Source organism: Bubalus bubalis, chromosome 4 (assembly GCF_019923935.1).
Source record: "Bubalus bubalis isolate 160015118507 breed Murrah chromosome 4, NDDB_SH_1, whole genome shotgun sequence".
NCBI lineage: Eukaryota > Metazoa > Chordata > Mammalia > Artiodactyla > Bovidae > Bubalus > Bubalus bubalis.
The window spans coordinates 120,995,775-121,284,132 of record NC_059160.1 but is presented as its reverse complement, the minus strand read 5'-3'; the positions used below and the strand labels follow the sequence as shown (position 1 = coordinate 121,284,132).

At 43.2% G+C, this 288,358-nt stretch overlaps 5 protein-coding genes, 1 long non-coding RNA gene, 1 other non-coding gene and 3 pseudogenes across 14 annotated transcripts; 5 read left to right on the top strand and 5 right to left on the bottom strand.

The window, feature by feature from the left end:
• Positions 1 to 71,737: 71,737 nt before the first annotated feature.
• URB2 (URB2 ribosome biogenesis homolog) lies at positions 71,738 to 97,731 on the bottom strand. 3 transcript variants are annotated; one of them, XM_025284480.2, is made up of 10 exons: positions 97,436 to 97,731; positions 95,581 to 95,714; positions 93,367 to 93,543; positions 88,228 to 91,549; positions 85,433 to 85,593; positions 83,268 to 83,378; positions 82,556 to 82,798; positions 78,883 to 78,970; positions 76,057 to 76,196; positions 71,738 to 72,148 (listed from the first exon to the last, which is right to left on the bottom strand). In XM_025284480.2, the coding sequence occupies exons 2-10, from the start codon at positions 95,704 to 95,706 to the stop codon at positions 71,951 to 71,953; spliced, it is 4,566 nt and encodes a 1,521-aa protein (XP_025140265.2). In that variant the 5' UTR covers positions 95,707 to 95,714; positions 97,436 to 97,731; the 3' UTR covers positions 71,738 to 71,950. The 3 variants fall into 3 exon arrangements, with proteins under 3 accessions (XP_025140265.2, XP_044797906.1, XP_044797907.1); XM_044941971.1 differs by having other exon boundaries at positions 97,503 to 97,731; XM_044941972.1 differs by lacking the exons at positions 82,556 to 82,798; positions 83,268 to 83,378.
• Positions 97,732 to 97,904: 173 nt separating this feature from the next.
• Positions 97,905 to 129,673, top strand: TAF5L (TATA-box binding protein associated factor 5 like). Of its 6 annotated transcripts, XM_025284484.2 has the most exons (7): positions 97,920 to 98,065; positions 99,471 to 99,630; positions 104,571 to 104,736; positions 109,906 to 110,050; positions 113,198 to 113,302; positions 119,958 to 120,682; positions 127,831 to 129,673. In XM_025284484.2, exons 4-7 carry the CDS (start codon positions 109,909 to 109,911, stop codon positions 128,626 to 128,628), a joined length of 1,770 nt encoding a protein of 589 aa, XP_025140269.1. In that variant the 5' UTR covers positions 97,920 to 98,065; positions 99,471 to 99,630; positions 104,571 to 104,736; positions 109,906 to 109,908; the 3' UTR covers positions 128,629 to 129,673. The 6 variants fall into 6 exon arrangements, with proteins under 6 accessions (XP_044797910.1, XP_025140268.1, XP_025140270.1 ...); XM_044941975.1 differs by lacking the exon at positions 99,471 to 99,630 and having other exon boundaries at positions 97,905 to 98,065; XM_025284483.2 differs by lacking the exon at positions 104,571 to 104,736 and having other exon boundaries at positions 97,919 to 98,065.
• On the bottom strand, positions 105,035 to 105,107 carry TRNAG-CCC. Its single transcript has one exon. It is a non-coding gene; the product is annotated as a tRNA-Gly (tRNA).
• On the bottom strand, positions 106,477 to 109,769 carry LOC123465654 (annotated as a pseudogene).
• Positions 129,674 to 164,174: 34,501 nt separating the features above from the next.
• On the bottom strand, positions 164,175 to 170,014 carry LOC102409646. Its single transcript, XR_003109001.2, has 3 exons — positions 169,906 to 170,014; positions 167,739 to 167,767; positions 164,175 to 164,282 (listed from the first exon to the last, which is right to left on the bottom strand). It is a non-coding gene; the product is annotated as an uncharacterized LOC102409646 (long non-coding RNA).
• ABCB10 (ATP binding cassette subfamily B member 10) lies at positions 169,206 to 201,791 on the top strand. The gene is made up of 13 exons (XM_025284479.2): positions 169,206 to 169,777; positions 179,510 to 179,710; positions 180,452 to 180,654; positions 185,491 to 185,625; positions 186,382 to 186,528; positions 187,635 to 187,770; positions 189,991 to 190,086; positions 191,219 to 191,428; positions 192,959 to 193,038; positions 194,168 to 194,348; positions 198,590 to 198,633; positions 200,684 to 200,718; positions 201,172 to 201,791. The coding sequence occupies exons 1-13, from the start codon at positions 169,294 to 169,296 to the stop codon at positions 201,401 to 201,403; spliced, it is 2,184 nt and encodes a 727-aa protein (XP_025140264.2). The 5' UTR covers positions 169,206 to 169,293; the 3' UTR covers positions 201,404 to 201,791.
• Positions 201,792 to 209,969: 8,178 nt separating this feature from the next.
• On the top strand, positions 209,970 to 266,874 carry NUP133 (nucleoporin 133). The gene is made up of 26 exons (XM_006063055.3): positions 209,970 to 210,281; positions 212,282 to 212,400; positions 216,921 to 217,024; positions 218,154 to 218,261; positions 220,322 to 220,456; positions 221,076 to 221,246; positions 222,887 to 223,042; positions 223,354 to 223,424; positions 226,597 to 226,744; positions 228,672 to 228,819; positions 229,669 to 229,826; positions 231,423 to 231,514; positions 235,807 to 235,970; positions 237,416 to 237,510; positions 240,081 to 240,305; positions 244,732 to 244,854; positions 245,470 to 245,569; positions 246,465 to 246,716; positions 247,364 to 247,497; positions 249,706 to 249,864; positions 250,465 to 250,600; positions 253,532 to 253,650; positions 255,054 to 255,134; positions 256,953 to 257,017; positions 258,657 to 258,745; positions 266,121 to 266,874. The coding sequence occupies exons 1-26, from the start codon at positions 210,100 to 210,102 to the stop codon at positions 266,255 to 266,257; spliced, it is 3,471 nt and encodes a 1,156-aa protein (XP_006063117.2). The 5' UTR covers positions 209,970 to 210,099; the 3' UTR covers positions 266,258 to 266,874.
• On the bottom strand, positions 213,580 to 214,672 carry LOC102410424 (annotated as a pseudogene).
• Positions 266,875 to 273,769: 6,895 nt separating the features above from the next.
• Positions 273,770 to 276,593, top strand: ACTA1 (actin alpha 1, skeletal muscle). Its single transcript, XM_006063054.3, has 7 exons — positions 273,770 to 273,926; positions 274,710 to 274,850; positions 274,956 to 275,280; positions 275,383 to 275,544; positions 275,646 to 275,837; positions 275,933 to 276,114; positions 276,201 to 276,593. The coding sequence occupies exons 2-7, from the start codon at positions 274,722 to 274,724 to the stop codon at positions 276,342 to 276,344; spliced, it is 1,134 nt and encodes a 377-aa protein (XP_006063116.1). The 5' UTR covers positions 273,770 to 273,926; positions 274,710 to 274,721; the 3' UTR covers positions 276,345 to 276,593.
• Positions 276,594 to 281,773: 5,180 nt separating this feature from the next.
• LOC123465650 lies at positions 281,774 to 282,874 on the top strand (annotated as a pseudogene).
• Positions 282,875 to 288,358: the final 5,484 nt, after the last annotated feature.

Sequence of the window (288,358 nt, the reverse complement as noted above, 5' to 3'; positions counted from 1 at the left end):
AAATGCCTTATGATTATACAGGGGAAGTGAGAAATAGATTTAAGGGACTAGATCTGATAGATAGAGTACCTGATGAACTATGGAATGAGGTTCGTGACATTGTACAGGAGACAGGGATCAAGACCATCCCCATGGAAAAGAAATGCAAAAAAGCAAAATGGCTGTCTGGCGAGGCCTTACAAATAGCTGTGAAAAGAAGCAAAAAGCAAAGGAGAAAAGGAAAGATATAAACATCTGAATGCAGAGTTCCAAAGAATAGCAAGAAGAGATAAGAAAGCCTTCTTCAGCGATCAATGCAAAGAAATAGAGGAAAACAAGAGAATGGGAAAGACTAGAGATCTCTTCAAGAAAATCAGAGATACCAAAGGAACATTTCATGCAAAGATGGGCTCAATAAAGGACAGAAATGGTATGGACCTAACAGAAGCAAAAGATATTAAGAAGAGATGGCTAGAATACACAGAAGAACTATACAAAAAAGATCTTCACGACGCAGATAATCATGATGGTGTAAACACTGACCTAGAGCCAGACATCCTGGAATGTGAAGTCAAGTGGGCCTTAGAAAACATCACTATGAACAAAGCTAGTGGAGGTGATGGAATTCCAGTGGAGCTATTTCAAATCCTGAAAGATGATGCTGTGAAAGTGCTGCACTCAATATGCCAGCAAATTTGGAAAACTCAGCAGTGGCCACAGGACTGGAAAAAGTCAGTTTTCATTCCAATCCCAAAGAAAGGCAATGCCAAAGAGTGCTCGAACTACTGCACAATTGCACTCATCTCACACACTAGTAAAGTAATGCTCAAAATTCTCCAAGCCAGGCTTCAGCAATATGTGAACTGTGAACTTCCAGATGTTTAAGCTGGTTTTAGAAAAGGCAGAGGAACCAGAGATCAAATTGCCAACATCTGCTGGATCATGGAAAAAGCAAGAGAGTTCCAGAAAAACATCTATTTCTGCTTTATTGACTATGCCAAAGCCTTTGACTGTGTGGATCACAATCAACTGTGGAAAATTCTGAAAGAGAAGGGAATACCAGAACGCCTGATCTGCCTCTTGAGAAATTTGTATGCAGGTCAGGAAGCAACAGTTAGAACTGGACATGGAACAACAGACTGGTTCCAAATAGGAAAAGGAGTACATCAAGGCTGTATAGTGTCACCCTGCTTATTTAACTTATATGCAGAGTACATCATGAGAAACGCTGGACTGGAAGAAACACAAGCTGGAATCAAGATTGCTGGGAGAAATATCAATGACCTCAGATATGCAGATGACACCACCATTATGGCAGAAAGTGAAGAGGAACTAAAAAGTCTCTTGATGAAAGTGAAAGTGGAGAGTGAAAAAGTTGGCTTAAAGCTCAACATTCAGAAAATGAAGATCATGGCACCCTGTCCCATCACTTCATGGGAAATAGATGGGGAAACAGTGGAAACAGTGTCAGACTTTATTTTTCTGGACTCCAAAATCACTGCAGATGGTGACTGCAGCCATGAAATTAAAAGACGCTTACTCCTTGGAAGGAAAGTTATGACCAACCTAGATAGCATATTCAAAAGCAGAGACATTACTTTGCCAACAAAGGTTCGTCTAGTCAAGGCTATGGTTTTTCCTGTGGTCATGTATGCATGTGAGAGTTGGAATGTGAAGAAGGCTGAGTGCTGAAGAATTGATGCTTTTGAACTGTGGTGTTGGAGAAGACTCTTGAGAGTCCCTTGGACTGCAAGGAGATCCAGCCAGTCCATTCTGAAGGAGATCAGCCCTGGGATTTCTTTGGAAGGAATGATGCTAAAGCTGAAACTCCAGTACTTTGGCCACCTCATGCGAAGAGTTGACTCATTGGAAAAGACTCTGATGCTGGGAAGGATTGGGGGCAAGAGGAGAAGAGGATGACAGAGGATGAGATGGTCCATCACTGCTTCGATGGACATGAGTCTGAGTGAACTCCGGGAGTTGGTGATGGACAGGGAAGCCTGGCGTGCTGCGATTCATGGGGTCGCAAAGAATCAGACATGACTGAGTGACTGACCTGATCTGATGTACCTCATATAGGACTTCCCTGGTGGCTCAGATGGTAAAGCGTCTGCCTACAATGCGGGAGACCTGGGTTCGATCCCTGGGTCAGGAAGATCCCCTGGAGAAGGAAATGGCAACCCACTCTAGTACTCTTGCCTGGAGAATCTCACAGATGGAGGAGCCTGGTAGGCTACAGTCTACAGGGTCGCAAAGAGTCAGACACAGCTGAGCGACTTCACTTTCACTTTCACTTTTCATGTATCTCATATACAGTGTTTGTCCTCTTGTGACTGACTTGTTTTACTTACTACAATGTCCTCAAGTTTCATCCATGTTGTAGCCTGTGTCAGAACTTCCTTCCTTTTTAAGGCTGAATAATATTTGCCTCAGTGGTTTAAAAAAAAAAAAAAAAAGCCAATGCAGGAATAGCAGGAGATGTGGGTTCCATCCCTGGGTCAAAAAGATCCCTTGGAGGAGGAAATGGCAACACATCCAATATCCTTGCCTGGATAATCCCATGGACAGAGGAGCCTGGTGGGCTATAGTCCATGGGGTCACAAAGAGTTGGACAGGACTGAGTGACTCAACACACATGCAATATTTCACTGCATGTGTATATTACATTTGTTTATCCATTCGTCTGTGGATGGACACAGGTTGTTTCCATCTTTTGGGTATTTTGAGTAATTCTTCAATGGACATGCTTGTACAGATATCTGTTCAAGGCCTTTTTTTTTCACAGTGACAATGCCATTTTACATTTTATTTTCCAAGCAATAGTGCATAAATGTTCTAATTTCTCCATTTCCTCATCAACATTTTCAAGAACCCAGAAAATTTTGGAGAAGCCATGGGTTGTTTCCCATTGAACTATCTTCCTGGTGTCATTGTCAGGAAGCCAGACATTTCCTGAGGATAAAAAAATAATGGCATCTCTTAACATATGTAACAGCAGCAAAAGAGAATAATGGGAAAAATATAAAACAAGAGGATAAATGATAGAAAATATTATGGATTTCAAGGAATATAGACCACAGTTAGGAGAAAGAGAGTAAAAGAAACCAAGCTTCCTGTGAATAAGAGGCTACAAGTCTTCCACAGGTCACCAGCAACAAGGACAGTAGAAACGAGGTAGGAGATAGATAGGCCCCTGGGCTGGACACCTGGTGTCTGTCAAGTGCAGTAAAATTGAAGCTTTGTTTTCCTAGAGACTCCAAGGACAAAATTAATGACAGGAGCTGAGCTCTGCTGGAGTAAAGAGATAAGATGACCACTCGTGATGTCAAGGAGATCTACCTAACTAAAGAAAGACTCCTCAGGAGTCAAAAAGAAGAAGGCACCACCCCATAATAGGTGACATCAAGCCTCCTGCAGGCCTCTGTGCTGAAATCCATCTTAGAAAAAGATGCGCATGCAGATGGGGGAGGGTCCTAGGGCAGAACAGATGTGGAAAAAGAAGTGAGATAACTGGACAAGGCAAAACCGCTCTAAATAATGATTTAATCACCTGTTTATGGTGCTCTTCCTTAGGGAGGACACCCACACTCTTTCTCTCTAGGTGCATATTTCTGCCTTGCTTCTGTCTTAACTAAACAAACCCTTTCTCTGTGTGCTCTGCCACATGTTGTACTGTGTCTCTAATAGTAAACTTTGTACCCATCTCTACAGTTTTTGACTCTTTGAGAAATTAATTTTTCAAACAGGGCAAGAGTCAGGGAAACTTTGCTTCTAGTTTCCAGTACTCGGTGATCTAGTGGTCAGGATTCCTGGTTTTCCATCCAGGCTACTCAAGTTCAATTCCTAGCAGGGAACTAAGACTCTGCTTCAAGACCACTTGCTGCTATCTTCCCAAGATCAAAAACACCAACAGAAACATCTTGAGAGAAGTTAACAGATGGTGATCGAAGTTCATTTATTTACTGAGCTTGTTCTATGTGTCAGGCACTTTTGGAGACACTGGAGGTTAGACCATTGAACAAAATAGACAAGTCCCACCTTCATGGAGTTTTCATGATAGAGAAGGAAGCTGATGATTAAGGAAATATATAGCATTTTAGATGGCAAGTTCTATGGAGAGAATGACACAGAGTAAGGGTAAAAGTAGTACATCGGCAGGACTGGTATGTGTTCCCATGTTACACAGAAAGACCAGAAATAGACCCTCTATTATAGTGATATTTGAATAGAGATCTGAAGGAACAGAGGGATTGAGAGGAGTGAACCATTCAGGTATCTGGGAGAAGAACTACCAGACAGAAGAAAGAGAATGAGAAAAACCACTAGGGTAGAAACAAGCCGAAGGATGTTAGAGGGACAGTAAGGAAACCCATGTGGCTTGAACGGATAGGAGAAGGGAAAGTGAGAGGAAACAGTGTCAAGAGTAGCAGGGGACCAAATTGTGCAGGGACTTTGGGTCTTATTCTGAGAGAGCTGGCAAGCCCCAGAGGAGTTAGAATGAGGAATGGTGTGACCTAACTCCTGTTTTTTACATATCATTCTGTTGGAGTATTTGGCAAAAAGAGGAAACTGTCTAGGGCTGATTGCAAGCAGAGAATCCAGTTAGAATGCAATTGACATAATCCAGGACAGATGGCAGTAGCTGGGATGAGGGTGGGAGTGATGGTTGTGGAGGAAGTTGTCAGAGTTTAGATATATTTTGAAGGTTAAGCTGTCAACATTTGGTGATGATTTGGACGTGGAGTGTGAGGCAAAGAGAGGGTTAAATGATGTCTGGACTTTGGCCTGAGATACCTGTAGGTTTGGCTTGCCATTTGCTGAGAAGACCAAAGGAAGAGAGATTTGGTGAGAGTGACCAGGAGTTCAGGTTTGGACTTAGTCTTAGAAGCTGACTAGATGTGGAGTGGTTGAGGAGGTAGTTGTATGCAACAGTTGGCAGCTCAGGGAAAGTTGGGGTGAAAAAGGCAGCCCCAGACATAGCCCATTCACCTCTGACTGTGAATGTCACCACAGCCAAAGATTAGAGGCTGGAACATAATTCACATATCTCACTTTTTTATGTTATAAGGTATTTGTAATGAGTTGCATAGATCTAAAACCTAACAGAATTAAGTAACAGTAATGTATATAACAATATATTTTCAAGTAATATCTTTCAGTAAAGACTACATCCTCCCCATGAGCCATATGTATTCATCTTGTCTCTTGTCTCCCTGTTAGAGCCCCCCATGTCGCCTCTCACCACCCAGAGCCTCGTGCCCCAACAATGACCCAGGAAACTCTGACTGCTCACCCTTCAGACCTTGGTTCCTGTATCCCTTTCCTCAGAAGCCTCAAGCCCTGAGCTCCAGCCATCCTACAAGTGTCAACCCTTCTTTCTAGGGGAGTTTTATATTTATTCTAGTGATTATATGATTAACATCCCTCTTGCTCATTAGAGTGTAAACCTAGTATAAAATTTTATTCACAGTAGTTTCTCTGGGACCTAGCCTGTATCTGGCACAGATACTCAATCATTGTTGCATCAGTGAGTAAAGAGAAAGAAAAGCAGACAATGACATTTTACCTTAATCATTTGAGAAACCTGAGCAACGAATGTGGTCACTAAGGTCCAAGTCCTCTAATTTAACATTAATAATCCCTTAAAAACAATGATAAAGTGAAAGGAAAAATTTAAATGTGTTTATATGTTATTTGTTGTTGTTGTTCAGTCACCCAGCCACGTCTGACTCTGCCACCCCATGGACTACAGCATGCCAGGCCTCCCTGTCACTCACCATCTTTTGGAGTTTGCATAAGTTCGTGTTCATTGCATTGGTGATGCCATCCAGCCATCTCATCCTCTGATGCCCTCTTCTCTTTCTGCCCTCAATCTTTCCCAGTACCAGGGACTTTTCCAATGAGCCGTCTTTTCGAATCAGATGACCAAAATACTGGAGCTTCAGCTTCAGTCCTTCCAGTGAATATTCAGGGTTGATCTCCCTTCAGGTTGACTAGTTTGATCTCCTTGCTGTCCAAGAGACTTTCAGGAGTCTTCTCCAGCACCAAAGTTTGAAGGCATCCTATAAGAGGATCTTATTTCCCAAAGAGCTAAAAAAATTATAAAATTGCTCCTCACACCTTTGCATTTCATATTTGATGACATTTTCATCATTCTTTATACATTCATAAATTTTGTACTTTATCTTTGACAATTTTTTAAAGAAATTGAACACATTCTCAACTGGCTTAATTGTAAATACCAGTCAACTGAGGTTAAAGTTTCACTGTCAGCATACCTGATGGTTTGTATCATTGTTTTAATCAAATTAAGTTTATAAGATCTATACTTTTATCACTATTATTGGCATTGTCATTTTCCTTTCATTTTTATAAAATAACAAGGGACAAATGTACTAAAATACTTAAATGTATACACTATTGTACAGATGGAAATGGTGACAGTAAAACAGAGTAGGAAGTTCAAGCAATCCATCTTTCCACTTAAACAATGATCCAACTGGCCACAACTGTCTGGAATAACAATTTTTGAACCCTATCATCTAGTTAAACACTTGTAGTATCCAGGGGAGACCTTGATAAAGAGGCTAGCATGTTTCAATGAATTTCAGCCTGTTGTATATTAGATTACCAGTCACCAGTGCCTACCCTGTGGCAGGCATCTGTGGGGATAATTGCCAGCACTCCTGGTGTGGCTTCCTAGAACCAGGCTGGACATAGGACCTTCTCTTCCAAATGTCAAGACTGTGTATTCTGATTGCTGGTTGCTGCTTTTGGTCACTGAGGGACCAGCAGTCACTGTTTCAGCTCCCATGGGCTGCAGTGGCTTCCAAGGAACTTAAAGAGACTCTCCTTTTTGGAGTCAAACATTTAAGTAAATCTTTGTCAAGACATTGGCTGCAGAGAAAATGGAATAGAAACTTCAACAACAATACACAACAAGGAATACACACTTTGCAAAAATAGTCTGGAAAAGTCACAAAAGATGGCTCCAACTCTCAAAAAGCAATTCCTGAGGACTTTCAGAATCACCATAATATCTGAAATGTCCAGCTTCTCAATAAAAAATTATAAAACTTAACAAATAAATAGGAAAACATAGCCCATTCATGGGAAAGAAACTTTTGAACTGTGGTATTGGAGGAGATTCTTGAGAGTCCCTTGGACTGCAAGGAGATCCAACAAGTCCATCCTAAAGGAAATCAGTTCTAAATATTCATTGGAAGGACTGATGCAGAAGCTGAAACTCCAATACTTTGGCTACATGATGGGAAGAACTGACTCATTTGAAAAGACCCTGATGCTGGGAAAGATTGGAGACAGAAGAAGGTGATAACAGTGGATGAAATGGTTGAATGGCATTACTGACTCGATGGACATGAGTTTGAGTAAACTCTGGAAGTTGGTGATGGACAGGGAAGCCTGGCGTACTGCACTTCATGGGGTTGCAGGGAGTCGGACATGACTGAGCAACTGAACTGAACTGACTGATCCCTAGGGAAGCCTACACATTGAAATTATTACTCACGATGTTAAATCAACTGTCTCAAATATGTTCTGTGAGCTAAAAGAAATCATGGACAACAAACAAAAGGAAATCAGGGAGACAATATATGAATAAAATAAGAACACTAATCAAAATACTGATATTATAAAAAGAAACTGAGCACATTGTGGTGCTAAAATGTACAATAACTAAAATAAAAACTTTACCAGAGGAGTTCAATAGCAAGTTGAGTAAGTGGAAGAAAGGATCAGTGAATTTAAAGAGAAGAACATTGAAATTATCCTGTCTTTGGCACAGGAAGAAAAAAGAATGAGGAAAATGACCAGAGGCTGAGGGAGTTATAGAACACCATCAAATGCACCAATGTTCAGATTATCAGACTTCCACGGGGGAAGAAAGAAATGAGCAAAAAAATAATTTGAGAAAAAATAGTCCCAAGCTTCCCAAATCTGAGGGAAGATATGAATATACACATTCAAGAATCTCAGTACTCCAATCTCAGAACTCCAATAAGGATTAAATTCTAAAGAAATCCACATAGAATAAAAAATAAAATAAAATAAAATTTCAATCAAAAAAAAAAAAGATACTTAGCCCCCCAAAAAAGAGAAAGAAATCCACATAGAAACGCATTAGAGCCAAATTGTTAAAATACAAAGACAAACAGAGAATCTTGAAAGTAGCAAGAAAAAAATGACTCATTATGGCCAAGCAATCCTCAATGAAATAAATAGTTAATTTCTTCTCAATAACCATAAAAGCCAGAAGACAGTAGGACTTCTATCAACCTAAAAGTCTATACCTAGCAAAACTATCTTTCAAGAATGAGGGAGAAATTAACATATTTCTAGATAAACAAATGCTGAGAGTTAATCACCAGTAGACCTGCTTTATAAGAAATGCAAAAGAGAATTCTTCAGACCGAAATTAAAAGCCACTACAGAATAGCTTCAGTCAGTAAAGAGTCTGCCTGCAGTTCAGAAAGCCTGTGTTCAATCCTTGGATTGAGAAGATCCCCTGGAGAATGAAATGGCAACCCACTTCAGTATTCTTGCCTCGAAAATCTAATGGACAGAAGAGTCTGGTGGGCTACAGTCCATGGGGGTCTCAAGAGTCGGACACAACTTAGTGACTAAACCACCACCAAGGATGTCATCAAGAGAGTGATAATATAGTGCACACAATGAGAGAAAATATTTGCAAAAAAAAAATCTACAAATCATATATCTGATACACAGTTAAAACACAGAATATATAAAGAACCTCTAAAACTCAACAACAAAAAAATCAAACAGCCCAAATCAAAAATGGGCAAAGGATTTGATGGACATTTCTCTAAAGAAGATATACAAATGGAAACAAATACATGAAAAGATGTAAATAAACTTAGTCTTTAGAGAAATACAAATCAAAAAACTGCAATGAGATACCACTTCATATCCACTAGCATGATTATTATGAAAAATTAGAAAATAAAAAGTGTTGGTGAGGATGTGAAGAAATTGGAACACTTATACACTGCTGGTGAGAACATACAATGTTATAGTTGCTGCATCACACCATTTAGTGGTTACCTCAAAAAGGTAAACATAGAATTACCATAAGATCCATCAATTTAATTCTAAGTATATGCCCAAAGAATTGAAAGCAAGTATTCAAAACAGATACTTTTATACTCATGTTTACAGCAGCATTGTTCACAATATACCAAAAGGTGCAAACAGTTCAAACATCCATCAGCAGATGGATGGATAAAGAAATTGTGGTCGGGGGTGGGGGGAAGAAGGAGAGTGTAGGACGAATGGAGAGAATAACATAGAAACATATACACTGTCATGTGTAAAATAGCCAGTGGGAATTTGCTGTGTGACTCAGGAAACTCAAACTCAGGCTCTGTAACAACCTAGAGGGGTGGGATGGGGTGGGATGGGGTAGGAGGTAGAACAGGGAGGGGACATATGTGTACCTATGACTGATTCATATTGATGTGTGGCAGAAACCAACATAGTATTGTAAAGCAATCATCCTTCAATTAAAGATAAATAATTTTTTTAAAAAAGAAACCATACAACAGAATACTATTTAGGCCTAAAAAAAAAAAGAAATTCTGACACATCCTGGAACATGGATGACCTTGAAGACATTATGCTACATAAAATAACCCAGACACAAAAGAATAAATATGGTAATAAGTCCACTTATATGAGGTATATAGAATAGGTAAACTCATGAGACAGAAAGTAGAAGTAACTTGAGGCTGCTCAGAGTGGTAGTGGAGAGGTATTATTGAATGCGTACAGAGTTTCTATTTAGGATGATGAAAATTATCTGGAATTGAATAGTGGTGGTGCTTACACAACAGTGTGAATGTATTTAATGGCATTGAATTGTTTACTTAAGATGGTTAAAAAAGGAAATTTTTTTGTATTTTATCACAATATAAAAATAATAAAATAAAATAGGGCTTCCCTGGTGGTTCGGTGGTTCAGTGGTTAAGAGTCTGCCTGCCAATGCAGGGGACACGGATTCAATCCCTGGTCTGGGAGGACCCCACATGCCATGAGGCAACTAGGTCTGCGCACCACCACTACTGAATCCTGAGTACCCTAGAGCTCGTGCACCATAACAAGAAAAGCCACCCCAGTGAGAAGACTGCATGCCACAACTAGGGAGGAGCTCCTACCCACTGCAGCTAGAGGAAGCCCTTGTGCAGCAACAAAGGTCCAGTGCAGCCAAAAATAAATTAAATCAACAAAAATGTAAAATAAAATAAAAAGATCAACCCAGGTACACTGTCCACATTTGTCATTTTATCACCAGCCCCTGACTCATAGCAGACACTCAAAAAGTATTTGTTGAATGCATGAATGAATGAATGTTAGCAAGAAGCAGTTCTCAAACTGTGTGATATCAGAATGTATCTCTGTGTCAGAATCCTTGGAGGCCTTGTCAGTGCATAAGTTGCTGGGCAGAGATCAGGGATGAAACCTGAGAATTTGCATTTCTGACAAGTTTCCAAGGTAACACTGATGCTGCCAGTCTGGGACCACACATTAAGAACTACTGATTTACAAGAATAATCACCATTGTTGAAGAACAAGGCCCCTGCTCAAATATGAAGTAAATAAGTAAAGCCTTAGATTCCTCTCAAAATCCTAGTCTGGGGAGCCCAAAACATGACTGAATCTCTTATCACCCTAAGTGGAAGATACAGAAAGCCAGATTTAATAAGATTGAAAGAGAAAGTAATAGAGCTTTTTGTGTATGTGACTATTAAATTTTTACTCAATAAAGCAGGTAAAGAAACCAGTTCCTGAAGGAAGTTAGTCCTCAATGAGACCCATAAAGGCAAAACCAGAAACGGATTGAAATTCTGAGTCTGCTGCTCACTAGTTGTGTAACTTGGAATATCCACCCTAAGTTGCTCTCTGAACTTCAAATACTATACCTTAAAATAGAGATGGGCTTCCCTGGTGGCTCAGGTCAGTTAAGTTCAGTCACTCAGTCATATCCGACTCTTTGTGACCCCATGGATTTCAGCAAGCCAGGCTTCCCTGTTCATCACCAACTCCCGGAGCGTGCTCAAACTCATGTCTATCAAGTTGATGATGCCATCCAGCCATCTCATCCTCTGTCATCCCCTTCTCCTCCTGCCTTCAATCTTTGCCAGTATCAGAGTCTTTTCTTTTAAAAAAAATTAATTTATTTTAATTGGAGGCTAATTACTTTGCAATGTTGTGGTGGTTTTTGCCATACTTTGACATGATCAGCCACAGGTGTACATGTGTTCCCCATCCCTCTGGGTTGTCCCAGTGCACTGGCTTTGAGTGCCCTGTTTCATGCATCAAACGTGGACTGGTGATCTATTTCACATATGGCAATATACATGTTTCAGTGCTATTCTCTCAAATCATCCCACCCTCTCCTTATCCCACAGAGTCCAAAAGTCTGTTCTTTACATCTGTATCTCTTTTGCTGTCTTGCATATAGGGTCATTGATACCATCTTTCTAAATTCCATATATGTGCATTAATATGGTGTTTTCCTTTCTGGCTTACTTCACTCTGTATAATAGGCTTGAGTTTCATTCACCTCCTTAGAACTGATTCAAATGCATTCTTTTTAATAGGTGAGTAGTATTCCATTGTGTATATGTACCACAACTTTCTTTTCTAATGAGTCGGCTCTTCAAATCAGGTGGGCAAAGTATTGGAGCTTCAGCTTCAGCTTCAGCATCAGTCCTTCCAGTGAATATTCAGGACTGATTTTCTTTAAGATTGACTGGTTTGATCTCCTTGCAGTCCCAGGGACTCTTAAGAGTCTTCTCCAACACCACAGTTCAAAAGTGTCAATTCTTCAATGCTCAGCTTTCTTTATACTCCAACTCTCACATCCATACATGACTACTGGAAAAACCACAGCATTGACTAGATGGACCTTTGTAAGCAAAGTAATGTCTCTGCTTTTTAATATGCTGCGTAGGTTTTCATAGCTTTTCTTCCAAGGAGCAAGTGTCTTTTAATTTCATGGCTGCAGTCACCATCTGTATTGATACTGGAACCCCAAAAAATAAAATTTGTCACTGTTTCCATTGTTTCCACATCTATTTGCCATTAAGTGATAGGACCGGATGCCATGATCTTAATTTTTTGAATGCTGAGTTTTAAGCCAGCTTTGTCAGTCTGCTCTTTCACTTTCATCAAGAGGCTCTTCAGTTCCTCTTCACTTTCTGCCATAAGGGTAGTGTCATCTACATATCTGAGGTTATTGATATTTCTCCCAGAAATCTTGATTCCAGGTTGTGTTTCATCCAGCTGAACATTTTGCATGATGTACTCTGCATATAATCTAAATAAGCAGAGTAACAATATACAGCCTTGACGCACTCCTTTCCCGATTTGGAACCAGTCTGTTGTTCCATGTCCAGTTCTAACTGTTGCTTCTTGACCTGCATACAGATTTCTCAAGAGACACGTAAGGTGGTCTGGTATTCCCATCTCTTGAAAAAATTTTCCAGTTTGTGGTTATCCACGCAATCAAAGGCTCTAGCATAGTCAATAAAGCAGAAGTAGATGTTTTTCTGGAACTCTCTGGCCTTTTAGATGATCCAGCAGATGTTGGCAATTTGACCTCTGGGTCCTCTGCCTTTTCTAAACCGAGCTTGAACATCTGGAAGTTCATGGTTCATGTACTGTTGAAGCCTGGCTTGGAGAATTTTGAGCATTACTTTGCTAGCGTGTGAGATGAGTGCAATTGTGCGGTAGTTTGAAATGTCTTTGGCATTGCCTTTCTTTGGGATTGGAATGAAAACTGACCTTTTCCAGCTGAGTTTTCCAAATTTGCTGACATATTGAGTGCAGCACTTTCACAGCATCATCTTTGAGGATTTGAAACAGCTCAGCTGGAATTCCATCACCTCCACTAGCTTTTTTCATAGTGATGCTTCCTAAGGCCCACTTGACTTGGCATTCCAGGATGTCTGGCTCTAGGTGAGTGTTCACACCATCATGGTTATTAAGATCTTTTCTGTATAGTTCTGTGTATTCTTGCCACCTCTTCTTAATATCTTCTGCTTCTGTTAGGTCCATACCATTTCTGTTCTGTATTGAGCCCATTTTTGCATGAAATGTTCCCTTGGTATCTTTAATTTTCTTGAAGAAATAGCAGTCTTTTCCATTCTATTGTTTTCCTCTATTTCTTTGCACTGATCGCTGAGGAAGGCTTTCTTATTTCTCCTTGCTATTCTTTGCAACTCTGCATTCAGATGGGTATATCTTTCCTTTTTCCTTTGCCTTTAGCTTCTCTTCTTTTCTCAGCTATATGTAAGGCCTCCTCTAACAATTTTGCATTTTTTTCCCTTGGGGATGGTCATGATCACTGCCTTCTGTAAAATGTCACAAACCTCCATAGCTTTTCAGGCACTCTGTCTATCAGATCTAATCCCTTGAATCTATTTGTCACTTCTACTGTATAATCATAAGGGATTTGATTTAGCTTATACCTAAATATGCTAGTGATTTCCCCTACTTTCTTCAATTTACATCTGAATCTTGCAATAAGGAGTTCATGATCTGAACCACAGTCAGCTCCTGGTCTTGTTTTTGATGACTGTATAGAGCTTCTGGCGGCTCTGACAGTAAAGATCTGCATGCAGTGTGAGAGACCTAGGTTCCATCCCAGAGTTGGGAAGATCCCCTGGAGAAGTGCATGGCCATTCCAGTTTTCTTGCCTGGATTATCCCCATGGACAGAGGAGCCTAGTGGGCTGAAGTACATGGGGTCACAAAGAGTTGGATATGACTGAGCAACTAAGCACAGCACAAAATAGAGATGGTAACAGAAAACTGATGGGGTTATCATAAGCTTTAGAAGAAAGAGAGCAAAATTAAAATATAGGCAATGCTCTCTTACCCAACTGCTACTTGTTGGGAAGCCCAGTACAAAATAGCCGGTTGGAGGAAGTCCTTGGGAAAATGGCGAAGGGCCAGAAATACCCCGGCTTGGTGTGCTTGGGCAGAATAACATCTCCTGCCTTTGGTTATGCCCAGTGCCAAGCTTTAATAATAAATATTAAGGATGTTGCTTGAGAAAACGGGTTATGGGATAAGCACATGGGTCACTTAGAGCGTGCTGTCCTTGAAATATTTTTACTGATTAGGTGTTAACCCCGTACACACTCTGCTGGCTGTATACTCTAAGCTCTTTGTTCCTACTTCTATAAAAAGGCTTAACTGAAGAAATAAACTTGTCAGTCCTTGCAAGAGACTGTCCGAGTGTCCTTCTTTCAGGTTTGTCGCTTCTAGGTCCCGGGGAGAAAATCCCCAACAAGTGGCACCATGAACAGGGACTTGAAAAGAAGGCTGAACAAAGCGACGAGCCCCTGCAGAAAGAGGTAAGCAGGATGGGACAACATAGCAGTAAAATTCCTTTCATTTCTATAATGCATCATTTTTTTTGAAACAAAATGGTGTTAATGTTTCAAGAGATGAGTTGAACGACTGCTATCATATTTTACTGGAACAATTCATGGTTCCCAGAAGAGGGGACACTCAATCTAGACATATAGAAAAGGGTTAAAAATAATGTTTTGTGAGCATATTGGCAAGGGCTACATGGTCACTCATACGGGCTATCATAGAACAAATTGAAGGGCATAATGTTAATTTGGAAGTAAAAAACTATTCAATCTTTACATGAATATGAGCATAAGGAACAAGATATGCAAGATGCTTTGGAATATAAGAATGTTATGCTCAATCAGACACAATCCTTAGAAAAACAACTTAGAGACATATATACAGGATGTGTCAAAACTGAAGCCACTTAGAACGGAGGTCATTTCATTCAATGGACAGCCCAAATCTGAGGGTTTTCCTTCTGCTCCGCCTGTAACCGCAATTGCTAACCTTGCTCGTACTAATCATTTCACTCCTCCTTGGAAGATGCCTGCTTGCGCTCTCACTTTCCCAATGCAATTTAATCAACCTGCTCAAGACCAAAATACTTGGGCTAATCTAGACTTTGGCATGTTGTCTAGCTTTAAGAAAGTATGCACTCTGTATGGACCTACTTCTCCTTACTGTATAGAATTTCTCGGAGGATGGGCTGACCATTGGATGCCATATGATTTTTTTTCAAATAGCAAAGATAATTCAAAATCCTCAACAGTTACTTCAATGGCAAATATGGGTTAATGATGAGGCCCAACAAATGCTGATTGACCAGCAATCTCATGGTAACCCTGCCAATTTAACCTATGATATACTCACTGGAACAAGAGCCATGGCCGATATGATTGTGCAATTAGCTAATATTACCCCTCAGATGTTACATTTCATTAAAGAAACTGCCTGCAGGGCATAAGCAAAGGTTGATAGCACTAACTCTGATGGTTCATTTGTTAAGATTATTCAAGGACATGAAGAGTAATATTCCAATTTATAGGAAAATTAAAGGATGCAATTGAGAAATCTATTAAGGATGTGACTTTACAAAATATTATTTTAAAAAACTTGCTTTTGAAAATGCTGATGAGGAATGTCAATCCATGCTTAGACCAATTCAAGAGACTAGCTCTCTTATGGAATATTTGAAAGCTTATAAGGATATCAGATCTAGTTCCCATAGAGCAAAATTGGCAACATTAGAAACCTTTAATGTACAGAAAGCTACTAATGCCAAATGTTTTAACTGTGGGAAGCCCAGCCATATGAAAAAACAATGTCGCATGCCAACACAGGCCAGAAAAAATAATACTACTTCTAATAAGAAGAGACCCTCAGGAGTATGTCCAAGATGTAAAAAGGGGCTCCATTGGCTGAATGAATGTCATTCTAAATTTGATAAGGATGGAAACACTTTGAACCCCAGTGCACAACAAAAACAACAGGGAAACTGATAAAGGGGCCATCCTCTAGCCCCGCTACAAAAGGAGGACCTAGCGTTATGATGCTACAAGCAGCTACATCTAAGAGTGCTTGCATTGATATACCTAGTCCTTATGATATGGAACTAATAGAATTATACAACCCCCACAAAATTCCCCCTAGATATTATGGCCCAATTCCACCCGGGACAATGGGACAAATTTTGGGACATAGTAGCTGCACAATGAGAGGTTTAGTGGTATTGACTGGTGTTATGGATGAAGATTATGAGGGGAAATAAATGTTATGGTAAATGTTGTGAAAATGGGAAATATATACTTACAAATAGGGGAACATTTTGCACAATTATTACTTTTGCCATATGTCAAACCAATGAAGGTATCTGATAAAGTTCGGCAGGGAGGCTTTGGCAGTACCAACCTTACTGCTGCACTATCCACCTTATTAAAGGAACATCAGAAACCCATACTTACTTTACGCATACGGGAAAAAATTTTCACAGGCATGTTAGATACCGGAGCTAACATTTCAATCATTAGAGCTGCATAATGGCCCCTTGATTGGGGTAAGATTATGGCTCCTTCTAGTCTATTAGGAGTGAGTAAAACTGATGCCACACAAACTTTTGTCAGTGCATCCTATTTACAAGTGTATGGCCCTGATCAAATTGTAGCTTATCTTAAACCATATATTACTAATATCCCTATCAATTTATGGGGACAGGATTTCCTTGAACAAATGAAAGCCACAATTTCTTTAAATGAACCTTCTTAATGGGGGCCATTGAGTTAACACCGCTGCCTTTCGATTGGGAATCTGATACCCCAATATGGACACCTCAATGGCCCCTAACTAAAGAAAAATTGGCAACTCTTACATAATTAGTTGGAGAAGGAAATGGCAACCCACTCCAGTGTTCTTGCCTGGAGAATCCCAGGGACGGGGGAGCCTGGTGGGCTGCCGTCTGTAGGGTCGCACAGAGTTGGACACGACTGAAGCGACTTAGCAGCACACAATTAGTAAATGAACAATTACAAAAAGCTCATATAGAACCTTCATTTTCCCCATGGAATTCCCCTGTTTTTGTAATACAAAAGAAATCAGGAAAATAGCAAATGTTGATTTAAGATTTAAGAAATGTTAATAATACCATGTTACCTATGGGGCCCTTACAACCTGGATTGCCCTCCCCTTCTATGGTACCAAAAGGATGGTCTATAGTTATTGTTGACTTACAAGACTGCTTTTTTACTATACCTTTGCACCCTAAAAATAGAAAACGTTTTGCCTTTTCAGTTCCGTCTATAAATCACATGGCTCCTGTTAAAAGATTTCAATGGAAGGTGCTACCTCAGGGAATGATGAACTCCCCTACCATTTGCCAATATCTCATATCTGTTTTATTACAATCCATTAGAGACAAGTATCCTACTGCATTTATAATTCATTACATGGATGATATACTTCTTTCTATGGAATCTGAACTCTGTTTGCAACAGTTATACAATGAAGTTACTACTACTCTTCAAAATCATGGCCTGCTTGTTGTGCCAGGTAAAATTCAGTGGAAAGCACCCTTTAATTATTTAGGACATGTTATGGAAGAATCTAAAATCAAACCTCAAAAAACTCAAATTTCTGTGCAGTCTCTACGCACGCTGAATGATTTTCAAAAATTGCTAGGAGATATTAATTGGCTGCGGCCATCTGTTGGTATCCCCACCTATGCCTTACAAAATCTATTTAAAATTTTAGAGGGATCCCCTGACCCTAATAGCCCTAGGCAGCTAACAAAAGAGGCCAAAGAAGAACTGGCCTTAATGGAGAAACGCATTCAACAATCTTTTTCAACTCGGCTAGATTATGATCAACCAGTTTCTTTATATATATTCCCCACTGAACATTCACCCACTGCAATTATAACTCAGCATAGCCCAATAGAATGGGTATATTTACACACTAAACAGTCTAAAAAAATTGTATCATATATTGAGAAAATAGGGCACTTAATTGTGTCAGGAAGAAGCTGTATACAAACTTTGACTGGATTTGATCCATATGCAATACACGTTCCCTTGACGAAAAAGGAATTGCAAATTGCCTTACAGTATAACTTGACCATGCAAATGGCATTAAGTGATTTTCAAAATGTTATCTCATTTCATTTGCCGAAAGGAAAATTATGGGACTTTCTACAATATACTAAATTCATTGTAACTAATATCATTGCATCCCAGCCTATTTCCAATGCATCCACCTGTTTCATTGATGGCAACAAGAAAGGCATAGCAGGGATTGTCGGCCCTGATATCAAAGAGAAATTACCCACTACCTATTCTTCAGTACAAAGAGTTGAGTTGTATGCTTTATATGCTCTTTTGTCGCTTCAACCATTATCCTTCAACATGTATACTGATTCCAAATACCTTGCTTCCCTTTTTCCTGATTTTGTTACTGCCTTTTTATACAACCTAGATGAAGAATTATATACTCTCTTTTCACAGACTCAAGCTTTAATTCGCTCACGTATGGAACCTTTCTTTATTGCACATATACGTGCTCATTCAGGTTTACCTGGCCCTCTAGTTGCAGGACATGATGCCCTTGACAGGCTCATAGCTCCCATTTTTACGTCTGCCAGTGACGAACATGCTAATCTTCATACCAATGCTAACAGATTGCACTCTAAATACCATATTCTTCTCACTGAAGCGTGGCATATTATTGAAACCTGTGATGTCTGCATCCCTCTGCGCTTACGAACTATGAGTTCAGGAGTTAATCCGCCGGGGCAACAGCCTAACTCCCTTTGGCAATCCTGTTTCACTCACTGCTCCTTAGGAAAGTTTTCTTTGCTTTTTGTCTCAGTTGATACATTTTCAGGCTTTATCTAGGCAGTACCTGTCTCTTCAGAATCCAGTAAACACGCCATTTCCACACTCTTACTCACCTTCCCCATTATGGGGATTCCTTCTGTCTTGAAAACAGACAATGGACCTACATTCACCTCGCATTCGTTTCGTTCATTTTTATCAGAATGGAACATAACACACATAACAGGAATACCCTATAATCCTCAGGGTCAAGCCATTATTGAAAGAGCCCACCGCACCCTAAAAACTCATTTATTAAAACAGAAAGGGGGAATATGGAAAATGAGCTACACTTCTTATCCCATGAACCCTCAATTACTATTATCTTTAACTCTTTATTCCCTGAATTTTTTAAACTTAACAAAAAATAATTCTAATACTCATGCAGATAGACATTTTGCAGAAGACAAAAACAGCAAATTAGAAATCAATACACCAATATGGTATAAGCAATTTAATCAGTGGCTTCCAGGAATCTTATGACTCCTAGGCAAGGGTTATGGTCTTGTCATTGCAGATGGAGAGGAAATCTGGGTTCCCCTTCGCCATGTCCATTACCGAGAGGGGCCCCAAGACCGGACTCCCTCGGGAAGTGACTAAGTTGATGCAAAGGGTCTCGTCAATGACCCTGGAGGAGCCAATGAGGAAATGCCATCATCTGAATCCTTACCCGACATGGGCTCAAGTGAAAAACATGACTCGTCAGGCTGAGCAGACACTGAAGAGTGCTGAAACTCCTATGACTCCAGATAAGCTGTTTCTGGCAATGTTAGCTGTTCTTTCCTGTTCCTCTGGGGTAAGTGCAGAATATGTTTATTGGGCATACATACCCAACCCACCATTTCTGTCCATAGTGGATTGGGTAGATAAAGCCCCTATGATCTTTACTAATGACAGCATGCATTTTCCAAGTCCCTGGTCCACAAAGCGACCAATTCATGAAGAAGATGAGGGAAAGCCAATCAACATTTCCGTGGGATTCAAAACTTTGCCTATCTGTTTCGGATCTCATCCCCTTTGCATGACTGTCTTCCCACAGTGGTGGGCATACTCTGCCAACAATGGGACTGCTTTGTGTCTGGGAATGTTTGCTATGGCATCTTTCTTACTTAATGGCTCTGAGCAACATTATCCAGGCCAGATAGCTAACTATTCAAACTCACTTTTTCAACCAGAGGAACCTTCATGTCATACTGTATCTTGGAGAAGAAAACAAGATATACAACCGTTACATTGGTCTGATTGTCGAGGTCAATTTGGGAAAGTTTCTATAATTCAGCAAAATCATTCTAATCATACATTTAAATTTGTTGACTGGGGACCTCATGGGTTGTTTGTAAACTGTTCTGAAGAGCAGGAAGAACATCATAACTGCTCCTGGTTTAATAGATCAAGCATTTGAGGCTTTCATAAATCTAAGACAAGTTTCTGGACTGATAAGGACATATTGCTTAATTGGTATAATGGGGGCTTATCACCCCCACGACCCAGGATTGTCGTCCCAATTGTGGGGCCAAAGCAATGGCACATTTGGAAAATTCCAGCAGCCTTAGAGCACTTCTCTAGTGTTTATGGGACTGTGGGTATGTTTCGTCCTAATTATACCTTCCTGCACCTTCCGTATTTGTTTATTGTAGGGCATTTTGATATTGACTTATCGACCAAGATTGTCAATTGTACTTCATGTGCATTGTATACCTGCCTTAATCACACCATTTCATATCACAATGTTAGCATTGCGCTAGTTAAACAAAGATCTGAGTTATGGCTTCCTGTAAACTTAACTGAGCCTTGGACTGATTCTGTATTTCTTTCTTTATTGTTGAAAACTGGACTTAGGCGATCTAAGGGCATCATTGGGTGGATTATTGCAGGCATCTTAAGCCTTATCTCCATTGTGACTGTAGGAACTTTGTCCAGTATGGCTTTACATAATTCTAGAAGGCAATGGCACCCTACTCCAGTACTCTTGCCTGGAAAATCCCATGGATGGAGGAGCCTGTTAGGCTGCAATCCATGGGGTGGCTAAGAGTCGGACACGACTGAGCGACTTCACTCACTTTTCACTTACATGCATTGGAGAGGGAAATGGCAACCCACTCCAGTGTTCTTGCCTGGAGAATCCCAGGGATGGGGGAGCCTGGTGGGCTGCCGTCTATGGGGTCACACAGAGTCGGAAACGACTGAAGTGACTTAGCATAACATAGCATAGCATACAAAGTCATGATTTTATCACTGCTTGGCACAAAGACTCTCATGATCTTTGGACTCGACAAGCTCAAATAGATCAGCAATTACAAACATGAATTAATGAGTTACAAACTGTGGTTATCCACTTAGTAGATCAAGTGCAGCAACTGACTTTCCAGACACATATACGTTGTCACTGGAATTTTACTTCTTTTTGTCTGACTAACATGCCCTATAATAGCACTGAATATCCTTGGGATAAAGTTAAAGCACATTTGCAGGATCTCACAGACAACTCAAGTTTAGACATCAATTTGTTGAAACAACAAGTTGCTAATTTTCAAATTAAGGTACCTAAGGAATTGTACAGTACTCAATTTTATGATACTTTAACCAAAACCCTATTGTCTCTAGACCCTAGAGCTTGGTTTTCAGGAAGCAACATTTTTATATATGTATTAATCACCCTGCTTTTTCTGTCATTGCTTATAGGATATAGATGTCTCTATTCAAGAATCCATGCCTCCCACAATGGAGTCCAACTAGCAGCTGCCATGCTTAAATTAAAAACAAAAGGAGGATATGTTGGGAAGCCCAGTACAAAATAGCCGGTTGGAGGAAGTCCTTGGGAAAATGGCAAAGGGCCAGAAATACCCCGGCTTGGTGTGCTCAGGCAGAAAAACATCTCCTGCCTTTGGTTATGCCCAGTGCCAAGATTTAATAATAAATATTAAGGATGTTGCTTGAGAAAACAGGTTATGGGATAAGCTCATGGGTCACTTAGAGTGCGCTGTCCTTGAAATATTTTTACTGATTAGGTGTTAACCCTGTACACACTCTGCTGGCTGTATACTCTAAGCCCTTTGTTCCTACTTCTATAAAAAGGCTTGACTGCAGAAATAAACTTGTCAGTCCTTGCAAGAAACTGTCCGAGTGTCCTTCTTTCAGGTTCGTTGCTTCCAAGTCCCGGGGAGAAAATCCCCAGCACTACTCAACCAACTTGCCAATTTAATTTCTCCATCTTCCTGACCTAGGCCTGCTGCAGGTTCATGGCCAGCATACTCTTGCCTGTCCTTCCCATGGAATCAGCCTTCTGTATCCACAGATGCAGACACTTGGATGTGGAGAGCTGTCTATACTCCACTATTTTATATTGTATAAAGGACTTGAATATCAATGGCTTTTGGTACCCATGGGAGTCCTGGAACCAATCCCCATGGATAACATGGATTGATACTGTACTTCTGCTACCACCAGCAGAGTCAGAGGCATTGCAAATCAGGTGTGTCTGTTATCAAACATGTGTGCTGGCTGTACTTACCAATGTAATTATGTAATTTAACTCAATATTACTTAAATCCATGAAATATGAGTGCAAAAAGAAAGAACACTATTGTTTCTATGAAAGACAACTTGAACGCTTTGGAAAGTCTCCCAAAGGCAAGTTGTTAAATAAATTACTATCAGATTTCATACACATGAGACATCTGTCAAAGCGTGGGAAAACAGTTAAAATCTATAAAGATGCTTTGCTTCATTGGTCCACATACCTTTAAGTCCTTGCTCCACTTAAGAGGATCTCAAACTGGAAATCTTAGCAGATAGATCACAGAAGTGGTTTATTCAAGAATAACATATGGAACACCAGTCAGCTCTGTCCTCAAAGGAAGAGTTTCAGCCTTGTATCAATAGATCATCGCTCAAAATGAACAGAATCATGTTTTAAAGTAAAATGTTTAAAGTCTGAAGATATCACTCTGTATGCTTCCCCACTTCAACTTTCACAGCCCACAGCACCAATCCAACCACACTGGGTAAGAAGTGTTCACAGTACTTGGTGCTGCTGAAATGTTACTTCTTCTCCCACCACTACCCCTGCCACCTTGAGAGTTCCATTTGGTTTCACACCCAAATGTCATTCCTGTTAACATTTCATTGGTAAATACACACTGTTGAAGTGTGCTATTTACAGAGACAATTTGAAGCCCGGGACATTTCCATTTTACACTTTCCAGAAGCCTCACCCAACAGCTCAGCAAGATCCAGGGAGGCTGGGGAAAGTGGCAGCACAGACACACTCGTGAATATTCATCCAGCCTTTAATACAAGTATAGCACCTGCTCTTACACAGCACACTAATGATGATAAGCTCTTGGAAGATGATAAGCTCCTGGCACCCCTTGGAGCTGGGCCACTGCTGTTCTTTTCCACTTAGAAGGTTAGGGAGTGGGTCACAGAAAGGTTAATTGACTTGCTTAAGTCAGCACTACAAGTCAATAGGAGAGATGGAGTCAGATGTCGGTGGCTGAGGTTGCCACCTGTCGGACCTGGTCTCGAAGTTCCCAGTTTAATTCCTTTCCCAAGAGCTTATATGTGTTTGTTTAGCACAATAATACCTTTATGTAAAATATAAAGTATGTGTGTATGTGTGTATGCATGTCTATCTTTCCTCCTTCATGAGAACACCTGGGAAAGAAATAGTCTGTTCAAAGTTTTGTCACGTTCACTTTCTCTAGTTCCTCAATTGACTGGAAAGAGCCCAGCTCCCCCACTCTCCCTGCCCCTATTTCTGCATTTGCTGATAACTTGTTTCTTAAAGAAAGAAGCAGATGCCAGGGCCACTGCATACACCATTCCAGTGCATTCACAGCAACAAGAAAAAGCTGGGAGAAACAGCCCAATCTGGGCAAAGGACTGCAGCCTGGAGATAAACTCACCTGAAGACCAGGCTGTCCTTGCCCTCATCAAGTCCTAGAATTGGAAGACAAGCAGCCTATCTATGGCTAAAACATCCTACTGTGTATAGATAGGGTTCCTTGGTGCTCAAAACATTCCTCTTTCCCAGGCCCCTCAGCCATGGCCACATCATGGTTAGGACACTTGAAGAGGTCGGTCATAAGTTGTGACCATTGGCATGTAAGCTGCTTGCATGGTAAAAGGAGGAAAAGTTATGCAAATATCACCTCAGTCTGAGGAGCAAATACAGGTGGGCCACAGAGAGAATGTAAACAGGGAGGATTGATAAGATTCTGTCATCTCTCCCAGGGCCCACCTGAGAGCCTCTGGGACCAACATTCAGTCATCCACAAACATCTATCAAGTAGTTACTATGCACTCTGGGTGCTGACCTTCAGAGGAAACCCCCACTTCCCACAGCATGGAGGGGAGTAGGCAGAAAAAGATTAGGAAGAAGAATGAGGAAGAGACTGAGGCACCCATGGGCTTGGTACAGTCTCTGTAGCTGCCTAATGAGTTACCATGTGCCATCCCAAACTCCACTCTGAGACTAGAACCCCTTCTGCCTGCCCTTTGCCTTCTGCTTTCCTCCCAAGCTTTAGGGATCCATAGAGGGTGATGGCCCAGACCCACGAGGTTGGTAGGAATCTGTGTCACATGAAACCAGCAAAACCATAAAGGACTCCTTCATTCTGGTCTTGGTGTCTGTGTGCATGCTCAGTCGCTTCAGTCGTGTCTCCAAGTTTTTGTGACCCCATGGACTGTAGCCCCCAGACCCCTCTGCCCATGGGATTCTCCAGGCAAGAATACTGGAGTGGGTTTCCATGCCCTCCTTCAGGGGATTTTCCCTACCCAGGGATCAAACCAGTATCCCCCTTGTCTCCTTCACTGTAGGCAGATTCTTTACTGCTGAGCTACTGGTCTCGGTAGAGCAAAAAATAGGGAATACACTTCAACTACTTTGCTGTAACTCAGGTTTTCAAGGCCACACATGGGCCTAGAAACCCTTCAGGGGTCAGTCCCTACCTGTTAGCTCAAGATCGGTTTAAAGTCATACAACTGTTACAAAAAGACAAGAGATAACAAATGCTGATGAGAATGTGGAGAAAAGGGTTAACACTTGTGCATGATTGGTAGGAATGTAAACTCATGCAACCTCTATGGAAAAGAGTGTGGAGGTTACTCAAAACTTAAAAATAGAGTTACCATATGATCCAACCCTTCCCTGGTGGCTCAAATGGTGAAATATCTGCCTGCAATACAGAAGACCTGGGTTCAGTCTCTGGGTCAGGAAGATCCCCTGGAGGAGGAAATGGCAATCCACTGTAGTAATCCTGCCTGGAAAATTCCATGGACAGAGGAACCTAACAGGCCATAGTCCACGAGGTTGCAAAGAATCAGACACAACTGAGCAACTAACACACAACACACACATATGATCCAGCAATACCACTTTTTGGTATTTATCAGAAGAAAATGAAACACTACTTTGAAGAGTTATCTGCACCTCCATATTCACTGCAGTGTTACAGTTGAGACATGAAAACAACATAAGTAGTTAAATAAAATGTGATCTACATATATTTTATTTATAAATAAACCTACATTTATACTATACACACACAATGGAATATTATTATTCAGCCATAAAAAAGAAAACAACCATGCCATTTGTAACAACATGAATAGACCTGAGTGCATTATTCTAAGTGAAATAAGTCAGACGAGAAAGACAAATACTGTATGGTATGATCTCACTTATGTGTGGATTCTAAGAAAGCCAAATTCACAGAAACATAGAGTAGATGAGTGGTTGCCAGGGGCTGGGAGCTGGTGGAAACAGGGAGATGTTCCAAAGTACAATCATCAGTTAGATGAATAAGCTCTGGAGATGTGATGTACAGCATGGTGACTATAGGTAATAATACTGTATTATTGCTGGAAGGAAAACTATGACAAATCTAGGCAGCATATTAAAATCAGAGACATCACTTTGCCAACAAAGTCCATATAGTCAAAGCTATGGTTTTTCCAGTAGTCATGTATGGATGTGAGAGTTGGACCATTAAGAAGGCTGAGTGCTGAAGAATTGATGCTTTCAAATTGTGGTGCTGAAGAAGACTCTTGAGAGTCCCCTGGACTGCTAGGAGATCAAACCAGTCAATCCTAAAGAAAGGACTGATGCTGAAGCTGAAGCTCCAATGGTTTGGCCATCTGATGTGAAGAGCTGACTCACCGGAAAAGACCCTGTTGCTGGGAAAGATTGAAGGCCAAAGGAAAAGAAGGCAGTGGAGGATGAGATGGTTAGATAGCATCACCAAGTCAATGGACATGAATCTGAGCAAACTTCAGGAGATAGCGAAGGACAGGGAAGCCTGGTGTGCTACAGTTCATGGGGTCACAAAGAATCAGACACAACTTAGCCACTGAACAACAACTGTATCATAACTGGAAAGTTGCTAAAGAGTAGATCATAAGTGTTTTTAACACACACAAAGTAATTACGTGGGTTGATGGAGATGTTAATTAACATCTTCGAATGATTTCAAAAGACTGTTCTATACATCAGTGTCTCTTTTGCTGTCTCGGGGCTGGTGCACTGGGACGACCCAGAGGGATAGTATGGGGAGGCAAGAAGGAGGAGGGTTCAGGATGGGGAACACATGTATACCTGTGGAGGATTCATTTTGATATATGGCAAAACCAATACAATATTGTAAAGTTAAAAAATAAAATAAAATTAAAATTAAAAAAAATAAATAAAAATTCAAAAAAAAACATTTTGGAATGATTTCAAGAATATACATATATCAAATCAACATATTGGCCACTTTAAACTTACACGAAGTTATATGTCAATTATATCTCAATATAGCTAAAAAAAGAGAGAGAGAGAGTAAGCCACATCACAGAAAAGCCAACATTTGCAAATGTGACCTCGCTTACTTTTTAAAAAAAGATTGTATTTCGGAGGCAGCATGTGAAACTGAAGCAGCACTAACTATCCTGAGGTTTAAGGAGACCTGGTGGGGACGTTCCTAAAGGTCCAGTGGTTAAGAATCTGCCTGCCAGTGCAGGGGACACGGGTTCAATCCCGGGTCCAGGAAGATTCCACATGCCATGGGACAATGGGGCCAATGGGCCACAACTGCTGAATCCACGCTCTAGAGCCCCTGAGTCACACATACTGAAGCCTGTGCATCTAGAGCCCATGTTTTGCAGCAAGAGAAGCTGCCACAATGAGAAGACCACACACTGCAACCAAAGAAAGCCCATGTTCAGGGACAGAAAGCCTGTGCACCGCAACATAGAACCAGCATAGCCAAACATAGTTAATCAATTAATTAATTTTAAAGAAGAAGGAGAAGAGCTGGCATCCCAGCTCTGTTACAAACTATTGCTGGGCCAACTGATTCACAACAATCAGACACCTCACATCACCCACTTGCCCCTGAATTTGGGGTACGCATTTCACAAGGTATGCAGAGCCCATTGGTGTCTGAGTCCTGCTTCACAGGAGAGCTGAGGGCTGGTCCTTCATTCCTTACCTCAATGAAAGAGTGACTATTTGCTTCCTATGTTTCCAGAACCACCTTCTAAACTCTGCTCTGAATAGAAAGCCGGCAGGTGGTCAGGGAGTGAGGTAATGGCCCACATTTCCTCCTGGCCCATTCATTGAAAGGGGCAACAGCCCTGTGATGAAGCCCTACTGCCCCTCCAGGTCCCAGGTCCAGGACCAAGGCTGCTGAAAGCCCCACCCAAGGTGTTCTTTGAAAACCCCCATCACGTGGACGGAACTCCAGGGCACCAAGCTACACTCCTTCCTGGGGACTCATCGTGTGGAAACCAAAGTTCCAGTCCCCTGGTCTCATTTAAAAAGAGCTGACCCCATGGCAGAATCTCTGGGAGATGAACTGAGGCTTTTATTAGAATTATATTACAGTCAACTTCCCCTGAACATTCTCATTCCCTTACAGGTGCTGTACCCCAGAGCTCTCCCGCACCCCTTAACCCCCTTACTCAATCTCTAGCTCAGAGTCTGTCTCTCAGCAAAGAAGCTAATCTAATCTAGGACAGTTACACACCACATCCACAAACAGGCTCATTCAGATGTTTTAGAATGACAAAGGAACACTTCATCCCACACCTCTTGCTGAAAGGATTACTAACTGCAGGGTGGTATGTGTGTGTGTGTACATACATACACATACATCTACTCCAGAAGAACTGAGAGAAAACCAGTGATGTTATACATGGAACAGAACATGAGATTAGGTCAGATTGGTTAATTAAGGCTCATTCTCTGCCATCTCCTGAGATGAAAGCTACCATGGACTCACACAGGAAACAATTAACCCCACTTGAGTTTAAGCAGCTTATGTGAGCAGAGAGAGCCCATTCCTTCTTCTGGAGTCATTAATTAATAAGTCTGCTTCTTCCCCATCCCTCATTACCATCAAAGCTTCTTTCACTGGTTGCATCAATTGTCATTCTATGCAATTCCCCAACTGACAGCACGAATGCAAATTTGTAGGGGAAATCACAGGGTGAGGGCACACTGTGCCAGGGGATGTTAACCGCTGTTTCTGTGGAGATGCTCCTTTTGCTTGAAAGCATATCACAGCCTGGCTCAGGCAAGGAGCAGCGGTCTGGAGAGACACCAGCCATAAACCCAGAGGTCCTAAGAATCCTCACTAATATAAATGAATGTGGCTTCCATTTGACAGGGTGAGGAAAATGGTGTGTTTTTAAATAAGACCTGAAGCGTTGTAGGTAAATGAGAAGCCTTCCTTCACAGGCATGCATATGTACCACTCAGATCCTTGGGCTGGATGCTTGTTTTGGAATTATCCCTATCCACAGTGCTTTTAAATGGGCCTAGTTATTTGTAAACAAAGTTACTGACTGTTATTTTTAACCACACTGGTCCCAAAAAAGACGTACTGCCTTCTCATGGGGCCTTTTTCCTTTATGCTTGTGATCTTGTATTTCTCCAATGTTGTAATGAAGATCAAAGAGAGAGATTGGTCCAGGTAAAGGATTCTAGGAATTCTGCAGATCTCAGACCAGTCTCTAAGGGGATAAATCTCAGCAGCTAAGGCCATGGGAGACGGAATTATAAAGGAGAAGGCCACCGATGTACAGCCCGGGAATGAGCGCATAATGCGGAAGGAGGAGATGTGTGTGTGTTTGCAGACAGAAACACTCAGAGCCACTGTCCTGTGCATCTCACTATGAAGTTATCTGAAGTAGTAATTGGAAAATTAAGCAGAGTCAGAGCAAAGGGAGATTTATGGGTTATTTTATCCAGTTTAGCAATGGCAACTCACTCCAGTACTCTTGCTTGGAAAATCCCATGGACGGAGGAGCCTGGTAGGCTGCAGTCCATGGGGTCGCTAAGAGTCGGACACGACTGAGTGACTTCACTTTCACTTTTCACTTGCCTGCATTGGAGAAGGAAATGGCAACCCACTCCAGTGTTCTTGCCTGGAGAATCCCAGGGACGGGGGAGCCTGCTGGGCTGCCGACTCTGGGGTCGCACAGAGTTGGACACGACTGAAGCGACGTAGCGTATCCAGTTTAGGGAAGACCATGGAGAATGGTCTCAGGGCTGAACTCGAGTTTACTGTTGGAGAAACTATAATTTTTATCTTTCTTTTAAATTCTGTCTTTTTTCTCCCCATCAGGCAATGCTACATAAATACAAACTCTTTGTTTCTGAACCCTTCTTTTTCTAAGCTCTCTATATACTACCACCCTACAGTTGGCATTTATCATAAAATGTTGCAGTTACCAATATTATATGTTTATCACATAAAAATAATAAATTTTAAACAGATGGGTGGCATTTCAGGGAGGCTTTGGAGAGCTCCCAGTCCTTTATGTCTCAGCATAGAAAGAATTCAGCAAGAAGCAAAGTGATAGATAAGAAGTGATTTTGATTTATTAGAATAGGATGCTTGTGAGGCTTACATGTGGGTGGGCAAGAAGGTACCATGTTCCGAGAACTTTGTGAGCTACAGTTTCATAATCAAAGGAAAAGTAGAGGAAAAGATTTTTTTATAATCAAAGGAAAGGTGGACAAGAATTCTTCGTCATTCTTGACATCATGCTCCTACATCGGCTCCTCCTCAAAGTTGGGCAGGGAAGTTTCCTTGTCCCTACATGTTGAGGCTAGGTCTACAAATTACTGCTTTTTATGTGTGCAGAGTGTGCCCTAACTTACTGAGCTCACTGGGCACAATGTGAGTCTTGTGCCACCGTTGTTTTATTGTTCGGGGGCATATCTTGTACATCTGTTGCATGGTTTTCTTGCTAAGCAAACCTGCTTGGTTTTGTGGTTAATCAAACTTGCTTTCTTGTGTAATCATTAACTTAAAGGGGTCTCCCATATTTCCATATTTTTTTACATACAATTCCCTAGTGAGATTAACTATTTAATCTCCTACTTTGTCCCTTTACTCTGTCTCTATCACATTTACTTTAGGTGACAGTATGTATTCTGTTCTTCATCGTAGGGGTTTACCTGCGTGGTGTTTCTCCATGTTCCTACTATACCCATATTCTTTTTCTAAATTATGACATTGGGATCCATACGGTGGTCTTTATAAAGTTCTATTAGAACTCAAATTGAGGAACTAAGAAACAGAAAGGGATGGCAGAGGTAACAATAAGAAAGGACAGTGGAGGAAGGGTGGACAGAAAAGTGAACTTGTTGGGGAAATGAGCCAAGATTCACACTCACACATGTGAAAAAAATTTGGAAGACACAATGTTCCAAGAATGAAGAAATCTTTGGTAAAGGGTAAAGGTAGCCAACCTTCTAGTTGTAATTAGTAACTTTAGGGCTTCCAAACTCAGTGTGCCACCTGCTACATCAATGAATTCCCAAGGGTTTAGAAGAAATCTTTAGAAAACAGTTCAGACCTATGCAACTTTTAGTCTCAAATCCCTAACTTATTTCCTACCTAGAGAACTGGGCTGTAAAACTTCTTTAGTCCCTCTACACTAGAAAACAACTGCCAGTTCCACGTATCCTTTCTCCAGGGAATGGCCCTCATTTCCACATGCTTTTTAAAATGATGTGAAGTGAGAAGAAAGGAAGCACTTATGCAACAGCAGAGTAAGGATCTCCAAATCCCAGCTCCTCCATAACAACTATAACACTAGAAAGAAAGTTACCAAAGTCAAGGTTTCAGAATTCTCAAAGTTAACCAAAGTCTTGCAACAATTCAAAAAAAAAAAAAAATTTATTCAAGAAAAACAGCTGAAAATTGGTAAGAACAATGAGCCTTGCAGTATTTTCACTTATTCTAATTCCACTCCCATTTCCCTAGCTCCATATTAGCCTCAAAAACCAATAGCCTAACAATGCAGTGACTATGAAAGTTGTCAGCCAAACAGCCACTAGAGTGGGGAGAATGGGTTTGGAACTCTTCTAAAAACTTGTCCCCAGAGCATTATCACTCTTTAAACATTTTGACAGCGACTGAAAAGCTCCATTCTCAGCCCCTGCCTTTATTTGACCTGACTCAGAGCAAGCAGTCCTATTCCCAGGGCATTTGTCAAAAACAATCAGTAGCAGTTGTTTAACATTTCAGCTGCCTAAAGCAGAATACCTCAAGGGATATTCTGAGGGCTGAAAACAGGTAGAACCAAAAAAAATCTAAAAGGAAGAGCTGAAGAACAGGATCCTCAAGTAAAGGAGAATAATTTTACAGGGAATGAAGGGATGGAGCCAAACCAAAAACAATACCCAGCTGTGGATGTGACTGGTGATAGAAGCAAGGTCCGATGCTGTAAAGAGCAATATTGCTTAGGAACCTGGAATGTTAGGTCCATGAATCAAGGCAAATTGGAAGTGGTCAAACAGGAGATGGCAAGGGTGAACATCGACATTATAGGAATCAGCGAACTAAAATGGACTGGAATGGGTGAATTTAACTCAGACGACTATTACATCTACTACTGTGGGCAGAAATCCCTTAGAAGAAATGGAGTAGACATCATGGTCAACAAAAGAGTCTGAAATGCAGTACTTGGATGCAATCTCAAAAACGACAGGATGATCTCTGTTCATTTCCAAGGCAAACCATTCAATATCACAGTAATCCAAGTCTATGCCCCAACCAGTAACGCTGAAGAAGCTGAAGTTGAACAGTTCTATGAAGACTTACAAGACCTTTTAGAACGAACACCCAAAAAAGATATCCTTTTCATTATAGGAGACTGGAAGGCAAAGGTAAGAAGTCAAGAAACACCTGGAGTAACAGGCCTTTGAGTACAGAATGAAGCAGGGCAAAGGCTAATAGACTTTTGCCAAGAGAACGCACTGGTCATAGCAAACACCCTCTTCCAACAACACAAGAGAAGACTCTACACATGAACATCACCAGATGGTCAACACCAAAATCAGATTGATTATATTCTCTGCAGCCAAAGATGGAGAAGCTCTATACAGTCAGCAAAAACAAGACCAGGACTGACTGTGGCTCAGATCATGAACTCCTTACTGCCAAATTCAGACTTAAATTGAAGAAAGTGGGGAAAACCACTAGACCATTCAGGTATGACCTAAATCAAATCCCTTATGATTATACACTGGAAGTGACAAATAGATTTAAGGGACTAGACCTGATAGACAGAGTGCCTGATGAACTATGGATGGAGGTTCGTGACATTGTACAGGAGACAGGGATCAAGACCATCCCCAAGAAAATAAATGCAAAAAAGCAAAATGGCTGTCTGAGGAGGTCCTACAAACAGCTGTGAAAAGAAGAGAAGCGAAAAGCAAAGAAGAAAAGGAAAGATATAAGCATCTGAATACAGAGTTCCAAAGAATAGCAAGGAGAGATAAGAAAGCCTTCCTCAGTGATCAATGCAACAAAATAGAGGAAAACAATATAACAGGAGAGACTAGAGATCTGTTCAAGAAAATTAGAGATTCCAAGGGAACATTTCATGCAAAGATGGGCTCAATAAAGGACAGAAATGGTAGGGACCTAACAGAAGCAGAAAATATTAAGAGGTGGTAAGTATACACAGAAAAACTATACAAAAAAGATCTTCACAACCCAGATAATCATGATGGTGTGATCACTCACCTAGAGCCAGTCTTCCTGGAATGTGAAGTCAAGTGAGCCTTAGGAAGTATCACTATGAACAAAGCTAGTGGAGGTGATGGAATTCCAGTGGAGCTATTTCAAATCTTAAAATATGATGCTGTGAAAGTGATACACTCAACATGTCAGCAAATTTGGAAAACTCAGCAGTGACCACAGGATTGGAAAAGGTCCGTTTTCATTCCAATCCCAAAGAAAGGCAATGCCAAGGAATGCTCAAACTACCACACAATTGCACTCATCTCACACACTAGTAAAGTAATGCTCAAAATTCTCCAAGCCAGGCTTCAGCAATATGTGAACCGTGAACTTCCAGATGTTTAAGCTGGTTTTAGAAAAGGCAGAGGAACCAGAGATCAAATTGCCAACATCTGCTAGATCATTGGAAAAGCAAGAGAGTTTCAGAAAAACATCTATTTCTGCTTTATTGACTATGCCAAAGCCTTTGACTGTGTGGATCACAATAAATTGTGGAAAATTCTGAAAGAGATGGGAATACCAGACCACCAGACCTGCCTCTTGAGAAATCTGTATGCAGGTCAGGAAGCAACAGTTAGAACTGGACATGGAACAATAGACTGGTTCCAAATAGGAAAAGGAGTACGTCAAGGCTGAACTGGACTGAGGCTATAATCACAATTATATCATATCTTGGCAGTTGTATTACCTATTGCTGTATGACAAATTACCCTGAAATAATAGTTTCTGAGAGTCAGGAATCTGGGAGTGGCTTAGGTAAGTAGTTCTGACTCAGAGTCTCTTGTAGGGTTGCGGCCAATCTATTGGCCAGAGTTGCTGAAAACTTGGTTGGAGCTGGAGCATTCAGTGCCAAGCTCTGTAATGAAGCTATTGGCAGACAGCCTCAAGGCCTCAGTTCCCGGCCACGCTGTCCTCTCTTTAGGGCTGGTCACACACTGGCTTCCCCCACGGGGTGAGTAGACCGAGATAGGGTGTGAGCCCCAGGACAGGAGTCACTGTCTTTTCAAACCTCACCTTGCATGTGGCAGACCACCACTTCTGCCACTATGACATGGGCCATAGATCAGCACTGTGAGATGCAGAGAGGGGGACCCAGAGGTGCAAATACCAGATCCCACAAATGCGTTATTCAAATTTCTGCATCCTACTGCTATGTGGTTGACTGGTTCTATCAGGTAGAGAGAGGAATGCTGATATGTCCAGCTGAAATTGTGACTATGACTCTCCTTTCAGCTCTGTCATTTTCTGTTTATGCATTTTGGAGCTGTGTGTTTAGATGCATGCACATTTAGAGCTATTACATCTTCTTAGGGCACGGGTTCCTTTGTCATAAAAAGACTTGCCTTAACCCTGGTGAGATTCTGGGCTTAAGAATTGGTTTTGTCTGATAGTAATAACCATTCCAGCTTTCTTTTGTTTACTGTTCTCATCGACTGACTTTTATCTTATATATGATTTGCTATTTAATAAAAGTGGGTCACCCATGTTCCTTGGCTTGTGATCCCCTTCCTCCGTTTTCAAAGCCAGAAACAGAGGGCAGAGTCTTTCTTGTGCTGCCATTTCTCTGTGGCCAGGAAAACCTCTCCACTTACAAGGACTTGTGTGATTACATTGGACTCACCTGCATAATCCAGGATCAATCTCCCCATTGCAAGGCCCTTAACCTTGAGTACTTTCATCTCCTCAAAGTGCTTTTGTGTGACTGACAATCTTGCATTTGATCTGTCTGAGATACTAGGAAACCATTGCACAGCTGCTCCCTTTGTTTACCTTCATTAGGAGCTCAACAGCCTCAGCTCTACGTAGGCCTTTAAAAAGTTAAAATTTTGCAGATTGTTTAGATCTTTCTCATCAGGTAGGAGCAATGTGATCTTGCAACTTTCTGCGTCATAAGTAGCAGTGAAAATTCTACTTAATAGCTAACAAATATTTAACTAGATATTTAATAAAAACATTTTTAGAGAAACAAGGGAAAGGGGAGAAATGAAATTGATTGTGAAATGAGCCAGGGTAAATGCTAATCACATAACTGAGAAGCTGGTTACAAGACGTCTAAATGAGGAAGGAAAAAAAGATTAGACCTGCAGTAGATTTTTCTACTTTTGATTTTAAAAATTTAAGGCTAATTTACAAAGATATAATTCCTGGTTAAACCATCCCAATGCCCTCTCAAAGACTGGCATATTTGATACCATCTGGTAAGCAAGATAAATGGTCTCTGGAGTACCCTTAGCTTAGCAGATCTTCATTATCAGAATTAGTATCATATGATCATAGATTAACATACATATCCTTCCACCCACATTCAAAGCTGGGGGACAACATGACTCCAGCATTTACAATAAAGGACAATATGTGCTGGCAGCTGGCAAAATCTATCCTAAGTCTGGAACCAAAGAATGTATCTTCCCTGAATCCTGATTCTTGCCCCTAAAAGCAGATAAAATATAGCTTTCTAACCTAGAAAGGGCAGATATTTCAGTCACAGAAATAGAGCGGCACCTGAAATGTATCTCCTTGCCCCAAGCAAAGCGAACATAATTCGATTTGTGGATTTATCAAGACTGGGAACAGTGCTTTCTATACATATAGGATGAGTATGTGTGTGGGCAAAACTAGTCATTTTTATGGCATCTTTTCCTGTTATTTTTTGACATATTTAATAGAAATTACTAAGACTTATGTAAAAGATTTAAATTATTACATGACTTCAAGTCATTTCTATATAGTGGAGACTTTTTTCTTTCAGAAATTCTGAGGCACTGTTGGGTCAAGGCAGGGAACAAAGAAACAGCATAGAAAAATCTCAATAGATGCAGAGAAAGCCTTTGACAAAATTCAACATCCATTTATGATCAAAACTCTCCAGAAAGCAGGAATAGAAGGAACCTACCTCAACATAATCAAAGCTATATATGACAAACCCACAGCAAACATTATCCTCAATGGTGAAAAATTGAAAGCATTTCCTCTAAAGTCAGGAACAAGACAAGGGTGCCCACTTTCACCATTACTATTCAACATAGTTTTGGAAGTTTTGGCCACAGCAATCAGAGCAGAAAAAGAAATAAAAGGAATCCAAATTGGAAAAGAAGAAGTAAAGCTCTCACTGTTTGCAGACGACATGATCCTCTACATAGAAAACCCTAAAGACTCCACCAGAAAATTACTAGAACTAATCAATGACTATAGTAAAGTTGCAGGATATAAAATCAACACACAGAAATCCCTTGCATTCCTATACACTAATAATGAGAAAACAGAAAGAGAAATTAAGGAAACAATTCCATTCACCATTGCAACGGAAAGAATAAAATACTTAGGAATATATCTACCTAAAGAATCTAAAGACCTATATATAGAAAACTATAAAACACTGGTGAAAGAAATCAAAGAGGACACTAACAGATGGAGAAATATACCATGTTCATGGATTGGAAGAATCAATGTAGTGAAAATGAGTATACTACCCAAAGCAATCTATAGATTCAATGCAATCCCTATCAAGCTACCAACAGCATTCTTCACAGAGCTAGAACAAATAATCTCACAATTTGTATGGAAAAACAAAAAACCTCGAATAGCCAAAGCGATCTTGAGAAAGAAGAATGGAACTGGAGGAATCAACCTACCTGACTTCAGGCTCTACTACAAAGCCACAGTTATCAAGACAGTATGGTACTGGCACAAAGACAGAAATATAGATCAATGGAACAAAATAGAAAGCATAGAAAAACTAAAGAGAGAATTAAATCTCTTCCAAGCACACGTCTCTCCTACAAGTCACAAACGGGGCCCAGCTGTCTCTCATTGGTGTGAAACTATTTCCTGGGCATTTATGCTCCTGGAGAAACTATGTAGCAAGGTTCTCTGAGGGATGAGCCTCTGAGCAGTGTGTGTTCACAGAGTGAGGTCAGCCAAGGGCGGGTGTATTTGAGGTCACTTATGTCTGGGCTCAGAGAAGGCAATGGCACCCCACTCCAGTACTCTTGCCTGGAAAATCCCATGGACAGAGGAGCCTGGTGGGCTGCAGTCCATGGGGTCGCTAAGAGTCGGACACGACTGAGCGAATTCACTTTCACTTTTCACTTTCATGCATTGGAGAAGGAAATGGCAACCCACTCTAGTATTCTTGCCTGGAGAGTCCCAGGGACGGGGGAGCCTGGTGGGCTGCTGTCTCTGGGGTCACACAGAGTCGGACACGACTGAAGCGACTTAGCAGCAGCAGCAGCAGCAGCATGTTTGTGCTCAGTAATATTGGGTGAACCAAAGGTTCGTTCAGGTTTTCCCTAACATCTTATGGAAAAACCCAAATGAATATTTTGACCAACCCCAAAATTTGGAGAATGTCTTTGATTCCACAGTTGTACCTGTTTAAGTTGCTTGCACAGAGGAGGGGAGAAAAAAGCAAGAAAATACAAAATAGAACAAAGCATCCTTGTATCCCTGTGCTACCTCTGAGGGTCAGCCTGCTGCTGCCAGAGTACTTGGCTTAGCTGTTTGACCCTTTCACAGCGCAGGGCTGTGAAAGAATGTGGGCATGTGGATGAGTAAAAGCAGAGCACCAGAGCTGCCTGTTCCATGCTGGGCGAGGTCCAGGCATGTCTGAAGTCTATTCGAACTCAACCGAGCAAGACTTACATTGTATTCTCACTGGATCAATGCAGAGGCCAGCTTAGTGAGGCTAAGTAACTTATGCAAGGTTGCACAGCTAATAAGTGACCAAATCAGAATTCAATCCTGTTAAAGCCCTACCTTCCTTCAAGGCACCAGCTGCCTCCATCCTGAAGTGCATTTCCACTTGCAGCCCAGGAAGTAGCTCCACCTGGCAGGAAGGACAGCAGTCTATAATCCTGGATCAGCCTCACTGGGCTTGCCAAGCTTTTCCAGGGCTATTTTTTGGGATTCTCTAACTGTGGTCTTCATCTGTCCTGTTCGAGACACTCTGTCAGCCAATGATTCAATGATTCTTAAGATGTGAAATGCCAGTTTGTCCAAACCCCCAGTTAGGAAGTGAAGTTTGAAGGCTTTGCCCAAGGTAACCCTGCTCTTAGTGAGACGCCTGGCCCTCAGCGCAGCTCCTTCTGTGTACCTGCAGCCCATCTGAGGACAGTCAGAGGCTTGTTTAGGCCTGAATCCCAAAGGATGTCAGATGTTCATCCCAGACTGAGTTAGAAAACAATGTCCCTTCCATCTGAGGACATTGCGTGGTCCCTGCTTGGAAGTTCTCTGCGGTGGCAGAGCTCCTTGGATGCTGGTGGGCAGCCAGGGCTGCTGACTCAGGACTGTGTCCCCAGGGCAGTAGGGATTTTGTGTGTCAGTGGCACCCAGCTCCACTGCATGGACCAAACTCTGCGGGTGACCAGGGAAGTACACCTGAATCCAACCCCTCCCTCAAGGCCGAGGTCAAATTTTATCCCCTCCTAATGTCCTCATAGTCAATAAAACAGAAATAGATGTTTTTCTGAAACTCTCTTGTTTTTTCCATGATTCAGCAGATGTTGGCAATTTGATCTCTGGTTCCTCTGCCTTTTCTAAAACCAGCTTGAACATCTGGAAGTTCATGGTTCATGTATTGCTGAAGCCTGGCTTGGAGAATTTTGAGCATTACTTTATTAGAGTGTGAGATGAGTGCAATTGTGCAGTAGTTTGAGAATTCTTTGGCATTGCCTTTCTTTGGGATTGGAAAGAAAACTGACCCTTTCCAGTCCTGTGGCCACTGCTGAGTTTTCCAAATTTGCTGGCATATTGAGTGCAGCACTTTCACAGCATCATCTTTCAGGATTTGAAATAGCTCCACTGGAATTCCATCACCTCCACTAGCTTTGTTCCTAGTGATGCTTTCTAAGGCCCACTTGACTTCACATTTCAGGATGTCTGGCTCTAGGTGAGTGATCACACCATCGTGATTATCTTGGTCATGAAGATCTTTTTTGTACAGTTCTTCTGTGTATTCTTGCCAGCTCTTCTTAACATCTTCTGCTCCTGTTAGGTCCATACCATTTCTGTCCTTTATTGAGCCCATCTTTGCATGAAATGTTCCCTTGGTATCTCTAATTTTCTTGAACAGATCTCTACTCTTTCCCATTCTATTGTTTTCCTCTATTTCTTTGCATTGATCGCTGAGGAAGGCTTTCTTATCTCTCCTTGCTATTCTTTGGAGCTCTGCATTCAGATGCTTATGTCTTTCCTTTTCTCCTTTGCTTTTTGCTTCTTTTCACAGCTATTTGTAAGGCCTTGCCAGACAGCCATTTTGCTTTTTTGCATTTCTTTTCCATGGGGATGGTCTTGATCCCTGTCTCCTGTGCAATGTCACGAACCTCCATCCATAGTTCATCAGGCACTCTGTCTATCAGGTCTGGTCTCTTAAATCTATTTATCACTTTCACTGTATAATCATAAGGAATTTCATTGAGGTCATACCTGAATGGTCTAGTGGTTTTCCCTACTTTCTTCAATTTAAGTCTGAATTTGGCAATAAGGAGTTCATGATCTGAGCCACAGTCAGCTCCCGGTTTTATTTTGTTGACTGTATAGAGCTTCCCCATCTTTGGCTGCAAAGAATATAATCAATCTGATTTTGGTGTTGACCCTCTGGTGATGTCCATGTGTAGAGTCTTCTCTTGTGTTGTTGGAAGAGGGTGTTTGCTATGACCAGTGCGTTCTCTTGGCAAAACTCTATTAGCCTTTGCCCTGCTTCATTCCATATTCCAAGGCCAAATTTGCCTGTTACCCCATGTGTTTCTTGACTTCCTACTTTTGCATTCCAGTCCCCTATAATGAAAAGGACATCCTTTTTGGGTGTTAGTTCTAAAAGGTCTTGTAGGTCTTCATAGAACTGTTCAACTTCAGCTTCTTCAGTGTTACTGGTTGGGGCATAGACTTGGATTACTGTGATATTGAATGGTTTGCCTTAAAAATGAACAGAGATCATTCTGTCGTTTTTGAGATTGCATCCAAGTACTGCATTTCAGACTCTTTTGTTGACCATGATGGCTACTGCATTTCTTCTAAGGGATTTCTGCCCACAGTAGTAGATATAATGGTCATCTGAGTTAAATTCACCCATTCCAGTCCATTTTAGTTTGCTGATTCCTAAAATGTCGATGTTCACTCTTGCCATCTCCTGTTTGAGCGCTTCCAGTTTGCTTTGATTCATGGACCTGACATTCCTGGTTCCTATGCAATATTGCTCTTTACAGCATCGGACCTTGCTTCTATTACCAGTCACACCCACAACTGGGTATGGTTTTTGCTTTGTCTCCATCCCTTCATTCTTTCTGGAGTTATTTATCCACTGATCTCCAGTAGCATATTTAGCACCTACTGACCTGGGGAGTTCCTCTTTCAGTATCCTATCATTTTGCCTTTTTATACTGTTCATGGGGTTCTCAAGGCAAGAATACTGAAATGGTTTGCCATTCCCTCTCTAGTAGACCACATTCTGTCAGACCTCTCCACTATGACCTGCCCATCTTGGGAAACCTATATGCAGGTCAGGAAGCAACAGTTAGAACTGGACATAGAACAACAGACTGGTTCCAAATAGGAAAAGGAGTATGTCAAGGCTGTATATTGTCACCCTGCTTATTTAACTTCTATACAGACTACATCATGAGAAATGCTGGGCTGGAAGAAGCACAAGCTGGAATCAAGATTGCCGGGAGAAATATCAATAACCTCACCCTTATGGCAGAAGAGAAGAGGAACTAAAAAGCCTCTTGATGAAAGTGAAAGAGGAGAGTGAAAAAGTTGGCTTAAAGCTCAACATTCAGAAAACAAAGATCATGGCATCCGGTCCCATCACTTCATGGGAAATAGATGGGGAAACAGTGGAAACAGTGTCAGACTTTATTTTTGGGGGCTCCAAAATCACTGCAGATGGTGACTGCAGCCATGAAATTAAAAGATGCTTACTCCTTGGAAGGAAAGTTATGACCAACCTAGATAGCATATTCAAAAGCAGAGACATTACTTTGCCAACAAAGGTCCATCTAGTCAAGGCTATGGTTTTTCCTGTGGTCATGTATGGATGTGAGAGTTGGACTGTGAAGAAAGCTGAGTGCCAAAGAATTGACGCTTTTGAACTGTGGTGTTGGAGAATACTCTTGAGAGTCCCTTGGACTTCAAGGAGATCCAACCAGTCCATTCTATAGGAGATCAGCCCTGAGTGTTCATTGGAAGGACTGATGCTAAAGCTGAAACTCCAGTACTTTGGCCACGTCATGCAAAGAGTTGACTCATTGGAAAAGACTCTGATGTTGTGAGGGATTGGGGGCAGGAGGAGAAGGGGACGACAGAGGATGAGATGGCTGGATGGCCTCACCGACTCGATGGACATGAGTTTGAGTGCACTCTGGGAGTTGGTGATGGACAGGGATGCCTGGTGTGCTGGGATTCATGGGGTCGCAAGGAGTCGGACACGAATGAGCAACTGAACTGAACTGAACTGAATGTCCTCGTGCAATAGCTAGGCTAGTGCCTAGCTCAGAGTGAGTCCTTCACCTGTCGGATGTACACCCCTGCATGGTACCTGCCACCCATTTGGCATGTGGCTGTGAGCTCTCTGCCACCTGAGGCTGTCACATGGTCACAGCATCATTCTGGGTGAGGGTCAGAGTCACATGTTTGGGGGCCATGGTTTCTCACAAAGTGCTCCCAAAGACAGGACTTTGCTCACCAGCTCCTCACCGCTTCTCTTGGGCATCTAACCCTGTATAGTAAGTCCCCTAAATACAAACCTTCATCTTGCAAACTTTCAAAAGTATGAACATAAATTCCGTCAACATCAGGCATGAGTGAAGTTGCAGCTTGCCCTCCTTCTCCTATTGCTGACAAGCCTTCAGCTCTTCTATAGCCCACCTCGTCTCCATCCTCCAGCAAGTAACTCTTCCTGCCTGTTCACTCGATGCCAGCACCTGTATGCCAACTGTTCTATTGTCCTACTGTGTTTTTCAAGGTACTGTACTGTAAGGTTTAAAATGTTGGGTTTTTTACTTTGTGTTTATGTTTTATGTATTATTTGTGTGAAAAGTATTGCAAACCTATTACAGTACAGTACTATATAACCAAGTGTTTAGCTGGGTGCCTAGGCTAAATTTGTTGGACTTACAAATTGGACTTATGAATGCATTCTCAGAACAGAACTTGTTCATATGTAGGGACTTACTGTATATCAGCTCCCAAACATCAGGCATAAGAGGAGGGGCAAACAGTGTAATGAGACTTTGGCATGGCTACTCCAGCCTGAGGAGCCTGTTATATCTCAGAGTCAGTGACTTGGCGAGATCTTGGCAGCATGGGGAGGGCGCAGCGAGGATGAGTCTGGCTCTGCCTCTCTGGCCACACAACTTTGGGGCAAGGCCTCCTTTTTGTGTCCTCATGTGCAGAATGTTGATGCCCAGACACCCACCTAACAGGCCTTCTGAAGCAGGTCACTCATGATTGTGACCTGCACAGAGCAGGTTAGCTGCTGGCACTTGTCATCATTTGCTACTGCATGTTCATGGGTGTGATTACTTGATTAAGGACTGTCTTATCCACTAACAGACACACTTGGTGAAGCCAAAAACTGTTTTGCTGCTTCTGCACTTCAGTGACTCACAGTACACTCTCTAGCATACAGTACATAACTGATGAATAGCTGGTGAGTATGTGATTGTCTGAGTGAGAGGAAAGCCTGAGTATTTGTTGAATCACAAAAGAGCAAGGTGATCAGCAAGGGCTGCTGATGTCGATTCTTGACCTGGGTGCTGGTGACAGCCATCGGCCATACATACAAATTTCAAAATGTAGGCTTCATTCTTGTTCAGATGTGGCCAGTCCAACAGATCAGGAGACAGTGACTATTGTAAAGATAGTTTATTAGTCACGGTTCCCATGAGGAAGGGGTGCCCTGTGCCACAGGGGTGAGGGCAGGTAAAGGGAAGGTGCCAGGGTGTCAAGAGGGAGGCAGAATCACGGGCATGAGCCTGGACTATGGCTTCCATGGAAATGAACCGGTGAGGCAGGGTCAGCAGGCTCAGGACTGGCTGATTGGAATAATTTCAGGGCTCCAGGGAGCAGGGTCTTCCCTAGTGGTCTGGTACCTGGCCCTGGGTGATCAGGGCAGGGGGACAGTGACCCCAAGTGAGAGTCTCATAGGGGAGGTGGTTGGGATGTGGGCTCTGGATTGGTTGGTTTGTACATGAAAGGAGTTTATTGTCTTTAGGAGTCAGCCAACTTTCGGAGGGGCAGCCCCTCCAGAGTCATGAAGGTCTCAAGACGTCAAAACATCAGAAATACAGAAAATAAAAAGATGTGATGAATACAGCATGTAATCTGGTCACCCCCTTGTATGTATATTATACATCAATAAAAAGTGCACAACTACAATGAAGTAGTTGTTTGTAAAGCCACCCTGACACCCTCTATTTCTCAGGATGCTACACAGGCACACAGGGATGGCAGGCTTCGATTCCTAGTAGGAGAGAAGGGCTCCCTCGGCAGGGCTGGCGGCTGAGGCCAAAGCAGATCATGGAGGGGCCTTCTCGCTTCTTATTGTGGGAAGGGGACCCCTTTGCTGCCCCTTCTTCAGCTCCATTCTCCATAACCTGCCCCTCCACAACAGCATCTCCCTGCCCCTGCTGTCTTTCCAAGCTGCCTGCTTTGAGGGGCTCCATCTGGGACTGTGTACATAGTTGGAATATAAACGCAAAGTTGTGCCTTCTCTGGAGTATGCTCAATCCATCCAAGACCAAAGACCACCCGCCTCTGGTCTGAAAAGGTCTGAACCACAGGGGCCCTCTTTCATTCGGATGGGTTCCATGCATGGCTTATCATGGTGGAGTCTGGCAAGGTTGCTGCAGCGTCATGTTGGGCCACATGGCCAAAGTTCTGGCTGTCCTGCCTGACCTTAGGATGAGTTTACTAACCCTGCCCTGCCCCAGCCTCCTCATCTATAAATGCAAATTATGATATTAAAATTAATAAGGCCCCAGGTGACTCTAGTGGTAAAGAATCTGCCTGCAATGCAGGAGAACTGGGTTCGATCTCTGGGTTGGGAAGATCCACTGGAGAAGGAAATGGCTACCCATGCCAGTATTCTTGCCTGGAGAATTCCATGGGTAGAGGAGCATGGTGGGCTCCAGTCCATGGGACTGCAAAGAGTCAGACATGACTGAATGACTGAGCACCCTTTATAGGGTTACTGTGAATCTCAAATGAGTTACTATACCTAAAACATGTCCAGAACATAGAAAATATAACAGAAGTGCTTGTTAAGTTTGTAGAGCACTTTACTGTACTGCCTAGTAATTAGGCACAAATGACCATTAGTTCAAAAAATGGTTCTAATCACCATTAATTTTACCGACTGACATGGTTCTTAGTTGCTCAGTCTTGTCCAACTCTTTGCAACCCCATAGACTGTAGTCCACCAGGCTCCTCTGTCCATGGAATTCTCCAGGCAAGAATACTGGAGTAGGGAGCCATTTCCTTCTCCAAGGGATCTTCCCAACCTAGGGATTGAACCCAGTTCTGCCTGTATTGCAGGCAGATTCTTTACCATCTGAGCCACTAGTTTTTCTTTCTTCTTTTAAAATTTATTCATTTTTAATCAAAGGGTAATTGCTTTACAGTATTGCATTGCTTTCTACCAAACATCAACATAAATCAGCCATAGGTTCACCATGTCCCCCCCACCTGTACACTCCACCCTCTTCCCTCCCCATCCCACCCCACTAGGTTGTTACCTTCTCAAGCCTTAAACATTCATTTTCAGACCCTTATTGAGTAGCCCCTCAGTGCCAGGATCTGAACTACTCTCTGGAGATTTCTAACCCAATGTGTTAGTAGGAGATAGCGGCAGTCATTTGTTGAAAATTTACTAAGCATCAGATCACGCTTTAAATGCTTGGCACAGGTGAGCTGGCATAACCCTGCCACATGATCACAGGATGTCTTTAGTCCCATTTTACACACAAGGGAGTTGGGCCTGGCAGGGCACTGCACTTGCCCACGTCAACAGTGATGTGGTCTGACCAATGTTGACCTGGGCACACACAGCATGGTGAATTTTACCCAGATGGGGAGACAGTACCTTCAAGATTTCCAGGAAGTGTGACTCCTGACCTGAGTTTTGAAGAATGCACTGGTGTTATCCCAGCCAGCAAAGATGAAAGCAGCCTGGGCAGGGGAAAATTGTGGGCACAAAGTGAAGTGCTGGGCAGCTGCACACCTGGAGGACCCCAGTGTACCTGTGAAACCTGAGGGATGCTGCTGGAGAGGTGCCAGGGGACAGGCCATTCTCTAGAAGTTACCAGAAGAGTCCAGAATTCATTCTCAGGAGCCAAATTCTGTATACCTTTGTCACTTGAAATGGCCAAAATTCCAACCACAAACATATGAGACAATTTCCCATCACCTGCCTTTCAGATGACACACGCCAAATCTTGAAATAAAAGCCTGCCTTTGGTTTAATGGAAAAGTACCAAGTGCTCTGACTCCATAGGACCAGATGTTCTTTGAATCTGAACACCTCTCCCAACTTCACTGCTCAAGGGACAGGTTAGGCTGGGAATGAAGGGAGACCACAGGTGGCAAGGTGGCCCTGACCCAGCAGGAGAGCCCGGCTGCAGATCAATCCCAGCCTCACAGCCTGTGGGGCCACACCCAGCAGCTGCAGCTGGTTATTTGGGACAGCATCTCCCCAGTGTGATCAGCAAAGGTGAGGATGAACTGGGGTATGTGCCAGTTGGGTGAGGTGGTTCCCACTGCCTCTTCCTCCAGCTCTGATCTCACCATCCACCATGAGCCAACATAGGGCCGCCTCCCACAAGCACTTCCCCCAGCAGAAAAAGGGGCCCTAGATGAGCTCTCAGCCCTGGCTGCCCAGTATTACCCAGAAACTTCTGATTCAGAGAGACTAGGTGGGCCGTGCCCCTCAGATGCACAGAGCTCCACTGCCGCCGGAAGTGCAGTCTGGACTCTCCTCCATCTGCCCTGCCTCAGTCTCTGACAGGACGTACAGGAGGGAGCCAGCCCTTCTCAGCCCCTGTGAGCCAAATGCAGTTCTCACATGTCTTAGGAGGACACACCTGATAAGAAGCACAGCAAGGAGAATAACCACATTTGCATACTGGTCTAGACACACTCCCTCTAGTCTAATCCCACATCCTTGGAAGAGATATTTGAGGAGTATTTATCCATCAATTCCTCAACTATGGCCTAAGTAAAGAACAGTAATTGGCCTATATTAACTGTCTTTTTCTTGTCCAGTGACTGCAACAAGGGAGACATGATCACACTCTGGAGGTAGCTACAGGAGGCCAAATCCACAGTGTGGATTTGAGGGACAGAAGAGATAAAAAAACCAAGAGGTGTCCGCTATGGTGAGTGGGAAGCCTCAGAATATAAACAATAACATTGTACTAATGTTCGGTGGGAAGCACAGGGGACCGTGCAGAGGGGCCCCGACGTCTACACAGTGGGACAGAGAGGGGCACACCATTTTGAATAAAGCAGCTGCACACAAGCTTGGGCTATATACATTTGTTTGTTTGTTCATTCATTGGCTCATTTGTTTGTTTTTTAAAGCCAGAACCAAGAAAGACAGACCTAGTGAGGCAGTGATTGGAAACTCAGGATTTGAAGGTGGTCCACGGGAACCAGAAAGATTCACAGTTCAAGTTCACACAGCTGGTAACTTGCAGATTGAGTGCTGAGGCCAACCCTATCCAATTTCAAAGCCCATGCTCTTTCCTTTGCTCATCACTATAGCTCTTTGGGTAGAAAAATATTTTGCCAGTCTAAGCAAGTATGAAGAAAAGCTCATAAAGCTATTTATTGGTTTGTTTGCTGATATAATGACTTGGTTTTTTAAGGTTTCTTAGAGGCATACAAAAACACATAATTTTCAAAAATTACTTATTAAGCATTTACCATGCCAGCAGGCACATGCTAGAGCTTTTACCTACACCATTGCATTTTATCTACAATAGCCCTTTGGTAGGCAGTATTATTATCTCCATTTTTGGGGATTAAAAAAATGGCATTTAAACAGACATTAATTTGCACAATGTGATACAGTTAGTATGCAGTAAAGCTAGATAGAATTCAAGTCAGGTCCAAGGTCTTAAGCTCTTAACTGTTAGATTAAATAGCTGAAAAGTCAAGGTAAAGGAAAAACATAATTAAGAAATTGCAGCATGATTATACCCTAGAATTGCATTCCATATCATCCTGATTGGAAGTCAGGAATGAGCCAGAAATACTGAAGATTCCCAGCAGACAAAGCAAAAATGAATACTGATTATGAGTCACAATATCCTTAAGATAAAAACAAATTTAGGAAAGCCCAACTTTTGTGATATTGTGAATTTTACCCACGAGTCTTCACAAAGAGAATAATAGTGTATGATGTCATGGATAATGTCCTGACCAAATCTTTGCAATGAATACAATGATGAGCTTTATATGTCTTACACTTGCAGTTCACACACTTCACCACAGTTAGGATAAAACAAAAGAATGTGTGAGTTTGAGAAGTTCTGTGTAAGGCCAAACCATTGCAATCCAATTCACAGCTCTCTGAGGAACTGATCTGAGCCAGGGTGTGTGTGTGTGTGTGTGTGTGTGTGTGTGTTCAGCCTGCACTTCTTTCAAGGGATCCTCTGTATGTATTTGATTGGGAGTTATACAGGGAGCCCTTGTTGTGATTTCTGTTAAAATTAAGGCACTAAGGAAGGTGGACCCGGGTGGATGGTTGCCCTGTCTACACGGAATAATTTGGGTTTGATCACTGTTATTCTCTGGTGGCTTGGCGGTAAAGAATCTGCCTGCAGTGTAGGAGTCTCAGGAAGATTGCCTGGAGAAGGAAATGGCAACCCACTCCAGTATTCTTGCCTGGGAAATCCCATGGACAGAGGAGACTGGCGGGTTACAGTCCATGGGGTCGCAAAAGAGTCAGAAACGACTTAGCAACTAAACAACAACAGTTTTATAAATATTGTTTTTAAATATCAATAAGCAATGTAAAGTCATTCACAGGAGACCAAATTTAAGACAGCAGTCACTGCCTGCTACTTCAGTAAAAGGCCACGGGAGTCCACTTCTTGAATGTTTGTCAGAATGTCTTCTGATCCCTCATCCATCATTTCCCATTGAGAATATAGAAAAATTCTCAAAGAATGAAGGTATTTTAAGAAAGGAGGTGCTATTGCATGTGTAGCTTCAAGCCTCGAATATCTCAGAGTAATTCACTTTCCTTTTTTGCCTTCACCCCTACCTAAGTGGGGCTTCTCCAGTAGCTCAATGGTAAAAGAATCCACCTGCAATGCAGGAGACTGGGGTTTAATCCCTGGGTCGGGAAGAACCCACAAAGAAGGAAATGGCAACCCACTCCAGTATTCTTGCCCAGGAAATCCCATGGACAGAGGAGCCTGGCTGGCTATAGTTCATGGGGTCGCAAAGAGTCAGACACAACTGAAGTGACTAAGCAAGCAAGCAAAATTCTCTGAATTTTGAATTAATATGAATTTTTTTGAATTCTATGAAATTCTATGAATTGTTCTTTTAAGAACAATATATGAAATACAAATTCATATGCCAATGCTATTTTGTGTTCTCTCAATTGTTTTGAAAATAAAGTAGTGATTCTTACTGTTTAATTCTAAATAGAAAAGTATTTTAGGACTTCCCTCATGGTCCAGTGGTTGAGAATCTGCCTGCCAACGCAGTGTACATGGGCTCAATCCCTGGTCCAGGAAGATCTCACATACTGTGGGGCAACTAAGCCTGTACGCCACAACTGCTGAGCCTGAGCTCCACAGTCCATGCACGACAGCTAGAGAAAGCCCATGTAGAGCAACAAAGACCCAGTGCAACCAAAAACAATAAATAAGAAATCAAAAATAGCATTTTAATAATCTAATAAACAATGGCCAGTGTGAGCAGTTGAATTATAGATGGAAGCAAATGAGGCAGCTCCCTTTAAAGTATAGCTTTGATCATGCAATAAAGAATTGTTTGATTTTCCTCTCTTCTTTATAATGGAAACAAAGTGCCTTATAAATGAAGTTTTTATTAAGAATTGAAAGAAAGTAATGAGAAGAAAAGGAACTTGGAATGAGGTGGAATTGGTGAGGAAGACATATTAGTAGAAAGTACATCAAAATATATGAAAATGTCAAATAAAATATGACTTTGAATGTCAGCTAGGTAGTATTCAGCATATAGCTTAAAATTGGAAACAAAATATTCTGGTGTTCCTATTTAAGTCAGGAATGAAATGAAAAACTAGTAGGCCTATTAGCATGAAGTGAAGATTTCACAATTTGGCTCATCAAAAAGAATTCCTGGATTTTAACGTAAAAGAAAACTATTAAATTCATTTTAGAATCATCTGTGATAGTTTTTGCTCATGAAATGGTTTTCACAATACAGACTGAATTTAATGGTGGCTAAGATCCAAGGCCTCTGCAAAAAATGAATGGCATGTATATTTAATGAAAAAAAAATGGGATAATGATTAGTGAAAATGGGCTGATGTCTTTATGACACCAATTACAGAAACCAGAAAAAATTCACTGAAGAAAAATGTGGAACTTATAAACATCTTTATTGCTGTGACATACAGTTATATATTGATGTTTAAGTTAGGATGCAGATTTTAGGTGAATTCATCCACTTTTAGTTTTTTAGTTTTAGTTTTAACTAGAATGAAAATAACTTGGTTAAATACTTTCCTTTTCTTTTGATCTCACTCACATTTGCCCTTGTGATCACAGCCGAATGGTATGTTGCTCCCAGTTGCACCACTGAGAAGACTTGTCTGTCTGATTCTCTCTTATACCCCCAGCACCTAGAACAGTGCACACAATTGCTGCTTAAGAAGCATTTGATAAAAGAATAAATCCTTTTGAATGAGTGAATGAATGTCATTTAGATACAGCAGTAAATGCCCCCAAAACTTGGAAACAAATTGACTCTCTGAAAATGACATTAATAAGATACAGTGGTAAAGAATGTGCCTGCCAATGTAGGAGATGTGGGTTTGATCCCTGGGTCAGGAAGATGAAGGAAATGGCAACCCACTTCAGTATTCTTGCCTGGGAAATCCCACAGGAGCCTGGACACAGGAGCCTGGCAGGTTATGGTCCATGGGGTCAAAAAAAAAAAGTTGGACATGACTTAGCAACTAAACAAAAACAACAAAATATAATCAAGATATGGGTTATGTACTAGGGAGTTATGACATAACATGATGGCAGCCAATAAAATAAAAGACTAATTTTTTATATGTTGCTGTAAAAAATTAAGTAACAAAATGGGATCTGGTAAATAGGGGGTGTCAATGGTTAAGAACTTTTTTTTCCTCTGGCTACCTAAATAGTAAGAAAATAAGCTCCATGACGGCAGAGACTTTTGTTTGGTTTGGATGGATGGATAGATGAAGGGATATATGGGTGGGTGGGTTCATGGATGGGTGGATGAAGGAATGGACAGATGATTCATTTATCCATGTAGTAAAGAATTGTACGGGTGGTACTCTTTCTGCCCCCTTCTGATGCCTATGTCAGAAGCTTTCTCTATCTCCTTTATACCTTAATAAAACTTTATTACACAAAAGCTCTGAGCGATCAAGCCTGGTCTCTGGCCCCAGATTGAATTCTCCCCCGGGGGCCAAGAATCCCGGTGTCTTCGTGTGATTCAACAACAACCTTTCATCTTGGGGGCTCATCCGGGATCCTTCAGGACAAGATGGGCCTGATAATCTATGTGAGCCTACTTCTGCTGACTCCAAAAATCCTGAGTCTGCTGTTTGATCCTCAAGACAATGTCTTCCTGTCCTGGGCTCACTCCTATGCTGCATTCCACAATTGGTCTAACTGCTGGGTCTGTGGAGCACTCCCCTCTTCATCAATAGAAGGCTTCCTGTGGTGGACATCTCCACTTCAAGGAAAAGACTTTCTCCAAGTCTGTGAATACCTTCGACAACAATCACATGCAATGCCTCTTCTTCATCTGATGACATCTACCAACCCTAAAATGGACTGGTGCAACACTTTGCACTTTAACTATGGACATAATGTGACTTTTAATTTTGATTCTGATTGTTTTGTTCTTGCTGTTTGCTCCCTGCATCTGTAACTGTATAACTGGATTTGTTTCTAGCCGCATGAAAGCTTTTAAGTTACAAATGGTTGCTCAAACTCCTGCTACTGCTGCAGCTTCCTCCAACTAGTATTTGGGGCCCCTGGATCAGATATCCTCAATATGAGGATTAGGAGAATATGTTGCCTCACAAATTTAGGGACAATGCCCCTTGTCAGCTCGGAAGCAGTTATGGAATGAGAACGATGCCCCTTTTCACCTAGGCAACAAAATTGTCCTAAAAGAAAAGGGGGGAATGAGGGACTCATTTCCTAGGCAGGTTGATAAGGAGTCTAGGGGTCCCCAAGGAGAGAGGGTTCTGGAATTCTCAAGGAGGAAGAAAGGACAAATTTTTTTCCTTCTCTACATTCCTTGGGATTATATAACCATAATGTATCCTGCCTGAGGACAGTCTCTGGATTAAACCTTCTGGCTAATTCTGTTATCTTCCAATGTAAATTATGGGAGTAGGTCTGGTGAGGTCTTTACAACCTCCAGACATTCTTTGGATTCACTGGAGAGTATATAACTTCATTGCTAACACTAGCAAGGGAGTACTCTTTCTGCCCCCTTCTGATGCCTATGTCAGAAGCTTTCTCTATCTCCTTTATACCTTAATAAAACTTTATCACACATACACACAAAGAATTGTATGGGTTTCCCTAGTGGCTCAGACGGTAAAGAATCTTCCTGCAATGCAGGAGACCTGGGTTCGATCCCTCAGTTGGGAAGATCCCCTGGAGAAGGGAATGGCTACCCACTCCAGTATGCTTGCCTGGAGATTTCCATGAACAGAGGAGCCTGGCAGGCCACAGTCCACGACATCGCAGAGTCAGATACACCTGAGAGACTAACACTTTCACTTTTCAAAGACTTGTCCACACTAATCCAAATGGTAAGAGACTGACTGCATCTCAAGCCCCTTGTGAATGTTCTCCACACCCGCATCTCCACCAGCTGCAGGGGCCTCATAGGAGAGGTGCACATCCTGGAAGGCTGAGCATGGCTGTGTCTCACTGCCAGGGAAAGGTGGGCATGAGAACATGAGATGAACTGTGACCCCCACCTTCCAGCTCTGCAAGAACAGATGCTCACGGGCATCACCCAGCTCTTCTTGGTTACCTGCTAACCCCCAGGTATTTCTCTTATCTACCTGGCTGCACTCCAGGTAAGAGGAAAAGAACCCAATCTACTATCTCCTGGAGAATGACCAGGCAGATGTGCACACAACTTCAGTTCATGAGTCAGTAGCCACGTGGCCACAACAGGTAGGCTGGGAAGCATAGTCTTTATGCTCTGTGGCCACATCCCTGGTGAATCTCTTCCTCTGCAAAGGGAAGATAGACACAGAAGGACAGCATTGGTCCTTTACTGGTGTGGTGGGGCCATTTGTAGGCTATTTTGTACGGGAAGGTAATCCGGCACCAGTAAAATTAAAATGTTGATGTTTGTAAATAAGTTGTTGCAGTTTGCCAATTATATCTCTCCTTGATTGTCTTTCATTTCAACAGGACTCTGAATGATGATCAAGGCAAAGAGCTGTGGTTGGCACACCTGTGTAAATGAGTAAGGCTTTGATGGCCTGTGGACTCCATTAGACAAGCATGTGACAGCAGGGGTAGGGAAGGGGAGAAAGGCACAGAGCACATTTTAATGCTGGGGTTGGGGGAGAGTGTAGCAGCCTGGGCTAGACAGCCAGGTGGGAGTCCAGGAGCAAGTTGGGACTGTCAGCATTTGAAGCTCAGAGGAATGATGTAAAGACCCATGTGAAGGACCTTGCAGATCCCTTTACACAAAAATCACCCACAAAGGATGAGAACAAGCCACCTCAGAGGATGTTCTGATTCCAGTAGACTGTGTCCACTTTAGGAACCCAAATGTCTTTCTATCTACAAATTAAAATATTTTGCATTGCCTGAGTGAAGACTGTCAGTTCAAGTCTATGACCTAAGGGCAAAGACCACAAAGATAGTAATGACTCTGAAACTGGGTAGGGCTTCGCACATTCGGTAAGAATCACCATTAACAGATCTGTCCCCTGTAAACCTCTTCCAAGTTTGGGGATCATAACATTGTGAGTTAACTCAGAAACTAGCTGACACTGAGCTCACTGATACAGTGAAGGTTCCCAAGCTAGCATGAATGTATGTCATCAGATCACAGGGGAACCCTGGGTTAGGGGTCCGACCCACCGCAAGCCCTGCTCATATGAGTGGCCTGCTTGTACCACCTCAGCATTTCTATCACTGGCATGACTCATGGCAACAGAATTAGCCTAACACCAAGCATGTGACCTCATGGCTTAAATGTGCGTGTTTACACCAGGATGACTGCCTACCAACTAGAAAATGCAACAGAATGGGCACACCTGTCCATCCATGTGGGACACAGGTGTAGCTCTGGTCACCAAGAATCACAGAAACTCTCAGGGCAAATAAACACAGAAAATCCCCAAATACCTTTTCCCCAGCACTAAAAAATTAAGACTATTCCAATATTTCTGATTTAACATGGCTGATTTGAGATTCACATCTCAGGAGAGGAAAAAATGACAAATCTCTTGCCAACAGCTACAATGGAAATAAAATAACAAAACTTTACAAAAAATATCCAAATCAGAAATACACTGTAAATATAATCAAAGGTATATAGTGCGCTGCCTATCAATTTGCTCAAGTGATCTTTTCATTTTCAGTGAAAATTATACACATAGCATTCTCAACAAATGTGTAATTTGGATGGAGAAAAGCCCAGAGCTAGTGTAAATTCATCTCCATCAGTTGGTGTTTAGCTATTTCTAAAATGAAATAGAACAGAAACAATTTTAAAGCTCCCATAAAGTTACTGGATTCAAAGAAGTAGCAAATAAAAAGGAAACACGTGCAAAACGCCAGCATCCAGCCACCTCAGAGGATGTTCTGATTCCAGTAGACTGTGTCCACTTTAGGAACCCAAATGTCTTTCTATCTACAAATTAAAATATTTTGCATTGCCTGAGTGAAGACTATCAGTTCAAGTCTATGACCTAAGGGCAAAGACCACAAAGATAGTAATGGCTACGAAGGTCAAGGCTTTTATAAATTTTGCATTTTCTTTTTCTGGTTCTGTTATTAAACCCCAATTTCTGATACTTCCAAGAGCAACTTCAGTGTCCAAAAGGAAAACCCACCAAACCCCAACTTCATGCAAGGGGATCACTCAACATAAACATCCTTTCCCTGTGCCTCTCTGGCCCAGGGATGGGATGGATCTAGTCTGGTCAACTCTAGGTGACCAAACCTCAATATATTAAAATGTCAGCATCCCAGTTTTCAGTGTAAATCTTCAAAAGAGCCACAACAAATAACAAGCCCCTCTTAAACTCCCTATGTTGTCCTCACCAAATACAGAGCATGCCCTTCACTACCCAGTTCTTGTTTAACTTTATTTTTTTTTTAATTTACTTATTTTAGATGGAGGCTAATTACTTTACAATATTGTAGTGGTTTTTGCCATACATAGATATGAATGTATCATATCAAAGGAGTGGTGGCTGCGCAGGCACAGGAGGGCCTAAAGGAGCTACTCCACTTTCAGGGTCAGGAGGGGCAGTGGTGAGGAGATACCCCTTGTCCAAGGTAAGGAGCAGCAGTCGTGCTTTGCTGGAGCAGCCGTGAAGAGATATCCCATGTCCAAGGTAAGAGAAACCCAAGTAAGACGGTAGGTATTGCAAGAGGGCATCAGAAGGCAGACACACTGAAACCATAATCACAGAAAACTAGTCAATCTAATCACTCTAGGACCACAGCCTTGTCTAACTCATTGAAACTAAGCCATACCCTGTGGGGCCACGCAAGATGGGTGGGTCATGGTGGAGAGGTCTGACAGAATGTGGTCCACTGGAGAAGGGAATGGCAAATCACTTCAGTATTCTTGCCTTGAGAACCCCATGAACAGTATGAAAAGGCAAAATGATAGGGTACTGAAAGAGGAACTCCCCAGGTCAGTAGGTGCCCAATATGCTACTGGAGATCAGTGGAGAAATAACTCCAGAAAGAATGAAGGGATGGAGACAAAGCAAAAACCATACCCAGTTGTGGGTGTGACTAGTAATAGAAGCAAGGTCCAAAGCTGTAAAGAGCAATATTGTATAGGAACCTGGAATGTCAGGTCCATGAATCAAGGCAAATTGGAAGTGGTCAAACAGGAAATGGCAAGAGTGAACATCAACATTCTAGGAATCAGCGAATTAAAATGGACTGCAATGGGTGAATTTAACTCAGATGACCATTATATCTACTACTGTGGGCAGGAATCCCGTAGAAGAAATGGAGTAGCCATCATGGTCAACAAAAGAGTCCAAAATGCAGCACTTGGATGCAGTCTCAAAAATGACAGAATGATCTCTGTTCGTTTTCAAGGCAAACCATTCAATATCACAGTAATCCAAGTCTATGCCCCAACCAGTAACGCTGAAGAAGCTGAAGTTGAACGGTTCTATGAAGACCTACAAGACCTTTTAGAACTAACACCCCCCCAAAAATGTCCTTTTCATTATAGGGGACTGGAATGCAAAAGTAGGAAGTCAAGAAACACCTGGAGTAACAGGCAAATTTGGCCTTTGAGTACAGAAAGAAGTAGGGCAAAGGCTAATAGAGTTTTGCCAAGAGAACGCACTGGTCATAGCAAACACCCTCTTCCAACAACACAAGAGAAGACTCTACACATGGACATCACCAGATGGTCAACACTGAAATCAGATTGATTATATTCTTTGCAGCCAAAGATGGAGAAGCTCTATACAGTCAGTAAAAACAAGACCGGGAGCTGACTGTGGCTCAGATCATGAGCTCTGTATTGCTAAATTCAGACTTAAATTGATGAAAGTAGGGAAAATCACTAGACCATTCAGGTATGACCTAAGTCAAATCCTTTATGATTATACAGTGGAAGTGAGAAATAGATTTAAGGGCCTAGATCTGATAGACAGAGTGCCTGATGAACTATGGATAGAGGTTCGTGATATTGTACAGGAGACAGGGATCAAGACCATCCCCATGGAAAAGAAATGCAAAAAAGCAAAATGGCTGTCTGGGGAGGCCTTACAAAGAGCTGTGAAAAGAAGAGAAGAGAAAAGAAAAGGAGAAAAGAAAGATATAAGCATCTGAATGCAGAGTTCCAAAGAATAGCAAGAAGAGATAAGAAAGCCTTCCTCAGCGATCAGTGCAAAGAAATAGAGGAAAACAATAGAATGGAAAGACTAGAGATCTCTTTAAGAAAATTAGAGATACCAAGGGAACATTTCATGCAAAGATGGGCTCAATAAAGGACTAAAATGGTATGCACCTAACAGAAGAAGAAGATATTAAGAAGAGGTGGCAGGAATACACAGAAGAACTGTACAAAAAAGATCTTCACGACCAAAATAATCACGATGATGTGATCACTCACCTAGAGCCAGACATCCTGGAATGTGAAGTCAAGTGGGCCTTAGAAAGCATCACTAGGAACAAAGCTAGTGGAGGTGATGGAATTCCAGTGGAGCTATTTCAAATCCTGAAAGATGATGCTGTGAAAGTGCTGCACTCAATATGCCAGCAAATTTGGAAAACTCAGCAGTGGCCACAGGACTGGAAAGGGTCAGTTTTCATTCCAATCCCAAAGAAAGGCAATGCCAAAGGATGCTCAAACTACTGCACAGTTGCACTCATCTCACATGCTAGTAAAGTAATGCTCAAAAATCTCCAAGCCAGGCTTCAGCAATACATGAATCGTGAACTTCCAGATGTTCAAGCTGGTTTTAGAAAAGACAGAGGAACCAGAGATCAAATTGCCAACATCCATTGGATCATCGAAAAAGGAAGAGAGTTCCAGAAAAACATCCATTTTTGCTTTATTGACTGTGCCAGAGCCTTTGACTGTGTGGATCACAATCAACTGTGGAAAATTCTGAAAGAGATGGGAATACCAGACCACCTGATCTGCCTCTTGAGAAATTTGTATGCAGGTCAGGAAGCAACAGTTAGAACTGGACATGGAACAACAGACTGGTTCCAAATAGGAAAAGGAGTTCATCAAGGCTCTATATTGTCACCCTGCTTATTTAACTTATATGCAGAGTACATCATGAGAAATGCTGCGCTGGAAGAAACACAAGCTGGAATCAAGATTGCCAGGAGAAATATCAATAACCTCAGATATGAAGATGACACCAGCCTTATGGCAGAAAGTGAAGAGGGAATAAAAATCCTCTTGATGAAAGTAAAAGTGGAGAGTGAAAAAGTTGGCTTAAAGCTCAACATTCAGAAAACGAATATCATGGCATCCGGTCCCATCACTTAGTGGCAAATAGATGGGGGAACAGTGGAAACAGTGTCAGACTTAATTTTTGGAAATCACTGTAATTAAAATGAAATGAAAGTAAAAGACGCTTACTCCTTAGAAGGAAAGTTATGACCAACCTAGATAGCATATTCAAAAGCAGAGACATTACTTTGCCAACAAAGGTCTGTCTAGTCAAGGCTATGGTTTTTCCAGTGGTCATGTATGGACGTGAGAGTTGGACTGTGAAGAAAGCTGAGTGCCGAAGAATTGATGCTTTTGAACTGTGGTGTTGGAGAAGACTCTTGAGAGTCCCTTGGACTGCAAGGAGATCCAACCAGTCCATTTTAAAGGTGATCAGCCCTGGGTGTTCTTTGGAAGGAATGATGTTAAAGCTGAAACTCCAGTACTTTGGCCACCTCATGCGAAGAGTTGACTCATTGGAAAAGACTCTGATGCTGGGAGGGTTTGGGGGCAGGAGAAGGGGACAACAGAGGATGAGATGGCTGGATGGCATCACCGACTCAATGGATGTGAGTCTGACTGCTAACTCCAGGAGTTGGTGATGGACAGGGAGGACTGGCGTGCTGCAACTCATGGGGTCACAAAGAGCCGAACATGACTGAGCGACTCATCTGAACTGAACTGAAATGAATCAGCCATGGGTGTACATGTGTTCCTCATCCTGAACCCCCATCCCACCCTCTGGGTCATCCCAGTGCACCAGGCCTGAGCACCCTGTATCATGCATCGAACCTGGACTGGTGATCTGTTTCATATATGATAATATACATGTTTCAGTGCTATTGTCTCAGATCTTCCCACCCTTGCCGTCTCCCACAGAGTCCAGAAGACTGTTCTATACATATTGTGTCTCTTTTGCTGTCTCGCATACAGGGTTATCATTACCATCTTTCTAAATTCCATATATATGCGTTAGAATACTGTATTGGTGTTTTTCTTTCTGGCTTACTTCACTCTGTATAATAGGCTCCAGTTTCATCTACCTCAGAACTGATTCAAATGTATTCTTTTTGATGGCTGAGTTACATTCCATTGTGTATATGTAGCTGTTTATCTTTAATAATAATGTTTTCTAAGAATGTTTCTTGTGACTTTGTTTGGTTATAGGAGCTCAGAGCTGTTTGGTTGCTTTTGTCATGGGACCTAATCCAGATTCAAGGATTGCTTGTTTTATCTCAATAATTTCTTAATCTAGAATATCCTCTCACTTTTTCTTTTTTCAGGACATTCACTTTTTGATGAGCTTTCTAGAATGTCCCAAATTCTTGCTTTGTCAGACTGTTTTCTTGCAGTGTCACTTAAGTTGTTCCTCTAATCCTCAACTTTCTGAAAGTTAGATCTAGAACAGTGCTGACCAGTAGAAGTACGATGTGTATCACACATGATTCTAAATTTGCCTGTTTCCCCATGAAAACATGTTTTAAAACAGGTGAAGTTAATGTTAATAACATACTGAAGTCCCATAACTAAACTCTTTTCATAACTAAACATCATTTTAACACTTAGTGTTTTTAGATTAATAATGAAATATTTTACATTATTTCTTCATACTAAATTTTCAAAACATGAAACATTTTAAAATTTATTTATTTATTTTAATTGGAGGCTAATTACTTTACAATATTGTAGTGGTTTTTGCCGTACATTGAATGAATTGGCCATGGGTATACATTACACGTGTTTTTTTATACTTAGAGCACATCTCAAGCACATATGACGGGCTGGTGGCTACCATATTAAATAGTACTGGTCTGGAGACTTGATTGGATTCTGGCAGCAATATTTCTCAGGAGATAACGTGTCAGCAGGTCACTACTTAGTGGTGGTATGTTAACATGGCCAGATCTCTCTTTTACCAAAGAGTTTTTACCAGCTCTCTTTACCAAAGATTCCTTCCTCCCTCCTGTACTCAGTAAGTAGTCCTTGGGAGGATACTTCACATCATTCTTGGGACAATAGGAAAAATTTTAATATAGACTGACATTAAATGCTTTTATAGAATTATTTTAACTTTTCTTAGGTGTGGTAAGGGGATTGTGGCTATGTAGAAGAATCACCTTATTATTAGGAGCAGGATAAAGTTTTTAGGAGTGAAACATCATGATGTTGGCAACTTCCTTTTACACTATATTAGCAAAACTTTTATATATGTAGATACAGATAAATTTGACACATTTACAGAGAGATAAAGCAAATATGTCTAAATATTTACATTTTTCAATGCAGGTGCAGAGCATAGGAGTGCTTATTGTACTATACTTTGATCTTTCTATAATTCTGAAATATTTTACAAGAAAGATTTGAGGGCAAGTTTTTTGAAATAATGATAATAGCACTTATTCTCTTCCGGGGACTGTGCTAAAATGTACTAAAAGTCCATTGTCACATTTACTCCCTGAAACAATTAGACAAGGTAGGTGTTATTATTATCCCACTTTTCCTGACAGGAGAACCAAGGAACAGAGAAGTTAGGTGATTTGCATAAACTCACTCAGTTTAATAAATGACAAGGATGATTCAAATTAAGTATGTCTAACTTGGACTCTGTGTTCTGAACCAGAAAAATGCATTGTCTCCTCAGCATTCACAACAAAGAATCAACATTCGGAAAAGGCATTTTCCTAGGTATTTATTCTGAGGATCCAGCAGCAGTGGGATATGAACTTAGGAAACTCAAACCTTGATTCAGGACCCTGATGTTGACAGCACCCAAGGGCAGACCTGCTCACAGCACCAGAGGTGCCTTGTCCCCTGACATCAACGGGGCTTTGCACTTGCTTGGTCTATGTCTCCAAGAACTACGATGATCTTCTCCATCCTAGAACCGACACAAGTTAATTCAAATACTACTGGTTCTAAATTGGATTTCAGCTCATTTCTCTCTCATTGGTAATAGAATAGTGACGATATTGAGAACAGTTACTGCTTACTGAACACTTGCTGGGTGCCAGTCACTCTTGTGAACACTCTCACATACTACCTAACTCAGTCCTCCAACCACTCTGTGAGCTGTGTTCTGGGAGGAAAATGAGGCACCAAAGCCACAGGAAGTAAGCAAAGCCTTGGAGCATAGTCCCAGAACATGCTTTTCACCACGGCAGGGCAGGGTGGGAGGTGCTGTCCCCAGAGAGCTTGTCACATGGAAACAGGGTAAAGGCAGGGCTGGCTGTGAGTACCCTGGCAGTGGCCATGGCATCATATTACTCTCTGAGGAGGAGACAGGGGATTGGCAGGGGAGAATACATACACCTGTTCAACTCCTTCCACAGCTGATAGCGGGTGTAGTCCTTTAATACCCACTGTCCTGCTTAAGATGCAGGATCCCTCTGGGGTAAATAATTATTATCTCCATGTCACAGAGGAGAAAATAAAACTTGGGAAATTAAGTCACTTCCCCAGAATCTCACCACTAAGAAATGGTTCTTGCTACACAAAGTTAACAAGTGTTTGCTAAATGAAAGCACAAATATATAGTTTCATAACTTAAAAATAAAAACACAGAAGCTGTCAGATTCCATAAGCTAGATGTATTGACAACCCTACCATGGGCACACTGGGAGGGTATGGTGGATGAAGGGAAAGAACCCAGAGCCAAATTCTCACATCTAAACAGTCACAGGAAACCCAAGGCAACACTAGCTGACTGAGAATCAGGTTCTAGAACCAAACTTGGAGCAGTTGGTGCACACCCAGGAGCACTCAGTGCAGAGTCCACTCAGGAGTAGGCGTCTGAGCTGGAGCAGAGGGCAAAGGCGGTCCGGGTGACCGCACTGGTCACTCTAGAAAAGCAGGTGAGGAGGATCGCTTCAGAGCTGAGAGAAAAAGGCTTTTAGCTGTGGGCGGGCACAGGTCCCTGGACACAGGCTCAGCAAACAGAACTCAGGTCAGGAAATTTGGCACAGTGCACCAACAGTACATCTGTACACAGTAGCCCTGAAGGTAGACAGACAGTTGGAGAATCTCAGAGCCTCTGGACCCTGGACACTACCTGTCTCCTGGTCCAGCTCTGTGTGGACTGTGACCTCCTGCTGACACAAGCTGGCCTCACTGAACATCCTACCCCTGAGCTTCTCTGGACAGAGGCCTCCTCCCCATCTCCCACCTGAAGCCTAACAAAGCAGGTGCAGCCCAAGGGACAGGAGCAGAACACAACTTCCTTTCTAATCTCTCTCTCTGCTTCATGGTCCTGCCCTAGCTCCTGCTCCCTGGATCATAGTCCAGAAATAAAGATCACACATGTCCTCTGTCTCACACTCTGCTTTCTAGTGAGCCCAGGCTAAGAGAGAATCAACAGAAGCCCCCTTCCCCAGAAAAATGCACATGCAAGCAAACTGAGGCATGGCATCTCCGTGGGTTTACAGCCCCCCTGCGGGCCAGGTTAAGACTTCCATCTTAGTGGGGTAGGTAGTAGTTTCAGTTTCTAAGTAGACACATACTTTGCTTCTCTTATTTATGAAGACACTCCAGGACTTCTGACACTGGGAAAGCTCAAGAGTTAATCATGGGGAGGGGAGCTCATCAAAGCACAGAGAAGCCTCAAAACAGCACAAGAAGCAGAAAGCAGATGGAAGCAAGGCTCCCAAAGAGCTGGAGGGAGGTTTGAAATGAATCTGAGATGGGAAAATGTGTTCCTGTCCGACTGCTCAGCCCTTGATCAATCTCAGCTCACATGGTCTTTTCCCAAAAATGCCCTTTGTATCAGCAAGAAGCATCAACATTGTTCAATAAGATGAAAATTTCATTACAAAACTTTTCACAGTCCAGAAGCCCACCAACAGGAAGGGCTACTCGCCCAGACCACAGCTCCTCCAGCCATCCCACATGACCAGACACCTAAAGCACTGCACCCCTCCCCCAACACCCTGTATCCATGCCCTACCACCTGGGATTTGGGTGGGTTTTATTACTAGATGGCTGACATTTTAAGATATTGAGGTTTGGTCACCTAGAATTTACCAGAGACATTGAAAGACCTGAATGTTCTCCCTCATCCTAAGGAGGGAAGAAGTAGCCCCATGGCCAGGTGCCCGTCTCTATGAGGATGTGCTTGGAAGGAGCTGGAGGAAATCGTCAGCAATTGCCGGACACACAGCTAATAGACATGCAGGCTAATCATTTTGAGAGCCTGTCAACTGACAACCAGCAGCGACATCCAAAAGCTACCCAGAGAACCTCCAAGGGGCAAGTAAGCACTCAGATCTGCTCGGTGCCCCTACTTTATGCAAAGTCACTACAGACAGACAGGCCAGCTGCTTTTAACCCACTTCAGCTCCTCTGGATACTTGCTCAGCTTTTCACATCCCCATTGCAAAGTGAGCCACCAGCCCCTGCATTTCCAGCCCTGCGAGGCAATGAGCCAGCAGCAGGACGTGCGGCCAGGAGCCTCACTGGAATTCAAATTCAGCACAGCTGTCTTCTGCCTGGTCTCAAATCTAAATAACAGCAAAAACTAGGCACCTGGCAGACAGGTTCAGAAAACCTCAGCCTCTGCAGCTGAAAGCACCCTCCTGACATGTGCCAGATTACGGATGATGGATCTGGAAATTGCAACAATTAAGAAGCTAAAAAATACAATGCTGGCATCACATTTCCAGATGTGACTAAAACGTAAGCTGTGGGTGGGTTTTAAGTGGAAGGAGGCTGCAGTAAAGCTTCCCTGTGGTAAATAGCAACCTCAGAGTGAGCCACACAGCATCGGCCCACTCGCTCATTCTCTCAAATATTTATTCTACAAAGACACTTTCATTGACATTTGTGGAAGCAGGAAGGGGGAGAGCAGGATTTTAAACTGCTCTGCTAAAAACCCAGAATATCCAAGAGGCTTTCATTAGCAAACATGAACCAAGCACCTACTATGTGCTGGCGCTGTCCCTGGTGCTGAAACAGCAGCAAACAGCACAGTCCCTGTTCAAGTGGAGTTCAAGTTCTACTGGGAGAGGGGACACCAGACAGAATCAGCCCGTAAAATACGTATAAATTGGGAATAATAAATACTGAGGGAAAAGGGATAATGCAGCGAAGGGAACAGGACATTCAAAGTGGGGAGTCTGGAGCTCTAGTTTGGGTTCCTAGAGAAGGCTTCCCAGAGAAAAGAGACTTTCAAGTAAAGCTCTGAAAGAAAAGGAGACCCTGGTGGTCCAATAAGGGTCGTAGGGCGAGAAGGAGGCAGAGCCAGGAAAACTATGGGGTAGACGAAGGTGAGAGGAGGAAGGAGGCGGGGGTGGAGAACTGGAAAGGAAGGGCAGAGCCTGGGAAGGGGGAGGGAGGCTGAGCCAGAAGAAGCAGGGAACTGGGAAGGGAAGAGAGGGCAGAGCAAGCTGTGCCAGGTACCCAGGCATTTCATTGTGGTGGCCCTATTTTCGCCTGTTAAAATTACAGATGATTTTGCATTGGAAAATCATTCACTGTTAAAAGAAGGGAGGAACAGTTTGAAAACACTTTTCAGCCATGTGGTATGAAAGCCTTTGGAATAAGATGGTGCTGGGTTCAATTCCCAGGTCTGTCATTTGTGGCCTGAGCATCCTGGAGCTCTGACTTACATCTGACCCTCCCTTTCTGCCCACCCAGTCGAGGGGGCTTGGAGAAAGAGCACCTGGCATAGAGTTTGCAATTTACCAGGACTCAGAGGACTGTTTCCCTGATCCTCCTCTACCACGGTCAGGCTGGGCTTGAGAGATGCACAGATTGGGACCTGCCTTCAAGGAACCACAGCCAGGAAGCGAGGTGAGGGAGTACACAGGGACATGGTAAAAGGCAGCATCAGGCTGCTACTGAGCTAGAGATCTAACCTACAGAAACCTGTTTTCAGCTACAGGGACTGGGAGAGGCAAGGAATTAGGGAGGGCACTAGGGTGGAGGGAACGAGCTGCAGGTTTAATAAGTAGGGTGTGTTGGAGGACAGCAGACACCTTGCTGAAGGTCTGTCCTTGACAGCTAGAAAGGCTGTCAATGGACTGTAGTCAGATCACAGAGAACCTCTGGTGCCAGGATTAGACAGTGATTTTTAGAAGAAAAAGGGTTCTTAAAGGTTTTTAAGGTGAGGTTTTTAAGGTCTGAACCATTTAGACACAATGTGTGGGACGGATGACCAGAGGGAGTATGAGACAGGGGGATGACAGGGGCTGGCGTGTAGTGTGGACGCTGGTGGTGGGTGCTTGGGGCCCGGCAGGGTTAGGTAACAGTCCAGGCAGCCAACTCAACAGCCGCCCTGCCCTCTATGGTCATCAACTCCAGAGAAAAGGCAACTCAAGGAGTAGAAGCTGGAAATTTTGAGAGGGACTTTGCTCAAAGCAAATTGCTGATAGAGGAGGGATGGAAAGGAAGCAGCTGAGACTGGGAGTGGCCCTTGGGGACATGGAGTCTGAGGGAGAGTGAGCACCTGGGGCCCTGGAGCTGAAGGAGGCAGAAAAGCCAAAGGTGCCTGGAGATGAGGAAGAGGAGCCAACCCGGGAGCCCTAGGATCTTCTCAAGAGCAGCTTCAGCAGGAAGGATGTCAAGGTAAATAGGAACCACAAGCGTAGACTACTCCTTATATATGGTTAGTGGTCAGAAAAGGCTGGGGTGATTTGGGTGATTATGGGACTTCCCTGGTAGCTCAGATGGTAAAGTGTCTGCCTACAATGCAGGAGACCCAGGTTCAATCCCTGTGTTGAGAAGATCCCCTGGAGAAGAAAATGGCAACCCACTCCAGTACTCTTGCCTGGAAAATCCCATGGACAGAGGAGTCTGGTGGGCTACAGTCCATGGGGTCGCAAAGAGTAGGACACAACTGACCGACATCACTTTCTTTCACAGGATCAGTAATCAAGTTTATTAAATTAAGGATATTCTGGGTCCATCGGTAAACAGAAAGGAAAATGCTGAGAAGAGAGACAGACGATGTGGTGAGAAGATTGGGAAAAGGCTTGTTTGACTCATTTGTGTGTGTGTGTGCTCATTCAGTCATGTCTAACTTGCTGCAACCCTTGGACTGTAGCCCGCCAGGCTCCTCTGTCCATGGGATTTTTCAGGCAGGAATACTGGAGCAAGTTGTCATTTCCTCCCCAAGGGGACATTTCTGATTCAGGGATCAAATCCATGTTTCCTGCACTGCAGGAACTCTCTACCACTGAGTCATTGGAGAAGCTCGTTTGGCTAATTTAACCTGTGACAAAAGCTCAGAATACAGAAGATAGAGAAGATACCAGTCAGAGAAGATACCAGCCAGAGACCCAGGACACTGCATTCTGTGGGCACCCACATCTGCACACACAAGGGCGGTCACCTCAGTCCTGAAAGTGGCCTCAGTGGCCAGTTCAGTGTGGCCACGTGCTACACAATGACTGCCATGGCTGCCCTCATGCTTGCTGTGAAGTTCATCACCACTGTGGCATCCACCAGGCATGCTCTGCTGGGAACTTCATGGTTCTGTTTTCCTGAATACGTTTCTCATCCCAAAGCCCATGGAGCCTGGTCCAGCCGCCTGCAGCACGCCCAGCGCCCATTCCGATGAGTCGCACCCTTGGCACTCCTTTGTAACAAGAACCCTGTCCTACTCCACTCAGCTGCATTCAGAATGAACGTTTTTCAAACCTTTCTCTCATCCATGACATTTATGTCCTACAATCAGCCACAACCTCATAAAAAATCATTACCACAGTCCAGTAACCATTAATTCAGACCACTGCAAAGCTGTGCTGCCTCAGACGCACGTCTCCCTCTGAGGAAGACGACATTTTCCTCCCAACAGGTGGGCCCAGATGAGGATTGAGAATAGGATTTTGTGGAGAACCACTGTGCTTGTTACTTCCTCCTGCCACAGTTTGCTGCCCCCTGGAGTGGGAGTGGGCACAGGACAACCAGAGAACAACAAAGGAGAGGATGTTTGTGAGAGTATGGTAGGCACACAGGTGGAAGGACGACAGGCAGGCCGAGATGGTGTGTGGAGGGGAGGTGACACTGAGGACAAGCCCTTGGCATGTGGAGGCTTCTGAGGGAGGGCAAACCGTTGGCGCCTGGTGGCCAATGGGAACAGACATGGCGACCGCAGAAGTGGGGCCAGGGGCTGGGGAGGATCCTCAGCTACAAAGATCGGTGGCAGGAAACAGGGGGGACGGGACAGAGCCACATCGCTGGCAAGTGGGAGGGGCTTGGAGGGAGCGGGAGTGGAGGGAGGGCAGAGTCCACAACAAGTCAACCAGGGTGCTCCAGCCCAGGGCCCAGGATGACACAAGTGACACCCGTCAGAGAGAGAACTTTCCACACAGGGTGAGGAGGAGAGACGCAGAGAGGCGTGAAACCCTCAGAAAGGAAAGTGAAATGAGAAAGAGAAACAATAGTGTTAGGAACACACAAGAGGGAACAAGGAATCAAAAGTGATCTAGCCCTGGCCTCTACAGTAGACATAAAACTCAAAGCATAAAGCTGATTAGACAGAAGAGGCAGGGTTGTAGCTGAATTATTTTGAAGATAACATGAGAAACCAGGCAAGTGAAACTTTTAACCCAAATCCCTCCCAGGAAAGCATGAGCCTTTCTTGACCTGATGCTGGGGAGCTGTGGAGGAAGAAGACAGGTCATGAAGGCCCAGCTGCTTTGGTCCATGGGGTATGGTACAGCCAGGGCTTTGCTCCCCAGGACAGCCAGAGTAGCCCCACAAAATCACATCCCAGGCAGAGCCCCCACCTCTCTACCCAACTCCCAACACCTCTGACTCACCCTTCAGGTGCCTGTCTTTGGCCAAACCAGTGAGACAAGTGACGTCTGTGCAGCCTCCTGAAGGCCCCTATTGCCTACTAGTCATTCAGGCAGGTCTCAACTCAGACGTCACCTGCCCAGGGCAGCCTTGCCTCACCCCGTGCCTTCACTCATGCCCCCTGCAATGACCCTGCTTACCTGGTGGCAGGCTCAGTCAACCAGCTCCACAAAGAGCAGCACCACCTGGCACAGATGGACTGATGCCCGCTTGTTGGGCCACCTCTCTCCCCACGAGGTCTAGTCTGTTGCTGTTTAGTCGCTGAGTCATGTCTGACTCTTTTGCAACCCCATGGACTGTAGCCCACCAGGTTCCTCTGTCCACGGGATTTCCCAGGCAAGAATACTGGAGTGGGTTGCTATTTCCTACTTCAGGAGAGCTTACTGACCCAGAGATCAAACCTGAGTCTCCTGCATTGGCAGCCAGATTCTTCACCACTGAGCCACCAGTGAAGCCCAGAAGTCTAGTCTAATAAAGTAAAAATGAGCACAGCTGAGCTCCCATGATTATCACTAAGAATATGGTTTCCTCTTCCCTGTTATAACCAAAACAGAGTGGAAAATTTTTCCTCCTTCAGGGAAGATTTAGAGTTCAAGCAGAGATGACTGAGGAAATGATGGGGCAGGTGGGAGTGGGGTCATTCGCTGCAGGGACACCTGGATCCACAGCCCCCTCATCCCCTCTCCCAGACTGCAGGCACCTCCGAGCCTGGAGCGTGGCCCTGCAGTGGCACCACCAGGACGCCCATGGAACTGCTCCAGGCCTGAGCCCTCAGACGGTCCCAAAGCAGGGGGATTCCTGAACTTCTGGCAGAGAAAAAACAGGCGCAACTCTGTGAGGGTCTGGAGACCAGTGACTCTCCTGCTGGGGTATTTCACCAGGAGGCTAAGCCAAAAATATGGTTTTAATTTCAGCTCTGTTTACAATCTGTGTCCTTGAAAGTTCCCCCACCAGCTCTAGCACACTATTTCCACGTGTGAAGAGAAGTAACATCATCAACTCCTCGGAGGATGATGCAGAGAACCCGACACATGGACAGAATTCCACCAACACAGAGCATGAAGTAAAAAACATGAGAGCCCTGGACCCACCTCCAGTAAAGCACTACACAGGCTCAGTCACCCATCACAAGAAACACAATCAAATCTGAGGCCTGAACATGGGGTATTTCCATTAGGCAGCCAAAAAATCCATTTTATACTGTCTGGTACAGGTGCTTGAAAAATTAGCACTAAAAAAAAAGCCTTTTGCTTAGTGATGATCCTTCAAATAATTCAAGTTTATATTTTGGCTGACTAAAAAAGGGGGTATCAAGAGAATTCCAACATAAATTCCACAAAGATAATGTGTAAGAAAAAAAGCAAATATCCCAATTGAGAAATAGGCCAATATTACATAAGAAACGTAATTGCATAATTTAAGATAATCACGATGGTGGGATCACTCACCTAGAGCCAGACATCCTGGAACGTGAAGTCAAGTGGGCTTTACAAAGCATCACTACGAACAAAGCTAGTGGAGGTGATGGAATTCCAGTGGAGCTATTTCAAATCCTGAAAGATGATGCTGTGAAAGTGCTGCACTCAATATGCCAGCAAATTTGGAAAACTCAGCAGTTTCCACAGGACTGGAAAAGGTCAGTTTTCATTCCAATTCCAAAGAAAGGCAATGCCAAAGAATGCTCAAACTACCATACAATTGCACTCATCTCACATGCTAGTAAAGTAATGCTCAAAAATCTCCAAGCCAGGCTTCAGCAATATGTGAACTGTGAACTTCCAGATGTTCAAGCTGGTTTTAGAAAAGGCAGAGAAACCAGAGATCAAATTGCCAACATCTGCTGGATCATGGAAAAAGCAAGCGAGTTCCAGAAAAGCATCTATTTCTGCTTTATTGACTATGACAAAGCCTTTGACTGTGTGGATCACAATCAACTGTGGAAAATTCTGAAAGAGATGGGAATACCAGACCACCTGATCTGCCTCTTGAGAAATCTGTATGCAGGTCAGGAAGCAATAGTTAGAACTGGACATGGAACAACAGACTGGTTCCAAATAGGAAAAGGAGTTCATCAAGGCTGTATATTATCACCCTGCTTATTTAACTTCTATGCAGAGTACATCATGAGAAATGCTGGGCTGGAAGAAACACAAGCTGGAATCAAGATTGCCGGGAGAAATATCAATAACCTCAGATATGCAGATGACACCACCCTTATGGCAGAAAGTGAAGAGGAACTAAAAAGCCTCTTGATGAAGGTGAAAGAGAGTGAAAAAGTTGGCTTCAAGCTCAATATTCAGAAAACGAAGATAATGGCATCCGGTCCCATCACTTCATGGCAAATAGATGGGCAAACACTGGAAAGAGTGTCAGACTTTATTTTTCTGGGCTCTAAAATCACTGCAGATGGTGACTGCAGCCATGAAATTAAAAGACACTTACTCCTTGGAAGGAAAGTTATGACCAACCTAGATAGCATATTCAAAAGCAGAGACATTACTTTGCCAACAAAGGTTCGTCTAGTCAAGGCTATGGTTTTTCCTGTGGTCATGTATGGATGTGAGAGTTGGACTGTGAAGAAGGCTGAGTGCCGAATAATTGATGCTTTTGAACTGTGGTGTTGGAAAAGACTCTTGAGAGTCCCTTGGACTTCAGGGAGATCCAACCAGTCCATTCTGAAGGAGATCAGCCCTGGAATTTCTTTGGAAGGAATGATGCTAAAGCTGAAACTCCAGTACTTTGGCCACCTCATGCAGAGTTGACTCATTGGAAAAGACTCTGATGCTGGGAGGGATTGGGGGCAGGAGGAGAAGGGAACGACAGAGGAGATGGCTGGATGGCATCACTGACTCGATGGACTTGAGTCTGGGTGAACTCCGGGAGTTGGTGATGGACAGGGAGGCCTGGCATGCTGTAATTCATGGGGTCGCAAAGAGTTGGACACGACTGAGCGACTGAACTGAACTGAACTGAAGAAATAAAACGGTAGACATAAAAAATGAAAAATCTCTTAGTAATTACAGAAATTCAAAACAAAACAACATTTCACCATCAAAGAGGCATCAAAACAAAGAAAATCAATAAAGTTGATTCACTGGAGGGAAAATAAATTTGTACACTTTCTGGAGGACAATTTGCCAATATTTACATAAATCCTTAAAAACCAACAGGATTTTCTGACAATACAACTTATGGGAATTTATCTTATAGAAATAATTAAAGACAGAAGTAAAGAATTGGCTGCAAGCATCATCTGTAAAAGAAAATTTGGAAAGAATCTGACATCTATCATGGGGGATTTATTAAATAAAACAGCTGCATCTGCTCAGCAGATTACTATGTAGCCTCTACAAAGTGTGTCTGGTATCTGTATAGTCCTCAAGATGTTACTAAAATATTACCCAGGAAAAAAAGCCTGGTAAGTACAACAAAAAAATACATTTATGATCTAATTCGGCAACTACACATTTACTTAAACACATATCTGCTGCTGCTGCTGCTGCTAAGTCGCTTCAGTTGTGTCTGACTCTGTGTGACCCCACAGACGGCAGCCCACCAGGCTCCCCCATCCCTGGGATTCTCCAGGCAAGAACACTGGAGTGGGTTGCCATTTCCTTCTCCAAAACACATATCTACATATACATATATATATATATGTGTGTGTGTGGGTGGAATGATGATTGTGGCTGTCTGGGAAGCTAAGACAGAGGATATTTCTACATTTTTTCCTTTATTTTTATTTTCTGAGGTTGCTACATATTGCTTAGGCAATATGAGAAAAACAAGAGTATTTAATATTAAATTAAAATTAAAAAAATAAGAAAATAAAATTCCAAAATAAACTTCTGTGTGCAGAAGCAGGAAGAACATGGAACCCCACGCCTAGAATCTTCTCACCAAGCATCCACTTGCACAGTAGGGGCCACTATCCCCACCTAGAGCAGCCACTCGACTGACGCCAACCACATCTCAACGCTCCAATTTGCCCAGCTCCATCCAAGGGTGCAGGAGGAGGGCACCTCCTTGGAAGGAGGGCAGAAAAGCTGTGTTTCAAGAACATGCCCCATGTTTCTTGAAGAATGTAAAAGGCAAAGAGATTTAAATTGGACTTCATTATATAACCATGTACCTGAAGTGAAAAAAACAAGTTCTACATAATTCCTAGGGACTTCGCAGGTAGCACAGTGGTTAAGAATCTGCCTACCAATGAAAGAGACACAGGAGATGTGGGTTCGATCTCTGGGCTGGGAAGAGCCCCTGGAGTAGGAAATGACAACCCACTTCAGTATTCTTGCCTGGAAAAATCCATGGACAGAGGAGCCTGGCAGGTTACAGTCCACAGGGTTGCAAAGAGTCTGACATAACTGAGCAACTGAGCATACAGTTCCTAGTGGGAAGAGGGGACTTTAAACCACTGGACTAAGACAAAGAACCACATTCAGAACAGCCACAAGGGAGATCTGGCAAATTTTATTCAACTCACCAGGATCTATTTTCAGGATGGTATTGTAATGTTTTCGGAGAAGTCAATGGCACCCCACTCCAGTACTCTTGCCTGGAAAATCCCATGGGCTGAGGAGCCTGGTAGGCTATAGTCCATGGGGTCGCTAAGAGTCGGACACGACTGAGAGACTTGACTTTCACTTTTCATTTTCATGCAATGGAGAAGGAAATGGCAACCCACTCCAGTGTTCTTGCCTGGAGAATCCCAGGGACGGGGGAGCCTGGTTGGCTGACGTCTATGGGGTCACGCAGAGTCGGACACGACTGAAGCAACTTAGCAGCAGCAGCAGCATTGTAATGTTTACTGCATTAAAAAAATACGTTAGAAAATATTTGGTGTGAAAAAAATCAGTGTAAAAGGCAATACATATTATATAAACCCCAAAGGATTTTGCACATATTTCAATGCTGTGAATTCAAGCATCTGAAGCCCGACATCCTCCAGCTCGCCCGGGCCCAGGGCCATGGTGGCATGTCCTGGAGCAGCTTAGACAGCGTATCTTTTCTCTCCCTCGCGCTTGGCCTTGTGGTGCTTCACATAGTCGCTGTGCAGCTCCTTGAAGACGTCTCTCACCCCCAGTTGCAGTGAGGCCCGCAGGAACTGGATGTCGGACTCAATGCACAGGTCCAAGATGAGGTAGATACCCTCTTGCAGGAGGACTTTCACCGCTGGATACAAAGTGACCTGGGATGAGGGAATACACTTGTCTGTGAGAGCAAACAGGCAGATGCCAGGCCCTAGAATACCTGATGAGGGAGTCCAACTTTGGCCGCCAATTTGAAAAAAGATGCTCCTTTTAAAATATCATTTTGCACGTTAACTTAATTGAATATTCATATCTCAAAAGTTTATATTTGGAGGAAATAGAGGTCAATTCAAGCCAACAAAAACCTGTAGTAAAACATCATGAAATCACAGAGGTAGCTTTGCTATTCAGTAAATGATGCTTCTGTGCTTACCAGGGGTATTTAAAAACTGGAAGTTTTAGATTTAAAAATCATATAGTAAAAGTCACCTTATGGGTCCCATTCTTCCATGTGGCCAATCTTACTGGAAGCTATCCTACCTGTGGGATGAGGGCAGCAAAGTGACCACTTTCCCCCAGAGCAGGGCAGGTGGGCAGCATTCTTCAAGCAGATCCCTGATAGATCTTGTCACAGGGCCCAGCGTCAGATGTGATTTCTGATTTCTAATTACCATTTAATAGATTTTTAGTTCTTTCAACAATAACACAAGGGGCCCTAAATCCCTAAATGCCCAGAATAATTTAATCAGTCCCTATATTCAAAGAGGCAATCCTTCCAAAGAATCTGAGTTAACCAAAATCTGGGCTGCAGCAGGAGAAGTGGGCAGTCCAGCCCCAGTGTGACCACATCTGCTACTGGCACAAACTTTCAGATCAGAGATTCAGACTGGTATCTGGACAAAAAGGCCAAGACAGCAGGCACTGCTCACCCTGCAAGGGCCTCACAGGCTTCAGCTGGACCTGGGCTGCACAGAGTCTGCACATCACAGCAGCAGCAACCAGCAGCAGCAGGAAGGTTCGAGCCGACAAGCCTGGGGGGCGGCCGGTTCTTCTTTAGTGTCCTGATGACCTAGCAGCTCGTGCCTCTCTGCAAACATGCAGCTTCTAGCGAGGATACAGTTTATTAACTAGAAGAAGCGTGATTCACCAAGGTAACCTCTGGGAAGGCATAGTCCTAAAGAGGCGATTTGTTTCTGCCGCTAATGATACTATTCTTCACAGTTATGGTTATTTTCATATGATAGCTCAAAAAGCATTTGACAGATGATCACCTTAATTAAATTTTACTATTTTATAGATGATAAGAACATTCAAGGACAGCAGGAGTGACTGGTCTGTGATTCCATACTAAGGTATTAGGGAAGGAAAGAAAAAAATGAAACAGACAAACTAAAAACAGAAGTCTTTAACCTTACTAGGTGGGGTGAGGACCTGCTCACTCATTCACTGAATCATCACTCACGAAACAAATAATCCCCCTTCCAAAGGCAAGAAGAGGCACAGTAATTTCCCCAGTGGCAGAACAGATATCTGAACTAAGTGCTGGAGTTCAGGTGTCACAATCCTTTTACCTGGCGTCTCCTGGTGAAGGCAAAGCCCAGAGCACGGGGTGGGGTGGGGTGGGGGAACAGGAAGGCAGTAGGATCAGAACAACACAAGCCCTGCACACCTTTACCTTAGACAACTTATTTAGAAAACAAGGGGGGGAAGCCAGTTTCTACAACATTGGCCAATGAATGAAAACACTTCTAGGTAACTTTTAAAAGGCCCCTAGGCCAGGTGAGTAGGAGAAGGCAATGGCAACCCACTCCAGTACTCTCACCTGGAAAATCCCATGAACGGAGGAGCCTGGTAGGCTGCAGTCCATGGGATCGCTAGGAGTCGGACACGACTGAGTGACTTCACTTTCACTTTTACTTTCATGCATTGGAAAAGGAAATGGCAACCCACTCCAGTGTTCTTGCCTGGAGAATCCCAGGGACGGGGGAGCCTGGTGGGCTGCCATCGATGGGGTTGCACAGAAGTTGGACACAACTGAAGCGACTTAGCAGCAGCAGCAGGCCAAGTGAGTAGCGCAAACTATTTACCCAAAGCTATCAATAAAGAGGGAAAACTGTAAATCTGATCTATGGGTAAAAGAGAAGATAAAAGTGACCATAATTTCCCTGACACATACCCAGGGTAACACAACACTGCATGGAAGAAACAAGGTCTTCAGTAGTGGCTGCCTCTCCCTGACCGAGGCTGTCTCACTGTCATCAGCCCCAAGCACTGACACACCTTCACCCATGGCACCTGCCTCCAAAACGCGAGGGGAAGGCAAGCCACCCCTGCCATCCAGCTTGCAATTAAAACAACATGTCTTCCTGGTCGCCAAAGATCTACGGTTCTCTCAGTAGAAGCTGCTAATGCACACAAAATACTTTCTTCATTACCAATTTTAAAAACAAATAAAAGGTAAAACATAGACTGTCCTGCCAATGGATTCTGGGACACAACTCCCTGAGATAATTCCCAAAGCCTTTGGTCTTCAAGATTAAAAATTGAAAAATAACTGATAAGCATAAATTAGACATGTATAATGAGGCTGGGATGCGAAAGACTTTTCATACAGTAAATCTCAGGTTGATAATCAGTGACTTCACACTTCAAATTAGACTCCCCTCTTGTCCTTAGGTAAGAGATACTATGGTGTCTCATTCAGTTCTTCAGCTCGTGTTCCAACAAAAGCTCACATAGTAAAGACTGCTTGGGAAATATCAAGAGTCTATAAAAATGCTAAACAATTGCAAGGAAACCAAACTCCAAGCCCACATCTCATTCAAAGGATGACTTGAAGGGGCTCTTGCATGCAGCTCTGGCTCCCATACACCTGCCTCCCACTCACATGATGGGCATCTCCACTGACTGAGGGAGCAGAGTCAGGGCTGTGGAAACACCCTGAAACAGGGTCAGGATGGAAGCCAAGACCACGCCAGGCTTTCTGAGGAATCCCATTTAGATGACCCTCCTTGGAGGAAACACTGACTCCTCTAATGTAACACTTTACCAGCGACTCACCACCATTCTTAAAAGATTCACAACAGGATATTCTATTGAGAGCAAGATATACTACACAAGTAGAGAGATATACACCTGAACATACTGTACTTTAAGCCTCTGACTTTCCATTTAAACAAATAAGACATGAAGGCTTATAATGAACTTACTACACAGGTCACAGGGGGTCTTGTGGAATTACAAAAATAGCACATTGACACACCAAAGTGAGATCACTGTTGAAGAATGAATGAATTATCCCGAAGCCTAAAGTCAGATGAACTGGGACTGCTGCTGCTGCTGCTGCTGCTGCTGCTAAGTCGCTTCAGTCGTGTCCGACTCTGTGCGACCCCCTAGACGGCAGCCCACCAGGCTCCCCCATCCTTGGGATTCTCCAGGCAAGAACACTGGAGTGGCTTGCCATTTCCTTCTCCAATGCATGAAAGTGAAAGTGAAAGTGAAAGTGAAGTCGCTGAGTCCTGTCCGACTCTTAGCGACCCCATGGACTGCAGCCTTCCAGGCTCCTCCGTCCATGGGATTTTCCAGGCAAGAGTACTGGAGTGGGGTGCCATTGCCTTCTCCGAACTGGGACTACAGCCTTTAATCCAACTGAACAAGTCTACCGGGATCTTTCCCAGATCACTTACTTGAGTGAGAGTAGCTGAGTCACATGCACAACGAACCCTTGAGCCCCCTGCTGCTGAGGGACCCTAGGACCTCTTTCTGTCTCCTGCTCTAGGACTTGGGTAATATTTCATCTCCCTCATGACCCAAGAGACCAAGCAAAATAGGCCTAGGGTTTGTGCTGGAGCAAGAAAAGGCCTAACGGTGGCCGCAGGAGCCCACAGGCCGCGCCGCCAGCCTCTGCATCTTTGTATGGCTCTCTCAGCGACCCTGCAGGGCTGCTGCACTCTCAGAGCAGCTGCCACCAGGGAGGACCACCAGGCCCCATGGGTCACACTGCCAGAAGGCCTGTGATCGAGGGCTGCGAACAGAAGCACCTGGGGAGGCAGGCGGCTCGGCCTACCTTCTGTGCCTCCACCACATACTGGGCCACCATGAAGGGGGAAAACACCCGGAACTCCTCGGCCCGCGCTGCCATGTGGCTGTACATCCTTTCCACGAGGCGGGCACACTCCAGCACCACCGGCAGGTCCTCTGCACTTCCTGTGGAAGCAAAGTGTTTCCAAACTGATTAATTCAGAAACCATGCATTTTAACTCTTCTAATTTTACACTTTCAACATAGCCCCAATTATTCAAACCTTTTGTTTTTGTTTTTGTTTTCCCTAGACTCTTTAATTGGCTCAATTTGAAGACAGAATTAGGGGGAGACAATGCATCCAAATATTTATCTATATTACAAAGAGAAGAACACTTACAATACTCAAGAGTCCGTAATTGCTTTTTTAAGAGATGAACTAGAATAACCAAGATTTTAGGATGAATCTAGGATTGCTATTGTATTTAAAAAGGACATGAATATCTAAAAGAAAAATTTAAATGTGGAAAAAAAAGAAAAACCATCTTAAAAAAACAGGCTTTTGATATCAAATGGTTCTAAAGATAAGATGGGTCTTTGCCTCATTAAGTTTCAGAAGTCGTCTAGGATTTTTCTTTCGTAGTCAGATATATATATATATATGATTCAACTAACATTACTAGATCTACCCAGTTTCCCAGATTTATTTCAGACTCCTAGCTCTTCCCCTAGAGTTCCAGGGTCACCCAGGCCTTAACAAACTCCTCCTCAGAATTCTAACAGTCTGAAATGTACCACAACCCAGGGCACACATGCCCCCCCAAGTCTGTCACAGCAGGGTGGGCCAGGTACCCTGGCAGAGCAGAGCAACTTCCCTGGTTTTCCCTCAGCGTAGTAATACACTGTTTTTATTAAATTCTAGAAAATGCAAATAAGCCTATAATGACAAAAAGCACATTGGCTGCTGCCAGGGGCTGGGGCTGGACCCCAAGAGGGCTCTTGGCTGCTGCCAGGGGCTGAGGCTGGACCCCAAGAGGGCTCTTGGCTGCTGCCAGGGGCTGGGGCTGGACCCCAAGAGGGCTCTTCTGGGGATGAAACAAATGCTGTTTTAACATTTGTGGTGCTTTCCTGCATGAATTTATCCATCAAAACTCACTGAAGTATATACTTCAAATGGATGCAGTTTCTCACACATATATTATGCAACAATGAGCTTAATTTTTGGAATGCACAATGCCCTTTTTTAAACATTGAATATACATACAAATATCTTACACATAAGCAATTTTTCTAGGTGAATGCTATTTTACGAAAGTACATAAACTGTTAACATCACTCCACTGAACATTTCAATAAGTAATACTTATGAGTGAGCCTCTTTAGCTTCTAATCTATACCACATCTTCTCTCTTGAAACTCTGAAGACGCATGTGGTTCACACAGGAATTCCTGGCACCTGTTATTTCAGTCCAAATTTAACATGTGGTCATTAAAGAGTATTTATTTTTTTAAGTCGCTTCAGTCGTGTACGACTCTGTGCGACCCCACAGACGGAAGCCCACCAGGCTCCCCTGTCCTTGGGATTCTCCAGGCAAGAACACTAGAGTGGGTTGCCACTGCCTTCTCCAATGCATGAAAGTGAAAAGTGAAAGGGAAGTGGCTCAGTCCTGTCCGACTCTTAGCGACCCCATGGACTATAGCCTACCAGGCTCCTCCATCCATGGGATTTTCCAGGCAGGAGTACTGGAGTAGGGTGCCATTGCCTTCTCCATTAAAGAGTATAACCACCCACAAAAAAAAATAACCAGCTAAGATGCTCTGCAATTAAGCCATGAACACATCAGAGAGCCCAGGCTGGCCTGACGGGAGGTGACTGGGCCACACCAGCAACGACGAGGCAGAACCCAGAGCCCAAGATCAAACTTGCGGGCATGCTGATAACCACATGCTGCACACACCCAATCCACCCTGACTGCCAGGCCAGGACCAGGTCTTCTGCCACAGTGGATGGCACAGCTAGAACCAGGCTCTTGCTCTTGAGTTCAGAACTGATCTCAGCGGCCTAAGCAAAGAACTGGGGTCACGCCCACGACAATGGGGATTACCACCATATACTTGGGTGACTACCACCCATATATTTCTAGTCCAGAACTATTGCCTTGGGGTTTCCCCCCTGATGCCTTCCAAGCTGAGCTCTCAGGCCCTCCTTTGTAGTCCCGAGCACCCAGCACACCCACCCTTGTGCCAGGCACATCACACGGTATGTTCATGCTATACAAATTTGAAACAGCACAGTATAGAGAGCCTCACTTTATATGCAAATTTCTAAATAATGAGAATCTCCTACAAATTAGAAGTTTAGCAAGAATCAATCAACTTCAAGGCTGGAAAACCAGCTGTACACATAATTTATGCGACTGCCATATGGCAGTTTGCTTCACTGTTAAACAAACACGAACTTGCAGAAATACAGTGGGAATGGTAAGCTGCAGAGACTCCACCCTTTTCAAACATGAGTGATGAGCTGTCTCGGCCATTGCCTGCTCCCCTTTAATCTCCCCACTGACCTACGAGCTCCAGAAATAGTTCTTGAATCCACACACTTCTTTTCCTGCAGAAAAGAACTATTTCAATTAGGGGATGTCAAATGCATTCACTGCTGTGGATATAGTAAAAACTGTGACTTTTTTTTTTAATGTAACATTTAAAAAAACTGTTCTGAGTATTCCTTTAATGATCTGAATATGTATCTTATTTAACTTCACTGGGTTGTTTAAGTTGGGTGGTTTTTTACCTTTGGTAACATGTGGCCAGAGACACCTGTAAAATAAACACATTTGAAATTGTGCATAATACCATTTCTCTGAATTACCTTTATCTTTCTGCCGTCCTTCCCGTATAATTGAACACAACAATCTATGAAAACAGTTCAGGAAAGAAGGGATGGTTTTCAGCATTACCTGCAATAAGAGACAAAAGAATATAAAAATATGTAGGCAACTGTTTATTTCAAGTTCTACTTTAAAGGAAGTTGTATTTATTTCCTTCTTAACGTTACCCATCAGGATACTCAAAACAGTTGCAGCAACTCCTTCTAAGAGCCAGGACTTTCTAGGAAAACACTCACTCTACTTACTTAACTGGTTTACATCCTGTTTTCATGGTTGGAGTAGGGCTCCCACACTACATAACTTTAGGAATCTAATGAAGCCATCCTGATTTAGAATTTGCTGAATCTGTCTTTTACTCTAAGTTGTTTCTGGTGCATTCTGGATATGGGTAGAAACAAGTAACAAAAAGTACAGTAGCCAATGTATTCAAGTATAATGGGCACTAGAGAAAAAGGTTACATAAAGCAAACCCATTTAAAATGAGAAACAAAATTTCTTATTTTTTAGCAATGAAAAGGTCTGGCTGGGACTTTATCTTGAAAAATGATATCTAAGTTATAAACAGGATTCTTTTACACTCAACCGTCCTGAGATCTCAAGATTGCCAGGAGAAATATCAATAACCTCAGATATGCAGATGACACCACCCTTATGGCAGAAAGTGAAGATTCAGGAACTAAAAAGCCTCTTGATGAAAGTGAAAGAGGAGAGTGAAAAAGTTGGCTTAAAGCTCAACATACAGAAAATGAAGATCATGGCATCCGGTCCCATTACTTCATGGCAAATAGATGGAGAAACAATGGATATAGTGACAGACTTTATTTTGGGGGGCTCCCAAATCACTGCAGATGGTGATTGCAGCCATGAAATTAAAAGACACTTGCTCCTTGGAAGAAAAGCTATGACCAACCTAGACAGCATATTAAAAAGCAGAGACATTACTTTGCCAACAAAGGTCCGTCTAGTCAAAGTTATGGTTTTTCCAGTAGTCACGTATGAGAGTTGGATTATAAAGACAGCTGAGTGCCGAAGAACTGATACTTTTGAACTGTGGTGTTTAGAAGACTCTTGAGAGTTCCTTGGACTGCAAGATCAAACCAGTCCATCCTAAAGGAAATCAGTCCTGAATATTCATTGGAAGGACTGATCTGAAGCTGAAACTCCAATTTTTTGGCCACCTGATGCGAAGAACTGACTCATTGGAAAAGACTCTGATGCTGGGAAAGATTGAAGGCAGGAGGAGATGGGGACAACAGAGGATGAGATGGTTGGATGGCATCACTGACTCAATGGACATGAGTTTGAACAAGCTCTGGGAGTTGGTGATGGACAGGGAAGCCTGGCATGCTGCAGTCCATGGGGTCACAAAGAGTCGGACATGACTGAGAAAACCGAACTGAATTGAACTGATCCTGAGATCATAATCAAAGCAAGGCACTGTCAAATAAAGCAGCCAGAAGCCACATGTGGCTACTGAAATTTAAATTAAGTTAAAATTCAGTTCCTAGTCATACAATTTCTAGCCCAAATTTCACATGGTCAAAACATGGCCAACATTTCCCGTGGGAGATGCAGGTACAAACACCCCCAGCCCAGGAGAAGTTCTATTCAGCAGCACTGCTCTAAGGCTCAGGGTGAACAAAGAGTGAATCAAGTGCTAGGACTCTTTTCTTTGGTACAGTTTATTCAAGCAAGGTCTGGAGAGCATAATATACCATTCTTTATGTCAAAACATCAGCTTCCGCAGAAAGAGGTCATCTTGCCAAGTCTTTCAGTGCGTCACCATGTTTCCTGAGGCCCTTGCTTCATCCTGGCATCACAGTGATGAAAGCACACAAATCCAAGGTCAGACCATCTGAGCTCACACCCTGCTTAACGTGCAGTCTTAGACAGCACTGAGTCTTTCTGCGCCTATTTCCTCATTTGCAAACTGAGGATAACAACAGGTTGTCATGAGGGTTAGATAAGGTAAAACATATCAAAAGCTCAGAATGGCACCAGCTGCTGTACCGCTGGGTACCCTGGCTGGGCTCACTTGGTGCTGTTCCCTTCAGATTCACCCGAGCAGATTCTAGCCTGGGGTTTTTATCAACCTTTTTGTATCACCTACTGCATACATACATGACTCAACGCATGGGCCCTGCTCCCTGCAACGTGCCCACAGGCTGTCACACGTCACGTCCTTCTTTATTGCAATGCCATGTTGTTATCCTTGCCAGCTCTCTCCTACTATTAAAAGGTCTAATTCTCCTCGATGGTTATTCATCATTGGTTTTGCAGGAGATGCACACAGCTTTCCAATGCTACTTTCAAAAACTGCATGAAATCCCACAGCTTTTGCAAGATATGCAGTTCCAGTTTATAATTGATTGGTATTGACCTTTTCCCTGGTGGCTCACATGGTAAAGCATCTGCCTACAATGTGGGAGACCCGGGTTCAATCCCTGGGTTGGGAAGATCTCCTGGAGAAGGAAATGGCAACCCACTCCAGTATTCTCGCCTGGAAAATCCCATGGACGGAGGAACCTGGTAGGCTACATTCCATGGGGCTGCAAAGAGTCGGACACGACTGAGCAACTTCACTTTCACTTTACTGCATGTATATTCTACAGTCACACAGTAATCTAAGAATCAGCAGGGATCTAACAAACAAAGATGCTGACAAGATGGGCAGGGCCAAAGGCGACTGTTAAGTGGGGAGGACACTGGATGCAGTGCTTAGTTTATCAGAAAATAAATTTTCCAAAAACTACACTATTGGCAGGTCCAAATTTAGAGCATTAAAACATTTAAAAATATTTGACTGTACCTATGTATATGTGTATCTGTCCTAGTTAGAAGTTCCCATGTATCATGTTGAGCAGTGGCACGGCAAAATGAACATTGGTCAAAGAAATCCAGTCTTCTAGCTAAAATTCAGACTCAACGGGGTGACAGTGATCAAATCATTCAGCAGCTCTGAGCATCAGTTTCTCTGCCAATGAAATGGGATTGTCACTGACTACACAGTTGCTGTAGTGGTGAAACAAGACACATAGCATGTGTTCAGTAAATGTTAGCTGAACTGAAATCTTTTCTATGAAGCATTTGTTCCTAGTCTCATTTTATTTAAAAAGTGGCATACTATAAAACCAGAACTCAGGATGCCTCACTCACTATATCCAACTGAATTATAAACCCTAGATGAGATCTAAGCCAATGAGTGACATTTAAATATATGATCCCTGTGTCTCAGCAGTAACGAATCTGCCTGCAATGCAGGAGATGCAGGTTCAATCCCTGGGTTGGGAAGATCCCCCGGAGAAGGAAATGGCAATCTACTCCAGTATTCTTGTCTGGGAAATCCCATGGAGAGAGAAGCCTGGTGGGCCACTGTCCGAGGGGTCACAAACACATCTTAGTGACTGAACAACAACTGCAAAAACAGAATAATTTCTAATGGGCTTCCAGAAACACCTACTACACAGATATGTTTCAAGTGTCAGATTCAACACAGCCTGATGTGAAGGTCACACACTCCTGTGCATGAGAAACCACTTGGGCCCTAGAAACCACTGGAAGCAAAAAGTCTGCCTTGCAAATCCTTACGCTCCTCCTGCTGCTGTTCTTCTGAAGGTTGCATTTCCCTGTCCACACGCACCCTGCCCTCCTCACCTTCGGGTGACACTGCAGGATTGAAAAGAGCACGTTGTGTGCCCTCGAGAAGATACGCCCATACTCAAGGGGCTTCAGGTGGTCCAAGGGCACGGTCAGCAGGACGCTGAAGGCCAGGCTGACATGGTGTGGGTTGCTGATGGTCCCTTCCCCCTGCCGCAGCAGCACAGCCAGGACGTCCAAGACAGGCCCCACCAGAGCCAGGGCTGAGGGCTGCTCCTGACAAGCCTCTCGGGTCTGCAGCTACAGGGCAAGGAACAAGGAACAGAAAATGAAGGCAAATCTCCAGGGAAATAGCCCCAAACCCGAAGTGACAGAGGTAAGAAAGTCCAGACTCCAGCACTGACCAGGTCCCACCCTGATCTCCATCCACACCCCACCCTCTTCCTCCTGATGCTCCCCCTACCCATACCTAAGTACAAATGGGCTTTGCCCACTAATGCAGGTTCCCAGTGAAACAACAAAGCAACAAAACAGAAGATCAGAGAGAAGGCTTAGACCCTATGCCCTGAGAATGTGCTAATCCAGGGCTATGCTCATGTAGCACAAGTTAGACTCAGAGCTGATTATGACATAAGCACAAGCTGTAAGCACAGTGCTTACAGCTGACTTCAGGACACAGCCCCAGAAACACACTCTGCATAAGAAAACCAGAGCATGACAAGCGACTGAAAGGCAGGGACAGGGGTGTACACAACCCAGAGGTACTCACCATCAGAGCCGTGACCATCTGTGGGCACATGCGCCAGAATAAACTGGCCTTCTCTTCGCTGCATGGACAGTTCAGGAGTAACTTAACCAATGTGGCAGCCGACAACACAGCCTAGGGGACAAGGGAAAACACTAGCAGTGGAAGGAGCTGGCTCCGGAAGGAGGCCCATCTCGGGAAGCAGGCCAGTCACGGTGCTGTGACAAAGCAGAGCCCGCTGGAGTCCCATGCTGGGGTGGGAAGGAGACTTGGCTCTGGTCAAGTCCTGAGGTGACGCCCTTTATACCACCTGAGGGAATACATGAACTAGGTGGGCAGAACTGTGGCAAAGGAAGAGCCTTCTCTGTAGCACGTCACTAAACCAAACACAGAAACATGCCAGGACAGTGAAATAGAAGAGGTTGCAGACATGTTAATCAGAGGCCCAGTTCATCAAGGTGGTGTCAAAAGAGGAGGCCACCGTACCTTACCCATGAGATCCAGCTGTGCTTAGGGATAAAAAGCAGGGCCAGAAGAAAACACGGACAAAGTGTAACAATTAGACCAAGTGCCATGATGACAGGTGATGATTTTAAACCACGAGAAGGGACGGAAAGTGACTATGACCCATGTGGGCGTCTCACACCGTGAACTTGAGCCTTATGGTGGCCCCTTCCTCCCCTCCTAATGATGTAGTCTCCCCACCACGAAATCCTAGCTTCTGCGCTTTGCCCTTGCTCCCTCTGACCAGACACCTCCACTCTCTCTGCTAAGATCCACTCCCTTCTCCACCTCCCTGGAGGTTGTGTCTCCCCATCAAGGGTCTGCTCACTGCCCCAGCCCCTGCCATCCATCTCCCCACTCACATCCATTCCACCTTCCCCTGTCTCCACAGCAACACCCCCAGTTCCATTCAAATCTTCTTTATCTCTGAACTCAGCTCAGTCTCACCTCTTCCACGACATTCCTCTGACTAGCTGATGGGTATCTTTCTTTATTTTTAATAAATAAATACTGCATGCAAGATCTGCTTCTTGACCAGGGATCAAATCCGAGCTCCCCACAGTGGAAGCATGGGGTCTTAACCACTGAACTGCCAGGGCAGTCCCTGACAGGTGTAAATGGAAATTCATGGGTTGTATTAGCTGGTTGGCTGAAGGAAAGCCCAGAGACCTTCTCAAAGCTAGGCCTTCGGAGCTGCAGACACACAGTGAAAACTCCCAGAGAGGCAAGCACATGCTGTTGGGGGAGGGGAGCAGGGCTCACATGGAGAAGAAGCAAGCTCCCTCTGTCGCCCCCAATCTGTCCCCAACCAGCTCTCCTCCCACTCACGTCAAAACCCACCTCTGGGTGCCAATTCTAACCAGGAGTCAAGAAAGCCCTCATGAACCAGAGAGCCTGGGACCCAGTGAGCCCCTAGGTTTCCTCCTCCTGTGCAAGCGACAGCCTCCAGGCAGGCTGGTGCTCAGGTCAGGGGGCCAAACTTGAGCACTTTGGCTCTGCACAGAGGCTCCCTGGACACATTGACCTATGTGAAGTCAGGGCTTCGTTAGCAATGACCGAGTAGGCTGGGGGCAGAGGGCCCAAGGGCAGCTTGCTACCCTGAGAGATTCTCAAATGGGAGCTGGGCTATGTAACCAAACCAAGTAACATTTTCAAAAGTATGATGTGAGTGATATCAAACAATGGAGAGTAGAACTTAACTTTTTATGTGTTAATATTATGAGTGTGTGTATGCTATGCATGCTAAGTCTCTTTAGTTGTGTCTGACTCTATGCGACCCTATGAACTGTAGCTTGCCAGGCTTCTCTGTCCATGGGATTCTCCAGGCAAGAATATTGGAGTGGGTTGCCATTTCCTTCTCCAGGGGATTTTCCTGACCCAGGGACCGAACCCACATCTCTTACATCATCTCCTGCACTGGCAAGCAGGTTCTTTACCACTAGCACCACCTGGGAAGTCCAATAGTATTCCATATGATAAGAACACAGTTGTAATTTGAAAGAGTTCCCCTTTGGAAAATACAGCCTCTGTGCATTGAGGACCTGGGCTCCCCTGAGTCCACAGCCCCGTCCCCAACTCCCACGGTGCCTACAGTCACTATCGGATTGATATTGCACATATGTGTCATTTCAGCACTGACACAGGCATTTCTAACTTTTCCCATTGAAGCTAAAGGAGCAACCCACCTGCAGATCTGCTCTCCACAGGTTACTGACGTCCAGTCCCTGGAGGATACACTGCAGCCACATGCGGAAGTCCTCTGTCGTCCCAGACTCTAACATTTGGGTGAACAAGGTTCCCAAGTGAGGCTCAATCTCCTCAACTACCTGAACCGGAATCACGGGATCTGTGAGGGAAACAAGACTGCTAAGATATGGCAGACAAGGGGCAGGTTAAATAAACCATTTCAATAAGATGAAATGGCGTGCAGTCAGTAAAGGCCAGCATTTCAGAGACTTGGGGAGAGTCATGGTCCAAGTGAAAAAGCAGGGCATACTCACAGCCTGACACCACCCTCTCATACCCGGCCCTTGTGCCCTGCCCACAGCACCTGTGCACCAATGTAGAGAGTCCAAGAGGATGATGATGGTGATGTTTAGCAGGGATTATCTCTGGACCATGGGAGACAGGTGACTGACAATTGCTTCATACTCTTTTCTACTTTTCTTATATTCTTTTAGGAACTCAGTAGGGGCTCAGTGGTGGGGTGGTACTTTTACATAGATGGGGATGTTGAAGGGATGGAAAAAAGCCCAGGCTCATGGAGCCCGCCTGCTGCAGTCACCCCAGTACCCCTACTTAATGCAGGACAGTCTTACGAAGTACACCCAGGGTCCGCAGGTTCATCAGATAGCCCACAGTCAGCGGGCTCAAGGCCCTTTACAATCCAACCCCAGCATAACTGTTCCAGCCAGCAGATGAGCCCACCCTGAGCAAGTCCCTCCTGTGCCCCAATCTGTGTTTCCTACAGGCAGCACTGGGGCGAGTGGACAGGCCCAAGGCTCATCCAGGTCCAAGTGTCCCACAGCTGCAGGATTCTGGAGGCACGACCTCCCTGAGCCTCAACTCTCTCATCTGTGAAATGGGTGGGACAGCACCAACTCCTAGAGTTGGTCAAACACTGGACGGCTGAACGTCAGCACCGTGACCTCACTGCCCTCCCCTCACCCATCTCCCGCAGGAGGCCTTGCCTGCCAGAGTCCACTGTGCTGGTTGCTTCAAAGCCTTTCCTCACCCTGTGACTCTTGGTAATTTGTGTGAATGTCTGTTTACTAAATTAGGTCAAAGCTAACACCTCATTCATCTCCAGAGGAGGACGCAGTTCCACACATATAGGAAGCATTTTTAAAAGTGATAGTTTTTCATAACTGAATCGAGGTAGTCAATTCTCCTGTCAGACAGCATTTCTTATAAATTCTCATTTTTCTGAGCTGAGACCTACCTGACTCACCCCCAAGGACCAAGGTGGTCACCTTAACCCTGCCTCTCCCAGCCCAAAGCCCCAGACCACCCTCCTTGGCCTTTCCTCCAGACCTCTCACCACCCTGGTCCATTCCAGAGGTGAATCTAGCAGCTCAGGTGCGTGAGGCTTGCCCCCATGGCAACACTGGCAATACTCAGGCCAGTGATCTGGGGGTGCAGTGGGGTATGAGGCCTCATCCCTACCTCACCCCTGGGGTACAAGGTACCGCAAGTCCAGGGACACATAATTAGGACTCAGAGGCTGCTTCCAATCACAGGGGTCTCAGAGATAAAGGAGGACACTCCATTCTATTTAACAAAGGGGCAGGGGGCCAGAGCTTTAGACCACCAGCGGCCATTTCTTAGGACACTGGTTTTAAATGCTCTAACAGAACGTGTTAAAAGAGTTAACAGAAGACTGGATTTTACCCATTAACAAGGTGACACCATTCCCTGAGAGAGGCTGACAGAGTGAAACAGAACACAGAACATGTGACCAAGGCCCCCCAGTCAGTCCATACCCAGAGCAGACCATGAAGGGAGGCAGCGGCCCTCTGCCCTGGCCGTGGCCCAGGAGGCCTCTCTTCCTACAATGCCCAACAACATCTGTGGGTGTGAGCATACCACAGCCCCCGCTCGCAGCCTCCCTCCAGGGCACAGAGAGGTTGGTGTGCACTGAGGGCTGGGCTAGGCTGGCGGCCCTGCCCCTCCTCAGACGATCCTAACCAGCCCCCACCTCAGGAACAAGCAAATGAGAAGCAAGCAGGCCCACGGCAACTGGGACAGTGCTGCCCTGATAAGATCACGTTAGGGATGGACTCTGGTCTGCTGACCTCTGACCTGGGAACAGCAGGGAGTGAATTCTGCATGAAGACACTGGCTGGGTTTTTGGTCCTGATTAGCTGGCCTGCAAGGCTGACATCCAGCTAAAACACTGCAATGACATCCTGGGCTGAGCCGCTGTCCAATCAGGACTCAGGGCCCCACAATGGCCAGGACCACAGAGACCTGGGGGACGACATCCGCCCTCACGGAATTTCATGAGGTTCCCTATAAATTAAGTCACCTGCAATTTTAAAAGGTTGGCAGGTTTAATCTTTCTTAAGTCCACTGGTGGTGCTGAAGATCTGATACTGGAGAGCCTACAAATAGGGATGAAGCTGTCTATGTTGACTTCTGGTCCAGGACAGAAAGACTCAATCAGAGAAGAGTGATTCAAAACTATAAACTAGAACGACCTCCAAAATAAGTGAAGAACTAAAACATGAAACAATACATCTAGAAGCCTGCTATTTGTGTAAAAAGCAGGGAAACAATTGTGAGTAACTGCTCACATGCACAAAGGGAGACGCTAGAAATGAACACCACGGAGGGCTTCTACCAGCTCCTGGTGTAGTACCCTCCGAAATGCACACCTGTTTCAAAAAAGGGGGTGGGCAGAAAGTCACCTGGCTGCCACTCAGCCACCTTTCACCAAAAGCTCTATAGTACACAAGTAGCTCAAGAGAAAATGTCTCACCTGCAAGGACTTTTCTCACAGAATGAAACACGGAGGTACACACAGAATCCTTCTGAGGATGTAGTTCTGGGACCAAAAAGAACAGAGTTAAAAATTGCACGGCTGCCTGGAAAGATGGGGGATCTCCCACTAGGGCTGGCAATTCCAACAGGATCTGAGCATAGATGGTCTGGTAGAGGGTGGTGTAGGCGGACAGCGCTTTGTCTGTCCCTTTCGAAACATCTGTCCAATTGTGCCTGGAGCGCAGGGCCACATTGGCCTCCAAGAGTGAGCCCACGGACGAGATGACAGCGGGCGGGAGGCGGCCCTGGGCCCCAGGGGCCATGCAGTGCTGGAGCAGGGCCCCCGCCTGCAGCACCACCTCCTTCAACAGCTTCGGCAGCACTTCCGGGGCCTCGTCCTGCTGCTTCTGCTCCTTGACTAAAGGCCCCAACACTTGGCACACCTTAGTTAAGGACACCAGCATGAGCTGCTGTCCCAGAGGAATCTGATTTTCTGACCGTTTGCCTGAAGTCACTTCATTGTGTAGTTGGTGCCCTGAGAGGAAGGCAAGGATTTTCCCAAAATTGAGCCCCAGACTGGGCTTTCTCTGGATAAGCATCTGCAGGAGCTGTTCTAAGAACGTTCCCACCACCTGGAGGAATTCCAGCCAAGAGGGGTCATTCACACTCACAAGAAACCTCCTACTGGCTCTGAACAAGGAGGTTAGCGTGACCTCAAAGATATCGCTAACATACATGACCCTGAGCACAGCCTGGGCACTCTTGCCTCTCTGCAGGCAACCGAGAAGCTGGTAGCACGTCCTCAAAAACCTGAGGGTCAGGGAGGAGGAGCAAGAGCTGCCTGGCGGGGTGACGGCCACAGACAGTAACAGAAGAAAACAATGCACATGATAGGGTGCCAGGAGGCTGTCCAGCTGTAGAGCAGAAAGAACTCCCAAAAGCTGCAGGATGCTCTCCAACTGCTCCCCCTCCAGCTGAATGGGGGAGTCACCCCTGACCAACGAGAGTATGTTTTGGGCAATTTCTTCTCTTGGCTCTACACCTTCAGATCCAACTTTGGCAAATCTGTTTTCCCAGTGAGCCATGACCATGTAATCCTCTTCAAAGAGCCAGGGCAGCTGCTGGCGGAGAAGAGCTGTCTCCCTCTGCGCAGCGGCACACAGGATGTTGCCGCAGCGTGCGGTCAAGCCCAGGAAGAATGCGGAGTGGAGGGACTGCATTTCGGGGAAGAGAGGGCTGTGGAGGACGGCCTGGGAGATCTTTCCGAGTGTGATATCTGGTTCCTCCTCCGCTAAGCCTTCCTGGGCTTTTCTCACTGGTAAAGTTCTCAGCAAGATGCTGGCCAGGTACTCTAGGTCATCTGGACCAAGATATGATATTAAAATCATGAGATTGGACATGACCAAGTGCCAGTGGGCAATGGGGTAGGTGAGCGCACTCACTGTCCCGACCTGGCCATCCCAGGAAGCCAACGTCCCCCGGGTCACACTCACTCTCCCAGAGCCCAGGATGTAGGTGGCATCACGCCTCAGAGCACAGAGGGCTTCTTCAGACTGGAAACTGGCTTGCAGTAAGGTGTTCTTCATTCTCTGCAGGTGGAGCTGCTCCAAGCAGTACCGACCGAGGGAGTCGGACTGAACCGTGAACTCCTCTATCTCCTCCCAATGCTTGGCCTCCACGCCCGGGAGCAGCGGAAGGGGGCCTGAGGGCTCTGGGGTGGTGCCCGCCAAGGTCCCGGGCTCAGAGCGGTATGGGCTACAGCTCAAGCGCAGCACGGTGTCCACCTGGGCCCAGGTGTGGGCAAGCAGAAGCGCAGAGTCACCGACCTTCTGCTGCCAGAGCTCAGGCGTTGAGGGCCAGGGCTTGCGAAGGAGGTCCAGCAGGGGCTTCACAAGGCCCTGCAGCATCCTGTCCATGGCCTGCCGCGTGCGCCTGACAACGGGCAGGGGTGAGCCAGCATCCAGGCTCCGCATGTTGACCATGACACAGCACAGCAGCGAGCTCAGTGACAGGGACTTCAGGGCCATGTCCTCGTCACCCCTCAAGCCAGACAAGATCAGAGACTGGAACCGCTCCTGCACGAGGGCCCACGTGTCCAGGACCTGGCTCAAGGGCAGCTCCGGGAGGCACTCTTGGAGCACCGCAGCAGGGCCAGCAGTCAGCACTGGCAGCCTCAGTGCCTCGGCTGCGGGGCGACAGAGCACCCCCAGCACCTCCTCGAACAGCCGGGGTACCTGCCGGAGTTTGGCATATGTCTGAAAGAGCGTGTGGATCAGTGCCTCCTGGGCTTTCTGGGTCCGCAACTCTGTGACTTCTGCATCGATCCATGCTGAAGCCAACAGGTCATCCAGGTCTGGCTCCAGGATCAAATGATTCAGGGAGAGCAAAACCTTGAGGCAGCGGAACCAGGCCGGCACGAGGGCCTGTGGATGTTTTAGCAGCAACTCAGCCAGACGACGGTAAAAGTGGAACTGAGCCTCACCATGCCGGATTCGGTCAGCAGCGATGTTGTAGATAGTGTTACTGGCCACTGAGTTTAGAAACTGTTCCACAACCAGGAGTTCTGTGGTCCAATCGGACACGGACAGGGCTTGCCTCTGCTCCTCCAGGTGTGAAATTCTTAAGCAGCCAAAAAGTTGAGGGAGCACCTTGAAGCAAAGCAGCTGGTTCCCCTCCTTGAGGTAAGACTCAACAAAGAGTTTGTATAGCAAGGCCACGGAGTTGGCCACCACTGAAGCCTGAAGGGACGGGTCACAGTAGCCAGCATCCACCAGCCTGGCAATCATAGTGCCCAGGGGAGCTAGAAGATTCTTCATGGCCCCTATCTTTGAGTCGCCTTGCTGCTGATCCAAGAGCTCCTCTTTGTATGAAGGGAGCAGCTCGGGTTGAAAAGCTCCACCTTGAAGCACAGCCTCAATCTGATTCCTAATATCCCGGCCTAGCGCTGGCCGCAGCTGGCCCTGGCCAGCCTGAGTCCATGTGCCCCCCAAGAGAAAGTGTCTCAAGACCAGGCACGGCTGGAGCAGATGCCCAGTCACCTCCCCAAAGGCGCGTCTCGGGTTGACCTGCTGCTGCTGAAGTGAGAGGTAGTGGCTGAGGCTCAGGTGAATGACTTCAAACAACTGGGGTATTATGGCTCCTGGCTGCCGACAGGCCAACCAGCAGAGCTGGCTCAGCAGGTCAACTATCAGCTCCTGCCTGGCCGTGTAGATGACAGCAAGTGCAGGTGTCGAGAGGATACTCTGGCAGCAGCTCAGCACAACACAGATGTTCCTCTGGGATCCCAAAAGAGAGAACTCGGCTATCCTCTCATTGATGATCTGAGTATTGAGAAAGAAAGGAAACTCGTCACTGACCCTAAACCCGCAGACACTCAAAAAACACAACACAATGAACAAACTCACTCCTTGCCCTGATCTTAATGAGAAAAGAAATGCCCAGATTAGCACATCTAAATGAACTTGACTTTTCCTTAGCACATCAAAGGAAGGCAGAGGACCTGCCTTAATTCCTACACACATCCATCTCCTACCAATATAAATTAAGAAAAGGGCTCCATGCCTTTATATATCTGCTGTCCCTTTCTAAATAGCAGAGTTTTATAAGGCTTAAAGTCCAAAGATTTCATGTTTTCTTAGAACCTAAACCTATAATTCAACTTAGATGCTACAGGTAGATGGGACAGTAGCCTTTGTTTATGATCCTGTGGTCCAAAACACATTTCTATAATCAGTAATACTGTTTGTATCTGAAAAAGCCAAAGCAAAAGACATTCTTAAAAGAAGAAAACAAACATTGCCAGTTACTACTTATGGTAATAGCAAACCCAGTCTACAGCTTTCAAAATTCTGAAATTCACAAAAAACAGAAATCACGAGGGCCAGGCAGATTCCAAAATTCACTTATGGGCTATGCAACTTGCTTCCAGCCTTACAACATCTGAAAATCAAATTTATCCCAGGTGCTAAGTTATGAGTAGCCCAATGACACACGTGTGTTTATCTCCATCCATATAACTGCTGGCTCCGGAAAAGCTGAACCAAAAATATTTTGTACTTAAATGCCAGCACTCTACTATGGTAATCTCCAAATATTTCCGATTATACAACTTTTTCCACTTTTATACCTGATAAGGTTATAAATTACACACATGCACCATAGTACGAGTATTTTATACAATTATAAAACATACATAAAAATTAAGGTGATCTTTTAAAAATCATATAAAGATGAAATAGTTTCTTCTCACATCCCCTAAGGACCATTCAGAATAATCCAGTTTGGTGACCACTGACCTATTATTTTAAAAAGTGACATAATTCAGAGCATAATTTCAAGAACCACTAAAGCCTATGAACCATCAGGCATCAACCATTTAATTCCTCTGTTCCCAGCCTCTACTGCTTTTCTCCTGCCCACTGAGTCAAAAACCTTTGAGGAAATTCTCATCTAGATTTTGACCTTTGATCTCCCTCTAGTCCAACAAAAAGGTGGGGGAAAAAAGTTATAAAGTAACATCATTTGCTGGATACCTTTTGTAATTAAAAAGGTAATTAACCAGCTTATGAAAAATTTCTAATCTTTTATTCAATATTAAATAATATAAAGTGCTTAGTTCAGTCAGCAATGAAAGCCACGGCAGATGAGGCCTGCCCATGGCTCACCTCCTGCTGTGCAGCCCCGTTCCTAACTCCCAGGGGTTAGGGACACCTGGTATAGAGAATTTGATATGCATTCAATAAATATCAATCATTATTATAACTCTAAACATACTATTTTTTCCTCTCCCCTGCTGTTGTGCTGTGGGTGTGCTCAGTCGTTTCGGACTCTTTGCAACCCCAAAGACTGTACCCCACCAGGCTCCTCCTTCTCCAGCAAGAATACTGGAGCGTGTTGCCATTTCCTACTCCAGGAGATCTTCTAGACACAAGGATCGAACCTGCGTCTCATGCATCTCCTGCATTGGCAGGTGGATTCTTATCACTAGCACCACCTGGGAAGCCATCTCCCCTCCTACCTTGATATTTTCTGCATCTTGATATAATTAACCATAAGACAATTAAGCCTCTGGTATTAACAGGAAATCAACACAGATACATGTAACACATACAGGATAACACAGGAAACTGTTAATTACCTTGATGAGGGAAATCTGAAGGTTAACTGTCTTTCCATTCTTGAGGAGGTTCTGCAGTTTTCTGCTATGTAGAATGTTATCTACATAGATCCAAAGCCTTTCAACAATGTCTTCCTTCAGTTCAAGTTTTTTCTTATAAAATGCAACCAACGACTGCCTTGCCCAATCAAGCAATACCTAAATTTGGAAAAAAATATACTTAAAAATAAATGAATTTCTTTATCAAGAAAAACACTGGACATTTATAGGGACATCCCATGAATAACCAAATACAACTGCCAGGGGGGAAAACTTTCTTTAAAACTTATCTTTGGTAATATTATGTTTTGGTACCTTAAAATATGTTTATTAAACAATCAATTAAAAAAAAAAACCAAAACTAACTTTGGGGATTGCCCTTGCGGTCCAGTGGCTAAGACTCCATGCTCCCAATGCAGGGGGCATGGGTTCGATCCCTGGTCAGGGAATAGGATCCCACATGCCACAACTAAAAGATCCTGAATAGTGCAACAAAGATCTTGTGTGCCCCAACTAAGACCCAGCACAGCCAAATAAATAAATAAAATAAAAAAGAAAAAAACTAATTTTGCCTTCACCTGGGGCCAATAAAAAGTTTCGAGTGAAACAGTTTCTTCTAACTAATTACTTCTAAATTTTAAAAGGTAAAAGCACAACAACAATTGCTCAGGATGGCCACAAAAAGAATGACACACAAAAGCAAAGATGCAGAGTCAGGAGACCAGAGTTTATGTCCTGGCTTCCTGAGTTACCTGCAGCTTCATTTCTAAACCTACTTATTGCATTTAGAAGACAGAGTCTTCCATGAATGACTGACTCACAAATGCTGTATTAGGAGGAGGGCTGAACATGGATAGTTTTCATTATTGTGACATGATTCCTTATTCATAAACACAAGGAAAGGTGGTGAGGCCTCAGCTCAAGACACCAGAAATGCCCATAACAGCATGAATAGTGCAAATGCTAAAAGAAAAAAACTCTCCAGAGAAAGATAGGGGAAACCTTGATCTAATTGCCTGCCACAGCTGTTGGGTGACCCTCAGGCAGCCAAAACGACTCTTATGTACAGCAGATTTAGACACTACTAGTTCTGCTGGTGCTGTACTAAGTGGATCTCATCCTTTCAACAGCGGTAATCCATCTTTGACACATTTTGAACTGCTTTATTGTTGTTGTTTAGTCACTAAGTTGTGTCTGATGTCTTTTGCAACCCCATGTACTATAGCCCACCAGGCTCCTCTGTCCATGGGATTTCCCAGGCAAGAATACTGGAGTGGGTTGCCATTTCCTTCTTCAGGGGATCTTCCCAACCCAGGGATCGAACCTGTGTCTCCTGCATTGGCAGGTGAATTCTTTACTGCCGAGGCACCAAATGACTGTATGTTAATCCAATTTATTGAGTTCATCATCCTGGTGTCTCCACTATATTAACAGTTTTTCTTAGTCAGATAAGTTTGAGAAATGTTAACAAAGAACGACGTCTTTCTTGCTTCCTAAAATGTTTCTAATCTATCACTTTATAATCTATTTCCCCTTGGGTTATTACAAATGCTAAAGCTTCTCTACTTTCCAACCTTTGATTTATCAAGTTCCAAAGATGTTTAAAAAGCACCAAAAAGAATTGCTTATGGAGCATCACTTAGGATTTACAAATAAATGAAACTGCCAACAGACTCAGAACCTAATTCCTGTAACCCAAGTCCAAATTTGTTCACTGATGCACATACTTAGGGCTTCCCAAGTGGCACCAGTGGTAAAGAACCTGCCTGCCAATCCAGGTGATATAGAGACTCGGGTTCAATCCCTGGGTTGGGAAGATCCCCTGGAGAAGGGCATGGCAACCCACTCCAGTATTCTTGCCTGGAGAATCCCATGGACAGAGGAGCCTGGCAGGCTATGGTCCATAGGGTCACAAACAGTTGAACAGGGTTGAAGTAACTTAGCACACACCCACATAATTTGGAATATAAGAGATATTTCCAAACATAAAAGACATGCTGAGGTTTTGTAACAGAAAAAGTTTGTTAGTGAAATATCTATTAACTTTTTCTCACTGAAACTACTTAACTTTCTAACCATACTTCCTTCTCCAACCTTTTCTCTAATCTTTTAAAATTTTAACTAAACATCAATATGCAATTTAATAAGTGATCATTAGTTTAGGTCGTAAAAATGTAACTTGTGCATTAAACTTACTTGTTCTTTATTTGGAAGAAGACACTGGTGGGAAATCCAAGCAAAGTGAGCTAGTTTTAGTTTATCTTCCCAGGACGTTGTCTTGCTTTTAAGTTTCAAAGAAATGCCAGAATAAACAGCTGCCATTTCGGCACCTACAATTTAAAGCAATGGAAAATAATACATTATATAAAGGTCAAACTTAATAGGCACCAAAAATGAACATTATGTACCTTATTGTCTACATAACTTATACTCCTTTTAAAAAAATTGTTCAATGAATTAAAACACCATTGGGCAGAAGTCAATATATAAGATGCTTGAGTCCATGAGTTTTCTAGAAGAAAACTTTCATGCTTTTCACATGAAAGCAGACAGAAGATGGATTACACACACGTGTACAAGTATTCCTGCTGTGATCCAATATGACATCCTCAGAAGTCAGTGTGCAGGAATTCACTGAAACAAAACCCAAACTGTTCATATTACTTGCAAACACTCAAATTACTTTATTTTCACACATGGCTTTAGATTGAAAGGGTTGTTACAGCAAAAATGTCCTAATACATACATACTGTAGAGTATGTATTAGGATCCACTCCTAATACATAGGAGTTTTAAACTTTAAACAGTTTAAAAAGATAAGCAGTATTTGGAAATGGTAATATTTCTCCAAGTTCAAAAGAAATAAAGTATAAACCCAGTCCCAATAGAAAGACTTATTTCAGCTGCAACAATAACTTCATTAATTTACAAAAATACACGGCTTCTAAAGACTCTACAGCATACACTTACATAATTAATGCTGGAAAAATACAATACAAAAAAATTATGACTAAAGCAGCAATACAAACATACCAACCACTTATAATCCTATAAAACTGAGGTAAATGTAGCTTTGAGTTTCCTAAAAGTCATACTAAAAACAGAAAACATATCAGATTAAATCATTTTTATTATATACAAGTAAACAAGTCAGTTACTCAAAGGAGAAAGTTTTTCATGATACTTAATACTGAAATAAAGAGATCCCAGGTGGCTCAGTGGGTAAAGAATATGCCTGCAATGTAGGAGACACAGAGATGCAAGTCCATCCCGGGGTCCAGAAGATCCCCTGGAGAAGGGCATGGCAACACACTTCAGTATTCTTGCCTGGAGAACCCCGTGGACAGAGGAAACTGGTGGGCCACAGTCCACAGGGTCACAAAGAGACACGACTCAAGGACTGACCACAGCACTGCCAGTAGCAACAAAATAGGACCAATGAAATATGGAGAAAAAATCGCAGCCTCACGATTCTATTTTAAATACTCTCAAACGAAGAGAGTTTGATCTACTGAGAGCTGGCTCACTGGATTTTTTTAATCTAAGGGGTCCGAAATTCTCCACTCCTACCTTCAGAACTAATTCTCTATAGGCACCTTTACAAGGGAATAAGGAATGAAAGTACCCTTCCTCTGTTAGAGAGACCAGAACAGTCAAAAGATGTCAGTCTGCCCGTGTGTCAAAACATCCAATATACATCCAACAGTTACTCACTTAACTGTTAAATTCAATGTTAGACAGCCATCACGACCGTCACGACAGCTACCAAGTACTTAAAAAGCGTCTGAAGAACTGGCTACAAAGACGCCCCAGACAGCTCTTCTAGACCTGCCAACCTTGGGCTCCCGGTGACCGCAACGATCTCTGCGAACGCGCGTGCAAAGTCGGGTTGAGGACCACAAACCCACGAGGACAGCAAAGCCGCGTCCGTCTTTGCGCGTTCACACGCTGGAACCCCGAGGAACTCAAGGAAGCTAACAGCCAGGAGCCAGGCGAGAGTCCGCCGAAGGAGCGACCAGCGGGGAAGACCGTGCCTTGGTGGGGAGCTCACCTGGAGGGACGTGGTCACCCGGTAGGAGCCGCGATTGGGGCGGAAGGTCGGCCGGGAGGGGACTCACCTATAGGCCACCCCAGGTGAGGAACTCACGCAGGCCGCGCCGTGAGGGGCAGCGGACTGGTCAGAGGGCAGTCCCCGAGTCGGGAACTCTCCCGGCGGTCAGTCCCGGATGGGAACCTCGCGGGGACTGACAGCGACAACGGGACCGACCCCGGAGCGACAACGGGACCCACGCCGGAGCTACCACGTGAGGGCCTCGCTTCTACCGCCCAAAGCTGGCCGCGCGGGGCTGGGCTACGCGGTGCTGGGAGGGGCGGAAGGAGAGCGGGGGCGGGGCGGCGCGCGCGTCAGGCATAGCCAGCCGAGCGCCGAGGCGCCGCGCCCATTGGCGGAGACAGCTGCGCGTCGAGGCCCGAACGGCCCGGCCCAGCCCGCGGCGGCTCCGCATTTGTCAGTCATGGGGCGGCCGCCCAGAGCCGCCGCGGGGGCGGCGGGGCTCGGGGCTCGGGGGTCCGGCTGAGCCGGCCGCGGATAGCGAGCCTGCCGCGAAGGCGACGGAGGCGGACGCGGGGCGACCCCGGCGGCAGCGGCGGCGGGGGAAGCGGGAGCCGCCTGGGATGTTCAGTGAGTGCGGGCGGCAGGCGCGGGTGGCGGCGCGGCCTAGGCAGTGGGGGCGGGGCGGGCCGGCGTGGCTGCGGGCGGCGGCCCCGCCCGGAGGCCCGGAGCGCGGGCACGCTCTCTCGGGCGTTTAAGCTAGAGGAGTGTCTCTAGGCCAAAGTCGGGCTGAAACTTGGCACATGGTGGCGGGGAGGACGCTCACGAGCGCGGCGGTCCCCACCTGCAAGGGCGCCCTAGAGGCGGCCGCACCCCTGACAGCCGGCTGCGGGCTGTGCGCCGCGGAGCGCGGAGGCCGCTGAGCGCCTGGGCGAGGCGTGGGCGGGGAGCCGAAGGTGAGCGAGCCGGCATCCCGGGCTCGGCGGAAGTGCGGCCCTTCAGACTGCGGCCGGGGGCCCTGCGTCGGCCCCCCGCGTCGGCCGGCTGAGCTCTGACCTCTGACCTTGCAGGTGGAGGTCTCGGAGCTGAAAGCCGGCGTGCGGGACCCGGGCCGCGCCGGGAGGGGCGTGCGGGGACTGTCTGCTCCTAGGTGACCCAGCGTTGCGGGGTGAGGGGAAGGGGACTGCGGTGGCCGATCTCGGTCTGGGTCCCAGCCCTGCTTGAGGGTGGAAGTCAGAAGAGCAGTTCGGGCCGTGTCCTTACACTCAGGGAAGCTTCTCGTAGTGGATGGGCTTGGTGTCTACATCGGCCTTCTGTGGAAACCATGTACCTACCTGTAATCTCTATGAGCATTCGTTTCTTCTTTTGGGGTATTGACTGATAACTTAAAAGTGGACTTTTTAAAGGATACCCAAAAAAGGAATAACGTATGAAAATGCCTGACAAATAGGATGTGTTCTGTTAATACTAGTTATCGGCTATTACAATTACTTTTTTGGTAGAGTACTTGGTAGATTCCTTGTGGGCGTAGATTTTTTGCATTAAATGAGAGGTATGCTAACTTTTGATTTTTATGAATTATAAATATTTCCTGCCTTAAGAATCCATATTAAGCTGGGAAACCAAAAAGTGGGCTTACCTTGAGCATTTTTTTTGTTTGTTTTGGTCATCAACAGTAAATCAGTGTGTTTGGGAGTGATTTTGATGCTTCTGCCTCTAAATGTGTTAATACTTGGTTCTGTCACTGGGAAATTAGGTAAAGTCCTCCCTTAACTATGCAGTCAACCAATTTTTTGGTTTTACTTTTGCAAACAGACATCCTTCATAATACCTATGAAGGACATCTTTGGAGAAAGGGTTTTTGTTTGATGATTCAGCTGGAAGGAGGCCCCAAAGATGCTGTTAAACAGCATTACCCAGGACAGTGCTAGAAGCCCTTCTAGCCTCTCTGTGACAGGTAGCTTCTCAGGTAGTAACTATTCTGATCATGCCTTCAACAAGCATGTGGTAAGTTCTCCCTGTTCTGTTCCCCAAGAGAACCCTTGGAGCAGCAAGACATAAAGGGGAAGAGCTCAGACCCAGCAGCCAGGTGACCCAAGCGCCCCCCCTCAACCTGGGCACTGTGGACCCCACGGCACCTGTCTGACTTCTGTGAGCCTCAACTTTCTCATCTGAGGAATGTTCCCTCCCCTATGGTCAGTAAGTGCTAGGTATTAGTATAATGGTGGTGTAGGAAACTAATAGTGTGGTGATTCCATGTGGTGATTCCCAGGATAGAAGTTTGTTCCAGGGTTTGGTGGGCAGAGAGAATCAGGCTTGAGGAAGAGATGGCCAGGCTGGGCTGTGAAGCCTGAGTGAGACTTAGGTAAACCAGATAGGAGTGCCAGTTGGGGGAGAGGGAAAGGGGAGGGGTTCCTCCAATTAAAGAAGGAGGCTTTTGACCAAAGCCCCTAAGGCTAGACAGCGGGGTGGTACCCACCTGTTTTGTAAACAGACAGATCAGAGTAACCTTGAGATGACTAGATGGAGATGGGATTTTTTTTTTTTTTTTTTATCTTCCCCACTGGTGGAGGAAGGAGAAAGTTTTTAAGCTCAGCACAGATGGCATCAGATTAGCTTTTTGGAAAGATTAAACCTGTTGTAATGTGGAATTGAAAGTAGGGAAGGCCCAGCCACTTGTCCTGGTAGCTTTGTGTCTGCCTTTGACTCTGAAAGGAAAAGGACTGCTTACTAGAGGCAGGTATTTTAATCCAAATCTGGAAGCTTAGAGAGCACTTTGAGAAGGCATGAAGAAACCTGGAGACCATTCCAGGCAACTTTTTCTCTTGAAAAGATCTTCAGGGATATATTTTATATGCCTGACTACAAGACAGGATCTCCCCCCCACCTCCCCCATGAAGTTCAGTTCAGTCGCTCAGTCGTGTCCGACTCTGCAACCCCATGAACCGCAGCACACCAGGCCTCCCTGTCCATCACCAACTCCTGGAGTCCACCCAAACCTATGTCCATTGAGTCGGTGATGCCATCCAACCATCTCATCCTCTGTCGTCCCCTTCTCCTCCTGCCCTCAATCTTTCCCAGCATCGGGGTCTTTTCCAGTGAGTCAGCTCTTTGCATCAGGTGGCCAGAGTACTGGAGTTTCAGCTTCAGCATCAATCCTTCCAATGAACACCCACGACTGATCTCCTTTAGGATGGACTGGTTGGATCTCCTTGCAGTCCAAGGGACTCTCAAGAGTCTTCTCCAACACCACAGTTCAAAAGCATCAATTCTTTGGTGCTCAGCTTTCTTTATAGTCCAACTCTCACATCCATACATGACTACTGGAAAAACCATAGCCTTGACTAGACGGACCTTTGTTGACAAAATATCCCTGAAAGTATCCCTCTTAAAAGAAAGTGTCACCACACGCTTAAGTGTCTCCTATTACAAACACTGTAATTACGCTTTCCAACAACTAAGGTGCCGTTTGGGAAATGTACTGGACTGAAACAATCTCAGTCAATGCTAGTTTGGGATTATTTATACAATCAGTATAGCATTAATTAGTGATAAGTAAAAAAGGTATACCCACCTGAATGGGTATTGATGGCTTTGTTGACATTTCCAGTGATATGCGGGTTCAAGAAGTGCTCTGTCATAGGTGATTTGATATTTGCGAAGGTGATGTGTTCTAGAAAATGGAATTGATGATTCAGGGTGGCTAAAGTGACCACAGAGGCATAGATGTTGAAGATATAAATGGATGCTTGCGTGCATGCTAAGTCGCTTCAGTGGTGTCTGCCTCTCTGCTTGTCAGTGGTTTCTGACTCGATAGACTAGAGCCCGCAAGGCTCTTCTGTCCATAGGATTCTCCAGGCCAGAATACTGGAGTGGATTGCCATGCTCTCCTCCAGGGGATCTTCCTGATCCAGGAATGGAACCTTTTTTTAAGTTAACCAAATATTTTTCTTTATTAATTTTCTTATTGCAAGGGTAAAGTTGTCTTAGGTTTGAGCTTGCTTTTATTTGAATGTTTTACAGACAGTAACTGCTGCTCTGTTTGTTTACTGAAACAAATTCCTTTTTCCTTTCTCATTTTTTTTTTTTAACTTGAAGATGGTTTAAAGAACTTTGTGTATTGGCAAGCTTTAGAAAATACTATAGAAAATTCCTATTCATAAATCTTTGTTTAGCTATCAGGTAAGATATCTTTCTGGTAAGATGTATTTAAATGTATCTGTATCTTAGTAACCTTACAGGGTTTGATAATAAGAAAAAGGTAGTACCATTTTTACAAGCAAAATACTAAACTTTTGGAGATTTGGCAATTCAGTAATCAGAAGTATTTTGCAAAACTTTGTGAATTGACATTTTTAAGTCATGATACTGCTGCTTTACTTTCACAAAATAATACCATGCTCTGGAACTGTGTTCAATACAGTAAGCATTGGCCACATGTGGTTGCTTTAATTAAAATGAAAATTTCAATTCTTCAGTTGCATTAGTCACATTTTAATTGCTAAATAGCCCTTTGTGGCTGGTGGCTACCACCCTGAACAGTGCAGAGGTACAACATTTCCATCATTGCTGGAAGGCCTGTGGGCAGTACTCTTGTTGTAGTTGTTAAGTCATGTCCCAGTCTTTTGTGATCCCATGGACTATAGCCCGCCAGGCTCCTCTGTCCATGGGATTTCCCAGGCAGGAATACTGAAGTGGTTGTCATTTCCTTCTCCAAGGGATCTTCCCGACCCAGGAATTGAACCCACATCTCCTGCACTGGCAGACGGGAAGCCCATGGGCAGTACTACTCTAGAATAAAAAAGTGATCTTTCCACTGCGACACACACGAGGGTTTAATGTCACTAAAGCATCTCCAGAACCTCATTTGAATCCTGTTTCAGAGAGAATGATAAACATAGGAAACCATATCCCCCTTATTCTGAGAGCACAATATCCTGTTTCTTCTGTGTGCAGACGTTGTAAATGGAGTACATGTGAAAAGTTTTCTTTATAAAATCAGACATGGTAGATATGGGTTGGAGAAGGCAATGGCACCCCACTCCAGTACTCTTGCCTGGAGAATCCCAGGGACGGGGGAGCCTGGTGGGCTGCCGTCTGTGGGGTCGCAAAGAGTCGGACACGGCTGAAGTGATTTAGCAGCAGCAGCAGCAGCAGATATAGGTAGCCATTCTATAGATTGAGCCATACCCTTCCACGTTAACAAACTTGATTAAAAATAAGTTTTCTGAGCACTAAAACAAGTGTTGAAGTAGGAATTAAATATTTGTGGCTTTCTTGGTTCATAAAAATACAGAGAAATCACGTGCCCAAAGTAAACCGTTGGGAATTCCAAGCAGGAGCTAGACAAAGCTCACTTTATTTTTAATGTGAATTTCCAAGATAAAAGCCCTGTTCTAGGGAACTGTTCATCTGGGGCAACTAAGAAACAGTGATGGCAGGAGAGGGCAGCTGCATTGGTTGTGGAGGATGGTTTTTAGTATGGAGTAGCATAATCAGATTTGTCTTTTTCTCTGACCACCTTCAAAAGGGTGTTTGAAGTAGGCCTAGAGGTGGGAGGGTATTGGAATAGTTCAGGTGAGAAGTGATTTGTGCTGTCAAAAAGCAGCAGTGAGGATGTAGCACAGTGGCTACAAGACAGAATCCTCTCTGGAATAGAAGGAGATGATGGCCGTTTAGAGGTGAGGTTGGGGGAGACAAGAGAAGATGACCACTAGTTTTTGCTTGTTTGGTTGGTTTTGTTTGAAGGATGGAAGAGGGGAGCCAGAAGACACACTTGCATGGGAGGTGGCGTATTCAGCATCCTGGAAACCATGTAAAGATAATAGGGGGAAAATGACTTAGATTTGACAAGGGTTGAGGAATCTTAAGTCTAAGTAAACAGCTCGCTGATGTTGGCTGGCTGGGTAAGGAGACTACTGCAGGTTTGGAGTGGCTGGGGGTAGGAAGCTATGGGAAAAGAAAGTAATTGACAAGAAAAGACTTCTGGGACTTTATGGAGGTCTCAGCTGATGTTAGAGAAGATCAATTTCTAGTGTTATCTGGCTGCCAGACTATGATTTCTGCTCCACCCTATCCCCTCCCAGATTGTACATTGCTTCCTAAGCCCCAAGCTGTGAGCTTTTTTCTTGTGGCATATTATTTCCATGGGAAAGAGCACAGCTTTTAGTTATTCTGCAAGTTTTAAAATTATATCATGTATGACCGAAACCGAGAATAGTCTGGTTCATTTATTTTTAAGCTATGATTTATATTTCCACAGAGTATTTAATCATGATAATTAATGCAAAACCTTAGGTTTTTAGATGCTACTTAGAATGATCTGTCGGAGAAGGCAATGGCACCCCACTCCAGTACTCTTGCCTGGAAAATCCCATGGATGGAGGAGCCTGGTGGGCTGCAGTCTATGGGGTCTCTAAGAGTCGGACAGGACTCAGCGACTTCACTTTCACTTTCACTTTCCCGCATTGGAGAAGGCAATGGCAACCCACTCCAGTTTTCTTGCCTAGAGAATCCCGGGGACAGGGGAGCCTCATGGGCTGCTGCCTGTGGGGTCTCACAGAGTCGGACACGACTGAAGCGACTTAGCAGCAGCAGCAGCAGCAGCAGCATTTTGTATTTGTATATAAATATATGTATTTTTGTATATGCGTATCTCCAGCCTTTACTGTTTGTTCTGTTGTATGACTTTTATGCAATTGAAAAGTCAATCTTCAGATTATGTTTTAAAAAATCTTCAGATTATGTTTTGAAAGAGTCAACATGAATCAGTTTGCAAGGATTATTTGTCAGTGATTTTGGAACAGCTTGTTTGGTGCAGTATCTGGATAAAACATTTAGTTATTCACTGAAAGAAATTTCAATGGATAAAAATTACATATGGATAGATTTTTTAATATTTAAAGAATAACAGATTTTTGGAATATGAGGAATTTTAAATCTTAAAACAAATGGAGGAAATCACAAAAGAGAAGTCCAATGCCTATAATTGAAACTGAAAACTTAAACATATCCAAATAAATTATCAAAAACACATCTTCCACATACAGCAAAAAAATTAGAAGCTCTTGATTTAGAGAAAGTTACCCTGATGGGGACAATCACTTGTGTACGGATAATGTTGTTTGCATTCCAGAGTGGACACCATGTTTTGATTCTGAAGAAGAAAATATTTTTTACATCACTGGAGTGAACCTAGAAAATTCATCCAGCTGTCAGTGTTCATCTGGACTGCAGTATTCTTCACTTCAGGCAGAGGAGCATTTGAGGCCAATAGCAGCATCAGGGGTTCCTGATATTCTGTATGTGTGTGTGTGTATGTGTGTGTGTGTGTGTATTTGGCTGGGCCAGGTCTTAGTTATGGCATGTGGGATCGCTCCCTGAAGTGAAAGTGTTGGTCACTTAGTCATGTCCAAGTCTTTGTGACCCCATGAACTGTAGCTTATCAGGCTCCTCTGTCCATGGGATTCTCCAGGTAAGAATACTGGAGTGGGTTGCCATTCCCTTCTCCGGGGGATCTTCCTGGCCCAGGGATCAAACCCGGGTCTCCTGCGTTGCAGGCAGATTCTTTACCATCTGAGCCACCAGGGAAACCCCTAGTTCCCTGACCAGGGATTAAACCTGGGCCCCCTGCATTGGGAGCGCATAGTCTTAACCACTGGACCACCAGGGAAGTCCAAGGAGTTTCTGTCCTTCTTGATCATAAATTTAGCAGTGAAGGAAGATAGTCCTTTTGAAGGGGAAATTTCAAACTAGCTTGAATTACCACCTCAAATTAGTTTGAATATTACCCCTGCATTTCCTCCGTTATAAGAATTCATGAGAGGATTTCCCTGGTGGTCCATTGAGAGTCCACATGCCAGTGCAGGGAATGTGGGTTCAATCCCTAGTCCAAGAAGTACCCATGTGTCATGGGGCATCTAACCCCAAGAGCCACAACCACTGAAGCCCATGTGCCCTAGAGCTGGTGCTCTGCAACGAGAGGTCACTGCCGTGAGAACCTGTGCGGTTCAGATAGCGAGTAGCCCCTGTTTGTCACAACTAGAGAAAGCTCACACAAGACAGCGGAGACCCAGCACAGCCAAGAATAAAATTAAAGGAATTCCTGAGAAATTTTCTAATATGTATACATATCCTCTTATTATTCTGATGCTTATCTGTACCTGGTATTATAGATCAAGAGTGAAAGAGGTAAACAACATGACAGAAATGTAAACACACGGAGTTTGGGCGGGGAATCTGTGGGGCTTCTATTTTTTTAACCATTTTGTATTGGGGTATAGCCGATTAACAATGTTGTGATAGTTTCAGGTGAACAGCAAAGGGACTCAAGCGAACAGCCATGCATATACATGTAACCATTCTCCCTGTAGGGCTTTATTATTAGGTTGGTACAAAAGTAATTGCGGTTTTGGACCGTGAATTTTAAATCATTATAACTGAGTTCAGACACATCTTTATTAATCAAAATAGGAGCTGTTACAATCAACACATTTTTGCCAACAAGAAAAAAGTTTATTTCTGTAGCATAAAAATGCATGCTTTGGGATTTGACAAACTCTTCTAAAGCATTTTCTGCCTTCTGCTGGTTGTGGACACGTTTTCCCTGCAAAAAGTTGTCACGATGCTTGAAGAAGTGGTAGTTGGTTGATGAGAGGTCAGGTGAATGTGGCGAATGAGGCAAAACTTCATAGTCCAATTCATTCAAGTTTTGAAGCATTGGTTGTATGACTTGCAGTCAGGAGTTGTCATGGAGAAGAATTGGGCCCTTTCTGTTGACCAGTGTTGACTGCAGTTTTCAGTGTATCTCATCGATTTCCTGAGCATACTTCCCAGATACAGCGGTTTCACTAGGATTCAGAAAGCTGTAGTGGATCAGGCAGGCAGCAGACCACTAAACAGTAACTGTGACCTTTTTTTGGTGCAAGTTTGGCTTTTGGAAGTGCTTTGGAGCTGCTTCTCAGTCCAGTCACTGAGCTGGTTGTTATATAAAACATATATAAATATATATATAAAATAAATAATACATATATAAAGTAAATATATATATATATATAAAACAATCACTGGTTGTTATATAAAATCCACATTTTGTCCCACATCACAGTCTGATTGAGTAATGGTGTATTGTTGTGTATATTAAGAGAAGACAATACTTCAAAATGATGATTTTTTTTTTTTTTTTTTGGTTAGCTCCTGAGGAACCCACTTACCAAGTTTTTTCACCTTTCCAATTTGCTTCAAATGCCGAATAACTGTAGAATGGTCGACATTGAGTTCTTCAGCAGCTTCTTGTGTAGTTGTAAGAGGATCAGCTTCCAATGATTGCTTTCAGCTGGTCGTTGTCAACTTCTGATGGCCAGCCACTACTCTTCTCATCTTCAAGGCTCTTGTCTCCTTTGCAAAACTTCTTGAACCACCACATTAGCTAATTGATCATTAGCAGTTCCTAGGCCAAATGCATTGTTGATGGCGCAAGTTTTCTCCACTGCTTTATGACCCATTTTGAACTCAAATAAGAAAATCGTTCAGATTTGCATTTTGTCAAACCTCATTTCCACAGTCTAAAATAAATATAAAATAAACAGCAAGAAATAGTCATTAGCAAAAAAAAATAATGTGAGAAATGTCATTAGAACATAATATATAACCACATTTATTATAAAAATGTGGTTATATCAGATCAGATCAGTTGCTCAGTTGTGTCCAACTCTTTGCGACTCCATGAATCGCAGCATGCCAGGCCTCCCTATCCTTCACCAACTCCTGGAGTTCACTGAGACTCACGTCCATCGAGTCAGCGATGCCATCCAGCCATCTCATCCTCTGTCATCCCCTTCTCCTCCTGCCCCCAATCCCTCCCAGCTCAGAGTCTTTTCCAATGAGTCAACTCTTCACATGAGGTGGCCAAAGTACTGGAGTTTCAGCTGTAGCATCATTCCTTCCAAAGAAATCCCAGGGCTGATCTCCTTCAGAATGGACTGGTTGGATCTCCTTGCAGTCCAAGGGACTCTCAAGAGTTTTCTCCAACACCACAGTTCAAAAGCATCAATTCTTCTGCGCTCAGCCTTCTTCACAGTCCAACTCTCACATCCATACATGACCACAGGAAAAACCATAGCCTTGACTAGACGAACCTTTGTTGGCAAAGTAATGTCTCTGCTTTTGAATATGCTATCTAGGTTGGTCATAACTTTCCTTCCAAGGAGTAAGAGTCTCTTAATTTCATGGCTGCAGTCACCATCTGCAGTGATTTTGGAGCCCAAAAAAATAAAGTCTGACACTGTTTCCACTGTTTCCCCATCTAATTCCCATGAAGTAGTGGGACCAGATGCCATGATCTTCGTTTTCTGAATGTTGAGCTTTAAGCCAACTTTTTCACTCTCCACTTTCACTTTCATCAAGAGGCTTTTGAGTTCCTCTTCACTTGCTGCCATAAGGGTGGTGTCATCTGCATATCTGAGGTTATTGATATTTCTCCTGGCAATCTTGATTCCAGCTTGTGTTTCTTCCAGTCCAGCATTTCTCATGATGTACTCTGCATATAAGTTAAATAAACAGGGTGACAATATACAGCCTTGATGAACTCCTTTTCCTATTTGGAACCAGTCTGTTGTTCCATGTCCAGTTCTAACTATTGCTTCCTGACCTGCATACAGATTTCTCAAGAGGCAGATCAGGTGGTCTGGTATTCCCATCTCTTTCAGAATTTTCCACAGTTGATTGTGATCCACACAGTCAAAGGCTTTGGCATAGTCAATAAAGCAGATATAGATGTTTTTCTGGAACTTTCTTGCTTTGTCCATGATCCAGTGGATGTTGGCAATTTGATCTCTGGTTCCTCTGCCTTTTCTAAAAGCAGCTTGAACATCAGGAAGTTCACGGTTCACATATTGCTGAAGCCTAGCTTGGAGAATTTTGAGCATTACTTTACTAGCGTATGAGATGAGTGCAATTGTGCAGTAGTTTGAACATTCTTTGGCATTGCCTTTCTTTGGGATTGGAATGAAAACTGACCTTTTTCCAGTCCTGCTGAGTTTTCCAAATTTGCTGGCATATGGAGTGCAGCACTTTCACAGCATCATCTTTCAGGATTTGGAATAGTTCAATTGGAATTCCATCACCTCCACTAGCTTTGTTCGTAGTGATGCTTTCTAAGGCCCACTTGACTTCACATTCCAGGGTGTCTGGCTCTAGGTCAGTGATCACGCCATTGTGATTATCTGGGTCGTGAAGATCTTTTTTGTACAGTTCTTCTGTGTATTCTTGCCATCTCTTCTTAATATCTTCTGCTTCTGTTAGGTCCATACCATTTCTGTCCTTTATCGAGCTCATCTTTGCATGAAATGTTCCTTTGGTATCTCTGATTTTCTTGAAGAGATCCCTAGTCTTTCCCATTCCATTGTTTTCCTCTATTTCTTTTCATTGATCGCTGAAGAAGACTTTCTTATCTCTTGCTATTCTTTGGAACTCTGCATTCAGATGTTTATATCTTTCCTTTTCTCCTTTGCTTTTCGGTTCTCTTCTTTTCACAGCTATTTGTAAGGCCTCCCCAGACAGCCAGTTTGCTGTTTTGCATTTCTTTTCTATGGGAATAATCTTGATCCCTGTCTCCTGTACAATGTCACGAACTTCATTCCATAGTTCATCAGGCACTCTATCTATCAGATCTAGGCCCTTAAATCTATTTCTCACTTCCACTGTATAATCATAAGGGATTTGATTTAGGTCATACCTGAATGGTCTATTGGTTTCCCCTACTTTCTTCAATTTAAGTCTGAATTTGGCAATAAGGAGTTCATGGTCTGAGCCACAGTCAGCTCCTGGTCTTGTTTTTGCTGACTGTATAGAGCTTCTCCATCTTTGGCTGCAAAGAATATAATCAGTCTGATTTTGGTGTTGACCATCTAGTGATGTCCATGTGTAGAGTCCTTCTCTTGTGTTGTTGAAAGAGGGTGTTTGTTATGACCAGTGCATTTTCTTGGCAAAACTCTATTAGTCTTTGCCCTGCTTCATTCCGTATTCCAAGGCCAAATTTGCCTGTTACTCCAGGTGTTTCTTGACTTCCTACTTTTGCATTCCAGTCCCCTATAATGAAAAGGACATCTTTTTTGGGTGTTAGTTCTAAAAGGTCTTGTAGGTCTTCATAGAACCGTTCAACTTCAGCTTCTTCAGTGTTACTGGTTGGGGCATAGACTTGGATTACTGTGATATTGAATGGTTATAACCACATTTATTTAAAAATGTATTCCAGTATAAAACAGCAAATTTAACAACACAAAAGCTACAATTATATTTGTACCAACCTAATATCTAGGGTATTCTCATTTTCCATGATTGAAGTTGGCGGTGGTCATTGTGACAGTAGATAAGGTGGGAGAGAGGGTGAGGTTGGTCATTAAGGCTCTCAAGTCGGCTCGGTGGCCCCTACCCATGCATGACATCCAGCTGTCCGTGTGACTCCCCCACAGGTCATGAAACGGGTCCGCACGGAGCAGATCCAGATGGCCGTGTCCTGCTACCTCAAACGCCGGCAGTACGGGGATGCGGACGGCCCGCTGAAGCAAGGCCTGCGGCTGTCGCAGAGCACTGAGGAGATGGCCGCCAGCCTCACAGGTACCTTGCCCCTCTTCCAGAGGCAGCAGCTGGCCCAAGTGCCCCTTTGAAAACCCATCATAACACACCCTCCCTTGGAATCCCAGGGCTTTTGAGCTGTTTCTGATGTTGTGTGCGACTTTCTCCTTCCCTGAATGGGGCCAGGGTCGTCTCTTCCCTCTTGCATGGGCCCCTCCCATCTCACCTGGACCTCATTCATGGAAGGCCAGGTTCTCCAGGATGAGTCCTTTGGGAAGTGGTTGGAAGTGTTGGCATCATACACATATTCCTGAGACTTACAATGTGGTTTTGCTTTTGTTGTTTGAAATTGTTTTGAAATTGGATTTGGAGTTTTTAGAAAAATTTTTGAGAAATTTTCCTGCGGTACTCTTAGATTGGTTATAAGTGTCTTTAAATGGCCAGTGGTGAAGCTTGAGATTACAGTGCCTTCTCTCACTCAGCCCTGGCTCCTCATAAGAAGCCCAGCAGGCATCTGCCTCCTTGTCTTCCATGTCAGACTCACTCACTCTCCCTCACCTTAAGGCTCAGACGGGTTCCCCTGACAAGGGAGGGGCCAGGTGATGGACTTGGAATAGATTCCTGAATGCCTTACTGTTTCTAGTAAGATGGCCAGTGTACCAGACATGAGTAATTCCTTCAGAACTTGGCATCACAGTCTTGGGTAAGCGCCTGCTGCCTTGTCTTCTTTGGAACCTGTGCTGCTGCTGATAGACAGTAGGGCAACCACTGTAAAATTTGTGTTCCCAGTTGTCTTGATTTAGATATAATGGCATATCAGGAGAAATTCTAGAAAATTGCCAGGAAAAGTGAGAAGCATGAAATGTGATTATCATAAAATTTTATCCTGAATAATTTAATTGAGTAATCTGAATAATTATGTCTGCATTAAGCAGACAATCTTGAAGGCCTGCCGGTGGCCAGGTGCTAAGAAGTTCTAGAGAGAGCTGAGACTTGATCCTGGCTTCTGAGGTGCTTCATATTATAGTCGGGAAATGAGGCAGGTAAATCAGCATTCGTGGGAGAGTGACATAGTGAGTCCTGTGAGGGGGATGCTCAGCCTCCATGAAGACAAAGAACATACTCTTTACAGGTAGATCAGCAGGTCAAAAAGGCTTCCCAAAAGGTCTAGTGGTTCCCAGCATATAGTCAGGGGTCAGTAAATCATAGAAAGAATGAGCTGAGTTTCCAAAGAACCATTAGGAGCTTATCAGAGGGGAGAGTTGAAGGGGAGCATCCAAGGTACCAAATGTGGATTTTTGGAAGATGACTCTGGTGTCCATGTTAACCGAGGAAGGGCCAGATGAGAACCAGGGGAGCTGCTCAGAAGGCTACGGTATGATCCAGTCTAAAGTGAGGACAGCCTGAGCTGAAAGGCTCAGAAGAGTGAGGGGTGGACGTGGTGAGCACTTGTGACTAAGGACTCAAGACTGGCTTCCTCATGGAGGGGCAGCAGGAGAAGGAGGCTGTTCCTACATGTGCAGCCTTCCATCAAGTCTCTTGAGTTTCAGAGGGGACACTGATTCTTCTCACCCATCTCCCCATCTCCGTGTGTTGTATGTCATGACTCTGCTTCCTTGCTACATAAATTACATCCGTGCTTAATTACATGTGTGTCAGTGTTTCATCCAGATTGTCGCTAAAGATGGCTCCTCAGTCCCCAGCCACCTTTTCCCAGTCCTGAGGTTCCCACCCCCAGCAAAAAGGGTAGGAGAACTTTGCTTTTCTTTTTGGAAAGTATGAACTCACAGAATGGTGATGAAGTATATGTTTACATCCTGAGTATTGAGATTCCAGCCTTCTTCCTCCTCACATTACTGAGAACTTTGGCAGCCAAGCACCTACTGACCAGGAAAGTGATTAACTATCGCTTGTCCCTGGTGAATCTGCTCTGCCCAACAAAAGAGACCTAAAGACATCACCAGGAAGATGCCATCCGTGTCCTCTTGGGTGATAAACCCACGCCCAGAGTTCTTATCAGCTCTGTGATGCTGACTTTCAGAAAACTAGAGACTGTTGGTTCAGACCTTGAAAGAAACTGATCTATTTCACGTGAAAAATGGAAGCGAAAAGAAATGATGAGAAGCATCTTGGAGAAAACAAACAGCAGAAAGAAGAGAAACCTCAGAAATACCATCACTGATAGTCTTAAAACAAGAGAATGCTATTTTGAGAGAAAAAAGAACATTCAAATGTTTGTGTTGTTGTTGTTCAGTTGCTCAGTCATGTCCGACTCTGTGACCTCACGAACTGCAGCACGCCAGGCTTCTCTGTCCATCACCAACTCCCGGAGCTTGCTCAAACTCATGTCTGTCGTCCCCTTCTCCTGCCTTCAGTCATTCCCAGCATCGAGGTTCTTTTTTAACGAGTCAGCCTTTCACATCGGGTGGCCAAAGTGTTGAAGCTTCAGTTTCAGCATTAGTCCTTCCAGTGAATATTCAGTTTGATTTCCTTTAGGATTGACTGGTTTGATTTCCTTGTAGTCCAAGGAACTCTCAAGAGTCTTCTCCAGTACCACAGTTCAAAACCACATATTTATGTATGTACATGTACTTACATGACAGTACAACTGAAAAATCATTAGAAGAGTTGAAAGTTGAGAAAGCCTCCCAGAGAGTACAGCAGAAAGATAAAAAATGGAATCTGGGAGAGGTTAAAGGATCAGTTCTGGAAGCCTATCTAGAAATTGTAGGAGTCCCAGAAAGAAAATACAAGAGAGAGTCAACAAAATGATTCAAGAAAATTTCCCAGAATTGCAAGATGTGACTTTCCAGATTGAAAGGGCCCCCTGAATGTCCAGCACCAAGGTTGAAGGTAGACCCATCCCAGGGTACATGATAGTGCAGTACCAGGTCCTAGGCTCAGATGCGTCCAGAGGAGTCTTTCATGAGTCTCTGCACCTCTCCTCTCATCCGGCTTGTGTATCCTGTGCTTTATACCTTTTGTTCCTCTGCTGTCACATCACTGGGTGTCAGGAAGGGCAGGTAGATCTGTCAGTCATACTTAACCAGAAGCCCCAACGTCCTTTGAAAATGTACTGAGATGCCCAATGCTACTGATGCCCCTCAACACCAGCTGCCACCTGTCCTGCCACATTTTAGGCTAATGATTGTCTTTCTGTATGCATCTTGTCTGTCTCTTCCTCTGTAGTCCAATCAGAATCTGGTTGTGCCAACATAGTGTCCGCAGCCCCTTGCCAGGCAGAGCCCCAGCAATATGAAGTACAGTTCGGACGGCTGCGGAATTTTCTCACCGGTAAGTACTCAGCACCAGCACCCTTTTTTATCAAAAAGGGGTGATGCACATTTCCCTCAGAACCTGCTATGTTCCAGCTATGGTTTAGGTGCCAGGGATCCAAAGGTAGTTGAACACAAGTCTTGTATTCAAACTTATAGTTTGTTGGAACTCCTGAGAGAGTTAAATCAGGAGGTTAAAGGGTTCTGAGTATGCTATTCACTAGTCCATGGCTTTCAGCACAGTGATTGTGACTTGTGCTGAATAAGTGGAGGCTCAGTCAGCCCTGTAAGGATGCCTCCTTACATGCAGCGGATGTGAAATGGACGTTGCTATCACTGCCAGTAAGATAGTACATCTCAAAATGGCCTTTTTCCCATATTTCCAAAAGTGCAAGAGAGTAATAATACTCATGCATCAGCAACACAAAATTTAAAAGTTGTAATTTAGACCAGTTTGTGGGTGGTGTAATAACCGTGGAAATACAGAACCAGTAGAATGAATTATAATGAGGTTTCATAATTCACTGTTTGACTTTGTCACTTTTAAAAATGAAGTTATGTAGCCTGTCGATGCCTTTAGTTCCTCATATGTAGAGTAAACAAGGCTATTCAAAGACAAAACCAAGTGATTTTGACTAGTCCTAAGACAACTGATTATAATTTTAACATTGGAAAGATGATTACAATAAAAGTGACTACGTTAATTCTGGTTATTAATCAAAGTCTTTTGTTGAGTACTTTCCTTACACAAAACATCTTGAGGTACAAGAAATACAAAACTTTCTCTTTCTCAACAGATGGAGAGTAATTAGCCACGTATTAGTTAGTAGAAAATTATAGTTCAAATACTTTGAAGTTGTTTTATCTTTCTTTCCTTATTTGAACGATCCTTGACTTAATAATTTTAGTAAGCAATCAAGTATATAAACCAAAAATAATATACCTGATTACACACTGAGAGTTCTAATTTTACTTCACCCTCATAGTGGCTAGTGTTTTAAAGCAAAGAATCCACATTTCCTGCATTCTGTAGTTGGGCAAAATGACCAGTATGTTTCAGGAGATAAAGGTTACAAAATAAAACCCTAGAGAGGGTTATCTTATCAGTTTCACAGATGTTGAGTGATGGGATTCATAAATAGAGAATAGTCTGTTCAATTGTTACAGAAATTAAAAATTTGTGAAGATTAACAGTTTAATAAAAAGAGTCTATTATGTTTAAACTGTAAAGAAAGAAACTCCAGTAAGATCATTATATCGTATGAATGTTAAATCTCTGAGAACAGCGATGAGTTGCTTTCTGTGTTGGCTAAAGATAAAAACAGAAAAATTGGCTTTATAAAAAGAATTTCAATCAGAGGTAAGCAAGAACTTGGAGATGAGATATTTTTAACTATTGGCATTGGTTTTTGAGGCTTTAAGCAATTTTTAAATTTTTTTAAAATCTGTTTTTAGAAAATTATTTCACTTGGTTTTTAAAATACAGCTATGATTTCCCCTTTCTAGATGAGTTCTCTCATCAATCTAGTGATGAGGAAGTTGGTTTAGAAAGAAATGCCTGGCCTCGTTTAGCCCTTCTCTTGCGTCCATTCACACTGGATGTACACGAGGCACTGACTGCACTGGGGCTGGGGGAGCAGCAGAGCGTGTTGGTGGGGGGCCTGCCCTCTGATGACGGAGCCGGACAACTTGGGAAGCTCCAAATCTGTCACTGAGATAGTCTCTATTAGCCTTTTCCTGTGTAATTTCTCACCTTGTTTCAAAACTGAGAAAGTTGCCTGTTTGTCTATAATTTAATTCTTCAGTCCTTGGTCACTGGTTATTTTGAGAGGGAGAATATATATGGTTTTTCCTTACAGAATGCTTTTTCCTGGAACATTTTTCTCTACCATCAGGTCTCTGAAAAGTAGTCAGCCAAATCATATGAATAATTATCTCCTGAGCCCCAGGATAGAAGTATGACATATAGTCATTAATCTGAATTGGTGATTAATTCTAAGAGGGCTAAAAGTCACAGTTTTTGCATGAAATGTGACAGTAGGGGAAGTGTTTTCATGGACCAGTATGGAACCAGTCGTGGGGTATTGAGTCCGCATTTGAAGTGAAGGGAGAAGTTGGGGTGTGGCAGTTAGAGGCGGCCTTCTTTAGGAGCGTAGGCTTTACATTAGCACTTGGATTTCAGACATCTGTGGAAGAGAAGTAGAAGGATTCAGGCTCTGTGCAGAGGCATGAACAGAGTGGCAGAGGTGGTGATTATGTTTTCAGGAACCTTGAAGAAGCCCTTGGTTGAAAATGGGCTTTCAGATTGAAGATAAAGACAGAATGGAGGCAGGATTTGACCACAGGCTTACGTGCGACCTTCATCCTGTGTGATGGAGACAGGCCTGGGTGTGACTGTGGATATGGGAGCAGTGGACAAAGTGTGTGTTAAGGGGCGATGGAGGCCAGCCCAAGTGCACAGAGGCCCTGAGCAGGGAGACAGGGCTGCGGAAGTGGAAAGCGGTGTCTTGAGTCCATAATTCTATCATCAAGGTGAGATGTCCAGGAGTAAAGGAGGGAGAGCTGAGAATGACAGGCTTGGAGTGAGGGGCGGGGGGAGGTATACTGGGCAGAAATAAGTCAGGTTTTACTTTTTACATGGTTAGGATGATGGTATCCTGCTGCATAGCATGTAAGGTACAGAACTCAGCATCCGCTATAGGAAAGTACAAATTAAAGGCTAGATGAAAAATCCTAAAGGAAATAATGGAGAAAGTGAGTACCAAGGCTGGAGCACCTGCAACATGTTTCTTCTCTAGAAGCTATGGGGTGAGAGGTTCTGTGAGCTCGCCTGTTGAGGGCCTTTTCTCCAAGACACTCAGTAGGAAGAGCATAGACTGGAGTCAGTCACTCTGGATCTGAACCTGGGGATACCTGGGACTCTTAGATACAGTTTGGGTGTAAGTGCCTGGCTCATAGAAGCCACACACGCAGTGTTCCTTAAAGTGAGGTGAGCCTTTGAAGAGCAAGGTAGGAAGAGGAGCTCACAGGCATGGATGGGAAGGGTCAGGTCAGTGGTGCTGCCTACAAACAGAGAAAGGTGTTAGGTTGTGTCTGAAGGCCCAACCCTGTGGAGAAAGGCCAGGGAATGAGAATTGGTGTTTGTTTGACTTAGTGTCCTTTCAGTAAAACATAAGGTGTATATTATGATTACAAGGGAACAAGATTAAAATTGAGCTAAAACTTCAAGTTAATCTCACCTTGTTCCAGATATGTTGATGGGAATTTTTAAAGTACCGCATCCCTATTTCTGGATGGCTAGTGTTTTGTGTTTTTTTTATTCTGAGCTTAGTAAATTAAAATACCTCTCATTTTCAAAAATAAGCCTGAAACTTAAGATTGTAAGGAGTTGAAAACAGCCCTTCACCCCAATAGAACATATTGAATGTCTAATTGATAAAATTGAATCTTTTTGTTAGTATTTTGAGATTGAAATTTTCCAGAGGTCTTCTAAAGAATTACAGTATTCAAAGAAATACCAATATCTGTATTAGTCAGGGTTCTCTAGAGAAACAGAACCAATAGAATGGAATGTATATATAAAGAAAGAGATTTATCTTAAGGAGTTGGCTCATATGATTGCAGAGACTAACAAGTCCAAAATCTTCAGGGCAGGCCTGCAGACTGGGACCCAGGAGAGCCACAGTTCATGTCCAAAAGCAGTCTGCTGGCAGAATTCCCTCTTTTCCTCTTTGTGCTCCTAAGACCTTCAGCTGATTGGATAAGTCCCACCCACATATGGAGGGGAACCCACTCTGCTTAGTCTACTGATTTAAATGTTCAGCTCATCTAAAAAATTTCCTTCACAGAAACATCTAGAATGTTTGACCCAATATCTAAGCACTGTGTCCTAGCTTCATTGACACATAAAATTAACCATCATAAGTCTACCCACTGAACTTGGCACCCATACCCATCTTCTTAAAAGATAATTAATCTCCAAATAAAGATGATTAACAAGGTCATAATTCTGCCTAACACTCGGTACAGCTATATTTGGCCACTGGGTGCGAATAGCCGACTAATTGGAAAAGACCCTGATGCTGGGAAAGATTGAAGGCAATAGGAGAAGGGGGCGGCAGAGGATGAGATGATTAAATTGCATTGTTGACTCAATGGACATGAATTTCAGCCAACTGTGGGAGATAGTGAAGGACAGGGAAGTCTGGCAGTCCGTAGGGGTACATAGAGTCAGACAAGACTTAGCAACTGAACAACAACCAAGAATTCCCCAATCACTTTCTCAGAAGAAGAAACAAAGTCCACAGGTAATGTTTACTCTTCTTGAAACTCCGTGATTTGAATACTGTGATACAGAGACTTCCCTGGTCAGGACTCTGTGCTTCCACTGCAGGGGACATGGGTTCAGTCCCTGGTCAGGGAACTAAGACCCTGCATGTCATGTGGCACAGCCAAAAAAAGGAGTAAATACTATGATGCAAAGTCAGTGTAACTTATATTCTATGGTAAGGGGATAAGAAAAGAAAGGAAACAAAGGTATTTGCTTCTGTACAGATACTCACACCAACATGGTTCATAATGAGGAGTACTCATGATAGGTACAGTTCTGGGGTCTGAAACTGGTCACATGGTCATAGCTGGTCTTTAACTACCTTCTTCTACTCCCTATTCAGTATTGCTTTTACCTTTAGTTAGCACCTCAGCTGGTCCTGGTTCTTTACATGGTGCGATGACACAAACCTTCGTTCCTGAAGGATCTGGGCCACTACTAGTCCTGCCTTGGTTGGATTGCTGCATTTGTTTATTCACCTTCACCTCAGGGACGGTAGCACTAAGATGCCGTTAGTGACCTCCTCTGTTGTAGACACGCTCTCCTTTCCCCCTGTGGAGCAGCAGTGCAGCTTCCCCTCGGCAGTCAGGCTCAGTCACCCAGGGCCAGCACCAGAGCACCCTGCACCTGTTGGCTCAGAGGCAGGAGCCTACAGCAGCTGGGCAGCAGCCCTGATTCAGTGTGGGATCGCTGTAATTGAAGTTCATCTTCTAAGAATGCGTTTGAGTGGGGGCATGTTTATCCTTAAATGCACATACTATGCAGTTAATTCACCTGTGGTAAGATGAAATAGAGCATTAAGCAGAGGTAGCGTGCTGGAATCATCTCCCTTCTGATTAGAGAGATAAGTGCCCTCATTCAGTATTCCTGAGTCTTGAGACAGGTCTGGATTCCTTTCCATGGAATAAAAAAAGAAAAATCAGAATGTTATATAAGTGCTAACTTAAAGCATTTTTATATTAATTTACTTAGGTACATACAGACATTACACTAGATATAAACTTTTATGCTTCCTTTGTTTTGTTTGAACCTAAACTCATTTACAAATAAAGTACAAGTAAAATCACAAAAAATAAAGTTCAGATTAGCCAGTGAATGTAACAGATGGATTTTGCCATAAATAGCTCACTGCTCCACATGGCAGAGAAGGCAATGGCATCCCACTCCAGTACTCTTGCCTGGAAAATCCCATAGATGGAGGAGCCTGGTAGGCTGCAGTCCATGGGGTCGCTAAGAGTCGGACATGACTGAGTGACTTCACTTTCACTTTTCACTTTCATGCTTTGGAGAAGGAAATGGCAACCCACTCCAGTGTTCTTGCCTGGAGAATCCCAGGGACGGCAGAGCCTGGTGGGCTGCTGTCTATGGGGTCACACAGAGGCGGACATGACTGAAGTGACTTAGCAGCAGCAGCTCCACATGGACTGAGGGCTGATGTTCCCCGGCTTCCCCAAGGTGCTGGCACACAGGCGTCCCTCCTTGCTGGCCACTTGCCTCTGTCCACGTGGCCGTGGAACCTTTGCTCTGTCACAGCTCTCTGCCCTCCCTCACTTAGGTGTCACACACACACACCTCTGTGCTATTCTCATTAGCCTGTGACAAAACTGGACACTTATTTGAACATTCTTTGTCATGTGGTTTCATGGTGTTTAAGTCTCACATTGGTAAATTATTTAGTTTTAATGACATGAAAATATTCCTCTTATAAATTATCGCTGCAAAGAGAAGTTGTCCTTTTTAACCAACAAAATCAAAATGAGTACACTGACAGATGTGAGACACTTAGGGATGAACAATGTCGTCTTAGCATTGGGACATGCCAACCAGGGATGTAAATGTAAGTGAACCCACTAAACTAAGAACTTGGATGTTATTGCAGGAGATGAGAGCACTAAAACTGTATGCCAGTACTTGCTAAAGACTATCCAGATAATTCTGAATTTACCTGTGTTTACTTTTTAAATTATCAAATTAAAGTTTCTGTGAAGAGCTCAGTCTCCCCAGAATCCACGTAAGGTCTCTCCAAGGCCTGAGATCCCAATTTGAGCAACGCTAATACATTGGGGAAAATACTAACCCAAAGGCCTGGATACAAGCTCCTTTGAATGTGTGTGAGAAGAGGCACACTGTTTAGCCTCTGGGCATCAAATTCCAGGTTTGCTGGCCTTCTGGGTCTGATCTTCCTTCCTTGGTCCAAAGGCTTTGACTTCAAGTTTCCAGAATTTTGTGTTGGGCTTATACTTAAATCCATAGCCTCAGAAAGTAGGGTCCTGGCCAGAAGGGGACTGTGCGCTCCACAGGAGACCATGCTGGTTATAAAGCCTTCACTTGTTTTTCCTTACAGATTCTGACTCCCAGCACAGCCATGAAGTGATGCCTCTCCTCTATCCTCTCTTTGTCTACCTCCATCTCAACCTGATCCAGAACAGTCCGAAGAGCACAGTGGAAAGCTTTTACAGCCGCTTCCATGGAATGTTTCTGCAGAACGCCAGCCAGAAGGATGTTATCGAGCAGCTCCAGACCACTCAGACCATCCAGGACATCCTGTCTAACTTCCGGCTGCGAGCCTTCCTGGACAACAAATACGTGGTTCGTCTGCAGGAAGACAGCTACAACTACCTTCTCCGCTACCTCCAGAGTGACAACAACACCGCGCTGTGCAGGATCCTTGCCTGGCACATCCATCTGGACGTGCAGCCCGCCAAGAGGACAGACTACCAGCTCTACACCAGTGGTAGCTCCTCCCGCGGCGAGGGTGGCGGCCTGGAGCCCGCCGACATGCCCGCGCCCATCCTGCAGAATGAGGCCGCGCTGGAGCTCCTGCAGGAGAGCATCAAGCGCGTCAGGGACGGCCCCCCCTCCCTCACCACCATCTACTTCTACGCCTTCTACAACACGGAGCAGCTGCTGAACACTGCAGAGGTATCCCCGGACAGCAAGCTGCTCGCAGCAGGCTTTGACAACTCCTGTATAAAACTGTGGAGTCTGCGTTCCAAGAAGTTAAAGTCCGAACCCCATCAAGTAGATGTGTCCCGCATCCACTTGGCTTGTGATTTCCTAGAGGAGGAGGTAGGCATATCGGTTTTTCTTCCCTGCACCTGCCTTACTAATGTGCTTCGAGTATTCTTACCAAACATGACAGATCTTACAGCAAATGGACTTCATTATATTCCTCATCATATAACTAATGCCAGACTAATGCCTGATAACCTGTAACCAGTGAATTCCTGCTAATGGCCAACCTTAGCCAAGAGGAAAATGTTAATATGAGCTGAACATCATTAACGAATGGTCAGTATGTATTACTACCTGAATGTGGATATCATTGCTGAGCCTAAAGACCTTTAGCTATGTGTGTGAGTGTGCATGTGTACATATATAAGTAATCAGAAGTAGGTTTACTGGGTCAAAAGGTATATTGCTGTTTCCCAAGGGTAAACTAGGATGCTGTTTGTCTTTCCCCTCCCCCGCAACCCTGGGTGCCCTTGGCCTTTCACAGCAGTGCAGTCCTCTGATTTCTCCCAGGGTGCCCTGTTTTCGTCCAGCAGTCAGCATAATGATCTTGTTTGCTTTGATTGGGGGTGGTCATTGGATAGGGCAGGCCTAGTGGCCTGAGTTTCAGGTCACTGAGAAGCACTGGTTCAGAAAAAGTGAGGGCAAAGGGAAATAGACGTGGAACTTCACAGAGTTCACCTTGCCTGAGAGTGGTGCCTCAGAATTTGCAGGGTGAATACCTTTGTCATATCACCATTGGAATTCAGGTAGCTCACTCGCAGCTTACTTTGAATGGAAAATTCTTTGCACTAGGTTGAAAGGTTAAGGGTTTTTTTAAAAAGTCACTCAAGTTAATTTCCAGTTGCTGATAAGATGTCAAGAATATTGGATGTATAAAGTCAGCCTTTTTTACCTATTCCTGTTTTCTGAGTCATTTTCCAGTTAGCATGGCCTTTGAGTCTTTGCTTCTTGAAGTTGAGAGAGGAAAATTAGAGGAGTTTGTTATGATGAATAAAGAATCTAAATTCTGATGCACAAACTTTGATTTCTACAATCTGTAGTGCCTTCCAAAATACTTTTCATTGCATATTTGAATTATCAAGTTTCTTTTCATTGAGGACAATTCTAGCTTCTTGGGGGCTCTTCACATGCAGTGAGGGATACTGCCCTCATCTACTCTGAATTTTCTATTTAGAAAAATTATTTCTGCTGACCTTACTAGTTTTGATGATATGATACTGGTTTGGGGATTAGTCTAGGCATTAAAAAATAATATAAAGGAAGATAGCAAAGGTAGAAAGATAGCTGCAAAGATGGAAAGAACATTAGATTAAAATAAAAATTTTTAAGATCCCCCCCGGCTACCACTGAATTTTATAATATGTGAATTTTATCTCATTTTTTAAAAAAGAGCAATAACCAAAATCTTCTGTGTAAGCATAAAATTACCCCCAATTCAGCTGAATTTACAGCACTGCCCTCAGCTTCTGCCGTTTGCACTGGAAGGTAATCTTGATTGGCCTCGGGAATCTGTTTGATTGCCCAGCACTGCTGCTTCTGTCACCCTGCTGCCGGCAGCCGCCTCGTGGTAGAGACACGCGGAGTGGAGAGCAGGACTGCCCTCCCACTTTTTTTTTTCATTTTATCAGTAATATTTTTTTTTCCTTGATTTTTTTTTTCACTTTATTTTTTTGGAGGCTGATTACTATGAAGTATTGTACTGGTTCTGTCATAGATTAACATGAATCCACCACAGATGTACATGCGTCCCCCATCTTGAACCCCCCTCCCACCTTCCTCCCCATACCATCCCTCTGAGTCATCCCAATGCACCAGCCCCGAGCACCCTGTCTCATGCATCGAGCCTGGACTGGCGATCCGTTTCACATATGATAATATACATGTTTCAATGCCATTCTCCCAAATCATCCCACCCTCTCCCTCTCCCATAGAGTCCGAAAGACTGTTCTATACATCTGTGTCTCTTTTGCTGTCTCGCATACAGGGTTATTGTTACCTTTTTTCTAAATTCCATATATATGCGTTAGTATACTGTATCGGTGATTTTCTTGCTGGCTTACTTCACTCTCTATAATAGGCTCCAGTTTCATCCACCTTGTTAGAACTGATTCAAATGTATTCTTTTTAATGGCTGAGTAATACTCCATTGTGTATATGTACCACAACTTTCTTATCCATTTGTCTGCTGATGGACATCTAGGTTGCTTCCATGTCCTGGCTATTATAAACAGTGCTGTGATGAACATTGGGCTACACGTGTCTCTTTCAGTTCTGGTTTCCTCAGTGTGTATGCCCAGCAGTGGGATTGCTGGGTCATATGTCAGTTCTATTTCCAGTTTTTTCTTGGAATCTCCACACTGTTCTCCATAGTGGCTGTACTAGTTTGCATTGCCACCAACAGTGTAAGAGGGTTCTCTTTTCTTCACACCCTCTCCAGCACTTATTGCTTGTAGACTTTTGGATAGCAGCCATTCTGACTGGCGTGAAATGGTACCTCATTGTGGTTTTGATTTGCGTTTCTTTAATAGTGATGTTGAGCATCTTTTCATGTGTTTGTTAGCCATCTGTATGTCTTCTTTAGAGAAATGTCTGTTTAGCTCTTTGGCCCATTTTTTGATTGGGTCATTTATTTTTCTGGAATTGAGCTGCAGGATTTGCTTGTATATTTGTGAGATTAATTCTTTGACCATTGCTTCATTTGCTACTATTTTCTCCCATTCTGAAGGCAGTCTTTTCACCTTGCTTATAGTTTCCTTTGTTGTGCAAAAGCCTTTAATTTTAATTAGGTCCCATTTGTTTATTTTTGCTTTTATTTCCAATATTCTGGGAGGTGGGGCATAGAGGATCCTGCTGTGATTTTATGTCGGAGAGTGTTTTGCCTATGTTATGCCTCTAGGAGTTTTATAGTTTCTGGCCTTACGTTTAGATCTTTAATCCATTTTGAGTTTATTTTTGTGTATGGTGTTAGAAAGTGTTCTAGTTTCATTTTTTTTACAAGTCGTTGACCAGTTTGCCCAGCACCACTTGTTAAAAAGATTGTCTTTTCTCCATTGTATATTCTTGCCTCCTTTGTCAAAGATAAGGTGTCCATAGGTGCGTGGATTTATCTCTGGGCTTTCTATTTTGTTTTATTGATCTATATTTCTGTCTTTGTGCCAATACCATACTGTCTTGATGACTGTGGCTTTGTAGTAGAGCCTGAAGTCGGGGAGGTTGATTCCTCCAGTTCCATTCTTCTTTTTCATGATTGCTTTGGCTATTCAAGGTTTTTTGTATTTCCATACAAATTGTGAAATTATTTGCTCTAGTTCTGTGAAAAATACCATTGGTAGCTTGATAGGGATTGCATTGAATCTATAGATTGCTTTGAGTAGTATACTCATTCACTATATTGATTCTTCCAATCCATGAACACAGTATATTTCTCCATCTATTTGTGTCCTCTTTGATTTCTTTCACCAGTGTTTTATAGTTTTCTATATATAGGTCTTTGATTTCTTTAGGTAGATATATTCCTAAGTATTTTATTCTTTTTGTTGCAATGGTGAATGGAATCGTTTCCTTAATTTATCTTTCTGTTTTCTCATTGTTAGTGTATAGGAATGTAGGGGAGTAAAGTTTAAAAATAAAATTAAATTAAAAAAAAAAAGGAATGTAGGGGATTTCTGTGTGTTGATTTTATATCCTGCAACTTCACTATATTCATTGATTAGCTCTAGTAATTTTCTGGTGGAGTCTTGAGGGTTTTCTATATAGAGGATCATGTCATCTGCAAACAGTGAGAGTTTTACTTCTTCTTTTCCAATCTGGATTCCTTTTATTTCTTCTCTGCTCTGATTGCTGTGGCCAAAACTTCCAAAACTATGTTGAATAGTAGTGGTGAGAGTGGGCACCCTTGTCTTGTTCCTGACTTTAGGGGATATGCTTTCAGTTTTTCACCATTGAGGATAATGTTTGCTGTGGGTTTGTCATATATAGGTTTTATTATGTTGAGATATGTTCCTTCTATTCCTGCTTTCTGGAGAGTTTTTATCATAAATGGATGTTGAATTTTGTCAAAAACTTCTCTGCTTCTATTGAGATAATAATATGGTTTTTATTTTTCAGTTTGTTAATGTGTTGTATTATATTGATTGATTTGCGGATATTGTATCCCTGGGATAAAGCCCATTTGGTCATGATGTATGATCTTTTTAATGTGTTGTTCGGATTCTGTTTGCTAGAATTTTGTTAAGGAGTTTTGCATCTATGTTCATCAGTGATATTGGCCTGTGGTTTTCTTTTTTTGTGGCATCTTTGTCAGGTTTTGGTATTAGGGTGATGGTGACCTCATTGAATGAGTTTGGAAGTTTACCTTCCTCTGCGATTTTCTGGAAGAGTTTGAGTAGGATAGGTGTTAGCTCTTCTCTAAATTTTTGGTAGAATTCAGCTGTGAAGCCGTCTGGTCCTGGGCTTTTGTTTGCTGGAAGATTTCTGATTACAATTTCCATTCCCTCCCACTTTGCGCCATACCGGATGACGGAGAGAGCTTGTCGATTGTCAGTTGCATATTTTTAATATTTATGCAGCATGATAAAACCACAGGACCAAAAAGGAGGACTTGCCCTCCTTTCCAGTTATGTGGATAGGACACCAGCCTCCCTGCAACCTCAGCCCAGCAGTGCAGCTCCTGTGTTCAGTTCATTTAATGTCTGGTCATTCTGCCCCAACCTGGTCATCTTTAAGTTTGAAAAGTAAAGTCAGTGTTGTCAATAATACTCAGTTCTGTAGTTTGTGTACCAGACTGTCATAGATTTATGCTAGCCAATAGGAATATAGCGTGAGCCATATGTGTAATTTAAGTTTTTCTAGTCATCACATTAAAAAGGTAAGAAGTAGTTGGTATTAATTTTAATAATGTATTTTCAATTCATTGTAGCCAAAATATTATCATTCTGCATGTAAGCAATATTTTCAAAATTTTAATGAAATCTGTTACATTCTGCCTTTTTGTCTTAAGCCTTAGAAACCGTTGTGTATTTACACGTATAGCACATGTCCATTTACACTGGCCAGCAGCCACCTTTTCTCTCCTCCATCAGGCTGCTGTCTGCTCACACAGTAGCAGTGTCTCACCTGCTTCCAGGTGTTACCCACTCCCAAGCCCAGCCATATTTAATTTCTTTTGGCTCCATTGGTAGCTTATTGGAGAACAACCCAAGGCTTGTTCAGATCCCGAAGCACCCTGACCTAGGACTCACTGCGCTGTAACAAGGGCACTGGGGACACACTAGTCCAGAAGCAGACTCGGCTCCTTGGTCTAAGACAGGATCAGCAGACTGTAGTATTCAAAGAGCTGTTTTTTCTTGTTCTTCTAAAATTTCTATTTTAAGCATATCTTATAATGTATATAATACAGTTTATCATTACATGAATGTACTTTACAAATTAAAAATTCATATTTGGGATGCATCTGGGGTAGAATTTACTGTGGTGGGGGGCAGAGTTAGACAGTTGTAGAACATTTGGGGTGTTGTCCTGTTAGCGTGGGAGGGATGGGAGGGGTCTGTGTGGTCAGGCTTGGGTGACCCATTGCTTGTTTCAGGGTTTCAGCTCAACTGCACTGAGGCCATTGTGGGGCTGGCTGAGCCACAGAAGAAAAAGTAGCCAAACTATTTTAAGCTGTCGTCCTGGCAGGGAGTTGATAGGGCTAGCCTGCAGGACTATTCTCGTTTCCCTATTCCTTGGTTTATAGAGTCAACAGGCACTTTCCACAGGCTCAGGACAGTCATGGGGCCCCTGAGAAGTCCACCTGCCTCCCAGTACATCCTCCTCTCTCTGCTCCTGAGCACTCAGAGGCAGGACCCACTGCCAGGACTTCCTGCTCCAAACGAAGATGTCTTACGCCTCAGTAAACTCTCTGGCGTAGAGCAGTGAGTCATTCCTGAAATTTTAAAATATTATTGTAACCTCTTTGGAAAGGAAAATTACTAATATTCTTAGTAATGCTCAGTAGAACCTTAAGCTCCCAAATGCTTATGTGTTTTCAATGTTGATTATCTGGAATAGCCATTTTGAATATCCATGAACATCAATGTTTATTTTCTCATTTCTCAAAAATGTATACGTTGGAGGCATTCATTCTATTTTTAATTTAATAGTTTTCAAATAGAAATTAAAAGGATGGCTTTTTTCTGTACAAAGGCTCACAAAGGTATTTATTTCTAAGCCAGCAAGGCCCATCTGGTTCAGGAAGCTTCATCTTAACTCTTTATTCTTCCAGTGTATAACTGAAACTCATTTGACTTTATGAATTCCAGGATTGAGATAGTTGCAGTTGTAAGGAGCTTGTCTGCGAGAGAATGAAAGGAAAGTAGATTTGAATCCACAGAATATGCTTGGGCGTGCATCAGGGGGCCTCCCCCCTACCCCGCCCCTGCCCCTTTTACCAGGAGCTGTCTTTCTTATCCCCACACATAGGGGTTTATTTCCAGGAATCACAAGAGTCACTTGACTCTGAGAGGAATTCTGAATCCTTGCCTCCTTTTTTACTTTGGGGAAATATTTGAGCCGATCCAGAAGGTCATGGTTTCAAAACTGTTCTTTCTTTTTGGGTACCAGCCATTCATGTCTGGTTACAGGGCATGGGTGTAAGTTACCGATGACTGCACTTTCCTGGCCCACAGTTATTTCTGTGATATGTCCAGGTTTTATTTTTGGCTAAATTCCCACAGTGGTTCTGTATGCATCTTGAAGTGAAACCACATCTGCCTCCATCATTGACCCCAGCTGTGGGGGTGATTTTTCTTGACTAGAAACAGGGAGCACTGTGGCCTACAAAGCAGTCAAGACTGACAGGGGAAGACATGCCTGTAGAATAAAAGAATCTAAGAACATAAAATCAAAAATAAATTTTTTCGAGTGATTGACTTTTGAAGTCTGTCCTCAGCATAAGAGTAAGGTCCAGATCATTACTCTGCAGTAGTAGCCTCGCTATAGTGTTAGCTGCAAGGTGAATTTAAAGAAAGCAAATTTGTAAGTTGTAGGAGACTTTTTATTCAGTTATGCAATTACAAGGTGCTATCCTGGGGTCACCCTGAAGGACAGAGTCATTTACTGGGTAGATGCTATTTCCCAAGCAGGTCTCTTTGTTTCTGGACATTTTGTTTTCCATGGCAGACCGCTAAACTCTCTTCTCTTGTGTGTGTCCCCACTACCCCCAGGATGACGAGGACGACAACTTAGGCACAGAGATGAAGGTCCTTCGGGGACACTGCGGGCCAGTGTACAGCACCAGGTTCCTCGCAGACAGCTCGGGGCTGCTCTCCTGCTCTGAAGACATGTCCATCAGGTACTGGGACCTGGGCAGCTTCACCAACACCGTGCTGTACCAGGGCCACGCCTACCCCGTGTGGGACCTGGACATCAGCCCGCACAGCCTGTACTTCGCCAGCGGGTCCCACGACCGCACGGCCCGGCTGTGGTCATTTGATCGGACGTACCCACTGCGAATCTACGCCGGGCACCTGGCAGACGTGGACTGCGTCAAGTTCCACCCCAATTCAAACTACTTAGCCACGGGCTCAACCGACAAGACGGTGCGGCTGTGGAGCACTCAGCAGGGGAACTCCGTGAGGCTCTTCACGGGCCACCGCGGCCCTGTGCTCTCCCTGGCTTTTTCCCCCAACGGTAAGTACCTGGCATCAGCAGGCGAGGACCAGCGGCTGAAGCTGTGGGACTTGGCGTCCGGGACCCTCTACAAAGAGCTGCGGGGCCACACGGACAACATCACCAGCCTCACCTTCAGCCCAGACAGCAGCCTGGTTGCGTCAGCGTCCATGGACAACTCCGTGCGTGTCTGGGACATCAGAAGCTCACACTGTAGCACACCCGCCGACGGCTCATCCAGCGAGCTCGTGGGCGTCTACACCGGCCAGATGAGCAATGTGCTGAGCGTGCAGTTCATGGCCTGCAACCTCCTGCTGGTGACTGGAATCACACAAGAAAATCAGGAACATTGATTTGGATCTTTGATATGACAGACTGGGGCGTGCGAAGGGCTCCAGACGGCAAGTCTTAGGACAGACAGATGGAATCACTGACTGACTGTGAAAGACTCCCCGTGTCCTCCCTTGCCCTGCAGATGTCCTGAAACCACCACTCTCGACTTAGCCCCGAAGTGTGGAAGGATAGGGGCAGGAAGGGTGGTGATGGGGAGCAAATGTGAGATAGGAATCACGGAGATTCCGCTGTGTCCTCGTGTGGCCCTCCCTATCTCTGGCGCCAAGGTGCCCTTGCCTCGCTGGGGCTGCACTTGACCTGAGGATGTTTGCCAGGCACCCTCCCTGGGAGCAGTGCCACAGGGTCACTGGGTGGAAGGGACTCTATCCAGGTAGGAAAGTGGGAGTGAGAATTAGGAAAGGGGGCAGGGTCATCCTGGCAAATGTCTTTCCTTTTCTGTGATTACAGAGAACCAGGACTTTTTATTATTGTTATTATAATTATTACTGAGAAGAGGAAACCTAGCACTGGCAGAGGGGGCCTTCTCTGCTCTCATCTTTCAGGTTTTACTCCTGGCACTGGCTGTGATACTTGGAATTTTGAGGTTCAGGGAATTCAGAGAACTTGGTCATACAGTGTATTGGGAGAAAGGGGAAATTCCTGGGTGACAGTTGGATCACTCCAGCTGACATGTTTCTAGAAGTGGGTGGGCAGATTTGACTGAGAAAGTCTTGGGGTCTTGCAGCAATGGTGGGAAAGAAAGATTCTTTTTGTGGCTGCACTTCTGTTAACAATTCTCTCCCCTGAAAGGATGGATTGTGGTAAAGAAATGAAAGTAATTAGAAGTGAAAAGTCTAAAAGTGAAAGAACTAAAAAATGTTGAATTTCCAAATGATTCCGAGGTGTGGCTTTTCCAGCATCTTTTCCTCCTGAGATCATCCCTCCCACCTGCTTTGCAATAGCAGTTTAATGAACAGTCTGTGAAAAGGATTAAATATTTCTGTTTTCTGAAAAGAGTTATTTTGTATTTTGTTTTCTATTAAAATGTGTTTAGTTTCCAAAAAACAGTGTTGGCATCTCTTTTAACAGGCGGGTGTGTGGGCTGTTTTGGAAGGCACAGGTCACCTGTCTTTGGAGTGACAGCCAGTTGTGCAGACTGGACTCCCCAGCTGCCCTCCTGTCTCCCCTTGTATTCTGTTCAGCTGGCCTCAAATTGTGTTTCTTCTTGGCATTCACAGGGATTATTGAAAGCATTTAACACTTTTTTACACATCCAAGCTTGCCAGTTGCTGACCAGAGATGACATATATTTTTCTATCTGTAGTTATTTGGTGAGATCCTACTTCAGTTTTCTTTAAAGACCCCATGATAAAATCCCTAAGGGGCATTACAAATGATGTCATTTAACTAACTGCAACCATTTATTGTACCATTTCAGGTAAAGGACTTATTTAAAGATGTAAATGATGTGTGAATTTTTTTAATGTACTTTTAAAACATAATTTTCTGACAAGGACACTAGAATTCTATGCCCAGAAAGTTTTTTTTTAACTTGAGCCTAAAATACTAATTAACAGGAAATGTTTCTTATTCATAAAAACTCATGTATTTGAGACATTGTAAGAAATCTTTGGCAACTTAGCCAGACAGCATCACCTTCCACATGGTCTACTGGTAAAGCCTGGGATTCAAATGTGTTCTTATCTATAATAAATGAGCTCTTAGATTGTGTGGTATATTGCTAGAAACCATGAATTCCTAAATTGAGCTGAATCATTCTCATAAGTGAAAATATCACTGATTTTAGGTTTCATGTTTGTTTTTTAATGCAGAATTTCTTTGATTAAACACAAAAATGCCTTAGTTTGCCTTCATACTACGGATCTCATACACACTGATTTCATGTCAGGCTCTTAATGATCTGCATCTTTGGCCCTTTTCTTTTCTGTATTAATTTTAATGTGAAGTAATTTAACTTTATAAAATGCCCCTCACTATTTTCCCAGAATCTTAGAAATATTGTAAGGGTCTGTATGTGTCCTTATGTCCACAAGGTGCCTAAGAACATGGTTACACTCAATTCTTCAGGTTCCTTTCTTGTATTGTTTTATCTTCAGAGCAATCCTGTGAGGCAGATAGGACTAGAGATATTACCAGTTTGTAGATGAAATACTAAGATACCTGGAAGAACTGTTTTATCTATCTGTACCCAACATGGAATAGTCATGTCTCAGATGTGTTACAGAGAGGGTCTATATTTCAAATCTTCAAGTTCTAGATAAAGGATATAGTCCTGAAGATAGAAAAACTTAAAAAACTCTGAAAAGGAAACATAAATAATTTAAAAGGCATGTATATAGTGCCTTCTATCTGCCAGAAACTCCAATTACTTTATGAAAATTAATTTATATCCATAACATCCCTGTGAGTTAAGTGCCATTTTTATCCTCATTTTACAGATGAAGACTGAGGCACTAAAGGGTTAAGTCACGTGCCAAGGGTCGTCGGTTACAGCTAATAACTGATGAGGCCAGAATCTGAACTAGGCAGTCTGGCTCAGGGTCCATGCTTCGTGCAGTTCCCTTCATCCCCACAGAACCAGGTAAAGCGTGGCCTGAGGTCTGTAGTAACAATGTTCCTGGCAATAGTTAAAAGACTCATGCTTCTCTCCGTCAAGTCAACAATAAGCAGGATCAAGAACTGGCAGTAAGAAAAAACATAGATGAAAGACACCTGAGAATATTAAGTTATTTTAAAACACAATGATAAATCTTTGTGAAGTGTGTAAGGTGGGGGGAAAAAACAGCTGAAATTTCTTAGAAAAATCTCTGTTAGTTTAGCAATAGACTGGCCAAAAGAGCAAAAATTAGGATGAGGTAATGAAAGAAAATAATTTAAAATTATGTTCAAGATCCAGCTTCTAAGGATATCCATGATTCCTAGTTATTCATTTGTTTTATGCCTGTATTTAAAATGTCTTGGTTGTATTAAAAAAAAAAAAAAACTTGCATATGTAGGCTTCTGATTTTGCTATTGCCCAGATTGGTATTAAGTATATGAATTAAAAGATTAGTCTGTACTTCAACTTGTCTTTCAGTTGCATGTTTTAGAAAAGTGTTGATTTTATCTATGCCCAACTGACACCAAGACTCCATACTATTGTTACCTACATAGTAGCCAGATGACTCAAACTGCTTTGTGGGGAACAGAAAATCTTCACTGTGGAGCTTAAAGAATGCAGACATTCCTTGTCAGTTTCACACTGAAAGACACTTTGGATCAGTCAATTCAGTCGCTCAGTCATGTCCAACTCTTTGTGAGCCCATGAACTGCAGCACACCAGGCCTCCCTGTCCATCACCAACTCCTGGAGTCCACCCAAACCCATGTGCATCGAGTCAGTGATGCCATCCAACCATCTCATCCTCTGTCGTCCCCTTCTCCTCCTGCCCCCAATCCCTCCCCGCGTCAGGGTCTTTTCCAATGAGTCAGCTCTTCACATCAGGTGGCCAAAGTATTGGAGTTTCAGCTTCAGCATCAGTCCTTCCAATGAACACCCAGGACTGGTCTCCTTTAGGATGGACTGGTTGGATCTCCCGGCAGTCCAAGGGACTCTCAAGAGTCTTCTCCAACACCACAGTTCAAAAGCATCAATTCTTCAGCACTCAGCTTTCTTCACAGTCCAACTTTCACATCCATACATGACCACTGGAAAAACCATAGCCTTGACTAGATGGACCTTTGTTGACAAAGCAGTGTCTCTGCTTTTTAATATGCTGTCTAACTTCCCTGGTGGCTCAGACAGTAAAGCGTCTGTCTACAATGCGGGAGACCCGGGTTCGAGCCCTGGGTTGGGAAGATCCCCTGAAGAAGGAAATGGCAATCCACTCCAGTACTATTGCCTGGAAAATCCCACGGACAGAGGAGCCTGGTAGGCTACAGTCCATGGGGTCGCAAAGAGTCGGACACGACTGAGCAACTTCACTTTCTTTCACTTTAATATGTTGTCTAGGTTGGTCATAACTTTACTTCCAAGGAGTAAGCGTCTTTTAATTTCATGCCTGCAATCACCATCTGCAGTGATTTTGGAGCCCAAAAAAATAAAGTCTGCCAGTGTTTCCAGTTTCCCCATCTATTTGCCATGAAGTGATGGGACTGGATGCCATGATCTTAGTTTTCTGAATGTTGAGCCTTAAGCCAACTTTTTCACTCTCCACTTTCACTTTCATCAAGAGGCTCTTTAATTCTTCTTCACTTTCTGCCAAAAGGGTGGTGTCATCTGCATATCTGAGGTTATTGATACTTCTGGCAATCTTGATTCCAGCTTGTGCTTCTTCCAGCCCAGCATTTCTCATGATGTACTCTGCATAGAAGTTAAATAAGCAGGGTGACAATAGACAGCCTTGATGTACTCCTTTTCCTATTTGGATCCAGTCTGTTGTTCCACGTCCAGTTCTAACTGTTGCTTCTTGACCTGCATACTGGTTTCTCAAGAGGCAGGTCAGGTGGTCTGGTATTCCCATCTCTTTCAGAATTTTCCACAGTTGATTGTGATCCACACAGTCAAAGGCTTTGGTATAGTCAATAAAGCAGAAATAGATGTTTTTCTGGAACTCTCTTGCTTTTTCAATACTTTGGATACTCCCCTGTGAGTGACTGAAATTCAAAAAAAATTACATTAATGTGTCTGTTATGATCAAATGTGTTAGTGGGTGGAAATAAAACGGATACAGTCCCTGGCTTGAATTTAGAGAAGGGGGCAGGTATTAATCAAATGATAGCCAGAAACGTAATTTCAATCTGTAGTGCATGCTGCACTATACTATGGATGCTATGGAAGAGTATACCCAGGGATCTGAAGAAATAGTTCAGCTCAGACCTGGAGGGTGGCTGGGAGTTAGCCAGGTGGAGTTCAAGAGAGAACCCACTACACCAAGGAGTCCAGCAGGGCCAAGGCAGTGTAACAAGCCCACACATAACTGGCACAGCTTTGGGCACCATCAGGAGTTCAGCTTTTATCCCTGGTGTGGTGGGAGCCACTGCAGGATATAGAAGTTTCCCTCTTGATATCACTGGCAACAGGAGGCATACAGGCATCACGTATACAACTGGAATTCAATGTCTGGATAACTAGGCATCGTTCACTGAACCCAAAATGCCAGGCACTGCAGGGCACCGCTGAGAGATGGAAGCCATCTGCCCTACCAAGTGGCCCCTGGGGCAATGAACTGAGAGCGGCCTCCAACCAAGAGCCAGTGAGGACCTAACTCTGCCAACAGCCACACAGTTGAGCTTGGGTGCAGACTCTGTCTGGCCGAACCTTCAAATAAGACTGTTCCTGGATGACCCGGAGGCAGAGGCATTGCGTAAGTGTAGATTCCCAACCCACACTAGAGTTTGGTATGGTTTCTTGTGTAGCAGTAGATAACCAGCCCATCTGTCCCACTCCACAGTCCACTCTCTCAACTAGTACAGTACAGATAATGACAGAATTACTGATTTAAAAAATGATCACTGGCAGGCACAAGGAACACAGAGCAGAGGGCCCAATGAAGTTCATTGCAGTCGTGCAGGGGAGAGAGGCAGACGGCTGGGGCCAGAGTGGCCACAGAAGACACGGAGAGAAGAGGATAAATGCACTGAGTGCTTCAGAGTGGGATTTGGCTGGACTCTGTCCTGGACGGGATGGGAGGAAAGAAGAAAGGATACGTGGCTGATCCCTGTGGTTCTGGTGGCTAGTGTTGCCACGCACTGTGATGAAACTACTAGAGGAAGAAGAGTTCCAAGGAAAAGATAGTTTGCACCTCTTAGGTTTGAGGTGCTTATGAGAGAACCAAGTGAAGATGTCAGACTGGCCTTTGGAGAGGGACAGATGACTGTGCTCAGGAGAGGTCGAGCCTGACAGCCTAGTTCAGAGGTTGTCTTCATTACAGTGCTTTCTGCCACTTGGAACAGAAACAGGACTCCAAGTGGCTTTTAAAATAAGGAATCTTATTCATTCATATAACAAAGTGGAGAGGTCAGGTATCTCATGTGCATCTCACTAAGGATTCTGCTCTGTCTGTAATTCCACTGCTCTTCTTGGCTGCCTTCATCACAGGCCGGCTTTCCTCAAGGTTGTGAGAGGGCTACTGACGGCCAGCCTCATCAATGTCCCATGGGCATGTGACCTTACTTTGTAGATCTGACATCAGACCTCCAATTTAAATTAGGCCTGCTAATCACTGAGCCAGGCCTTGACACAGGCAAGAATCCTTGACATGTAGTTGGAAAGTTTGGAAATAGATGCGGTGGCCAAGAATCCTCAGGAGGCAATCGGCTTAAAACGTGAAGTTCTTGACATTATAGGTCAGAAAGGGGTTACAGCCAACAAAAGAAGGAAAACAGGCGTGGGCTTTTCCTCCAGAAACCTAGAGGAGAAAACGCTTCAAAATCAGAGTGGTCAGCTTACTACCAAGAATTCAAATGAGATGAGGATTCGAGAGTATCCATTAGATTTGAGGGGTGGGGGCAGAGCACTAAAAGTTATGATTGAATAATGAATTAGAGTATTGAAACTGCTCGAAAAGTTGAAAGGTAATAGGAAGCAAATATGAACACTGTGAAGGTGACACAAAAGGGAAGAAGGACAGAACTGGACTATGGTGCTGAGACAACTGGCTATCCACAGGGCAAAAATTAAAATTAGACACCTACCTCACTACATGTGAACATCAATTTGAGGTGAACGAAAACCTAAATGTGAAAGGCAGAAACACAAAGCATTTAAAAGAATATCCTCATGACTTTGAGACAGGAAAGAAGAAAAGGATTGATTAAGCTCAAAAACATCCATTCATCAAAAGAACCATAAAACGAAATAATGGACAGGGTATGAATGGGAGCTGGTACCTGTAACATGGGAGGGACAGAGACAAAAGTCTAGAGCTGTACTTTGCAGTAGAACCAGCTGTGGGGCTGGGAATGTGCTCTGGTTCTGTCCTGTGGAAGGTTCTGTGAGGCTGGGAATGTTCTCCTGTTCTCTACTGTCCAGTAAGGTAGCTAGTAGCACATTTCAGCATTTGAAATAGTGATAGTGTAACTGAGGATGTGATTTTTTTTTTTAATTTAATGAATTTAACCTCTTGAGACTATCTGGCTAACATATTAGTCTGCAGAATTCTAAATTATGAAGAAATCATGTAAACCAGTGGGAAAAAAAGCCTACAGTCAATGGGGAAGAAAAGCAAAAGTCTTAAAGAGAAACACTTCAGAAAAGAAACTCAATTGGTTGGTAAACAAATTTAAAATTATTCATCCTTGTATTACTCAGGAAAATGCAATTTAAAACAGTGAGATTCTATTATAGACACATCAGACTAACACCACCATAAAAGCTCAACAGTGCTAAGTGTTGGTGTTTTGGGACCCTCCTAACACAGGTTGGTAATGGATATTCCTGATGTCTTTCAGACACGGTCTGGAATCACACAGCGAAGCTGGAGAAAGGCAGACTCTGCCATCACCTATCATCCCACCGCTGTCTGGGCTGCAGGCTCACACTGCCCAGGAGTGGACCCTGAAACCCACACAACAGTGTTCTCCATTTCCCAGAGCTGAAAACAAACTCAGTGCTCCTGAGGAGAAAGGAAACGTTCATTATTGAGTAGTCACATGGTGATAAACTGCAACAGGAAAAACCGACAGAGCTACAAGCAAGGAAGTGGATGTCCCTCACCGTGTTGAGTGAAGAGAAAGAAAAGTCCACAGAATGTATCCATGTACACAGAGTTCAAATCTCACAGAATGAACCATAGTATTTTCTAATACGTGTTCAAAGACAAACTGTAAGAGGGCTGGAGTCCAGATCAGAAGGGGCCACCAGTGTGCGGGGGTGACTTAGGTAGTGGTGACCCCCGTGGACACTTGAGAACTGTCGCTTATGTGTTATGTGGCACAGCTAAGCTTTATTTCCATTATGTTTAAAACATTTCCAAAAGAGTAAAAAGTTGAGGTGAGAGTGGAGGGTAGAGCTAGTGCAGGAGATGCCTTAAAAGGGGCAGAAACAGACGTGTGGAAGCAGACAATTCGTTTGCCTGCTTTTTTGTTTTTGTTGATTTTAATGAAAGTTCCCAAAGCAAGGCTTTTAATCTTTTAGACTTCAACCTGCAGGAAAAAAATACGTTTTATACTGTGACAGAGAATGCATAGATACAGGGTTTCATTGAACCTAAGACTCCATTGATTATAAGAGGCATTTTTAAACTCTCATCAAATGATGAACTATGCTTTATCATTGTTTGTAAGTTTTATTTTATGTTTATTTGATGCTTTTGAACTGCTGTGTTGGAGAAGACTCTTGAGAGTCCCTTGGACTGCAAGGAGATCCAACCAGTCAATCCTATAGGAAATCAGTCCTGAATATTCACTGGAAGGACTGATGCTGAAACTGAAACTCCAATACTTTGGCCACCTAATGTGAAGAACTGACTCACTGGTGGGACCCTGATGGTGGGAAAGATTGAAGGCAGGAGGAGAAGGATGAAATGGTTGGATGATATCACTGAGTCAAAGGACATGAGTTTGAGCAGGCTCTGGGAGTTGGTGATGGACAGGGAGGCCTGGTGGGCTGCAGTCCATGGGGTTGCAAAGAGTCAGACATGACTGAGCAACTGAACTGAATTGAACCGATGTTTATTTGAAGCACTTTCAGACTTACACAGTCTTTGAAGTGAAATACATTGGTATCGGTTTTCCTAAAGCTTCCTCACCCTGAGTCCCAACTTTCTGAGTCAATCATCAGTGTCTAAGTTTGCCCCTCTTTGACCTCAAATACACCTTGGATGGAACATCTCAGAAGACGGCAGAGTCTTGTCTCTAGGATTTCATTCCAGGCCATCAGTACCCATCTGGCAAGGCTTGATGTTGGCACCTTCTTTATCTTGGTGTCAATAGAAGCTTTCTGAAAGCAAACAGGCTTCTTATTCCTTCCTAAATCATCCTTAAATATTTTGCTGGCAGAACTAATGAGTGACTGCAGCATTGAGGGCCTGGCACCTGAACTACAAACCACTTCACATGTCACAACTGCTACCTGGCCAAGGGCAGGTAAGTTGCCATGCAGTTGTGAGGCCCATCCTCTCCTGATTCCAGAAATGTTCAAAAGTGCGTTTTGTAAATTCCATTGTAGACTCAAAAGAATACAGCACATAGAAAACCATTTCCATGTGTGATGTGCTGTGAGATATTAACTTTAATACTGGTCACAACACATGCATTAAATTCATGGCCCACAAGGGACTTCCCTGGTGGTCCACTGGTTGCAAGTTCGATCCCTAGCTGGGGAACTAAGACCTCACAAGCCGTGCAGCAACCCCACCAAAGAAGTTCACAGCCCCTGAGTGAGGCCATCACAGACAAATGGGTCAGTGCTATCTAGGCCTCCTGAATGCTGGCAAGAGAAGCCCCGAGTGGAGACAGGTGAGCAAGAGGCACGTCGCTGGCAGAGAGAAGTTTGGCAGCAGGAGTCAAGGAAAAGAAAGGGCAAGGGAGGCAGGCTGTAGATTAAAGAATGAGCTTCAGGACCCACATATGTTTAATCACTGGGATTATTATTAAAACTGTATTAGGTTTTGTTCACATCATTCAGCTTTGATGACTGATATGTTTCCCGGAGCAAGTGACTTTTAGCCTCTCTGAACTTGAGACTATTTTTTTTTCAAAATATGAAGGAAAAAATAAGAAAACTAGAGAGTTGCCCCGATGCTGACATCTTGTCTGGGACAGCCCCAGTGACCCTGCTGCCCTTAGCCTGGACTTGAGCCCCCTGTAACCTCTCCACACTGCTTCCCTCTGGCTTCCATGAGAAGCAGCGCCCTTCTGAGACCCCTGAGGTGCCTTGGCAGCCACAGGGCATCCCTTCCTGGCCTCACCCGACTCTGCTCTGCTCTGAGCTATACTGGATGGTTTTGGACTTATTCTCACACAGTCTTATGTTCTGATGACATAGTTCTTAAGAGTCAGTGGTTGCAGGCGTGCTTAGTCATGTTCGATTCTTTGCAACCCCATGGACTGTAGCCTACCAGGCTCCTCTGCCCATGGGGATTCTCCAGGCAAGAATACTGGAGTGGGTTGCTGTGCCCTCCTCCAGGGGATCTTCTCAACCCAGGGATTGAACCTGAGTCTCCTGTGTCTCCTGCATTGGCAGGTGAATTCTTTACCACTGTGCAATTAGCTCGCTCCTTTTTGAAGGTCCTGGAGAGCTTCCCTCACTACCCCCATCCTTTCATCTTCTTGGTGAAATGTGAAGAGTGAACCCTTTGAGGAGATGAAAGGTGGTTCTTCTCTGTGGAGCCCCACAGTGCAGCAGCAGGACTGGGCCTTAGGTTGTAAGCAATGTTAAGCCAAAGCAAAGCTATGGTAAATAAGATGAAACTCTTTGGGGCAATGTTCTGGTAACTGAGACATTTGGAGGTGGGAGGGGAGAGGGGAGTAGATAAAAAAGAAGGGAGCAGGATCATAATAAAAGGTACCACTTATAGACTATACTCTGTGTGCCAGGCATCAGGCTGGACACCAGATACTCTGTGATAAATCAGATGAGCTGGCAAAGGACTGGCACTTCCGTCTTCCAGACCAGAGAGGCCATGGTCTCAGCAGGCACTCAGACAACACTGAGCTTAAATGTTTGCTGACGGGTGGAATGTCAGCACTGTAAAATCCATCTGCTTCTCAGACGTGTGCACAACAGCCCACAAAATTCCTGTGAGCCGTGATGCTGCAGATCTGACCTCTTATCAAAAACAAATACCTAAAATACTTCCAGCAGGTCAGCAGGGGTGATGCAGCACAGGGCACTGTCTACTGGTGTGCTATCCTGCAAGTTCAAAGAGAAGAATGTTAAGTGTGTCCAGGAATTTTAAGATAATGTAAAAAAAAATGTATTACACTTAAAACTACATCAACTAAGCCTTTTCAATATTTGTGGGTGGTGCCCACTTCTAGAAGAGGTTATCAAGACTGTGTCATGTAGGGTAACTATTTCACACTTCCAGATTTGCTTAACTAGTACCTCGATCTTTCAGTTAACAGAGAGGTCAGATGTGTGACTAGGTGCTCAGATACCTGAAATGTTGGCGTGTAGGTCGAACACTAACAACATTTCCTAAGCCTTCCTGGTAACTTGTTTCGTGGGGGTTTTTTGTACCCAGGTATTTAAGCAGTTCCAAAGAACTTGAATGCCCTGCTGCTGCTGCTGCTGCTGCTGCTAAGTCACTTCAGTTGTGTCCGACTCTGTGTGACCCCATAGACGTCAGCCCTCCAGGCTCCCCCATCCCTGGGGTTCTCCAGGAAAGAACACTGGAGTGGGTTGCCATTTCCTTCTCCAATGCATGAAAGTGAAAAGGGAAAGTGAAGTCGCTCAGTCGTGTCTGACTCTTAGCTACCCCATGGACTGCAGCCTACCAGGCTCCTCCATCCATGGGATTTTCCAGGCAAGAGTACTGGAGTGGGGTGCCATTGCCTTCTCCGTGAATGCCCTAGATCTAGCCTATTAAGTAAAAACAAATTTCTTCTGAAGGTCAGTTGATTTAAAACAATGCTCAAAATCAAATTTGATGACAAATTTCAACACTTTGTCTAAAACTTAACTCATTTTTTTTCATGTTATACGTTCTCTGACCTGATGATCTGGTCCCATACAAAAGCAGAAAATTGGGAAACTATTTTTCTTAATATTTCATTTACTGCTTTAAGACCACAGAGATGTAGGTCATGTGTTTCTACCATTTTATGTGCCTGACCCAACCTGTGCATATGCAGGTCAGGAAGCAACAGTTAGAACTGGACATGGAACAACAGTCGGGTTCCAAATAGGAAAAGGAGTACATCAAGGCTGTCTATTGTCACCCTGCTTATGTAACTTATATACAGAGTACATCATAAAAAACGCTGGGCTGGAAGAAGCACAAGCTGGAATCAAGATTGCCAGGAGAAATATCAATAACCTCAGAAATGCAGATGACACCACCCTTATGGCAGGAAGTGAAGAGGAACTAAAAAGCCTCTTGATGAAAGTGAAAGTGGAGAGTGAAAAAGTTGGCTTAAGCTCAACATTCAGAAAACGAAGATCATGGCATCTGGTCCCATCACTTCATGGGAAATAGATGGGGAAACAGTGGAAATAGTGTCAGACTTTATTTTTTGGGACTCCAAAATCACTGCAGATGGTGACTGCAGCCATGAAATTAAAAGATGCTTACTCCTTGGAAGGAAAGTTATGACCAACCTAGATAGCATAGTCAAAAGCTGAGACATTACTTTGCCAACAAAGGTCCATCTAGTCAAGGCTATGGTTTTTCCAGTGGTCATGTATGGATGTGAGAGTTGGACTGTGAAGAAAACTGAGCGCCGAAGAATTGATGCTTTTGAACTGTGGTGTTGGAGAAGACTCTTGAGAGTCCCTTGGACCGCAAGGGGATCCAACCAGTCCATTCTGAAGGAGATCAGCCCTGGGATTTCTTTGGAAGGAATGGTGCTAAAGCTGAAACTCCAGTACTTTGGCTACCTCATGCAAAGCGTTGACTCATTGGAAAAGACTCTGATGCTGGGAGGGATTGGGGGCAGGAGGAGAAGGGGACGACAGAGGATGAGATGGCTGGATGGCATCACTGACTCGATGGACGTGAGTCTGAGTGAACTCTGGGAGTTGGTGATGGACAGGGAGGCCTGGTGTGCTGCGATTCATGGGGTCACAAAGAATCGGACATGACTGAGCGACTGAACTGAACTGAACTGAAATGACCCAACCTGTGAGAAGGCAGCGAACCCTTCTAGGCATATACAACATGCAGTGCTGGTGTCAAGCTGGTCCAGCTGGACAAGCAAGCAATGGCCAGCATGCTGGAGCTGTGATAAGACACAAAGATAATCTCCATAAAGATGCAGGAGCTTGCCTATCAGGTCAGGGGCCTGCTGGGACACAAGTGCCAATTGCAGCTCCTGGCATTCCTCCCCACAGAGAGAGAAGTCTCTCTGAATTCCGGTGAAACATTCCACCCTCAGGACAACCCCTCCAGTCCACACACCCCATCACACAAATGTGCATGGGGCATGGAACAGGAAAAACTCTTCACCAGGCTCAGGCTGCAGGCAAAACAGTTCTGCTCGGGCCACATGATCCAACAGTCATGAAGCTAGTGGAGATGAGGCTGTGAGGAGCTAATGGTTAGCTCAAGGGAGAGGCATGATGCAAGCCTAGCTCTGGAACAAGGTTGTCCTATCTGCTACTTGAAAAATAGCTCCTGATTACATGACTCGAATGGTAAAGAATCTGCCTGCAATGCAGGAAACTTGGGTTTAAACCCTGGGTCAGGAAGATCCTCTGGAGAAGAGAATGGCTCCCTGCTCCAGTATTCTTTCCTGGAGAATCCCATTGAAAGAGAAGCCTGGAGGGTCTACAGTCCATGGGGTCACAAAGAATGGGACATGACTGAATGACTAACGCGTTCCACTTTTCATGCTACAGGCTCTGGGAGGGCTCAAGCGCCCTGCATCAGCACCGTCCAACACGTGCCACGTGGTGTCAGACGCATCAGTTCACAGGGTCGGGGAGCCCAGAGACAGCCCGTCACAAGATGGTGCATCCAGTTTGAGCCCTAGCAAGACAAGAGGGCACATGTGAGCCATGTGAGCAATAGCCAAACCCCCACCCACCACGGCTGCAGTGGCACCCCTCCCTCAGCTGAGAGGGACGGCTACCTGAGGGGGCTTCCCTACAAACAGTTGAAGCGGGAAGAAAGTGCCCAGACTCGATTTATGAGGGGGTGGCTCAATGAGAAAATGCAAGTCAGAAAGTGGATTGCAGCTTCATTGTAGCCACACTCAGGAGTGACCCTGAAAGACAGCAGAAAGCGGAAATCTCCTAGAGGACAGTGTACCTGGTTATGTGCACTGAGCAAAAGAAAGGTGGCCCAGAATGAGAATATCTACAGGCTCACAGGCAGTGGTGAATGACCTGGCTGGCTATTTCAGTGCCATGGAAGACCAAGGACAAGGAGGTTGGAGATGGAGGACCCCTACGTGGATGGCCATCAGGGCCTGGGCTCAGGGTGGGAAGAACTGGGAAGAGCAAGCCATGCTCAGCAGAAAGCATCCACTGCAGAAGAGGCACCAATGAGCTACACCGATGACCAACTCAGCCTGTGGATGTCAGCCAATCTTCATCATCAGCCACCCTGGCAATGGAGAGATGGACACAAATATGGAATGACCACAGTGCCAGAGATGGACAGCCAACATGCAGCCCGTCATGTGGACTCTAGCTACCACTGTCTGTGAACGTCCAGCCTACCACCTCCCTGGTAGCACTATTTTTTGATACAACCAACCAGCTACTTAGTGGCAAGTTTACATCACCCTGGAAAAGTTCACAGTTTGTCCTACAGGAATAAACCCTATTCCAAGCAGGATTGCCCTTCCTTCCCAGAGAACTACAGCCAGCCCCAAACTTGGGGGCTGTGAAGTGCCTGACCCACCTGGCGCTCACCCTAGAGACCCACTTCAGCATCCCACATGTCCCAGCACAGGCAGGACCCAGGCACTCAGGGGAGGCCCTGCCCCAGCGCAACGGAGAAGCCAGCTGGAAACAACATTCTGCCAGAATGAGATGCCATCTTCCAGGTCTCATGTTCTGGGTCTGAGGCCTCTGTGCAGCTGTGTCTCCACTAGACAGGATCCAAGGATCCAAGATCCAAGGACATGGGAGTGGCCTGCTCACCATCCTTCTTCAGAGCCTACTGCCATCCCTACCCTTCTGCGCTCTGCAGAGTCAGGGGTCCCAAAGTGAGCCCACCCTTGTCACAAAAGAAAGTGTGTACAGAAACAAGTAGATACGGCTGCTATCTGGGTACTTGGTACCCATGTGTCCAGAGACCCAGAGGTGAGAGGACAAGCCCCCATCTTGGCAGGAGTACCTGGCTGTGAGCATCAGGAAGAAGCAGAGCTGCTGCCTGACCACAGGGCAGTGGCCACTCAAGTGGTCAGCCTGTGTTGGCCTGTGGACTCCCCCTTCCCCGTCATGCCCACAAATGCTTGAGTGAAACAACCCCAGGCTGGGAAGAAGATTGTACCCTCAGAAATGAGGGCTGGGGTCACACCAGCAAGCCAGTCACCAGGACTAGCAGAAATGAAAGGTGAGGGCAGGGGGAATTAGAACAGCCAGTGGAGGAGGAGCCAGTGTGTGCTGGCTGTGGCCCCAAATCCACGAGCAGTGACATGCTACCCTCCATGGCTCAGGAGCCCCTTTGGGGATGAACACACCCAAGTGCCCTGGAGCAGCTGCTCCCCAAACCACACGTAGTGTGAAGCCCTGTGGCATGGGAGGCAGGGCTGCCAGGAGCTGTGTTCTTAAACCTCTCTCCAAGACAGAACTCACTGGCAGCGACACTGTAGCCACACTGTCTGGGGGCTCCATCCAGCCTTCAATCTGCCATCATGCTCTTCCAGGAACTCCCAGTCAAGGACTGGGCATGACCTTGTTTGCCCAAAGTTGGACTCCTTGAAGGGACAGCGTCGACCCCAGCATTCCCACTGAGCTGAGTGAGCCTTTGTCAGATGTACATCCTATGCAAAGGCCCGCCTGCCTGTTCTGCTTCCTTCCTCCATTCCTTCCACTTGTGTCAGGCCCCCATTATGACCCGCGAGCTTTCCCTGCTAAGTTTTGCTTCTGCTGCTTCTCCTTGGTCTTTCCTAAGTTCCACCTCACTCCCCGCCTTCCGTGAACATGTGGCCATAAATTGGGTGTCTGCCCACAACAGTCTGTACTGCCTCAGTTCTGGAGCTGGAAGTCCAAACTCAAGGTGTCAAAGGCATCGGCAGGCTGACGGAGGAATGGGCCCATGCCTCTCTCCTACCTTCCAGGGCTTGGGTTCCAGCAACCCTTGGTGTTCCTAGCTTGGATCACCCCAATCTCTGCCCGCAGCCTGAACACAGTGCTCTGTCCTGTGTGATGGTTTCTTTTCTCTTGAGGGCACCAGTCATATCGGACTAAAGGCCACCCTGCCCCAGAGTGACCACCTCCAAATTACATCTTAATTATATTTGCAAATATCCGCTTTCAAAATAGTCACGTTCACAGGTGTTGGGGGTTAGGGTTTCAACATATCTTTTTTGTTGGCAGCCAGAACATGATTCAACTTACACACCGCTAGTAACTCACTTATGTTCAGTGTCTGCTTCCAGAGGCTCCACCTGACACAAAAGGTAAAAAGGTGGGTGACATGTCAATTCAGTTTACACAAAGAATTACTCAGTCATCTAGCAGGATGTACCATGTTTGACTTTGTTATTTATCATTTCACTGAAGCCCCAGTACTGTGAAGCAGCAATATATAGATTTCTATCAGATAGGAAAGGTCGGCCCAGAGGTTATTGTCCTCTAGGTCATTAACCCATTAGCCAGTTCAATATTCCCTGAACTGACTGCAAATCTCTACTTCTCAAATTCCCTTCTGAACCAAGCATGTCATCTTACTGGTTCCCCACTAATCTCAAGTTGAATACAATCTCTGACAGGTGTTCCTTTTGTATTCATCTAAGAGTCACACTGTATACCTGCTAACACTGTACTTCACCACCACCTTGGACCTCCTTGTGACTATGAATTCACCTCCTGGCACCTGCATCCCTCCTCCCAGGAGCCCTGGGCATCCCACACTGAAAGAACACATTTTTGTGGGTCAGCCTTGCAGAAAAACCATGAGCCCATAAAGTTGACACTAGAAATGCTTAAAGCTCAAAGGTGACAAATTTCCATTGTGTTTTCTCAACTGATAAATCTAGGAAGTTGGTGAATAATAGGAAATTGAAGAAGGCCACTAACAGAGTTGTTCAAATTCAGATTTTGCACGCTAGAATAATGCAGTGTCTGCAGTTTGAAAGGGCTCTGGTACCTAATTCAAACCTCACTATGATATTACACACATTTTTATGGATGAGAAAACTGAGTCTCAAAGGAATGTAAGCAATCCTAAGCTATCACCTGGCTTGGCTGGGAGTCAAGTCTACATTTTCAGCCTCTACACCAGCCTTCTTCACACCTCAACTTCTGGAGAGGGTACTCTTCCTAAAAGTTACATCATGTGTGTTTTACCCATGTTGCCAATACATGTGAGTCTAATAATTATGCATACAAAAAAAGTAATGGGACATCTACCAGGAATTTCTAAAGTAAATATCACCATTATTTCTCTATATCTTAGCATAATATAAATTATTGAAAGTGAAAGAAAGTGAAAGTCGCTCACTTGTGTCCAACTCTTTGCAACCCCATGGACTATACAGTCCGTGGAATTCTCCAAGCCAGAATACTGGAGTGGGTAGCCTTTCCCTTCTCCAGGGGATCTTCCCAGCCCAGGGATTCTAAAGTGAATCCAACTCTAAAGTAAATCATATGTATTCTTTTTTTTATTGAAATATATTTGATTTACAATGTCTTGTTAGTGTCAGGATACAGTACAGTGACTCAGTAATATATATGTGTGTGTGTATATACATATATATATATTCTTTTTTAGATTCTTTTCCCTTGTATTAATAGACTATTATAAAATATTGAGTATAGTTCCTTGTGCTATAAAGTAGGGCCTTGTTGATTATATTATATATATATATATAAAAATGTGTGTGTTAATCCCAGCCTTCTAATTTATCCCTCTCCTCACTTCTTTCCCCACTTTGGTAACCATAAATTACTTTTCTATGTCTGTGAGTCTATTTCTGTTTTGAAAATCATTTTTCTGGATTCCACATATAAGTGACATCGTATGATATTTGTCTTTCTCTAACTTACTTCATTTAGTATGATAACCTCTAGGTATACTCATGTTGCTGCAAATGGTATTCATTCTCTTTTATGGCTGAGTAATATTCCATTGTATATTTATACCATATCTTTTTTGTCTATTTATCTGTCAGTGGACTTTAGTTGGCTTCCGTGTCTTGGCTATTGTAAATAGTGTGGCTCTGAGTGTTTGGATTTGTGTTTCCTTTTGAATTATAGTTTTCTCTAGATATATGCCCAGGAGTGGGATTGCAGGATCATATAGGAACTCTAGTTTTAGTTTTTTTAAGGAACTTCTGTACTATTCTCTAGAGTGGCTGCAATTTACAATCCCACCAACAGTGTAGGAGAATTCCTTTTTATTTACACCCTCTCCGGCATTTATTATTTTTAGACTTCTTGATTATAGCCATTCTGAAGGGAGTGAAGTGATACCTCGTTATAGTTTTGATTTGCATTTCTCTAATAATTAGCAGTGTTGAACATTTTTTCATATGCCTGTTGATCATTGATATGTCTTCTTTGGAGTAATGCCTGTTTAGATCTCTCCATTTTTTGATTGGGTTGGGTTTTTTTAATATAAAAAAGTTGCATGAGCCTGTTGGTATATTTTAGAAACTAATCCCTTGTCAGCTGCATCATTTGCAAATATTTTCTCCCATTTTTGTTTTTATTTTCATTGCTTTAGGAGATGAATCAGAAAAGATACTATTACAATTTATGTGGACAAGTGTTCTGCCTGTTTTCCTCTAGGAGTCTCATAGTATACAGTCTTACATTTGACTCATGTTTCTTTAATACAAGGGTAACATTTTCCCCTACCACCTTTCATTCTGTGAGTGTGTGGTATGGCAGTTATTGAGCTTGGAAAGCATACCCTGAATTTGGAGATGTGGAAGACCAGTGCTTGATTCAACCTAAATGCTCAAATGGGATGTGTGCGCAAGATGAGCAAAACTGTGCTGGGATTAGCCTCCACTCCCAGCGTTTGTCAGGATGGGATCACAAACGCGTCCTGTGGACCAGACGTGGGTCATGCCAGAGAGTGCCCTCATGTGGTCATCATGTGCCCTACAGATACTCTGTGAGGCCAGAGGGGACCCAAGCCTCAATTCCTAAGGGCTGAGGAAAGAGGACCAAGTGAGTACTTCCAATAGTGATGCATCAGCCTGGATCACGGGAACAAGGATCCCCAGTAGACTCTTCCTGGGATCCCGTGGTACCACCTGTAAGAGGCAACTGACTCATTAAATGTCACTGAAACATCTAACCTGCCCAGAGAGCAGAAGGCAGCCTGAAGACTGTGCCAGTTCAAAGAGGGGCTTTCCTATTCCATATGCCTCTCCACCCATCACATCCTTTTCCAACACTGGAGGAGGACCAAGAAACTGGATAGGATGCGGGTGCAGGAAGACTGGGAGAGAATAAGAGGCTGACTGCAAGACAGGGAAAATGGGACAAAGCCCTGTCCTGATCCACAGGGACCTGCCTGATCCACAGTGGGGAAGGTAAGGAGGTTTGGTGCTTAGTTAGAATGTACTGTTACCTCTGAATAGCAGGAAGTCCTTGTGCCTGCCTACCTTTTCTTCTAAGAACAAGGGAAGTTTACCTCTGCTCAATAAACTTTATAAGGGCTGTGGAAGACGAAAATAAAATTGAATTTCAAGTATGTTACAAATACTGATTGTTTCACATACCAGTTATATGCATATCAACACCCAGTAAGAAGGAAACCTGTTTAGCTTTGGCTTAAGGTGCTTACTAAGAAAAGTAATCCATTGTTGTGCAGAAGCTTTTAATTTTAATTAGCTCGCATTTGTTTATTTTTGTTTTATTTCCAATATTCTGGAAGGTGGCTCATAGAGGATCCTGCTGTGATTTTATGTCGGAGAGTGTTTTGCCTGTGTTTTCCTCTAGGACTTTTATAGTTTCTGGTCTTACGTTTAGATCTTTAATCCATTTTGAGTTTATTTTTGTGTATGGTGTTAGAAAGTGTTCTAGTTTCATTCTTTTATAAGTGGTTGACCAGTTTTCCCAGCACCACTTGTTAAAGAGATTATCTTTTCTCCATTGCATATTCTTGCCTCCTTTGTTAAAAGCTTCTGCGCAACAAAGGAAACTATAAGCAAGGTGAAAAGACAGCCTTCAGAATGGGAGAAAATAATAGCAAACGAAGCAATGGACAAAGAATTAATCTCAAAAATATACAAGCAACTCCTGCAGATCAATTTCAGAAAAATAAAAGACCCAATCAAAAAGTGGGCCAAAGAACTAAACAGACATTTCTCCAAAGAAGAAATACAGATGGCTAACAAACACATGAAAAGATGCTCAACATCACTCATTATCAGACAAATGCAAATCAAAACCACAATGAGGTACCATTTCACGCCAGTCAGAATGGCTGCTATCCAAAAGTTTACAAGCAATAAATGCTGGAGAGGGTGTGAAGAAAAGGGAACCCTCTTACACTGCTGGTGGGAATGCAAACTAGTACAGCCACTATGGAGAACAGTGTGGAGATTCCTGAAAAAACTGGAAATAGAACTGCCATATGACCCAGCAATCCCACTGCTGGGCATACACACTGAGGAAACCAGAACTGAAAGAGACACGTGTAGCCCAATGTTCATCACAGTACTATTTATAATGGCTAGGACATGGAAGCAGCCTAGATGTCCATCAGCAGACAAATGGATAAGAAAGTAGTGGTACATATACATAATGGAATATTACTCAGTCATTAAAAAGAATGCATTTGAATCAGTTCTAATGAGGTGGATGAAACGAGCCTATTATACAGAGTGAAGCCAGAAAGAAAAACACCAATATAGTATACTAACGCATATATATAGAATTTAGAAAGATGGAAACGATAACCCTGTATGCGAGACAGCAAAAGAGACACAGATGTATAGAACAGTCTTTTTGACTCTGTGGAAGAGGGCGAGGGTTGGATGATATAGGAGAATGGCATTGAAACATGTAAATTATCATATGTGAAACGAATCGCCAGTTCAGGTTGGACGCATGATACAGGGTGCTTGGGGTTGGTGCACTGGGATGACCCAGAGGGACGGGATGGGGAGGGAGGTGGGAGGGCTTCAGGATGGGGAACACATGTACACCCATGGCTGATTCATGTCAATGTATGGCAAAACCAATACAATATTGTAAAGTAAATAAATAAATAAAACTGAAAAAAAAGAAAAGTAATCCAAAATTTGGAAAGAGGCAAAGGGGATTACTAGCTGCTGTTTCTGTGTCCAGCTCAAAGTTTCTAACAAGCTTCCTAGAAAAATCTTCTTAGTATTGATCAGGCTGTTTTATAATTCTAAAGGAGATTAATGTGAAGAAAATTGATAATACAGAAAATGATATTTGTCTTAAGAGTAGAGACAACATCCAAAACCATTATTTATTGCTCTGTGGGAAATTATCCATGCTTGTAGTAATGGAGCAATCTCATTCTACATTAAAAAAAAAAAGTCTTTCCTGATTAACATATGGACTCTTGTTCCTCAAATGCTCCTTGAAGCTTTACCACCCTGCTGGTCCCCTCATTAATGACTTAATCAATCCCTGACACATTGTGATTTTATATTTATATGAAATAGTCATACAAATGACTTTGTAACTTTTTGAAAATTAAACTTTACAACTGTTTCCAAAACTTACTTAGCTGTCAAAACCCTATAAGCTTTTTTCCTAATCTCATTAAGCCCATTGATGTCCCTGGGAACCATATTTCAAGGAATTTACTTTGGAAACAGCAGCCAAGGCAGTCTATTAGGAGAACAAAGGCAGTGCATGGCTTGTAAATAGGCATGATGATCCTTGAGAGTCCCTTGGACAGCAAGGAGATCCAACCAGTCAATCCTAAAGGAAATCAGTCCTGAATATTCATTGGAAGGACTGATGCTGAAGCTGAAGCTCCAGTACTTTGGCCCCCTGATGCAAAGAGCTGACTCATTGGAAAAGACCATGATGCTGGGAAAGATTAAGGGCAGGAGGAGAAAGAAGTGGCAGAGGATGAGATGGTTAGATAGCATCACTGATAATGTACATGAATTTGAGCAAACTCTGGGAGACATTGGAGGACAGAGGAGCCATGGGGTCGCAAAGAGTCGGACACAACTTAGCAACTCAGCAACAATAAACAATGATGATCTTCATTGATTAAGCAAAAGGAAGATTTCAGGCAGTCCAAAAAGACTAAAAATCAAGACAGTACCCCAATTCACACACTCCTTTCATCCCCCAATCAACCCTGATAGTAAGGTGAAGTACTACTGTTTGGGAAGATAGAACTAAAACATCCTCATGTCAAATATTTTATTAGGTATTTGAATTTTGGCATAGATACATAAATACATGTAGGAACATATGAGATTGCTTTTTAATTAAAAGGTTCTTATTTTATTGATGGCTACTTGGAGAAGACCAATAATCACAAAACTATATATTGGAATTACAGGTAACTGCACCCTCAGAGAAAACTGAGCAATGTCCACCTGTTGAACCAACTGATTCCATCTGCAGAATCAGGATCAAATCTAAGATGCTATTAATGTCATCTCCTTACTTCATTTAATAATTTGTCATAAATATTTCCCTTGTCATGAAATATTGTTCTGCATGATTTTTAATGGCCTCAAAGTAGTCCATTCTAGGGAGGTACCAAAATTTATTTGACGAACGATGGACCATTGAATTATGGACTATTCAGGTTGCTGCAAATTCCTAACAATTTCTTTAGGCTGCATTCCTAGAAGTAGAATGTTAAAATGAAGTGTATTTGTCAAAATTTTTTTAACATGTTGCCAAATAGTCTTCCAAAAAGATTGTACAATTAAGAATTCCACCAATAGATTTATGAATGTGCTGTTTTTTTTTTATTCTCCACAAAATGGGGTATTGTACTTTTAAATATTTTGGTTTATTATACTGATTAATATAACTGGTTATTTAACAGACTGATATCTCATGGATTTAATTAGCATTTGATTACTGGTAAGGTCAATACTTTTCCATAAATTTTGGCCAAGTTTTCCTACTTGTGTGTTTATTTTTCCACATGAACTTTAGTATCAAATTGATTAGATCCTAGAAAGACTATTGGTATTTTTATTGAGGTTGTGTTAAATTCCTAAATTAACTTACAAAGAACTAATGTGTTTATGATATTCGGATGTTCTATCCAAGAACACTGGATGTATTTCCATTTGTTTAAAATTCATTTTTGTATCTTTTAGAAGTGGTTCAAAGTATCCTTAAATTTATATTTATGTTTAATATTCATCCTTAAATACATTTGCTATATTAAGTTGTCTAATTGTGTATCTGAAGGCACTTTTTTTTGTATGCTGTTACTGTATTTTGTTATCTTAACAAAACCTTTTGTTGACTCAGTTTTATCATTGATTCTGAGGTTTTTTTAGGGATACTATTGTATTATTCCTAGTAATAGAAGTAAACTTCTTTTTACTTCTTTTTTTAACCAATTCTCCTGCTTCTAGCTGATTTCTTTTTCTAATTAGCAGTGGCTAATACCTCTAGAACAATGTTAAATACTCATGTAGATAATGGACATCCTTTCCTTTACTTGACCTAATAGAAATGCCTCTAGTATTTTCCCTTTAAGTGAGATGGCAGTTTAGAGCAAAGATATATAATATTATATATAAATATATATATATATATATGGAAAGTATCCATCAATTTATATTTTTAGGATTTCTTTTTTAAATCAGGAATAAGAGTTGAACTTTGTCAGTGATTTTTCACACTCTAGGGATATAATACTATTTTTCTCCTTAAATCTGTTAATATGATAAACAGTTGACCCTTTAACAACAGGTTTGAACCCCAGGGGTCCACTTACACTCAAATTTTTTTCAGTAGTAAATACTATGAAAGTCAGCGTTAGTCGCTCAGTAGTGTCCAACTCTTTGCAACCTCATAGACTGTAGCCCTCCAGGCTCCTCCGTCCATGGAATTCTACAGGCAGGAATACTTGAATGGGGAGCCAATCCCTTCTCAAGGGGATCTTCCTGACCCAGGATGGAGCGCAGGCCTCCTGCACCGCAGGCAGCTTCTTCCCATCTGAGCCACCCGTGTAGCACTTCACAGTCCAAGACTGGAGTCCTCCATATCCTCAAGCGGGAGCTGGGCATATGCAGGAAGCTTAGACACCGAGAAACCACATATACTAAGGGTAAACTATAAATTATTGGATTGGCAACTGACAGGATCAGTGCCCCAAACTCACATGTTATTCGAGGGTCAACTATATTATATTAATGAATTTCCTAATACTGTACCAACCTTGCCCTTCAGGATTAAATTGTTTTTGGACATGGTGCATTTTTTCTTGGCCATACTTTGTGGCATGTGACCAACCAGGGATCAAACCTGTGCCTCCCTGCAGTGCGAGGATGGAGTTTTAACCAGTAGACCATCAGAGAAGTCTTGATGCATTGTTTTCTTAATGCGGTGTTTGATTCTATCCACTAATACATTGTTTGGTATCTGTCAAGGACTGAATTGTGTCCACCTAAAATGCTGAGTCATAGCAAACACCCTCTTTCAACAATACATGAGAACACTCTACACATGGACATCATGAGATGGTCAACACTGAAATCAGATTGATTATATTCTTTGCAGCCAAAGATGGAGAAGCTCTATACAGTCGATAAAAACGAGACTAAGTGGACTGTGGCTCAGATCATGAACTCCTTATTCCAAATTCAGACTTAAATTGAAGAAAGTGGGGAAAACCACTAGACCATTCAGGTATGACCTAAATCAAATCCCTTATGATTATACAGTGGAAGTGACAAATAGATTTAAGGCACTAGATCTGATAGAGTGCCTAATGTACTACGATGGAGGTTCGTGACATAGTACGGGAGACAGGGGTCAAGACCATCCCCAAGAAAAAGAAATGCAAAAAATTAAAATGGCTGTCTGAGGAGGCCTTACAAATAGGTGCGAAAACAAGAGAAGCCAAAGGCAAAGGAGAAAAGGAAAGATATACCCATTTGAATGCAGAGTTCCAAAGAATAGCAAGGAGAGATAAGAAAGCCTTCCTCAGTGATCAATGCAAAGAAATAGAGGAAAACAATAGAATGGGAAAGACTAGAGATCTCTTCAAGAAAATTAGAGATAGCAAGGGAACGTTTCATGTAAAGATGGGCTCCATAAAGGACAGAAATGGTATGGATCTAATAGAAGCAGAAGATATTAAGAAGAGGTGGCAAGAATACACAGAAGAACTGTACAAAAATGATCTTCACGACCCAGATAATCATGATGGTATGATCACTCACCTAAAGCCAGACATCCAGGACTGTGAAGTCAAGTAGGCCTTAAGAAGCATCATGACAAACAAAGCTAGTGGAGCTGATGGAATTCCAGTTGAACTATTTCAAATCCTGAAAGATGATGCTGTGAAAGTGCTGCACGCAATATGCCAGCAAATTTGGAAAACTCAGAATTGGGCACAGGACTGGAAAAGGTCAGTTTTCATTCCAATCCCAAAGAAAGGCAGTACCAAAGAATGCTCAAACTACTGTACAATTGCACTCAACTCACACACTAGTAAAGTAATGCTCAAAATTCTCCAAGCCAGGCTTCAGCAATATGTGAACCGTGAACTTCCAGATGTCAAAGCTGGTTTTAGAAAAGGCAGAGGAACCAGAGTTCAAATTGCCAACGTCTGCTGGATCATGGAAAAAGCAAGAGAGTTCCAGAAAAACATCTATTTCTGTTTTATTGACTATACCAAAGCCTTTGACTATGTGGATCACAATAAACTGTAGAAAAGTCTGAAAGAGACGGGAATACCAGACCACCTGACCTGCCTCTTAAGAAACCTGTATGCAGGTCAGGGAGCAACAGTTTGAATTGGACATGGAACAACAGACTGGCTCCAAATAGGAAAAGGAGTACATCAAGGCTGTCTATTGTCACCCTGCTTATCTAACTTATATGCAGAGTATATCATGAGAAATGCTGGGCTGGAGGAAGCACAAGCTGGAATCAAGACTACCAGGATCAATAACCTCAGATATGCAGATGACACCACCCTTATGGCAGAAAGTGATGAAGAACTAAAGAGCCTCTTGATGAAAGTGAAAGACGAGAGTGAGAAAGTTGGCTTAAAGCTCAACATTCAGAAAACTAAGATCATGGCATCTGGTCCCATCACTTCATGGCAAATAGATGGGGAAACAGTGGAAATAGTGGCTGACTTTATTTTTGGGGGCTCCAAAATCACTGCAGATGGTGACTGCGGCCAATAAATTAAAAGACGCTTACTCCTTGGAAGGAAAGTTATGACCAACCTAGACAGCGTATTAAAAAGCAAGGGCATTACTTTGTCAACAAAGGTCCATCTATGGTTTTTCCAGTGGTCATGTATGTATGTAAGAGTTGGACTATAAAGAAAGCTGAGCACCAAAGAATTGATGCTTTTGAACTGTGGTGTTGGAGAAGACTCTTGAGAGTCCCTTGGACTGCAAGGAGATCCAACCAGTCCATCCTAAAGCAGATCAGTCCTGGGTGTTCATCGGAAGGACTGATGCTGAAGCTGAAACTCCAATACTTTGGCCACCTGATGCGAAGAACTGACTGGCAAAGATTGAGGGCAGGAGGAGAAGGGTACGACAGAGGATGCGACTGTTGGATGGCATCACTGACTCAATGGACATGGGTTTGGGTGGACTCTGGGAGTTGGTGATGGACAGGGAGGCCTGGCGTGTGGCAGTTCATGGGGTCGCAAAGGGTTGAACCTGACTGAGCAACTGAACTGAACTGAAAATGCTGAGTCCTACGCCACAGTACCTCAGAATGTTTGGAGACAGAGTTTTTAAAGAGGTGACAAATTAAAATTAGGTCTTTAGGGTGGGTCCTAATCCAATGTGACTGGTTTCCATACAAGAAGAGGAGATTTGGACCCAGACAGGCATACATATGGAAGAAAGGCCAGGCCGTGTATGGACTAAAGGAGAAGGTGGCTGTCTGCAAGGCAAGGAAGAGGCCTCAGAAGAAATCAGACTTGCTGTCCTCCAGGACTGTGAGAAAATAAATTTCTGTTGTTTAAGCCACCAAGTCTATAGTAATTTGTTCAGGCAGCCCTAGCAAATAATAAAGTATCTTAGCCTTGATAATCATAAGTGACATCAATCTGTAATTATTTTTGCTATCATTTTAAGCAGAAACCAGTATAAATGCTATACTGGCTTTATAAAAGATTTCCCCAACATCTCTTTGTTGAAGTTAATCCTCTAATAGACTCCTCAAAAGGAACTCATAAACTCCATATTTCCCAAGCTTTTGCATACTCAAAACAATTTTTCTATAGTTTTAAGACTTGAAGGACAACATATTGGGTTGAATGGTGTCCCACAAAAAAAGGTGTTCAAGTACTAACCTCTGATACCTGTACATCACCTTATTTGGAAAATGGATTTTTGCAAATATGCATGTGTGCATACTAAGTCACTTCCATCATGTCTGACTCTTTGCAACGCTATGGACTGTAACCCAACAGGGTCCTCTGTCCATGGGATTCTCCACACAAGAATACTGGAATGGGTTGCCATGCCCTCCTTCAGGGGATCTTCCCAACCCAGGGATCGAACGCATGATCTTATGTCTCCTGCATTGGCAGGTGGGTTCTTTACCACTAGCGCCACCTGGGAAGCCCTTTTGAAATAAATAAATAAATATCTGCAGTCTTGGGATCAGAGTATCCTGGGTTTAGTATGAACCTGAAATGCAATGACTGATGTCCTTCTAGAAAAAAGAGAGTGAGATTTTAAACACAGAGACACAGAGGGACAGGCTTTGTGAAGCCAGAGACAGAGATTGGAGTCATGCAGCTACAAGCCAAGAAAGTGGAGAGCTGCTGGCACCTGCTGGAAACCAGGAAGGAAGCCGGAACAGATCGTCCTCAGGGCCCAGAAGAAGCCAATGCTGTCATCACCTTGATTTCAGATTCCTGGCCTCCAGCACTCTGAGAGAAAGTGTCCAGTGTTCTAAGCCTTCAAGTTTGGTCACTGACTATGACAGCTATAGGCAACTAACACAGACTGAAATCTTCAGTTCACATTTTTTTCAGTGCTGTTCCATGATTGTCTGCCTTGTATGTTACCTGGGAGAAGTCTGAAGTCCGATGGCTGTCTAATTCTCCTGCCCTTGCAAGTTATTTAACGTTTTTGCCTGGAGGCTCTGAGAATTTTTTCTTTAAGGTATAATTTACTATACTAGGTCTCAGAATTGACCATTCTGTGGCAATTTTCTCAAATAGTTGTGGGTTCTTTCTTATAAAGAATGATGGAGATTAGTATTTGTTTCTTTTTTTGGCTGCATCATGGCTTGCAGGATCTCCGTTACCCAACTAGGGATTGAACATGAGCCACAATAGTGAAGGCCTAGAAACCTAACCGTGAGGTCATTAGGGAACTTCCATGTGGGTTATTTATATAGTAGATTCAAGTTATTTTTATTTTGGAATTTTTCTTGGATTATAGGTTGAAATATTAGTTCTTGTCTATTGTTTTGATTTGCTTCTCTAATTATAGAAATTTTGGACCTTTATTATCTACCTTCCATTTCAGTCATTTATTCTCTGGCCCTTTATACTTCTTTTTCTCATTTTTATTCTTTGAGGTTTTTCTGACTTTTAATACTTCTCATCAGATTTTTAAAATTTAAACTATTCTCCCTTGGGCTTGGGCACTTTGGCATTTTTTCTTTAATTTGAGATGAGCTTTGAGTTCAATCAACTCATTTCCTGCTTTTTGTGTATTTTGTTCTTAGTTCATTAATTTCTTATTCAAGATGTTCTTCATATCCCAAATGCTTATTTGGAGATAATTCATTTGCTTTTGTTTGTTGTATTATAATTTTCTTATGCTTTGTGCTCATTTAGGGTGGAAGGAGGGCTTCCTGGTGGCTCAGACAGTAAAGAATCTGCCTGCAATGCGGGAGACCCGGGTTTGATCCCTGGGTCCAGAAGATCCCCTGGAGAAGGGAATGGCAACCCACTCCAGTATTCTTGCCTAGAGAATTCCATGGACAGAAGAGCCTTGGCGGGCTATATAGTTCACAGGTTCGCAGAATCAGACATGACTGAGCAACTAACAATTTCACTTTCAATTTTTATCAGTTGAAATGCTTTTATTTTCCTTATCTGTTTCCTACTTACAGTAATTTTGTGTTGATGAAAATTCTCCATTCCATGAATGGTGGTTTAGGGTTATATCACAAGATCATAGCTCAGGACTGCCCTCTCTTGTCAGTGTAATAAAGTTCAATTTCTTTAATGAATGACTTTCTTTTGGAAAGGAAGATAAAAAAATTGTATGACCTTTGATTTCAGTTCTTATAATACCAAATTTCCTCCTTTTTTTCTCTGTACCACCAAATCTTCAAAGAACACTTTTCCTTTCCTTTTAAACTTTCTTCCCCTCTTCTCCTTTTCCATTTTTGAGGCAATTACCTTGGTCCAGCTCACTTTTAGTTTCTTGCCTTGTAGTCAGTGTTTGAGCCACTAGAACACTGTCTCTTTTTTAAAAACTTAGTTTCATCCTTAGGTTCTCCTTTCTCTTCTGATCTTAGGTTGACTTTTTTTTTTTTAAAAAAAAAGATAGTTGGTGATCAGAATTTTTTTCCACTTGTTTACTTTCATTTTTCGTTGTTCTGGATCACTGTTGCAATGCATGGGTTTAGTTGCCCTGTGGCATGTGTGGTCTTAGTTCCCCAACCAGGGATTGAACCCCAGTTCCCTGCACTGGAAGGTGGACTCACCACAGGATCTGGTACTTATCAAGAGACTAATTACATTATAATCATATCACCATTCAGTCTTTACTTCAGGAAAATTTTTATTTCCTATTTCATTTGCATCTTCTTGTTTTCCTCTCAGTAAAATTTTATTATCTTCACAATTATCTTGCCTGTTGCTTTTGACTCCTAGGTGTTTTATATTTTTACTGCAATTCTTAATGCTATTTTTTGCAGTGTATTCTTTACCTTCATAAAGGAACACTATTGTTTTTGTCAATTTTGGATTCAACTACCTTGTAGAATTCTCTTACTATTCTTTCACTTGACTCCCTTAGTTTTTGAAGGAGACACAACTATCATTTGCATGTAATGATATTTTATCTTTTTCTTGCTGATAATGACACCTCACTGATTGCTATCTCTTCCAATGGCTGGGACCTCCAGCACACATGTAACAGTAGCAGGAATGACCAGCATCTTCGTCTTCCTTCTGCTTTAGATAAGAAGTGCCTCTAGTATTTCACTACCAAGCATAACTGAAGCTGATGGTTTGACATGCTGTTGTTGTTGCTTAGTCACTAAGTCACATCCAACTCTTTGAGACCCTGTGAACTGCAGCACATCAGGCTTCCCTGTCCTTTACTCTCTCCCTGAGTTTGCTAAAACTCATGTCCATTGAGTCAGTGATGTCATCAAACCATCTCATCCTCTGTCGTCCCCTTCTCCTTTTGCCCTTAATCCTTCCCAGCATCAGGGTCTTTTCCAATGAGTTGGCTCTTTGCATCAGGTGGCCAAAGTATTGGAGCTTCAGCTTCAGCATCAGTCCTTCCAATGAATACTCAGGACTGATTTCCTTAAGGATTGACTGGTTGGATCTCCTTGCAGTCCAGGGGACTCTCAAGAGTCTTCTCGAACACCACAGTTTAAAAGTATCAATTCTTCAATGCTTTACCTTCTTTATGGTCCAACTCTCACATCCATCACTACTGGAAAAACCACAGCTTTGACTATACAGACATTTGTTGGCAAAGTGATGTCTCTGATTTTTAATGAGCTGTCTAGGTTGGTCATAGGTTTCCTTCTAAGCAGCAAGCATCTTTTAATTTCATGGCTACAGTCACCATCTGCAGTGATTTTGGAACCTAAGAAAATGAAATGTGACACTATTTCCACTTTTTCTCCATCTATTTGCCATGAAGTGATAGGACAGGATGCCATGACCTTTGCTTTTTGAATGTTCAATAGATTCAACAGACTAGATCCGTTGAATGACAGAGTGCCTGAAGAACTATAGACAGAGGTTTGTAACACTATACAAGAGGTGGTGACCAAAACCATCCCCAAGAAAAGCAAATGCAAGAAGACAAAGTGGTTGTCTGAGGAGGCCTTACAAGCTGAGAAAAAAAGAGAAGCAAAAGGCAAAGGAGAAAGGGAATGATATACCCAACTGAATGCAGAGTTCCAGAGAACAACAAGGAGAGATAAGAAAGCCTTCTTAAGTGAATAATGCAAAGAACTAGAGGAAAACAATAGAATAGGAAAGACTAGAGATCTCTTTAAGAAAATTGGAGATACCAAGGGAAAGATAGACATGATAAAAGACAAAAATGGCAAGAACCTAACAGAAGCAGAAGATATTAAGAAAAGGTGGCAAGAATACACAGAAGAACTGTACAAAAAAGCTCTAATGACCCAGATAACCACAATTGTGTGATCACTCACCTAGAGCCAGACATCCTTGGAGTGTGAACTAAAGCGGGCCTTAGGAAGCATTACTATGAACAAAGCTAGTAGAGGTGATGGAATTCCAGCTGAGTTATTTCAAATCCTGAAAGATGATGTTATTAAAGTACTGCACTCATGCCAGCAAGTTTGGAAAACTCAGCAGTGGCCACAGCACTGGAAAAGGTCAGTTTTCATTCCAATCCTAAAGAAAGGCAATGCCAAAGAATGTTCAAATTACCATACAGTTGCACTCACTTCACATGCTAACAAGATTATGCTCAAAATCCTTTAAGCTAGGCTTCAGAAGTACGTGAACCGAGAACTTCCAGATGTACAAGCTGGATTTAGAAAAGGCAGAGGAACCAGAGAAAAATTGCCAACACATGCTGGTTTGATATAGTATTTTTAAAATCAGGTGTGTATTGTACAAAGTGGCAGTTCTATTTTTATTGTGTTAGTTTAATACTAATACTATTTTCTTAAGTCTTTTAACATTGTACTGGATTTGATTTGCTGTTAAGAAATTCTCCATTTATATATTGATATTTGTCTGTGTTTTGATTTTGTGGATATCTTTAACAGTAATTATGAATAAAGCTGCTATTCATAATGGCTAATGAATTCCATAAATTGAATTAAGAAACCTATCTTTTTCTATGATTTGATACGAGAATTAATTGCTCTTTAAAAATTTGAAAACAACTTGCCACATTTTCTTTTCTTTTCTTTTGTTCTTTTTTTATTTTGCCATGCTGCCCAGCTTTCAGAATCTGTTTCCCAACCAGGGATTAAACCTGGGCCACAGCAATGAAAGCCCTGAATCCTAACCAGTAGACCACCAGGAACTCCTCCACATTTTTCTTTTAGGTACTCCTTAGTATCTTAAAAATTTTCTTCTTCCTTTATCTCTACATAGATTATCTTTAATTGTTTTCTTTGATTTTTGAATAATGGTGAAAAATCCAAAAGTTACAGAAGGACACTTACCCTTACATACCATTCACGTCTCCCCAGAAGGAATCACTGTTTCTTGTGTATCCTTCCTAACATATTCTGTGAATGTGAGTATAAGTAGCTGTCAGTGTATTTATATTTTTATTTTTTACACAAATATACTATACTACACATGCAGTTCTGCACCTTGCTGTTTTCATCATATATCTTAGGGTATGGGTCCAAACTGGTCCATGCAGACCTGTCTCTACATGGTCTTCCATTGCCTGAATGTACCTCAATTTAATTCATTTAATTAATGTCCTGATGCTGGGCTGAAATTTACAGCCTTGCTATTGTAAACAATACTGTAATAACTGTTTTTGTACACATCATTATTCTAAGTGGCACACCTATTAGAATGGCTAAAATCCAAAACACTGACAACAGCAAATGCTGATGAGGGTATAGAGCAACAGGAACTCTCATTCATTGTTGGTGGGAATGCAGAATGTACAAACACTTTGGCAGGCAGTTGGATGGTTTCTTACAAAACTAAACATACTCTTATGATCCAACAATTGTTCTCCTTTATGTTTACTCCAAGAAATAGAAAACTATGTGCATACGAAAACCTGCCCACAGATGTCTACAGCAGCTTTATTTTTAATTGGCAAAATTGGGAGGCAACCAAGATATCTTTCACTAGGGGGGTGGATAAATAAACTGTGGTACAACCAGGCAATAGAGTGTTAGTAATAAATATAAATGAACTATCAAGCCATGAAAAGACATGAATGAAACTTAAATGCATGTTATAAGTGAAAGAAGCTAATCTGAAAGGCTACATACTACATGATTTCAACTGTATTGTATTCTGGGAAAGGCAAAATTATGAAGACAGTAAAAAGATCAGTGGTTGTTGGAAGCTATAGAGAGAGAGAGAGGGATGAATAGGCAAAGAGTAGAGGATTTTTAGGGCAATGAAAATACTCCCCATGATACTATAACAGTGGATACATGTCACTATACATTTGTCAAACTCACAGGATATATAACACCAAGAATGAACTCTAATGTAAACTATGGGCTTTGCATTATAATGATGTGTCAGTGCAGATTCATCCTTTGTAACAAATGTCCCATCTGGTGGGAATGTGGTGGTAGAGGAGGTTGGGAATGCATGTGGACAAAGGTGGTATATGGGAAACGTTTGTACTTGCCACTCAATTTTGCTGTGAACCTAAAACTTCTCTAGAAAAGAAAGTCCACTTTTGAGGTCATAGGGGAGATATTTCAGGGTTAAAGGACACATACATTTAAGTTTTTAATATATATAATGAGTTTTCCATAAATAGTGCAACAGTTTTCATCAGCATTGCCTATATTTCCACTCACCCTCATCAATACAATGTAATTGAACTTTTTGATCTTTGCTAAATTGGTAATGGACTAGGGTAACTGCTTATCATTTTAATTTTCATGTTTATTATAAATCAGATAGAACATCTTTTTTTTCTTGTATTATGTCTGAGTCACTTGAATTTCCTTTGGGGGTGAAGCATCTGTTCATTTTCTTTCCATATTTTTCAGTTAGGTCTGCATCTAATTTTAGAGTTAGAATCCACAAATTGGAATGGGAGTGATGGTATTGAGATCTTACATTTTGGATCAAAAAAATATAGTCATCATATACCCCATAGTCAACTTTGCATCTTTAAGCATGAGATGAAATTAGAACAGAATGAAAAAAAGTCATAGGGTATGGGTACCTTTTCTATATATCTGGATACAATATCAGCCTCTTAACACAAGAAAAAATACTGTACCTAAATGTTACAAAGAGTATAGAATCAAGTGCACTGTCTACAGTCCTGATCTTTCCTTAGGTCATGCAAGGTTCTTTGTGTAGCCTAAAATCTGGAGAGCTGCTGAACATACTTTTAGTAAAACAAAGTTAAGCATTGTAGCATATGGGATCTGCAAACTGATGGTTTAAAGTAGCCTGAATAATTCAATTGGGTTTTGGGAAGGCCAAAAATGAGGAAATTGACAAATAGTGAGCATCTATTGCAGTATCAAATGAGACACTGACTTTTGTATTACTTTCCTAGAGCTGCTGCTGCTGCTGCTGCTGCTAAGTCACTTCAGTCATGTCTGACTCTGTGCAACCCCATAGACGGCAGCCCACCAGGCTCCCCCATCCCTGGGATTCTCCAGGCAAGAACACTGGAGTGGGTTGCCATTTCCTTCTCCAATGCATGAAAGAGAAAAGTGAAAGTAAAGTTTCTCAGTCATGTCCGACTCTTCGCAACCCCATGGACTGCAGCCCACCAGGCTCCTCCATCCATGGGACTTTCCAGGCAAGAGTACTGGAGTGGGTTGCCATTGCCTTCTCCGTTCCTGCTGCTGCTGCTGCTGCTGCTAAGTCACTTAAGTCGTGTCCGACTCTGTGCGATCCCATAGACTGCAGCCCACCAGGCTCCCCTGTCCCTGGGATTCTCCAGGCAAGAACACTGGAGTGGGTTGCCATTTCCTTCTCCAATGCATGAAAGTGAAAAGTGAAAGTGAAGTTTCTCAGTCATGTCCGACTCTTAGCGACCCCATGGACTGCAGCCTACCAGGCTCCTCCATCCATGGGATTTTCCAGGCATGAGTACTGGAGTGGGTTGCCATTGCCTTCTCCATTCCTAGAGCTACCTTAATACAAAAAAAAAAAAAAAAAAAAGAACTGGATAGCTTAAAACAGATTTACTGTCTCATGGTTCTGGAGGCTAGAAGTCTGAAATTAGGCTTTTTAAGAGCTATGCTCCCTCTGAAATGTGTGAAAGAGTCCCTCCTTGCCTCTTGGCAGCTTCTAGTGACTGGTGGCCATCTCTGGCATTCCCTGGTGTGCCGCCGTGTAACTGCCATATCTGCTTTGTCATCACAGGGCATCTTCCTTGTGGGTCTCTGCTTTGCAGGGCCATCTTCTTATAAGGATACACCACTCCTAATCCAATATGACCTCATCTTTACATCTGCAATAGCTCCATTTCCAAGTAAGATCCCATTCTGAAGTCCTGGGGTTTAGGATTTCAACATACCTTTTATGAAGGGACACAATTTAATCCATAACAACCTTTCACTAGATTATTTTGGTAGAAGGTAAGAGAAGGTGAAAGTCAAAGATTTTGACCCCTTCTTTATCCATAGCATTCAGCCTACCTGAGTCACATGGGCATTGGCTGTAAGCACACAATGAGGAAGAGTTACCAAAAGTTTAGATTTCAGAGGAACTTACAAAGCATTTCTGCCCCTGGTGGATCCTACCCCTTTCCTCGTTTGTGATTCACTGAAGTGCATGCTCCTCCTTCAGTCATCACCCTGCCACCCTGTCCCTGACAGGATGAGCTGCAAGCTGAAGAAAAAAAGAAATGAACTAAGAAAGGTGAAATGACGGCCCCTCCCCCGCCCCCGAAATCAGATTACAGATCAGACTGTAGGCCGGGGACACTTTTGTCCACTTCCTGGGCTATTGTTCCTCCTGCTGTCCACCTTGCCGCCTTTTTAAAAAGACAAGAACCCACAGGTGGAGCTGTCCCTGAAGTAATCTCAACTGATCTCAAGTTTCGACCAAAAGACATCCTTTTTGAATCTGACACCTGTTGGCCACCTAATCTATTAAGAGTCTATTCATCAAAGGCAAGATTTTGCTACTTGGTTCAGTTACCTCTCCACCAAGAGTCCTCTGTCTCACTGTGGGTAGCATTTGAACTTTTGCTTGTTTTCTCAGAATTAATGTGCAGCCTTTCCTTGTTTTCCTGAGGAATTTTGTACTATTAATCCACTCACATCTAAGTGGTTTGTTTTCTTTTTTCCTGAACACATTTTAGAACATTTCTTGCCCTTTTCAGTGGCCAAGGGATTTTATGCTAATTTCTGAAAAGGTAATGAAACGTTATTGTCATTTTTAATTTATTTTGGTTGCGCTAGGTCTTTGTTGCTCTGGTTGGGCTTTCTCTAGTTGTGGCTGTAGGCTTCTCTTATTGTGGCCCGTGGGCTCTAGAGTGCACAGCCTCAGCAGTTGCAGCACAAGGGCTCAGTAGTTATGGTGCCTGGGACTGGCTGTTCTGAGGCATGTGGATTCTTCCAAAACCAAGGATCAAACCCACGTCCCCAGGATTTGCAGGCAGACTCTTAACCACTAGACCACCAGGGAAGGCATATCCTTATTTTAAAATGGGAAATGCATTTTATATATATATATATATACACATATATATATTATTGCCAATATAGTGGATTGACAAAACCATCTGTTCAGGTTTCCTGTAATATCTTACTGAAAAATCCAAACGTTTTGGCCAAACCAATATATTGGACATGTGTGTGTGTGTGTGTATTTAGAGTCAGCAAATCACTAGACCATTCACATATGACCTAAATCAAATACCTTACAATTATACAATGGAAGTGAGAAATAGATTCAAGGGATTAGATCTGATAGACAGAGTGCCTGAAGAACTATGGATGGAGGTTCGTGACATCGTACAGGAGGCAGGGATCAAGACCATCCCCAAGAAAAAGAAATGGAAAAACGCAAAATGGTTGTCTGAGGAGGCCTTACAAATAGCTGAGAAAAGAAGAGAAGTGAAAGCAAAGGAGAAAGGGGAAGATATACCCATTTGAATGCAGAGTGCCAAAGAATAGCAAGGAGAGATAAGAGAGCCTTCCTCAGTGATCAATGCAAAGAAATAGAGGAAAACAATAGAATGAGAAAGACTAGAGATCTCTTCAAGAAAATTAGAGATACCGAGGGAACATTTCATGCAAAGATGGGCACAATAAAGGACAGAAATGGTAAGGACCTAACAGAAGAAGAAGATATTAAGAAGACGTGGCAAGAATACACAGAACTGTACAAAAAAGATCTTCACGACCCAGATAACTACAGTTTGATTATTCACCTAGAGTCAGACATACTGGAATGTGAAGTCAAGTGGGCCTTAGGAAGCATCACTATGAACAAAGCTAGTGGAGGTGATGGAATTCCAGCTGAGCTATTTCAAATCCTAAAAGATGATGCTGTGAAAGTGCTGCATTCAATATGCCAGCAAATTTGGAAAACTCAGCAGTGGCCACAGGACTGGAAAAGGTCAGTTTTCATTCCAATCCCAAAGAAGGGCAATGCCAAAGAATGCTTAAACTACTGCACAATTGCACTCATCTCACCTGCTAGCAATGTTCAAAATTCTCCAACTCAGGCTTCAACAGTACATGAACCGTGAAGTTCCAGATGTTCAGGCTGGATTTAGAAAAGGCAGAGGAACCAGAGATCAAATTGCCAACATGTGTTCGATCATTGAAAAAACAACAGAGTTCCAGAAAAACATCTACTTTTGCTTTATTGACTATGCCAAAGCATTTGCCTGCGTGGATCACAATAAACTGTGGAAAATTCTTCAAGAGATGGGAATACCAGATCACCTGACCTGCCTCCTGAGAAATCTGTATGCAGGTCAAGAAGCAACAGTTAGAACCAGACATGGAACAACAGACTGGTTCCAAATCAGGAAAGGAGCGCATCAAGGCTGTATATTGTCACCCTGCTTATTTAACTTATACGTAGAGTACATCATGAGAAATGCTGGTCTGGAAGACGCACAAGCTGGAATCAAGATTGCTGGGAGAAATATCAACAACCTCAGATATGCAGATGACACCACCCTTATGGCAGAAAGTAAAGAACTAAAGAGCCTCTTGATGAAAATGAAAGAGGAGAGTGAAAAAGTTGGCTTAAAGCTCAATATTCAGAAAACGAAGATCATGGCATCTGGTCCCATCACTGCATGGCAAATAGATGGGGAAACAGTGGAACAGTGGCAGACTTTATTTTTTGGGGCTCCAAAAACACTACAGACGGTGACTGCAGCCATGAAATTAAAAGACGCTTACTCCTTGGAAGGAAAGTTATGACCAACTTAGCATATTAAAAAGCAGAGACATTACTTTGCCAACAAAGGTCCATCTAGTCAAGGCTATGGTTTTTCCAGTAGTCATGTATGGATGTGAGAGTTGGACTACAAGGAAAGTTGAGCACCAAAGAACTGATGCTTTTGAACTGCGGTGTTGGAGAAGACTCTTAAGAGTCCCTTGGACTGCAAGGAGATCCAACCAGTCCATCCTAAAGGAAATCAGTCCTGAATGTTCATTGGAAGGACTGATGTTGAAGCTGAAACTCCTATACTTTGGCCATCTGATGCGAAGAACTGACTCCTTGGAAAAGACCCTGATGCTGGGAAAGATTGAAGGCAGGAGAAGGGGAAGGCAGAGGATGAGATGGTTGGATGGCATCACTGCCTTAATGGACATGAGTGTGAGTAAACTCCGGGAGTTGGTGATGGACAGGGAGGCATGGCATGCTGCAGTCCATGGGGTTGCAAAGATTCAGACATGACTGAGGGACTGAACACTTTTTTTTCTTTTTCTTTTTTTGGTGTGATGACCATATAAGTCCAGATGATCCTTTAGCCAATATTTATTCCCTGCTTCTTTCCCCCACTGTGTTTTTTTTTTTTTTTTTAAGAACTATGGATGTTTTCTCTAGATTCTATGTTAGTAAATAAAAAAAAATCTTCCTCGTATATCATATGATAGGTGGGTGGATTTTTTTCCAAGCATGACAATTTTGTCAAGGATAATTTTCAGATTATCATCTGCCTGATTGTTAGAAGTGCAGACAACACAGAGAGTTATGGTATCTTCATGAGCTACACTTCAGGTATTTTCTTTTTTGACTCCAGACCCCAGAGAGTGCTGGCTGAAAATGTTGGACTTCATTCTGGAGAAGGCAGAAAGAAAAAGCCAGTCTCACCTTTCCCAGACAGCAGCAGCAACAGTTTCCTGGAAAGTAGAAAAGAGAAAAGTAGACGAAGATTAGACTTGAATTAAAATTGTCACTTTTTCTCCCACTGGGAGGTCATTATTTGACTTGATGTGGGGTATGCGGCACTATATCTCCCTTGGTTTCAGAAGTCATCTATCAAAATCTCAGGAGGACTTGCTTATTTATAAATCAGCAGTGTAAGCTTCAGTCACATTACACATTGCAATCTAGAAGGTAGAGGCCAGGGAGAGGCGGTGGGGGTGGAGTGGTGAACTGTGGACAACATGCCCCCCTAGGTTCAAGAGGTTGGAATTTAGAGGATGAAATTTAGAGGATTCCTGTTGTCTTCACAGGATTTAGGGTGGGATTTAATCCTGCATTACCTCTCCATTATGGGTACTTCACCTCAGAAGTCCTACACTCCTTACCTACCAGGGCCCCAGGTAGAGGTAAGTGAGCCCTCTCCTGGGGGCAAAATTTAGGGAAACTCTAAATAGCCCCAGTAATCAAGATAAATGGTATTCTAAAGAAAAAAAAATTTTTGAATACAAATTGCAAACAAAGCTGCTAATTGCTTTATTTTGTAAACAAAACTCTGAGGGCTGGGATCAATGTGAGAGAAAGAGGTGGGCTTGCCCAAGTGCAGGGACAGATCCTTCATTTGAAATTTTGATACATTGTTCATTATGAATTTTTGCCTTAATTTTGATTTTTTAAAAATTTGAACTAAAATATATTTATCTTGATTATTAACCTTTTTATTTCCCTCGAATCCATAAATATTGCAACTGAGGCAATAGTTCACTTTCACTGGCCTCATCCGAGTCCCAGCCTTTAAAACACTGACAGGTCAACAAAAAGCTATCCACTTTTCCTAAAACATTATTCTTACATAAGGACCAGGCCCTAGAGTACGGATGTCAGGGCGTGAAGGCCCCGCGTCCCGGTGGGTTTTGACCCTAATCTGGGCTTTCCGCACTCGGGTATTACACAGCGCGTTCTGCCTGGCCTTACCGGGAGCAGTCAGCCGGTGCAACCGGGCCACCTCCGCTCAATGCACGTCTGTCAACCTTATGAGATGACCCCTCTCCTCTCAGAGCTACCCGAGTTTCACCCTCCGCCAAGCCCGCGAACACCAGTAGCCCGCCGAGGTCAGAAGCCGGGCACGTGTGATCGCTCCTGCGCTCTCCCGCGCGCCGGCGTGACCAGAGGTGCGCGCCGCTCCCAGCTTCTTCTGAGCGGTCCAGGGGCGCGAAATGCACCCCGCGGGGCAGTGCGCAAGCGCGGCAGTCCAAGGCTCTTTCTTCCGCCTCCTCCACCGCGGGGCCGGCGGCGCGCTGGCTCTGGGCCGCCCGGTGGGGGGCGCTGCCGACGGGCGCCGGAGACAGGCGGGGGCCCCCGGGGTGGTCGGGGCCGGACTCGGCGCCCCGGGGCGGGGCCGCGCGGGCGGGGATGGGGCGGGCGCGGGGGCGGCTAACCGGGCGGGCGAGCGGCGGCGAACGGAGGGGGCGGCGGACCGAGGCGCACGGTCGGACGCGGCGCCATGCGCGGTCCCCCGGCTTGGCCGCTGCGACTGCTCCTGAGGCGCGGCGCAGCCGCCCGCTCCCCAGAGACCTGGACGCTGTCGACGCACCCGGCGTTTGCGAGGCCTGGGGGCGTGGAGCCCGCGCCGCTCGCGGGTGGCTGGGCCGCGCGAGCCCCGCGGCGGTGGACGGGCGGGGGTCCCGGCGGCCCCGCGGGCGGCGCGGGCCTGGCGCGGCTCCTGGCGCTCTGGTCGCGGCACCCCGGGCTGTCTAGGTGCTGGGCGCTCGCCGGGCCCGTCGCCCCCAGGCTCCCGCGCTCCGCGCTCCCTGGCTGCTCGACCTTGGTCGCGCGGGCCGCGGGAGAGGCTTGGCGGCGCGGGCCGGCCTTGCCTGCGGCCGCGGCGACTCCCGGTCACGACCCGCTGCTGCGGCCCGCGGCGGCCAGGCGCTCGGAGGCGCAGAAGCTCCTGAGCCTGGCGCAGCCCGAGCGCCGGAGGCTGGCAGGTAGGGCCCTCCTCTCGGTCACCGGCGACCTTACCCGTGCGAGGTCCGGGGCCGGCGAGAGGGGCACTGAGGGGGCGGCAGGGGGCCTGGGGCCATTGCAATCGGTGAAGAGGACAGGGTGGTTTTACCTGGGTGTCCTCCCTGGGGGTACGGACGGAGCGCGCCTGCTGTGGCGGTGTGGATCCGCAGGTGCGCGGACAAGGTGTAACATATTATGCAAGTGGAGAGGCATCTCCTTATTACAGTGGTCAAGTCTGTTTCGCTTTTACTTTGCCAGCGTTCTCAAGTGACCTGGGTTGTTTGTTTGTTTTTACCCTTTTGTAAAATTAATCGTATACTCTAGTAAACTTATTTTGTAATATGCCCTTGCGCTAAAAAAAAAAAAACCACATACACATTATTTGCCTCAGGTTAATTTCTTAAGCAGCCAACATTATTTTTACTCCGTGAAGCAAAACGATGTAAACCTGTCAGGTTTGTCCCGTTTTTGCCTCACTGAGTGGTAGGCAGGAAGTTACTAAGCTCTTCAGAAGAGTCAGCACTGGCTATGGTCAGTGATCGGTAAACTCTAGAAGGGTTGAGAAACTGCAGATCACAACCCAACTAAGTCTTAACTGAGTAATTTTAGAAAGTAAAAATGAATATTTTTAGAAACAAAATTCAGATTTTGTATAGTCTCATTTTTAGCCATAAATGGAGAAATGTTTAAATGCAAAGTCCTTGTAAGATCTAAACGGTTTTGAGGTTTCTCCAAATCTTCACTTCTTTTAATAAATATTGAGTCTTGTGTGCTAGGCCCTTGGGTTTCATTGATGAGCAGAAGAAAACCTGGTTCTTGCTCCTGCTGGGGCTTGCAGTTTAGTAGGGGAGAGGCATTAATGAAAAGATCATATGACTAGAGATAAAACTGCAGGTTTGATGAGGGTTGGGAAAGAGGGCTTGTAATGTTCTTAGACTTGAAGCAGGTGAGAATCCCACATTTTTTGTTACAAATCTGTTGCTTTAGGAAGGATAGTCCTAGAGAGTGATCTGTGATATAGGGCAGGCTGGTGTGGTAGAGGAGGGCAACAGAGTGGGAACATTTTACCTCTCACTGACTTTTACAGCTTAGTGGGTTCTTGGTATTACGGAGGTATAAAGAGAATGATGTCACTTGGTTGTGCGTGTATTTTTGATGGAAAAATTTTTTCCTTGTTTCTCTTTTGAAAGAAAAACTTGAGACTAGGAGTTCTCATTGGACTATGAGCTTCTTGGGTAAAGAGCTGTGTCTGCTTCATCTTTCTGTGTCTAGTCCTTAGCGTGTGTGTGGCACAGAATAGGGCACAGAGTGCCTTCAAAGAAGGAATAAGTGATGGTCCGACCAGGCCCAGGTGGAAACCTGAGTTTAGAAACCCTGAGCACTGCAGGGTGTGTTCATCATCTTCATATGTAATTAAAAATAAGTGTAGGAAATCCAGTTTTGTTTCTGAAATTTTAGATGTCAAGGAAGTTTTTAGGTATCAGGCTCAGGCTCTGTGGCACCCACGCATTCTGGCCATGATAGGTGGCCCAACCCTGCCTCTCCGCATGGTCACGCTCCTTGTAGCTTTGTACCTGTTCCCACATGTCCTGTCTGTTAGCCTGCTCAGAAGACAGCCTTTAAGGAAGCAAGAGCTGTACCTCCTTTTATTTTAAGAAGGGGAGCTAGTTAGATTTGCTGCCTTGAATAAGTGTGAATGTATAATTTGAGGGAGTAAGTCTTGGATTGGTACACTAATTTTTTCCCACCTTTCAAACAAATAATCTGTCTGCAATGCAGGAGACCCCAGTTTGATCCCTGGGATGGGAAGATCCCCTGGAGAAGGGAAAGGCTACCCACTCCAGTATTCTGGCCTGGAGAATTCCTTGGACTGTATAGTCCATGGGGTCACAAAGAGTCAGATAGGACTGAGTGACTTTCACTTTCACAACAAAATATATACATATTGTATTTAACATGATGAAAGCTCCTTATAAGGACATAGGGTTGCCTCAAAAGACAATATACTATTGTCTATATACTATGTTGCAGCCACTCTGAATGTTGACATTTGTAAGATTAAGAGAACGTTGAGGGGGATCACCATTAATTGGTAACTTATCCTTGTAGGAGCAGCCTTAGGTGTTGGCCCATCTCTTTGCAATGCTGGAAACGAGCACGTGTGTGTGTGTGTGTGTGTGTGTGTGTGTGTTTACTTTAAATCAAGAGGCTGAAAAACTGAATTGAAGAGAAGGAATTCCAATGTTTGTTAATTTTTAGAGAAAGGAATACAAAAATTCTTCTTCAGAAATTTAACTATATGATTGAATAGCAGTGTTTTCATCTGTGTTCTGCAGTTTGCTGAACATGCTGCCTTAACTGTGTGATCAGAAAGCTTTGATCTTAAGTGATTTGTATCAGAAACTTTAAGAACAGGGTCTGCCGTCTGAGACGCCTGTAGGTATCTGCTGAAGACTGTCATGTCCATCTCTCTTCTGAAGGAACCACAGTCCTTGATGCGCCCCTTGGCCCTTACTCCCTGTGTCTCACTTTGTGTTGGAATTTGTAGATATCTTCCAACAGCTGTGGCCTACAAGGTTGCTCTGCAGTCATTTTTCACTGATAATTTGTCTTATCGTCTTGGTCACAGGAGTCTTAAAAGATGAAGGAGCTCACTGAAGAGCCCCTGTGGCTGATGGGATAAGAGGTAACTGGTCCGAGCTGTGCTCCCAGTCTGGCAGATAGAAGAGGCTGCTGGGGCGTCCAGTGAGTGGGAGGGTGGGAGCACCGTGCATGGAGTTGGGAGCTAGGAGTGAGCCCAGGGCCTGAGGGGGTAGTGGGATGACAATGATGGAGAGTCTTGGTGCAGTGGGCACCACGGAGATTGTCTTGTTCATAATTCCCAGGTGGAAAGAAAGAAAGTGAAAGTCACTCAGTTCTGTCTGACTCTTTGTGACCCCATGGACTGTCCATGGAGTTCTTTAGGCCAGAATACTGGAGTGGGTAGCCTTTCCCTTCTCCAAGGGATCTTCCCAACCCAGAGATTGAACCCAGGTCTCCTGGGTTGCAGGCAGATTCTTTACCAGCTGAGCCACAAGGGAAGTCCAAGAATACTGGAGTGGGTAGCCTATCCCTTCGCCAGCAGATCTTCCTGACCCAGATCTCCTGCGTTGCAGGCAGATTCTTTACCAACTGAGCTATCAGGGAATATCAATATCCCAAGTGGGTCACTGGTCAAATGTGGAAGTTGCATGTCCAGCCCTCCACCCCCAAGCTGTTCACTGAAACACGGATAAGGACTTGTGTGGTTTGAGATGAGGACAGTTCTTAGAACCTGATGGCCGCCAGGAGCTTTTGCTACATTCATAGTTGAATATTACAGAGCTAGACCGTTAAGTGACCAGTATGAAGACACTGAGGAAGCCAGTGGAGGTGGTAAGCAAGGAGAGGGCGAGGCACGCTTAGGATGGCTCATCCAGCAGCCCGGGTCGGGAGTGAACAGTTCTTACAGGGACAGTGCTGGTGGCGCAGTGAGGCTGAACCTCGGGAACAAAATTGATCCAGAAAGCCTGCAAGTGTATTTGCTTCGGAAATAACCACATTTCAGAGAAAACCTGAACATCCTATAGCTGTGCTGTGAAACGTGCTAGTCGGAATTGATTCAAGAGTGAAATACCAGATATTGAAGGGACTTAGTATGGGGAAAAAATGTGAATTTTCTTTACGTTTTAATGTTCATTGATGACTAATACTTTGGATATATTGGTCAAATAAAATATGTTATTAAATTAATATTACCTGTTTCTTTTTAATGTGGCAACTAGAAGATTTTAAGTTCTATGGGCAGCTCGCATGGCATGTGTGCTGGACAGAAGTGCCAGTCGCGGGCAGCCCCATTGTGGTTACTGCGGCACAGATGCCAGGTCTGTCACTTGCACTCTGGCCTTGCCCAGACCTTTGTCTCCAGGTCACTCCACAGCCTCAGAGGCTTTCTCAGCGCTCCACTTCCTGCTGACTGTCGGCCCTTTCTACCTCTTGCCTTGTCCAGCTTAGCTCCTTGCCATGCTCCTTCACTTCAGCCTCTCACCTGCCCGGGCCCTCTACTCCTGTGTTCTCTGTGGACACTGAAAACTCCTTTCCTCCTCTGTCCCTCCTCTCAGAGAGTGGGACACAGCTGGCAGGGGCACTGGTCAGTCCTGACTACTTGCGGTGCCAGCTGTAATATAGATACTGTGTGTGTGTGCTCAGTCGTGTCTGACTCTTTGCGACCCTATGGACTGTAGCCCACCAAGCTCCTCTGTCCATGAGATTTTCCAGGCAAGAATATTGCAGTGGGTTGCCATTTCCTTTGCCAGGGGATCGTCCAACCCAGGGATCTCCCAGTGGCAGGTGGATTCTTTACCACTAGCTCAAGCTAGGAAGCCTAGTATGTTGATAGATAATAGTGGATACTTATCATTGACTTAGCTTCCCTGGTGGCTCAGATGGTAAAGCGTCTGCCTGCAATGCAGAAGACCTGGGTTCGATCCCTGGGTCGGGAAGATGCCCTGGAGAAGGAAATGGCAACCCACTCCAGTATTCTTGCCTGCAAAATTCCATGGACCGAGGAGCCTGGTAGGCTACAGTCCATGGGGTTGCAAAGAGTTGGACATGACTGAGCAACTTCACTTCACTTCATCGTTGACTGGATACTGACACTGGGATGGAGGCATCATGTTTGTGTGTCATTTCTCACATTTCCTTGAGGAAAAGGTTATTTTTATTGCCACCTTCTAGATGAATAAACTGAGGTGCATTGAGTTTGAATGACTCAGTCGAGGTCAGACAGCTAGATGACAGAGCTAGGGCACTGATCCTGTCAGTCCCAACTTCAGAACTCCCCACATCTCCCCAAATCTCAGGTCCTGTGGAGTCTAGCTCTTAAAAATGCCTGCATTCATTGTCACCATCCTATCCCCGCTGCCCCTCCTCCCCACTTCACCTTAGTTCCCCTCTTGCCTGGAGCAGGGCAGCCTCAGGTCCTTTCATTTCACTCTACAGCCGGAGTGAGTCATTTAAAATACCGTCTCGGGAACACATGTATACCTGTGGTGGATTCATTTCGATATTTGGCAAAACTAACACAATATTGTAAAGTTTAAAAATAAAATAAAATAAAATACCGTCTCGCTACCCAGCCTGAGGCCCCGTTAGGCCTGCCTTGCTGCGGCAGCCCTGTTCTCTGAGGGCCTGGAACCTCTTACCTTTTCTCGGCACCACAGTCCCCACCCCAGCATTATCCAGCAGTGGCAGCCTTTCTGCTCCCTGGCTGGCCTCACCCTCCCCAGCAGAGGTCCCTGCTGTTTTCTCAGCTTGGTTGTGGGAAGATGAAGAAGACAGATTTTTGTCTCGGAATGTGGTTCTGCAGTAGATGAACTGGGTGACCTTGTGCAAGCTCCCTCTAAGTGCTTGAGTTTTTCTCTGGAAAATGAGGATGGTGAGAGCATTGTTGGAGGAGACAGTGCATAGCAAATGCTTCAGATAATGGTGGGTAGTTAGTGCCTTAGTCCATGAGTGACATGGGGCTTGCTGCACCTGCCTAGCTCCGTGGGCAGATGAGTCCTTAAAATCGCTGTCCTGTGTCTTAACGGTGGTAGACAGGCTGTACAACCTTTGCCGCCCCGAGACCTGCCGGTCCAGGACCTGGGTACTGGCCACAGCCCTTCTCCGAGCAGCCTGCCTTTCAGGTTTTCCTTCTTTCTTTTCAAGGAGATTGCTCTCATTCTTTGAATGCCATGACTAGATAGACTTAGGGTAACAGAAAAATGCTTGAAAACACTTGTCAAGAGACAGTAACAGTCAAGCAAGGAAGAGGAGTAAGCAAATGCTGAATGAACCATGGGAAAAGATGGAGACTATCTAGAAGGATTGTGGTTTACTTGGCTCATTGGGTCTGGGGAAGAATCAGGGATGATAGTTGTGGTGCAAATACATGATTCATGAATGTCAGAGATGGTGGTGTGTAGTAAAAGCTTAACATAAATCCAGCTAACCCAAAGCAGAAATTTTTTTTTACTTTGTATACATTTAACTTGCAGAAGATCCAACAAGTCCATCCTAAAGGAAATCAGTCCCAAACATTCATTAGAAGGACTGATGCTGAAGCTGAAACTCCAGTACTTTGGCCACCTGATGCAAAGAACTGACTCATTTAAAAAGACCCTGATGCTGGGAAAGATTGTAGGTGGGAGGAGAAGGGGACGACCGAGGGTGAGATGGTTGGATGGCATCACCGACTTAATGGACATGATTTTGAGTAAACTCCAGGAGTTGGTGATGTACAGGGAGGCCTGACGTGCTGCAGTCCATGGGACTGCAAAGAGTCGGACATGACTGAGCGACTGAACTAAACTGAACTTGTAGAAGAAAGAGGCAAATGGCGATAATAATTTTTTTTTATTTAAAGGGGAGATCCTGAAACGATTTTTTTTAAGGTTGATTATTTTGGCTTTGCTGGATCTTTGTTCCTGCAAGTGGGCTTTCTCTAGTTTCCGCAAGCGGGGCTACAGTCTAATTGTGGCGCAAGGACTTCTCCTCACAGTGGCTTCTTGTTGTGGAACACAGACTCCAGGCTTCGGCAGTTGTGGCATGTGGGTTTAGTTGCCTTGCTGCATGTGGAATTCGTTTCCCGACCAGGGATCAAACCCATGTCACCTGCATTGGCAGGTGGATTCTTAACCACTGGACCACCAGGAAGTCCCTGGAACAAATTTTAATTCGGCCAAATTCCTTTCTCTGTAATCATTATCATTACTATGTAAGAACTAGTGTGTGTTCATGCTGTACAGGCTCTTATTTGGAATCATAACTGAATTTGAAAATGAGAGGCGGGAGGGAGAGATGAACCCTGGTAGCACTTTGCATATCCGTTACACTTATGGAAGTATTTGCCAAAGGGAAGAAACAGACTAGAGAAACTACCTGCTGATGACAGATGAAACAGGTCTTCCGGGTTAATTCCTGGGTTGCCAGGACACTGGTTTCTGTGGCCGTGCCCTGCAGAACCTGAGCTACACATGCTCCCAGGACCCTTGGGCTTTCAGTCCTCTGAGCACAGTTATCAGGAACACAAAATTTTGAAACAAGATCCTGAGTCTTACAGTAAGATAAAATGGCACTTGGCCAGGTTCATATTATGCAGTCGGGCATGTGGGTTTCCTGGCTCCTGTAAAGGAGTCATTTCCACACGGACTTTCTGAGCTACCAGATCTTATATTTCTCTTTAGGCTGTTATTGAACTTTTACATGCTTTTCTCCATCCTTTGCCAAAGTTCAGTTTGTTCATTCATCCAGCCAGTATTTATTGAGCTTATACTATATGCCTATCCCTGTAGGCAGTCAGGATATAACAGTGAACAAAATAGAAATCTTTTCTCCTAATGGAAAGATACAGTAGATAAGTGAAACTTCCCAAAGGCTGGGAAATGGCGGAAAGAGAATGAAAGGTGTGTCGGGGTTTGTATTATAGATGGGGTTGCAGAGCAGGCCTCCTTTGAGGGGAGGTGTTAGAAGACCCCCCAGGAGGGAGAGAGTATGGGCAGTATTCCTGACTTAACAAGCTCATATTTCTCCTAGAGCTGTTTGCCAGCTGAACTACCGATTGGCAGAGTTTGCTCTTAACTCTTTGTATTAAGGTTTTGTAAAAGTGAAGTCTTTCACTGAAGTGTTAGCTTTAGGCAAGACATAGAGAAGCTATTTGCAGGGTGTTGGGAGCACCCATCCCCCACACTGTGTCCACTTAGGGTCTTTGCCATTGACTGATCAGTGATGGTGCTAGCAGTGGGGAGGGGGTGGTCAGGAGAGACAGAGGGCGCCCCGGGAGGACTGAACTTGGAAGGTTCACAGTGGCATACATATGCACCCTGCCCCAGTCACCTGGTGCCACTCTGCAGAAGGAATCTGTTACTTGTTTGTTACTTCCCTGGAGATGTTTTGTGCACGCGTGCATGCTAAGTCACTTCAGTCACGTCTTTGCAACCCTGTGGACCGTAGCCCACTAGGCTCTTCTGCCCATGGGATTCTTCAGGCAAGAATACTGGAGTGGGTTGCCATGCCCTCCACCAGGGGATTTTTCTGATCCAGGGATCGAACCTGTGTCTCTTATGTCTTCTGCATTGGCAGGTGGATTCTTTACCACTAGCGCTGCCTGGGAAGTTCTTTGGCCATGGCTCAGCTGTAAACGTAAACATGTGGATGTATGTGTTTATTTTTGAAAGGTCATTGGGTGTGTCAGTTTAGGGCCTCCAACAAGCAGATGTCAGAACAGAATTAGATGTACAAGAGATCTCCTGAGGGGAACACATGTGAGAGATAAGGCCAAAGGAAGTAGGAGTAGGTGGGCAGAGCCTTTGGTCACAATGCAGGTCTGAAACCATGATCCTCCTTGAAAGCTTCTATTTACTTTCTTAAACTGGATGCCAGTGGAGAGGTACCAGGTGTACATTCCAGACATAAGAATTTCTAGGGTTGTTTTGTGCCTACATGAACTTAAGAACCAACTAGCAAAAAAGCCCCACAAACATTTGTGTCCTCGGCTTTTCTTGATAACAGTGTGTCTTAGTGGATTGCCTCATGTTGCTTTCCATAGAGTCACCTCATTGTTTTTAATGACTGCATAATATGTATAAAATACATGTTCCATGATTGATTTAACTTTTCTTCACTAAGGAATGTTTGGAGTATTTTGAATCTTTTGTTGGTATAAGCAATGCCTTAATGAACACCCTTGAGTGTACCTTTTTTTGCATACACATGTGGGAGTGTACCTACACGTTAGAGATAGAATTGGTGGACGAAAGGGAGTGTGCAGTTACATTTTGACCGGTAGGATGTCATCACCTTCCACTGCGACTGTACCAGTTTGCATAGCTACTAACAGTGTAAATGCTGCTTCCTTGCAGCTTCACTAACAGGGTGTTGTCAAACTCTGAGCTTTGCCAATCCAGTAGATGAAAAATGATACATCTTTGTGGTTAAATTTGCATTCCTTATTATGAATGTAGTTATCTGTGACACATGCTGTTCATAATTGGATTTTCTCAATACTTTTTTTCTGAAAGGATTCTGTGCCTTTGTCTTTTTTTAAGGAGTGTGAACAGTTGTGTTCTTGCATATTTTTATAATCGTGGTGATACTCTGGTATTTTATTTCCCAAAGCAGTCATATTAAGAAGGAAGGTATCACATACGTGGTAGATGCCCATACCTGCTTTCCATAGCCTACAGTCTTGTGAAATATTAGGCATAATCAAGAGCTTTACCTGCATAGTTTGATCTTCAAGCTAAGATACAGTTAGATGCCAAGGAGTAACTACATATAGCATGAATGTAGGAAAAATGTCATCTGAGTTGAACCCCTAGATCAAGAGGCAGGAGGGAGACCAGAGTGGATTTTTGTGGTTAGCTCTCAGTTACTGCGGGGGAAGAAGAGAGGAACAGACCAGGGTGAAGCCAGGTCGTCTGGTCTGGATACTTGGGTAGGATCAGTGCCCTCTACAGACACCCTGCCTGATATGGCCCCAGAACCAGATCTGGCTCTCCTCTTTAGTCAGGGGTCCAGGAGCTAAAGGGAGGAGACTCCCAGCCTCTGAGCATCACACGCTCTGAAAAGTGTATTCGGGAAAGAAGCTGATGAACTCAGCGCCCTGTTCCTTGGGCAAAGCACCGATGAACCGGAAAGTTGCTTGTGTTTTCCAGCTGCAGTTGGGTTTCTGGCAGTGTCCAGTGTCATCACCATGTCCGCCCCCTTCTTCCTGGGGAAGATCATTGACGTCATCTACACAAACCCCTCTGCAGACTGCAGCTCCAGCCTGACTCGCCTGTGCCTGGCGCTCGGAGGCGTGTTCCTGTGCGGTGCAGCAGCCAATGCCGTCCGTGTCTACCTCATGCAGACGTCAGGTGCTGGGACCCTGCTCCTGGGCGGCCTGGGTGGGACGGGTCTCGTGGGCTCCCTGTGCTCTAGCCCCGCCCCCCAGGCTGGGGATCGTGGTAGACAAGGGACTCTGTGCTCACCCCTCCTCTCCCAGCATTAGAGCTCAGTTGCCTGTGTGTCTCCAGGAGTTTGGGTGGTGGTGTGCAGCCACTGAGCTGCCCGTGCCGGGCAGCCCCTGCACGTGGCGTCGGGTGATGCTGCTCAGTATCTCTGTGTGTTACCTGGACACGCTTTCTGTCCCTTCCCTCTCTCCATCCCCGCTGAGCTGCCCGCGCGTGCAGCCAGTGCACTTGGTGTTGGGTGATGCTGCTCAGGGTTGCTGTGAGGCCTGTTAGTTGATAGGCAGTGACACCACCATGGTGACAGAGCCTGGAACACCCGACTCCACGTCGATGGCTGGCCGTTTAGCTGATAAAATGCTCTGTAGATAATTAACCAGTTCTTGACATTTGAAAGTTCAATCCAGGAAAGGATTGTGAAAGAGAAGCAGAATTCGCTTGTGAGAAGTTAGTGTGATAAAACTGTAGACTGCATTGTTGATCACTGTGCTCTGTCATCGGCCCCACGGTCTGTGGTCACAACGGGGAGCTCTGCGCTGGCCAGCAGCACATGCGCGTGGCTGTGTCTGGTCTCCCACCAGGCCATTACCTGGGCAGCTGCGGGTGTGCAGCTGAGCCCCCACTGATGCAGCTTCTTTTGCCTTGCAGGTCAGCGCATTGTGAATAGGTTGAGGGCTTCACTCTTCTCCTCAGTGCTGAAGCAGGAGGTGGCTTTCTTTGACAAGACACGCACAGGAGAACTGATCAACCGTCTGTCCGCAGACGCAGCCCTCCTGGGGCGCTCAGTGACGGAGAACCTCTCAGATGGGCTCAGGGCTGGAGCGCAGGCCTCTGTTGGCATCGGCATGATGGTACGTCCCTCAGCTGCTGTGTCCCGTCCGTGCACCCTGGCAGGGTGAGCCGCACTCCTGTGAGCTGTGCTCAGTACTGTGCCGAGGCATTGGGGACCCGGGGCAATTGCCTTGTTGTTGGCACCTGAACCTTCACTTCTTATCTGGAGAACAGACTGTAGCTTTTACAAAAGCCCTGTTGCCTGGGTTCTAAGAACACGTGAGGGTGGGAATGAGCCCAGATAGGAAGAGCCCTGGGTGCTGAGTGCTGGACTGAGGAAGAGCACTAGTCTGTCAGTTTGTCCAGCCATCTGTCCTCAGAGGCAGGAAACTGCTACTGTCAGTCATCTCTACAGGACCAGAGGGTTGTTCCCTGTCCTCCTCCTGTCAGGAGCAGGATGGGCTCCCTCTGCACAGACAGGCAGCTCTGCAATCATTTACCCTCTCCACCCATCACATCTGTTTCTCCTTAGCTGGGGACTGGAGCCCCTCACATCTGCTTGCCTCCATTCGTACCAGGTGTCTGAAGACACACCTTCTCCTGTGCTCTGGCCGGGAGAAACGTAGTGCAGGCCACGTGTGCAACTTAAAGTTTCTAGTTATTGTTGTTGTTCAGTCGCCAAGCAGTGTCTGACTCTTTGTGACCCCAGTACATGGACTGCAGTACACCAAGCCTCGCTGTCCCTCACCATCTCCCAGAGTTTGCCCAAGTTCATATCCATTGAATCAGTGATGCCATCCAACCGTCTCATCCTCTGTCACCCCCCTTCCCTCCTGCCTTCAATCTTTCCCAGCACCAGAGTCTTTTCCAGTGAGTTGGCCACAGTATTCACATCAGGTGGCCAAAGTATTGCAGCATCAGCTTCAGCATCAGTCCTTCCAATGAATACTCAGAGTTGATTTCCTTTAGGATGGACTGGTTGGATCTCCTTGCAGTCCACAGGACTCTCAAGAGTCTTCTCCAGCACCACAGTTCAAAAGCATCAATTCTTCAGTGTTCTACCTTCTTTACAGTCCAACTTTCACATCCATATATGACTACTGGGAAGACCATACATACCCTTGACTATATGGACCTTTATATATAAAGTGATATCTATGCTTTTTAATATACTGTCTAGGTTTGTCATAACTTTCCTGCCAAGAAGCAATTGTCTTCTAATTTCATGACTGCAGTCACCATCCTCAGTGATTTCAGAGCCCAAGAAGAGGAAATATGTCACTGCTTCCACCTTTCCCCCTTTTATTGGCCATGAAATGATGGGACTGGATGCCATGATCTTAGGTTCTTTTTAATATAGAGTTTTAAGCCTGCTTTTTCATTCTCTTCTTTCACCCTCATCAAGAGGCTCTTTTAATTCCTCGCTTTCTGCCATTAAAGTGGTATCATCTGCATATCTGAAGTTGTTGATATTTCTCTAGTAGCCACATTTCAAAAAGGAAAAAGAGGAAATTCAATAGCAGTCTAGTGGTTAAGACTTCAACGTTTCACAGCTGAGGGCCTAGGTTCAATCCTGCAAGCTGTGTGGAGTAGCCAAAACAGTTTTTTAATAAAACAGAAAGGTGAAATGAGATTAATTTAGATAATAATTTTACTTAACTCAATATAAACAAAGTATTATCAATTCAACATGTATTTAATATAAAAATTATTAATAAAATATTTTTCATATTCAGTTCAGTTCAGTCGCTCAGTCGTGTCTGACTCTTTGCCACCCCATGAATCATAGCACGCCAGGCCTCCCTGTCCATCACCAACTCCCGGAGTTCACTCAGACTCACATCCATCGAGTCAATGATGCCATCCAGCCATCTCCTCCTCTGTCGTCCCCTTCTGCTCCTGCCCCCAATCTCTCCCAGCGTCAGAGTCTTTTCCAATGAGTCAACTCTTCCCATGAGGTGGCCAAAGTACTGGAGTTTCAGCTTTAGCATCAGTCCTTCCAAAGAAATCCCAGGGCTGATCTCCTTCAGAATGGACTGGTTGGATCTTCTTGCAGTCCAAGGGACTCTCAAGAGTCTTCTCCAACACCACAGTTCAAAAGCATCAATTCTTCAGTGCTCAGCCTTCTTCACAGTCCAACTCTCACATCCATACATGACCACTGGAAAAACCATAGCCTTGACTAGACAGACCTTTGTTGAATCCTAATTTGAAAAATGTCTCTATATTGAAGAGCAGAGACATTTTTCATATTAGGATTCTAAAATATACTGTATACTTTATACTTACAGAACATCTAAGTCTGGAGGCTTTCATTGGAAATAATCAATATTTAGATTTTGTAAAATTTGTGGTTGAAAAGCATACACCAAAATCTCCAGACATACTTAAACCTTTATTGGTAACTGAATAGAAATGGAATATCAGGTTTTAAAATTTAATTTTCGTTAAGGCTAAAATTTAAAGTGTAGTTCCCTAGCACACTGACCACCTCTCAGGTGACCAGTAGCCATCAATGCTGTCATCTTGGTGCAGTTCTAGACCCTAGAATGAGGACTGTGGCTGATTTTTCCTCATAGGTGGAAAGGCTGAAGTTTCTGACCAGTGTCCCAGAGAGCATTCAGTCCGAAGCAGAAGGCTGTGTTGCCAGAGTGAGCCTGTAAGCTCTACCATACAGAATGGAAGACAGCTTTGAAATCTTGTGTACACTCAGCCAAGAGAGAAACAAAGCTCTGGGAGAAGGCCCTCCTGTACTAAATAAAGCACGGTTTCCAGATATTAATAGTCTGGGGCTCAGGAAGAGTAGCAGTTGAAGGACAGGGCATCAGAGGGGGCCTGTCTCAGTACCTTGAGCTGCATAACAGTACCACGAGTTGGGGCCCAAACAGCAGAAGTGTATTTCCCACAGATCTGGACTCTGGGAGTCCAAGGTCGAGGTGCTGACAAAGTAGGTTCATTCTGAGGCCTCTTCCCGTGGCTTGCATGCAGCCACCCTCTCACTGCGAGCTCTGTTCACGTGGCCTTTCGCCTGTGCTTGTGTGGAGAGAGCTGGCTACTCTCTTAAAAAGACAGGATCAGGGCCCTCACCCTTATAACCGCATTTTACCTTAATTCCTTCCTTAGAGGCTCCATCCACATCCAGCCCCGTGGGGGTGTAAGGCCTGTGAGTTCTGGGGGGACACAGATGCTCAGCTGGAGAAGGCAACGGCAGCCCACTCGAGTACTCTTGGCTGGCAAATCTCATGGATGGAAGAGCCTGGTATGCTGCAGTTCATGGGGTTGCTAGGAGTCAGACATGACTGAGCGACTTCACTTTCACTTTTCACTTTCATGCATTGGAGAAGGAAATGGCCACCCACTCCAGTGTTCTTGCCTGGAGAATCCCAGGGACGGGGGAGCCTGGTGGGCTGCCATCTATGGGGTCGCACAGAGTTGGACACGACTGAAGCGACGCAGCAGCAGCAGCAGCAGCAGATGCTCAGCTTATAGCAGGGCCTCGTGAGGATGCATGCCCTGGGATCTGGCCTTTAGCTCTGGAGGGACTGACATATTCATTCTTTCTCACGGGTCCCTGGACCCGACTATGGTAAGCCTGCTTCCAAGAACCTAATGATGTCTGTACCATACTGTCAGTTTAGTAGTTTACATGTGGGGTCTTCCTCCCACCATTGAGATGTGTGTTCCTGATTCTGCAGCACTCCTTTCTGTGACAGCACCTGCCTCATCCTTCAGAAGGTTATCTCTAAGCATGGAACTGGAGCACAGGGAGGGAGGGTCCTGAGACCATCCCCAGGCTCAGGGACAGCAAGGGGTGTTCCTGCCCTGCCGTGCAGACAGCTTGCCTGGGCTGTGTTGTGTTCAGACCTACTCGATTGCCTCGCTGCTCCACCTGTGTCCTGCAGGCCACTGACACCCCAGTGCCTGCTTGTCTGTTCAGGGTGGCCCGTCCCCAGAGGTCAAGGTACTGAGCTCATTGTTGCCTCAGAGCCTCAAGACCACAGGGCACTCCAGGCTTTCTGTCTCACCTGTTTTCTCTCTGACTCCCACCTCCCTCTCCCCTTAGATGAAACTCCCCGTGAGTCAGTTACCTCCCAGCTGCCTAGGACAGTGTCTGCTGCCTGTAGACCTTAGGTACTCAGTTGTTAAATGAGTAAATAAGTGAATGATTGCTTGATCCATCCTTCACTTTACATTTCAGTCTGCAGCTTTCCCCCAGCATTTTAGGAGAGTCTTACACTGATGATACTATTTTATAATGAATAATGATGCTAATACCATTTAAAATATAATCGCCTAATTGCAGGGTTGGCTATAGGAAAACCCTATTGTGTTACTTACTCTTTGGGCAACTCCAGTTGTTAGGAGACTCCTTTTGTTGGTTGAGTCCAGATCCATTTGCCTGAGATTCCAGTCCTGTGAGCCACAGAAACAGCTCTAACTTGGTTGTCACTCCTCAGCAAGTCCTCCTTCAACTTTGTGGGGATTTTTGGTCTTGCTGCCATCTGAGTCATCTCAGGGAGACATTGCTCTGGTTGTTGAGAATCCTTGATGCAGACTTGAGTACAGAACTCCTGGTGTGGTCTGGCCAGTGTGGAGCAGAAGGGGTCTCCTTCCTCCGTCCGCACCGCTCTGTTGAGCAGTGTGGTCTGATTTGCCTAGCACTGGCCCAGCCTTGCGCCGGTAGTGGTACAGCATCGCAGGGCAAAGGGGCTTCACAGCCTCAGAGGCCGGCTGTCACGTTACTCCCGCATGGCGGCTGAATATTCGTGGGGCTTTGTGAAGACCGAGAATGTCTGAAAAGTTCTACCAAACAGCACCTTTAGGCCTACCTATTAATTGAAACATACACATGTTTACAGTGGGCAGTGAGAGTATCTTGCTACTGTGTAACACGTATGTTTTGGGTTTTTTGACAGTTTTTTGTCTCCCCTAAACTGGCCACTTTTGTTTTGAGCGTGGTGCCTCCAGTATCCATCATCGCTGTGCTTTATGGCCGATACCTACGGAAACTGACCAAAGTCACTCAGGACTCCCTGGCACAAGCCACTCAGGTAAAGGCCCCTCCCTGGTGTGGTCTCCACTTGGATGAACTCAGAGCCAGGTTATTGGTGGGCAGACCCTAAGGAATGTGTTTAACCTTTCCAAAAAGTACGTCCTTTTCCTCGTGTTAGCCCTGCAGATCCTAGAACCCAAAGTACTCTGCCTTCTAGACTCGATTTCTACCCACACCTCAGCACTGATCCCACTTAACTACATCATATGAACTTGTATCACTGTTTTTTATAGGATGAAAAGGCTAATCATATTCTGAAAATAGTTGTTCTGGATGATACTCTATCCTTTATTAACTAATAAATGTAGCTTTGTAGTGCTGCCCTTGTAATGCTGTCCAGTTTTGTCTTTTTTAAAAATTAAAAATAATCATTATATTTTTGTTATAAAAACCATGCATATTTATGAAAATAAAATTTTGAGAAATATAAGGAGGAAAAAAATGCATAGTCCTAGCTCTGAATGAATGTTATTAAAATTTTGGAGTCTATTTTTATCTTATCTTTCTCACTGCATAAAAATATATTTATTTATCTACCAACCTTCTCACTTATTTTTCTATCTACCTATATATATGATGTGTGTATGTATAGATACATATTTGTTTCCAAAAGCAGGATTCTTCACATACTCTGCTTTGTAGTCTGTTTTTTACTTAGTTGCATATGACAAGCAGCTTTATGTTGATGGTATCTTAAATGTGAGAACCACATTTTAATTTTGCCTCCCCTGAAATGTTTGTATTATTCTCCCAGCTAGCTGAGGAACGTATTGGAAACATAAGAACTGTTCGAGCTTTTGGGAAAGAAATGACTGAAATAGAGAAATACACCAGTAAAGTGGACCATGTGATGCAGTTAGCAAGGAAAGAGGCATTTGCTCGGGCTGGCTTCTTTGGAGCAGTAAGTTGATTATTTTGGAAAGAATGAAAAGTGTAGATGTTGAGATCAGGAGAGATTTTTATTCTGTGGCTCTTGCCATACATAGAAAATACTTCTCTTCTCTCTCAAGACTAAGAATTACCATTCTTAAAAATATTTTTGTGAAGGAGGGGGAAAACAAGTAAATGTAATTAAAGGAAAGGTGGTGAGACCAAAACTATGGATCAGGCCCTAATTCTCAGAGTATGGTCCAGACCGGGCACATCAGCTTCATCTGGAAACTGGTTAGACACACAGATCCTCAGCTCCACAAAACTCTTAGAATGGGGCTGGCAATCTGTCCTTTAGCCCCAGGTCATTCTGGTGTAGGCAGTTTTAAACCCACTGAGGATTAGCCAAAATAACCTCAGTGTATTCAAGAAGGGGGTATAAGAAAGTTGACCACATTGATCACAAGGAACTCAGGTAGGACACTGAGCTAGAAAATCACCATGATGGCAGAGTCACAATACTTTCAAAGTGGAAAGATGGTAGAGGTGATTCAGTAATGGCCGTAACTGAACAGACAGGAAGCCCTGAGGAGGCACACTTACAGAGACTATGTACCTAATGCACATCAGAGCAGATAAGCCCGGTATCTTATCTGGCTTCTCAATGCAGCCTGCCCAGCCCACCATGGTAGAATATGTCAGTTTCTTCCACTTAGGAGAGGCATCCTTAATATCATTTTTTTCCTTTGCAAATTGATTAGATTGAGTAAAATAGGAATCTGATGGGTAGCTTAGTATCTAGGTTTCCATGTTTATGAGATTATTTCCTTCAATATTATGATATTTCAAAAATATTTTTGAGGGACTTAACCTGACTCTCCAGCAGTTAAGATTCCATGCTTCCATTGCAGGAGGCAGAGATTTGATCCCTGGTCAGAGAACTAAAATCCCATATGCTGTGCAGTACAGCCAAAAAAAAAAAAAAAGAAAGAATTTTAAAATTCAGATTAAAATGTATTTTGGGAAAATCTTGCTTGATGGTTAAATGCATAAAGGAAATCCTGCACAGTGTGAATGCTTTTTGCATTTGGGGGTCTTTGGTTCTCACCTGACTTCTGTGTTTTCTTCCCTTAACAGACTGGGCTCTCTGGGAACCTGATCGTGCTTTCTGTCCTGTACAAAGGAGGGCTGCTGATGGGCAGTGCCCACATGACAGTGGGCGAACTGTCCTCCTTCCTCATGTATGCTTTCTGGGTTGGAGTAAGCGTTGGAGGTATATAATTTAAATAGGCTTGGGGAATTAATGAAAAATCAGGTTATAGTTTCTGAAATGAAAACTTAACTTTCCCATTACTCCACCACTCATCAATTAACTAACTGCAAAAACATTTCCTAGAATGTTACTCCAACCTGACTTTGAAGGACAGAATAAAGACAAGTGTGATCCTCCCTGGGTTGAGAGGTGTTAGAGTTTTGCAGGCCCCCTGCCCCCCCATAGCTTCAGAGCACAGGGTCTCACTAGATCTGTTCCCAGCCAGCATGCAGGGCAACCTGTTCCCTTTCATTGTAGCATGGATGCTGGGGAGGAAGGATGGTATGAACAGGCATGTGCAGGAAACTCATCCTCTGATGGTGATGCTTTTATGATGGGCAGGTTGCTGGCGGGGAGAAGCCAACCATGTTCAAAACTAGTGAACAATCCAAAATAGAAGTGATAAAGTACATGAGACACAGTTGCTTGCTTTTGTAAAGAGTCTCTCAGAGCCCTGCTTTACTTGTCCACCCCTGAGTGAAGGGAAGCAAGCTCCTTGGAGGCAGAACTGTGTGGAGTCTGCAAAGCCCCAGCCAACCTGGAGCAAATGATTTCCTGCTTTTTGTTTTCCTTCCTTTCTTTGAAAACCAAGATGGAAAGGTTAGATCAACAGCCTCAAGTCTGGTTAAAGGAGCTCAGGTATCCCACAGGGTCACCTCAACTTTTTGTTTTCAGGGTTCCAGAGTTTTCTCCTGGTTAAAGGAGAGGCTTTTCCTTAGACATCCACAGGCAAGTAAGGATATTTTCTGGACTGAGAGTTCCAGAGATCCATTTAAAATAACATTTTAGTTTTGCTGGCTGGTCTTGAAGAAAAATCTGACCCAAGATGTTTCTGGGTGCTGACTGACTTGCGAGACAAGACCAGTTCAGGATGCTGGAGCGATGATAGTATTGCTTCTTTCTTTGCATCCCTGGGGTTGGGTCTGACGGGCTGTAGGGTCTCACACCATGTGGTCATGTTCCCCAATCCGAACAGATCTGCTGGCCACCACCTGCCCTCTCTGTGACCTTTCTGTGCCCGTTTCACACTTAGCCATCGTCAGCTTTCCTCCTGGCCCCCAGTCTTGTGCTTTCTGCCGCATTTGACTTGATCTTTCTTAGAAGTTTTCCATTTTAATGAACTTTAACTTAACAACATATTCTTTGATGGAGTGTGCTTTTAATATACTTAAAAAGTCATCTCTGAACCCAAGGTCATGTAGGTTTTTTTCTTATGTTGTCTTCGAGGAGCTTTATAGTTTTGCATTTTGTGTTTAGATCATTTTGAGTTAATTTGTGAAAGATGTAAGGCCTGTGTCCTGATTTGTTTTTTGCACACGGAAGTCTAGTTGTTGCAGCACCATTTGTTGAAAGTCTACCCTTTCTCCACTGAATTGCGTTTGCTCAACTATTGAAGGTTCATTGACTGTATTTATGTGGCTCTGTTTCTGCCCGATGCATCCTTAATTTAACCTGAAGGTTTTAGTCCACTCTATCTTACACAAATATCAATATACCCTAGGATATTTGGATTGCATTTTTTCAGCACCCTTACTGAGGGAAAGTGTTACAAAGTATATGTTCTGGCAGTTGACATGGACCAGTGGACTTGGGGTTTTAAAGCATAGTTCAAAGGTGACTTTTAAGCAGAGGTTGTTAGTGTATCTAAAATTGCCAGATTTCTTTTCAGTTTTTAGCCTACTAAATGTTGTATTTGTTGAGTCTGAAAGATGGGTTGATTTTATGGACGTGTCTTTTAAATGAATGTTGGGGTACCTTGTATTCCTTTTTAATATGAGATAAGCATTATATTTTATTTTTATTGCTATGCTTTTGATAAAGCAGACTTTTCTGTAACATTGTGATTTTAATTCAGTGGTTGACTAGTATGACTATATATATTTGTAAATCCCCTGATCAGACCAAAGCCTTATGAGAGATAATGAGGAGAAGAAGCTGAAGGAAAACAAGGGTATGAGACAGAGGGAATTCTGATGAACCCATGGACTGCAGCCTACCAGGCTCCTCCATCCATGGGATTTTCCAGGGAAGAGTACTGGAGTGGGTTGCCATTGCATTCTCCTGAAAGTAACAGATTTTATGTTAAAAGCAGGCTATTGCCACTGTACCCAGAGGGCTTGGGGTAGCAGAGGGCCATTTATTGGCCGATGATGGATGTGTGCCTTTGCTTCTCATCCTCAGGTCTCAGCTCCTTCTACTCAGAGCTAATGAAGGGACTGGGTGCCGGAAGCCGCCTCTGGGAGCTCCTCGAGAGAGAACCTGAGCTTCCTTTCAATGGTGGGTCTGAACTGGGTTTGCTTTTCTTCCCTGGGATTAAACATGTGTGATTTAGGACAGCGAGACCAGCTTCCTGCCCTACCTGGGAAGGATGAGCATGAACTAGACACCGTCTTTACCACAACAGGGATGGACGGGGCCATCGGAGGGTGGGCAGTGAGGACAGATTGCTGTTGGGTGCTGCTGGGGGCCCCAGAGCATCCCTGGAGGTGGGGGCCTTACCACACAACGTGCCCCCACAATTTCCCTCCCTGCAGGTGACGTGTTACCACACACAGCAGGAGGAAGTGCGTGCTGCTCCGGAGTGCAGACAGGAAGGGCTTGGCCAGGCTGCCAGAATTGTCTTCCTTAGTGATTTTGACATTTGGGGGCAGGGAGGAAAGGAAGAGGGTTCTTGCACAGAAAAGCTTCTGAGTTGCTTGGCTTTGGGGATTGGGTGGAGGATGCTGATGCTAATTGGCTTTGGACCATCTCCTTCGTGAGCTGCTTCACTGGAAGCCTGTGCTTGGGGCAGCTGTGGCCTGGGCCGAGCAGTCAGGCTTAGTGGAAGAAGCAGCGATCACTGTCAGCTACTCACTGGCCCCAGGGCAGTAGTGAATGCCAGCGTTCTGCACTGTGATAGACTGGCAGGAATGAGGCCAACTGGGAGAGATGGAGCCACTTCTCCCAGTCAAGAGCAGGGTCACCCCCGGATAGAACTGACCTCTGACCCCATCGAGCTCTGGGGCTGTTGTGGAGCGCCTTCCTGTTCATCATCCTCTTAAAACAACTCTTTAGAGAAGGTGAGATAAACCCTGGATGGGGGGCCTGCAGAGGCAGCCCACAGGGAGAAGGCCATTGGATTCAGCCGGCAGCTCTTGGGCCGGAAGCTTCATCAGCTGCTACTTGTATCAGTAGGACTGGGATGTGGACTTGGGCCTCTGAGGGCTGCGAGGCTCCAGCACAGTGGCCTGTGTGCTGTGTTGCTGGTGCAGAGCAGGCTCGGGAGCACGGGACTCGGCTTCCTCTTGACTGGCCTGAGAAGCGCCCAGACTCCAGAGCTCGCTGTGCTGGGCCGAGTCCGTGGGGCCCTGGGCTCAGCTGTGCACATGTGCTTGGCGCTGAGTGATTTGTGTCCCGTCTTATCTTTCAGAGGGGGCTGTTTTGAATGAGAAAAGCTTCCAGGGAGCTTTGGAGTTCAAGAACGTGCATTTCGCCTATCCAGCTCGCCCAGAGGTGCCCATATTCCAGGATTTCAGCCTTTCTATCCCCTCAGGATCTGTCACAGCACTGGTTGGCCCAAGTGGTGCTGGCAAATCCACAGTGATTTCCCTCCTGCTGAGATTGTATGACCCTGCTTCTGGTGAGTGGTTCAGCGTGTTGTGGGACAGGGGCCTCTCTTGAGCCCTTCTACTCCTGAGCCCTGGGAGAGGGTCTGAGTGTGCAGAGGCCATGCATTGTGTGAGTTCTGAGTGCCAGAGGGTCTGTTCCCAGGGAGGAAGTCCCTTAGACAGCGGTGTCACTTTTCGGGCTGTGAGCTCACCCAGAAGGCCTGTCGGGCATGTTGTGTCCTATGTGTCCATCTCCTCGTCTCCTGTGCTGTGTCTTCTGCTCCTGGAGTGGGGATCAGAAAGGTGTCTCTGTGGGGCGCTGATGGCAGCGTATGGAGAATGTGCTGCCTGCGCCGTCCGAGCTTGTGCGAGCTTCGCCCGGGTCTCCTTGAAGCCCACCATCCCTCCTGCCCGGGGCCGGCATGCAGACAGGGCACGTGGCTGTAGTGAGTCACTCCTGTGCTGCTCCACTGATATTCTCTTGAAGTAGTAGATATTTTCTCATTTTGGTGTTTATTTTTAACTGCATTATAGCATCTTTTAGAGCAAAGAACACATTCTGTTACTTACTTATATCTTTTAAAAAACTGAGATATAATTGACATTTAACAGTTTCAGGTGTACAGCATAATGATTCACTATGTGTAAATATTGTGAAATGATGTATATATTGTGAAATGATCACACAACCATTAGTGTGATGTTAGTGTGCCAAGTTAACATCCCTCACCACACGTAGTTGATATCCTTCTTTATATCAGAGTTTAGAGAAGGTATTCTGTGTGTGTTGGTTTATTTTTGGATTAAGGAAACATTGTTTCTCCACAAGAAAAAAACCATTGGTAAAATTAAAAATGGGTTTATTTTGGGTCATGTGATTTATGGGATTTTAGTTCCCTGACAAGGGATTAAACCTGGGCCCTCAGCAGTGAGAGATTGCAGTCCTAACTGCTGGACCACCAGGGAATTCCCTAAAATCATGAATTTAAAGAGTAGGTCTTATAGTCTTTTTGGTTAGAACACCGTGAGAACTGGTTGTGTGCCAGGTAATTATCTGATGTGCAAAACCACCTAGTGTGTTAGTGGATGTCACTACACTGTCTGCCTCTGGAATCATTGCCTGGACTTACCTTCTGCTGCTGCTAAGTCGCTTCAGTCGTGTCCAACTCTGTGCGACCCCATAGACGGCAGCCCACCAGGCTCCCCTGTCCCTGGGATTCTCCAGGCAAGAACACTGGAGTGGGTTGTCATTTCCTTCTCCAATGCATGAAAGTGAAAAGTGAAAGGGAAGTCACTCAGTAAGTGTCCGACTCTTCGTGACCCCATGGACTACAGCCTACCAGGCTCCTCTGTCCATGGGATTTTCCAGGCAAAGAGTACTGGAGTGGGTTGCCATTGCCTTCTCCATCACTGAAACCCACTGGTTTTAGATTCTGTTTGGAGATTTTGAGTATCTAATCTTTAAAAAACTGAGTCTGGAGTTTTGCTGCCGGATCCTATCTGTGTGTATCAGTCACTGGCCCCATGGCACCCACTGACCTCTTTCCCTTCTTCCCTGCAAGGAACAATCAGCCTTGATGGCCATGACATCCGTCAGCTAAACCCAGTCTGGTTGAGATCCAAGATTGGGACAGTGAGTCAGGTAAGAGGAGAAGGGTCCATTTTTATTACACTTTCTTTTAAGATTGCTTTTGTTATTTGCTTTTCTCTTGGTCTTGAACCTTTCAAAAGAAAAGAAATGGATGTTTTTCAGAGGTAGTAAACTAACCTCTTTGGGCAGGTTGTTTATGTTTGTAGTGCTGTTTCCTGAAGACCTTAAACATTTTAACCACTTGAAGCATTATCTTTTTCCAAAGGTAGAAACTGTCATTACTTGTAATGCAGGTAGTCTAGAATATTGGGGAGAAAAACATACAGCTTTTTAGCTTCTTTTGACTCTTTCTCAGTTCTCATTTTCATTAGTAGCCGGTCTACTGTTTTGCCTGAAGGGTTTCAGAGATAAGCAAGCAAAAACTACGCCAAGAGCCAGGTCCCCTTGCAAAGAGGTAGAGGATTTCAAGAACATTAATATGGTCTCTTTGATGAAGCTGTTTTTACAAGACCACTTAGTGCAGGGGGATTTTGACAAGCTATTTATATTTCTGTTACCAAGTTTTGTGCACAACAGACAAGCCCAAACCTTCCCCCACTCCTGGGCTTCTCCCTCCAGTGAACCTCCCCTCAGCCCCACTCCTCTGAGGACGGGCTGGGGACAGTGATGGGCTTGGCTCAGGAGTGCTAGGGTAACAGCAGTGCCGTCCTCATTAAGGATAGAGGAAGACGCTGGGAGTTTGGTAGCTTTTTAGGACAATTCCACAGAATAGTTCTCTGCAAATGCCACTTTTCCATCTGCTTTGTGTTTCAAGAAGTGACAGAAAGAGATGGATTCTCCCTTCGTCCTTGGAAGGCAGGCAGCTGGAGAACGCAGACGGGGTCGAGGTCTTCCTTGGGAAAGGGGACTTGCATTTACAGAGCATCTGCTACATGCAGGGTGAGGGCAGGATCCTGCAGTGGTGATCTTCAGATGGTAAAGTCAGTCCTGCTCATGCTGACATGTGAATTTTTTAGACACTGTGGGGTAAATTGATGGAGAATGAGAAAATAGAACCTCCCAAAAAAACCCAGTATATATTCTCTGGGAAAAGTTCTTAGATGTAAATATTGTACTAAGCTTCACTGTATTACTGGCCTTTTGAAATTTTCAGTAAGTATGTTTTCTTTCCAATGTGTAGGAGCCAATTTTGTTTTCTTGCTCAATTGCGGAGAACATTGCTTATGGTGCAGACAACCCCGCCGCAGTGACCGCTGAGCAGATAGAGCAGGCAGCCGCTGTAGCCAATGCAGCTGCTTTCATCCAAAATTTCCCTCAAGGATTCAGCACTGTGGTCGGAGAGAAGGGCGTTCTCCTCTCAGGTGCGTTTTTGTTACTCTTTGTCGCAAAACGTCTCTGCTCCAAAAAACTCTCCAAACATTTCCTATCGCAGTGTTATTTTTTAATTAGGCTTTTGTCCTTAGAGTTAATGAAGTGAACATTTTTGTTTTCTCAGATCTCTTTTGTATGTGACAATTCCCCAATTCCCTTCACTGTCCACCCCAGAGGTGTTTCCAGGCTCCCACTGGATGTCCCACTGGGCAGTATTCAGCCACAGCCGCTTTTTCTCATCTGAGAATAGATGTTTTACGATTCAAGATCCTTGAAAGTAAGACAGATACTGGATGGCAGGATGACTTATCCTGGGAGGCAGAGACTGAGTCAGAGGAGACGTGCAGCTGGAGGAGATTGTGTGTAGACCCAGGGCTGACAAGCTTTTCTATAAAAGGCCAGAGAGTAGATGATTTAGGCTTGTAGGCTACATGTGGTCTCTGTCACAGTCTTTTTTTTTTTTTTTAAACAACTCTTTTAAAATGTAATAACCACAGAGAGGCCCTGGTCCAGACCTGACCCAGGCAGAGTCCATCATGTCCTGTTGTGGACAGTGGGCGCTCGCAGGCCTGTGGCGCCACTGGGACTCCAGTGGTGGGACTCGCTGTGATGTCAGCTCAGGCAGCGAGTCAGGTCGCATTATGGGGGCTGAGTTACAGCAGGGAAAGAGAAACAGTTCTGCTGCTTTCAAGTGCAGGAGTGGGACCAATGGATAGAGAAGTAAGTTCAGTTCAGTTCAGTCACTCAGTCATGTCCTACTCTTTGTAGCCCGTGGACTGCAGCCCACCAGGCTTCCCTGTCCATCACCAACTCCCAGGGCCTGCCCAAACTCATGTCCATAGAGTCAGTGATGCCATCCAACCATCTCATCCTCTGTCATCCCCTTCTCCTCCTGCCTTCAATCTTTCCCAGCATCAGGGTCTTTTCCAATGAGTCAGCTCTTCGCATCAGGTGGCCAGAGTATAGGAGTTTCAGCTTCAGCATCAGTCCTTCCAATGAACACCCAGGACGGATCTGCTTTAGGATGGACTGGATGGATCTCCTTGCAGTCCAAGGGACTCTCAAGAGTCTTATAAACACCACAATTCAAAAGCATCAATTCTTCAGCACTCAGCTTTCTTTATAGTCCAACTCTCATATCCATACATGACTACTAGCGAAACCATAGTCTTGGCTAGATGGACCTTTGTTAGTAAAGTAATGTCTCTGCTTTTTAATATGCTGTCTGGGTTGGTCATAGCTTTTCTTCCAAGGAGTAAGCATCTTTTAATTTCATGGCTGCAGTCACAATCTGCAGTGATTTTGGAGCCCCCCCAAAAATAGAGAAGTAAAATTTTGGTTAAACACAGTTCTGTTTTGTTTTTATTACAAATATCGAGAAGTGCTTCCTTTCATGATGATCTTTGTCACTAGATCTGCACGAGCAGGGCTGGAGGCCTCCATGTCAGAGTGAAGGCTGGAGCAGGAATCCTTTCCAACACTAAACTTTCTGCTTGAACTTAGGCTATAGATAGTTTAACACAAAAATGTTCTAAGATTGTTGTGTATGATTTGTTAAAACTATAGGCAGTAGATAAAAACCTGCTTTTGATGGATGGGGTAAGTTATGGCCGTAGAACTGTTTCTGCATCCCTGGGACAGCGTGTCCTTGGGCAGGATGCTGGGAACTGACAGAGATGGAGGTGCAGAACTGGGAGTGCCTGTGCTCTGCCCACCGGTGCATCCCCTGCTCTCTGGGGGCAGAGTCTGTGTGTCCTTCCCTTCGCCAGGATTCCCAGGCTCTGTCTCCCAGTGAAGTAATTGAAGGTTTCAGTCCACTGTGGAGGAAGGGGTGGGCTTCTAGCAGCACACACCCTGTGTGCTCATTGGCACCTGGGATGTTCAGAGCTGACTAAAACCCTCACTGGCCGCTCTGCCCACCCAGACTGAGCATTCGGACCCCCACCAACCAGAGAGGTTCAGATAGAAAGGGTTTTTCCTCCCTTCCTCGTTGTGAGGGTGGGATTGCCTGGTTGAGGACAGCTTTCAGCAGTACCATTCATTTCAGTTTGAATGATTAACTTCTTTTAGATGAAATAAGAAGTATATTCAGCCAATAAAACTCATTACCAAGAATGGAACTGACTTTTCTCACATGATGAACTAACTTAGAAGGAATGAGTTGTGTCCTGCTGTGAGACTCCATCAGCTTTAAGTTAGGCTAGTGGCCCTGGAGGAGAGCAGAGGGCCAGTGGAACAGAATTGAGGAGGGGAGTCACCACTTTCTGTCCTTCTGCATTTCCCCTGCTCACCCCACCCGCTTTGTTTGGTAGAGTTAAAACTGACAGACAAATCAGGGGGTGCTAGAGTGGCTGCTCTCTCTGCCGCCCCCGGTCTCACGCATGCACAGGCTCCCACACATGCAAGCTGCTCCCTGGGCTGGGAGAGAGAGCCAGTGAGAGTGGAAGCAGAGAGTCATGCTCTGGGCAAACAGGAGCGTTACCATTCCAGCTGCCTTTGCTGTCATCCAATTCACGCACTGCTCTGAACCCTAACTCTCCTGAGTTTCCTTTTCCTTTCCTACTACAAGAGACACTCTGTTGGGGGAGGGGAGAGCAAACGTGTGGTGATAAGCACAGCCCATGCACAGTTCAGCAATACGTGAACTGTGAACTTCCAGATGTTCAAGTTGGTTTTAGAAAAGGCAGAGGAACCAGAGATCAAATTGCCAACATCTGCTGGATCATCAAAAAGCCAAAAGAGTTCCAGAAAAATATCTATTTCTGCTTTAATGACTATGTCAAAGCCTTTGACTGTGTGGATCACAATAAACTGTGGGAAATTCTGAAAGAGATGGGAATACCAGACCACCTGACCTGCCTCTTAAGAAACCTGTATGCAGGTCAGGGAGCAACAGTTAGAACTAGACATGGAACAACAGACTGGTTCCAAATAGGAAAAGGAGTACATCAAGGCTGTCTGTTATCACCCTGCTTATTTAACTTCTATGCAGAGTACATCATGAGAAATGCTGGGCTGGAAGAAGCACAAGCTGAAATCAAGATTGCCAGGAGAAATATCAATAACCTCAGATATGCAGATGACACCACCCTTATGGCAGAAAGTGAAGAGGAACTAAAAAGCCTTTTGATGAAAGTGAAAGAGGAGAGTGAAAATGTTGGCTTAAACTTCAACATTTAGAAAACTAATATCATGGCATCCGGTCCCATCACTTCATGGCAAATAGATGGGGAAACAGTGGCTGACTTTATTTTTTGGGGCTCCAAAATCACTGCAGGTGGTGATTGCAGCCATGAAATTAAAAGATGCTTACTCCTTGGAAGGAAAGTTATGACCAGCCTAGACCACATATTAAAAAACAGAGACATTACTTTGTCAACAAAGGTCCGCCTCATCAAGGCTATGGTTTTTCCAGTAGTCATGTATGGATGTGAGAGTTGGACTATAAAGAAAGCTGAATGCCAAAGAATTGATGCTTTTGAACTGTGGTGTTTAGAAGACTCTTGACAGTCCCATGGACTGTAAGGAGATCCAACCGGTCCATCCTAAAGGAGATTAGTCCTGGGTGTTCATTGGAAGGACTGATATTGAAGAAGCTGAAACTCCAATACTTTGGCCACCTGATGCGAAGAGCTGACTCAGTTGAAAAGACCCTGATGCTGGGAAAGATTGAGGGCAGGAGGAGAAGGGGACGACAGAGTATGAGATGGTTGGATGGCATCACGGACTCACTGGACATGAGTCTGGGTAAATTCCCGGAGTTGGTGATGGACAGGGAGGCCTGGTGTGCTGTGGTTCATGGGGTCGCAAAGAGTCAGACACGACTGAGCGACTGAACTGAACTGAACGCACAGTGCAGACCTCGGCAGTGCACTGACCAGCTGTGAGGCCTCCTGCAGGGTGTTCATGGCACAGTCTTTCATCTGTGAAAAGGGAATCATTATAGAATCTACTTCACAGGTTTGTTTTTGAGATGAAATGAAATAATATGTGTAATGCATTTAGGAAATGCCTGGTACATAGGAATCCCTCAGCGTTAGCCGTGATAATAATTCTTATTATTCATCTCTAGAGTGATGAGGAAATAATATATTTCAAACATGTTTCTATTCTCTCATCTATCTCAACTTGATACCTTCGGATTGTCACATGACATATCAGTAAAGCCTATTACCAAGAATTTTTGTTAAGACCTTCAGTTTAAAATATATATATATATTGTCATTGTCAGGTGGGCAGAAACAGCGAATTGCAATTGCCCGTGCTCTGCTTAAGGTAAGCCTGAAGCCACTTGGTTGGGGGGTTTTGGCATTGTTCTTAATTAGGGACCTTGTAATTAGTAATGTACAATTTTTCTCCTTTCTTTTTGGAGGAGGTGGGTAGGTATATTGTGGACAGCTCTGGTGAAAGATGAGTTGGGAATTCCACTGACTGTGTTCAAATTTAACAAGTATTTCTTGGGTACCAGGAGCTCAGTACAGTGCTGGAATTATCAGAGGGAGAAAAGTTTAACACATAGATCTTCCGTCAAGTAGCATACTGAGTATTAAAGAAAAAAGAATGTCTATATGTGTATAACGGAGTCACTTTGCTGTACAGCAGAGGTTTGTACAACATTGTGAATCAACTATACTTCAATAAAAAAAAATTAAATTAAAGAAGCATACAGTCTCTAACTGGAGAAACAGTAATTATATCAAAATACCGAAACAGTATAAATATACTTACTTGTATAGTATTTAATAACCTGCTCAACTGAATCTTGGGCTTCCCTGGTGGCTCAGTGGTAAAGAATTCACCTGCCAGTGCAGAAGATGCAAGAGATGCAGGTTCAATCCCTGGGTCGGTAAGATGCCCTGGAGGAGGAAATGTTAACCCACTCCAGTATTCTTGTCTGGAGAATCGCATGGACAGAGGAGCCTGGAGGGCTACAGTCCATGGAATCACAAAGGACACGACTGAGAATGAGCACAACAGACTGAATGGTACAGACTTGAAATGCTTACACGAGACTCCTAAGAGGAAACGGAGAAGCTGAAATTCACAGGCACTGGCATATTTTAGGAAATGATGGCCTTCTCCTTTGTTAAATAAATACTCTCCTCAGATTAAAAGGTGATTAAAAAAAACAGCTTTACTGAAGCATGATTTGCATATCATAAAACTGAGTCGTTTTAAATGTACTTTTCAGTGACTTTTAGTAAATTTACAGAGTTGTGCAACCATCATAATCCAGTTTTAGCACATTTCTATCACCTTGATACACCTGAGCAACCTTTCTGTGTTCCCAGCCCCATCTGCCAATAATCTACTTTCACTTTGTCTAGATTTGCCTTTCTGGACATTTCAGGTAAATGAAATCAAACAGTGGTCTTCTGCTTCTAGCCTCCTTTCCTAGTATAGCTTCTAAGATTCCTCCATGTTGTAGCCATATCAGTACTTTGCTCGTTTCCAGTCCTTCGTAGGGACAGACCACAATTTGTCTATGACTCATAGGTTAATGAACACTTGAGTTATTTCTGGTTTAGGGCTGTTAGAAATAGTGCTGCTCTGAATGGTGTACAAGTTTTTGTGTGGTTATGTTTTCATTTCTTGTGGATAGATTCCTAGGCAAGGCTAGAATTTATCTGTTATATACACTGGCTGACTCTTCTTTCTTTTCAATTTTGTGTGTACTGCTCCTAACTAAACTCCAAGAGGACCCTGAGAGTTAGACTATCTGACTCACTTTACTCCAAGAGGACCCTGAGAGTTAGACTATCTGACTCACTTTAGAGCCCCATCTAATACTTTGAGTTGTTTCGCCTGCAGAATAAAGCTGCACTATAAACATCCGGGTCATTGATCACGGTGACAATGGTTTAAAGTCATCTCTAACTCTTCCATTTATGAGCTGATCTCAAGCACATATGAACTGTTTTTCATCCTCTGTAGACGCTTTATTGTGGTAGAATTCACACGCTATATAGTTCACCCATGCACAGCATATAGTTCAGTGTCCGTGTATTCAGAGTTGTGCATCCATCACTGTAATCAATTTTAGAACCTTTTCTTCATCGCCAAAATAACATTCACACATACCCACCCAGCTTATTTCCCCATTTACCCCAAGCCCAGGTGACCACACATCTGCCCTTACAGATGTACCTGTTCCGGACATTTCCTGTAAATGGACTCATAGACTTTTATGTCCAGCTCCTTTCATTAGGGTGTTTTCAGGAGTCATCCATGTTGTATCATATATCAATACTTTATTTCTTTTTATTTCTGAGAGTTATTTTTTTCTAATAAAATTATATCTTTCTTTTTAATGTTTTTCCTTCAGAATCCCAAAATTCTTCTCCTAGATGAAGCAACCAGGTGAGGATATCTTAATGTGTAACTATATTAAATCAAATTCTTTCTTTATCAGAAACTTACTCTTCTGTATTTCAAGTGACATGGTTGAGAACACCTTACACTTTAAAGGGATGGGATATGAATTAATCATGTCAGTTGGGAGGCAGGGAACAGGATGAATTGTAAGTTGAGGGTTCTAGGTCCAATTCAGACCTTTGTGATGAATCCTTCGTCACTTATCAGCAGATGTGAAGAATCCTTTTTAACTTACATGGCAGTTCTCTGGAGATCAAGGGTTCAGAGCTTCTTTTTTTGATAGTAACTTTATAAAATTTAGACAGTTGACCCAGGGAGTTGCAGTTTTGATCACATTAGCTGCTTAGGAGGGGCTCACGTATGTGTACCAGGAAACACACGTGTGAACAGTGTGCGTGGCACTGACGCCTTTGCCTTCCTGTGGGCTCTCCTCTTTAGTGCACTGGATGCTGAGAATGAGCACCTCGTACAGCAAGCTCTAGACCGACTGATGGAAGGAAGGACAGTGTTCATCATTGCCCACCGTCTGTCCACGATTAAGAACGCCAACGTGGTAGCTGTACTTGACCAGGGGAGAATCATCGAGTGTGGGAAACATGAAGAGCTGCTTTTGAAACCAGATGGGATGTACAGGAAATTAATGAACAAACAGAGTTTTATTTCAGCATAAAGAAGCAATTACTGGTATGAGAGGTTTCAAAGCAAAGCTGCACTGCAAGGGAAAAAGAAAACTCAGACTGTATGAAATCTGTAAATCAGAGTTCAAGTCATTTGAAATCTGCCTATTTTTTCCAAAGTTTGTAAAATAGTTTTGAGATGGATCTGTTCTGAAGACCTTTTTATTCAGAATTTTAATAATTATAACTTTCTAAGTGGTCTAGAGCACTGAAGTTATTTTCAGGTTTTGTATTTTCTTTTATCTTAGAATATTTTGATTAATAGAGCATGGCACCTCATTTTCTTTTATCTGCTGTCATAAATTGAAGCTGTTGTCATACGACAACTTTTAAAAGGGAATTACAAATAAAAAGCCTAATTATTTTAGGCCAGTTCACCAATCACTGTGTAATCTCTTGGTAGTACTCTACCTACTTTGGGTCTCATCTTACCAGGTAGCATGAGAGACAGTGAAAAATCTAACCCTTTATTTTATCCTGCTAATCTCATAAAGAAGACTATATATATATTGTTCAATTGCTAAGTCGTATCCAATTCTTTGCAGCCCCATGAACTTCAGCACGCCAGGTTTCCCTGTCTTTCACCATCTCCTGGAGTTTGCTCAAACTCACGTCCATTGAGTCAGTGATGCCATCCAACCATCTCATCCTCTGTTGTCCCCTTCTCCTCCTGCCTTCTATCTTTCCCAGCATCAGGGTCTTTTCCAATGAGTCAGCTCTTCGCATCAGGTGGCCAAAGTATTGGAGCTTCAGCTTCACCACTAGTCCTTCCATTGAATATTCAGGACTGATTTGTTTTAGGAAATATATGTATACAGAAGTATGTGTTCCTTTGGGCTGAGACTGTGTTTCCATGTGTGCAGTTTTTCGCATTTTTGGCACTTGAGAGCCTGATGAATTTTAAAAAGGGAAGAAGCCCCATCCTTTGAATATGAGAACTCTGTTTTCATTATTCGTGTATTTGGGAAGTGAGGCATGAACTGCCAGGAATTATCAAAAAAGATGTAATTTTACACTTAGGTTGTCTGTAGGCATGTATCTTGAAAATTATCTTTTAAGAGTTTATAATTCCTAGTCAAATTTTACAGTGTTTTTTCAGTTAAATAGTTATGAAATTTCATTCAATGAGGCTAAATTCCAAAGTTATTAATATAGCTGTAATTTCAATCTTAAAACATTTGAAGGAAGCTTATACATTCTACAGAATGTCAAGAAACCTTAAGAGCTTTTCACCCTCTGAAAAGAGGATATAATTAACCATCTTTCTTTTATTTGTTGTTACAGTTAAAGCTAAACTTCTCAAAAATTCCTCAATCAATGTTTTGAGCATTGCTTTGGATTTGTTGTATTCATATCAGCACTATTAAGTTGCCGTTCCCTCAAGAAAAAGTACTTTTCTGTAATGATAATGTCAGAACCTAAGAAGTAACAACGTTGATATGACTGAAAAGGAAGTTTTCCCAGGTCCTAAGTATTGTGATTAGATTCCTGATTATACTGGGAGAAACCACTATGTCCTGATAAGCATGGAGCATCACCTTTTATTCTACATAAGGGAATTCATTAATGAATTCAGTGACTAAATGAACTCTGCTTTTTGAATTTAAACAGTACCTCTGTGACAGTCATCTTTAACAAGCTTTACTCATGTTCTTCATGGTTTACTACTGTGGCGGTGTTCTCAAAAAGCAGACAAAACACAACTACAAGGTTGGATCTGAAGGAAATCTCTCTGTGCCATAGAAGTATTTACAAAATTGAATGTGATCATTATATTTTATTTACTAATACAAGGTATTCCCTTTTATATCATGGATTAAAATTTATAGTGAACTTTATCTGTGTTTGTCATTTCTTGTAAAACTTTTTACTACATTCAGTTTCTTACTAGAATTTATAAAGATTCAAGACTAAAAAAACATTACACACCTAGGAAAGTGAGAGTAATTATAAGTTCCATTCCTTTCATCCTAATCTTTTAAACAGTTTTTACTTGCTTACTTTTGGCTGTGCTGGGCTTTCGTCACTGTGCATGGGCTTTCTGTAGTTGAGAGTAGCTGGGGCTACTCTCTGGTTTGGCTTTGGGGCTTCTCAAGGGCTGACCCTGGGGCTCAGTAGTTGTGGTACACGGGCCTAGTTGCCCCTTGGCATGTGGGATCTTCCCAGACCAGAGATCACAAGTGTCCCATGCATTCTCAGGCAGATTCTTATCCACTACACCACCAGAGAAGTCCCTAAGATTTCTAATGTCCTCACTTGTTATTTATAAACATTGTTTAGTTGCTTCAGCACAGTAAGGGAGCATCTCCTGCCATGTGTCAGACAAGGAACTGTGCTGTAGAACTGATGATAGATGAGTGAGGTGTAGTTTCTGCCCTCTAGAAGCTTCCAGTGTAGAAGGAGCCGTCAGGTATATAAAAAAATTAATTACAAGAGAACAGTTAACACCTTTGTGACATTTAGCTAAGATAGAGTTTGGTGCCACTCTTTATTTTCAGAGTGCACATGTTACCACATTCGTTACTTGGACAACCCTGTAATTTAAATAAATACCTATCCCTACTCACAGATGAGGATGGAAGCACAGGCAGGTTGTGCATTGATGCAGCCAGCCTTGATGCTGCGTACACGAAGATGCCAGAAAAATGGGCAGGGCTGGCACAGGGGCCATCACCACCACATGGGAAACAGTTTTCATTGTGTGTGCATGGGGAGCCACTGAAGGACATGTAACTCGTGGGCAATATAAAGATGAGCAGAAAGAAAGCTTAAATTATGTGAAAACCTCCATGTGAAGATAAAATACACATTAATGAACCGAGTGCTTTGTTGTCCGCTCATCCAGGCTCCTCTCTGCAGTGTGTCTAACCTTGGACCTTGCTGGTTCCCATGAAATAATCACAAATTAAACCATTATAGGCTATGTCCTGTATTTGGACCTTTATAAAGTAGGGCTCTACTTAGGAACTCCATTTAAGCTCCATTTTTCCATAACAGTGCCAAAGCTGTTAGAAAATAAATGAAAACAAATGTAAATGTCACAAAACATTAAGTATATTAGTGAAGGAAGTTTGTGGAAACTGCATTGTAAATGTCTGGGGATGTTTTTGTATGTTTTTACATCTGAGGCATCGTTGGGCTTAGCTGGTAATCTCCATTCAACTCACTCAATAAGCATTTACAGAGCATCTTCTGTTCTTTTGGGCTCTGTGCTAACGCTGGCTGGGCCTTCCTCAGGAAGTTGGTGCTGGTGGTCTACAGCTGCGACCTCTTACCTGTTTTGTATGGCCTGAGAAGCTAACAAGGGTTTTTACAGTTTTAAATGGTTTTAAAAAGTTCATAACACTTGAAAGTTACATGAAATTCAAATTTCAATGTTCAAAAGTTGTTTTATTGGGGTGCAGCCATACTTACTTGGCAATAGGCTATAAGCCAGGGACTCTTCCTCTCTGTCCCTTGACAGAAAGAGTTTGCAGCCCCCCAAACTGGTGATAACAACACATGTTCTTCACTGCTTGAAGGATGTTTAAACTATGCTGAAATTTAGAGTTATTTCAGAAAATTCCCTTGCCACTAGATTAAAGGGATACCTTGGAAATGATTGCGTGTGTACATGCTCAGTCGTGTCCGACTCTTTGTGACCCTATGGACTGTAGCCCGCCAGGCTTCCGTGGGATTCTCCAGGCAAGAATACTGAGATGGGCTGCCATGTCCTCCTCCAGGGGATCTTTCCCACCCAGTGATCAAACCCTGTGGCTCCTGTGTCTCCTGCATTGCAAGTGACTTTTTCACCGCTGAGCCCTGGATAATATCCACGATAAGCTCGTCACTGTGCCCCTGCCTTCCCATTTGAAGAGGACCATAATTACTGTGTTGCTGAAAACAGAATTCTGACAGTCCTACCACATCTGCAAGAAATAATCCTGACTGCTTTCTTATTGATGGCTGCAGTAATGAGTTCTACATCAATCAGCTTAGTCTTCACTGAAAGAGCTGCATTTTAGGAAGCTGGACAGAGGGAGGCACATGTAGGTTGAGCACCTCATAGACACACACATACTGCACTTGTGAGGGATTTTTCTTTTTATTTTAATAAAACAAAAATGGACTTACATTGGACATATTAATTTTTAACCAACCTGTTTTTAAATTTGATGACAATATTTCCCTACATTTTTAAGTATTCATTACACACATCCACATGTGTTCTTTTTAACTTATAGATTCTATAATGTTAGTATATTATAAATCTATTGTTAGATTTATCTTTCTATATTCTCTGCTGTCATAAACAATGCTGCCTATATATCTTTGTTATGATTTATTTTTTTCAAATTTCTAAAAGTGTACACTATTTGATTTTGCAGTTCTTTTGACATCTTCAAATGTGATATTTCTATTCTCTAATTCTCACAAGGGGGCACTACTAGCAACTTAACAGAGACTCAAAAAGGTGACACAGATAGTAGAGAGAGAAGGTGGGGATTTGAAACAAGTCTCATTTAATTCCAGAGTCTATACATTCTCTCAATTACTGTTGTTTTCCTTGTTGAGTCGCTAAATTGTATCCAACTCTTTTGTGACTGTATCCCGCCAGGCTCATCTGTCCATAGGATTTCCCAGGCTGGAGTGGGTTGCCATTTACTTCTCCAGGGGATCTTCCCAACCCAGGGATCAACCCAGGGATCAAACCAGAGTCTCCTGCATTGTCAAGTGGGTGGATTCTTTACTACTGGGCAACCAGGGAAAGCCCCCTTAATTACCACACAGTAGTTACCCAACTTCATGGGAAATAGATGTGGAAACAGTGGAAACAGTGTCAGACTTTATTTTTGGGGGGCTCCAAAATCACTGCAGATGGTGACTGCAGCCATGAAATTAAAAGATGCTTACTCCTTGGAAGGAAAGTTATGACCAACCTAGATAGCATATTCAAAAGCAGAGACATTACTTTGCCAACAAACGTCTGTCTAGTCAAGGCTATGGTTTTTCCAGTGGTCATGTATGGATGTGAGAGTTGGACTGGGAAGAAAGCTGAGCACCGAAGAATTGATGCTTTTGAACTGTGGTGTTGGAGAAGACTTGAGAGTTCCTTGGACTGCAAGGAGATCCAACCAGTCCATTCTAAAGGAGATCAGCCCTGGGATTTCTTTGGAAGGAATGATGCTAAAGCTGAAACTCCAGTACTTTGGCCACCTCATGGGAAGAGTTGACTCATTGGAAAAGACTCTGATACTGGGAGGGATTGGGGGCAGGAGGAGAAAGGGACGACAGCGGATGAGATGGCATCACTGACTCAATGGACGTGAGTCTGAGTGAACTCTGGGAGTTGGTGATGGACAGGGAGGCCTGGCGTGGTGCAATTCATGGGGTCACAAAGAGTCAGGACACGACTGAGTGACTGAACTGAACTGAGTTACCCAAATGTCCTAAGACAAAAAAAAAAAAATCCCAAGACAGACGTCTCCATAACACCTGGGAATGTAAATTTAGAAATGCAGATTCTCAGCCCTCAGCCCAATGAGTCAGACACCGAGATGGGGCTCAGCGGTCCAGCTTAACCAGCCCTCCAGGTGGTGCTTAGGCTGGAGAGGCCTTTGCACTACACTATTCTTCCTTCTGGACTTCTAAAGTGGCTGCTGCTACTGCTACTGCTAAGTCGCTTCAGTCGTGTCCGACTCTGTGCGACCCCATAGACAGCAGCCTACCAGGCTCCCCCATCCCTGGGATTCTCCAGGCAAGAACACTGGAGTGGGTTGCCATTTCCTTCTCCAGTGCATTAAAGTGAAAAGTGAAAGGGAAGTTGCTCAGTCATGTCCGACTCCTAGCGACCCCATGGACTGCAGCCTACCAGGCTCCTCTGCCCATGGGATTTTCCAGGCAAGAGTACTGGAGTGGGATGCCATTGCCTTCTCCGTCTAAAGTGGCTACACTAGATAAAATGAGGTGAAAAGATAAATAGGGAAATGGTAGCACTAGGGAGGGATAAACAAGTACCTGGCTGGCTGCCCCAGGTATATGTGCTGCACATCTTCTGTTCTACTCGCCTTCTCCACTATTTCCTCGAGGAGGTGGGCCCTCCCACCAAGAGGACTGTCCTAGTGTTCTCCTCCTTCACATTCTGGCCTCCTCACACTGATGTCAGGGCACTTCCATTCCCAGCTGTTCCCTCCTTCTGGGTGGCCTTGAGTTGGTTGTGTCTCCTGATCCACAGCCATGGCCTGGTGACCCCTTCTTTTCTTGGCCCACTTGTTCTTAGCAGCCTCAGGGCTCTATACAATCTCTGCTGCTGCTAAGTCATTTCAGTCGAGTCCAACTCTGTGCGACCCCATAGACAGCAGCCCACCAGGCTCTACTGTCCCTGGGATTCTCCAGGCAAGAACACTGGAGTGGGTTGCCATTTCCCTCTCCAATGCATGAAAGTGAAAAGTGAAAGTGAAGTCACTTAGTTGTGCCTGACTCTAAGCGACCCCATGGACTGCAGCCTACCAGGCTCTTCTGTCCATGGGATTTTCCAGGCAAGAGTACTGGAGTGGGGTGCCATTGCCTTCTCCATTACCTTTATTAAACTCTCTACCCAGCTCGAGAGTGCTATCTGTTTCCTTTAAGATCTTGTTTGATAGTCTACAAGGCCCTTCCCAGGCCCTCATTTCTCCAGATTCCTCCACTTTTAGTCACTTGTCATTGGTTGGTTTGTCTAAAGACCCTGGAATATACCAGGCTCTTTGCTGCTTCCGGTCCTTTGCCAGAGGATCCACTGCTTCAAATACTCTTCCTCTTTTTTTGCCTGGCTGAGGGCACATCTCAGCAGAGATGTCCTTTTCTCTCAGAGGTCTTTGTAGATCTTCCTCCAAAGTCAGATACCCAGTCATTCTCTATCAGACACCCTCCTCTTTTCTTTCATTGTACACATATCAACTTGTGGTTGTGTAAATAAATTTGTGTTCATTTGTTCAGGACCTGTCTTTCTCATTGGCCTGTGATCTCCACGAGGGCAGGGCCCATGTCTGCTTTGCTTACAGTTAGAAAACTTAGCACTTAGCATACAGGCTGGCACATGGAAGGTAGTCAATAAGAATGAATGAATGACTGTCTGTTCACCATCCTCCAACAGCCATACATCTGGACTCCATGTCAAGTCACATAGTATGGGACAATGCAAAAGGCTGGGCTAACTGAAATTATCATTCAGTACTCACCTCAGCTAGCTGGGGGTCAGTATCCTGTGTTTTCATAGCCTGAGTTTCCTCAGGGCTCACCAGCTCACATGGTGGCAGCAATCACTGATGACTATGACATCCTTTGTTTACTTATATGGCAGGCAATATTCCACTTATCAGCTGTAGTGTGGAAGGACAGTGTTGAAGACCATCCAGAGGAGAGAAGACCCCAAAAAAGGCAAAAGGATAAAAAAGAGGGAAGTGTGAGCACTTTAACCAGGGCAAAGGCAATGCAGATGTGGTTTCTACTAGAGATGCTCAGGAGTACAGTGTCCCAGGTGCTACAGTGGAGGAAAGTGTGAAGGATGAATCTAGAATAGAGCTCTTCTTTTTGCACTGGCCAACTAACCAATTTTATCCAACGGGGCAGAGGTGGTAGTGAAACAGGAGTCCTAAAGAAAACCTGAATTCAGCTTTTAATGAGTAGATTGTGAGGCATGCGCAGGATATCCAGGTGAAAGCGGTCCACTAGGGCTGTCAGACGGAGAAGGCATTGGCAACCCACTCCAGTACTCTTGCCTGGAAAATCCCATGGGCAGAGGAGCCTGGTAGGCTGCAGTCCATGGGGTCGCTAAGAGTCGGATACGACTGAGTGACTTCACTTTCACTTTTCACTTTCATGCATTGGAGAGGGAAATGGCAACCCACTCCAGTGTTCTTGCCTGGAGAATCCCAGGGACGGAGGAGCCTGGTGAGCTGCCGTCTATGGGGTCGCACAGAGTCGGACACGACTGAAGCGACTTAGCAGCAGCAGGGCTGTCAGAAGCCTATGGTTTTTTATCAGGACCTGCTAGAGATACAGACTTGTTATGTCACTAGCATGAAGGAGAAATGACAAATCTAGGGAATAACATCTATAACACTAAATGTGAAACCAGTGTCAGCTTTACCGTTTTCCTCCCTTATTTTGGACCAGGGAATGAAGTCTTTTCATTTCCCAAGAGGTTCAGGAAGGACCAGAGTGCCGGGGCTTTGCGTTTCAGCTGCTGGAGGGGCAGTCCCACCCTCCAGACCGGAGAAGAGCCCGTGCTTTTCCAGTTTCACTTCCCTGGAAACTCTGGACTCTATCTCCTCCACTGATCCGCTCCAGGGCCTCTCGCTCAGGTTCCCCCTCAACTTCGAGGGTCCGAGGCTTTCACAACGCCCCACGGCTCGGCGTTCTCCTTTACATCATCAAAGCGCGCCCCATTCCGGTTTCTCCTGCTGGCCCGGCCAAGCCTCGATACTCCGCGCTGCATCTCCATGTCACCACAGCGCACCCTACCTCTCAATTTTTGCTGGGGTCTCGACCACGCCCTGAGGCTCGCGCAGAGCTTGGACGTCATCACAGCGCACCACACAGCCTGGCGCTGCTCTTTGACGTCTTAATCGCGCGCCCTCCCGCCCATCAGGTGTTCGATCTCCGCGCGCGGGCTGCGCTTTAGCCCCACGGCTTGAACGTCCCTTGTCTGTTGCCTGTCCTTTCGATCATGTTCCCGGCAGTCTCCTCTCCGCGGACCCCGGGGACCGGAACTCGAAGAGGCCCCCTGGGCGGAGTCGGGCCGGGCTCCACGCCCCGGGCGACCAGCAGGAAGGGTCTGACTCTGGGGTCTTCTGTCAGCTCCCCCGTGCTCTTCTCTCCGGCCGGCCGTCGGAGCTCCCTGAGCTCGCGGTGAGTGGTCATCCTGGGTTGGGTTCGTCGACTCACAGGCTCACCGGCCTCCAGAAGCCACGAAACCAGGGACGGCGAGGGACGCCAGAGTGTTGGGAAAATAGACATCCGTCACCCTTGCACCCTTGAGTGTGATTATTTCAGCCTCGCTTTGATTAATTCATCAATTGAGCCTTTGCTTCACACACTCTGCATGGATTTACCTTTGTGTAGAGGCAGCAGCAGCAGAGGTGGAGTGAGCTCCGGGAGTTGGTGATAGCCAGGGAAGCCTGGCGTGCTGCAGTCCATGGGGGTGACAAAGAGTCGGGTACGACTGAGCGACTGAACTGAACTGAGAGATGGAGAGGGGCTTCCCAGGTGGCTCAGTGGTAGAGTCTGCCTGATAAGCAGGAGACACGAGTTCGATCCCTTAGTCAGGAAGATCCCCTGGAGAAGTAAATGGCAACCCACTCCAGTTTTCTTGCCTGGAAAATTCCATGGACCGAGGAGCCTGGGGGGCTGCAGTCCATGGGGTTGCGGAGTCCAGCAGGACTTAGAAACTAAACAGCAACAGAGGTGTTGAATTAGAATCTGGTGATTAGAATCAGGTGGTTACCTGCCTTGTTCTTATTACCCCTGTAATCTAGTGTAGGTCACACATGATCTCCTCATCTGCGAAATGGCAGTAATGAACCTAATCTGAGCCTGCCAAAGGAGTCAAAATAAAATGCCACGATGCAGATGTAAAGTGGTGGTGGCAATGAAGGCCTCAAACCCTGTAGAATCATATTTGCCTAACATACTAACTCCCTGTTAACATCTGCTGATTGATAAAGGGATTTTAGTTACAGAAGTTAACCCTGAAGCTAAATTAATAGGGGAAAGACTTTCCATAAGCAACGAAATAAGAATAGTTGTTATGTTACCAAATAAAAGTGTGGCACACCAGTGCACGTCACTTGTGAGACCATCCTCTGCATCTCCCCTTTCATAGTTAATCTCGAAGCACGTATGTTTCTTGAGTGGTTCCCTTTGAATTTGTCTATCAAAAATGAATTTGCCTCTGTAAGAAAATGGGAATATTGAGTCTTGAACTCATATTTAAAATTTATGTATAGAAAATTGCAATATTTTAAAGAATAAATGATTTTTAAAGAATACCTTGTATTCCTTGACATTTGTAAAGTGCTCTTCAAATGCTAATCTTGTGATTGTTTTCTACTCCTTTTGACAAAAGTCAGTGAATGAAAGTTATACTTTGTTTTCATCTTTTTATTTTAATTTCTTCTTAACTTTTGGTGATCAACTCAAAGAAAAACCTTTGTTATATTCAGTCAGAAATAATGCTGTCAACCACTCTGTATGTGTACTCATTTAATGATAAGAGAATCCTATGATAAGAGAATAACTTTTATATTGATATATTTATACTTTTTCTGAATGTTAAGAAGAAGGTAAGAAGGAAATATAATCTCTACTGCTGTATCTGTTATTGAAGAAGAGGTAACAGCAGATACTCATGACCCTACTTAATTTCTTGATTTTGATGGTATATCTGGTAAAATCTTATATTTCTAGATTTGATGAGAGCTTAAAGATGATGTAACCCAATGTTTGTAAAACTTTTTTGACCATAGAGTATAATAAACTGGACTCTATTTTGTTTTTCAAAAACGTTGAATGAAACCCTCAAAATGACCTATAATTTGAAAAATACTGATTTAGTCCAACCTTCTTATTTCACAGTTAAAGAAGCAGAATTATAAAGAGTTTAAGTGACTAGATCATGCATCTAATAACTGAAGCATGAGAATCGAAGCCAGATTCTGTTAGTTTTTTTTTTTTTAATGAAAAATAAATTTACACAGTATACATGAGCCAGAGTTTTTCACTATTAAGCTTTATCTTTTTCTTGTTTATCAAAGATTTTCTCTCCATTGTGAAAATATATACATAACATTATAATGAATAATGGAAAAATTTTAAGTTATGAGTAAAATAATATGGTCTCATTTCTTTAGAGGAACACCTACGCGAATATTCCCACACCACTCCATAACTGAGTCTGTGAACTATGATGTGAAAACATTTGGATCTTCTCTCCCTGTTAAAGTCATTGAAGCCTTAACATTGACTGAAGGTGGGTGTCATTTTCCATTTGTCTCTATTAGCAATTCAAATGAAGCCTAGGTCTGGCATGAAGATAGGAATTTGTGCTTTCTCTGGTCACCTGGTAAAGAATCCATCTGCAATGCAGGAGACCCCGGTTCGATTCCTGAGTTGGGAATATCTGCCGGAGAAGGGATAGGCTACCTACTCCAGTATTCTTGGGCTTCCCTTGTGGCTTTGCTGATAAAGAATCTGCCTGTAATGCAGCAAACATGGGTTCAATCCCTGGCTTGGAAAGATTCCCTGGAGAAACGAACGGCTACCCTCTCCAGTATTCTGGCCTGGAGAATTCCACACACTGTATAGTCTATGGGGTCACGAAGATTCAGACATGACTGAGCGACTTTCACTTTACTTCACTGGTGTACCTTCACTTCCTTGGGGAGAAATAGCTGACTTATTTGGTTTTTCACTGTGTTTGAGAAATATAACAAATTTGGGAAGCAGAATGAGCTCATTTTAGCACAATCAAAATAAGTATTTATAATTGTACATGCTGTGTATGCAAAACTCAGTCCAATTTCAAAAGTTGTTTGAATATATGAAGTTTAGCTTTTTAAAAAAATCCAAAAACTACTGCCCTACTGCCTCAAATTATTGGGTTTAATAATGCAATAGAATGAAGTCTTACCTCCATTTTGGATCTGTGTAGTACCCCAGAAGCTGTATGCATAATTTTTTTTTTTTTACCTTTCATGCCCACTTTTATTTTCCTTTTTCCTTCTCACGTAAGAACTTTTCCACCCACCAATTTTCTTATAGCTGTAAAGTCATTTGATGTTGATCAGGTACCATTTTATCCCCTAAAACTTTGGTGGCATCAAAATATGACAGTTAACCAGTGTTAAATCTATAAAATATTTATATAGCACAGAACTTGAAGCATTAGACACTGGGCAATTAAAGCACATAAAAATTGGACAAGACCCTTGTCCTACGTGTTCAGAATCAGGTGTTCACAGCCTCTATCTGGTGCAGTCCCTATCTGGTGATTTTACATGATTCAAAAGGCAGCAGAGGCAACAGGCAAGTTACTTTGAAGGACATGGAATACTATGATCCGGAAGAACATTATGTTGTTACTCCAGTGTCATGTACCACTTCACCTTTCTCCAAAGGTGGTCTCGATAATTCTGAAATGGCAGGTCTGGCTGATACAGGATAAAGACAACAACACAACATTTACCCTGTGGAGATATCCTCACTCCTACTATGCATGTATGGTGATCTTGAATGCAACTCGTCTTGAAATCTTGTCATGATCATTCTGGGTTTTTAGGTTGGGTGATCCATCAATCTTGCACTCAACTGTTAACTTCTTTTATGTCATCCTTATTACCAAAGATGAACTAGAGATAGCTCACCTAGTGGCTGTAGATAGCTCCCATGCAGTTTTTTCCTGTAACATGAAAAATATTTTAAATCTGTCTTTCCACTGGGAGGATAAGTTGATAGAACTGCTGGGCTTTCATTCTTTGCAATACAGTCTATCCTTGGTTCTCATTGAGGCTTTAATCCAATCATTCTCTTCATTTTCACAAGAATACAAAGGTTTCCTGTGTTGTAGCCAAGCTTGGCATCATCCACACCTCTGCATGTTTCAAAGAAAGCAAGAGGAAACTGACATGCAGTATAATCTGGACCTTTCTGCTCAGAAGAGTTTCCATTGTTATATTCTGTGAGATTCTGTTCTTCTAAGCCATATGGCTTTAGAAATTTCTTAAGCTCATCAGTGTACCTTTTACAGAACTCTGGATTAGACATGCCAAATGAAAAATCCAATACCATCACTAGTTTTGGAAAAACCATTTAAGTCCTGAACTTAGAATCTGGTCATGATATTTTGGAATCTCATTGTTCAGAGTCTGAAGTATAGCCCACATTGTGAATGAAAAGAGTGCAGCCAGGCACCCATAAAAGAGTAGGTAGAAGAGCAAGATCAAACCCCAGCTCTTAGCAATGCACCCCAGGAACTCTCGTGGTCAGGTTTTAGATGAAGAGCTTCCACTTGGCCAGGCTCTGTTTGAAGGACTTCTTGTCTGTCTTTGTCATGGTGTGTGCTGACCGCACGGGGAGTGGTGGCACGGTGGTAGAAGAGGCGAGAAGGGCGGAGGCTTGTCCTGGTTTGAGCAGCAGCAGAAGGCAGTATGTCCAAGGGACCCTCACTGTGGTGAGCACTCAAGCCGACTGCTCTGCACCATGCCAGGCTGGGCTGCCCCTCCAGCCAAATTCATTTGTGCACCGTTAGAAGATCCTCTTGGCAGAAAATTATTTTTAAATATTTGTTTATTTTTGGCTGTGCTGGGTCTTCACTGCTGCTGCCAGGCTTTCTTTAGCAGCGAGCAGAGGCTACTCTCTAGTTGAAGTGCATGGGCTTCTCATTGCAGTGGCCTCTCTTATTGCAGAGCACAAGCTCTAGGGCACGCTAGCTTCAGTAGTTGGGGGTATGGGCTCCAGAGTGCAGCCAAAGAGGTGACCCATGGGCTCAGTTACCCTGCAGCCTGTGGGATCTTCCAGAACCAGGGGTGGAACCTGTGTCCTTGCATTGCAAGGCAGATTCTTAACCAGTGGACCACCAGGGACACCCCACTGGTAGAGAATTAGAGTGGAAGTGTGGAAGATGTGGTCAGCACGAGCTTCAGAAAGATGCCATTAATGCTGAGAAGTTGGGGTGACTCTAAGAGCAAAGTTCAAAGCATCCTTTGATTTCCTGGAACAGTGTTTTTCAAACTGCAGGCAGTGACTGAAATCACTTTAGTGGCTCATGACCAGCATTTTTTTTTAAAATGAAGTAAAGTAGGTTGCAGAATGTCAGAGTGTGTCTCATTTTGTTTTATTTAAATTGTGTATGACTACATCGTGCTGTGAAATGTATTTCATACTGTGAATGACAGTCAAAACAGTTTAAAGTACTCCATTCCATAAAAGGGAACATTTCTCATAAACTTGAACTAGCACATCTTACCAATAAGTCCATGGGAGCTTCAGGTAAATTATTTTCAGAGAGCTAAACTTCTACTAACCTCTGTCATGCATTGTTCCTGGTTTAAATATATATTTTATTTTCCCTTTTAAAAATTTCAGCTTAAATTGCATTTAAGCCTTTGACACACCCCTGGTTCATGCCATCAGATCATGTTAATAACAAATAGTACACAGTACTCAGAGGAGACAGTTTCTAGAAATCAGGATGTGAAAACTGAAGACTATGTAAACTTGAGAAGATCTCATCCTCACATGGAAGTTTCCAAGCCCTAGTAAGTTGGTGTACTGAGTCAGGGTCCTCAAGTGTTCACCAGTGGAGGATTTGGAGCTGCCACGGTGCTTTTAGGGAAAGAAAATACCAATCAGGTATTCCAGTTCAGCAAAAAGCCCACACTCAACCTAGGTATGATTTGATATTTATATTTTAGCTTGTACCTCATTGGTGCCTTTTATTTTGCCCCTCTACCCTGTCTTCAAATGAAGAGCAAAACTCATATTGATTAAATTTCTGGACTCTTAATGCATTTACACAGGTTTAGCACCAAAACTTACAGCAGCAATAGAGTAGTCTTTCCTTAGCCACAGGCATAAGTTCCAAGACCCCCAGGGGTTGCCTGAAAGAGAATAGCACTGAACCCTGTATATACTGTTTTTTCCTATACATACATGCCCATGATTAAGTTTAATTTATCAATTAGGCACAGTAAGAGAATATCCAAATTACTGCATCACTTCTCTGTGCTTTGTGGCCACGTTTTAGTAAAACAAAGTTACTTGAACACAAGGACTGCAACACTAAGACAGTGACTCTGATAACTTAGACTACTACTGAGAGGCTAATGGATGGGTGGTGGGTACAGCGTCCATACACTGGACAAAGGAGTGATTCACGTCCCCATCAGGACAGCAGGACACTGCCAGATTTCGTCACAAACTTAAAAGTGTTATTTCTAGAATTTTCTATTTAATATCTCAGGCCCAAGTTGACTGCAAATAACTGAAACAACAGGTGAAACTGAGGAAACCTAACCCCTTTAGGTTAGCATGTAATAAAGTAATCTATCATACATTCAAAGAGCTCTTATTTGAAAATCTTGTTCTTTTGCAGGAACATGATTTTTCCTTGAAATGTTTTATGTATTTAATGAGGGGGTTTATTATTTGTGTTGCTTTATCAAAATAAAATCATGAATTTTACTAAATATTATAAAAAGTGAGATAAATTTGTAACAAAAAATAAGAAATATTAAACCTAAGACCAGAACATAGTTTTTACCTTTCAATATATTTATAAGAGTGGTTGTCAAAGTTAAATGGATCCCTTATTTTGGATATAATAACTCTTGAATTATTCAAGAGTATTTTTTGTTGTGAGTTAATCTTGTGTGTGTGGTGGTTACTTTTTTTGGGTGAAGAGTATAGTAGTAAGGAAGATTTTGGTATGAGAAATGTTCGCAGTTTTAATTCATACTGTAAGATTAATTACATACCTTGTTTTTTTTTTAGTTGATGATCAGCTGTCCGTTCACATAGATGAAGGTGGATGGGCTTGTCTGGTCTGCAAAGAGAAACTCATTATTTGGAAGATTGCTCTGTCACCTATCACTAAGGTAATGATTCTTTAAAGAGCTGGAGGGAGAGAGAGGAGAAAATTCCTAATTGGCTCTGAATTTTTACCCTAACTTTTTAGAGTTGTTGGAAATCTGTAATTTGAATCGACTCAAGCATTATAGATTTGCATTTTTATAGTAATATGAAATACCAAGCGTGCATACACATTTGTGTATTGGGAAAAAAGTTTCTCTCCTTATCATGATTTTAAACAAGATATATTTTATTTACATTTAATAAAGTTAAAGACATTGACATTTTTAATGAATGTCATGTTAGTCACTCTGCTCAGTGAAGTCTAAGACTAAATGCCATCCACATAAACTAACGAACTGAGTTTCTAAGAGGATAGGAATATGTTGCACTGAATCTACTGAATCATGTGTAAGAAAATAGGAAAAAATTATACCAATTTTTAGAATGCTAATTGAACTCTTCATTGTCAACTTTTCACACGGGGGCTTTCATTTGTGTGTTCATTGCTGTACTCTCAGCAGCCTCTTTCTGTCCGCTCCAGATCAGGCATACTCTCTTGCAATACTCATGCTCACTGGGCCTTTGTTCCACTGGGACTCAGGCTCCAACTTACCTAAACTCTTCGTGTCTACTGGTCTCTGTACACCTGCTGTCTAGAAAACCATGTTTGTAGTTAGGAGCATAGGTGAGGGAGAGGTCCTGAGGTGGCATCCTGAGTTAGCAGAGGACGCCTGATACTGGCTGAGTCTCGGAAATATTTTCTAGGCGACTTTGAATACTTACTCTAGTCATGCCAATTTTAAATGTCAACTCAACAAATCAAGATTAGACTGGGAAAATTCCATGGGAAGTCTACACAGTTCTTTCAACAATGGACTTTTTTTTGGTCTGGGAAGAGAGTGGAGTAGTTTCTTTTAAGGGTCTGGTCTAGCTGTTAAATTTTCCTGATTCTGTATCTCTTAAAATATTTTGTTTTAAAATTAGTGAAAATGACGATGGAAGCCTAATCAAAAAGATGTGAGAAGAAAGTATTTCTAGAATAGTATTTCTAGCAGTGAATTAGAATCTAAAGTATGCAAAAAAAGTGAAGTCAGGTGCATGGTCAAAAATTGGATTTGAAATGAAAAATTTTTTTTTGAATTTGTTTTATAGTTATCTGTTTGCAAAGAACTTCAGCTGCCACCTAGTGATTTCCACTGGAGTGCCAACCTGGTGGCTCTCTCTTACTCTGCTACCTCAGGCGAAGCACATTCTACTCAGGTGGGTGACTTAAATGCTTACTGAAGTACATTTTTTTAAGATAAGGGAGTTCTAAAGTTGGGGGGATCACCCAGTTGAGTGTTGAAACATAGCTGTAAAGCTGCAGAAATTAAGACAGAATGGTAGTGGCAGAGGTAGACACACGGGGCAATGGAACAGAACAGTGTAGACATACAGACCCACACAGAGATGGCGCACCGATCTTTGACAGGGGTGCAGAAGAGATTCAGTGACGTGAGGATGGTCTTCTCAATAAATGGTGTTGGAATCATCGACCATCTTTAGGAAGAAGAAAAAATTCCTTCTAAACCTCATGGACTTCCCTGGTGGCCAGACGGTAAAGCGTCTGCCTACAATGCGGGAGACCTGGGTTCGATATCTGAGTCAGGAAGATCCCCTGGAGAAGGAAATGGCAACCCACTCCAGTTCTCTTGCCTGGAAAATCCCATGGACGGAGGAGCCTGGTAGGCTACAGTCCATGGGGTCACAAAGAGTCAGACATGACTGAGCGACTTCACTTCGCTTCAAACCTCATGTAAAGATGAACCCCAAATGGATCATAGGTCTAAATGTAAACTGTAAAACTAAAAACTTTTAGAAGAAAACAGGAAAAAAATCATCATGACATGGGGTTAGTTGAAGAGTTCTTAGAAATCATCAAAAATGTGACTCATAAAAGAAGAAAAATCGATAAATTGGACTTAATCAAAATTTAAAACTTGGCTCTGCCAAAGACCCTGAGAAGAAAATGAAGAGAGAGCTACTGATTGGTAGGAAATACTATAAATCAAACATCCAATAAAGGACTTGTACCCAGAACATAAAATGAATTCTCAAAACTTAGTAAGAAAACAAACAACCCAATTTAAAAAGTAAGGCATATGACTTGAACACTTTACCAAAGAGAATATAAGGATGTCAAATAGGGGAATGCAAATAAAACAAGCGAGATACCAGTTCACTCTTACTAAGTGGCTGAAATTAAACGCACTGACACTGCCACCTGCTGGTAAGGATGTGGAGCAACTGGAACCTCGTGCAATGCTGATAGGCATGCAGAATGGTGCAGCCACTGATCTTCACTTTCTGAGAAAGTTCAAGTGCCCTTGCCATATGACCCAACAATTCCATTCCTGGCTGTTTATGTTAGAGAAATTAAAGCTTATGTTCACATACACACACACACACACAAAACAATACACTAATGTCATAGCACCTTTATTTGTGATAGCCAAAGGTGGAAACAATCTGAATATCCTTTAGCAAGTGAATGGGTAAATAAACTGATTCTTTCATAGGGTGAGATACTGCTCAGCAGTAAAAAGACATGAGCTATTAATCCATGAAACAACATGGGTGAATCTCAAAGGCATTGTGCTAAATGAGATAAACCATTGTCAAAAGGTTCTATTCTATATGATTTCGTTTATTTGGCATTCTCAGAAAGACAGAACTATAATGGTGGAAATGGGGATTGCCAGGAGTGAGGGTAGGGGAGGGTGTGATCAAAGGGAAAGTGTTATGGAGCTTTGGTGCTGATGGACTCTCCTGTATCCTGTTTGTGGTGGGACTTACAGGAGTCTAAAAGTGAAAGTTTTAGTCACTTAGTCATGTCTGACTCTTTGTGACCCCATGGACTGTAGCCACCAGGCTCCTCTGTCCATGGAATTCTCCAAGCAAGAATACTGCAGTGGGTTGCCATTCCCTTCTCCAGGGGATCTTCCCAACCCAGGGATTGAACTTGGGTCTCCCACATGGCAGGTAGATCCTTTACCATGTGACCCACCATGTGTTTTAAAATTCATAGGACTGTAAAAAGTGAAACATTTAGTACGATCTGAAGAGAAACCAGGGTATAAAAATTCATAGAATTATAAAACAGGAGGAGAAGATGTCAATTTTACTGTATGATAATTTTTTAAATATGGAAAAAAAGAATTTTTCCCCTGATTTCTGTTCATTAGTAGCGCACTGCCCCGGTTTCTTTATGTCAGTGTTGTCAGACTACCGCTTTGGGGCTCCTCATCTTGTGTTTGCTGAGTGTTATGATCTTGTTTCAGGCTGTCACTGTCATGGTTGCCACCAGAGAAGGATCCATCCGCTATTGGCCAAGCCTTGCGAGTGAAGACACCTACACAGAGACGTTCATAGATCTGGGAGGTGATAAGACCTACAGTTTCCTAACAGCAGTACAGGTATACGATGGATATTCTTTTATATTTATTGGGAAACTGTCATTTGGCTTGGAAATCAGGTTTGGATGACTAAAAATTTGTGATTTTGAGGAGATCATACAGGTAGGGGTGGGAGGAGATCAAAAAAGAGGCAAGGAAAGAATGTAAGGATCTAGGATTTGAGCACTTAAACCGAGGGCAGCCCTTCTCATAGGACTCGGACCTGTCAGTGGAGCATAGTAGCCAGTGGTACTCGTTTCTGTCAGAACCATCTTCAGAGAGTGATTCAGAAACTCTTAGAGGAAGAATGGTTTGCTGATACATACTCTGCTGGTTTACCAAAGAAGTAAAATCTGATTCTTGATTTGTTGAACCTACATCATGTGAACCTATAACTTAAAAATCAGAATTAAAAAAAAAGTGCAACTAAAAAAATGGCTATGAAGTTTTTCTGTGCAGTATTAAGTGAATGGATTCATAAATAAATGATTTTTTTTTTAATAGCACTGTTCTTTTTTATTCTTTTAGATTTATGTGGAGGTACAGATGATTTCCCTCAAAGCATATCAAAGTGATTTGTGTTCATTTTCTTTTCTTAGTCTTAAATGCTTAACTGAACTAATTTCACATTTGTTCACAGGGAGGAAGTTTTATTTTATCCTCATCGGGGGGCCAACTAATCCGCCTGATACCTGAAAGTATAGGAAAAATTCATCAGCATATCCTGCCTCAGGGACAAGGCGTGCTTTCAGGAATTGGTCGGAAGGTTTCTTCTCTTCTGGGAATTTTATCTCCTAGTAGTGATCTCATTGTAAGTTGATAAAATAACTTGGTTTTACTAGCTTGTTTCTTAGTGAAATCAGTAAGTTGGCAGTCTCCTATGAAGTTAGCGTTGCCACTGTATGAGCAGTGGTGTCCATGAGATAAAAACTTTGATCTTTCAGTGAAGCATTTTTATTATGATGATTAGATGAGTTCATACTGACCCTCTTGCATCCTCTGTGACATTAATTATTCTTACATTTTATAGATTATCTCATAAGTTCATTTTTTGAATTAAAACTATGATGTAAAGCTATGCATGTGTTTAAGGATTAGTTTTGCTTTCTAGACGTAACCAAAAGTATGTTTGCACCCCCGAGCCTCCAGCTGTGTGTGTGAATGATGTCTGCTGGGCTCTGCCTCAGACTGTGGAGTAGTGAGTGAAGATGCTGGAAACTAACATGTGGGGGCATCTGCTCTGCCAGGTGCCCTGTGTGTGTTATCTCCTGTAATTATTGTGATCTGTAATGTATAGAGCTTCATGTTGCATTTGTGTTAAATAATTGAGGAAATGGCCTCAGTGAGGCTACCAAAATTGCCCAAAGTTCAAAGCTGCTCAGCGACAGATGCATGTCCACATCTGTGTGAACTGAGAGCACATTCCCCTGCCCCCAACTTTTTTTAAACATTTATTTTATAGGAGTATAGCTGAGTAACAGTGCTGTGGCAGTTTCAGGTGGACAGTAAAGGGACTCAGCCATACATACACGTGTATCCGTTCTCCCCCAGACTCCCCCTGCATCCAGGCTGCCACGTAACACTGAGCAGAGTTCCCTGTGCTATGCAGCAGGTCCCTTTGCATTAGCCCTGTTAAATACTGCAGTACCACATCCTTTATTAAACTGTGCTTTTCCCAACCTGATTTCAGGTTGCTATCATTATCTGATTCTTTAAATGGTCTTTGAACCTAAGCCTTAACATATCTAGAAAAAAATTGCTCATGTTCTCTTCTCTCCTATTGACTTACAAAACTCATTTTTCTTTTGACCTATTTCTAATGGCACTGTCACCTTTTTCAGAGACCCAGGTATAAAATCCTGGTGTGTGTGTGTGTGTGTGTGTGTGTGTGTGTGTGTTTATGTGTGTGTGTAGGCAATTAGGGTTTTAGTTCAGCAGTCATATATATGCAATTTCTAAGTTGGGGTAGATGTGTTCTTCAGAAGCAAGGAAGATGAAGTGATATAACCATGTGGAACTACACACGCCCCTCCAGATTCCTTCTCCTGTAACACAGCTCTTGTGCTCACAAGCTATGGATATTATCTCCTTAGCTTACTTGGTTTACAAACTGACATTCAAGACTGTGCTGTGTGTGAACCTTAGTTTTGCTTCTTTCCTAGCTATAATCCACATTCCAGTTTAGCAGGACTGTGTTTTGTTCTTTAAAGAGCCTCTGACTTTCCTGCCTCCCTACTCTCCCAGGCTCTTCCTGGGCCTTCTGCCTGTGAAAATCCTCCTTACTCTCAAGGTGTATATCAGGATCACTTCTTCCCTTGAATCCTAAATGGAGAATTCTACTAGGATTACTAATCAAATAGCTACAAAATATATGATTTTTTAATTTCAGGAAAATCATCATTGACATTAGAATTTAATAATCTATAAACTTTTTTTCTCCTCTCCATACAGCTTTCAAGTGTCCTTTGGGATAGAGAGAGAGCCAGCTTTTATAGCCTGACAAGTTCAAACATCAGTAAATGGGAATTAGATGATTCTTCAGAAAAACAAGCACATAGTTGGGATATAAATAGAGTCCTGAAGGAAAACATTATTGATGCTATCTGGGTAAGGAACAGTAACATTCATCTCTGTCATTTTTATTTATATAAGATTGCTAGTTCCTTTAGTTGTATTTATTAGAACACATTTCAGTGTAATACACCAAGTTTTAGTCATCAGATAAGCAGAGATGGAGTATTCAATCTTTAGAAGTATTGGGACTCACTGGTTTACTTAATTTTTTAAATGCATACATTACTCATTCAATAAGTTTGACTTACTGTGGATGAGGCAATTTAGTAGGTACTGGGAATATAAAGGTGAAAAGAAATGATTCTTATACTGAAGGAGCTTACATTGTTGATATTTTCATGTAGGGATCTGAAAGTAACTATGAAGCTATTAAAGAAGGGGTCAACATTCGGTATTTGGATTTGAAGCAAAACTGGTAAGCAATTCATTTGTCATGCAGAACATAGGTAGTCGTTTGGAAAAACAGATCGATGTTTGTTATAGAATAATAAGCACCCTTGCTATCTCTTCTTCTAATGTGTCTAACCCTAATCTTATATTATTCCGCCTTATTGAATCACTTTGTCTGGCAGTGCTAATTCATTTCAGAAGTGTCGGCAGTTTTCGGCCTTCCACTGAGTGTCCCATTAGCTGTCTGCCCTTGTTAGGGATCATCTGTTCTGCTCGCATAGCTGGAGCTTCTGAGGGCTGCCTGCCCTGCTGCTGGGTGTGTTCCATGCTGTCGTCTTTGCTGACTCAGTGGAGATTCTGGGGGCTCTTCTCCCGTCCTTGTTTTGTTGCTGAAGGAGCTTTAGCCTGAGTTTGTGGCTGTATTGAATAAAGGAAGGATGGATGAGGTTTTGTCCTGGCGGTACAAGTTAGAACTCAGTCATGGTTTATGACTGAGTCACTCAGAGTGAATTTCCTCTTAGAACCAATGCTCTTAATGGTGCTTAAGATCTCAAGTTAGTCTGATAAAGCTACTTAATCCCATGTTATTGTTTAGCTTTAATATTATGGTCATATAGAACTGAAAAGCCATTTATAATAGAGCTTCTGTGATATCGTTTATAATGAGTGCAAACATATGATTTGTAATTCTTTAAAACACAGCTTATTGGAAGTTAGGATAATTTTTATGTGTTTTAGAGTAATTTAGTTTAGTGGAACAAATTCTACTTGTTTCTTGGCTTACACTTCTGCTATTTAATTTTTCTGTCGTGGGCTGTTGAGACTTGTCAGGATCCTTCTTTGTAATTTCTGAAAAACTTATATGTAAACTATCAAAGAAGTAAAAATAATGTATATGCTTAATTTCCAAAAACATTTTAATTAAATACAGTTTATCTTGTTTTAATTTATCTTTACTGGACCTCCATCATAAGTTTAGAACTGGTGCCAGGATGCAGCCAACTGTGGGGAAGAGGATGTGGACATTTTTTCACATGTAATTTTCAGAATGGAGACATAGGTTGAGCACAGAGAAGCATGCTTAGGACTTGCTGTGCTGAGGCAGACACAGAATGCTGTCGTGCCAGCATGACTTGATTCTTGTGGGGCCTGTGAGATGCAGTTCTCATTCTCCTTCTTGGCCCCCTGCCACCATTGCTCCAAATGATCCAGTCATCATTTTCTGTATCCTCAAGTTCCACTGATCTTTGTAGACTGTTCCATGTCTGGATAGGTGTCTTCTGTTTAAGAAGCATGAGTCTCCCTCATGCTTGTTGCTCCTCCTTGATCAATTGTTGAAGTTTTTACTGATTTGCAAATTAATTATCTTTCTATCATCTTTACTACCCAAAATAGTTTCATGTTATTTTAATCATGAAGATTTTTTTTTGATGGAGATGTCAAATGAAGCTGATCTAAGCACCACTTCCTGAGGAATTCTTTATTAGCCATGTCTCTGGGCCTCATTGGCACCTCTCACTGCATGGCAATCCAGTCTGTGGAGTAACTTCAGTTGACTCACCACGGCATGGCCATCTCTACCTCCCTACCTAGTGCAGAGGAGGGCTCTCAGGACTGAGTTCTCTGTGGCCTTGCTCACTGCCCTCTTAGCTGTCATCCAGGAGCTGTTTAGGTCGCTGCCAGTATGTTCCAATTTGGACCAGTGTCGTTGAAGTTTTCGAGGGAATTCAGGTAGAAATGATAAGAGTTGGGGAGCTGGGAAAAGGAAACAGTGGAGAAAATGAGAGCTGTATCAGGACTGCTTGATGTGAAGTGCATGTCATCTAGTCAGTAGCTTGCTTTATTATTTTTAGTTGTCGGTAGAGAGTGCTTGCCATCCTGTTAATATTTCTGAAACTTGAATGAAAGTTGTTAAAAATGCTACTAAATGTTTTAGGAGTTGAGATTAGAGACCATTTAATTTTTTTTTTTATGTTGGGGGCAACAACTTTGATAGACTTAAGAGGACCACATACATTTTTAAGATGGAAAAAAGTTTGTTTTCACCTATACAGCAGCTTGAATATACAGTAGCAGTTCTATGATTGGTTATTAAAGGTAAAGCCAAAATGTTTTTCTTCTGTACAAAAGTAAACTTTAAAAAGCGAATTAGATCAGGGGTTAGCAACCTTTTCTGTAAAGGGTCCAAAACTATATTTTTAGGCTTTAGGGACCATGTGGTCTTCGTTGCAGCTATTTTACTCCACCGGTGGTAGTATTAAAGCATCCATAGATGGCACACAGACAAGTGGGCATGGCCCACTTGCAGGAGAGATTCATTTACAGAAACTCATCTGTGGCCAGTTTGACCTGAGAGCTGCACTTTGCTAATCCCTGTGTTTGATGATTTGTTGGTCTTTTTACGTCAGATTTATTGAGTTATATTTTACATACGGTAAATATACACTAAAAAGTGTATAATTTGGTGAGTTTTGACGAGTGCATAGTCAGTTAACTACAACCACAATCAAGATACAGAACAATTCTATCACTCCAAAAATTACTTTGAACTCCTTTGTCAGGGGCTTTCTGGGTGGCTCAGGGGTTAAAAAAAAAATCTGCCTGCCAGTGCAGGAGATGCAGGAGGCATGAGTTTAATCCCTGAGTTGGAAAGATCCCCTAGAGGAGGAAATGGCAACCCACTGCAGTATTCTTGCCTGGAAAATCCCATGAACAGAGGAACCTGATGGGCTATAGTCTGTAGGGTCACAGAGTCAAACCGGAGTGAGTATGCATGCACACACTCCTTTTTCAACCCCTTCCTTCACTTCCAGTTCCCGGCAACCATTGATGTCTTTTCTGTCCCTGTAGTGTAGATGGCATCATACAGTATGAAGCCTTTGGAGTCTGGTTTCTTTCACTTAGCATAATGAATTTGATATTCATTCAGTGGTTCCTTCCTTTTTACTGCTGAGTAGCTTTACCAGGATTTGTTTATTCAGCAGTTGAAGGATATTGAGTTGTTTCCATTTTTAGGCAATTATGAGTAAAAAAACATTTGTACACAGGTTTTTGTGTGAATATAAGTTTTTATTTCTCTTAGGTAAATATCTAGGACTGGGCTTGCTAGGTCATATGGTAAATGCATGTTTATCTCTTTAAGAAATTGCCAAACTGTTTTCCAAAGAGACAGTATATCTTTCTTTTTCATTGATTAGCGATGGGCTCCTAATTTTGGCAGCAGCATGGCACCTGGCAGACAGCCCCTGCCTTGTCTATTACTCTCTGATAACAGTAGAAGATAATGGCTACCAAATGTCAGATGCAGTGACTGTGGAAGTCACTCAGTATAATCCACCTTTTCAGGTAAGATTTCTGTTTACAAGCTAAATGACCAAGTGACAGTAACTTGCTGAGTTTTTTCTCCCTAACTGTTGCAAGGTCAGATTCTTTGAGATATTCACCTGTAAGGCTTAGAAATATGTTTAATTTAATTTTTTAAAAATCTCTTTATTGGGGGACTTTCCTGGTGGTTCAGTGGCTAAGACTCTGTGCTCCCAATGCAGGGGGACCCAGGTTCAATCCCTGGTCAGGGAACTAGATCCCTCATCCCACAACTAAGAGTTTGCATGCTGTAATAAAAGATCCCACACGCCGCAACTAAAACCTGGTGCAGTCAAATGTAAATACATTTTTTAAAGTAAAATCCCTTTGTTTATTTATTGTTATTAGCCACGCCGTGCAGCTTGCAGGGTTTTAGTCCCCTGACCATAGATTGAACTCGGGCCCTCAGCAGTTAAAGCAGGCTCCTAGTCCACACTGGACCACCACGGAATTCCCATTTTAAATAGCCAGTGTTTAGGCAGTGCATTCTGTTTGCCGTCTCGTACTCATCCTCTGTTCAGCCTTAGCTAAAGAGAAGTGAGAGTGGGAGCCCTTGACAGTGAGCCGCATGTTTCTCCTGCTGTAGCTCTGAAGGGATTTTCATTTCTGTATTACTGAGTAGAAAGAAAATATTGACGATGAACTGCAGAGTGAAAAATAGGAAGAAACTTGATGGGAATTGGACTTTGGTTTTGTGTGCTGTATATTACAGAAAAATCCTCTTTTTGCTCAAATAGGATCATATTTGTAGGTAACTGCATTATATATTTATTAAAATTCATGTGAATAGTTAAAAGGCAAGAGTTGTGGACATGAGGGGATGGGGCGGGCGGTGGGGAGTAACGAATTGAAAGGATACCATTAAAGCATATACATTACCATATGTAAAATCAGGTAGTCAGTGGGAATTTGCTGTATGACACAGAGAATGCAAATGCTTGAGACAGCCTAGAGGGGTGGGATTGGTTGAGAGGTGGGAGGAAGGTTCAGGAGGGAGGGGGCATATGTATACCTGTGGCTGATTCATGTTGATATATGGCAGAATCCTATACAGTATTGTAAAGCATTTATCCTCCAATTAAAAATAAGTAAATTTTTTAAAAAGACAAGCTAATTTTAAGCTTCTTGATGGCAATTTAACATTGTTTAATAACTGCTGTTATTTAGGAGAGGCCTACACAAGGTTAACTTCATTTAACTTTGTGTAGCATCTAATTCTGTTGAACTTATTCTTAATACAATTTGCATAACTGACTACTGTAAGGAAATCTTAATTTGATCTTTTATTTCAAATAGAAATAAATCTTATGTGTTCTGATTATACAAGAAAAATACACTCAGTGTTAAAATTTTTCACAGACAATGTGAAAGGGATAAAGAAGACAGTTTGAGAATTAAATCATGGGATTCCACTTTTATGTTTGTAAAATTCTTTTAATAAACAAAGTATCCTTTTGAGCTTTTGCTAATTTTATGACTAAGTCTTATTTCTATTTCTCTAATTTCATATATGAACAAATTATCTCAGTTTTCTTGTGCTTGATATCTGGACAGTGAAGAAAGAAACAGTATTTATCAGGGATTGTTTTAAAAGTATCTCTAAATTCTAAAATAATGAACTAATTTTATTTTTTCTCATGTTTGTTAATAGGCTTTTTAGTTGAAATCTTACCATGGAAACATTTTCAAACTTTGCTAGTTATTTGCAACTCAGCAAATGATTTCTCTGATTGATGTTTATAAACTTATTTCTGTCATGTTTTGTAAATCATCTCAGGTAATTTTAATGAGGAAAATCAATGAATGATTTTATCATTTTTATGAGATAGTGTACAAAAGTATGAATTATGAAGTCATACAAAAGTATTTTTTGTTTCAATTCTTATTAAATGCAATCTTTAATTTTCAGTCTGAAGACTTGACTATATGTCGGTTGATGGTCCCAAACTTTTCAAACCAGACTGCCTGTCTATATACTGAAAATGCTGTCTACATGTGCTCCACAGGAACTGGGAAGTTTTCTCTTCCTCAGGAGAAAATTGTTTTTAATACACAAGGTGGGTAATCAGTTTTAGAAAGTAGAATTAGGAACTCATTAGTCATTCTGAGAAGTTTTTGTTCTCTTTGCATAAGCTTTGCTTCAAGTGTGATACCTGTGATAATTCAGTACCATACCTACAGTAGCTGAGAAACTGGCAGGGTGGTAGAGCCCAGTTTTACTATAGACAGAAAATAGTAACATTTTCCCCAGAAGAGGCCAAGAAGGAAAGAACTTATGCTCAGAGAAGTAATTGCTTGTTCCTGGTAAATCAACTTATTCTGAGTTGATATTCTTTAAACAACTTTGTTCAGACCCCTGGGTGAGAAGAGTCCCAGGCACTGGACTCATGCAAGGGGGCTGTGGTGGGTGGCGGGGGAGGGAGGTGTTGGGGGAAGCCAACCAGGAGTAGGGAAAACAAGCAGATAGTATTTATCTGAAGGGGCAAAGGACAAAATCCAGGTGAGCAGCAGCATGGCACCTTGATTGTCTGGTCCCAGCCCCAGAGCCTTGACTGGTTGGGTGGGATGTTGTTAAGGCTGCAGGCAAACTTAGACCTTTTCCTTGCCCTCCCGTTGGCTTACTCAGTAAGTCAGAGTAGGACTGACGAGCTGTTGCTCTGTGTCTTGCAGACGGGATGATTTTCTTGTTTGGTTCACTGTACTTGCTGCTTTTGCACAGCACCAGGGAGGACTCAGCCTGCCTCTGCAGATAGCGAGGAGCCTTGACTTGATGCAGGGTTATAACTGGGTTCAGAGTAGGAGTAACACAGTAAAGGCTGTCAGCAGGATCTTCTGCTTAGGGAAGTAGATTTAGGAGGGTATTGTTTGGTAATATGTATTTGATTGCGTATTTTCCTTTCTCTTAGGAGACAGTATTTTAGGAGCTGGTTCCTGCGGGGGTATACCTATCCTTTTTTCTAGAAACAGTGGATTGGTGTCTATTACTTCAAGGGAAAATGTGTCCATATTAGCAGAAGATCTTGAAGATTCCCTAGCATCTTCAGTTGCTGGACCAGGCAATGAGGTAACATGGTTTCATAATTTTTTTTTTTTTAATATAGTTGATTTTGCTGTAGCTGTATAGTTGCTAAGTCATGTCAGACTCTTTGCGACCCTATGAACTGTAACCTTCCAGGCTCCTCTGTCCATGGGATTTCCTAGGCAAGAATACTGGAGTGGGTTGCCATTTCCTTCTCCAGAGGATCTTCTCCCCCCAGGGATCAAACCCACGTCTCTCACATTGCAGGCAGATTCTTTACCACTGAGCTACCAAGGAAGCCTGTTAGAAAGGATTTAAACATTTTTATTGGACTATTTCCCACAAATGTTTGAAAGTCATACAGTTTTAAGAGTTATGATGAAGACGTTAGTTCTTTTATCTCTCTCATTTCCTTTGTTCTCTTATTCAGAAGCAACTACTTTTAAGTCTCTTAGGTGTTTTTATTTTTTTGGTGTTTTCCTCCATATTTCTAAGTAATATGTGTATATTGCTGTCTCTCATTCATTATTTTTCATCATCTGTAGACCTCCTGTTTTTGAAGATGAGGACTTGGGGTAACTTACACTCCTCTGCCTTGCCTTTATGATTCCAGTATACATTTGTTCCATTCTAATGGCAGTGTGAATGTTGTTTTACAGTCCAGAGTGAAGTAGTATGCTGATTATATTTCTTTAGTGTACAACTTCATGTGATGCTTAGAGTGGACTAATTGTATATTTGCTTACTTTTGCCTGATATCAGGTTTAATCTCCCAACATGTTCCAGCAGCTCTGTAGATGTCTTTCTCTCTAGCTTTGCCCAGTCACATGTAGAAACCCTGTGCCTGCTGTCTGTTCCTTGTCCTTGGGATCTGTTGCCACACCGCTCGAGTTTGCCTGGTCTCCTCCCCACTCTGTCACTTGGGGCTCTTTCCTCTGCTTTCCATCTTTGTGTAGCTAGAACCACAGATGTGTGGGGGGTTTTTCTTCTTGGTATTCTGGGATGATTTTTGAGGGGAGAGTGGGGTAAAAACTGTTATTTTTTTCACTGTCATCTTGAAGCTCATAATCTGTGAGATTTTTATCCTTCTTTTAAGCATTAATACTGTTTTGAGTAATTTCTGTTTGAAGAATACGTAAAGTATATAGACTTTTTGTGTAATTCAAAGTGAAAATGATTTAGTAACAGTTTCAACAGAAAGTAACTTTTTGAAAAATTTTCATTATTTTGTAATCATGTAGTTTTCACAATCCTGCTATATGTTCTGAAGCTATCTTAACAGTATTCCATTTCTTTTCAATTTCTGTAAGTTTTTCTTTAAGCTTGAAATCAACCATTATGATTAGAAATATACTCTGTGATGTAAGGGTAAGCCTATCCAAAGGTTGTGTTGTGATGAAATCCCCAAATAATTTTACTCACAATATAATTCCTGAATTATATGTACCTTTTCTGTAGGACTTTAATTAATCATTTGATGTTCCCATAAATGTCTGAAGTATATAAGTCATTGATGCAGAGAGTATGGCAAACAGCTTGTGTGTCTGTGTTGTTTTCCTAATAGCTTGGTCTAATTTTTTTTGTAGTAACTAAGAATATTCTTATACCTTCAACTCTAAACTATAGTTTATTATTTTACAGAGTGTGGTTTTTGATACTTCTACCAAGAATGAACCTATTGCCCAGGAAGATAAAACCAAATTGCTCAAAGCTGCTTTTCTGCAATTCTGCAGGTATAACAAGTTTTTAAAATTATGGCTCTTTTGATGTCCAAGGACACTTTACTGACATTTGCTGCTTGCTTGTTGACTAGTGGGAGTGAGTTGAAGGAATGATGCCATCACCTAGATGTTTTTCTGAGCTTGATACTTTATTTTTATTTTTTTATTTTTTTTTTAATTTTATTTTATTTTTAAACTTTACAATATTGTATTAGTTTTGCCAAACATCAAAATGAATCCGCCACAGGTATACCTGTGCTCCCCATCCTGAACCCTCCTCCCTCCTCCCTCCCCATACCCTCCCTCTGGGTCGTCCCAGCGCACCAGCCCCAAGCATCCAGTATTGTGCATCGAACCTTGGTGCTTTAACAACCTCTGGCTCTGATTTTGGTAGCCAGGGGAGGGTTCCGGCCCGCTGGGAAGAGCGTGGCGTAACACAGCCCTTGCGCGTGTTGCAGCAGTGTAGCACCAGAAATGGTAGCTGCAAAGGTAGCTCGTGAGCGTCTTTTATGTAGGATGTGAAGGCAGTGAAGTTTCATACAAAAGGTCATCCTAGCTGTTGTGAAGTGTTGGCCTGGTGGTCGGGTTTTGTACTGTGGCAATCAGCACAGAACTCTCTGGCTTACTTAATATAGCTTCTGGCCCTGCAGTTCGGCTGTTCAGGGTTACGCTGGGGGTAGCAGGTTTCCTGGTCCTGCCTGAGCTCATGCGTGGTCTGAGGTCAGTAGCCAGCTGTCTGGCTACACTTGCCCACGTTTTGGGGGCCCTGACTGGTCAGCTCCATCTGCCTCACATGGTGTATCTTCATCTAGCAGGCTGCCCTGGCCTCTCTCAAGCCTCAGGGTTCCGGGAGCAGGAGAGAACAACAAGCATTGCTACATAAGTGCTCCTCAAGTCTCTATCTGGTCATGCTTAGTAATATCCCAGGGGCCCTGGCGAGGTCCGGGGGAGCCCCCCAGGGGAGGACGCTCACAAGAGGGTATGCACAGGGTGGAGCAGACAACTGCACTCGCCCCGTCACACTTACTGACTGGGTACAGTCATCTCTGCTTGTCCCCCATACACATTCTGCATAGTATGTGTCTGGTACCTTCCTTAAATGTTGTGCATTCCATTTATGTTGGAAGTAACACTCAGGAAAATTGTGATCCAGCCTTTGCTCTGCCCCTAGTTAGCTGTGTGAGACTGGACAGACCGCTTATCGTTTCTGGAATTCTGGTTCAGCAAATCTTTGTTTTTAAGAGACATTCATACTGTACTGCCTCCATTCCCCTCACTCCCAGCTCATGGTCCCGTAACTCCACTCCCAGTGGTGTCTGGTGCACGGAGGCGCCCTCTCACAAAGGGGCATCAGCTTGAAAGGGGCGGTGCACTCATGTCTGGAAAGTTCTGGGCCATTGTAGTGATGGTCTGCTAAGCTTAATTTCTTGTCCAGAGGAGGGCACCATTAGGTCAGTTTTTGGTTTCTGTTTTTATGTGATATTCTTTTAATTTTGTTTTATTGCATAGTATTCAATCTGACTGCCAAGATTTGGATTAATACTATGATTTTATCTTGTATAATTTTATCCTTTAATTAACAGCTCTGACAGTCTTGTCTCTTCTCAACATTTGTATGGTAATAGAGTCATTGTACTAGTTTCCTGTGACTGCTGTAATAAATTGGCACAAACTGGGTGGCTTAAAGCAATAGAAATTTATTCTCTCACAGGTCTGGAGGCCTGGTGTCCAAGATGAACATACCAGCAGGGCCAGCTCCCTCTGAGACTCTGGGCCAGGACCATTATTTGCCCCTCCCTGGCTCCTTGTGGCCGCTGGCCACGGGCTCTCTGGGCCACGTCTGCACCCCTCAGTTGTCTCCACTGTCACTCGCGGCTGTCTTCCCTGAGCACCTGTCCTCACACGTCCTGGTAATGACACCAGTCATTGGATTTAGGGCCCACCCCAGTCCAGGATGACCTCATCATAACTCAGCTGATCATATCTTCAGAAACCTCATATCCCAATAAGGTTACATGCTGAGTTTCTGAGTGTACTTGGATTTGGGGGAAACACCATTCAACCCAGCATAGTTATTTCTAAATGTTTTACTGGAGAAGATGATTAAGTACAAAAGGGGTCCCTGACCTTAAGTGCTGATAAGTATAGTAACCTTAGGACTGGTGTTTTTGGGCTTCTAACACAACTGTGCCTTCTACTTATACTGTTTAGCATGAAGTACCATGAGGTTAACAAGTAATCATTTCTGGGGTGGTATCAGCCAATAGTCTTTAAAAAATTAAGACTTTTCACAAATGAAATTATGATACCTTTAAAGCAGCATTTCTCAGTCTTCTCACTATTGACCTTTGAGGCCAGATAATTTTTATTGTGGGGCTGTCCTGTGAATTGTAGAGTGTTTAGCAGCATCTCTGGCCTCTTCTCTTTTGATGCTGGTAGCATCCTTTTCCCCCAGTCTGTGACAACCAGGATTATTTCCATGGGGCCCAAATTGGTGGGTAGAACTTTAAACTATTGTTTAGTTTTTTGTGAAGGTAATATTACTATTTTTTATTATGGTTTCTTTGAAATTAATTTTCTTTTGATTTTCATCTTGCTGAACTCAGTATAAATATAAAATCTTGTTCGTGAGAATTTTAAGAAACCTCGTCTTTTGAGTAAAATAGTTCATTATTGAGTGATCTTGCCGTAGCACACTTTGCATTCCCGTAACCTCTAGCACAACTAGGTTTACAGCTTCAACCTTGCCTTTAACACTTGTTGGCAGTTCCTCTATGTTTCTCTGATCAGCTCTGTCTCCTGTCCTGCCCAGAGACCATTTCAGCCCTTCTTCACCTCCTCTGTCCCCATTTCTCCTCTACCCTTCCACCCCCTCACCCCCCCAGCAGTTGATTAAGCCTCCTGTTCCACAGGGGTAACAGAAGCCATTATGACAGCTCCCTGTACTTACCGTAATGCACAGGCTTACCTGCGTCCCAGCTCCTCTTTCTCCTTACCTCCCTGGAGAGCAGGAAGACGTGTTCTTCCTGAGACCAGTCTCGGTCTTTGTTCTGAGTGCCACTGGGTCCTGCTTCCCTTGAGACTGAACTCTCTTAGTTACCCTGTCCTATATCTCTGACATGCCAGTCTTAAAAAAGACCAGTCTTCATGTCCCCCTTTGAGCTAGCTTCTCTTTTGTTTGTTCCTGTCTATAGCTAAACTCCCTGAAAATTTGTCTCCAGTTGTTATTGTCTTCCATATTTTCCTCTGTCTACTCCCTGCACAATCTTTTCTCCTTCCCAGGCTTCATTTGCTGAAGAAACACAAATCTACCTTGCTCTGGGCCAGTACATATAATGATGAATGTTCAAAAGCAGTTGTGTATTCCACAGGCAGCTGGTTGTAACACATCTGAAATTGTGCTTGTCTTCTCCAAATATTATTCTTTCTTTCCTAGCCTATGTTCCAGCCACATTCAATTGTTTAGACTCATCTTTACATATCAGATCTAACCAATGGCCAGAATTTCCCTCTTGTATCTCTTTCTCAAAGCTGTCCACCTGTCTCCTTCTCTGCTGCAGCTACGGCTAGTGGAAACTACTATCCTCTCTTGCCTGGATAAATTTCTGCAGTAACTTCCACACTGTATTTTTATCCCTCATGTCTGATCTCCCATCTCCATAGCATAGTTAGAATGATCTTTTAAAACTGGAACAAATCACATTTCCTTCTAAGCTCACACTCTGTCATGTGTTTTCTGAGACCTTCTGTACACTGTCCTTCAGTTGCTGGTGTTCCTGAGAGGTCTGCGCTGGACCCTTCTTCCCTCTCTCCTCTCTGGGTGATCGCCATTCCCCAGGCCTTCACTTCTCTTGACGCAGGTGTGCCGGGTCCTGTCTCTGCCACTGTGTCTCCCTCCTGCAGTCACCCCAGCCTTCCTGCACCTTCTCCTGCAAGAAGGCTCCCTGCCCCGCTGGTGGTTTGTGTTTCTCCTCCGTGTGCTCTGTGGCCCTCTGTTAGCTTCCGACTGTGTGTGTGTCACTGCCTGTTTGTCTTACTCCTCCTGCCACTGTAGACTTTGTGAAGTCTTGGGACGGTGTTCTGATGTTTTGTTTATTGTTCTGTCTCCAGAGCCTGCATATTGTAAATGTTCAGCTTATATTTGTTGAATTAAGGAATGGATAATTGTTGTCTCCCTTTTAAATAAATGTTATTAAAAGTGATAAACTTTGGGCTAACATATGGGATTTTAACTTCACAATTAACTTTCATGGTGAATTTAGTACTTTGAGTTGTAATACTTTTGTTTCCTAATTTTATTTCAGAAAAGATTTAGGTCATGCTCAAATGATAGTCGATGAGCTGTTTTGCTCTCACTCTGATTTGGACTCCGATTGTGAGCTAGACAAAGCTGTCACCCAAATCAGCGTGGACCTGCTGGACGACTACCCAGCTTCCGATCCGCGATGGGCTGAGTCTGTGCCTGAGGGTAGGAGCATCTGAAGTGTAATGTTGCAGGGAGGTCTGTTTCGAGAAGAATATTCTGGTTTTTTTGTTCAGGCATTTCTTGGTGCATATTTTTTTTTATTTTATGAAACAATTTAGTTTTAATTCAGTATTTTGTAAAAGGTTGTAACTTTACTTATAGCAGATTTTAAAAAGGGCTCAGTGCAGGTAGTTCCCTGGTGGTCTAGTGGTTAGGATTCAAGAGTGTTCACTGCCATGGCCTCATTCAGTCCCTGGTCAGGGAACTGAGATCCTGCCAGCCATGCAGCACACCCAAAATAAGGAACAGCAACAACAAAAACCCTACCTCATCTATTTTACTTACATAAACACATGCACACACACAGAAAGGGCTCAGAACAGATCTGCATAGTAGAACAGAAACAGAGGAAACATTGGAGCAAATCCTACATGTTGTCTGAAGTAGATTAATTAGCTCTACTTAGCTTTGTCAGCATTTTATTTATTTATTTATTTATTTTTAATTTTATTTTATTTTTAAATTTTACATAATTGTATTAGTTTGCAGCCAGACAGGCAGCATTTTATTTCTAAAAGGAAATTGGTGGCATAGGTAAACATTTGGCAGTTACCGGAGAAGGCAATGGCACCCCACTCCAGTACTCTTGCCTGGGAAATCCCATGGATGGAGGGGCCTGGTAGGCTGCAGTCCATGGGGTCGCTAAGTCGGACACGACTGAGCGACTTCACTTTCACTTTCCATTTTCATGCATTGGAGAAGGAGATGGCAGCCCACTCCAGTATTCTTGCCTGGAGAATCCCAGGGACGGGGGAGCCTGTTGGGCTGCCGTCTATGGGGTCGCACAGGGTCGGACACGACTGAAGCAACTTAGCAGCAGCAGTAGCAGCAGCAGCAGCCCCAAATTAAATGATAATTTTAGCGTAACTCCTGAATTTGGTCAATAGAAATTATATGTTTTTCTAATAGCAGCAGTGATCAAACCTTGGCCTGTAGAAATGGGCAATGTTCTGCCCTGGGTCTTCTCCAGATTGTTCCTCTTACCCTCCAGGCAGCATTGGGCTACCCGGTGGTTCCCAAGGACCATGGAACTGTCTCAAGAATCCTTTGTCTCCCTAATTTCCTACCTAGTAAGTAGCAATAGGCTCCTTGGAGACTTGGGAAGGAAACAGCAGTGCTCACCTTCTTTGACTGTTTTGAACTGTCAGGCTTAGAATAATACAAAGTGATGAAGCTAATAGTAATATATTTCTGTTTTGAATAACTGTGGTATGAATTTTATCAAAGCCCCAAAGGTTTCCTATAAATTTTGAACCTCTTGGGTAATGTAATTAATAATTGCATTGAAAGGTCAGTTCTTTCCTTTTGTACAGATTTTTCTCACTTTTAGTACAGTAGTTGTTGGCAAGCCAGCGTGTCACGTGTTTGTCTTGTTATTGTTTCACCAGAAGCACCTGGGTTCAGCAACACATCCTTGATTATTCTCCACCAGCTAGAAGACAAGATGAAAGCCCACTCTTTCCTTATGGACTTCATCCACCAAGTAAGCATCCCAGTTGCTGTGAACCCCGAATGGCTGGACTCCTGACTTTGCTGTGCCTTCTGTGGCTCTCTCATGACAGCAGGAGACCCTTTCTTGCTAATTCTGAGGTGTTTCATTGGGTGGGACATGACTGTTATTGTCCATTTTCTTTGCTGACTTAAGTAAATAATTCTAGGGCTGGTAGGGACCTGTTACTGCAAGAATCAAAGCTGCATTGAAATAAGATGAAAAGGAGAAAAATAGTATACTTTAGCAAAAATGTTCTTTTAACTTTCCTTGTTACATTTTATGACACCCTGCTTTTCATTCAGTTCTACTGTGTACTTTTATGTAAAGTTTAGGTTTTCCTGAGTTGATTTTGAATCATTAGTGAAGAATCTGAAGGTGATGACAGGTTTTTCTAATATGTAGATGTTTAATTTCGAGGTGCCCTTAGCATCAAGTACTCATTTAAAGTATTCCTCTTTTTTTTTCTCTGTTTTTTTTTTTTTAAATTTTATTTTATTTTTAAACTTTACATAATTGTATTAGTTTTGCCAAATATCAAAATGAATCCGCCACAGGTATACATGTGTTCCCCATCCTGAACCCTCCTCCCTCCTCCCTCCCCATACCATCCCTCTGGGTCGTCCCAGTGCACTAGCCTCAAGCATCCAGTATTGTGCATCGAACCTGGACTGGAAACTCGTTTCATACATGATATTTTACATGTTTCAATGCCATTCTCCAGTATTCCTCTTTTTTTAAGGGAGAGGGAAATTCACATTTATATTGTGCCCAAAATTAGACAATGTTTTTGTTGCTAGACAGAGTTGTTACATAAAATCACCCATCCTTGCCTTGTTGATCAATTGTGTCTCCAAGGCATAATCCAGAAAAGTTAGATTATTCCCATTTTTCTGTGTTTTTCTCCCACATTAGAAACGCCTCTGTTAAAAAGACTGCAGTCAGCTCCGTAACAGAGCACTGTGTAGTGGTGGCAGCCTCAGTCCCAAGCAACTGCTGAGTAATTGGAATTGCTGCTGCAGCTGAGGAACTGAAGGTTTTTTTTTTTTAATTGACTAACATTTCAGTCACCACTTTGTTGGATAATGGCTACCTTATTGGACAGTGTGGTTCTAGAGGATTCCAGAAATGTCTTGGTTGTTTCTAATCCTGCATACCGCTTCACTTTTAATGCACGGTTTGGCTCCTGTCTACTCTTACTGTTGTGACAAGACAACTTTATTTAGTCATTGAGTTCTTCCTTTTCTTAGTATTTTAGGTGGGCTACAGATCAATGGGGAAAAAACACATTTTCTCCTGATGTAATTGTCAAGTGTATCAATTAACTATTAATACATAACAAACACCCCAGGATGTACTAAGCTAAAACAACTCGGTGGGTTTGACAGGTAGTCCTGCTGACTTCCATGGGCCCCTTCCTTGAACCACATTTGGGGTTGACTGAGCTGGCACGTCCCCAGGTGTCTTGCCTGACTAGCAGGCGGTGCTATTCAATCTCCTGGGGCCTCTTGGTTCCCTCCTCCCTAGTCTCATCCTCCTCTAGGCTGGACTGGCCTCCTATGCCAGTGCTCTCCTCTGGGGAGCACTCTAAGGAGGTGAACTTAAGGCTGTAGGCTTCAGGCATCACATATTGTTGTTTCCACCAAAGTGTCATTGGTCAAAATAAGTCACAAAGCTAGGCCAGATGAAAGGGATTGGGAAATTGATTCTGCTGCTAGATGGGAGAAGTGGCAAGGTCATGTTGCCAAAGGGTGGGCTTGTTGGCATGGGAGGAGTCCGTGGCCCTAAGACGCTACACTAAGGGAGCGCTTCGTTCTTGGAGGGCGGGAGCGGTGGCGCTGGAGCTGGTGCGGCCTCTCTCGTCACAGCCTCCCTGGGCTCAGACCCTCGTGGAGTCGCACAGCTGCTGGCAGCAGTGTCTGTGGCAAAGGAATGTCTGATCTAAAATCCCACTCTGCCCACGCCTTTATATTTCCTTTAATACTTAGAGCTTATTTCATTGAAAGATTTGCATTAATAATCAGGGAAAATGTACAACTACATACTTGTGTCTACGGAAATAGTTTTAAATATAAACTCTCCTTCTTGAGGCAGAAATAGGCATCAAGTAAAGAGACAGCTGATGCAGAGGGTTACAGACCCCATCCTCCTCCTGGCTTTAGGATTCTGGAACATGAAGACTGCTGAGTTTCTAGTTCCAAAGGTCTGGAGTTGAGGGGAGTTGATTAATGTAGGTAGAAAAGAACAATTTTATAATTCTTTGATAACCATAAGCAATAATTTGAGGAGTAAGGTAGGCAGAGACAACAGTAGTTGACAGAATCTCTGGGGTCACTGTAATCTTAGAAAAGAAACACCTGTACTTTCTTATAGCTGTAAATTGCCCTGGCTGGTTGCGTGTGTGTGTGTGTGTGTGTAACAGCCCCAAAGACAGACAGCAGGAGATTTTTCTGGGGGAGACTGGGGCCAGCCTCTCTCTGCCCACTGTGCTTCTGGTGGAAATAGACTGCATCCTCCTGTGTTTTACTTTGAATGCTAAGAACACATGTTCTTCTTTCCACAAGGTTGGCCTCTTTAGACGTCTCAGCACTTTTCCAGTGAGAGGGATGCCGATGGCCACGCGGCTACTGCTCTGTGAGCATGCCGAGAAGCTGGCTGCCGCCATCATCCTCAAGAACCACCACTCGAGGCTTCCTGACCTCATGAACACAGTGATCCTGATGGCTTTGAACAAGAGGGACTGTGACGTCCCGTCCAACCTGACCCCTGCAGATGTCTTCTTTAGAGAGGTGAGATGAGCCCCCTCCTCCCCTTAGCATGACTCTGGAGCACTGCCATTTACTGAATGGACCCCCAGCAAGGAGAGGGTTGAGGACAGATCTCGTGGAGTTTTGAATTGAACTCCATGTTCTCTGGTTAAATTATCACTCAGAAGCATCACTCATTGATCACTTTCCCTATAAATGAGAGCTTGGGAAGTTGACAACAAAGTCCTCTCTGTCATGTCTGATGTTGTCTTTGTGCTTCTCCATATCCCTCTTGACTCTGCCCTGGAGGGCGTCTCCACAGTGGGCTCCCCTGCCCCTCCATTTCTGTTGGCTTTGATGGAGCGGCAGCACCATCGGGTCAGAGCTTGGAGCATTGCCCCCACCTTCCTTCCTTGCTGCTTCTACCTGTTTGTTGTGCCTGCTGTTGGGCCAGCCTCCTCTTTGCGCTCTTTGTGTGTCCAGCAGCTGCTCCATCCCAGTGCCCCTTCAGGCCTGGAGCGAGTCGTGGCTATCCTGTCTGGGTGGCCTTACTCCTGCCCATTGCTTTGTAGATAGTCCCTTCTCTAAACTCTTCTCAGCTGCCTGCTAGGATCCTGCTCTGCATCTTTTTTTTGACTGTGCTGAGTCTTCATTGCTGTGTGTAAGCTTTCCTTGTTGTGGAGCACAGGCGCCAGATGTGAGGGCTTCAGTAGTTGCCCTGTGGCATGTGGAATCCTCCCGGACCAGGGATCCACTTTGTCTCTTCCATTGGCAGGCGAATTCTTAACCACTGGGCCACCTGGGAAGTCCTTCCACTTCACTTTTATTTTTTTTTAATATAAATTTATTTATTTTAATTGGAGGTTCAGATTTATTTTCAGAGAAAAAGAAAACCTCCTGTAAACTTGGGAGGGAGAAGAGATGAAGATGCTGGAAGCCAGCCCACAGCTCTGGTACCTGAGTGAGTGCTCCCAGCCTTGTGAAGGACAGGGCTGCCTCCCGTCTCCATGAGTGAACACTGATACCACGGCCTGGGGCCAGCTCTCTCAGTGGGGACCACAGGCCCTGCTCTGAGCCACCTGCAGCAGTGTTTTGGGCATGCTCATAGGCTGCTTCTGGAGTTCATAGTCCTTCTTGGAACTCCCTCCTACCTTTGTAGCATTATCTGAGTTTAGAAACAGTGCCAGCCTTCCCCCAACTCTGGAATGTGGAATTGTTTTTTGCTTTTGGGAAACTTCTCTGTTTGGTGCCTCTAATTTTGTTTCCTTCCTCCTACAATTTAGCTATAATCTAGCAACTAGTAGCCTCTGCCAAGAGTCTTTTTTATTCTGAATATTGATGTACTGTAACCTGAAAATAATTTGACACTGAACTATGTTCAGATCTGTTGACTCCATAAATGTATCTAGTCTGAAGAAGACATCATTTTTATACGTTTGGGCTTGTTTTCTAGGGAATGTAAGGCAAAACACTTTTCTGTTTTATTTTGTTTTTTAATCAAGGAAGTATGCCTGAAATCTGAATTAAAACAAAGAAAGACAGTTCACCTCAGATTTTATTATCTAACCAAACTATTGTCATTTTTTGTTTCCCTTTTTGTCTTTTTCCCCCATGTTCACCTTTTTATTTGAATATTGAATTTAATAAGGAAAAAGATGCACTAAAAATATGTTGTAGAAAAAAATACAAAACAGGGTCATTTTTTAAATTACAGTCACCATAAAGAGAAGGGTAGTTCCAGGTCCTGTGGCGTCGCAGGACATCACATGTCCCATAACTGTTCTTCATACCCACTGAGGATGGGACAGGAGAAGGTTGATTTGTCCTCCAGATACAATGTCTTAATTGTCCTTTCCTGCCTCAGCCACATGGCAGGGTTGGTGCATTTGCACAGATCTTCAGTTGTGAGTGGAGGGAGAGTGGCTCGTGAGCACAGTTCAGTTCAGGTCAGGCAGAAACAGTGCTCCTGACCAGTTTCTTTTTTATTGGGAAGGTGCACTCAGTAATTTAACAAATTATCAAATCACTTATGTTCATAATATTCTGAAGGGACAGCACTACTTAGGTGGACTTGGATAAGATAAGCATAACTGGTAAATTAGCCAGAATTGGACATTCTCCTACTTAAGGCATGACAGAATTGTCACCAGAGAAAGTAAACAGAAGTAAAATAATTTAATTGCTCATCCCCTGGATTTTAAGATTTTGAGCTATGGAAAATGGAAATTAAGTTTTGGTAATCAGTGCTAACATCTAGGATGTGCTACGTGTTAGGTTGCTTCAGTCATGTCCGACCCACCAGGTCATGTCCGACCCACCCACTGTAGCCCACCAGGTTCCTCTGTCCATAGGATTCTCCAGGCAAGAATACTGGAGTGGGTTGCCATTTCCTTCTCCGCCTTTTTGTCTTTATTCATACATAATTTTACATGATAAAGGTTTTTTTTAAATTATTAATGACAGATTGAATTGAGCAAGAGCCTGATTCCTTTTTCAACTTTTAGATCAAAGTACTAAGCATACAGGTTAATTGAGTATGTGTACATTTTCCAGTTAACTGGGGGAAAAAAAGAAGAGTCTGAAACTTATCAGTTAGATTGGTACATAATTGATGAGTAGTACCGTAGGATATGACAGGAGAAAAAAATTTTAAATATGATTGGTTCCTCAAAAGAATACTCCATATAGAAAATGATAATGTTTAAGATTGTTTACATCACCATTTATCTTCACTTCTCTTTATATTTACTGGTCTTTGGGTAAAGTTCTAAAGGTCCTTCCACATGGCATAATCGTAATAAAAAGAGTTCAAGAAAAAAGAGAATTCAAGAGAACTGAAGAAGGAACTCATAAGTTTAATATGTATCAATTTTTTTTCTTTTTACCTGTCCATCCACTTGGAAGTGGTAAATTACATTACAGACAGGTATTAGCATTTTAAGAGATGAACTGGTTAACCCACGTTAGGCTCTGATTGGTGGGCAAGGTGATCTTGCAGTCCAGGTAAAAGATCAGACTCTGCTTGAAGGTGCAGCCTCCACCTTGCCTCCAGTCTGGGAAGCGGCCCCACACCTCCTGGGGCTTTAAAAAGCGAGTTCACAGCTTCAGAACAGGGCTTCCAACTGTGTTGGTACAGCTTATGAGCAATGTTTGAAACCACTGAACACATAACATATGTGATAAGGGTATTTAGCAAATGTTTTGGCATTTTATTTGCTTTTATGTTATTTTCTGCCTCTATGTCACATGTACTTTCATTATCTTTTTCACATTAACAGTATAAAAAACTCTTACAAATTCATTGTGCCAGAGGTTTCTTGCTCTGGCTGTTCGGATGACTTTGAGTGACATCAGAAATACTAAAGGAAGAACAAGATTTGCAAGACAGTGATTTTATTTGGGCTGCATTGTGCATGTGTTTACGTCTTGTTCCTTCAACTGGTTTGTAAACTCCTTGAGAGCAGCAAATCTGATTTCCATTTCTTCTTATCTTTGTGTGCCCAATGCTAACTACCAAGTAAATATCCACTTGATAAATAAAGGGGGGTGAAAGCTTAACTGTGAGCTGAAACTGGAAGCAAATGTTTCAGTGCTTAACATTTTTCCTCAGTTACCTTTATATGTTAATAATCAATGATAAAAAAAGAAAAGAACAGTTATAAGTTATATATTTAGTTTCTATGTAGCTACTGTTGCTGCTGCTAAGTCGCTTCAGTCGTGTCTGACTCTGTGCAACCCCATAGACGGCAGCCCACCAGGCTCCCCTGTCCCTGGGATTCTCCAGGCAAGAACACTGGAGTAGGTTGCCATTTCCTTCTCCAATGCAGGAAAGTGAAAAGTGAAAGTGAATTTGCTCACTCATGTCCAACTCTTAGCGACCCCATGGACTGCAGCCCACCAGGCTCCTCTGTTCATGGGATTTTCCAGGCAAGAGTACTGGAGTGGGTTGCCACCACCCTCTCCAATGTAGCTACTACTATTCTATAAACATTTCTATTATGTCTAAAGAAAATAAATTCCTCAAAGAAAGAAATTAGCCTGTTCATCAGCCAGTTGAATCACTATTTTTATCCATTGGTTCATTGGTTTAATTCATTAGTTTAGGGTCTTACAGTGTAATGTGACATTATTTGTAACCTGATACTATTTAAAGGTGGCATTGAGCCTTCATAACTCTAATAAACAAATATTTCAGTGACTTGATATTTAAATAAAAAGTCTACCTGCTAACAGTTCAGAATTTGCTTATTTAGCAGACTGTTATTTGGGCTCGCTACCTTTTAAAAGTTAGGAGATTCTAGCTTTCCTTGGTTTTTAAATTTGTTTTTGTCACTGACTATCCCCCTGACTGCTAAGCAGAGGATGTAACTTAGTGAGAAAAGCCTGCTGGGTCGATTCCAGGCAGTTGTGATTGTCAACTGTCAGCATGCTTCCTCTTACTAGTGGGTGCTGTCTCTGTCCTCTGCAGGCGTCCCAGGTAGATACCATCTGTGAGTGTTTACTGGAGCACGAGGAACAAGTCTTGAAGGACATGTCCATGGAATCAGTTGAATGGGCGGAGGTGGTGATCAATGTGAACAGTATTCTCAAGGTACAAACATATGAAGATTCTAGCAAATCAAAGCCCAGGCCATGGACAGAGGAGAAAGTGGTTTCCATATTCCTACTCTGCATCACCAGCAGTCCATAATGGGTTAGCCATTTGTTAATTCCAAAAAGTTAGGAAAACATCAGTAATTTTATCAGTCAATTAGCAGACATTTTGAGTGTGTTTCTCATGCATATTAAAAGTTTCTGTTTGGTAGAATAAAGCTTTTATTTTGGAGAAGGACATATATATCATTGTAAATGTATTAATTTTATTGTAATTATCTAAATAATTGTCAGACACCACTTAGCAACTGAGAAACAACAAATAAGTTTCTCTTTTTTAATTACTCAAAAGCTCACTTAAAACATTCCACTTAATTTTACCTCATGGATATTATAGTGATGATTTTCCTACTTCGGTTACCATAATTTTCTAAACTTGAAGTTAGATTATGGAGTAAAACAAATTTCAAATGCAGAAAGAATCAAAAAGTAATCCTACAGGCCTGTGCTGAGTAATTTTTTGTAATAATAGAACTTGATGTTTCAGATAATCTCAGAGATCCTGGGATCCCTCATTTCCGGCATGTGATAGATAACACATTTCGTTTTCCAGGACGTGCTCCAAGCGGCTAGTCACTATCGACAAAATAGAAACTCCTTGTATAGAAGAGAAGAGTCAGGAGAAAAAGAACCTGAGTATATTCCATGGACAGGTGAGATTGCAAGCATTGATCCCAAATTTCAGATTCATTAGCAGTTGCTCAAATTATATATATTTTTCTTTTTTGGGGTTGTGCTGGTTCTTTGTTGCACACAAGGACATGCGGGCTTTTCTCTGGTTGTGGCTAGCAGGGGCTGCTCTCCGTTGCCATTTGCTGGCTTCTCGTTGCAGTGGCTTCTCTTGTTGCGGAGCACAGGCTCTAGGCACACAAGCTTCTGTAGGTGCAGCATGTGGGCTTAGTAGTCGTGGTACACGGGCTGTTGCTCTGTGGCATGTGGAATCTTCCTAGACCAGGGGTTGAACCTGTGTCCCTCCATTAGCAGGTGAATTCTTAACCACTAGGATGTCCCAAAATTCCCAAAATATATTTCTAATGGTCTGTTATTTTTAGAAGTCATATTATTCTCCTAGTACAAGTTTGTAAATGAAATAAAATATAATATAAGTGACATCTCCAAAATGAGCAGATCTTATGATCTGCTTTTTTTCCCTTTTTGCACTTTATTCCCTTGAAATAATTTGCAGCTGTCTCTATAGCTTAATTTTTTAACTGATACTTGTGTATCTAGTAGGTTTTAGTATGTATAGTTATTCATAGAAGCAGGCCCTGAAAGTAGTGACTATATTTTATGTTGATTTAACACACAGAAGTAAGTGGAGTAGGATTAAAGGAATTTAGAAGGAAGAAGAGTCAGGTTTACTTGACTCTGCCGAGGCCATCTCCATAGAGAAGATGGTTTTGAGCAGTACATAGACAAGTGTCTACTGACCCCCTGTTTGATTTCTTTTTCCATCAAAGGTGACAGGATGTAATTTTTAGGCAGTTGGTCTTCCCTGTAGCCATTATGGAACCCTTACTTGTCCTATTATTTTGTGTGATTTCACAGCAACCAGCGGTCCTGCCGGCATCCGAACAGCAATAATGCGCCAGCATAGGACTGTCCTGAAGATGGTTTATCCTCAGGCAGACAGCAACCTCCGAAACGTTCTAACAGAGCAGTTAGTAGCACTGATTGATGGCTTCTTGGATGGTTATGTTTGTCAGCTCAAGTCTGTGGACAAATCCAGTGATCAAGAAAGATATAGCAATCTGGAAATGGAATACCTACAGAAAAGATCAGATCTCTTATCTCCACTTCGTAAGTGCATATTTAATAGTGAGGGCTGTGGGTCTTTGAGTCTACAGAACTAATGGAGGAGTCAGATCATTCAGGCAGTGGTATTCAGTACAACATTGTTAACCCAATTGTAGCTGAGAACTTAAGCAACACTTCATATGTATGTCTTTCTGTGTTCATCTGTTCAGCTTTATTGTCATTACTTACCTGGTTTCCTAGACAACGCTGAAGATGATTTACAAAGGAATAAATTATCAGCGTGTGGAGACGGCTCTCAAAGAACTTGTTACCGTCTGAGACATTCATAGGAATGGCTAGACCATAGTGTAGAGCAGATAAGGGCCATTAGAGGGTGTGGATGGGTGATGAGACTGCAGCAGAGGACATAGCCAGACTGTCATAGCCAAGATTCAGAGGAGGAGCTTGTCTTGCTACGTGAAGGAGGGGAGTAGCATCTTAGGTGGGCAGTGATGAAGGAAGGGCTGAATATACATCTTTAATGAGTTTATATGGATTATGAAACTAAATGCCAGTAACTAGAAAGGTTTCCATTAATTACTTTTAGTATGTAATAGGAATAAAGGCAAAATTTCAAGGAATATTATTTTTTATTACATATTAAGTTTTCACTAACAGGATTTTTTTCCCATCTGTTCTCATTCCCACAGTCACACTAGGCCAGTACCCATGGGCTGCTTCATTGGCAGAAAAATACTGTGACTTTGATATCTTGGTACAAATGTGTGAGCAGACTGACAACCAGACCAGACTACAGCGCTACATGACCCAGTTTGCTGATCAGGTAATGAACACAGGGGTGTAGGCAGTGGATCTTGTAAGAAGGCGTTACCATTTTACGTCTTACTTAGGTTGTTGTTTTTTTTTTTTAATGTGTGTAATTTTATTTATTTATTTATTTTTGGTTGCACTGGGTCTTCGTTGCTGCACTCAGGCTTTCTCCAGCTGCGTCGAGTGGGAGCTACTCTTGGTTGCAGCCTGTGGTGTCTCCTTGCGGTGGCTTCTCTTGTCGCAGAGCACAGACCCTAGGCACATGGGCTTCAGGAGTTGCAGGTTTGGGCCCTAGAGCACAGGCTCAGTTGTGACGCTTGGGCTTAGTTGATTCATGGCATGTGGAATCTTCACAAATGAGGGATCAAACCCATATCCCCTGCATTGACAGGCAGATTCTCATCCATAGAACCACCAGGGAAGTTCTTACTTGGAGTTTTTGGAAGACGATGCAGTCTTTTTACAGTTTACTGGATACTAATTTGTACATTATGTTTCTTTGTAAATTGTCAGACAGTTTTTTATATATAAATATTACAGAAGGATTCTTTGATGTTTGAAAAATATGTCAAGACTTTTTATTTCTATTTTTATATTTTCAAAGTACTTAGGTTAGTAATATTGGTAGAGTTCCACAGTTTGAATGGAAGATCTTGGGAGCATAGGATGCTAATGTTAAGAGAGCTCAGATTCCCATTTACCTAAGACTCTTGTTTTCCTTCTTTGACATCATGCTTCCTTTTTTTTTAATGCCTAATTTTTTTTTTTTAAGTTCCCATTATGACACTATCTATGTAAATTTAAGTTGTTCCTTAAAGCCAGTTTATTTAGCCAGTTGATCTTTATATAAAATCTGATTTTTTATAAACATAACATTGTATAAAATTCAGGAAACCACCATAAAGAAAAAAGAAGATAAAAAATCATTCATAATTCTACCACCAGAGAGAACTCTTTTTTAAACATTTGGTTTAGTCTTTTTAATCTATGAAGCATGTTTTATTAACTGCTTATTTCACTTAATACATAACAGACATTTGTCTATATCATTGAATATCACACAACCACATTTTTAATGGTGTTATAGTATTTCATGAACTGGATATAACTTATTTGATCAGTACCTGATTTCTGGACCTGGCTTATCTTGTATTTCATAATAGTGCTAAAGTAAGTACTTTGTGCTTATTGTAATTTTTATTCTTTTTAAGGATTCTTATTCTCTGTTGACATTTTCCATGCATTCTACTTTGTTTCTTTTACTTTTTTTTAAAAAAAGTTTGTTTACTAGTTAAAGTTCTTTTGTGCTAATTCCAAAATGATTGTTCTTAAGTCTGCTTCTGTTATCTACATATTCATAGTTTTCTGCTTCCTAAGTTGTATTTTGGTCTTTGTGTGTGTTAACCATAAAGATGGAAATCAGCACTGGTTTTTCTCCCCTGGAAGGCAGATAAAATGAAAGGCAGATCACTCAATTCATCAAGAATAGAGGTAGGCCAGGGCTTGATTGCTGCTTCTGTTACATTCATTCATTCCAATGAATTAATTGGTTTCAAATATCTATATGGGACTTGTGGTTCCTTGCAGAATTCCCCATTTTGTGGAAACATCTCATAAGTAATGTGTGAGCCTGCAGGACACTTGTCTTCCTTTCCAGCCCAACCTCTTACTCTATTGCAGGATCCAGCAAATGTCCTGGGCATTTGGAGCCTCGCTAAATTCTGATTTATCATGCCAGCCACATGAATGCGTGGCACACGGTTCCACCCTGGAATCTTTAACCCTGGAAGGATGGAGTCCCAGTGGTGTCCAGTAGACCTTCCTGTAATGAGATCTTGCTCATATGTGCTGTCCAGAATGGGAGTCTCCGGCCACAGATGGCCTTTTGAGTACTTGAAATGTGACTGATGTCTTTGAGGAATTGATTTTTACATTTTAGATTAAGTTTAAACAGCTACATGTGAGCAGGGACTACCGTATTGGACAGAGCACATCTAGATTCTGGGTGACGTTGAGCAAGATCCCCATTCTGAATCTGATGTCCTCCTTTGTCAAATGAAGTCATTTGAGGACCCTACAATTAGGAACTTGGTGTTTAAAAACAGGATTTCCATGCTGAAGTCTAAGACCTTTGGGAAAAAAACAATACTTTTTCATCAGAAATATATTTTTTGAAACTGTATTACTAAATATTATTGGATTCTTGCTTTGTTCTTTACAGAATTTTTCAGACTTTCTCTTCCGTTGGTATCTGGAGAAAGGAAAGCGAGGCAAATTATTATCTCAGCCCATTTCTCAGCATGGACAGTTGGCGAATTTTTTACAAGCTCATGAACATCTCAGCTGGTTACACGAAATTAACAGCCAAGAATTAGAAAAGGTAAGGTTTCAGCTATATGGATCAGATTTAGGCAATTTTTAATTTAGTTTTTAGCTAGTTTGTTTTTTTATAGTTAAATATTACATTTTTAAAAAATGTCTTTCTCTCACATAATTTGATTAAAGTATTTTTCATTTATGATGGTATTGCCATTACTTGTTATATCTCAGTTAAAAGAAATGAAGCCTATTGTATTTACAATAAAATAAAGCACAAAAACTTCAACACATAAATAGCAGTCATTGGCCGTTTTTTGTAATGAGTATTTTCTTATAATAGAAATGTTCAAATTATCAGTAAAAACATTAAATAAATTCAAGTTTCTCCTTGACAAGGTGTTGTAGTGAATATATAATTATTATAGAGCAAACGTTTTATACATGTCTCTTTTCCCAGTGACCAGTGTGAGTGGCTGATATTTTATTGTGTGATTACCCTCAAAGTATGCTGCTGATCTGTTTTAAGTTTTCCTAATAGTGACTTGATCTTTCATTGATATAGCTTGAGGGGGGGAACCAAGTTTGGGTTTTACTTAATCATTATTTTAACTTGACTTAGTACTGAGAATGTTACCACAGTTTTCATATTTTGTTATTGTAGGCTCATGCAACACTTCTGGGTTTGGCAAATAGGGAAACTCGTTACTTTGCAAAGAAGAAAACCCTTCTTGGCTTGAGTAAATTGGCTGCATTAGCATCAGACTTTTCAGAAGATACACTGCAAGAAAAAATTGAAGGTAAAAGGCAGTATTTGAACAAGAAGATGTACAAGTCAGTCATGCTGTCAGGGTAACCTTAGAATGCATTCCTGTTATCAGTTGATGGGATCCTTTAGAGACAGGAGCCATCCCCTTTCTAGTCAGTGTTCTTAGACAATTACTCAGTTACATAATTAGGGTTCTCTTTTTATAGAAAAGTAATTTGTGCTTTAAATAAGAATTCCTAAAGAATAAATTCAAATGATTTGGACAGAGTACTCTTATTACACCCTTAGCAAATCATATGCTAAGAACAAACTGCCATGCCAAGAAACCTGACGTTTATTCAGTGGGTTTGCTGTAGGTGGTGGTAATTCTGAAGCTCTTGATTTCGGAATTCAAAAACTGTTCATAGTAGTGAAACTATTCTGTTTCACATTCTGCATATTGTAGACTGAGAAAATGATTGAGAATATTATTTTTGAGAACCAAAGAGAATGGAGGTATAAATATAGAAGGAAGGTGAGGAAGAACCCTATATTATTGCATTTGAATTGCATGTATCACATAGAGTCATGGTTGTTTTCTTAAATGTATTTCTTGGCTGTCTTCCTGAAAAGTCCTAAGAGCAGTATCACCCCTGATAGCATGAATATACCTAATCCCATACTTTGGGGAGGTGTCTCAGCCACGTGGTTCAGGGTGAAGTGTATGTAAATAGGGGTATTGGCGACAGCAGTAGCCTGTCTGGGGTCCAGATTCACATCCCACTGCTGTCACTTTCTTCCTCCAAGGAGTAGATGTAGTGGAAGGAATCTGGACAGAAATTAGACCAATCTTGTTTCACATGTTTTTTCCAACTGACCAGCTTTGTGACCCAGAAAGAAAGTGAAAGTGAAAGTTGCTCAGTTGTGTCGACTCTTTGTGACCCCGTGGACTATACAGTCCTTGGAATTCACCAGGCCAGAATACTGGAGTGGGTAGCCGTCCCCTTCTCTAGGGGATCTTCCCAACCCAGCGATTGAACCCAGGTCTCCCGCATTGCAGGCAGATTCTTTACCAACTGAGCTATGAGGGAAGCCCATAGTAGTGACCCAGGGCACACTACAAAATGCGTAGTTCTAACAGTCAGAGACACTGGGTGTTCCTTGAGAAAAATGTTTTACTTTTTGTAAAATGAGTACTCAAATCATAGGATTAGTATTTAACTTTTATTATTGAAATTATTTTTCACTGTCTTTTATTTTTAAATGCTAATGGTGCCTGTTGTTCTAGAGAAGTGTGTATATGTTTTGCAAGGCTGGTTGGTAGTCTGCAGGGGGAGCCATATTTTAACCTGGCCATCAGACAGAGAGCATATTAATAAAACTAATAAAAGTTTTTTTTTTAATTTATTTTTATTATTTTTGGCTGTGCTGGGTCTTTGTTGCTGCATGCAAGCTTCCTCTAGTTGCAGTGAGTGGGAGCTACTCTCTAATTGCGGTGCCCAGGCTCCTCATTATGGAAGCGTCTTTTGTTGTGGAGCACGGACTCTAGGGTATGCAGGTTCTAGCAGTCATGGTGCACGGGCCCAGCTGCCCTGCAGCATGTGGAATCCTGGACCAAGGATCAAACCCATGTCCCCTGCATTAACAGGTGGACTCCCAACCCTTGGACCAGCAGGGAAGTCCCCAATCAAAACATTTTAACAAGAGGTTTTGCTTCTGGTTTTCCCCCTTACATCTGGTTATTGTTTTGCATTTGATCACTTCTTAGCTTTCGCTTTCTTAGTATAATGAGAATATTTTCAGGCCTCAGTAAGTTCCTGCAGACTATTACCACATTATGTTTAATTGAAGGGAATAGATATTTAAAAGGTAACTTTATATTGCTTATATAAAAATTTCCTTGTGGAAATTTGTAAAGTATAGAAAAATAACAACAAGAAAATAATATAATAATATAATCCCACTACCCTAAGGTGACTGCTGCTGCTGCTGCTAAGTCGCTTCAGTCGTGTCCGACTCTGTGCCACCCCAGAGACGGAAGCCCACCAGGCTCCCCTGTCCCTGGGATTCTCCAGGCAAGAACACTGGAGTGGGCTGCCATTTCCTTCTCCAATGCATGAAAGTGAAAAGTGAAAGGGAAGTCACTCAGTCGCGTCCGACTCTTAGCGACCCCATGGACTACAGCCTACCAGGCTCCTCCATCCATGGGATTTTTCCAGGCCAAGAGTACTAGAGATGACTACTGTTACTTTTTTCTGTATCCTTCCAGTGTGTTTTCTTAGGTATGGAAATTGCACAAAACAATTCCATTTAGTTTTTACAAGATTGGGATCATGTGGAATGATGCCAGTATTTAAATGAGCATATCTGTGCTTTAGTCATTCCATTTTGCTATAACTGCTGTTAGCAAACAGTTCTCAGCCCTTTTTCCGTGCAACCCAGCTTGTTCTCATGGGTGAAGCCAGGTCATGATGGTTTATGCGGACCCAGAGCCTCTGTCAGCTCATCATATCGAGATAAATAACCATTGCTGGGTAATAGGATTGGTGCACAGTCCTCTGGGTGGTGTTCTCCTGGAAAGTTCTCATCATGTCCGTTAGTGAACAAGATTATACGAGACACTCCAATAAGGTAAAAAGAAGTACTTTACAGAATAACCTTAAAACAGACTGAGACACTTCAGCTTTGGGGGGCTTCTGTCTCTGAAATTGCCATCTGCTCTACAGTCACTTCCATCAGGTTTGTTTTCTTAGCTCTTCTCTCTCTGATATTTCTGGTTGCTGGGACAATCCATATGACTTGGATAAGACCATGAGTATTTGTGACATAGTTAGGAATCAAGAATAAGCAAAATTAATAACATTCTCAGATCATTGAATAGTGATGGGATTACCTTCAGGGGTGTTCCTTTTTCTTTTTAAATTTATATTTGTTGATGACAGAGCAAAAGTGAATGTTCATACTGCCCCGTGTTGTCTTCTAGAAATGGCTGAGCAAGAGCGCTTTCTGCTGCACCAGGAGACCCTGCCTGAACAGCTGCTGGCTGAGAAACAGCTGAGTCTCAGTGCCATGCCTGTACTGACCGCATCACAGCTCATCGGCGTATGTGCTTTCACATCCCTACACCGTCTTCGTCTCAGAACAACCTGTGTTTCCTTGGCCCCTTAGTACAGTTTCTCAGAGTAGACATCTTTCCTTTTCCTATTTTCCTGGTCACTGTCCTCAGGAGTCAGGTGTCAGAGCTGCTTAGGAGCAGGATGCCAGTTAGCAGAAAGCGGAGGATCAGCTTCTGCCCCTAGTAGCTCTCTGTTCCTCAAGATGCTTATCCAGGTGACCAGAAGAAATTACTTCCATTGTGCTTTTCTAGTATAAGACAGATATGTATGAAGAGATATAGTTCAGGTTCTTTAAAAAGCAAGATGGTTTAGGAACTGGATTTGCACAGCCTGTAAGTGCCATCCTCATCATTCCTCTGCAACATAGCAGGTTCCTGAGGACATAGCTAGATTAGGAGCTGCAGCCCAGAATAAGGCAGTTTTATTGCGTACAGTTACACCCTTAATTCTGCTTCTCTCTTTTCCTTTCAAGGAAGTATTTCAAATGTAAGAGCAATATCTTGCAGTCACCTTGAGTTTACCCTAATTATGTTACTAAGAAAGCAAGTAATTCAAAAACTTTGGTATTTTAGCCATTATTAGTATTAATAACAGATTTCCTATTGAGCTCACATTGAGCTCACAGCAGCTTCTCCTAATAGAGCATATCTAATTTAAAAACCTGAGGAACTGTTGCCTGTAAGACCATTGTTTTATATACTGGTAAGATGGAAAAGGTTTTACCAACTTTACTCTGATACATTATCAATTTTAATACTGCATTTCAATTTCAAATATATTGACATTGGGGAAGAAAGGTTCAGAAACAAATAAAATATTGTTTTCAAGTGTTGTAACACAATGACAACAAGTGGATACTTTTTTTCTGAAATGGTTTGAATATTGTCTTTGCTGTTAAAGGATTTTATGCATATTTTAAAAAGCAGTGTTATTAATAGGACATTTATGACGTGTTACAGGACATTTATGATTATATAGTTAGCTGTGATCTAACCAACCAGGGATAACCATTGGTAACATACTGGTGTGTTTTCTTGTCTTTTAAGTAAACTGTAGACCAACTGCATGCTTTCTCATCAGTCTCAATGTTTAAAAAACTATTGAATGGGAACATTTCAAAAGCATTATAGCCAACTTTAAAAATGCAAGAGCAATTTACTGATATTCTGAAGCTATATATACAGCAACTTATACAAGTTAATTACTGAATGAACATAGGTGTATTTTAAAAGACAGTTTGTTGTGAGGTCGATGGAGTTTAATTTCGAAATGTGCCACTGTTCTTTGCTATAAACATACCTGTAAATGTGGTAACTTCTCTATAAATCTCTCTAGTCTTGTTTACAGGATGACTTACAATAATTCTCCCTTTGTTTTAACTTGCTACAGCTGTATATCTGTGAAGAAAACAGAAGAGCTAATGAGTATGATTTCAAGAAGGCTTTAGACTTGCTGGAATATATTGATGAGGTATGTAAAGTCACTTGATAATCTCAGGTAAGGATCACAATTTGTGTATAGTTTTCTGAAGAACTGAGTACATCTTGAAAATGTCTTAATTTTAAAAGACTACCTGGTTCAGCTACCTGTAACTCTTTTTTTTTTTTTTTTTTTTTCTGGAACTCCCTTGCCTTTTTTTTTTAATTTATTTATTTTAATTAGAGGCTGATTACTTTACAACCTGTAACTCTTGGAGTACATAAAAGTCTTTAGAAAAGCTGTCAAAAGAGCTCACCTCCTGATAATTCTCACACATTTCCAAGTATCTTTTTCTCTGCAAAAATAAAAATTGCTTTTAAAGGTCCTGACATACTTTTTCTCTTTTATTTAATGAGTCATTGTTAGTTTCTCAAACTAATAGGCTGCTTTATCAATTTATTCTTCATAGTACTCACCCTAAGAGAAGCTATTTCTCAGCCTGCTTTGAAAAAAAAGATTGTAATGATAATTTTGTAGGGTAAATAGTCAACCCTGCAACTGAGAGTAGTTTGGTAGATTATAAAGACATAATATGTTGATTTTTATGTTCAGTTCAGTTCAGTCACTCAGTCGTGTCCGACTCTTTGCGACCCCATGAATTGCACCGTGCCAGGCCTCCCTGTCCATCACCAACTCCCGGAGTTCACCCAAACTCATGTCCATCGAGTTGGCGATGCCATCCAGACATCTCATCCTCTGTCGTCCCCTTCTCCTCCTGCCCCCAATCCCTCCCAGCATCAGAGTCTTTTCCAATGAGTCAACTCTTCGCATGAGGTGGCCAAAGTATTGGAGTTTCAGCTTTAGCATCAGTCCTTCCAAAGAACACCGAGGGTTGATTTACTTTAGAATGGACTGGTTGGATCTCCTTGCAGTCCAAGGGACTCTTAAGAATCTTCTCCAATACCACAGTTCAAAAGCATCAATTCTTCGGCGCTCAGCTTTCTTCACAGTCCAACTTTCACATCCATACATGACCACTGGAAAAACCGTAGCCTTGACTAGATGGACCTTTGTTGGCAAAGTAACATCTCTGCTTTTCAATATGCTCTCTAGGTTGGTCATAACTTTCCTTCCAAGGAGTAAGCGTCTTTTAATTTCATAGCTGCAATCACCATCTGTGATTTTGGAGCCCAAAAAAATAAAGTCTGCCACTGTTTCCACTGTTTCCCCATCTACTTCCTATGAAGTGATGGGACCAGATGCCATGATCTTAGTTTTCTGCATGTTGAGCCTTAAGCCAACTTTTTCACTCTCCTCTTTCACTTTCATCAAGAGGCTTTTTAGTTCCTCTTCACTTTCTGCCATAAGGGTGGTGTCATCTGCATATCTGAGGTTATTGATATTTCTCCCGGCAATCTTGATTCCAGCTTGTGCTTCTTCCAGCCCAGCGTTTCTCTATTTAAAATCTTGACTCTCTCGTGCTTCCTGATAAAATCAGGTTATCTCGGAATAATCGGATACAATTTCACATAAAGTTATTGATATTCTTACTCCCCTGAGTCAACTTTAACATCTTACAGAAAGGGAAATTTGCCAGGCTCCTCTGTCAATGGAATTCTTCAGGCAAGAATAGTGGAGTGAGTAGCTGTTCCCTTCTCCCAGGGATCTTCCTGACCCAAGAATCGAACTGGGGTCTCCTGAATTGCAGGCAATTCTTTACCAGCTTGTCTACCAGGGAAACTCTTAAAATTATAAAGTAAAGCTTAACAATATTTATATAGTATTATGAGCTGACGTAACTAAAATTTAAACATGTATTTTTTAAAACCAGGACTTAATGAAGTTTTTTTTTTTTGTTTTGCTGTGAAGGAGGAAGATGTAAATATAAATGATCTAAAACTGGAAATCCTTTGCAAAGCTCTTCAGAGAGATAAGTAAGTTCCCATAGTGTGAATCTAAGACATGATTTTGGTAAAGGACTCTTTAGGAAGATTATGAGATCATGCATCAATTCATTTTATAACCTAATTGTATTGTAATATATATTATGCAAATGTTAATAGTTTCATTAGTAATCCTAATTTTTTTTTATTCAGTAATTAAGGAATTGCTTAAGGATTTAGGACCACTGGAGTAATGATTCTCTACTTTTGATTTTAAATTTTGCATTGTCAATTTGCACAGAAATATATATGTTCCTTATTTTCTCAGAAGTTGGGCTAGTTCTTCATAGGAAGACTTGAGGCTACTTTTTTTTTTTAATAAGAGATTAGTACAGGTTGAGAATCAATATTGTCTCCTAAGTTACTGAGATCTCTTTTTAACTGTAATCTCCCTGCAGAGAAGGATTTCTGTCCACTGGAATGGTGGTGTTAAGATTCATTGGCAAAGAGAGACTGAGAATATCAGTTGTAGAGATGGATTTTTCCCAGGGAAAGAATTTCTTAAAAAATTTTGGCCACACTGCATAGGATACAGCATGTTAGTTCCCCAAGCAGGACTCGAACCCACGCTCCCTGCAGTGAAAGTGCGGAATTTTAACTATTGGACCGCCAGGGCAAGTCCATACTTTTTTAAAAAAAAATTTTTGGCCCAGAAAATAGTTTTAAAGAGAGCATGACTTGAGTGCTAAAGGCCTTCTCTACTCAATTTTCCTTAATGTGGCTTTGAGAAATTGCAGTGGAACTATTTTTACTAAAGCATTTCTTTCGGTGATCACTCATAGATAGTTTAAATTGTTATCAGATATGGTCTTGGAGGTCATTCTCTGAAGCATCTAGCTCTGCCTGTTGGGTTCTCCTTCCCAGTTGTAAGAAGCATACTATGTCATTTGACTGGAATTCCTTGTCTTGGCTTCAAAGTATGAGGGATGTGGCCACTGATTACTACAGAGCATGGTTCTGTGGGTTTGTATTTCAGTAGCAGATAATCTCAACCAGATAAAGAAAATTTAGGTTCCATCAGACACTGGTTGCCATTTTATGAAAAACAGAATATATTATAATATATTTAAACTACGTTTAAACTATTGCCTGTGCTCGGAAAGGTCATACTTTGGGGTCATTACTAGGTTTGTTACTTACTTACAAAATTTTCTTGGGAAAAATACCTTACTACTTGGTTTGAACATTAAATGCATACTACCTGGCTGTAGCATCTTATATCTAATATAGAGACTCTGGGTATATCTAATTTGAAGCTCCTTTATTTAAGCAGTTTTCAATAGTGTCACAAAATTCAAGATTCTTTACCCCCTGTTGTTCTGCTGTTGTTTAGTCGCTAAGTTGTGTCTGACTCTTTTGCAACCCCATGAACTGTAACTCACCAAGCTCCTCTGTCCATGGGATTTCCCAGGCAAGAATACTAGAGTGGGTAGCCATTTCCTTCTCCGCAGCATCTTACCAACCCAGGGACTGAACCAAAGTATCCTGCATTAGAGGCAGATTCTTTACCTCTAAGCCACCAGGGAAGCCCACTACAAATACCAAAACAAATCCACAATAGAAAATAAGTCATTTATTTCAGATTATGGCCATGGTTTCATTTTCTCCTCACAGTGGTTTTGTTTTTTAGCTGGTCCAGTTCGGATGGTAAAGATGATCCAATTGAAGTATCTAAAGACAGTATATTTGTGAAAATCTTACAGAAACTTTTAAAAGATGGTAAGTGGTTGGTTAATATTGGAAATTACAGTGTCACTCCTTGGTTTGAACTCTTAGAATAATGGAGATTTGCCTAGGTATCAAATACCAGAAGGCTAAAATTAAATGGTATTGTACTTAGATTTGTTTAAAATAAAGGGAGGGAGCTGTGTCATGGCGGAGTTGCCATCTGCTTGGCCAGTTAACTCTTGTGAAGGTTGAAAATCTGAAATGCAATTTTTGTGGTGTGTCCTATACTAAACTGGCCATACCATGCTTGAGAACAAACCACAAAATATTCTACCAGTTCATTTTGGATATTAAAATTAGTTTTAAGGACAAAATAAAAGGAAACAAGGGAGTATGTTTTGTATATGTTTTGTTCCTGAGACAGAGAACAAACTTGTATTTCCTGATCAAGATCCAAATAAGTAAAGAGGCTTTTATGGTTAAATGTTTGTTATGAAGGGAGATGAGGTAGAGGACACTTAACTTTTACTTCCTTTCATGTAACTAATATATAGAGAATGTTAGACTAGAGATGAGAGATTTTGTGCATTTTATACACAAAGGTGTGATCATTCACACTCACCTAGAGTCGGACATCCTGGAATGTGAAGTCAGGTGGGCCTTAGGAAGCATCACTACAAACAAAGCTAGTGGAGGTGATGGAATTCCAGTTGAGCTATTTCAAATCCTAAAAGATGATGCTGTGAAAGTGCTGCACTCAATATGTCAGCAAATTTGGCAAACTCAGCAGTGGCCACAGGACTAGAAAAGGTCAGTTTTCATTCCAATCCCAAAGAAAGGTAATGCCAAAGATTGTTCACACTACTGCACAGTTGCACTCATCTCACACACTAGTAAAGTAATGCTCAAAATTCTCCAAGCCAGGCTTCAGCAATAACCAGACCACCTGACCTGTCTCTTGAGAAACCAGTATGCAGGTCAGGAAGCAACAGTTAGAACTGGACATGGAACAACAGACTGGTTCCAAATAGGAAAAGGAGTACATCAAGGCTGTGTATTGTCACCCCGCTTATTTAACTTCTGTGCAGAGTACACCATGAGAAATGCTGGGCTGGAAGAAACACAAGCTGGAATCAAGATTGCCAGGAGAAATATCAATAACCTCAGATATGCAGATGACACCACCCTTATGGCAGAAAGTGAGGAAGAACTAAGAGCCTCTTGATGAAAGTGAAAGAGTGAAAAAGTTGGCTTAAAGTTCAACATTCAGAAAACTAAGATCATGGCATCCGGTCCCATCACTTCATGGCAAATAGATGGGGAAACAGTGGAAACAGTGTCAGACTTTATTTTTGGGGGGCTCCAAAATCACTGCAGATGGTGATTGTAGCCATGAAATTAAAAGACGCTTGCTCTTTGGAAGGAAAATTATGACCAACCTAGACAGCATATTAAAAAGTAGAGACATTACTTTGCCAAGAAAGGTCTGTCTAGTCAAGGCTATGGTTTTTCCAGTAGTCATGTATGGATGTGAGAGTTGGACTGTAAAGAAAGCTGAATACAGAAGAATTTAAGCTTTTGAACTGTGGTGTTGGAGAAGACTCTTGAGAGTCCCTTGGACTGCAAGGAGATCCAACCAGTCCATCCTAAAGGAGATCAGTCCTGGGTGTTCATTGGAGGGACTGATGCTGAAGCTGAAACTCCAATACTTTGGCCACCTGATGCTTAGAGCTGACTCATTTGAAAAGACTCTGATGCTGGGAAAGATTGAGGGCAGGAGGAGAAGGGGACAACAGAGGATGAGATGGTTAAATGGCATCACTGACTCAATGGACATGGGTTTGGGTGGACTCCAGGAGTTGGTGATGGATAGGGAGGCCTGGCGTGCTGCGGTTCATGGGGTCGCAAAGAGTCAGACACGACTGAGGGACTGAACTGAACTGAATACACGAAGACAAGTATAACTCATTTATTATAGAATTATTAAATCAAAAAGATGATGTTAAATCCAGGCAGTGTGCAAAATAGGCTAACCCGTATTTACCAATCTTTTAAGATATAAGGACACTCTCTTTAAAACCACCTGGAATAAAGTACACAGTGACAGAAACTGTTGTAAACTCAGCAGCCCTTCTAGATGGATGTGAATTTTATTCACAATGCTGACATTTGCATACAGTTGGAAATGTTCCATACCTACGTCTGCAGGACACATTATTTGATCTGTATAAGACATGCCCAGCCCAGTGCCTGGTAGATAGTAGTCACTCATTAAACTTTTGTTCTTTGAAAGGCTAGAATTATTTTACAGATTCACATTCACAGTTCTTCTGTAGTAGATTGCACTCTGCGGTCCTCTGCTTGAGAATCCCTGGTTTAACTGAAATGATGAGGGCCTCAGAGGAGAACCATGGAGCTCACCACACCAGCCAACATGTGAGTGAGGTGAAAGAGCAGTGACCTCTTGGTGCTTACATGCCACAGGTTTCACTCTGGATAGAACTGTTGACCTCAGTACTGACCTGGAGGTTTATTTATGAAAAATAGACTCTTGACTACCCCACATTGACAGTAAGTTTAATGAACACTTTTATTTTCGAAGATGAATGAAGAACACAAAGGCAGTTAAGCCATTTCATTGTCAAAAAATAAAAAATTTAAATTAAATAATGGAGATAACAAAAGAAAATATCTTTTGCTTAAAAATACTTGAAATTCAGACAGTTAAAATATATCTCCTAGGCTTTGTCTTTTCTATATTTGGAATTGAAGAAATAACTGGATATGGTTGATTTCTTTGTGCTGTTGAAGAGATTCATTTGGATCCAAATCTGATGCTTTCCATGAAGTTAGTTCTTGTAAAGGTGCCGCTGAACTGAATTGTGGCTAAGTAAGTATATGATACTATTTAAAGTTCACCTGGCAGTTTTTGCTATTTTTAGATTATATATCATAGATGGAAAATGAATAGAAACCTATAATTTTACAAAAAGGATTATAAAGTTTTGACTGAAGGACAAAAACAAGTGGAAACTATTATATGTATTATATAATGATATAATATATATTAATATATATTTATAATGATATATATATATATAACAATACCAAGCCGAAGGCATTTATCTTTGGAATCTTTTTAATAATACGACTTCCATATTATTTACATTTACAAGACTAAATGTTTTTAAAGGGCAGATTCTGGAGGTAAATATAGATAGCTTCCATTGTATTTCATAGACTTGGGCAGCCTAACAATTACTTCAGCTTGTGGGATAAATTTAGCCTGTAGATATATTTAAGTTACCCACCTGGAGCTTTTCAGTTTTTATGTTTTGTTTTTAATATTTATATGCTTCCTTAATATGCTTTTCAGTTTTAAAGTATATTATAATGAGTGAAGTCACTCAGTCATGTCTGACTCTTTGCCACCCCATGGACCCTGCCAGGCTGCTCCATCCATGGGATTTTCCAGGCAAGAGTACTGGAGTAGGTTGCCATAGAGGGAAAAAAAAATGTGTGTCATTGCATGGAATTTAACATTTTCCCTAATTAGTCTCTGGCATTTAATAATTGAGAAGAGCTCCTACAAAAGTCTTATTTTCTATGAGAGAACAGAAAGAGAAATTAAGGAAACAATTCCATTCACCATTGCAACAAAAAGAATAAAATACTTAAGAATAAATCTACCTAAAGAAACAAAAGACCTATATATAGAAAACTATAAAACACTGATGAAAGAAATCAAAGATGATACAGATAGATGGAGAAATATACCATTTCATGGATTAGAAGAATCAATATAATAAAAATTAGTATACTACCCAAAGCAATCTATAGATTCAGTGCAATCCCTATCAAGCTACCAATGGTATTTTTCAGAGAACTAGAACAAATAATTTAACAATTTGTATAGAAATACAAAAAACCTTGAATAGCCAAAGCAATCTTGAGAAAGAGGAATGGAACTGGAGGAATCAACCTGCCTGACTGCAGGCTATACTACAAAGCTACAGTCATCAAGACAGTATGGTACTGACACAAAGAAAAATAGATCAATGGAACAAAATGGAAAGCCCAGAGATAAAACCACGCACCTCTGGACACCTTATCTTTGACAAAGGAGGCAAGAATATACAATGGAGAAAAGACAATCTCTTTAACAAGTGGTGCTGGGGAAACTGGTCAACTGCTTGTAAAAGAATGAAACTAGAACACTTTCTAACACCATACACAAAAATAAACTCTAAATGGATTAAAGGTCTAAATGTAAGACCAGAAACTATAAAATTCCTAGAGGAAAACATAGGCAAAACACTCTCTGACATAAATCATGGCAGGATTCTCTGTTCCACCTCCCAGAGTAATGGAAATAAAAGCAAAAATAAACAAATGGAACCTAATTAAAATGAAAAGCTTCTGCACAATGAAGAAAACTATAAGCAAGGTGAAAAGACAGCCTTCAGAATGGGAGAAAATAATAGCAAATGAAACAACTGACAAAGAATTAATCTCAAATATATACAAGCAACTCCTGCAGCTCAATACCAGAAAAATAAATGACCCAACCAAAAAATGGGCCAAAGAACTAAACAGACATTTCTCCAAAGACATACAGATGTTTAACAAACACATGAAAAGATGCTCAACATCACTCATTATCAGACAAATGCAAATCAAAACCACAATGAGGTACCATTTCACACCAGTCAGAATGGCTGGTATCCAAAAGTCTACAAGCAATAAATGCTGGAGAGGGTGTGGAGAAAAGCTAACCCTCTTACAGTGTTGGTGGGAATGCAAACTAGTACAGTCACTATGGAGAACACTGTGGAGATTCCTTAAAAAACTGGAAATAGAACTGCCATACAACCCAGCAATCCCACTGCTGGGCATACACATGGAGGAAACCAGAATTGAAAGAGACACATGTACCCCAATGTTCATTGCAGTACTGTTTATAATAGCCAGGACATGGAAGCAACCTAGATGTCCATCAGCAGATGAATGGCTAAGAAAGCTGTGGTACATATACACAATGGAATATTACTCAGCTACTATTAAAAAGAATGCATTTGAATCAGTTCTAATGAGGTGGATGAAACTGGAATCTATTATACAGAGTGAAGTAAGCCAGAAAGAAAAACACCAATACAGTATATTAATGCATATATATGGAATTTAGAGAGATGGTAACAGTGACCCTATTGCAAGACAGCCAAAAAAGACACAGATGTAAAGAGCAGAGTTTTGGACTCGGTGGGAGAAGGCGAGGATGGAATGATTTGAGAGAATAGCTTTGAAACATGTATATTATCATATGTGAAATAGATTGCCAGTCCAGTTCGATGCATGAGACAGGGTGCTCAGGGCTGGTGCACTGGGATAACCCTGAGGGATAGGATGGGGAGGGAGGTGAGAGGGAGGTTCAGGATGGGGAACACATGTACACCCATGGCTGATTCATGTCAATGTATGGCAAAAACCACTACAATATTGTAAAGTAATTCAGTTCAGTTCAGTTGCTCAGTCGTGTCCACCTCTTTGCGACCCCATGAATCGCAGCACGCCAGGCGTCCCTGTCCATCACCAACTCCCAGAGTTCACTCAAACTCATGTGCATCAAGTCGGTGATGCCATCCAGCCATCTCATCTTCTGTCATCCCTTTCTCCTCCTGCCCCCAATCCCTCCCAGCATCAGAGTCTTTTCCAATGAGTCAACTCTTCACATGAGGTGGCCAAACTACTGAAGTTTCAGCTTTAGCATCAGTCCTTCCAAAGAAATCCCAGGGCTGATCTCCTTTAGAATGGACTGGTTGGATCTCCTTGCAGTCCAAGGGACTCTCAAGAGTCTTCTCCAACACCACAGTTCAAAAGCATCAATTCTTCGGCACTCAGCTTTCTTCACAGTCCAATTAACCTCCAATTAAAATAGATAAATTTAAAAAAATGTTTTCTGACTTCTCTTAAAAATCGAAAGATTTGCTACACTAGACTGAAATATTAACCTGGTGGCCATCACCTAGAGCCAGTTGAACACTTCCCACTTAGAATGGGGTTGTAAGTTTTTAAGAGAATTGATCTCTAGGAAATGGATATTTTCACAAGTGAAATACTGTTTCAGAGATAAAAAGTCTTTATTGAAAGTGTGTTGATTGTAATGAATGATGTATGAATATTGCAGATTAAGTCTCATAACATTTATTATAAGATTTTTATTGTATAATAACTAAGTACCAAAAATGGTGCTTAGTTATTAGATGATGATGTTAAAATAAAATTTTTAACATCATCACTTAGATGATGTTAAAAATAAACAGTATTTGATTTTGAGAAGCTTGTGGTTATGTGACAGGTTATAAAATGTTACCTTATTAATTTAAAATTATCAAATGAGAAAATTGTATATGCTGTTCTGTAACTACATAGATGCGTATTGGCTTTCCAGGTCCATAGAGGACTGACAAAGGCGTGGTTTCCCTCCTCCTAGTCTCAGAGAGAAACTGCCAGTATGTTAGATACTGCAGATAGCTTTCATGGCAGTGTTCTACTAAATTATTTCCTGAATAGGAGAATATAGAATTGTTGGAAATACTTGTTTTCTTTTTCTTTTTTTTAATTTTTGAAGAATTTTATATGTCTTTTCAAAAATAAATTTGAAATACAAAAGAAAGTTGATCAAAATCAAGGAAAATATATATTACCAAAGTTGACTCTGGAAATTAATTTTAAAAAAATTAAGCGAACCAGTCACCCTAGGAAAAAGCATTAAAAACCAGTTCTCAAATAAGCACCTCTTCAGTCAGGCATTTCTGGAGTTTGGGGAGACCACCCATCCAGGTGAAACAATGGGTTTTTGATCTGGGGGACAGATAAATGTCTGAAAGTCTTTTAAGAAGATATAGTATAACTTTGTCTTCCTTGATAACTCAGGATTCCTGTCTTAACAAATTTTACAGCTGGTTTATAAGCAATCTTTCACTGATACCTTCTGCTTCTTTTACTGTATAGCTGCTTAGAATGCTGTTTGCTTGGTCTTGAAATACTTATTTTCAAGTGATTATTAACTTAAAACTTTCACACTGAAGGAATGGCTTAAGCTTTGGAGAAAAATGAAAATATTGCAGATTGTTTTAAAGACTTTAAATGGAGTGCCTGTTTTGATGGCTCTTTTGACCACTAGAGTCAAACATGTAGCCCAAGTATATAGAACAGTCATGTAGCCCCTACTAAGTGAAGAACATCATATTGTCAGGCCTATGAATATGCCTGGCAAATGGAAGGAATTTAGAACAGAGTATTTTCCAATAGCAGTGACGTTATATTTTAAATAGAAGCACAGGTGTTTCTATCATCGTCATCTTAATTCATTTGAGAATTATGTGAAAATAAAAAAAAAAAAAACTTTCTGTGTTTGTATTTTTAGGCATTCAGCTCAGTGAGTACCTGCCCGAGGTGAAGGAGCTGCTGCAGGCCGACCAGCTGGGAAGTTTGAAGTCCAACCCTTACTTTGAGTTTGTTTTGAAAGCCAATTATGAATACTATGTCCAGGGACAAATGTGACTTTTTCTAAAAATGGTTGTTTTTCCTGAAAATTTGTGTAAGTGTGTCCTTATAAAAACTTTAGACCTTAAACATCTAGAAGTTTGTACAGTTTTATAACATATATTTCTGAGTTTTTTATACTTTATTTGTAAGCTACTACAAAATAGTTGTATGACTGTAGTTTTGGTTTTCAGTTACATGATATTGTTTTTTTCTTCCTCTTTTCCATCGAAGTTTGTCAGTTGTTTTCATACCTACTACCATTCCTTTTTATGTCACTCCATCCAGGGTCCTGGTTCCAGCTTCTTGTATGCAAAGACCACTTCTAGGCTTTGGCTTCTATAACTCTAAACACAGCAAGATGACACTAAGTTGTCTCTGAAATTGCTGTGGCTCTTAGATGTTATGTGCTGCAGAGTGTCTGGAATGTCTGTTTGCTTTTGATGAGGGCCGGGAGCAGAGTCTCTAGTGGGACAAGTGTCACAATTTGCTAGCTTACGATAGACAAGACGAAGTGGGCAATGCAGTGTGAGCTTGATAACTGTTTATTTCATTGGCAAAAATGTCAAATTTTTCTACATAAATAATAGAATATTAGTAAAAATATTTTGGTGAATAAAGCATATTTATGTGGCCTTCTAGTATTCTTACCTGGGAAACCCCATGGACGGAGGAGCCTGGCGGGCTACAGTCCATAAGGTCGCAAAGCGTCTGACACGGCTTAGCAATTAAACCACCACCACCACAACCTATTCAGTCAGCTTCATGCATTTCAGAACGATTTACACTGAATGCCAGCTTCTCCTCAGTCTGTCTACCTAATGTAAGGAGTGAAACCTTTATAGAAACCTTTATGGGTTTTCTTAGTATAGCAACTGATTTAACTGAAAAGTAGTTGTTCTCAAAGCTTCTTTGTCCTGGCCAATGTCATCGTGCAGTTTTTATCTGTCTTTAAATAAAGACGGAGTTGCTGGCATATTCAGGCTTTGGCCCAGTTGAATACTCACTAAACAACTTGCTTCCAGCAGCCGAAAAGGTCAGGAGTTAAATGTGGTGAAGAGTCCGGTTCCTGGCTTCGCAGAGCTCAGCCCTCGTGCCGGCTCCACTGCAGGCTGCAGATGCTGCCTCTGAGCTGCTCGCAGTGGTAACCAGAGGGCAGGGAGGGGCAGCCCGGCCTCTGGCCTCTGTTTGCATTGCCGTGGTGGGGCAGCGTGAGGTCAGGGTGAGGAGTGTCCTAACGCCTCTAGGGGAGTTAGGGAGGGAGAGTTGTCAGATGGCATAAGAAATGGTTGCATTCTTGTGTTAAAGGATGTTGGTTTTAGAGGGACTTAGTTCTTATCCATTGGAGAAGGCAGTGGCACCCCACTCCAGCACTCTTGCCTGGAAAATCCCATGGACGGAGGAGCCTGGTAGGCCGCAGTCCATGGGGTGGCTGAGAGTCGGACACGACTGAGCGACTTCACTTTGACCTTTCACTTTCATGCATTGGAGAAGGAAATGGCAACCCGCTCCATTGTTCTTGCCTGGAGAATCCCAGGGACGGGGCAGCCCAGTGGCCTGCCATCTATGGGGTCGCACAGAGTCGGACACGACTGAAGCGACTTAGCAGCAGCAGCAGCAGTTCTTATCCGTAAGATCCTGTCATGTGACACTGTGCTTTGGGGACACAGGACCGTGCCACCTCCTTGACAGGCAGTGACGGTGACCCTGGCCCACTGACCACAGGGGGTAAAGTGCTGCTCTCACAGCGTGATGGCTGATTTTCTCATTTTGACAGAGAAAAAGGCTCTGCTACCTCTGTCTGTTAAGGATGGCCTTAGCTCTAAGATGGTTGGGGCTTTTAAAAAAGAAACATTGTAACAGTAATAGCATAATTAAAGCCTAAAGATTTTGAGTACTTTTTTTCTTCTAAATTTAAAAAATTTCCACAACATAGTCTTCATCAAAAAATAACTGATTCTTTTACAAACTGAGTAGTTGATAAATTATAACGGTACTATAAAGGTGAGCATGTTTATTAAGGAGACAGAAACAGTTCTGACTTGGAAAAGATTTTCTTTGCTCCTGTCTTTGAACACTACTCAGAAAGTCACAGCTTTTGGCCCCAGTCAAACAATAAGGTTGTGGGTTTGATTGTGAGGAGTGGGCCTTGTGTATTCTCCTGTTTTAGGGATTTGTGAATGTGTCAAGGATTAAGACAGAATTTGAGAATCACAGCAAAGAGACATGCTGCAATTCTTGGTGAGGTAGAAGGCGACTGATACTGATGCCCTTTGTTTTGGCATCTTGTTTTTGAAGAAAATTTTTTAGAAATGGAATTTTGCTTTTTATCTTTGAGGTCTGAATCCTACTTTTCTTGAAGTGCCCATCACCCCCCAAGTACTGGAGGACTCTCTGGGGGAGTCAGGGTGTGTGGCACAGTCCTCCACGTAACTAGACCTGGAGGAGAGCCACACTGTGATGACCTTAGCCTCTCGCCATGCATGGTTATATTTGATAACTACAGAAGTATCAGTGTAGTCCACCTACCTTTACCTGGACAGTTTATTCAAGGAATCCTTCTAGAGAAAACAGCTGTCTATATTCCTATGTAAACGTTAACTCATTGAATACCAAAGTGTATTTTTTACACAGAACCTTATATAATTCTATAAGTTAAAAAATACTGTAGGAAATGTGAAACCTCTCAAAAATATATGGAGGAAAATAAACCCCAGTAATCCCACTAGCCAGAAATAACTTCAGTTACCATTTTGAAATATAGCCTAGATTGTGCATGTATCACATCTTATAACCTATGTATTTTGATGTGAGGTATTATGAGCAACCTAGACAGCATATTAAAAAGAAGAGACATTACTTTGCCAACAAAGGTCCATTTCATCAAGGCTATGGTTTTTCCAGTAGTCATGTATGGATGTGAGAGTTGGACTATAAAGAAAGCAGAGCACCAAAGAATTGATGCTTTTGAACTGTGGTATTGGAGAAGACTCTTGAGAGTCCCTTGGACTGCAAGGAGATCCAACCAGTCCATCCTAAAGGAAATCAGTCCTAAATATTCCTTGGAAGGACTGATGCTGAAGCTGAAACTCCAATACTTTGACCACCTGATGCGAAGAGCTGACTCATTTGGAAAGACCCTGATGCTGGGAAAGATTGAAGGCGGGAGAAGAAAGGGGTGACAGAGGATGAGATGGTTGGATGCCATCACCGACTCCATGGAGATGAGTTTGAGTTAACTCCGGGAGTTGGTGATGGACAGGGAGGCCTGGTGTGCTGTGGTCCATGGGGTTGCAAAGAGTCAGACACGACTGAGTGACTAAACTAACTGACTGATTATGAGCATTTCTATGTATCTTTAGTCCAGTATTTCTCAACCTTCTTTTTCATTATCATTCCTCCTTAGGAGACTTTTTAAGACAATTTTCTTTAGTCACTCTGTTCCCTTCATCCCCACCTCCATGAAAATTTATACCACAGGTATATTGTATATCTTTTTTATGGACCACAGCCTTTGGAGCCACAAATCATTGTAATGTCTAAGATTCTTTTAACCTCCTAAGAACTAACCTTCCCCCCTTCAAGAATGTATGTCTTCAATATTCCTCAAGATACATTTTTTTTTTAATGACTGCCTGACACTTTACCGTATGGCTGTATTATAATTTATTTAACAGATCTCTGTCTCTTAACAGTCTTAAAACACTTGGGTTATTGGTCTTGGGTTGGGTTGGTTTATTTTTTACCACATTAAATAAATACTGGAATAAATCTCTACAAAAATCTTTGTGCATAAAACACATTGGCTTCTCCTGTCTAAGTGCTCAGTGAGCAGCTGTAATGGTTTTTATTGTCCTTCGCTCACCCTTACCACCTCATCCCTCTCACCGCCTCCAAACCCTTTTAGAAGAAAGATAGTGTACCATTGTTTTTTGTGTGTATTCCATGCACCTACCTAGTTTCAACCCTCAAATCAGTCTTAAAGAGTAGGTGGCATCCTCAGTTAAGAAGGCTGATTGCCTCTGGAAGCCACCTGCCCCAGGTCACATAGCCCATCAGAGGGACAGGTACACTCAAATGTTTGTAAAACTTTACTGAAGGGCAACCTTTAAACTGATTTACTACAGCTGACGTGTGGAAGTGGCAAGGGGAGATGCAGTAGAGGGAAGGGGGAGGAATGGCTCTAGTGGAGTCTTCAGTCCCTTAGAGATGACAAAGCAGAGCAAGTCTCAGGCTGAGAAAACCATCAGTAGAAGATCGAAGTCCTCTCTTCCTGATTGCCACAGTTGACTGCACATTTTTAGATGTGTAGCTTAGGAGGACAGCGAATTTGGGTTTTTTCTTTTACCCACTTGGTTGCTGGACTGTTTCTGACTTTGTGTTGCCAGGCAGCCCCCCCTCACTATTTTTTTTTTTTTTTTTTTTTGAGATGACAGGATGGCTGCATGTGAAGCCATGACTTCAAGATGTCTTTGGCTCTTCACTGGAGAAGATCCCTTGAGGATCTGTTAAATTCCAGAACATACCAAGTGTTGGACAAGTTTAGAGGGAGACAGAAGGTAGCCCAACCACTCCTAGGGAAGGGAGAGTCTTCCAAGCCCCTGTGTGTCCCAAGCAGTATGGTACCCAGGACATGTCTGGCTCTTTGGACCTTGGTTTTCTTATGTCTAAAGCTAGTGTAACTAGTACCTGTCTCACGTACCTCCAGATAGCCACAGGATTAATGGAACAATATGAAAACATAAGCATTTTAAAAGTTCATGTCTAAATAGGTCAGAAACCAACAGCACAAGGCTGGGATCCACAAACGGGAAGAGGTGAGGGATGTGGCTGAGGGGATGGGAGGGAGCACATGGGCTGAGCTGTGGCAGATGGGCCTGTCAGATGATCGAGCTGCAGCTGCCCCTGCAAACCTGGAAGCAGGAGTTCTCCTCTGAGCATAGCTTGCATGGCTGACCTTTCCAGGGTCACTCTCAAAAGGCTGTGCAGGCAGTGACCCGCTTACTCAGACGCAAGGCACTGGGTTGATCCCCAGAGCGTACATGTATGGAGACTGCCTTCCACCTGCTCCTCGGGCCATTCCTGAGCCAATGAGAGTTCAACCACCCCAGAGTGGCCCTCCAGGACTGTTTCAACCAGCCTGACCCGGGGCAGAGAACAGACATGCCAACTGGTGTTCTTAGGGCCCACCTCCCCAGGGTTTGCTGTACCATCAGGTCTCTGCTAGCTTGTGAGTGCTTGATTCATAGCTTTTCATGTGTGTTCAAATCTAACAGACCCTGAGCTTACAAAAGCCTGATTCATAGCTTTGCATGTGTGTTCAAATCTAACAGACCCTGAGCTTACAAAAACTTGCACTGAGAAGAGTTGCACTGAGCAAGAGTTTTGAAAAATACAACCTCCTTCCCCTTTAAGATGTCAACAAGTTCTTAGGTATTCAGTAAATGACATACTTCATTACATTTACATATTCAGTAAATGACTACCTTCAAGACCAAAATTGAAGCTATTCCCCTTACACTGTATACAGAGTGCATTTGCCACATTGTTTTTCCCTAGTGTCTCCATGTCCCACTGCCACAGCAGGACACAAGGTGTTGAAATGTAGTTCTGTCCAGTATTCATTCATTCTCTAATTTAAAAAGCTGAATATGAAGGCACGGTGGCTTTATACACATTAGAGACCCCATACTAACTCCCTAGTTTGTAATTGACTTTGGTCATTTTTAGGAAGGTCTGCAGTAGTGTGCCGGAGAAGGCAATGGCAACCCGCTCCCGTACTCTTGCCTGAAAAATCCCATGGATGGAGGAGCCTGATGGGCTGCAGTTCACGGGGTTGCTAGGAGTTGGACACGACTGAGCGACTTCACTTTCACTTTTCACTTTCATGCATTGGAGAAGGAAATGGCAACCCACTCCAGTGTTCTTGCCTGGAGAATCCCAGGGACAGGGGAGCCTGGTGGGCTGCCGTCTATGGGGTCGCACAGAGTCGGATACGACTGAAGCGACTTAGCAGCAGCAGCAGTAGTGTGCAGCTGGGGAGGAGGGTTTCCTATATGCTTTTATATCCCTCTTCGAGGACCCACACCTGTCCCAGTTGCTGAGTTCCACCACCGAGTTCCTATTCTGGGAACACTTGAGTACATCAGAAAAATGAGTGGTTCCATTCTGGCTCACACCACATCACTGATGCACCCCTTAAAGCATGTCCCTGAGTTCATTGCAGAAAATTGTTCCTCCTTGTACCTTCCACAGCAAGGTTAGAACTGTTCCCCTCAGGGGAAAAAACAGTGAGAAGCACCAACTTAATAACCTCCTCTGACCCCTACTCCACCTTTACCATAAGTAGATCCAAATCCTTCTAGAAAATCAGAAAGACAGATCCCCGTGTATCAGCGGTATAAATAGAACCGCTCCGCAGGCTCTGGTGGACGGTGACTCTCCAAGGTGGATTGGGAATCAGCTGGCCTTGGCTGGGCATCACCCTCTAAATATAACGATGAGTTTGTTCAGCCTTTGCAGAAGGGAAAGGTTTGCCCATCCTAGAGCACGATGCCCTTGTCCTCTTTACAGGGAGGAGAGACGGTTGAGGCTTCATCTAGTAAGAGCACCTCTCAGTTCCCACCCTAGGGCTATGACCCTTGCCTTTCCTCCCCAGGACTGGGAAGTCGGTGAGCCCCGCCAAGGATGCGGGAGTAGGGTGCTCAGCTCGGCCTGCCATACTCCAGAGCCGGCCAGTTAGTCACTCAACTTCACTCCCTTTAGGAGCTCCCGAGCCCACAACATGTCCCCGAGACGGGCAGCTCTGGGGGTCCTGGCTCGGTGCCAGAGGCTGCGAGAGCCGCTGCGGGGCCTGTGCCGGGAGCCCAGCGCCTCCTCCCCGACTCTCCACAGTTGTCCTCGCGACAGCTGCGCGCCCGCCGGCCGCCGGTGATCCTCTCCGTTGGGGGTGGGGGCCGACGGTGTCAGCCCTCTGGATTGGGGAGCTCGGGGTTGGGGGAGAGACCGAGTTCGCTGGGAGTCTTGGGGGAGGGATCGCCTGCCTCCCCTGCCCGGGACTCCGGGAGTGACTCCATCTCCGGTCCTCTTGGCCCCACCACTAGGATATAGAGTCCTCCTCGGTGGAGTTACACTTAAGGAGTTGGAGGTGGGGGGTAGGGGTAAAGAACCCGAAGAAGAGGTGAAATGTGGGCGCACCTTCCCGAGGCTCCGAGAACACCGAATGCCCGGGGGCGGGGCGGCTGCGGACAGGTGCAGCCCGGGCGCAGGCTCACTGGCGCACCCCGAACACTCGGTGACCCTCGCCGCACCCCAGCCCCTCCGCCAGGCAACTGGGCGGGGTCGGGAGGGGCGGACCAGCGGGCAGACACTCCATATACGGCCCGGCCCGTGTTACCTGGGCTCAGGCCAGGCCTCTCCTTCTTTGGTCAGCGCAGGGGACCCGGGCGGGGACCCAGGCCTTGAACTGGTCGGGGGAGGGGGCTCTAGTGCCCGACACCCAAATATGGCTCGAGAAGGGGAGCGACATTCCTGCGGGGCGGCGCGAGGGGAGCGCCCGAGGGCTATATAAAACCTGAGCAGGGGGACGAGCGGCCACCGCAGCGGACAGCGCCGAGAGAAGTCTCGCTTCCTTCCCACGGTGACCGGGACCGGAGCCGGAGAGCCGCAGGTGTAGCCACCCGCCCAGGTAGGCAGGGACGGGGTGGGGACAGAAGGACGTGCCCCACCGCCGCAGCCTGGAGAACTCCAGGCAGAGCGCGGCCCCCTCACTGCATCAGCCCCAGCCCCGCGTCCTGTGAGCCGCGCCTCTGGCCCGAGTCACGTGTGCTTGAAAGAAGAGACAGGGAGCCGGGTCCTTTGGAAAGATCTCCAAATTTATTCCCAGCCCTTTGGGGCAGCTCTCCTTGACACTTCGTGCGTGCCGAGGTAGATGAAAGGTTTTGCTTTAGTCCTCCCCAGGGCAGTTCCTTCCCAACAGAACCAAAGGACAGTAGAAGGGACAATTTCCCCTGGCTCGCCATCAGTTCCAAGGGCGCTTCGGCTGTGAGTCTGAAGTGCCATGGAGGTCCAAAATAAGCCATTCGTGTCCTGGTGGAGTGCCCAAGCCCTTTCCACGGCGTCTCCTTCCACCCTCACAGTGGCCCAGAAATCAGGGTTAGCGGACCTTGACCCCCATGAGATGCCAGGGAGGGGCGGAGAGGGCGGTGCCTGCAGCGAAGGCAGAGAAGTCTAGGGTCTGTGTGTCCTGAGTTCCCAGATGGAGAAACGCTCTCTGTGGTCTCCTCGCAGCAGAGCTCCCATCAGCGAAGCTCTGCCGGCGCGGCTTTGATTGCTTCCCCCGCAGGATGGCGCCGGGCTGGGGGCTGGAGGCTGGAGGTGTCCAAAGGTCCCCGGGGAGGGAGGGCGCTCGAGCCAGCGGGGCCTCTTGCCTGAAACACTGAGCGTCTCCATGGCATTCCTGTCCTTGCAGAAACCAGATACCATGTGTGACGAAGACGAGACCACCGCCCTCGTGTGCGACAATGGCTCTGGCCTGGTGAAAGCCGGCTTCGCCGGCGACGACGCCCCTAGGGCCGTGTTCCCGTCCATCGTGGGCCGCCCTCGTCACCAGGTCAGGCTGCCAGTTCCCGGAGGGAGCCTGGCCGGGTCCCCACGCGGCCTAGCCCCGCTCCACTGGGAACCTCGGTAATTAGAGCTTGGTATATCCGCTCCGCAGGGCGTCATGGTGGGCATGGGGCAGAAAGATTCCTACGTGGGCGACGAGGCGCAGAGCAAGAGGGGTATCCTGACTCTCAAGTACCCCATTGAGCACGGCATCATCACCAACTGGGACGACATGGAGAAGATCTGGCACCACACCTTCTACAACGAGCTCCGCGTAGCCCCCGAGGAGCACCCCACCCTGCTCACCGAGGCCCCCCTCAACCCCAAGGCTAACCGCGAGAAGATGACCCAGATCATGTTTGAGACCTTCAACGTTCCGGCCATGTACGTGGCCATCCAGGCCGTGCTGTCCCTCTACGCCTCCGGCCGTACCACCGGTGAGAGCCCAGAAGCCCCCGCCCCGTCTTCCCGAAAGCCTTGCCCCTCCCCGAGCGCCTAGCAGAGCCCAGCCGCTCATCCTCGACCCTACCCTCGCGCAGGTATTGTGCTGGACTCCGGCGACGGCGTCACCCACAATGTGCCCATCTATGAGGGCTACGCGCTGCCGCACGCCATCATGCGTCTGGACCTGGCTGGCCGCGATCTCACCGACTACCTGATGAAGATCCTCACCGAGCGTGGCTACTCCTTCGTGACCACAGGTGCGCGGCGCCCCGGGCTCCCCAGGCGGGCGGGCCGACAGACTGTGCGCTGTCCCTGGGACCCCGCGCTGAGGGCTCCTCTCCCGTCCCGCTCCCCGCAGCCGAGCGCGAGATCGTGCGCGACATCAAAGAGAAGCTGTGCTACGTGGCCTTGGACTTTGAGAACGAAATGGCCACCGCCGCCTCCTCCTCCTCCCTGGAGAAGAGCTACGAGTTGCCCGACGGTCAGGTCATCACCATCGGCAACGAGCGCTTCCGCTGCCCGGAGACGCTCTTCCAGCCCTCGTTCATCGGTGAGCCCCGGGCACCCTCCATCCGGCCAGTGCCAGCCCCGCGGGCCCCCCGGGCTTCCCGCCCTCTGTCTCACGCTCCCCTCCGTGGCCCCCAGGCATGGAATCGGCGGGCATCCATGAGACCACCTACAACAGCATCATGAAGTGCGACATCGACATCAGGAAGGACCTGTATGCCAACAACGTCATGTCTGGAGGCACCACCATGTACCCGGGCATCGCCGACCGCATGCAGAAGGAGATCACCGCCCTGGCCCCCAGCACCATGAAGATCAAGGTGGGTGGCGCCCTCCCCCAAGCCCCTTCCTGTGAGGGGCTCCCCGGCCGCGACCGCGCGCCTGACAGGTCCTCTCTGTCTTACAGATCATCGCCCCACCTGAGCGCAAGTATTCCGTGTGGATCGGTGGCTCCATCCTGGCTTCGCTGTCCACCTTCCAGCAGATGTGGATCACCAAGCAGGAGTACGACGAGGCCGGCCCCTCCATCGTCCACCGCAAATGCTTCTAGACGCCTCTCCGACAGCCGCGACTTCTCCCCAGGACGACAAATCTGCTCGCGGCGCAGGCGGCTGACCTCGAGCCACCGCGCAGCAGCTGCTCTCCAACCATCAGCGTTGCCGCTGCCGCAAACTGACACACTGTTTATAATGTGTACATACATTGTTTACCTCATTTTGTTATTTTTAAAACGAAGCTCTGTGGAAGGAAATGGAAAACTTGAAGCATTAAACTCAGCCGTTCTGTTTTGCTGCGTAAAGTTGTCTGTTGTGTTTATTTGCGGGGGCGGGGAGCTGTGGGGATAGGGGAGTAAAAGGGACTCCGTCTTCCTCCGTCACTTTTCACAATACTCTAAATGAGTGCAGACCTTACAAGGCCGTGAGTTAAGTCTTCCGCAGCTCACTGCCCTCCCTTCTGGCTCAGATCTATTCCTCAGACTGGCACCTGCGCCGTGGCCCGACTTGACCTCTGGCGTGTCCCCTGTGCAGGGCTATCTGCCGGAGGCGCCGCGGCGGTGCTCGGGTGGCCAGGGCGCGCCTCCGGCAGGGCGCTGACCGTGGTGCTGGCCTGGGGTCCCGAGCGCAAAGCGCGCTCCCGCTCCACCCGCGGCGGGCGAGGCCTTAGTGAAGCCGGGTTCCCTCCTCGATCTGAGATCTAAACTGAAAAGTGTGCGTTCTGCATTTGAGGAACCAGTTCTCCTTTGTTAAGTGAAGTTAACCACTTCTCGGGAAGGCCTTTGCTTCGTCTGGGTGACGAAGCGCCCTTTCCAGAGTGGGGAGGGGAAGGAGCCGCGCCCAGAGGTGGGAGGAGGCGAGAAAGGACCAAGTGAACGCTCCAAAAGAAGGACAGAGCGGCCTCAGCGGGGACAGGCGCGGGGGGCGGGCCAGCGAGGAAATGCCTTCAGGGAAGGAAGCGGAGATAGTGCTGAGCAGAGGTCAGCAACGAAGAGGAAACAACCCTACTCCACTCCTGCAAAGTCTGAAAGGCACAACACAAAGGAACAGTTTGTATTTCTGAGAGAACAGGGCATCTATACATTTTAAAGTAGTCTAATGTTTCCTCGGAGAAGGCAATGGCAACCCACTCCAGTATTCTTGTCTGGAAAATCCCATGGACGGAGGATCCTGGTAGGCTGCAGTCAAAATTCCTGGGAAAAGTGTTTCCTAAATGAAATAGATTCTGACTCAAAGAAGGTAATACACTCATTCAGAAATATGTTTATAAGAATTCACAATACAGCTATATCATATGCCACCTTGCCACATTTATTCTCTCCTTTTATGGCCCATTGAGAAGCTTCAGGAATCATTGAAGCTTCCAAGGTAGGAATACTGCCAAACCCAGATATCAAGAGAACCAGTCATTCAGTAGAACTTAGGATTTTAATAAAACAAGTATATGATACCAAATCCATTGAAAACTACCTATCTACCCGGGGTGGACAAAGGTTTAAAAAAATGGTCTAAATTCTAGTTTTTCAGAGGAACCCAACTTTTACTGAAAAATATCAGAATTACATGAGTAAGCTAACTGGCAGTTTAAGTCTTTTTTTTTAAAGCCAAAACCCAGGTCTCTTAATTAGAATTTTAGTAAGAAATTTAAGGCAGTAATCACACATTTCTCCTGTGATCATAATCATCAAGTGACTGACAGAAGTTTTCCTCCTGCCTCATCTTTGACAGTTTTCTTCTCCTAAAAGCATGTACAAAATTTAGAAATTGTGTGGTTCCACTGGAAGTGTGCCAAATGACCTTTCCTCTTCTGGTACTTCTTTAAAAAGAAATAAGCATCACATATTTCATTAGTGTTCTGTATCTTTCCTTCTCTCAAGTAGTTTGTGATTATAGTTATTTGGTAAATTGTGTTACTTAAATTAGACCTGAGAGAAGATTTTTGGTGTGGTGTAGTAAATATATATATTCCCTGGGTGGAATAGGCTTCCCTTGTGGCTCAGGAGTAAAGAATCTGCCTGTAATTCAGGAGACAAGGGTTAGAGCCCTGAGTCAAGAAGAAGATCCCCTGGAGAAGGAAATGATAACCCACTCCAATATTCTTGCCTGGAAAATCTTATGGACAGAGTCACCTGGTGGGCTACAGTCCCGTGGGGCCCCAGAAAGAGTCAGACACAACTTATCCACTAAACATCTATATATATGTATAACACTATACATATAAAATGCACATGCCTACTGTGTATAGAACACATACACATCTCTGTGCTGGGAGAGGAGAGAAAGAACTATTTCCAGCAGCACTAAGTGTGTTTGCAGTAGGAAGAAGTGAGAAGCTGCTGTGTGGCAACAGTGTACTCACACCAGAGGGAATAGTGTTATGGCTGATTTCCCACTGAGAAGCCATCTCAGAGCTCCAATTTTTGGACCTGTGAGAGAATTGAAAACAACAAAAAAACTTTCTGATGATCACTTATGGTGTGTCTCCTTAGACTTGGTAAGTCTTATCAGGGATCTAACTGCAGTTATTTTCCTCTATCAAAATAAATTGCCACAATTTTTATTCACACCAAATCTATTTTACTGGTGCTCAGTTGAAGAAACAAGAGACAAAGAAGAAAATGAGAGGAGAGGATATGTCAGGATTGAAAAGAAGGATTAGACTGAGTGGGAAAAAATAGAAGAATCTGGGATTGGAGTACACCTAGGTTTTATAACTTAAACCATTGGAAGTTATTAATATAAGTAGACCATGGACTGTCAGGGTACCTCCTAGATGCATTAATTCCTGAATTATTCCCAGATATGACAGAACCCATAAGGGGATTCATGAAATGTTTTATTGACCATCTACTATGTGCAAGGTGTGGTTCCCTCCTGCTAAGATGTGATTCCCTCCTGGGAGTTTGCTGTCAACTACCCCGCCATCACCGGGCACCGATGCCTTGACTTGGATCACCATAAGACTTGTTGGAGGAGCTGGCGGGAAACGGGGAGGCTACCCTGGAGCATGACCACTGGATGCTGTGGACTTCTGACTGCTTTGCTCTCACCACCACCAGGCTGGCTTCCCTCCCACACAGCATTGTCCTCTGACAGGCTGGATGGTTCCAAATATAGATTCTTGTGGGAAAACATCCCCCATTGTACTGGAGAAGGACATAGAGTACGGCCCCCTCTCATCCAGCAGTACCTCTGCCCTGAGGACAGAAGGCAGAGAGGGCTCAGGCCATAGACCAGCCCTGCCTCTGAGGGCACTCGTGTGGCCAGCCCACCTGCATGCTTTTCTCCTTTTCTGTCTTGCCTCATTTGTCATTTCTATTTTCTCTCTGCCTGGTACTGTCCTTGGAAGTTATCCCCTTTAGCTCTGTTGATATGTCACAGTTCATTTGGGGAGTTTCCACAAGCTGATGCTCTGTGTCTGGGCTGCAGCTCAGAGAGAAGCTGAAAAGATTTGCTTTGATGGCACTCTGGTGAGGTGGGCAGCATGGTGATTCCCAGGACTCTGGGTCCACTTGCATCCTTGTCACCTACAATCAGAGCCACTCCTCCAAGCAGGCCCAGGGCTGCAACTTCTGGAATTGGCATAGGGTGGCAAAAGCAGCTGGAGGTTAGCCAACATGAATGAGCAGCAAGGACCCCTCATTAAGGGTGGCTCTGTTGCTGGGTGCAGAGTCCTGAGCCTCTTGCTTGACCCTGCCTCTGCTTGTAAGTTTCTTAATGGCTTATCCTGATGAAACACAACAGGACCCTATGGAGTCTTCCTAGAACAGACACCACCCTCTCCACCACATGTTATCTGCCTGCCTCTTGTCTGTAGAAAAAACTTCAGCCAAAGAACAAATTTAATAAGAGAAGTGAGAAATTGCAGAAGCAAAGAAGGTAGTCAAACAGGATGGTATAATGATAATCATTTAGTTCAGTTCAATCACTCAGTTGTGTCTGACTCTTTGGGACCCCATGAATTGCAGCACGCCAGGCCTCCCTGTCCATCACCAACTCCCGGAGTTCATTCAAATTCACATCCATTGAGTCAGTGATGCCATCCAGCCATCTCATCCTCTGTCGTCCCCTTCTCCTCCTGCCCCCAATCTCTCCCAGCATCAGAGTCTTTTCCAATGAGTCAACGCTTCACATTAGGTAGCCAAAGTACTGGAGTTTCAGCTTTAGCATCATTCCTTCCAAAGAACACCCAGGACTGATCTCCTTCAGAATGGACTGGTTGGATCTCCTTGCAGCCCAAGGGACTCTCAAGAGTTTTCTCCAACACCACAGTTCAAAAGCATAAGTTCTTCAGTGCTCAGCTTTCTTCACAGTCCAACTCTCACATCCATACATGACCACTGGAAAAACCATAGCCTTGACTAGGTGGACCTTTGTTGGCAAAGTAATGTCTCTGCTTTTGAATATACTATCTAGGCTGGTCATAACTTTCCTTCCAAGGAGTAAGCGTCTTTTAATTTCATAGCTGCAATCACCATCTGCAGTGATTTTGGAGCCCAGAAAAATAAAGTCTGACACTGTTTCCACTGTTTCCCCATCTATTTCCCATGAAGTGATGGAACCAGATGCCATGATCTCAGTTTTCTGCATGTTGAGCTTTAAGCCAACTTTTTCACTCTCCTCTTTCACTTTCATCAAGAGGCTTCTTAGTTCCTCTTCACTTTGTGCCCATAAGGGTGGTGTCATCTGCATATCTGAGGTGATTGATATTTCTCCCGGCAATCTTGATTCCAGCTCGTGCCTCTTCCAGCCCAGCGTTTCTCTGATGTACTCTGCATATAAGTTAAATAAGCAGGGTGACAATATACAGCCTTGACATACTCCTTACCCTATTTGGAACCAGTCTGTTGTTCCATGTCCAGTTCTAACTGTTGCTTCCTGACCTGCATATAGGTTTCTCAAGAGGCAGATCAGGTGGTCTGGTATTCTCTTCTCTTTCAGAATTTTCCACAGTTTATTGTGATCCTCACAGTCAAAGGCTTTAGTCAATAAAGCAGAAATAGATGTTTGTCTGGAATCATTAAACAAAGTCAAAGACTTTAGGTCCTCCTTAAGGATTATAGGTAATAGTCTGAGCCATGTTCTGTGAGCTGTCTTATAGATACTGAAACTCCCAGCAGGTGGAAGAAGTTAACTACATGATGACCAGACTGTGGCCATGACATAAGCTGCCACAATTCCAAGTAATGGGTACAAATTGACCCTGGAACCAAAGATGAACTGTACTGAAAACAATCAAGATGACCCTGATCAGACCACTGCATGACTGATTTCAAGATGACCATCGGACCCTGTTGTGCTGTTTCTGCATGTATTAGATTGGTGCAAAAGTAATTGCAGTTTGGCATTGTTGAAATTTGCTAATATTGGAATACATCCTTAAATAAATGTAGTTATATTACATACCATTTTAATGTGCATTTCTTGCTCTATGTTTTTTGCTAATGACTTACTACTTTCTTTTATTTTATATGTATTTTAGACTATGGAAATGATGTTAGACAAAAAGAAAATTTGAGTGATTTTCTTATTTGAGTTCAAAATGCATCATAAAGCAGGAGAGACAACTTGCAACATCAGCAATGCGTTTGGCCCAGGAACTGCTAACAAATGTACAGTGCATTGGTGGTTCAAGAAGTTTTGCAAAGGAGATGAGAGCCTTGAAGATGAGCACAATGGCCAGCCATTGGAAGTTGACAAACAACAGTTGAGAGCCATTGTTGAAGCGGATCCTCTTACAACTACATGAGGAGGTGCCAAAGAACTCAACGTTGACCATTTGGTCATTTGGCATTTGAAGCAAATTGAAAAGGTGAAAAAGTTCAATAAGTGGATGCCTCATGAGCTGACTATAAATAAAAAAAAAATCATCATTTTGAAGTGTCATCTTCTCTTATCCTGCACAACAACAATGAACCATTTCTCAATTGGATTGTGACGTGCAATGAAAAGTGGATTTTATATGACAACCGGCAATGACTAGCTCAGTGATTGGACCAAGAAGAAGCTTCAAAGCACTTCCCAAAGCCAGACCCTTTTAGCACCATAAAAGCGATCATAATCACTATTTGGTTATCTGCTGATCCACTAGAGCTGACCCACTGTGACACTGGATCAGCAGACCAGTATCAGCAGTGGATCAGCTGGTCCACTACTGCTGATCTGACCCACTACAGCTTTCTGAATTCTGGTGAAACCATTACACCTGAGGAGTACGCTCAGGAAATCAATGAGCTGCACTGAAAACCGCAATGCCTGCAGCCAGCATTGTTCAACAGAAAGGGCCCAATTCTTTCCCACAATAACACCCAACCGTACATTCCACAAGCAATGCTTCAAAAGTTGAACAAATTGGGCTACAAAGTTTTGCCTCATCTGCCATATTCACCTGACTTCTCGCCAGCGAACTACTACGTCTTCAAGCATCTCAGAGGCTTTTTGCAGGGCAAACACATACACAAGCAGAAGGAGGCAGAAAATGCTTTCCAAGAGTGCATCAAATCCCAAGGCTCAGATTTTTATGCTACAGGAATAAACAAACATTTCTTGTTGGAAAAAATGTGCTGATTATAATGGCTTTGATTAATAAAGATGTGTTTGAGCCTAGTTGTAATGATTTAAACTTCAAGGTCCAAAGCTGAAATTGCTTTTGCACCAACCTAATAACCTCTCCCTCTGCCTGTGCATCCCTGAAGCTCCCTTTCAAAGCTCTTGCCATCTGATTGGCAGGGGGATTGGCCTTTGGATATGAGTGTGCTTTCTCTGCAGGTCGCAGGCCTCCAGAATAAAGCAAGCTTTTCTTTCTACTACACTTGCCTCTGAAATATTAGCTTTCGATGATGAGCATCAGACTGCAGTTCAGTAGCACTGATACTAAACAGTTTCTGGGGGTGGTGACCACATGAAAGAAAGACTGTGAAATGTGCAAAAGTGATGTTGTAGTTCTCAGAGGTGCCCGTGGAACCAGGATTGCCTTTCACATGACAGTCACTGGGGTTTCCTAAGCATTATTCCCATGTAGAGAGTTCTGGTCACTGGACCAGAGGAGCTGGCCTTGGGAGTAGTGGTCACTCTACATCATGAGCCAAGGGGGCCACAGTACCCCTGGATCCTTGTCCACCCCATCCTTCCTAATTTCCTTTACAAGATCTGTACTAAGTTCCTGTAACAAGTTACCACAAGCTAGGTGGCTTAAAACAATAGGAATTATTATGTTTTCCCCAGAGTTCTGAGTGCTAGAACCCCAAATCTGAGTTTTCTCCTTTTGAGGTCTCTCTCCTTGGCTTCCAGAAGCCTCTTCCCTCTCGCCACGGGGATGTCCACACTTCCTCATAATATAACATTCTGAAAAAAATAAAATACCCTGTCTCCAAATACAGTCACATTCTGAGATCCTGGGAGCTAGGACTTCAGCATATGAATTTGGGGTGGTGATGACGCAGTTCAGTCCACAATAGGGGCAGCAATTTAGCCCACTATAGAAGAGGTTACCGTTAATGTGTCATTCTATTAGTCTATGCATCACTTATGTTAATATTGTATCTGGTGCTGCATGAAGAACTTTAAAACACATTAGCTCATTTATCTTTTAAGGTAGCTAGGATAGCGATTATTATTCTGCTTTTATAAATGATAATAGTAAGGTCTCAAGACTCAATGACTTGCCCAAGTTTATAAACAGTTTATAAATTAAGTTTATAGATTAGTCAAAGTAGCAGAGCAAAGACTTTTGTAATTCCTGACTTTATTATTTTCTTTTTTTAAACTATTCATTTTCAATTTTGATGTACCCTTATATTTTATTTTATTACCCTTATATTTTGTATATATTTCTTGTAAATAGCATAAGGTTGAATAGTGTTTCTAGCCTGACAATTTTGTCTTTTAATTGAGAGTTTTTCACTTTGTTCATTTTATTTAATGTGATTACTGGCATATTTAGGATTAAAACTATCATTTTACATTAGCCCACCCTGTTAAAAATCTAAAATTAATCAATATTTTTACCCTCTTTGTGACAGTGGGAAAGTCGCTCAGTCATGTGTGACTCTTTGCAACCCCATGCAATAGTCCATGGAATTTTCTAGGACAGAATTCTGGAGTGAGTAGCCATTCCCTTCTCCAGCAGATCTTCCCAACCCAGGGATTGGACCAAGGTGTCCCGTATTGCAGACAGATTCTTTACCAGCTGAGCCACCAGGGAAGCCCAAGAATACTGGAGTGGGGAACCTATCCCTTTTCCAGGGGATCTTCCTAACTCATGAATCGAACCAGAGTCTCCTTGATTGAAAGTGGATTCTTTACCAGCTGAGCTACCAGGGAAGCCACACAGGGACACTTTGAGGGCTGCTAATTCATCTATTTGCTTTCCTTCTGATTTGTCACATATTTTATTCTATCTTTATAAACCCCTATGTATGATTATTTATCATACATCAGTCATGGTTTTAACCTTCTCAAAGACTGTAATTGTTTTATAGAGTTGAGGTTCCCTTGTATATTATTAATTTTTTCTACTCATTTCTTCTTCCTATGGGTCCCTCCCAAGGGAGATTATTTCCCTTATGACAGAAGCACAGTCTTTGGAATTTCCTTTCACGATAAAGTGTTGGTTGCAAATCTTTCCATTTTTGTTTGCTTATTTACTTATGTTCTTATTTCTCCCTCATTTTTAAAGGACATGTTTTCCCTAATATACAATTTCAGGATAATGGTTGTTTCTTTGTTGTAATGAAGATGACATTTCGCTGCCCTCCAAGCGCCATCATTTTGTTGAAAAGTCAGCAGTTAGTCTAGACCTTCTTTGAGGGAATTGCATTTCCCTTGCCCCACATTCCAGCTTAATATTTTTTTCTCTTTGTCTTTGATATTCTGCAGTTTCTCTATTTTGTACCTAAAGGTAGGTTTCTTTTTACTTATCTTGAGCTTTTGAATATGTGGATTCCTGTCTTTCAACAGGTTTGGGAAATTATCAGCCTGTGTTTCTTCAAATATTGCCTCAATTCCATTTTTTCTCTCCTCTCATTCTGAAGAATTGACAGATTGGGCTTCACCAAAATTAAAATAGTTATTCATCAAATAACACAACTAAGAAAATGAACATTCAAACCACACACTGGCAAAACATGTATCTGACAAAGGATTGGTGTCCAGGCTATATAAAAATCTAAAATTCAATAACAAAGACTAAAATGCAATAAAATGGGCAAAATATTTTTAACAGACACTTCACAAAAGAACATAAATGGATGATAAAATAAGCATATAATCATGCTCATTACAATGGCTATTGTAACAAATAGAACAAAATAACAAGTAGTGGCAAGAATATGGAGAAATTAGAATTCTCATGCATTGCTAATGATAATGTAAAATGGTATGGCCACTATGGAAAATGTTATGGCAATTTCTAAAAAAATTAATGTTAGAATTACCATCAGACATGGCAATTCTACTTCTGAATATATACTCTAAAAAAATAAAAGTCAGGGATTCAGAGTTATTTACACACCCATATTCATTGCAACATTATTCCCAATAGGCAAAAGCTCTGTTAACAGAGGACTAGGTAAACGAAGTGTGGTGTATATGTACAATGGAATATTATTTACTCTTAAAAGGGAAGGAGATTCTGACCTTATAGCATGGATGAGACATTACGCTAAGAGAAGTAAGCCAGTAACAAAAGAACAAATATTATACTATTCTGCTTATAGGATGCCCCTAGAGGAGTCAATGGCACTCCACTCCAGTACTCTTGCCTGGGAAATCCCATGGACTGAGGAGCCTGGTAGGCTGCAGTCCATGGGGTCTCTAAGAGTCGAACACGACTGAGCACGACTGAGCGACTTCCCTTTCACTTTTCACTTTCATGCATTGGAGAAGGAAATGGCAACCCACTCCAGTGTTCTTGCCAGGGACGGCGGATCCTGGTGGGCTGCCGTCTATGGGGTTGCACAGAGTTGGACACAACTGAAGTGACTTAGCAGCAGCAGAGGAGTCAAACTCATAGAATGTAGAATGTGACTGTCAGGTTCTGGGGAGAGGGGAATGGAGAATTATCATTTAATAAAATTTAAATTTATCATTTAAAAACAGAATTTCAGCTTGGGGAGATGAAAAGTTTCTGTGGATGGATGGTGATGATGGTTACACAACAATGTGAATGTACATAATGCGCAGAACTGTACACTTACAGACATTTAAAATGCTAAATTTAATGTTATATGTTTTTACCACAATTTAAAAAAGTGATAAGCATATGAAAAAGTGCTCAATGTTTTTAGTCATTGGATAAATGCAAAATAAAAGAGCAATCAGATACTACTATATACTCATCATTGTGGCTAAAATGAAAAAGATTGGCACGAAAATTTTGGCAAGTATGGAATTCACACTCTGGGAATTGTAAACTGGTGCAGCCATTTTGGGGAACATAAAACTAAAAACTATAAAACTAAACATGCTGCTGCTGCTGCTAAGTCGAGTCAGTCATGTCTGACTCTGTGCGACCCCATAGACAGAAGCCCACCAGGCTCCCTGTCCCTGGGATTCTCCAGGCAAGAACACTGGAGTGGGTTGCCATTTCCTTCTCCAATGCATGAAAGTGAAAGTGAAGCCACTCAGTCATGTCCAACTCCTAGCGACCCCATGGACTACAGCCCACCAGGCTCCTCCGTCCATGGGATTTGCCTGGCAGAGTACTAAACATATACCTGCTCTAATATCTGATAGTGCTATTCCTAAGAATTCACCCAGTAAGATTAAAAATATAGTCACAAAAGGACTTACACAAGAATGCTAATAGCAACTTTATTCATAGTAATAAAATCTGGAAATAGACCAGGAGTCCATCAGTAGACATATGGATAAACAATCATGTACAGCTGTATCATGGAATATTATTCGGCAATAAAGAGGAACAGACTATAGATGCATGTAACAACATGAATGGGTTTCAAAAAAGTCCTAAGTGAAAAAGAAATTTACATGGAAACATATGTACTGTTGAACATAACTTAGCAACTGCACAACAAATATATACTGTGATATTCCATTTGTATAATATTCTACAATAGGTAAAGCTAGTCTATGGTATAGCAAAATATTAGAGCAATGGTTGCCTCTGGGAGTGGCATGGAAATTGAAAAGTGGTATGAGGGGATTTTTTGGAATAATGGAAATGTTCTATATCTTGATACAGGGGTTGGGATTACAAAGATCAAATACAGTGACTGTATGATTAAGATCTGTCCATTTCATTTTATGTACATTTTAATAAAAAGGAACAATTGCAATCAAAAAATAGAACATCAGAAATTCTGATACTTTCTACATTAATTTTTTTTTGCATTTTTCTTTTTAGGATGTATATCTGAAAGACATCTGAGTTACATAGGATAATTTCCTCTAATCTTTCAATCTTTTTCTCACTTACTTAATCTATTTTTAAATCCTTTTGTTCAGTTTTAAATTTCTGGTATTGAATTTTTAACTTTTAGAAAAAATTTTTAAATGTATATATTTTTAATTAAATGACATTTGCTTTATAATATTGTGTTGGCTTCTGCCATACGTCATCATGAATCAGCCATAGAACTTTTAGAAAATTTTAAAAATTATTTTACTACTTTTCAAATTAACTAAGTCATATTTTTATAGTTTTCTGCTTCCTGTGGCTATTTGTTACCTTGCCTCTTACTTTTTTAACAGAGCAAGCGTGTGAATCTACCAGTCCTAGCGGCTGAAGTCTTGGAGTCTGTGTCTGTTACCTCCCGTTTTGGTTCTTCCTCATGCTACCCTTTCCTGTGTGTACTTGACAGTGCTGTGTTCAATGTCTTTGAAGAAATCCAGAACAAAGATGATTGTCTTCGGAAAGGATTGTGTTCGCTTCTGCCAGGGATCTCCTAGGATACTAGTAATCTGAGATGATGTGAAACTAAATCCATAGGTCTCTTGGCCCCCGTAGATGACATGGGCTGCAAATATATGAGACAGCTCAGCTTGATTTTACAGTTTCCCAGGAATCTGCCCCCATGCCACTAGCAGGCACTCAGCACTAAGGCCGCTG

What these genes read in the sequence shown, in the direction of transcription:
- URB2 (XM_025284480.2), bottom strand. Translation starts at nt 95,706, where the DNA reads ATGGCAGCTGTTTATTCTGGCATTTCTTTGAAACTTAAAAGCAAGACA. An exon ending in TTCAGATTTCCCTCATCAAG is followed by an intron (nt 91,550 to 93,366) that starts GTAATTAACAGT and finishes CTCAATACTCAG; the next exon opens with ATCATCAATGAGAGGATAGC. An exon ending in TGTGAGAAAAGTCCTTGCAG is followed by an intron (nt 85,594 to 88,227) that starts GTGAGACATTTT and finishes TTTCCCTCACAG; the next exon opens with ATCCCGTGATTCCGGTTCAG.
- TAF5L (XM_025284481.3), top strand. Translation starts at nt 104,865, where the DNA reads ATGAACTGTAGCTTATCAGGCTCCTCTGTCCATGGGATTCTCCAG. An exon ending in CTGTCCATGGGATTCTCCAG is followed by an intron (nt 104,910 to 109,905) that starts GTAAGAATACTG and finishes ACTCCCCCACAG; the next exon opens with GTCATGAAACGGGTCCGCAC. An exon ending in GCTGCGGAATTTTCTCACCG is followed by an intron (nt 113,303 to 119,957) that starts GTAAGTACTCAG and finishes TTTTCCTTACAG; the next exon opens with ATTCTGACTCCCAGCACAGC.
- ABCB10 (XM_025284479.2), top strand. Translation starts at nt 169,294, where the DNA reads ATGCGCGGTCCCCCGGCTTGGCCGCTGCGACTGCTCCTGAGGCGCGGC. An exon ending in GGGCTGGCTTCTTTGGAGCA is followed by an intron (nt 186,529 to 187,634) that starts GTAAGTTGATTA and finishes TTCCCTTAACAG; the next exon opens with ACTGGGCTCTCTGGGAACCT. An exon ending in GGTTGGAGTAAGCGTTGGAG is followed by an intron (nt 187,771 to 189,990) that starts GTATATAATTTA and finishes TCTCATCCTCAG; the next exon opens with GTCTCAGCTCCTTCTACTCA.
- NUP133 (XM_006063055.3), top strand. Translation starts at nt 210,100, where the DNA reads ATGTTCCCGGCAGTCTCCTCTCCGCGGACCCCGGGGACCGGAACTCGA. An exon ending in CGGAGCTCCCTGAGCTCGCG is followed by an intron (nt 210,282 to 212,281) that starts GTGAGTGGTCAT and finishes TCATTTCTTTAG; the next exon opens with AGGAACACCTACGCGAATAT. An exon ending in CTCCTAGTAGTGATCTCATT is followed by an intron (nt 221,247 to 222,886) that starts GTAAGTTGATAA and finishes CTCTCCATACAG; the next exon opens with CTTTCAAGTGTCCTTTGGGA.
- ACTA1 (XM_006063054.3), top strand. Translation starts at nt 274,722, where the DNA reads ATGTGTGACGAAGACGAGACCACCGCCCTCGTGTGCGACAATGGCTCT. An exon ending in CTACTCCTTCGTGACCACAG is followed by an intron (nt 275,545 to 275,645) that starts GTGCGCGGCGCC and finishes CGCTCCCCGCAG; the next exon opens with CCGAGCGCGAGATCGTGCGC. An exon ending in CTTCCAGCCCTCGTTCATCG is followed by an intron (nt 275,838 to 275,932) that starts GTGAGCCCCGGG and finishes CGTGGCCCCCAG; the next exon opens with GCATGGAATCGGCGGGCATC.